Below are 283,000 nucleotides of genomic sequence, written 5' to 3' on the forward strand. Positions count from 1 at the left end.
TGCCCGGGGGGCTCTGACGTTCTTCTTTGTGACCACGCCACAGCTTGTGGGATCTTAGGTCCCCAACGAGGGATTGAACCCAGGTCCTTGGTAGTGAGAGCATGGAGTCCTAACCACAGAACTGCCAGGGAATTCCACAAAGTCTTCGTTGCCATTGTTTGCCCAGCAACCCCAGACCAGCTCCGACCTGGTAGCGAACCCCCCTGCTACCCAGTAAACTGAAGAGAGCCCTCCCCATTGAGGTCTGAGCCCTCCAAGTCTTCCCTTCCTTGGGTATTCTCCCTCAGCCCTAGCGAACTGTATAGCATTTTCTCCAGCTTGCAGTTACTCTTTTACCATAGTTAATAAACCTTCATAGTGTAAGTCCCCTGTTTTCGATATTATGTGGTTTCCATCTTCTGATTGGACCCAGATTGCCATGCTCATCTGTGTCCCCCAGTAGCCAGGGCCCAGTGGGCTCCTTACTGAAAGGCTGAATGGGGTCCCTCAGGGACTAGGCCGGTTCTCTTCAGGCAGACCACAGCTTCCTTCTGGGCAGAGAGCTTGACTCAGCTGTTTCATCCGCCTCGTCTTAAAAGAATGTATATTACTGAACCAGGAGCATCATGGGTACAAATAAGATCTAGACCACATCACTGGATAAACGGGTAGATGTGTGGATGACAGGATGGATGATGGATGGACAAATGGGTGGGTGGAAGGAAGGAAGAACAGAAGGAGGAAGAAAGGAATAATAGCTGGACCACTGGACTGATGGCTTAATGAATAGATCTCACATATTGATCTTTTTCTAGGTATTAAGTTTATGGGCTGAGTCTGTGTCTCAAAACTTTTGTCTCTCCCATATTCGATACCACCTAGCCTTGGGCTGAGCCTGTGTAAAGACCTGCTAAAATAGGGTTCATGAATTAATTCATCAAACAACCAAATGAAATAAAAGCTATGCTGTCCTGGGTGAAATCATGAGGTGGGATTTTATAGCCTGGCCTTTCCAGCTTTCAGGACCACTCCCATGTCCTCTCACCAACACTCCGGGCTTGTTCCAGGCCCCTCAGCCTGTCACTCGGAGCCTTTAGGATTGAACTTATAACCATTACAGGGGGAAGGCTAGTGTACCACTGTCCCAAGGGCTTTGCTTACTGATGGTGGAAATTTGGACACCTTTACTCCCCAGAGAAACCAGTGTATCTGGGAAGGATGGAATATGATCTCTGGCTGAAAGATTAGCTTATCATAGAGAGAAAAAACACATGGCTTCATCCTGCCAGCCTTTGCACTCCTCAGCCTCCCCTAGGTCATCTTGTCACCTGTGACCCGCTGTGTTTGAACAGGTTTCACGGTGAAAAGGAATAAGACATGGTCAGGCCCAGGAAGCAGATCCTGCCTCCTTTGAACAAAAACTCGCCTGTGAGCTGCATAAACTGAGATGGCGAAGCTGCTGGAGAAGACAGCGAGTGTCTGTCACCTGAGGCTCATGACCCAAGGTCCAACCCCAGGTGGGAATGCTGGTGATGGAAGAGAGGACTGGGCATCTTAGGCCTGAATCCTAGGAAGGTAGCAGTCCTGGGGATCTGCCATCCCCCAGCTCGGAGACTCTGGGCACACTCCCATCCTTGCTGACCTTAATCTCTGCCTCTGTGAGATGGGACTGCACTCTCTGCCCACAGAACTCTCAGGGCTCATGAGGTTCCAGGAGAAGGATGGGATGTGACTCTGAGAGGAGAAATGCCACCAGGTGAGGGCACACACCTGAAGTGCCATTGTGGCATTCGTAACTTCAGCTCATCCATGTTGCTCCCCTGGGCTAGGAGGTGATGCTGTCAACAGATATGGTCAGCAGGGACATGGCCATACCCTCTTTCTTTCCCAGGCCAGCTTTGGGGGCTCCAGGGACAGACAGGACCAGGCCTTGCATGTAGGGAACTGGCCTCCAGTATGCAAAGAGTTTGCCGAACCTGGCTGGAAGTTGCAGCTCAAGAGAAGGTGTTTAATGCAAGATCTGTACAGCCTGGAGGAGTTATCTGCTCCCCACAAGGAGGGGATGAAGGAAGGAACGGGATGTGGAGGGAAGGGGCCAGGATGGGATGAAGCAGCCCAGCTGGGCCAGCCAACTAGCTGGCGATGACTAAGTGTGGTGATGAAAGTGTGGCTTTGACTCAGTTTCCCAAGTGGCTTGAGGCAATAGGGTCCCCGGAGCAGCTCCCCCAGTGGTCCCACATCAGCGCTGGTACAAGAGTCCACTGGACACCACGACATAGCCCTGAAAGACAGCAACAACCATGGGCCAGGTCAGAAGCCACACGGGGACCGTAGGACCCCCAGTCACCCCATCAGCCTGGCTCTAAGTTCAGGCTCTGCCACTCTTGCTGTGTGTATCCTGAGGACAGCCATTGCCTCTGCGGGCCTCAGTTTTCTGCTGTCTCCTGTGGACGGTAACAGCACCCACTCTGCAAGGCTGCAACTGATAGATGGATGCAGCCAGATCACACAGGCAGAGCACTCAGTGTGGAGCCGGAGCTTGATTCGGGCTTCATACGTGGTCAAGACCACCTCTGTTTTATGACCTGGAGTTCAGACCACTGAGTGTCTTCTCCAAGTCCAAGCCTCTCTAGCAAAACCAGGCATACGCCCCCAAAATGTCCCCTACTGTCTACACCGCACTGCAGAAACTTCCCGGGGGCCTGCTGACCTTTCCCCCCTCCCTCCCTCCCTCCTTTTTTCTTCCTTCCTGTTCCTCTTTCTTTCTTCAGTCTTCACTGAGCCTCCACTATGACCTAAGCCCTGTGCCAGGTGTTGGGAACCCAGCAGAAAAATAACCAGAACTAGTCCTTGTCTTTGGGTAACTTGTACATGGTCCAATAGGGTAGCCATTAACACCTGGCTAATTACAGTTACCCCCTCTTATCCACGGTTTCATTTACCCAAGTATAACTATGGTCCAAAAATATCCAATGGAAAATTCTAGAAATAAATATTTCATAGGCTTTAAATTCCATGCCTTTCTGAGCCACATAATGAAATCCCAGGACATCCGACTCATCCCGTCCTGTATGTGTGTCATCCCTTTGTCCGGCGGATCTACGCTGTATGTGATTCCCACCCATTAGCACTATCTATCTGCAGTTTCAGGCATCCACTGGGCATCTTGGAATGTGTCTCCCCCTAGATAGGCAAGCCTACTGTACATTTACATTAAGTATTAAGTAAGATTTAGAATTCACCTTCTCAGTTACACTGGTCATATGTTGAGGGTCCAAAAGTCACCTGTGCCCAATGGCTGACAGTGGCCACTGCCTTGGACAGGAAGTTCTACCTCTACCCTTGCAGGAAGTTCTATTGGGCAGTGCTGGTCTTTGACTTCAGTCCCAAGTGGCTGGATTTGGGGGTGCCAAGGTGAGTCAGCCACTGACCTTGCCCGATAAAGGAAGTCTTGGGGAAATTCCCACTAAAAGCCCTGCTCCCACTCGTGCCGATGGTTACTTCTTGGGGGGCAGGTTTTTACCTACCAATTGCCTTGGGACCATAGTTCTCAAGCAAGGAGGCCATCCTCCCTGAAAGCCCTTAGCCAATCCCTCTTAGGGAGTGTGAATGACACAGATGTTGGGCTTGAAGGACCTTGGTTAAGTTTTCTGTCCCATGCACATCTTGTTGAATGAATTAGGAAGAACATTGTCCTTTTGTGGCTCAGGTGAAGCAGAAAGAAGTGGTGGATGTCATCCTGGGCCCACAGTGTCTGATTCCAACACTGGATTGTTTTAGAAGGGTCAGGATCCCCTCCTACCATCTGGCCTGCGGAGGTTTGTGTACAACCCTGGAAAGACTCCCTCTCTCATCCTCCCCCAGACTTCCAGGGCACAGAGTCACGGCACAATTGGTCTGAATCCACTGAGGGTGACCTGGTGTGATATTTGATGAGGGTGAGTGAAACCTTTGCTCCAATGTCTCCTTAAATTTAGAATTTTCCATCTCATCGCAGATGATTCATGGCATGATCTGGGCAGGGGGGCATTCCTAGGCCTGGCTGACCCTGGACCCCACGGTGTGCTCTAGTAGGAAGGGAGGGGTAGAAGTGACCCCCAACCTCCCCAAGCCCAGCCTCCCTCCAAAGATGAAGGAGGCCCCTCTGGTCACACTGAAAGGCTCTCACCTCCTGGATAAAAATCTCAGGGGTGACGTACTGGAGATTGACCACGTGGGGGAGGGCAATCCCCATGCCCAAGAGAGCTGCAGGAGAGAAAAGAGAAATCAAGGTCAGCCGGGAACAAAGTGCCACCTGGAGCCGGCCCTGCACTGAGGTCTTCACAGCCATCATGACACCGAGGTCCATAGTTACTCAGGAGGTGGGAACTGCTATTACTATACCCACTTTATAGAAGGGAAAACTGAGGTTAGGGGAGGGAAAAGAACTTAGCTAAGATCACACTGCTGCTAAACAGCCGAGCTAAGATGTACACACAGGCAGCAGGACTCCCAAAGCCACCCTCTTAGCCTCTGAGCCTGGGATGTAGGAAGGGGCCGAGATAGAACCTGGAGCAGGCATGCGAGTGGAAGGGGCAAGAGGGGCCACACGGGGCAGAGGGCAGAGCTCACCATTGAGGTGGTCCAGCAAGGGCTTCTCAAACACTTCGCCCATGAGTGTCTGGACATGGTCGGTCTGCAGCCATGGAACCAGAGAGATGGGGACCACGGGGCCCGTCCCAGCAAGGGGCCGGGAGAGACACGCGAACACAGAGACAGATCAACTGACAGAGGTATGGCAGGAGGGATAAGGGCAGGTCACCCCTGTCCAGGCTTCAAGCAGAGCCCAGCTACTCCCAGGATTGTGCAGAAACTGCTGGCCTGAGAGTCAGCTGAGAGACATGGGCACACACTCCCCTTCCCCGGGCTCAGGGCCTGCCCCACCCAGCGGGGGGGTTCTCTGGAGACCCCAGCCCCATACTCACATCAATGAAGCCCAGATTGGAGGAGGCCACAGTGAGCTGAACATTCCTGAAAGGGAAGCCAGAGGGGAGGGGTGGGAATGGGGTCTAGTGCCTCTCACCTGCTTACCACACCAGCTGCATCCCAAGCTTCTCTGACTGACACTGTGACAGCCAACTGCAGGCCCATTGCACAGAGGAGCATACTGAGGCTGCTGGGTCCAGGAGGCCTCACTTACCCCAGCACAGATGTGGTCCCCCGAAGCCTCACCTTGGACACAGAAAGCTGGAGGCTCAGGTTCACTACCTGGACACATGGGGAGAGCAGGGTCAGAGGACACAGAACCATTTGGGAGCTCCCAGCTGGCCGCCAGATATCCCAGTCTCCCACCCACACCCCATCCATTCAGGTGTTTGTGGAACACAGGCCACTGCGGAGGTGAACGACAACCAAAGAAATGAGACAAGATCCTTTCAGAGAGTGCTGGGTGTCACAAAGGAAGAGTGGAGAGATGGGGACCATCTGGAAGCCTGCCTGGAGGAAGACTGCAGCATTTAAGCTGAGGCCTGAATGATGAGGAGAAGCTAGCCTTGCCAAGAGTCAGGGGAAGTGTGTCCTAGGCACAGGGTACAGCATGTGCAAAGTCCTGAGGCAAGAAAGTCTTGGCACATTGACGGAACAGCAAGGAGACCAGTGCGGATAAAAAGTGAGAAGCATGTGGGAGGAAGTGAGGTCTCCTTGAGAGTCACCCACCTCCTGGCCAGCCCCACCCAGCCCACCTCACTCACCACATTGAAGGAGAAGAGGTACTGGAAAGCCGAGTTGGAGGCCGGGGCCAGGACTTCCACGAAGGGCTGCAGCTGCAGCGTGGCGTTGTTGGTGCGGAACGTGACTGTGGGCGTGGCCCCCAGCCTCACCTTGAGCACCAGAGGCATGGGCTCGGGGAATTGACGGGCCACCTGGGGAGCAGAGGGGCGAGAGGGAGGAGGGCACATGGGGGCAAAGACTTGGTGACTCTTCGCTCATCGTTCCTTAGATGCTGATCAAGCCACCGCTGTGCTGTAAGTGCCCAGACCACAGAGGTGGGTCCACCCCTGACTCCTGCCCTTGGGGACACCTAGTTGATGGGTGGCCACATGAAGACAGTCACAGCCCATGATCTGTGCCAGGAGGGAGGGTAGCTCAGGGACATGGGAGCACAAGGAGGCTCCCGGACCAGACAAGGGGTCTAGTCCTCCCATGGGAGGTAACCCCTGAGCTTGGACTTGGATGGATCAGGGAAAGGAAACAGAGGAGACAGTGTAGGCATTTCTTGCCCACTGCATAGAAAGGAGGAAATGGTGTGATGCCTGTGCCGAAGGAGGGGCCACCCCGAGACAGAGGATGTGCAGATTGAAGGGCAGATGCTCAACCCCACTAGAAGCAGATATGATCCAGCAGAGAGCCCAGAGCCCAGAGAGCCTCCCACCCCAATCCCAGGTCTCAGCCCCTGGAATGACCAGAAATAACACCCACCTCGGGAATAAGCTGGCCCAGCACCGAGGTGTTCAGTGGGTTGTTACTCGAATTCTGAAATCAACTCCCAACACATGACAGGTTTTAGAACAGTCACTCCCCAAGCCAGACCACCTCCTGTCTCCCTACCCCAACCCCTCTGTCTAATCCCCACCCTACTCTTCTGTCTAATCCTTCCAATAGCCACCCTGCAGCCCCAAAGCTTCAACTGCCCCACCCACCCAGGATTTGGCCTCAGCAGTGTCTCCCCAGGCTGGGTGACAGGGCACTCCTCCCCATGTGCCCAGGGCGGCAGGACCAGCTCTCACCAGCTGTGCTGTGACGTCCAGGTTGAGCGCACCAGCCTTCTGCAGCAGCATGATGGCAGAGTCAAACAGGTCCTGGGAGAGGCCCACGGTTGCCATGGCACCCTTGGTGCCCATGCGCTGTGGCAGCACGAAGGGGGTAGTATCCACAGGCAGGACGATGGGTCTGCCCAGCAGGAAGAGAACAGCCTGTTGGGTTGGTAGTGAGGAGGAGGAGAACAGAAGCGGGGCCTCATTAGGCAGGCGACTCCATGGCAGATTCTGGGCTGTAAGATGCTACCCACCCCCAAGATGCCACGTGTATTGTCAGCCTCACCCCTTGGCCTACGTGCCACGCTTCCTCCTGGAATGCCATTCCAGCTCTTTTCCCCTCAACTCTCCTGCCACTTTAGGAATCTTGCTGAACACCAAGGACTCCAGAGGCAACAAGGCCCCAGCTCTGAGTAGAGCAGGAGGCACTTACGTTGATATTCAAGGAAATGTAGTCGTTGGTGATGGTAGGGGTGTCAATCATGGAGTAGCGGACCTGGGACTCTGGACCCACAGGGCTGAGGCCTGAAGGAGAGCAGGGTGAAGAATAAAAGATGGCATACTCAGCATTATCCACCAGTGCCTCATTTAGCCGGGCTTCCCAGGTGGCACTATTGGTAAAGAACCCACCTGCAAACGCAGGAGACGTAAGAGGTATAGGTTTGATCCCTGGGTTGGGAAGATGCCCTGGAGAAGGGAATGGCTGCCCACTTTAGTATTCTCTTTTTTTAATATTTATTTATTTTTAATTGAATGATGATTGCTTTACAATATTGGTTTGATTTCTATCATACATCAACATGAATTAACCATAGGTATACATATGCTCCCTCTCCCTTAAATCTCCCTCCCAAGTCCCACCCATTCCCACTCCTCTAGGTTATTACAGAGCCCCAGTGTGGGTTCCCTGAGTCAGACAGCAAATTCTCATTGGCTATCTATTTACATATGTTATTGCATATCCATCAACAGATGAATGGATTAAGAAGTTGCGGTACATATATACAATGGAATACTGCTCAGCCATAAAAAGGAATGCATTTGAGTCAGTTCTAACGAGGTGGATGAACCTAGAGCTTGTCACACAGAGTGAAGTAAGTCAGAAAGAAAAGTAAATACCGTATATTAACACGTGTATGGGATCTAGAAGGATGTCACTGATGAACCTGTTTGCAGAGCAGCGGTGGAGACACAGACATAGGGAACAGACTTACGGACAAGGGCGGGGGGGAAGAGGGAGACGGTGAGATAAATGGAGAGGGCGGCGCTCCAGGGTTCTTGCCTGAAGAATCCCATGGACGGAGGAACCTGGCAGGCTGTGGCCCATGGGGTCAGACATGACGGAAGTGACTGAGCACACACATGTCCGCACACCTCATTGAGCCAGACCCAGGCCAAGAAAAGAGGCAGTAAAAGGCCCCATAAGTAAGCAAATTTAAGTTGCAAAATGCACACCCAAGAGTCAGCTGCTCCCAACCTGCTGATTCTTAGACACCATTCTAACAGTTTGGGTTTTTGCTTTCCCAATCGGCAGAAGACTAAAGACCCTAAATCAGAAAGGAGAAGGGTCATTCCAGGCACAAGCATCCCCTGACCAAGTCAAGATGGAAGCAAAGACAAGGGCAAGAGCTGGTCATACCCGGGGTATGACCCCGGGTCCACGGCATCCTGATGAAGACAATCCCTCTGAAAGGAGAGGGGAGAGACTAAGGCTTATTGAGTTTATTGCATACCAGGCACCTAACCCGTGCTGTCTTGTACGATAGCAACACATTGGAAAAGTAGAAATCTTGATTCTTATTTTTGGATGGAATGATTAAGCCCAGAGAGATGGAGTGACTTCCCTAAGGTCACACAGCAAATGAGCCAGAATTCATACTCATATCCTTTGATTCCAAGTCCATTCTCCTTGGCCTCTCAGTACCCCCTGTTAAGGTAATATTGGAGTTGGGGTCGTGAGGAGAGTGCGGGAGTTCAAGAAATGTTCCCCAGACTTCTAGCTGGGCTGTGAAGTGTGGGCAGGACGATAGGCGGAAGTATGAGGAGGAGAAAATCCTGCTGAGCTGATTCACGTGGGGTGCTGGCACCATGCTGAGGACTTTAAACTCAGAGCTTCTGATTCTCCATCTACAAATTGGGGATAATGACGCAACCTCGTAAGATTGGTAAAATTTGCCCAAGAAAGCCAAAGAGCTACCCTGATATAAAAACATTCACTGAAGAAGTCACGACAGATAAACGTGGACCCTGCCCGACATCCTTCCTGGCTCAACGCCAGTACGTCGCCCTGCACACCTGTCCCAGGCTGTGTAAGGGGTTAGATACAACCCCCAACTCAAAGGCAAAACCAGCCAATGGCCTAGCGCAGCTGCCAATGATCGACAGCTCTGGATTTCCCCAAGTCAGTGATGGCAACACAGGAGAAACTCCAGAGTCCCAGGCAAAGAAAGCCCTCAGGTCCGAGAAGGTGCACTTCAAATAGAAGCAGCTTTAAAAATGGGTTTGTGAAAAAAGAGGGGATGCCCTGAATTTACTCGGGGCTCACTGAGATTTCCTCCCGCATCACCAGAGGATGCATTCTTTGATCAGTCTGGGAATGGGTGAGTAATTACCAATAGTTCTTCAATACTGATAAATACCACTAAAAAGATGAAACTGACCTACTTCTGTTGCTTTTAGTTCCATATTGTAAATTGAAGACCTTGTTTCTGGAGAATGAAATGGCAACTCACACCAGTATTCTTGCCTGGAAAATTCCATGGACAGAGGAGCCTGGTAAGCTACATTCCATGGGTTGTAAAGAGTCGGACACCACGGAAGTGACTTAGGGAAGTAACATACACACACAAAAAAAATATTTAAAGACTTGGTTCTACAATTTGGAGAGTTCCAAATTCTGCCAATAATTGTTCAGACATCCTATGATTGATCTCCCAGAGGTCAACTCTGATGCAAAGGAGAAGTCTTTGAAGGGTCATGGGGATTCCAGAGGATTTCAGAGGCCCCAGCCCCCTCCCCAGGCTCCCAGGTCTTACCAATTAAAGTGCCCAGGTGGACATTGAGGCCTTGTACCAGGTTGGAGATTCTCAGGCACAGCTGCAGAAAGACAGAGGCAGCTCTCAAGACTGGAGGGAGTGAGGCTGGGAGGGTCTAGAGGCCCTGTCTGGAAGACTCTCCCAACTTGGACACCAAGGCCTGGGAGCCCTTCCTTCCACCAAAAGCCAGTGGGCCTCTTCCAGCACCTCCTCTGGACCCTGGGGACTCAGAGGGGACGCTGGGGCCCGTGGGCACTGAGGAAAGAACAGGGCTGTGGGGCCAGCAGAAGTAACCACAGCCAGGTCCAGGAAACTGAGGCAGGTGACCTGCTGCATACTGGCCCAGAGGCCCAGCTGATGGAACGATGCTCCCTGCGGAGGAGGCAGGCTGCAGTCAGCAAGCTGGGCCAGGGAGACTGGAGTCCTCCCAGCCCAGTGGGCCACCAGAAGTGGATTAAGCTGGGGTCAGTGTGACAGTCGGTGGGGCAGAGAAGAGACTGCAAGTCCAGGGGTGGTCATAGCTGATCCAGGGAGGACTTGGTGAGGCGAGGCCAAGAGGCAGTTCAGTTCAGTTCAGTCCCTCAGTCGTGTCCAACTCTTTGCAACCCTATGGACTGCAATACGCCAGGCTTCCCTGTCCATCACCAACTCCGGGAGCTTGCTCAAACTCATGTCCATCGAGTTGGTGATGCCATCCAACCATCTCATCCTCTGTTGTCCCCTTCTCCTCCTACTTTCAATCTTTCCCAGCATCAGGGTCTTTTCCAATGAGTCAGTTCTTTGCACCAGGTGGCCAAAGTATTGGAGCTTCAGCTTCAGCATCAGCCCTTCCAAAGAATATTCAGGACTGATTTCCTTCCGGGTTGACTGGTTTGATCTCCTTGTAGTCCAAGGGACTCTCAAGAGCCTTCTCCAACACCACAGTTGAAAAGCATCAGTTCTTCAGTGCTCAGCCTTTTATATGGCCCAGCCCTCACATCCATGCTTGACTCTACTGGAGCAGAGGAGAGAACTATGCTGGCTTCTGCCTTCCAACCTCAGTGTTCTCATCTGCAGCATGGGGATCCTAAGGCCTACCTCTTGAGCGTGTGAAATGGAACACAGTGGGTTGACTTGGCCTGCATTACTGCCACTACTGCAGGTAGGGTGGGTGGGAAGGGGCAGGGTCGGAGAGTCGGGCCCTGGCCTCTGGGACACCACTGCTCACCAAGTCAGCCACCCGCAGACAATGACAGGAGCTAACATAGCGGCCTTCAGAGCAACGCTCACTCTCCCCAAACTGCTGTAAACTGCACAGGTGGTGATGCAGTCAGCCCCACAGCCTGGCTGGGTAGGGACAGTGGTTCTCTCTCCTTACAGATGTGGCAGGAGCGGCAGAAAGGGGCCAGGTGACTTGTCCATGGTCCCAGCTGGGAAGGAGGGGACCAGGATCACATCCACCCCTGGTGCCCAGGCCCTCATCCACTCCCATTGTGTTCTCTTTTCAGAAGCACTGAAAGCACTCCACTGCACATGGCACTGGGGTGGCCTGAGTGGAGGAGCCTCCCTCCCCTGCAGCCCCACAGCCGCCAGGTCATTGCACTAGACCGTCAGCCCCGCCTCCTCCCCGCCCTTCTGGGGAAAGTGGAGGAGCCCCAGGAGGAGCAAGAGCAATCCCTGCCTGCAACCCGCCTCTTCGCTCGCTGCCGTCCCCTTCCTACAGGCTCTGGCAGGTCCTTTACCTTGCTCTGCAGCACAGCTTTGATGTGACTCTGCAGCGGGGCCAGCATCGCGGGGGCTGTGCTGAGGAGGAGACCAAGAAAGGGCCCCGGAGCCCAGGTCAGCACCACAGGGGCCTGTCTCTCCCCAAAGCCAGGGGTGCCAGAGAAAAGTCTGTGCCCACACCACTCCCTGCCACATGCCAGGCATGGAACCAGCACGACTGACCCCACACTGGAAGACAGCGAGCCACCGAGAAGGGGCCATGGGTCTCAAGATTTGGAAGTGGCCGAGAATGAGGCCACGCAGGGTGGGGAGACAGAGGGTGCTGCGAAAGCTGGACTTGACCACGTCCTTGGCCAGCTGGCTTCAGGGCCACTGAGCCCAGTGAGGCGGGGCTGGGGCTGGTGGGGCCCAGGTCTGCTCCCTGCATGGGCCCCATTTCTCTGTGGCAAACCTACCACAGTCCCTTCCTCACTGAGCCGTGGGGCTGACTCAGTGTTTCAGAAAGGGGATCCATGAGAAGTCACAGTTCCTTGGTTCCCTAACACGCTGACATGAGGCATGGCCCAGCCTTGCTGAATGGCCTCTTGGGGAGGCAGGAGGAAGGCACCAATGATCTCGATGGCATCAAACTCTGGACTTCTGTTTTCCCATCAATAAACCATGAGCAGCCCCTGCCCACAAGGACTGTGAGGGACCAAGGGGGATCATGAGTCATATAGGCTGAGGAGGGGGCAGTGGGAGTAGATTTATACCCGAGCCTTGTCTGAGGAAAAATCTAGCCTTCGGGTAAATGTTTCTCCCTTTTAAGATGCTAAAATATTCAGCCACCTCGAAGTGAGCCCCCACGGCAGAGGAATCCATAGCAGTGGGGTTGATCAGGCTGCTGAGTCTGAACCCGTGTGCTAGCTGTGTGACCTTAGGCAAGTCACTTAACCACTCTGCGCCTCCATTGCTCTCTTGCAAAATGAGGGAAATGCCTCCACCGACCTGGTAGGACTACTGTGAGATGACTCACAGAAAGGGCCCAGAACGTGTCCAGCACACAGCGGTGCTCTGGTGGTGGAGTGGCTGTCAGCCTTAGATGCCAAAGCAGGAGCAGCCACCTGACTCACGGGGAGAGCTTGGCAGGCCCCAGCCCCTCCCTGGGCCTCAGACTCCTCATCTCCGCAGCGCGGGGCAGCCCTCTGAGGTCCCCGCCTGCGGCTGCCAGCCCAGAGTCCCTCTCCAAATAGGACGTGAATGGCCAGTGTGCATTGTCACATGGTACAGGGCAGTGGTGGAGCCACGGGCTCTGGCCACACACTTGCTATGTGACCTTGGGCATGTCCCTTCCCGTCTCTGAACTTCAGTGTCTTCAGCCATAAGATAGGTATGATGCTGGTGGCGATGGGGCGGGGCAGGGGCGGGGCCGGCTCTTGGATCCATCATCGGGACTGGATGAAGTAGGAAGTTCAAGAAACAGCACCAGAGCCTCGGTGTCTGGGTTCCAGCAGCCCAGCCTCCAGTACCCACCTGTTGCGGCCATCAAACACGATGGCTTTGTCGAAGATGGAAAAGCAGCTGGAGATGCTGACCAGGGGGGTCCCGATGGAGCCCTGTTCCACGGAGGTGTCAGCCAGCAGTGCTATGGGGAGCAGCAGGTGAAGGGGCTCCGGGTCACTGTGGGGACACAGGTCCTGAGCCCGAGTGGCACTGCCTAGCAAGCCCACAGTGACAGATGCAGGACCCCACAACCTCCCCCACCCAGGGTTCTGCACCTGCTAACCCCTTAACACAAGCGGAGACCCTACTCAGCATGAGATGGTTCCCTCCGGGGCAGGCTGGGCACAACCCCAAACTCCCCTCAGGGTCACAGACATTGCATCAGATGGCTGTGAACTCTGGTTCCCTGTACCCTCTTATGTGAGACCCTGGGCCAGTCATTCCCCATACTGAGCCTCAGATTCTTCTTCTGTAAAAATGAACATCAGATTGGTTGTTCCTATCTCACAAGGCTGCTATGCTGAATTTCTAGAAAACAATTATGTGAAAACATCCAACTTGAAGGCTGGCCCACCTGCACTCATAAAATGGTAGTATCAGGACAGAGGAATTAAAATAAGAACACTCAGCCCCTAGTTTGAAAATTAAATGCATATATAGTGACTGATGCACAAACACAAGTCTAGAATTTTATTGAGCACCAGGTGCCTTGCACGTGAAAGGGGTAATATAATTTTAATCATAGCAGTGAATCCATCCACTCAAACCTCCATTGCTTGCTAGGTCGTTTAGGTCGTGTCTGACCCTATGGACTGTAACCCACCAGGCTCCTCTGTCCATGGGATTCTCCAGGCAGGGATACTGGATGGGTTGCCATTTCCTCCTCCAGGGGATCTTCCCAGGGATTGAACCTGTGTCTCTTATATCTCCTGCACTGGCAGGCAGGTTCTTTACCACTAGCGCTACCTGGGAAGCTCTCAAACCTCCATAGACTTGCTGCAAAGTTTTGTTTTCTTTTGCTTTGGTTTCTTACAAAGGACAAAACAGTGTCAGAGAAGTGAAATGACTCTCTCCATTTGCTTAACTGTTCAGCAGGGTCTGGATTCTCAGAAATTCTCTCACTGTCTCACTCCCCCATGGAGGATGGGAGAGAAGGCACTGGAAAGATAGTGCTGAACAGAGTTAGAAAGTCTGAGTTGGGATCTTGGGATCTGCTAAATCCCTTTACTGCATTTTACCTTCAGAGAGTCCTTGAAAATACTCCCACTCCCAACAAGGAGACTGACTCACCGGAAGATCTTGAAAGTAAAATTGGTGGCTGCCAACAAGCGTATTCCGAAATTGGCAACAAATGTCAGCTGGAGGTGGGACACATCGACGTTCAGAATCTGAATCCTGCAGGGTAGGAGTCAAAGTGACAGGGCAATCCCCATTAAACCATGGCATCAACTCTGGGGTGGGTGCTCGGAGCCTATGCACACTGTTGGTATTTATAAAGGACCTCTGACAACTAAAACTATGGGATGAGGAATAGGTAGTGAGTTCACCATCATAGGGGGCATGCAAGCAAGGTTAACCAACCTGCCAGTAAGGAAAAGATGCAAAGGGCATTAGGCATGAATTAAGTAAGATGATGATTACTCAGGTCTTGGAGGGATTTTAGTTTCTGATGGAGCTCTGGAAAACTGGGAAGGTAGGGAAAGAAAAACTTTGGGATCCACAGAAGGCAGAAATCCCCCTCTAGTAAGCAGCTTTGGCTTGTAGCACTTTAGCAATGGAAAACTCAACTCCTTTCAAAGCTGCTTGTTCTGATTGCTCAGCACTCTCCAGCTAACCTATGATTTCTTTTTTTCCTGAATAAAAGTCCCTTTTTTTTTCTCCTGCACAGTAGTTCATTGTGGGAGGTGGGGCATTACAAAGTGGTGTAAATGTTACAGTGAACGAGTTAGTCACTCAGTTGTGTCCGACTCTTTGCGACCCATGGACTGTAGCCCACCAGGCTCCTCTGTTCATGGAATTCTCCAGGCAAATGTTAAAAGTCACATCAAAGCACTCTCTGTTAGCACCTGGGTGACATCTTTCCATGACTCTCCTTGGGACACAAGCTGACCTAGAACCTGTTTCTTTTCACTTGACAGCCATTCTGGATGTGTTCCCACATCTACAAACAAGGACTCCTGGCCCTGTTTTCCAACCATCGCAAGATTGAGCCTCTGTATGGCCAGACTGCAATTCATTTAGGAGTCCTCGACCTCAGGACACTGATGTTCCTGGGCCCAACATCATTAGCCCAGCCCTACCCCCGGGTCTCAAATTGGGGGCTTCCGCACCAGCTGCAGTTTCACCCGCCCAGCATTTGCAAGTTTTAAGCGTTTTTAAAATGAGCTGCCGTCATTCAGAACTTGATAGATTTTTATATCCACAGATATGGTTCTGGGCTCTCCTGTGACAATGCAGAGCGGTGGAGCCTGCCACGCTTAGCACTATTTAAAGATCGGAGCAGAAGGAAAGTCCACTGGAAGCAACTGAGAGAACCCTTCAGCAGTCCATAACATGAGACGTTTAGCTTTCATTCCTTCCCAAGTAAATCCTTTATTAAATATTTGAGTTTGTTTGTTGTTTCTAAATCTCTTCATTGGGGAGGATGGGGGGTGGAGAGGGAGTTCAAGAGGGAGGGGATATATGTGTACGTATAGCTGATCCACTTTGTTGTTCAGCAGAAACTGACACAACATTGTGACACCATTATACTCCAACTTTAAAAAATTAATTTAAAATAATAACAAATGTAAAAATAAAATCAGAAGAAAAAAAGCAAAACTAAATAAGTAAACCTCTTCATCAAGTCTCTCAACACCCCAGATCAGGTTGAATTATCTCCAAGAAGTTGTTATTAAGCCCTTTTTAATGGCTTCAACTTTGTATCAGCATACCACATTTATAAACTTTGTACCATAGACAGAGTATAGCACCCGTTTTTACAATGCCACACACACAGAAGGAAGAAAGTACCTGTTTGTTGTTGATGACAATGACGAAGAAATAAAACTGCTGCTAGCAACAGTCAAAAAATGTACATGGCTTTTTATAAGAATATATGTATATACATACATATATGAGTTCCTATACATGTACAGTATATACACGTGCATATACATATGGATTTTCTTGGAAATCCAGGGTCTTGGCTATAGTGAATCTGTTTCCCACTGGATGGGGACAATTAGCCCAGTTCCTAAAAGTGTCTGAGTCTGAGGTGCTTCCACCTGCCTCTGCCTTTGAGTCTCTGCTTTATGGAGATGGGTACATTAGACTCAACATTTGTGTCTAGATTCACCTTAGGCTTTTGGAAGAAGTAGCCAAGGTCCTGCCAGCCCTGGGGACCTAGGAGCCAGAGTCTTAGACTCTGTGCATAGAAATCTACTAATTAAGAGGCATCAGACTCCCTTGTCTGTTCCCAGCTCCTACAGCCTCTGTGCCCACTCACCTGGCAGGTGGGATTATCTAATCTGGTGAGGGAAACACTCATCTAGCTGGTGCAGGGGAAGCACTCACCTGGAGGTGAGCTACTCACCTGGTGGGCTGGAAGACCCCTCCACTCCGGTCCAGGAAAAGCGGGACTGTGACCTGCAGGGCCCTCTGGAGCGGGGCTTTCCCGGCTTCAGCCGCTGAGGGGCCAGAGCAGGGTGAGGTCAGGCGGTCCTCAGGAGCCGCCAAGAGAGACCACACCACCCACCATCTGCCCCACACCTTGGGTGAGGAGAGCCCAGAGATTGGAAGGGGCGGGCTTGTCCACAGGCCCACAGAGGGCCACCTGGGGGACACAACCCCACCAGGCCCTTCCAGACATGTCTTTCCTCTTTGCCCTTCCAAATCCCACATATCTACTCTCTCCTCAAAAACGGTAACACCCTTTGCCCTTTTGCAAGGCCCTGATCAGTCTCCACCTCCACCTTGGGAGCGTCTACAAGGCCCCAAGCAGAAGAAGCAGTTCCCAGCCCTATGGGGAGAGGGTGGGAGCAGTCTCTCCTGCAGGCTGAGGGCTCAGGAGCCCCTCAAAATCTAGGTGCAAATCCACCTGTGCTACTCACTACCTGTGTGGCTGCCCCGTGCCTCAGTTTCCCTGCAAATCAATCAACGATGATTAGAACTGTAGCTGTGAGCTTTCTCAGGATCTGGCACCTCCTCACCCCTGCACTTTCTCCAGAGCTTGACTTGGGCAACTGTGGTGTGTGCTGGAGCCACAGACATCATGGACCTGTTGCCAGCCTAGGTTACCGCTCCCCATATTCTTTCTTTAGCCCTACCAGGTTCCTACTGGGAGCCCATACTCCTACTGAGTATCTAGGGAGCCGGCTGCTCAGCTTTTATCTCAGGCACCAGTCAAGAGCTATATTGGCCCAAGACACACATGAAAGTGCACTAGACTCCTCCAGAGGACAGTTTCTTAACTCCATTGGCAGCCAGCAGTTTTACTTGGCACCTAGCGAGTTCCAGGGTTTGAGATCGCACTATGAATTGCTACTTCCCAGTCCCTGAAGGATTGCTGTTGTGGTTCAATCGCTCAGTCGTGTCCGACTCTTTGCGACCCCATGGACTGCATGCAGCATGCCAGGCTACCCTGTCCTTTACTATCTCCCGGAGTTTGCTCAGATTCATGTCCATTGAGTTGGTGAGGCCATCCAACCATCTCATCTTCTGCTGCCCCCTTCTTTTTTTACCTTCAATCTTTCCCAGCATCAGGGTTTTTTCTAAAGAGTGTGTCCCCAATGAGACATCCCTGTGACCCTTGCAGCAACAGGGAGCCAATGCTCTGCCATCTCCATTAAGACCTCTGGATCTCTGCCCTCATGATGGGATGGTTCTTCTTGGACCTTCATCTCAGCCTTAGGGGTACTGGTTTTCTCTTATATCTACTACTCTTGTGTTCTTTGCTCACTGACTCAAGGGACATGAGTTTGAGCAAGATCCGGGAGATGGTGAAGGACAGGGAAGCCCGGCATGCTGCAGTCCATAGGGTTGCCAGGAGTCTGACACAACTGAACTACTGAACAACAACAGCTTGTGTTCTTTAGACTTCTTCTTAACTCTTACTAGCCAACTCCCTATTACTCCAGTTCTCTCTCAATATAGACTAAACTTTCCTGTTCAAATCATGCACTCAAAAAAAAAAAAATGGTGCCTGTCACATGGGGTCCTTGGAAAGACCCACTCAGTTCTCAATAAATATTAGCCCACGTGGCTATTTGTAATTATAATGGCTAGCACTCCTGTCACGCTCCCTTTGAGCCAGGCATTGTTCTGAGTGCTTTAGCTTTCCTCAAAATTCTATGATGTCAGTGCAATATTATACCCAGTTTTCCAAGAGGTTGAGGACCCAGGCAAGAAGAACCTGGATCTGGGCCAAGACACTCAGCTCTCAAGGCCCTGGACTTTCTCCCACACCGGGGCTGCTGGGGGTGCTAATTAAACAATCAAACCTGAGTAGAATTAAAAGGAGAGGTTGGGGTGCAGGAAGGACGCATCAGAGGAGGAGCCCAGTCTGAATTTCCCTCTGAATTGGCGGAGGACCTGGGGAGTCCCTGTGTCCCTGGAAGCCTCAGTTTTCACAGACCCTGGAGCATAAAGGTGTGGTCTCCATGCTCCCAAGGCCCCTCTCCAGCCTGACTGTGGCTGAACTGGACTCACACCCGGGCTTCTGGACTCCATCCACAGTGCTCCCCTGACATGGGCTTGAACCCTGGGGTTTGCAGGATAGGATGGGGAGGACGACGCAGTATTATGAAAAAGCCTCCAGCCTGGCCATGGAGGAGGTGTGTAGCAGTGTGTTCTTGGCAGTTTGTTTCCACTGAGAACAAAAAGGCAGGTGCAGCTGGGAGGGCTGTCTGGGGACAAAGGAGGCTCACACAGCACAGGGAGGGGGAGGGGAGCCCAGGGAGGGGAGCAGGCCTGCAGTCATCCTTGTGCTACTCTGACACGGATCACTGACCGCTTTCACTGTCTGCCCATTTGTCCAGATACAATGTCCCGGAAAGCTTCGTGCGCCCCAGGGGGGACCCTGCTGCTTCCCTGAGCCATCTGCCTCCACAACCATTTGTGTTCCGGAACCTTTGAAAGTCCCCTTCCCTCTCTGACCTGAGTTCCTCATGTTGTTATCCGAGTGCGGTCTGGTCTTGGGGTAAAGAGCTTCTGATGTCTCACCTCTGACCTCTCACCAACCTTGGTGGGATCCCAAAAGCCTCCCCAGGGGCAATTGCAGGGCAGTTTTTGTCTCACCCTGGCCTGGATGGCCTCATTTTGGCCCCCTCTCCGGGATCAGAAGGGACTTGGAAGGAGGGAACAGAGACATGGGATAGACGCCTTGCCAAGAAGGGCCCAGAGAGGGGCTGTTTCTTCTCCCTGGGAGCCCAGCAGGGAGGGCCCAGCTCCTGGACGCTCCCGAGTGCAGTGCTAAATGTGCCTCTCCCCAGCACATGTGTGCACACAGCCCCCCACACACACACCCCAGGATGCAGAGCCACAGCGCTACACACCTCGAGGTGTACACCAGTGGTGAGGCACCCTCCCAACCCTCAAGTACGCAGGTGGGCTCATCGTATCTCCATGGATTTCAAACCCATACCGGACACATATAAGCAGAATGAACCACTCAAACTGAGCCATCCTCACATCACTTGGGCATGGAAACCATGTGCCCAGTGGGCATGGCATGTACCTCCCCTCATGCATTCACTGAATAAACATTTGTTGGGCAGCACTTTCTGGGGCCCAGGGACACAATGGCAGAAGAGAATCCAGGTCCCCATGGGGTTTGAGTTCACAGATACACATGTACATTTAAGATTGTACACACACCTACAGGCATGGACGCCCGAGCTCACCCTCTCGCACACACACATGGCCGACAGCCTGACCGCACATCTCTTACCGTAGCTCAGTACTTCCTTGTTCAGTCTGAACACGGTGCCCGGCCTGGAGGCACTGACCACGGGCAGCAGCAGCAGCGCCAGCAGCAGGCCCAGCCCACACACCCCAGACATGGTGGCCCTGGCCCCTTCCCTCCAGGATCTGTGGGCTGGAGTGGGGACAAGCATCAGGGAACTGGTCCAGAATGGCCCAGTGGCTTAAACCCCATCCCAACCCGGAGGTCGCAAACCATGAGCGGCGATCCCAGCCCTGCCCATGACCCCTTGCCCCTGCACATCAGTTTTTCATCTCTGTTCTGAGAAGAATCCCCATCCCAGCCTGCTCCTTCAGCAACCACGGTGGCATCTGGTCTGGACATGGTTCCAAGGCCCAGAGAAGACATGGCCTTGCCTAGGACCACGCAGCAAATTAGGAGCAGGTGCAGGACCCAGGTCATGACAGAGGAGGATGGGGGAACTCCCAGATGGGGAGACTGAGGGCAGCGTCCTGTCCCCAGGATGGAGCCTAGGCCCAGTACCCCAAGGCCAGCGCTGCGTCGCCTGATGCCAGGAATCCAGCCTGGCCTTGTGCCCAGCTGTCCGAACCCTCCAGGGAAGGATGCAGGGTGCTTCCCATCCTCATCTTATCCTGTGCCAGGTGAGGAAATGTCCTAAGTGTAGGCCTCTCACATGGTCCCCAGCTCCTCCCCACTCAGCCCAGCTCAGTGGATTTGGGGAGAAGGAGTCAGGTGGGACCAGGATGGGGGGTGGGGGGCTGCTGCTCAAATAGGTAACTAAGGCCCAACGAAGCAGCAATTGTCCAGGGTCCCACAGCAAGATAAGGGATGGACCCTTCTGCAGAAGGCTTTTGGAAGTAGCATCCCCACTGAACAGATGGAAAAATCGAGGCTCCTCCCTGGAGGAGCTCCAGCCCCATCTCTGTTCCTACCTCAGGCGGTTCCCAGGGAAGGTAGACTCTCAGCCCCAGCCAAGCCCTCCGCAGCCCCAAGCAGGTGTGGAAACTGCTTTATGAGGCTCCCTGGTGCACAGGGTCCACCAGGGAAGGACCCAGGGAGGAGCAGGTTTGCTTGTGGTTGCAAGTGTTTTCCCTGCAAACATGACCTTTGCCAAAGTATCTCACCCTACGTGTGCAGTGGGGTTGCCACGTAGCAAGTTTGCTGCCAACTGCTGTAAGACCCTGGGGTTGGGCAGCTCTGGAACCTCAAAGACCAGCAGACTTGTAGAGGATGGCTGCCCTAGGAGACAGGACCAGGAAGAAGGAGGTGCCCAGAATCAAGGAGATAATCACTTATAGGTGCAATCTAAAATAAATAAACTTATCTATGAAACAGAAACAGACTCACAGAGGGAACAGACTTGTGGTTGCCAAGGCAGTAGGGAGGGAGGGAGGGACTGGGAGTTTGGGGTTGGTAGATGCAAACTATTACATTTAGAATGGATAAACAAGGTTCTGATGTACAGCACAGGGAACTACCTTCCCCATCCTGTGATAAACCATAATGGGAAAGGATATTTTTTAAAAATGTATATACATATGTCAATCCCAATCTCCCATTCCCCCCTTCCCGTTATGTCCACATGTCCATTCTCTATCTCTGTGTCTCTATTCCTGCCTTGGAAACAGGTTCATCCATACCATTTTTCTAGATTCCACATATATGCGTTAATATATGATATTTATTTTTCTTTTTCTGACTTACTTCGCTCTGTGTGACAGACGAGTGGGAAGCTGCTGTAAAGCTCTGTGATGACCTGGTCGGGGCAGGGGGGTTGGTGCTGAGGTGGTAGGGTGGGAGGCAGGTCCAAGAGGGAAGAGATATATGTATACATATAGCTGATTCACTTCATTGTACAGTGGAAACTAACATAACATCGACGACTCAGACGGTGAAGAATCTGCCTGCAGTGCAGGAGACCCAGGTTTGATCCCTGGGTCAGGAAGATCCCCTGGAGGAGGAAATGAAAACCCACTCTAGTATTCTTGCCCGGGAAATCCCATGGACAGAGGAGCCTGGCAGGCTACAGACCATGGGGTCACAGAGTGTCAGACACAATCGAGCAACTAACACACACACATATTTCAGGAGCACACACACATATGTGTGTAACTGAGTAACTTTGCCATACAGCAGAAATTGTCACAACATTGTAAGCCAACTACATTTCAATAAAAAGATGCAAACAAAATCCAAGAAATAGATCAGGAGGATGGCTGACCTCCACACCTGTACCTCCACATGGAAACACGGCCCTTCTAGTAGGAGCAGGAGACGATCTGAGTCCCATCCCCATCATCATCTGAGCCCCGTTCCTGGTCACACACTTCCCTCTGATCATACATGGAGCCAAAACTCAAAGGGCAACAGAGGAGAGGGTGTGGAGGACCCAGTCCTGCTACTTAACACCCAGCTTCTCTCCAAAGGCGCATCCCACTCATGGAGCCTGTCAGCAGTGTCCACATCACAAACTACAGCCTCCACCTTGGCTATACGGGCCCCGAAGAACTGAGTGCTCCTGAAGGGGTTTGTCTATACGCGATGTCTCAGGAGTATATGTGTGCTTGTATATGTGTGTGTGTTTATGTGTGTAGTCATGCATACACACTGCTACTGCTGCTGCTGCTAAGTTGCTTCAGTCGTGTCCAACTCTGTGCGACCCCATACATGGCAGCCCACCAGACTCCCCCGTCCCTGGGATTCTCCAGGCAAGAATATTGGAGTGGGTTGCCATTTCCTTCTCCAATGCAGGAAAGTGAAAAGTAAAAGTGAAGTCACTCAGTCGTGTCCAACTCTTCGCGACCCCATGGACTGCAGCCCACCAGGCTCCTCCGTCCATGGGAGTTTCCAGGCAAGAGTACTAGAGTGGGGTGCCGTTACCTTCTCCTATACACACCACACTAGGTCATAATTCCTGATGTCAGAGGAAAGTGTGTGTTTGTGTGTGGGTGTGCACAATGAAGCGAGTGTGTTGCCATCTTGGTTTGTGGGGTCACTTGCCTGTTTATATGAACCTACAAGAGTGCAGGTGTGGGGAGTTCTGTGTCCAGTATGTTTAAGTGGACTTAGTATACTGAGCGTGTCTGTGAGGCTGAATATGTATGTGTAGGTGGGTCTAGTGGTCTGTTGCCTGACGTTAGGGGGGTGCATAGGTGTGTGTGTGTCCATACATGTGTGCACAGGAGGTGATGGCAGAACTACAGGGAAGTCCCCTCCGTTCCTCGGCATGGCTCTCCTGGGGTATAGGCACAAAGGGCCCAGGGCCTTGCCCAACTCCAGAGCTCTCCATGGCTCCCACTGACTCCATACCAGCCCGTATTTCAAGCCCAGAGGCCAGGCCTACCTGTGCTGGGTCCTCCCCTAGAGCTCACAGAGCAGACAGGAAGTGCAGAAACCATCAGGCCCTTCCCTGAGAGGCCAGAGTTCCCCTGGACCAGTCCTGCCCTTGAGCCCGTGCTCCCCTGCCTCATTCTTAAGGCACAGAGGAATGAGAGGAGCTGGCTGCATGCTCCCTAACATCCTTCTCCTGGCCCCCACTTACCCACTAATGCATAAGACCAGCCCTCCTGGTCCTCACAGGAGTTGAGGCAAAGATCAGATTCAGCGGACAATGGCACAAATATTGACCAAAGCCACTCTCAGTGTTTGCTCTCCGCATGAACACTTCCTCTTCCTCCACATTTCAAGCACCAGGGGGCATTGGGTGCCGGCCAGTAGACACAAAGGAGAGGGGTTCTCACCAGCCCCTCCTCCCGGCAGCGCCATTCTGTGAGCACCCGCTACATGGAGGCTGGTCTGCAGCCACATCACCATCCACCCCAGGGATAAAAGCTGGTTATGCTCACACCTGTGCTTAGTACACACCGGGTGTTTCATAAAAACTTGTTCACTGGGTAAAGAATGTACCATTGAACGGCCCCTGTAATAATGACTGGCAGCATTTCAGAGCTCCTCCTTCACTGAATATTCTTCTGGGCACTATCTTAGCTTCCTATCACTGCTATAACAAATTACCACCAACTTAGTGACTGGCGAACACAGATTTATTATCTTAACCATTTTGAATGTCGGAAGTCCAAAATGGGTCTCCCTGGGCTAAAATCAAGGTACTGGCAGGACTTTGTTCCCTTCTAGAAACTATAGAAGAGAATCCACTTCCTGGCCTTCATTCCTTGGCTCATGGTCCCTTCTTCCATCTTCAGAACCAGTAAGTTAGGATCATTATGCTGCCATCTCTCTCCTCGTCTGCCTCCTTCTTACACTTTTAAGGACGTCTATCATTAAGGGCCCACCTGGGCCCACCTGGATAATCTAGCATATTCTCTGATTTCAAGGTTATCTGATTAGAAACCTCAATCTCATTTGCAAGCTTTAGTTCTCCTTTGTTACATTATCTGATGTGCAGAACTGACTCATTGGAAAAGAGCCTGATGCTGGGAAAGATTGAAGGCAGGAGGAGAAAGTGTCGACAGAGGACGAGATGGTTGGATAGCATCACCAACTCAATGGATATGAGTTTGAGCAAGCTCCGGGAGTTGGTGATGGACAGGGAAGCCTGGCATGCTATAGTCCATAGTGGTCGCAGAGTTGGACACAACTGAGCAACAGAACTGAACTCTTACATTACCTAACATATTTCCATGTTCAGGTTTTAGCACATGAGCCTCTTTAGAGGACAGTTACTCTGTTTACCACAGGTACTGAGCCTGCAATTTGAGCAATTGCCATGTCCATGTGAAGTCGCTCAGTCGTGTCCAACTCTTTGCGGCCCCATAGACTATAACCTACCAGGCTCCTCTGTCTATGGCATTTTACAGGCAAAAGTACTGGAGTGGGTTGTCATTCCCTTCTCCAGGGGATCTTCCCGACCCAGGGATCAAACCCAGGTCTCCTGCGTTGCAGGCAGACACTTTACCTTCTAGGCCACCAGGGAAGCCACCTGCCACCAGGGGGCAAAAGTGAATTCATTTTAGTTCCACAATCCAAGTAGAACAACCACAACCAGACATTCCCATTCTGCATGCTTTTATTTTTCACCAGTGAAATATAGAACTTTACTAAGATAACAACACACAAACCCTGTTTTGTATTATCAAACGTCCACCAGTGAGAAGCTTAGCATTACAGAATAAATCTGTGTATGGCCTAAGAAGGTAAGGAAGCCTGAGGCAGAAAGGGTCTGAGAGCAAGAAAAAGCATGGCCTCGATTTTGGAACCCCAAGTCTTGCCCCTGTCCAGCCCCTGAGTGCCTGACATGGCCCTTCAAGGCCATCTTAAAGGTGGAAAGTTGGACAGAATGGGCTCCTCTGAGGGGGAAGTTCCAGAGCCAAACTGGAGACTGGGAATACCCCCCGCACCTGTTCTGTGAGGTCACAATGCCAACAGTTCCACTTGACCCGGGAAAGGTTCCACACAGCACCTTTCAGGGAACACTAGGTGGTAGCAGCAGCAGCAGCCACTTCCTCCTCACCGACTCCCAGAGATCCCCACCACCAATTCCCCGTCCTAGAGAAGGACATCGATGCCCCGGTCCTCAAGGAACCCCGGGGACTCGTGTGACCAACCCGAAAATGCGGCCCACGTCCCCAGGGAGGTCAGGCCCAGGAGGTGAGAACAGCAGCCCCTCCCTCTGCGCAGCCCTTACAAAATACCACCCCTCAGCCCTTTCTTGGAAGCCAGCCAGCGTTAGCAGCTGCGTCTACAGACAGCACCTGAAGTCAGAGACTGGACGGTGGCTTTCGGCCAGGGAGCAGAGGAGCCGTTACCCATTCGGCACGTATTTATTGAGTACCTGCTGCTGTGTGACAGGCACTGGGCAGCGTGCTGGGACGATAGTGCTGCACCAGATGGCCGTGCACCCTGCCCCATGGAGCTCACGTGAGGGAGACAGATAGTAAACGAGAAAGCATGCCTCTCTGCCGTCTTTATCCATAGGAGGCCTCTGCTTGCAGGTGGTAGAAGTTCCAACTCAAAACAGTGCCTGTCTCTGGGCCCCAGAACAGCTGTCTATCCCTAGAGGAGGGTATACAGAACAACCATACTAGGGTAAGGAGAATGCTATTAGAACTACAGTAGGTATTTTCTTTCGGAGAAGGCAATGGCAAGCCATGCCTAGAAAATCCCATGGACAGAGGAGCCTGGTAGACTGCAGTCCATGGGGTCGCTACAAGTCAGACATGACTGAGCGACTTCACTTTCACTTTTCACTTTCACACATTGGAGAAGGAAATGGCAGCCCACTCCAGTGTTCTTGCCTGGAGAATCCCAGGGAAGGGGAGCCTGGTGGGCTGCCGTCTATGGGGTCGCACAGAGTCGGACACGACTGAAGTGACTTAGCAGCAGCAGGTATTTTCTTTAGCTCATCCTCTTTTAATTTATATTCTTCAGGAAGGTGTAAATAAAGCCTATATATTTGAAAGAGTAAATAATATATTAGTCCACTTGGAGAAATATATATATACACACACATATATATAAAATGTTGGGAGTATAAAAGTTTATAGACCACGACGTGGGCATGACGTGAAAGTCGCTCAGTCGTGTCTGGCTCTTTGCGACCCCACGGACTGTAGTCCACGGAATTCTCCAGGCCAGAATACTGGAGTGGGTAGCCTTTCCTTTCTCCAGGCAATCTTCCCAACCCAGGGGTTGAGCCCAGGTCTCCCACATTGCAGGCGGATTCTTTACCAGTTGAGCCACAAGGGAAGCCCAAGAATACTGAAGTGGGTAGCCTATCCCTTCTCTAGCGGATCTTCCCGACCCAGGGATCAAACCAGGGTCTCCTGCATTGCAGTCAGGTTCTTTACCAACTGAGCTATTAGAGACAATTACCTTAGAAATAAAGAAAAATGTTCAAGGCAGGAAATATAGCTAATATTTTATAATAACTATAAGTGGAATATAACACTTAAAGTTATTAATCAATATATCATATACCTATAACGTAAAATATTGTACAACTATACTTCAATTTTTTTAAAAATTTTAATTAAAGAAAATTTATCTCACATGCCAAAAGATCCCAAGATATGGATGGCTCCAGAGAATGTTAACTCTGAGGTTCTGCAGTGCCAGCCACGCCCCAGGTTCCTGCCATCTTTTTTGCTCTCCCTTTTGGCCTCCTTTCATGGTCATAAGTGGCTACCACCATCCCAGGGGTTGCACAGAAGCACGGCCATATGTGAACAGAGAGGAGGGTGTTGCCTCTTGTGGGTCTCAGTTTTGCAATGAGAAAATCTTCTCCCCAAGTCCCAGACCCCTTTATCTACCCTACACCTTATCCCTGCAGACTTTCCCATCCTTGAGCCAATAGCAAGGGGACTAAGACAGAAACAATCAGAAACCAATCAGATCCATCTAAATCACTTGGGGGAGAGGGGGACAAGGGACCAAAATCAGTCTTCTGCCAGTAAGAGGAAGGAGTGACTTCTGGATGACAACCACCCGTGAGTGCCACATCAAACCAAGTCCTTTCCTCTGAAGAGGCCTGCACTGAGGGTCAGCCACACCTCGGTCTATCCCTGATTCTCAGCCTTGTGGTCTTGAGCGAAATTTTCAGCAATTCGGTTTCTCCATCTGGAACATGGGGATGCCATGCTCCTTGTGAACTGTAAAATGCAATTGTGAATCTTGTCATTGCCAGGATCATCCAACGAGGGCGGAACATCTGCAGGATGACAGAGGCGCCTTTGTCAAACGCAAGTGAGAAGGGAGGGCAGAGGGGAGCCCTGGGGTCTTTGTGGGCAGTGAGGGGCTGAAGCTCAGAGATGTCAAGTGGGCAACCCAGGGTCCCCCAGCAAGGGGCAGGGCAGGGGGTAGGGATACTCCTGCAGTGTCTGCAGGCACCTTGTCCCAGAGGCTGGCAGTGACATGACAGCCCTGTGCTCTCTGCAGGTGACGCCTTCCTGTTGCCTGTCCACATCAATGCCCCAGGCCTGACCCAGTGCGTGCTGGGATGTATGTGTACGTATACCCTGAAGAGCTGCCTTGGCCATCAGCGCGGGCCTGGGAAGAGGGCCCAGCCTCAAGCTGGGCTGCAGGTGGAGCTCTGGAGGTCTTCCCTTCAGAGGCGTCAGGGGTATCATTCCAGTGAGGAACGAGGATTGGAAAGAGGGACTGGGAGGAAGATCTGCTGTTTGGAGGAGCAGCTGACTGCCAGCCCTCCCCCACTCTGCCACTAGCCTGGCCCCTGAACTCATGCGAATGGTTCCATGCAACTCACCCTCACTTTGAGGACATGGTTCTGACCACACCCTAAAGATCAGTCTTCTGTGTTCCTCCAGCCATACCTCTGCTATTCATCCACTCAGTCATTTATCCAACCATCTGTCTGTTATCCATCTGTTGGAATATCCATACACCCTGTTAGTTCATCCATCCATCCAAGCCCTTCACTGAGTCATCCGTCAATATTCACATCCGTTCAGTCATCAACCCATCCACCCTTCTATCTCCCCTCTCATTCTCCCATCGTCTCATCCGCCTTCCTAATCACCTCTTTTCCAAGCCATTCTCTTAACCATTCTTCCACGTATCCACGCCTCCTCCCACCTACGCACCCATTCTGAACCCACACTTTTTGCCTAGCTTCATGCACCGCAATCGTAGGCACTCAGGAATGAACCAGACAAGCACTCTTCTATGAGAAGCTTTCAGTGTCTGGGAATAAACATTGGCAGGAACATCTCAAACTTTTCTTGCTCCTGAGTCACTTTTAAGTATTTAGTACCTGCCGGTCACTAGTGCGTCTGTAGTTCTAGTACTCAGTCCAAGCTGATGCTTACCTATAAGTAGCTCCAAGAACTGTCTTGGGCTCAACTAGCAAATTGAGAGGGTCTCCCAGCAACGGGGTCTCTCCCTGTGAGTTGTCATAGGATAAGAAGGAGGATGCAGCTGCTCACTGCTCTCCTGTCTCCTCCACAGCCTGGATCACCTGCCTGGCCTGCTTCCTGAGGACTCGGGCTCACCGGGTTCTGTTCAACACTTGCAGGTGAGCTGGGCAGGAAGCGGGATGGTTATGGGGACTGGAACTGTATGCTGGTGACCATGCAACTCCATCACTGGCTTAGACCTCTTCTCAGATAAGCTATATCAAATCTGGTTTATATCAGACCCCTCACCCCAGAATCCATTGTGGCTCCCCATCACTCCAGCACCTCAGGCTATAGCCCTCTGAAATCTTGCCTCACCCTTCCTTTTCCAGCTCCCCTTTTTCTGCTTTCTGCAATAGATCCATTGGGCCAGCATGGCTAGGATTCTCACTCCCTGGACCCACTATACCTCTCCCCACCTGCATAGGTTTGCACAGGTTGTTCTTCCTGCCTGGAATGTCTGCTCCATTCTTTCTCTTTTCGTTTCCTGCCCATGCAAATGCCTCTGAATTCCTGCAGTTTCCACCTCACTCATGCATTTAAAGTTTACATTCTAAGCATTTCTTATTTGTTTCTGGCCCTGCTGTGTCTCTGCTCTGTGTGCGGGCTTTCTCTAATTGTGGCGAGGGTGGGCTACTCTCTAGTTGGGATTCGTGAGCTTCTCGTTGCACTGGCTTCTTTCGTTGCAGAGCTTGGGTTTTAGGGCTCACAGGCTTCAGTAGTTGTGGTGCAAGGGCTTAGTTGCCCCGCAGCATGTGGAATCTTCCTGGACCAGGGATCAAACCTGTGTCCCTCGCGTTGAGAGGTGGATTCTTAGCCAATGGTCCACCAGGGAAGTCTAAAACATTTCTATAATGCCTTCTCTGGGCCCAGGCTTGGCTCCACCACACATGAGCTCCCATGTGTGGAGAAGACAGATACCAAACTGTGGAATATTCTTAATGAGATGGGAATACCAGACCACATTACCTGCCTCCTGAGAAACCTGTATGCAGGACAAAAAGCAACAGTTAGAACTGGTCATGAAACAACAGACAGGTTCAAAATTAGGAAAGGAATACATCAAGGCTGTATACTGTCACCCTGCTTATTTAGCTTCTATGCAGAGTACATCATGCGAAATGCCGGGCTGGATCAATCACAAGCTGAAATCAAGACTGCTGGGAGAAATATCAACAATCTCAGATGTGCAGATGATATCACTTTAATGGCAGAAAGTGAAGAGGAACTAAAGCGCCTCTTAATGAAGGTGAAAGAGGGGAGTGAAAAAGCTGGCTTTCAAACTCAACATTCAAAAAACGAAGATCATGGCATCTGTTCCTATCACTTCATGGCCAATAGATGGAAAAACAGTGGAAACAGTGAGAGAATTCATTTTCTTGTCTCCAAAATCAGTACCGACGGTGACTGCAGCCACGAAATTAAAAGACCCTTGCTGCTTGGAAGAATAGCTATAGCAAACCTAGACAGTATATTAAAAAGCAGAGACGTCACTTTGCCAACAAAGGTTCATCTAGTCAAAGTCATGTATGGATGTGAGAGTTGGACCGTGAAAAAGGCTGTACATCAAAGAATTGATGCTTTCAGACTGTGGTGCTAGAGAAGACTCTTGAGAGTTCCTTGGACAGCAAGGAAATCATCCCTGAATATTCATTGGAAGGACTGATGCTAAAGCTGAAAACAATATTTTGGCCAACTGATGCGAAGTGCTGACTCATTGGAAAAGACCCTGACGCTGGGAAAGATTGAGGGCAGGAGGAGAAGGGGATGGCAGAGGATGAGATGGCTGGATGGCATCACTGACTCAGTGGACTTTAGTTGAGCAAACTCAGGGAGGTAGTGAAGGACAGGGAAGCCTGGCGTGCTGCAGTTCATGGGGTCACAAAGAGTAGGACACAATTTAGCGACTATAAAAATAGCAACAAAGCTGGGGGTGTTGAGTCTGGAACTTGTAGGCAGAGGTCACACTTAAACTAAGCCCTGAAGGATGCATTTACTGGGGGAGAAGCTGGAAAGGGGTAAACAGTATGTAAAAGGAGGGAGAGAGTGAGGAGGATGTGGGTGAACACTATGAGTTGATCTCTGATGGCCTGAGACACTGGGCTAAGGGCTTTCTTTCCTCGGAGATGCTGTGGAGCCACAGGACATGGCCAGCGTCTTGGAGAGAGTGTCACAGCCCAGATAGGAATGTGCTTCTTGGGGTGCATTCAGGGCTAGGGCCAGGCTGAGACTGTCCAGCCTGTGCAAAGCCCCACCTCACCTTGACCGTCACTTCTCTGTCTTCCAGATACAAGCTGTTCATCCACAAGCTGATAGAAAAAGCAGGCGTTCTGATCCTCTGTGCTTTCGGTACGTGTCCAGGGCCCTGTCCCATTCTAGGTTGGAGGTACCTAACCCTGGGCTCGTGCCCATCCTGGGGAGGGAAAGGGCTGTGGCGCCAACTGTGTGACACTGTGCCCGACACTGTCCCTCTAGGAACCCCAGCATCCTCATCTGTCTAATGAGTGTTGCTGTGAGGATAAAATGATGTCCAAGGAAAATGTTTGAAAGCTGAGGAAAACTTTGAAAACTGTAAGGTCCTCCCCACACCGTATCATATAAAATTCTATTCTTCCTCCTCTTCTCTTCCCTCTCCCTCCCTCCCTCCTACTCCCTCTCTCTTTCTCTCTGTTTCTATGGATTCCTTCCAGCCAGCACCATCACCTCTCACATCACAGCTTTGCTTGCTCAAGCAAAGAAATCTCCTCCTTCTACTTAAATACACCTCCAGGTGGGGGTTGAGGGAAGGAAGAGAATTTCCTAGGAAATTAGAAATTCCTGGACAACATACTCCAACAGATAAGACTTCTTAAAATAATAGCTTTTTTGAGGTGTACTTCACACACCATAAATCACCCCATTTTAAGTGTATAATTCAGCCGTTTTTAATGTGTTCACAAAGCAGTACATCCATCACTGCTATCAAATTCCAGTATTTTCACTGCCAGAGAAAGAGAATTCCCTGTCCCTGGCAGTCATTCTCCATATCCCCTTTCCTTACACCTGCTGCTAAGTCACTTCAGTCATGTCCGACTCTGTACGACCCCATAGATGGCAGCCCACCAGGCTCCGCCGTCCCTTGGATTCTCCAGGCAAGAACACTGGAGTGGGTTGCCGTTTCCTTCTCCAATGTGTGAAAGTGAAAAGTGAAAGTGAAGTCGCTCAGTCTTGTCCGACTAGCAGCGACCCCATGGACTGTAACCCACCAGGCTCCTCTGTCCATGGGATTTTCTAGGCAACAGTACTGGGGTGGCTTGCCATTGCCTTCTCCATTCCTTATACCTAGGCAACCATTAATCTGTTTTCTGACTTTATGGGTTTGTCTGATCTGGAGATTTCATATAAATAGAATCATGCAATATGTTGCCTTTCATTTCCTTTCACTTACAGTGTTTTCAAAGTTCATCCATATTGTAGTATACACAAGCATTTCATTACTTTTTGTGGCTGAAAAGCCATTGGGTAGATAAGCCATATTTTGTTTATCCTCCATAGGTTGAAGGATATTAGGGTTATTTCTACTTTTTGGCTATTACTGATAATGCTGCTGTGAGCATTCCTGTAGTATTTTTGTGTGGACACGTGTTTTCAATTTTATTGGGGATATATTGTACCTAGGCAGGACTGATGCTAAAGCTGAAACTCCAATACTTTGGCCACCTCGTGCAAAGAGTTGACTCACTAGAAAAGACTCTGATGCTGGGAGGGATTGGGGGCAGGAGGAGAAGGGGACGACAGAGAATGAGATGGCTGGATGGCATTACCGACTCGATGGACATGAGTTTGAGTGAACTCCGGGAGTTGGTGATGGACAGGGAGGCCTGGTATGCTGTGATTCATGGGGTTGCAAAGAGTCGGACACGACTGAGCGACTGAACTGAACTGAGGCGTAGAATTGCTGGGTCATTTGATTACTCTATGAATAACTATCTGAGGAATTGCCAAACTTCTCTTCCACATGACTGTACCGTTTTACATTCCCACTGGCAATGCATGAGGATTCCAATCATTGCTGTCTGTCTTTTATATTAGGCATCCTAGGGCAAAGTGACATCTCATGGCAATTTTTATTTCATTTCCCTAATGACTAATGATGTTAAGTATCTCTTTTGGTGCTTATTGGCCTTTTGGATATCGTCTTTGGAGAAAGGTCTATTCAGATTTTTGCCCATTTTTAAATTGGATTATTTGACTTTCTATTAGTGAGTTCTAAAAATCCCCTATATAATTAGGATACAAAAGTCCCTTATCAGATTTATGATTTGCAAATGTTTTCTCTTATCCTGTGGGTTATCCTTCTTGATGGAGTATTTTGATTAAGGCCAATTGTATGTTTTGATTAAGTCTGATTTATCTCGTTTCTTTTGTGATATGTGCTTTTGGTGTCATAGCTGAGAAACTATTGCCTCACCCAAAGTGATGAGGATTTACTCCCATGTTTTATTCTAAAATTTTATAATATTAGCCCTTACATTTAGGTCTATGATTCATATTTTTGGTTAATTTTTGTATATGGTGTGAGATAAGGGACCAACTTTATTTTCTGAATGTAGGTATACAGTTGTTCCAGCACCATTTACTGAAAAGACTATTATTTCCTCCATTGCAGTGTCTGGCACCTTTATTGAAAATCAACTGACCATAAATATGAGGATTTATTTCTGTACTTTCAGTTCTACTCCATTGACCTGTATGTCTTTGTGTTTGCTAGTATCCCTGGATTGGTTGCTTTATAGTTAGTTTTGGAATCTAGAAGTGCAAGTCCTCCAACTTTGTGTTTTTTTGTTTTTTTTTAAGATTGTTTTGGCTATTATGGATCCCTTACATTACAATATTAATTTTAGGATCAACTTTTTCATTTCTTCTGAAGAGAGCATTGGGATTTCGATATAGATTGCATTGATCCATGTATGAATCTGGGGAGTGCTGTCACCTGAACAGTATTGTCTTCCAGTCCTTGAGCATTGGGCTGTCTTTCCATTACTGATGAATAACTCCATACCTCTTAACAAAGTCACTCAGTCGTGTCCAACTCTTTGTGACCCCATGGACTGTAGCCTACCAGGCTTCTCTGTCCATGGGATTTCCCAGGCAAGAGTACTGGAATGGGTTGCCACTTCCTTCTCCATGCCTCTTTATAGTTTGGCAATTCTTTTGTTAAACTTATTCCTAAGTATTTTATTCTTTGAGATTCTGTTATAAATGGAATTTTCTTAATTACATTTTATTCATATTATTCATTGCCAGTGTTTAGAAATACCGTATCCTGGAGGGACTGGTTCCAGGAGCCCCTGTACATACCAAGGTCTGAAGATGTTCAAATCACTTGTATAAAATCATTAGTCCGACAAATACAGTCAGTTCTCCTTACATGCAGGTTTTGCATCTGCAGATTTCACCAACTGAGGGTGGAAATTTCAATCAGCAGTTGGTTGAATCTGCAAATGTGAAATTCCCCAACATGGAGAGCCAACTGTTTATCTACTGAAAAATATCTGCATATAAGTGCACTCCACAGTTCAAGCACTTGTTGTCAAAGATCAATTGTACAACTGATTTTGTGTACTGATCTTGTATCCTGCAACCTTGTTGAACTCATGTGTTACTGCTAACACTGGGCAAGACACCCAGTCTTGGATACTTTATGATTTCTATATGCAACATCATGTCATCTGCCTTTTATTTCTTTTTCTTAACTAATTGACCTGGCTCAAATCCCCAAAATAATGTTAAATAGAAATAGCAAGAGCAGGGAATTCTTTGGTGGTCCAGTGGTTAGGACACGGTGCTTTTGCTGCCAGGGGCTGGGTTCAATCCCTGGTCAGGGAACTAAGATCCTGCAAGCTTCATAGGATCAAAAAAAAAGAAAAGAAATTTTAAGAGCAGACACCTTGTCTTACTCTTGATCTTAGGAAGAAAACCTCCAGTATTTCACCGTTAAGCATGATGTTAGCTATGGTTCATAAAAAACTTTTATCAGATTGAAGAAGTTCCATTCTTTTCTTTGAAGTTCCATTCTATTCTATTTAAAAACAACAAATAGATTTTAAAGGTATTTAATAATGACTTGAATAATGAGATTTCAGACAGCACAGAAATCATAAAATGCAAGGGAGACGACCCCCTTTCCTCCTTTTTGCCAATTATCCCCAGTAGGATTAAGACTGGAGAGGAAGAGGAAACATAGATTACTTGGTTTATGTGACCTCATTTGCATATATGATATCATTGGATCATGAAGTGGATTTTACTGTTATTCCCATTTTACAGAGGAGTAAACTGATGTATAGAGGGATTAAGTAACTTCTCCCAAAACTGCACAACGCTAGGAAGTGGCAAGACTTGGATGTGAATCTAGAAGTCTTAACTCCAAAGCCTAAAATGTAAGCTCTTAAGCTTTCTTCTTAAATGCTCATTCTCATTCCCCCACCCCCACAGGATTTTGGATGTTTTCTGTGCACTTACCGTCCAAAATGGACATCTGGCAGGTGAGTGCGTACTCTCTTCAGACCCCACCCCTGACTGGCCTCACCCCAACCAATCAATGTCACCTTAATAAGTTCCTTTCCCTCTTACCACTTCTGGACCCTACTCAGTTACTGACTCATTCCAGATACAAATCTCTGCCTTTAACTTGTTCCCCACCTTGAACCAACTCTCCTGTCAAAATGTGACTTTCAAGGACCAGATGCATAGTTCCTCCTCCAGGATCCTCTCCTGTCACTGATTCCCAGAGGTGACCCATCTTCCCTTTATCAAGGCCCCCACCTAAAATGGGATGGTGTGGCCAAAGAACACATTTCTGTCTCTACTCAAGGCAGCTTGTTCTTTTGCTCAAATGAGATGAGACCTTTACTTTGTGGTACCTGGAGAAGAAGGAGGAGAAATCAGTGGCCAGAGATCCCTGTCTGAGGACAGCAGAGTCTCAGAAGGCCTAGAGAGAAGGGATCTGATGAACCTGTCTTTCCCTCTCTTCTTCTCCCCTTATGAACTCCATCATATGCTTCCCCCTCCTCCAGAAATACCTAAGCAGAGGTGGTCACATTCCCCTCTCTCTTTCCACAATTTTCTGTAATCATAACTGCTTCCCCAACTGTATTGAGAGTCCTTGAAGACAGAGTCAGATCTGATTCACCCCATCAATGTCCACCTCAACGCCTGGTACAAGACAAACATGATCAATTCTGGACGTCTAGATGGCCAGATGTGGTTGTGATTGGAGGCGGGATGGAAGGATGCGGGAAATGGATAGTGGGATAGATGGATAAATGAATGGAAGAAGGTACAGATGAGAGAGTGGATGGATGGGAGGGCAGATGGGATAACGGTGAGTAAATTGGATGGATGGATAGATAGATGAATGGGTAACTGAGGGGGACAGTGGGTATATAGGAGGGTAGATGGATGCATGCATGCGTGGACTGATGAAAGGGTCGATGGATAAGGTAAGGTGGATGAATAAGAAAGATTGGATAAATGAAGGAGCAGATAGATAGGAAAGGGGAATGAATAGGATGGTAGATGGGAGGGAAGTTTGATGGAAGTGTATGCAGATGAGTGAACATAAAGGAGGGTAAATTGGATTTTGAATGGATGGCAGGTGGAAAAAATAGGAAAGTGGACAAATGGATGGATTTATGATTGTGGGAGGATGGATTGATGAAATTCTACTGGGCCCAGATTAGGCCATCTGAAGGAGATCCCTTGTTTTCCTCAATATCCCACCAGGAAGACAGCATAGATAGTCCACTGCAGAGCTTGAGGTAAGAAGAATCTGCTAAATAGCCCTATTGTTACCTAAAAACCAGAGCTATAGCTAAGATCTACTGGCTAAGAACATGGGGTCTGCTAGAACAACTTGGGCTTAAATCCCAGCTCCCATACCTCCTACCTGGCTAAACTTATGCAAGTCACTTCACTTCTCCTCCTTTATGAAATAAAGCATAACACCCAACTTGTTCTTGGTAATTATGGATATTAAAGAAGAGGCTGTGAATAGTTCCTGACCCATAGTTAGTGTTCAGCAGATGGTTTTGGTTGTTATTGTTGTTTGGTCATAAGTCCTGTCTGGCTCTTTGCAACCTCATGGACTATAACCTGCCAGGCTCCTCTGTCCATTGGCTTTCCCAGGCAAAAACACTGGAGTGAGTTGCCATTTCCTTCTCCAGGGGATCTTCCCAATCCAGGGAAAGAACTCGTGTCTCCTGCTTGGCAGCTGGATTCTTTTCCACTGAGCCACTTGGGAAAGCCCCAGCAAATGGTAGCTAAGAAGAAATTTTAACCAAGATACACCCATGGCAGCATCCTTAAATGAAAAAAAATACTCAAATATTCAGAAGGAATGAGTTGGGTTTAAGGATAGTCAGATAGTCTAAGCAGAAGTAAGGGCATGAGTAATGCTCATTGCCCTAAATTCTTAGAGATAAGAATTTGGGGGGTAGGTCCCGGGACGGGCCCATGAGAGTGGGAAGATGTGAAGCTAGTTCTTTGTGTGCTGACTGGCAGAGGTAGAAGCTGAGGGTGATAGTAGCAGCATCACAAGTCAGTCGCTCTCTGTTCTCATTCCTTCCTCATAAGGATGTACCAAGAGAAGGTGCGACATCATACAGGGGAAATCCAGGACCTCCGAGGTCACTTGAACCAGCTCATTGCCAAACTCCAAGAGATGGAAGCCATGTCAGATGAGGTGAGTTGCTAGCCATTCTGCCCCAAAACACCTGACTTCTCTGTTTGATATCCAGCTCTTCATATCCCAAATTTTAGTGGAACATATGCCCAAATAACTTCCTGGGAAAGAGTAAAATAAGAGGTATATATTAATTTTTTCTAGAACGTGTATGTTTGAAAACATCTTTATTCTACTCTTGCACTTGTTGATAGTTTGGTTGGGTATAGAATTATAGATAGGAAAAATATTCCCTGAGGATTTTGAAAGAATTCCACTATTGTGACCTAGTTTATACTGTTGGTTTAGAGAAGTCTAATACCAATCTTACTGTTTGTCCTTTGAGTGTGGTCTGTTTCCATTCCTAAGTTTGTAGGATATTCATTCTTTTTATCTCCAGTGTTCTCTATTTAACCTGCTTGGGGGATTCCTGAATTTACTGACTCTATGAGTTGATCTTTTTCAGTAGTTTTGGGAAATTATTAGCTATTATTCCTTAAAACATTGTTTTTAACCCATTATCTATCACCTCTCCTGAGACACCAATTATAACTATCCTAATCTCTGAAGTGTTTTCCATATTATTCTTGTATTTTTTCCTTGTTTGCTTGTTTTTTCATTCTTTTTCTCTATGTGCTTAAGTTTTGATGCTTTCTCTTCATATTTCTTCAGGTTCTCTAATAATCGTATGGCCTGCTCTATCCAATCTACTGCTAAACATTTCCATTAAGTTCTTAATTTCATATATTGCACTGTCTAGTTCTAGAATATACATTCGATTATTTTTCATAGATTTTAATTCTATGGTGGAATTCTCCAACATTTCATATATATTGTCCATCTTTTCCTTTATTTTATTTAACATACTGGTCACAGTTATTTTTTAAATCCTTGTCTCCTAAATCTAGTACCTGGATCATCTATGATCTCCTATTGCCTATTTTTTCTTTGGTGTATCAATCTTATGGTTTTGTCTTTTCATATCTGGTAATTTTTTAGTGTTTCATGGACAATTTTTTACAAAAAAAAAAAAAACTAGATGTTCCAGATAATCATAATTTCAACTAGGTAGAGTTCTCCCTTTCATCTAAGGAAGAGGAAGTATACGGATCACTTCTATGCAAACATGCATTGAACTAGTTCAGACCTAGATTGTAATTTTTATAGGATTTATTCAAAGGTTTTTGGCTTAGCCCTCTAGCCTCCTGCCCATGCAGTTTCAAAAATTGATAAATATCTTGATGGGAAAGACTGAACATATGTTTGAGGCCTCTTGAGGTTTCAATTTTTTTATTGACGTGTAGTTGATGTACAATGTTGTGTTAATTTCTACTCTACAGGAAAGTGATTCAGTTATACATATATACACTTTTTTCAAACTTTCCCAATATGTTTGTCAGAAAATATTGAATATAGTTTCTTGTCCTTTACAGTAGGAACTTATTGTTTATCCATTTTATATATAATGGTTTGCATTCACTAATCCCAAACTTCCTCCCCAACTCCCCCACCGCTTAACAACCACAAGCCTGTTCTTTAAGTCTGTGAGTCTGCTTCTGTTTTGTAGATAAGTTCATTTGTGTCATACTTTGCTGCTAAGTCGCTTCAGTCGTGTCCGACTCTGTGCGACCCCACAGATGGCAGCCCACCAGGCTCTGCCGTCCCTGGGATTCTCCAAGCAAGAACACTGGAGTGGGTTGCCATTTCCTTCTCCAACTTTAGATTCAACATATAAATGATATCATATGGTATTTGTCTTTCTGACTTCACTTAGTATGATAATCTCTAGGTCCATTCATGTTGCTGTAAATGGCATAGTTTCATCCTTTTTATGGCTGAGTAGTATTCCATTGTATATACTTACCACATCTATTTATCCATTTACCTGCCAATAGACATTTAGGTTGATTCCATATATTGGCTATTATAAACAGTGCTTCAACGAATGTTGGAGTGCATGTTTCTTTTTGAATTATAGCTTTGTCTAGATATATGCCCAGGATTGGGGTTGTAGGATTCTACTGCAACTCTATTTTTAGTTTTTTGAGGAGTTTTTTTCCATAAAGGTTGCACCAGTTTACATTCCCATGAATGTGTAAGAAGATTCTCTTCTCTTCATACCTTCTCCAGCATTTGTTATTTATAGACTTTTTAATAATGGCCATTCTGACTGGTGTAAGGTGGTACCTCACTGTAGTTTTGATTTGCCTTTCTCTAATAATCAGTGATGCTGAGCATAATTTCATGTGTCTGTTGGTCATCTGTATGTCTTCTTTGAAGAAATGCCTCTCTAGGCCTTCTGCTCATTTTCCGATTGGGTTGTTTTTTGTTGTTGAGATGTATGTGCTGTTTGTATATTTTGGAAAGTAAGCCCTTTGTGGTCATATTATTTAAAAATATTTTCTCCCAACCTGTAGGCTGTTTTTTCATTTTATATGTGGTTTCTTTTGATGTACAGAAGCTCATAAATTTGATTAGGTTCTATTTGCTTTGAGGGGATTTTCTTTTGGGTTTTGTGGTTTGTTTGTTTTTGGGTTGGTTTTTTGTTTGTTTGTTTGTTTTTTTTGCTTTTATTTCTATTGCCTTGGGAGACTGATCTAAGAAATGATTGGTATGATTTATGTCAAAGAATGTTTTGAATATGTTCTCTCCTAAGAGTTTTATGGTGTCATGTCTTATATTTAAGTCTAAACTATCTTGACTTTATTTTTGTGTGATGTGAAAGTGTGTTTTAATTTCATTGATTTAATGAGGCTTCCAGCTTTTCCAAAATTACTTGCTGAAGAGACCTCTTTTCTCTATTGTATATATCCTCACCTCCTTTGTCAAAGATTAACTGACTGTGGGCATATGGATTTATTTCTGGACTTTGAATTTCCAATTTTGGATACAAAATCTCTGACCCCATTGGCAGCCTTCTCTGCCAGGGGCAAGCTTGGATTCTCAGTCTCTGACTCTAATTGTAATTGGTTTAGTGCCCTCAAGTGAAGAGCAGATGTAGCTACTCAGTATTGACTCAGCATTTCCTCTAGGACAGCAGTTCTCAAAGTGTGGCCCCCATTTCAGCAGCATCAGCATTACCTAGAAAAATGTTAGTAATTCAAATTAATGGGCCCCACCCAGACCGACTGAATTGCATATTCTAAGGATGGGAACCAACTTTTCTGTGTTTCAACAAGTCCTTCAGTGGTTCTGACATATAATAAGGAGAATCACTGTGCTAAGTCTTTAATCTCTTGCTTGCTTTGTTTTGGCATCTCCTTCCTCAGAGGAACTTTGTTTATTAAGCGCTGTGAGACTGGGAAATTTTATTCTGCTTTTCAGAAGCTTTTAAAGCAGCCCTTTAGTTTCTTACATAGTTTTGGATTTCAGTTAATATCTAATGAGGGAAATAAGCCGTGGTCAAGGCTCCTTAAGTGTCCAATTGTGTCCTACCTGCTCTATGTAAATGCTAACAACTTTGCTGCTTTCTCTTTTGTCAGTAGCAGCCCCTGTCCCCAGATCCTCAACCCACGCACAGAATCATCAAATGCCCCAGGGTTTAAGAATGTCAACATATTTCAGAGTGGTTGTCCCCTGTCTAGAATTTTAGTCCATCTGGTCCTGTTTCTTTCATAGCTCAATGATGGTATTAAACCATGATTTAGCAAACCATCTTGCTTTTTCTAGTTGCTTTTAGTGGAACCATTGGTTCTCTGTAACTTACTACATCTAACCTAGAAGCCCTCCATCGTCTTACCTTACATCTAAAATGTCATAATAATGTACCTATGAGCTAGTCATACTTGGCTTTCAATGTGGAAACCCTTTCAATGTGGAAACGTGTTCTTTAGTCATAAGAAATGTTATTTAAGAAAGACAAATATCATATGATATCACTTATATGTAGAATTTAAAATATGATACAAATGGACTTATCAATATTTGCAAAACAGAAACAGACTCACAGACATAGAGAATAAACTTACGACTACCAAAGAGGAAAAGGAGAGAGGGACAAATTAGGAGTCTGGGATTAACATTACACACTGCTATATACAAATAGGCGGCTTCCCAGGTAGCGCAGTGGTTGAGAATGTGACTGCCCATGCAGGAGACCCAAGGAATGTGGGTTCGACCCCTGGCTTGGGAAGATGCCCTGGAGGAGGAAATGGCAATCCACTCCAGTGTTCTTGCCTGGGGAATCTCATGGACAGAGGAGCCTGGCAGGCTATAGTCCAGGGGTCACAAAGAGTTGGACACGACTGAGCACACAGAAGACATTATATATAAATAGATAAACAATAAGATCCTACTGTATAGCATAGGGAACTATATTCAATATCTTATAATAACCTATAATAGAAAATAATTTACAATATATATGTACACGTTTGTATACCTGAGTCATTTTGCTGTATACCAGAAACTGACAATGTAAATCAACTATACTTCAATTGTCAAAAAAAGAGAGAGAGAGAGAAAGTAATGTTCTTTAATTGTTATTAAATTGATTATTTATCCCTGGCCCTGGTTTGCTCTATTCTCATTTTTGAAACTCCTATTATGTGGATGTCAAACTCCTAAACTAATCATCTGCGTTTTTCTTTTTTCTTCCCACTTTCTCTCTTTATCTCTTTGTTCTGCAGTTGAGAAAACACTCTCAGCTTTATCTACCAGAACTTATACTGAATTTTTCATTTCTGCTAACATATTCTGAATTCTTAACAATTTTCCTTGCTCTCTAGGTATTCCTTTTCCTATAATTCTGTTCTTATTTTATGAATATAATGTCTTTATCTTTTTATGAGTAATGTCTTTTCTTAGCTTTAGGAGCTCAGTTCTTACCTTTCTGAGTCTCAGTTTCTACATCAACAAATAGAGTATAATTACTGCCCTGTAACACTCTATCTACTATGCTAGTTACCCAGTTACCATCCTAAAACTTAGTAGTGCAGCAGCACCATTTTATTATGTCCAGAGATTCTGTGAATCAAGAATTCAGACAGGACGCAGTGGAGATGGTTTGTCACTGCTTCACGATGTCAGAGGCCTCAGCTGGGAAGACATGAAGGCTAGAGGTGACCCAATATCTGGGTCTGGAACCATCTAGAGGAAACTTTATTCACTTGTGTGGAGGTTGATGCTGGCTGTCAGCTGGAAACTGAGGGCTGTTAATTAAAGTGCCCATAGGTGGTCCCTTTGTATGGCATGGCCTTCCTTACAAACGGCAACTGGCTTCAAACAGTAAACATCCCCCCAAAAGCAGATGGTTCACCTTTTAGGACTGAGCCCACAAGTCATACAGCATCACTCCTACCATAGTCACAGGCTCACCCAGATGGATAGGGAGGGAACTGAAGTCCCATGTGTCCATGAGAAGGGTGACAAAGTCACACTGAAGGAAGAGCAAGGAACAGGAGACCTCTCTGCAGTCATTTTAAGAAAATACCATCTGCTGCTCTGTGAAACTTTATTTTCTTGGGCTCCAAAATCACTGCAGATGGTGACTACAGCCACGAAATTAAAAGACATTTGCTCCTTGGAAGAAAAGTTATGACCAACCTAGACAGCATATTAAAAAGCAGAGACATTACTTTGCCAACAAAGGTCCGTCTAGTCAAGGCTATGGTTTTTCCAGTATTCATGTATGGATGTGAGAGTTGGACCATAAAGAAGGCTGAGCACCAAAGAATCGATATTTTCAAATTGTGATGCTGGAGAAGACTCTTGAGAGTCCCCTGGACTACAAGGAAATCCAACCAGTCAATCCTAAAGGAAATCAGTCCTGAATATTCACTGGAAGGACTGATGCTGAAGTTGAAACTCCAATACTTCGGCCACCTGATGCAAAGAACTGACTCATTGGAAAAGACCCTGATGCTGGGAAAGATTGAAGGCAAAAGGAAAATGGGGGTAGCAGAAGATGAGATGGTTAGGTAACATCACCGACTCAATGGACATGAATTTGAGCAAACTCCAGGAGATAGCGAAGGACAGGGGAGCCTGGCATGCTGCAGTTCATGTGGTCACAAAGAGTCAGATACAACTTAGTGACTGAGCAACACTCTTGTGAAAAGTCTAATCAAATAATGGCCAGTGATTTATTGAGCACAACTGGGCTTAATGCTTTGCGATCTTTATCTGGCAATGTAGAGGTTAAGAACCTGAACTCTGGAACCAGAGTTCCCGGGTCTGCCTCTCACTAGCTGTGTGACCTTGGACAATACCCTTTTGTCCCTCAATATTCTCCTCTTTAAAATGGGAGCAATAATAGTACATACCTCCTAGGGTTGCTGAGAGGGGATAAGTATGAACATATATGAAGCTGAAGGCAGTCCTGACATATAGTCACAGCTTTACAAGTCTTAGCTAATCCTCACAAGAGTAGGAGGTGGTTGTGATTATTGTTCCAGCTTCCCTGGTGGCTCACACAGTAAAGAATCTGCCCGCAATGCAGGAGACCGGGGTTCGATCCCTGGGTCGGGAAGATCCCCTGGAAGAGGGAATGGCTGCTCACTCCAGTATTCTTGCCTGGGAAATCCCAAGGACAGAGAGGCCTGGCCGGGCTATATGGGGGCAGGCACAAAGAGTCAGACAGGACTGAGTGACTAACATGTTCACTTCATAGACAAGAAAATCAAGACTCGGGGCAGGGGGGTGCACAGGGGCAGTAACCAGCATAGGGACCGTTAGCAGGAAAGGTCTGTCTGACTGCAGGCCCCCTGCCCTGGACCTGACTGAGACTCCTGGTCCTGCATGTGTGACAGTGCATCACAGAGGGTGTGAAAGCACCGAGTAAACGGGGGGCGCTCTGGCCCGCCTCACCGCACAGCATGTGACAGCCCTGTGTGTGGACAGGCAAGGGCCAGCAGGCAGGGACAGAAAGGTGTCCTGAGGCTGCTCGTCACCTGGTGTGGACACAACCGTGGACCGTGATCTGTAAGAACACACCAGTGCACAACTTGGGTTTTCTGCCTTTGCAGCAAAAAATGACCCAGAAAATAATAAAGATGATCCAAGGAGATTACATTGAGAAGCCGGACTTTGCCCTGAAGTCGATAGGTGAGTGACTCCCCACTCACCAACCAGCCCAGCCCAAGTTTCCTGAGAAACTCTTCAGAGGGTGGATTTCAGCTCTGGTCGGGGGCATATCCTGCTAACCTCAGCCGCCCGGCTGGTGTTCTTGTCACAGTTTTCCATTTTCTCCCACAGAGGCTCAGGTGGGAAAGGGAGGCCATCATCCACCCATCCCCCTCCAAATGTAGGGGTCCACAGAGTTGTCCCTGTCTGGGCGGGGGAGACTGGCCATGGGCCTAATTACAGTTAGGAATCACGCCTTTGAAAAATTAAGCAGTGGCTGCAATAGAGCGGTAGGGAGGAGCATGCTGGGTTGAAGTCTGGTAAGGAGAGTAAAGTGTTTTTCATTTCAAACCACAGAGACTGATATGAAAGGTGCCCCTGTGAAGGGCTGCATGGGAGGGGCTGGGGTGGGCAGGCAGGGCGGGTTGCCTGGTGCAGACAGCGCCAGCTCACCCCAGCACCCCTAGGCCCAAGGAGATGCAGTGTCAGAGGGCTTCGGTCTAAGCCCTCAGACCTGGAGTCTCTTCCTCTGAGAAACGGCCATAATAAGGGCCACGGTGATACTAACTGGGTTATAATAACTAGGCTGACGTAAGTGAGCGAGCGCCTGCATTGCACCAGGCACCGCTGGAAAAAGTTTACTGTATTAACTCCTTTCAACCTCACAACAACCCCATGAAATGGATGCTCTCATTACTACTATTATTATTACTTTTGTTACTTCCATATCCCAGAGGACAACGCTGAGGTCCAGAGAGGACCAGTGACTCTTCTGAAGTGTTCCCCTGGCACCTAGTGAGACTCCCTTCCACCAGGCAGATGCCAGGGCTGCTCAGCTGAGACCCTTCCCCTTCCCCCCACGCCCCCCAACCCCTCCGCTGCCGTCACCTCCCACACAGGGGCCTCCATCGATTTTGAGCAGACGTCAACCACATACAACCATGACAAGGCCTGCTCCTACTGGAACTGGATCCGGCTGTGGAACTATGCACAGCCCCCAGACGTGATCCTCGAGGCAGGAGGAATGGCAGGATGGGGGAGAGGTGGCAGGGGTGTGGCCAGGGGCCTGGGGGCAGGAGTGAGAGTGCAGAGGGTGGAGGCCTGGGGCAGAGTAGGAACGAGAGAGGGAGGAGCCGAGGCAGAAAAGAGGCACAATTGATGGGGTGGGGTGGTAGTCTGGGGAGAAGTTGGGGTGCTGGGCAGGAGTAGGGGGCAGGCCCAGGGGCAGGGACAGCTTGCTTTGACACTGGAGAGGCCCCTTCCCCAACCCTCAAGTCTTGCAGATCAGGGAACCCTCACTGTGCTGGGCTGAGGGGAGGGGTCATCCTTGCTGCCTGCTGTCAGGGAGGCTTCCTGGAGTTGGTGGTACTCGAGCCGAGCTTTGTAGACAGGAAGGACTGGGCTTGTCCAGGAAGGCCGAGAAGATCTAGGGAAGCCAGGCTGGGATAAGAAATCTGTTCTTTAACCACCCACCTTCACTGCATCTGCCGCTTCCAGCCCAACGTGACACCTGGCAACTGCTGGGCCTTCTCGGGTGACCGCGGCCAGGTGACCATCCGACTGGCCCAGAAGGTCTACCTGTCCAACCTGACCCTGCAGCACATCCCCAAGACCATCTCACTGTCGGGCAGCCTGGACACCGCCCCCAAGGACTTCGTCATCTACGTGAGCACGCCTCAGCTGGCAGCAATGCTTAGCTGAGGGGACAGCTCATAATGGCAGCTTTCGCAGCTCTGTGATAAACCATACAATCTACGAAGCCTAGAGGGACTGGATATTAAGGCTGGGGGTAGTCATGGTCAGGGTCAGATCACAGCCTTCTGGGACAGGGGATAAACAGTACTCTATTTCAACCCAAGTTTTTCAGAGCCAGTTGAGTCTTCAAGGATAAATGAGCCCCCATTTTACTGAAAAGGAAACAGGTTCTGAGAAAGGGCAGGGACACATCAAACCCTAGAGTCAATGGCAGTGTTAGAAGTGGACCCTTAACCTCTGGCCTTCAGTCCAGTGCTCCTTCCTGTCCTTTACCTGTGCTGCAATGGAACAGTACCCAAACAGATAGAGAACTCCCCATCCTGGGAACTGTGCAAGTCTCGACTGGAGAAGGCAGCACCTTCTGGAGTCCCTGCCTACACCTGATGCTTTATTCTTGGTTCTGATTCTTCAGGGCATGGAAGGCTCCCCCAAGGAGGAGGTGTTCCTGGGGGCATTTCAGTTTCAGCCAGAAAATATCATTCAGACGTTCCAGCTCCAGGTACCTGAGAAACCCTGCCCATGTTGGGCACCTACTGAACACACACTGTGTGCAAGGCTTTACAGGGGACCCCACTTCACGCCCCAGCAGCACAAGGTGGTGCACAGTTGTCTCTAACTGACTTGACAAATGAGGATACTGAGGCCCAGAGTGATGGAGCCACTGCCTAGGGCCTAGAGTGGAACCCTGAGGAGACTTATCTACCTCCATTTCCCTGGCCCACCGAGGAGCCCGCCTGCTGTGGTTCCTCCCAGGGACAGCAGGTGTTGAACTGGTAGGGCCCGTCAGGCCAGGGTCACTGGTTTTGAACTTAATGTCTCCATACTGGGAGACCACGTGATCAACACCTGGTCCAACTACAGGTAGGGAAGCTGAGGCCTGGAGGGGAGGGAGTTGGAGACAGAAGCATGACCAGAGGGTGGCTGCTGGAATGGCCCTGAGACTCGAGAAAATGTCAAGGCTTGGAAATCAGGCTGACCCTGGCCCAAATCCTGACCCAACGATAAGTTCTATATGATCACAGACCATTCTCTTCTTCTCTGGGCCTCAGTTTCCCCTGGTGTAATTTCCTGGGAGGTTGAGACTGTCCAGTGAGATCTCAGAGGCCACTGGACTCCATCCCCTCTGAGTTATGGGGAGGAAGGGGAGGGGGCCACATTTACATCGCACCTACTGTATGCCCAGGGCTGGTAAGCCATCTGGCCCCAAGATCTCACTTCAGTGCTCACGGCAACCCTGGGAAGCAGACATTACCCCTCCTCCTCTTACAGACTGGAAACTGAATCCCAGAGAGGGTGTGGTTTGCCCAGGGTGCTAGAGCACGCATATGCCAGGGCCCCAGGGCTAGGATATGTTCCCCATCACCGTGATCTATCTTCCGGCCTCAGCCCCTTGCATCCCAGCCTGTGAGTGACTTGCCATGTGGTTTTGGGACATTCCCCACTTTAAGCCTCAGTTTCCCCACCTAAGGAATTGGAGGGTTTCCTTCCCCTCCCAAACATTCCTCTGGACAGGCCAGATCAGGGGCTATGAGTGAGATGGTCCCTGTCTGTGGCTCTCCTTCAGAACCAGCCTCCCAGGACATTTGGCGTCGTCAAGGTGAAGATATCCAGCAACTGGGGGAACCCACGCTTCACCTGCCTGTACCGAGTACGTGTGCATGGCTCTGTGACTCTACCCAGAGAGCAGCCTAACTAGAGCCCCCACCCCAAGAGAGATTAAAGTTTATTCTTCATGCCCAATTGCAAGTGTCTTTTGGCCCCAAAAAGTGAGAGTGGCCTAGGACTTGATGTCTGAAACTCAGTGTAGAAATTATCAATCCCATCCTGGGTACCCGGGCACCCTCACAACAGCCCCATGAGGCCGCATTTCACAGATGGGGACAATGACGTCTCCAGGCAAAAAAACTGACTTGCCAGAAGTCACAGTTAGCAAACAGCAGCACCAGGATTCAACTCCAAGCTGTCTGACACCCATACGTGACTCATCTTCTGGTTTCAAGTCAAGCTCTGCCACTGACCCGAGTGTGACCCTGGGCAAGACCCACCCCTTTCAGTCTACCCATCTGTACAATAGAGACAGGATCATGGCTGTTGTATCAGATGAGGTCGGAGATGAGAAATCTTTCAACATCACACAGATGGTTCAGTGTAACATTAGACAAAACACACATCCTCCCTGGACCTCAGTTTTTCCAGGTGTAAACATTTCTAGTCCATTGTGTGCATTGAAAGACAGTATCAACAAAGCAAAAAAAGGCAACCCACAGGATGGGAGAAAGTATTTGCAAATCATATATCTGATAAGAGATTAATATTCAGAATATATGGAGAACTCCTAAAATTCAACCACAAAAAAAAAAAAAATTCAAAAATGGGCAAAGCGTTTGAACAGACATTTCTCTGAAAAAGATACACAAATGGTCAATAAGTACGTTGACAACTTTTTCAGCATCACTCATTAGGGAAATGCAAATCAAAACTACAATGAGGGATTTCCTCCGTGATCCGGTGGTTAAGGATCCACCTGCCAATGCAGGGGACATGGGTTCAATCCCATGTGGGAAATAAGGTCCCACATACCGTAGAGAAACTAAGCCCACATTCCTCAAAATACAGAGCCCACACACTCTGGAGCCCACGTGCCACACAGAGAAGCCTGAGTGCCACAGGGAAGATCCCATGTGTCATAACTAAGACCCAAAAATAAACACTTTTTTAAAAATACTTTTAAAAAATCTACAATGAGATACTACTTCACACCCATTAGGCTATTATAAAAAAAAAATAAAAAGTGTGGATGAGGATATAGAGAAATTGGAAATTGTGTACTATTAGTGGGAATTTATGTAGAGCCACTGTGGAAAACATTAAGGCATTTTACAAAAAAAAAGATTTAAAATAGAAATACCATATGACTGAACAATCCCACTCCAGATATTTACCAAAAAGAATTAAAAGCAGGGTCTCCAAGAGGTATTTGAACACCCGTATTCATAGCAGCATTATTCGTAACAGCAGGAAGCAACACAAGTTTTCATCAACAGATGAATGAATAAACCAGATGTGTTCTATACATACAGTGGAATACTATTCAGTCTTTAAAAGGAAAAAAGTTCTGCAATATGTCGCAACATGGATGAACCTTGAGGACATGATGCTAAATGAAATAAGCCAGTCACAAAAAGACAAATATGCTACGATTCTACTTATATGAGATATTTATTCTGTCAAATTCATAGAGGCAGAAAGTAGACAGATTGCCAACAGTTGGGGTATGGGAGAATGGGGAGTGAGTGTTAAATGGGTACACAGCTTCAGTTTTACAAAATGGAAACAGCTATGAAGATGGATGCTGGTGATGGTTGCAACAATATTATGAATATATTTAATACCAGTGAAATATACACTTTGAAAAGGTTAAGATGATAACCTTTATATTTTATATATATAATATTATATAATATTTTTATATAAATAATATTATATAATATTTTATATATATTATATATGCAGAGCGGGAGGGTGTACGCTAGACCTTGGACTGGCAAATAGAGGCCTGGGGTTGGGGGTCAATGTGTCTCAGTTTCCTCCCTAACAACAACGGAATTTTTATAATATCTGAAAATTGAGAGGACTTCCCTGGTGGCTTAGACAGTAAAGAATCCACCTGCAACCCAGAAAATGTGGGTTCTATCCCTGGGTTGGGAAGATCCCCTGGAGAAGGAAATGGCAACCCTCTCCAGTACTCTTGCCTGGAGAATCCCTTGGACAGAGGAGCCTGGTGGGCTACAGTCCATGGGGTCACAAGAGTCGGATATGACTGAGCGACTTACACACACACATTATATTTCTATTATATATATTACTATATTACTATGATTTTGAAAATTGAAAAAAAAGTTATAAAATATCTTAAATCCCCTAAAGGAGAGACTCCAATACTTTGAAAACATTGTAAGAAAATTCTATAAATTCTGATAGCATGTCATCTCGGTATACTATTAGAAAGGCAGATGTAAATATTTTTTTGTTTCTGTTCCCTAAACCAGTCACTCATAGTTTATGTGTGTAATCTTTGCCATAGCTGAGTCCCACCTGTTCTGGTATTTACTTAAGAGCTGACAGAAGTGCTAAAGCCAGTGTCTACTGTGAGTATCCATGGAGAAAACACCATGGTCCTCCCACAGAGCTCTCAGCACAGAGCATGGCACACAGTAGGTGCTGGGTAAATGATGGGTAAACGACCACTGTCAACCTCTGGCCCCAGGCAGGTGATAGCAGGCCCAGTCCTTGGGGACAAGGTGATACTGTCCTAGATGGGGGGCAGGTGGTCCAGTTGGAAAGGGCACAGGAAGACTTCAAGGGAGGGACTTCATAAAGGCAGAGGAAGGCAGGTGGAGAGACTGGCAAGGGCTCAACTGGACATTAGAAAGGTAGGTAAATCGGAAACATACTTGTCTCCTGGGAGATCATCCTGGACAAGCCTCTGTCCTGCTGCAGAAGCCACCCCTCTGGCCATCAACCAGGCTCCTCACCAGCCCCTGGGGACCCTCCAACGCATGGCCCCAGGGCCTGTCCTTTGATGATCTCCATGGTCAGAGGGGGCTTCAAGGGGTCATATCACCCTCCTGACACTCCCTGTCCCTCCCAGCACTCAGTGGACCTGGGAGTCACACATATGCAACCTGGTATTATCCCACAGTTTTTATTAAAATTGTTATTAGTAAGAATGTTATTAACGCACCATACTGAGGTTTGATGAAAAGTGAACCCGGAGACACCCCACTTCCTCCCCCAAATGCCTCTCCCAATCTCACTCTTCCAAAGTCATCCTACAACTTTTCTTCCAAAAATTTGTCTTTTAACTTTATTCAAAGTATTTTATTTTTTTAGAAAATTTTATGTGCAAAGTCAAATCAGTCTTTTCCCTTGTAGCTTCTAAGTTGTATGTGTTGTTAGGAAGGTCCTGCCCAGTTCCAAGATTACAACAATATATTCCTATACTTCCTTCTAGTAACTTTATCATTTATATATGATGTATACACATACCTACACACTGTAGAAATAGATACGAGCTCTTTGGTGCACACACATAAGATTTAAATGTGTGAAAGCTTTATAAGGCATCTGAAATTTATTTTTGTGACTGGTGTGAGGTAGGGATCTAGTTTAATTTTAAAACTAAATTTCTTTCTAGAAACCACAATACTTTATTAAATGATCCATCTTCCATCTGTAGCTTGGAGAGAGTCAGTGCAGAGCCTCTGGGCTTCATCACTTCACTGGGTTCCCTGCTTTGTCCTGTACCAAACCTCACTCTTCAAGTTACTCCAGCTTTGGAATGTGTGTTCAGTTCAGTTCAGTCACTCAGTCGTGTCCGACTCTCTGCAACCCCATGAATCACAGCACGCCAGGCCTCCCTGTCCATCACCAACTCCCGGAGTTCACTCAAACTCATGTCCATCGAAACGGTGATGCCATCCAGCCATCTCATTCTCTGTCGTCCCCTTCTCCTCCTGCCCCCAATCCCTCCCAGCATCAGAGTCTTTTCCAGTGAGTCAACTCGTCGCATGAGGTGGCCAAAGTATTGGAGTTTCAGCTTTAGCATCAGTCCTTCCAATGGCATGTGTGTTGATATGTGCTATACTGAGCGTGTGTGCGCATGCTCAGTGGCTTAGTTGTGTCTGACTCTGCTACCCCATGGACTGTAGCCCGCCAGGCTCCTCTGTCCATGGGATTATCCTGGCAAGAATATTGGACTGGGTTGCCATTTCCTCCTCCAGGAGCTATATTGAGTACCATTCTATTTCTGTTTTTCATACGCTTCTCTTTCAAGGCATACCTTTTTTTCTTTTTTCTTTTTTGGCAGCAATAAGTCTTAGTTGCAGCCTGCAGACTTCTCTCTAGTTGAGGCACATGGATCAGTAGTCATGGGATGCAGGCTTAGTTGCCTCTCAGCATGTGAGATCTTAGTCCTCTGACCAGGGATCGAACCCACATCCCCTCCATTGGAAGATGGTCCTAACCACTGGACCACCAGGGAAGTCTGTCAAGGCAAACTTTAGAATCAGCTTGTCAAGTTGCATTTTTTTAACAGCTAAACTTGCACTGGTTTTATGAATTCATGGATGAAAAATAAGTGTCTTGGCCACACATCAGTTCTTCTCCTTCCAGAACATGGGATCCTACTTCAACACCTTTAGTAAAGTGCCATTGCTTTCTTCATAAGAATTCTCTGCCTTTCTGGTCAGATTTTAGTTCCAGATATTTTAATCAGTTTTAGGCTGATTGTAAATGGGATCTTTACCTTCAGGGACATTCCCTATGGTCAGAGGTGCTGTGGAAGAAAACCGTGCAACCTCACTCCTCCATGGTCCTCTCCTTCTTGAGTTTTCTAGATGGACAAGCGTATCGTCCACAAACATTCCATAATGCACAGGTGTGCCCACACTCGTCTCCTCACCACAGGGACGAAGCCTCCCCACAGACAAGGCAACAGAGGCACCGAGAGGTGGAGTCATTCCCTAAGGTTACAGAAGGGGCCGTGCTGGGGCTGCAACACCAACCCAGACCTTCCCGGCCCAAAGTGCTTGCTCACCCACCCAAGCCCTCTCACATTTCAAATTCCAGTCGGTTCAGGTGGACTGATTATGGAAGCGGAAGGGAGGGCAGGATTCCTGGCTCCGTCCCCGCTGTGCCCCGGCGAGCAGCCTGCCTGACCCGCCCATCCCAGGCTGCTGAGTCGGCGAACTGCAGGGATGAGCACAGACTGCAGGGAAGGGCACAGCCAGGGGGCGCTCATCCCGGGGTGGGGGTGGGGCTGCTCTTCACCAGGACTCCCCACTGCAGGCAGCTCAGCCCTTTGCTTTATTCAGGCCCTCCTCACTCACCACTCTCCTCCCTTCACCTGCCCCAGAAGTGTCCCTTCCATGCCTCACAGCACCTGCCCTTCAAAATCACTAGACCCTGGGCTGGCATTGCAGTCCCCAGTGCCTTTGAACAACCCCACTGCACAGACAAGGAGACGGGCCCCTGGTTGTTCAGTCGCCAAGTCGTGTCTGACGCTTTGCGACCACATGGGCCGCAGCATGCCAGGCTCCTCTGTCCCTCACAATCTCCTGGAGTTTGCTCAAACTCACGTCCATTGAGTTGGTGATGCTATCCAACCATCTCATCCTCTGTTGTCCCTTTCTTCTGCCCTCAATCTTTCCCAACGTCAGGGGCTTTTCCAATGAGTCAGCTCTTCACATTAGGTGGCCAAACTGGAGCTTCAGATCCAGTGTCAGTCCTTCCAATGAATATTCAGGGTTGATTTCCTTTAGGATTGACTGGTTGGATCTCCTTGCCGTCCAAGGGGCTCTAAAGAGTCTTCTCCGACACCACAATTCGAAAGCATCAATTCTTCAGCACTCAGCCTTCTTATGGTCCAACTCTCACATCCGTACGTGACTACTGGAAAAACCATAGCTTTGACTAGACAGAGCTTTGTCAGCAAAGTGATGTCTCTGCTTTTTAATATGCTAAGTTTGTCATAGCTTTTCTTCCAAGGAGCAAGCCTCTTTTAATTTCATGGCTGCAGTCACCATCCACAGTGATTTTGGAGCCCAAGAAAATAAAGTCTGTCATTGTTTCTATTTTTTCCCCATCTATTTGTCACGATGGACCCCTAGAGGGACCCAGAGCCATCCAAGGCCCACAGCATAGGCCTGCTCTGGTCAGAAGGGGCTTGGTTCTGGGGCAGCATCCTGCAGGAGAACAAAGGGGCCTCGTGGCCCACCCCCATTCCCCACACCCATTCCAGGCCCAATGCACAAGGCTGGCTGTCCTCCCACCACCCGGCCCACCCACTAGATGGGAGCAGAGGAGTGGGCGGCCAGCCAGGGTGGGAGTTAACTCTCTGCGGTGACCAAGATAGAACCGGAGGTACAGAGCGCCAAATCACCCCCCACGGTCCCCGGAGTGGCGCCTCCGGTAAGCCTAGCTCAAGCCCCAGGATTTTCATTAATCCTACTAATCCCTGAATGCCAGTCCAGGTAGGGCTGGGGCTGACAGGCAGGGCCTCCCTTCTGCAAGACTCAGAGCTCCCTGAACCAGCGATGAGGCAAAATCCTAGGCCCTGACCCTGCCCTGAGCTCCCTCACCCTGTGACCTGGACAAAGTCTCCCTCTTAGCCTCAATTTCCCCATATGCGCCCAGGAGACGCTAGTCCTCACCTCCTCCGAGAGGCCAGAGTGAACTGAGGCCCCCAGATCCTGGCGTGGAAGGCCCTTGTCAATTGTGATGATGGCTATGAGCCCTTCACACAAAGTGGGGGAAATACTACAGCCTTTACTTTTCCAAACCAGAGCCAGCTCTGGGGAAGCACACAGCTTGGCCAGTGGGAAGCCCTACAGTGCTCACAGTGGTTTCTCAGGCCACTTTCACCCTCCCAGGGCTCTGGGGTTGACTCATCCCTACAGAGGAGGGATTGAGACTGCTGGTCACCATGTGTCATGGTCAAGGTCAGGAAGCATAAACTGGAGCGCCCCTATCCACCCCTCTTCCCCATCATGGGGCCTACAGGCTTGTGGGAAGCTCCAAGTAGTCTGGAAGGCTGGCCCAGACCCTGGGGTCCTAGAAGCCCCTCCATCCTGGGTGTGTGGACACCGCCTGGGCCTGCCTCTCACTCAGAGCCTCCTGCTCCGTTCGGTTCTCAGACACTGGCCCTGGGGCAGTTCCCTGGGGCTGGGCTCCAGGAGGGGTCTGTCCCCAACACTCAGCCCCAAGTCCTTGGAGTCCCTCAGCTTTGGCAGTGGGTCTGGAGTCAGAAAGGGGAGGAAAGGGAGGCCTCGTTCACCCCCCAGAGCTCAGAAGAGCAGACCTCTCAGCAACCTCTCCTTTCTTAACCTGCCAGTTTGTCTGCCATCAATTCTACCAACCCACCATGTGGCCAAGTGAGGACCTCCGCTCCAGAAGGTCCCTCTGTGACAGGAAGGAAGGCCTCGGGTGACCCTTCAAAAGAGCACAGATACATCAGGCAACATCCTAGGATACCTGAGACCTGGGCTCTGCAAGGGAGGGAAGAAATAAAAATGACCCTAATAAGCACCCTTCATGGAGGGCTTGCCCTGCTGGACCTGTAGATGGGAACTCGCTGTGCCTCCCCCATCCTCTTCTCCCAGCAGCCTCTCGAAAGAGGGACAACTTTGGGAAGCAAGAGGGATATGGCCTGCATGTGGTCACGCAGCTTAAGAGCTGCAGGGCAGGAATTCCAGCCTGGCTGTCTAGCTCTGCAGTCACTGCTGATGGGGTGTCCAGGAAAGGAAGAGCTGCTGACAGGGTTCCATAGTGTGCACTAGATCTCTCCTGTGGCCCCTGTAAGAAGCTGGGGGAACACGGTCTGGCATCCCCACTGCCTCCCCCCTCATCACCTTCCTGGACAGAACTGGGCTACAGCAGGAAGTAAACATGGATGCCACCCAAGGAAGGATGCTCTAACAGTCCCCAACTCCGCAAGGACTGAGCCCCCTGTCCCAGCAGGTATGCAAGCCAGGTGGGATGGAGTTGAGAGACCAGGATTGAGACCTGGATTCTCTCACCAGGCTTTAGAGGTGTCTCCTTCCTCCTCCACTCTGAGAGGTCTTCAGCCCTAGACTATCTATTGAGTGTCACCCACTGAGAACACGGTTTTTTATTTTAATCTTTCAAATCACCAGGAGGGTCTGCCTAGCTTTCCAGACGGGACTGGAAGAGATTTAGTCCTGGCAGATGGTCACCCAGCCTGTGTGGGGCGAGAACACAAAGGCACCCAGGAGAGGGAAGCCGGGCTCAAGTGTCACCCTGGCCTGGGTACAGATCCCACTCTGGCTTCCATGCTGGATGACCCTGGGCAAGTTACTTCCCCTCTCTGAGCCTCTGTTCCCTTCTGTAAAATGGGGAGAAGATGACTGCCTCCCTGGGAGTTCAGTAGGACTTGCCATGTAAAAGGCCTCAGGACAAAAAACAGCCAAGTTGAGCAAGACACTCTCTCCCCCACAATCCACTCGGCACATCGGCACCCCCCACCTTCACCTCCTGACCATCCCCCTCGCCCTCTGACCAGCTCCACCATCACTGCTCAGAGCAGCTTCCTCTCGGCTCCGCTTCAATCCCACCGCTTTGCACTCTGGCTCCAGCCCCTGCAATGGCTCCCGTCTCACTCAGAGTCACTCCAGATGCCTTTTCCTGGTCTTCAAGGTCCCACCTGCCTGGCTGACCTCCTCTCCTCCGCTGCTTCCCCCTCCCCCACTCACTCACACCACCCACCACAGCACCCCCAGGGCTTGTGAAGCCCCTGCCCCAGGCTTCGACCTGTCACTTGCCAGACAGCCACACCAAGTGTCCTGAGAAGAGGGACTCTCCTCCCCACATCCCCTTGCCTAGGGGAGCACGACCCCGAATCAGAGAGACAGCCCGGTGCTTAAGGGGCTAGGGACACACAGCCCAAACCCAAGTCCGGTGGGACTTCAACATCTGAGAACATTTATTTTCTTCTCCAGGATTCTGGCGAAGAAGGTTGGCTTCACCAGATGGCAGAGTGGGGAGAGCCAGGGCGAGGTCTGTACCCTCTGGCCCTGGCAGAGGGTAAGCCAGGGACAGACAGGACCTCATGATCCTGGTGGCCCTGCTGGCGGACTGGAGAGAGGATGCGCCACCTCAGAGCCTGATGTGGAAGGACGAAGGTGGGCCTTCAGAGACCTGGAGGGCAGCCTGAGGGAGCGGCCGTGGGGCAGGGAGGTCACTGGCCTCTGCAGGACGTGCCCGGATACCTGGGATAGGTCCGCGGGGGAGGACAGGGTGCAGGGGCAGACGGGGGCTGCAATAAGGATCAGGGCGGCTGGGATCATGAGGATGGGGCCAGGCCAGATGCCAGGAGCCTGGAGCCTGAGGCTGACAGCGAGCGTGAGGAGGGAGAGGAGGCCGTGGTGGTGGATGAGCTGGCCAGGTGCTCAGGTGCAGTATCCCTGTAGGGACCCAGGTCCTTCCGGATGCGCTGGGTCACCAGGAGGGTGAGCCAGCTCTGCTGGTCCAGGACATTTTGCGTCTTGAAGGCAGGGTTCTGGGTGGACGCCAGCTCATTGAAGTGCAGGCTCTGGTAGACCTGAGGTGAGATCTGCAGGGAACAGAGCAGGGGAGCATGAGGAACAGCAAGGTCCAAGAGCAGGGTTGCCAGGGAGGACGGACTCTGGGGGCTTCCTGTGAGAGAGGAGCCGACCCCAGAGTTGCACGCCTGTCGCTGATGACCTGGGAGGGACAGGGAGGCCTGGAATGCTGCAGTCCGTGACTTAGCGACTGAACAGCGACACTGGTGATGCCCACACTCGGCCGAGCAGTGAGCCCACTGGGCACCAGGCCCAGCCCCCGGCCCTCCTCCTGGTGCTGCCAACAGTCCTGTGAGATCAGTGCTGGACCATCCCCATCTTACAATGAGGCCTCGAGCTGGACCCTGAGTGGGGCTTGAATGCAAGGAACTCTCCAGACATGCCTCCACCTCTCCCAGCAGCACTTGCCATGCTGTGCTGGGAGGCCCGTCTACAGGAAAGGGCAAGGAAGCCAAGTTCCTTTTGGCACTGACCCCTCCCCAGCCTGGGGCCAGGGGGTTGCCTTTGAGTCCACAGTCCAGAGGATGGGAGCTCCCCTGAGGAGGAGAGAGAGGTTGGGAGAGGCTGGGATCTGCCCAAGCAAGAGGCAGGATGGGACTCCAGGCTGGTCTTTCCAAAGTCCCTGGTCCCTTTCTCTCCCCAAGGACAGGCCTGTTCCACTCTCTCTGTCTCTTGCTGACTGTGTGCCTAGCACCATGAGGCCCTGTGTCTGCTCCAGAAGGGCACCCAGTGTGGAGACACGAGCAGTGAACCCGACTCTTTGCGACTCCGTGGACTGCAGCCCACCAGGCTCCTCTGTCCATGGGATTTTCCAGGCAAGAATGTTGGAGTGGGTTGCCATTTCCTTCTCCAGGGGATCTTCCTGACCCAGGGATCAAACTGGGGTCTCCTGCACTGCAGGCAGATTCTTTACCGACTAAGCTACAAGGGAAGCCCAACAAACAAGCAGACTCTGGGAAATGCTTTGAAGGTGATCCACAGGTTCCAGGTCCACAAACAACCTCCTCCCATAGGCTCAATGAGGTTTGTCCTCAAGGACAAAAACTGTGTCCATGGCCTCAAGCAGGGCCTTAGCAAACAAACCAGCCAGACCGACTTCATCCCAGAGCTGCCTATGGCCCAGAATCCTGTTAAGGAAAGGTGCACCCCTTATTCCCACTGGAGGACCATGTGGGCATGATGGAGGTGGGACTCCCAGCCTCTAGGCCCAGCATCTCAGGGAGCTAACCCCACTCTGACTCACCTGGTGCTTCATCCAGCCATACTGCACATTGGTGAACAGGAGTCCAGGACTCCGTGACCGCTCCTTGGGCTTGTATGCTGTTCCCAGGACTTTGCTCTCCTGCAGGGGTTCCAGGCAAGGGCGAAGGCTCAGGGCTGAGGGTTGAGGGCTTCCCTACCCACTCAGTGCCCCACCCAGCCTCACCTGCTTGCCCCTGGATTCCCACTTGCACCAGGTGTCCTCAATGTCTTCTGGGGAGCGCTTTCCAGTCCATGGGGACGTCGGGGTTATCTTTTGCAGCCTGGCCCAGGCTTTAGCCTCCGTGTCTGCCTTCCCATTCAGGAGATCTAAGAGCACTACCTGTTCCCGCCGCTGGTACATCAGGGCCTCAGCAAGGTCTCGCTCCTCCCTGATGTGAGGGGCTTTCCTTCACAAGGTGCCCTCTGCACCATGTGGTGGGACATCCCTCCCCAGGCAGGTTTCTCCTTTCTGGGCTGAATCCTCTCCAACCTTCTCATCCCTCCCCTGAGGCTGTACAGCTCAGGGACCATCAATGGGCAAGTGTTCAGTTAACACAAACAAAGCCCTGCTTATCCTGGCCTCCAACAAGTTCTGCAACACCTCCCACCACCCAACATCCTTTTCTATGGAGGCCTGACACCCCATCCAGACTTCCCCTGGGCCTCCCCTTGCAGAACACCTAAACTTCCTCTCCCTGCAAGGGAAACCTTGCCTCTGCCTTGTTGATATATCCTGACAGGACTGTAAAAGCCTAAGCCTTGACAGGAGCATAGGAGCCACGAGGACTCTATGGTGCCTGACAAACTCTTACTTACATGTCAAAACCCAACTCCAAAATCTCTATTCTATGAAGCCTTCCTTACTTGCTCTACCCAATCAGGTGATTATCCTCTGAGCCAAGCCTGTCTTAATAGTCCTATTGTTTACCACATAGAACTGTAGCCATGGGTTACATATTCATCTCCCTCAGTGGACTGGGAATTCCCTGAGGCAGGACCTATGTCTGGATAGTTTTGGATGTCCAGAACCTAGCACAACCTGGCAGTCAGCAGGCCCTCAATAAATATTTTTTGAATGACCCAAAGCTATGGTTTTTCCAGTAGTCATGTACAGATGTGAGAGTTGCACCATCTCTCAGAAGGCTGAGTGCCAAAGAATTGGTGCTTTCAAACTATGGTGCTAGAGAAGACTCTTAAGAGTCCCTTAGATGCAAGGAGATCAAACCAGTCCATCCTAAAGGAAATCAGTCCTGAATATTCTTTGGAAGGACTAATACTGAAGCTCAAGCTCCAATACTTTGGCCACTTGATGCAAAGAGCTGACTCATTGGAAAAGACTCTGATGCTGGGAAAGATGGAGGACAGGAAGAGAAGGGGGTGAGAGAGGATGGCATCACTGACTCAGTGGACATGAGTTTGAGCAAACTCTGGAAGAGAGTGAAGGACTGGGAACCCTGGTGTGCTGCAGTCCATAGGGTCACAAAGAGTTGGACATGACTTAGCAACTGAACAACAAAAAATTTATCTGAGACTTGGTCAGGAATAGGGATAGAGCACAGGTGGAGGAGGAACCTGTAGAGGAAAGAACACGTAGCAAGAAACCTGCCTTCCCCGACTCAGAGAAATAACACACATGTCAAGTCCAGAACCCTGGGCTCTCCCACCAGTGACCTCCAGAGCCTGATTCTGGAGCAGGGTCCCCATCTAAGGACTTGGGGTTTTATATTTTCTGGTTTTCACTGCTCAATCTTACAGCTGATCTGGGCTAGAACAGAGCCTCGGGCTCTGAGGCCACAGCCACCACCTGTAGAGTCAAGTTACCTGCAATTCCCAAGCCTGTGACATTCTGAAGGCCCTACCTGAATATGCCCAGCACTACCCTATAAGGGAGGCCTCCTGGGATCCAGACTAGAGTTGACCAGTTGACCAATGACCAATGACCATTGTGATAACTCACTGTAGTTCTAGATGGAAGGTCTTCTCATTGGGGTCGAAGAAGTCACCCTCCTTCTTTAATCTTTCATTTAGTTCGCCATCAGTAATCATTGGGGTATCCTGCAGCCTTTTCCAAACACTCAGGCCAAATGTCCCTGTGATTTAACCAGACCCAGTTCAGTAGCAAGGACTGGCCAGCCACTCCCTCCTCTAAACACTCTGTCCCTCACCATCCACCCTCAAGAGGCAGCCAGCAATCCCTTATTCCTGGCCTACACCTGACTATTCCCAACATATCCCAGGCTTTATGCCAGCTACTTGGTAAATATCTGGAGGAGTCAGACCCTAACCCTAGGATATACTTGGAGTTCAGGCCTAAAGCATCCTGCCCCACATATAGGTTAAGAATGAGAGGGTGCTATGCAATGACTGAATAGTCCTCAGACAGGCTTTAAGCGGCTCACACATAAAATGGCAATGGTAAAAGACTGTCAGGCATCTATCAGTCACCTATCAGATGTGAGGTTAGGAATGGGTCTGTGGAGGATCAGGGCTGGGGTAGAAAGTAGGGAGTAAGAATAGAGAAATATGAGTCCTACTTCTGGGCAGGGTATAGTGAGTTATAGGCCATTTTCATGCTGTAGAATTCTTTTTAATTAAGAAAAACAAAACAGATGTGTTACAAAGTCATATTTTTACAAATCACTGGAGCAGAATAAGATGTCACCTCACACCAATCAGAATGGCCATCATCAAAAAGAACGCAGATAATGAATGTTGGTGAGGATCTGGAACAAAAGGAACCCATGTACACTATTTGTGGGAATGTAAATGAGTTCAGTCACTGTGAAAAACAGCATGGGGGCATTCTCAGAAACTAAAAATAGGACTACCATACAGTCCCACAACTCCACTCCTGGGTATACTTCCAAAAAAAAAATTCAAAAAGTACACACAGCCCAGTGCCCACAAGCAGCTTTATTTATAATTGCCAAGATACGGAAACAACCTAAGAAGATGTGGTACATATATCAATACATATAATGGAAAGCTATTCAGTCATAAAGAAAAAAACAAAATTTCACCATTTGTGGCAACAAGAATGGACCTTGAAGGCTATATGCTAAGTGAAATAAGTCAGTCAGTCAAAGACAAACATTATATCACTTGTAAGTGGAATCTGAAAAATATAACAAATTGATGAATATAATAAAAAAGAAGCAGACTCACAAATACAGAGAACACACTAGTGATTACCGCAGGGAGGTACAAACTATAGGGTGTAAGACAGGCTCAAGGATGTACGCTGCCCAACACAGGGAATTCAGCCCGTATTTTGTAATAACTGTAAATGGAAAGTAACCTTTAAAAACTGTATTTAGAAAAATCACTGGAGAGCTATAGAAGCAAAGAAGACTAGACAAACCAAAATTACAGAAAGGAAAGAGTCCTTCCCAGAAGAACTAAAATTGGGAACTTCTTTCTTCTCTGGGAGCATTTTTCTGAGTATGGGCACATGGTGAGTGAGAATCAGGCTCCGTTTAGCAGAAGAAAGATACCCAAAGTTAGGGAAACCAGCAGAGTTTCTAAGAGCCAATCTGGCTGGCATGACAGATTAAGTCTAGTGCAGTCCCAAAGGCACGGTTGTTTTCCCTACAGGAGAGCTTAGAGAATATGACTCAGTCATAAAAAAAGAGAAATCTTGCCATTTGTGACAACATGGGTGGCTCTAGAAAGTACTGTGTTAAGTAAAACAAGTTAAAGAAAGACAAATGCCTCATGATCTCATTTATATAATCTAAAAAACAAAACAGACAAATGAAACAAACAAAAACAGACTTAGAGACACATAGAACAAATGAGCAGTTGCCACATGGAAAGAAGATTGAGGCCTGCAATTGCTTAAGTTCTGGGAGTTGGACTAGAAAGACAGAATGAGCTCACTAGGAGTCAAGAGTCTGTCTCACTGGAGGAAGAAGCCAACAACAAACACAACAGGCTTTACCCTGGAATCAACTGAACACAGAAGTAAACTAGGGCTCCTAAAGCTGCAGTCCAGCCCCAACCCAGCTCACTTCCTAACTGCATTGAGACAAGAAGCTCTACGCAGAGGATAGAGCAATGCATTGGAGGAAAATCATATCAGCTTCAGTCTTTACAGTTTTTTTTCTACAAAGTTCAGGAAAGTTCAGCTTGATTTGGGTTGGGTTTTTGTTTGGTTTGGTTTCACTGGAGTTTTCCTATACATGACATGTGAAAAGGCAGGAAAATATAGCCAATAATCAAAAGAAGAAATAGGCATTAGAATCAGACTCACAGATAATTCAGACACTAGAGTTGATAGGTAAATACTTTAAAACAACTATTGTGAAAATGTTAAATAAAATAAAGGAAAATATGAACAAAATGGAGGAAAAGAAGCAGAATTTCAACCATTAATCGAAATTTGTAGAAAAAAATCAAATGAGTGTTCTAGAACTAAAAAATACAGTATCTGAATGGATTTAATAGCAGGCTGCACACAGGAGACAAGATTACTGAACTGGAAGGCAGGTCAGTAGAAAATATCCAAACTGGAATACAGAGATAGGAAAAAAAAAAATGGAAAGAACAGAAGAGAGAATGAGAGACATGGGACTTAAAATATATAATTGATCAATAAATACATAAATAGATATTCAACCTCACTACTCATCAGGGATTCAAATTAAAACCACAATAAAATGCCACTACATATTCACCAAAATGGCTAAAATTTAATGCAATGATGACATCAAGTGGTTACAAAGTTATGAGAGAGTAAGAGTTGCTGTATGCAGCTGGTCCAGGAGTTGGTGATGGACAGCGAGGCCTGGCGTGCTGTGATTCATGGGGTCGCGGAGAGTCGGACACGACTGAGCAACTGAACTGAACTGAACTGAACTGAAGTAGACAATTCCATTTGCCAAGATGAAAAAGTTCTAGAGTTATTTTACACAACTTGTTACAGTTATTAACACGGTATTGGCCAGAGATGTATTAATACGTCTTTTGTGACCCAAATGTTATTCACCAGAGACATTTCAATATTCACTTACATAACATAATCACTGGCCAAAGGCACTAGTTATTGCAAAAAAAAAAAAACCCTGTCAATAATGAGTTAACACTCCCGGACTGTACAGGTAAAATGGTTAAGGTAAGAAAATCTTCACACTGTGTTTTTTTATCACAATAAAAGAGTGAATATGTATAAACTAAATTAACCCTTGAACCCTTAAACTAAATTAACTAAAAGAGTGAATATGTATAAACTAAATTAACCCTTGAACAATGCAGGGGCACAGACCCCCTCCATGTCTTATCTACTGTAAACAGTGCTGCTCTGAACACTGGAGCACATATATCTTTTTGAATTAATAGTTTACATCTTTTCTGAATATATACTCAGGAGTGGGACTGCTGGATCATATGGCAGCTCTTATTTTTAGCTTTTTAAAGAACTTCCATACTGTTTTCCTTAGTGCCTACACCAATTTACATTCCCATGGACACTACAGGAGATTTCTCTTTTCTCCACACCCTCTTCAGCATTTATTATGTATAGACTTTTTGATGGTGGTCACTCTGATCGGTGTGAGGTAATGGACATGAGTTTGAGTGAACTCCGGGAGTTGGTGATAGACAGGGAGGCCTGGCGTGCTGTGGTTCATGGGGTTGCAAAGAGTCGGACACGACTGAGCGACTGAACTGAACTAAACTGAAAGAGTGAAAAACTGGTAAGCTCTTTGAAAGATAGCTTAGCAGTATCTAGTGAGACTGAATGTGTATACTCTGTGGTTCAGCAATTCTATTATAAATACATGTCTAACAGAAACGCATACACTTGTTCAAAAAAAAAAAAACCTATATGAGGGTGTTCATAGCAGTGTTTGTTTTTAATAGCGCAAATGCTAATAGCTAATGCCCACCAACAGTAGCACAGATAGATAAAGTATGGTATCAACAACAGAATACCCCTCAGCAGTAAGAACGAATGGGCTACTACAGGCAACGAATGACAGAATGGCACCAGTGTATGGTGTTTGAGAGGAAGAAGCCAGACACAAAGGAGAAACTACCAAATGACTCCATTTAGACGGAGTTCAAAGCCAGACCACCATAAGCTTTGGACTTAGGAATCAGAACAGCGGTTCCTTTTGGAAAGGTGTAGGTAGAGGCAGTGGGGGTCAGGAGGTGAGGCAAGCCCTGAGTGCTGGTGATGTTCTGTTTCTTGATACAGTGGTGGTTATATGGCTATATGTCTACTTCCTGAAAACTCACTAAGTTGAGAATATTTTTGGTTTGTGCGCTTTTCATTACATATGTTACACCTCAAGAATTAAGTTTATTTTTAAAATGAGAATGGAATGTACCTTACCAGATATATGATCTGATATGCAAAGGCAAATAGTGTTGAGCAGATGAGTGAAAGAGCGGATGGACAGACTGCTGAATGGACAATTGGACAGACTCACGCCTTGTGATATTTTTGAGGAAAGACAGCTGCTGTGGTCTGAAACTCCCACCCCATAGGATATGAGGTTTATGCCAGCTTGTGTTCTCACAGGGTCAGGGCCAGGGCCAGGAAGGGCCATGGGGCATGACTGAGCTTCAGCAGGACCGTCCATACCAATGGCGTCACCAGACAGTTTCCAAGCCTTGACGTCCCGGTCCTGGCCAGCACTGATAACCAGCTGGAGGCTATCCACATATAGGATGTCTGCCACACTATCCAAATGGGCCTTCCAGGTAATCAGAAGCTGCGGTGGAATCAGGGAAATGGTCTGGCCGGCCTCAACCTACAGGGGACAGTGCAAGAGAATTAATTAAGCTCCCAAGACACTGGCTCATCAGAGGGCACCCAGGGCTGGAGGTAGCAGAGGCTTCTGGAAGGAGCTGGGACATGGGTCAGGGTTCTAGTTCTAGATACACCCCCACATGAACTTTCTGGTGACCTTAGGTAAATCCAAGCACTTCTCTGGCCCTCACCGGTCCCTTCAGTAAAATCATTTAAAAAAAAAAATTGCATATTGTTGTATTGCTTGCCAGCTTCCTGTGTATAGATTATTTCATTTGAGCATCAGGATAACCTTATGGGATGTGTTTGGGTCTCACCACTGCAGAGAGGAGAGAAGGGAGAGTCAGAAACATTCAGTAACCAGTCCAGAACCGCACAGCTAGAAAGTGATGGGGCTCGACAAGAACCCAGGTCATTTTTTCAAGATATTTAGTTGGGCATCAGGCATGGAATAGGGCAAGAAATGGAGTGATATATCACATTGTGCTATGAAAGAATAAAATCCTACTTAACTGGAAAATGAGCGTAAATATCCAAGACTATTTTCAAATAAAACAAAATTAATGAAGGAGGACATGTTTTATCATACTCGAGTATGTTACATCACAGTAATAAAAACTAGACAATGGAAGACAATATCTCAGAAACCAACCCAAATAAATATTTAAAACACTGATAAATGACAAGAATGGCAGGAAATTGGTGGTAATAGAGAACAGGATTCAATCAACAGTGTTGGAATTCCTGGTAAACTAAGTGGTGAAACTTAAAGCATTGTCTTATATCTTAAGAGTAAACACTAGAAGGGTTGAAGAATCCTTTTTAATGAAACCATAAAACATTGAAGAGAAAGAATGACTATTATCTCTGAATTATTATCTCTGATAAGAAAGTGATAAGCAACAGGAAGTATCACAATGGGAAGAAAAATTGACCACCAAAATATATGCTGTAATTTAAAACTCATCATAAATTAAAAGGCAAATGACAAACTGGGGGGAGGGGATGTTTGTAATACATATGACAGGCAATGAGTTAATATATTTTAAGATGATTGCACATCATTTATAAAAGATGGCCACCACAAAAGAAAAATGGACCAAGGACATGAAGAGATAATTCACAAAATATATATAGCCAATAAAATAAGGACAGATGTCAATATAAGCAAAGATATTTTTACAAAATCAAAAGAAATTATTTAAAAATCAGCTAAAAGGTTTTTTTTTCACTTTGAATGCCATATATATCTATCAGGGGGCACTCACTCAGATAAATACTGTTAATGATAAAAACTTCATGCTGTCAAGGATAAAGCAAAACAAACTAATAAAGTGAAAACCTACATAAATTTTCTGGAATCCAGCATGGCAGTACACATTAAAGGCCTTAGATTTATGTCCTTTTACATACTACTTCCTTGGGGTAAATTACCAGATGTGTAGATAAACAACTACAAACAAAGATTTGTTAAAAAAAAAAAAAGAATATTTGCTCTATCGTTTCTATAGCTTTTAAACACAGTTTTATTGAAATACAATTCACATACAGCTTATCTATTTAAAGTGCTGGCTTCAGTGGCTTTTCATATATTCAGAGTTGCAACCATCAACATAACCAAGTTTAGACGGTTTATCGCCAGTTGACCTATATTCTTGCCAATATTTGGCATTGCCTGTCCTTTCAGTTCTAGTCATTCTGGTAGATAAGCAGTGATATCACCTCTTGGTTTTAATTTACATTTTCCTGACAACTTAGGAAAAGATGCTCAAATTCACTAGCCATCAGGGAAATATCAAGTGATTTTTAAACTATGTAGATGCATTATCTGGGCTTCCCAACATGGCCTTATTGGTAAAGAACCCGCCAGGAGACATAAGACATGTGGGTTCGATCCCTGGGTTGAGAAGATCCCCTGCAGGAGGGCATGGCCACACACTCCAGTATTCTTGCCTAAAGAATCCCATGGACAGAGAAGCCTGGCAGGCTACATCCATAGTCACAAAGACTGGGGCACGACTGAAGCGACTTAGCACATACGCAAATGCACTACCTACTCAAGAAAATACGCAAATATTTTCATTATTTTTTAAAGGAATTTACGACCTCAGGGCCTTCATTGCAAAGATCAAAGCCCATGGAAGGTGTGCATACGTGTGTATGTGTACACATGAGTGTGTTTGGTATGTGCTTATGTTTCACTGGTTAATAGTGACTTCTGGTGAGTAGAAAACCTTTTCCACATCAATCAGACAACCTTGAACAGAAAACATGAAAGATTCCGAATCTCAGTGTGGGAACCATGGTCCTAACTCATTGGTGGGGCTCAGGGGCACTTTTCTCAGTAACTGTCCAGTAATCATCCTACCTTTTTTCCCTCTGGGGGACTGTAGTTTGGGAGGCTGACCTGAATCCGTTCAGAAATTAAGAACCGAAACTTGTTGATCTCACTGGGATAGTTCGTCTGCTTGTCAGAATGTGTGCAGTAATCCTTGATGTCCCAGATCTAGGCACAAAGTATGGGTTAGTAGCCCAGGACTCCTTGACCCCCAACACCTACTCACTCTGAGGGTCCCTCCCAGACCATTTCTCTTTACCTCAGGGGGCTGGTTCTTACTCACACCCCCAAGGGGATCATGGCATCTTCTAGGCCAGACCTTTAGCTAGCATACAGGGAGAGTGTGACAGACCCAAGGACGGGACATTCACACCTCACATCACCACAAAGCACAAAATCAGCTCCTGAGACAGCTGATCACAGATCAGATGCACAGCTGGGGGTGAGGGAGTAGCAGGAAGAGAATTCTAAAGCACAGGACCCACAGGAAGGCTTCTGGGCAGGGGACCTCCTGACCAAGCCCTCCCTCACTTCCCTGGGCCTATGAGGGCAGGAGAGGAATCTGAGATAACCCACCCCACCACCCACTGTGCTACAAGTGAAACGAGTGCCCAGAGGGCATAGGGACTGGGCGAGGGCCACAGATGGCAAAAAGGAGGCCAGAGCTTGGCTCATGCCAGCCCCTCGATCCCAATGCCAGTTCTTCCTCACCTTGATGCATCCTTTGCAATCCCCTGTGACAAGAATCCAGTCATTTTGATCCGTGGCCATGGCACCCACAACCACGTCCCCATTGTCTACAGAGTCCACAGGGAACTTGCCCAGCAGGCCTCCATTCCCGTGGATGGACCAGGCATAGATGTGACCGTCCATGCAGCTGCTCAGCAGGGCAGCTGAGTGTGGCAGGCGAGGCCTGGTCTGTAAGAAGATTATCTGTGCGAGAGAGGTGAACCCGCTCAGGGGTGCTGGGAGCCGGAGCTCACCTGTGGCACAGTGCTGAAACGCCTGGGCAAGGAGCCACACCCACTTGGTCCCCCAGTTTCCTAGACGCCCAGTGAGACCAGGGATGGAATACCACCTTACCTACCCAGTTGGTGACCAGGAACTTTTGGCCAGACTATGAGCTCCCCAAGGACTGGGATTTGTATCTTTTTTGTTCACGACTTTATCCCATATGATACTGCCTGACACATCACAATAGATCAATGAATGGTTACCGGATGAAGACATACAAGTTTGATTTGTCCGAAGACTCAAACAAGATTTTCTAAAGACCTGTACTCAACTCAGAATGATGTAGAAAACAAACTCATTCCCCTTGATGTATTTGAAATGCCAGGGTTCGATCCCTAGTCCGGGAAGATTCCACATGCCACAGAGGAACTCAGCCCACGCGCCACAACGGCTAAGCCCATGCTCTAGTCCCCATGAGTCGTGAAGCTGCGTGCCCTAGAGCACATGCTGTGCAACAAGAGAAGCCAACGCAATGAGAAGCCTGTGCACCTCAACAAAGGGTAGCCTCTGCTCACCGCATCTAGAGAAAGGCCTGTGCACGGAGTGAAGACCCAGAGCAACCAAAAATAAAACTAATTAACTAATTTTTTAAAAAGTTAAAACCTCAGTGTGACACCATGAAGGCTGATGAGGTGAAAATATTTCCAAGACACAACAGGCAAAGGATTCATTTCCAGAACATATAGACAGCCCCAAGAAATTAACATAAAAAGAATAGAAAAGAATATGAATACACATTTATTCCACTGAAGAAATGCAAATGTCTAACAAATATACAAAAAGCTCAACATCACAAATAACCAAAGAAATATCAAAAGACAATGCTATTTTCCCACCTACCAGACTTCCCACCTACCAGACTTGCAGAAATGATGACAAGGCTGATGTCTAGAACTGGCTTAGTGTGAGGACAAAGGCAGACTCATGTACTATTAAAGAAATGTAAATTTAAGAAAATAATTTTTTTAACCTAACAAAAGAATAAGCTGAATCCAAATTACTAATGAGAAAACATATTCATAATATAGCATAGTTAAATTTTTAAAAGCAAATGCACATAGCTATATAATTTAACATCACTCCCCTAAAAAAAAAAAAAAAGACAAAGCTAAACCAACCTGTTGGTAGTGATTGTGACTATTGCTGTTGGGGGATGAGATGGAGTACACAGTGAGAAACACGGACCTTTCATTTTTTGCTTTACGCAGACTTCTATTTTTTTAACCAATACTACTTTTTTAAGTTTTAGAGGGTTTCTTTAAGCCATTTTTTTAAAACAGAGGAAAGCACATACAGAACCTGAAAGAGAGAAGGTCCAGCCACTGGTACTCTCTGCTCCATTCCACAGGACCCAGTCCCACAGGACACTGCTCCCCTGTTCTTGAGTCCCAAAAACTGGGCCATGGAGCAGCCCTGCTGCAACCTACAGCTGTTAATTATATTCTCATTGGGCTCATGGTAGGAACCTAGGAGACCCATATAGAATTACCCTATTATTTCAGATTAAACCTGGAAGGGGCCTTAGAGGTCACCTTACCCAGGGGTGACAGCAAAGGGAGATATGTCCAAGCTCAGAAAGGAGGAAGGTACAGGAGGAGGAAGAGCAGAGATGACCCAATCCCCACTCACGTGTCACGCAAAATTCAGGAGGGCATTTCACCAGTGGGTTCTGAAAATGCCACATCTCCTACCTCCCAGGCCAGCCCCCCAACCAGGAAGGAACACTGCTCCCCTCCCTAGACAGCCCCCCACCCTGGGGACACCCCCCAAATGGCAGCCCTGTAACCAAGATCCTGAGCACTGCCATCATGTCCAACAGGCTTCTCCAGGTCCTGGGAGAACGAGGCTGGGCCCCCAGACCCCCAGGCGCCACATCTCCAGTCTGCATCCCAACTGTCCAGCCCCTGGCTCACAACCCAGCCCCTGCCTGAGCGTGGCCAACCTTCTCCACCGATGCATTGGACTGCAGCAACAGCTTCCTCTGGAAGTCTGCTTTTCTCCTTTCAACCTCTTTGAAAGTTGAGTGTCTGCCAAGGGCTAATCTTGACTGACTGAGGCTGCTAGCACTGAGAGGTTTCTGGAAAAAAAAAAGGGGGGGCCTCCCAGTTCAGCTCGAGACAATCTCTGGGGAACAGAGACAGAGGCAAATGCTGAGAGAGTGGACACACACCCCCAAAAGATACAGCTGGGTGTCCAAAGGATCCTGGGCATAAAGACACTCCGACGCTGGAGAATCTCTGGTTTAAGTTACTGGCCGCTTCTGCTTTCAGGGCAGAGAGCACAGCTGGCTTTTGGGGAAGCTCCCTCCTTCTTCCTGGGAAAGACACTCTCACTAGAGGTGAGGATCAAGGGATGTGTGTGTAGTTATGCAGTCCTGACACTTCAAGGATAGTCTGAGAGCCTCAGAGTGACAGGCGTGCATGTATCCAGCAGGTCGTGTGGGTCGAGGTGCAGACTGCCCTGCGCCTCACAAGCCCTCTATGTCTGGGGAAGGTGGGGTTTCTCATTCAAGCCCAGCTCCCTGGAATGGGAATCAGACTGCAGGTGCTGATACAACCTGACTGGTCCCTCAAGCCCCTCACTGGAGATCACGGTTTTCGTGGCTAAAGGTCAGAGGCCAATGCACGTTGGGTCAGCAGGAGAGTGTAGCTACCCCCTGCTCTTCCTTCCAACTCCCCCGCTCCAGAACAGGGCTGTCAGACAAGCCTGGGGAGGTTAACCTGGGGCAGAGGCCAGGCCTCAGAGGAGGAGGGAAGTGGTGGTGCCTCCGGGCTTCAGAACCCCACAGCTCATTCTCTGGGGCAGGAGGCATGGTGGCTCATCTCTGCCTGGGTGATGGGAGCCCAAGGACAGAGAAAGGCTTTAACTTCAGCTGTACCCTTAACCCTCGAGCCTGCAGACACTAGGTCTGTACTGGCCATGCTCCTGGCAGAGACTGGGCCCAGGCCCGAGGCAGCCACGGGCCTAATCGGAAGGGACCCCACCCGCGCCTGGCCAAGGCGCCTCCTCAGGTGGTGGGGACACGGGGCAGCCACCTTCAGGGGCACCGGCTTTGCCGGCTCCTTGTCTCTGGGGCATCTCATCACTGGAGGCGCCGACATCAGGTTCCGCCGCAGGTTGACATCGACCATGGCCCTAGTGCTGAGGCCCGGGTGCTGCGGGTGCGGTTTGTAAGCCCACTTCTCCTGATCAACGCAGGGCTTGCTGGGTCTGTGGCTTTCGAACACACAGTCATCCACATCCTCCACCTGTGCATGGGAGGGAGCCCCGTGAGGCACTGCCTCATCCCATACAGAAGGGAGGCCTCCCCGCGCAACGACAACACCACAGGCCCTCCAGGTGCATTGGGCTTGCTTCCCAGAAACCCTGTACCCTTAACAGCATCGGACCAGAGCTTAGAAGCCTGGCCCTGGGGCACCCATGGGCAGGGGACAGTGCCCAGGAAGGACTCGGTCTCCCCATCTGTAAGTGGACAGTGCTTTCCAAGTATTTTTGAGGTAGTTTTTAGTCTGAAGGGAAACTCCAAAGTATAAAATAGACAAAAAGCTGAAGCGTTCTGGAGAAGCTGCTGTAATAGCCTCCAAGTCTCTCTCCACAAGTTTGGAAAACTACTGGACGGGGTGACCCCAAAGGCCCACTCCAGCTTTAATCTGCAAAGATACAACCATTCAGAGACTGTGGGAGCTTCCCAAGTCCTACCAAGAGCCCAGTGAGCCCAGAGCAGTAATCTGCAGTAGCGATGGGTCAATGTGAGCCACCTTCAAGGAGACAGTAATCTCCTCGGGAGAATAGGACTAGAGTCACAGGGCTCTGGAGTCAGACATGGATTTGGATCTATTACCTGATGGCTGTGTGAACTCAGGAGAGATACTTAACCTCTCTGTGCCTGTTTCCTCATCTGTCAAATGAGGATAATTATAAGAACTACCACCTACCTCCCAAGCTCCCAAACTCCTCAGAACAAGTCACCATCACTCCCTTCCACCTCCCTGACCCACCCCCCAGCCCTACATGGTTCTGGCTCACAGATGAGAGAGCACAAAGAGGACAGCATGCTTCTGCTGACCATACCCTCTTGGGCAGCAAGGGCAAGGGGCTCTGAGAGGCGTTGAAATTGAGGATGGGCCTGAAGGTGCCAATGTTCCAGAACAGGATGTCCCCGTTGTAGGAGGAGGTGGCGATGAACTGGTTCTGGTACTTGGCCATGCTCAGGACATCCTCCGTGTGGAAGGTCTGCCAGTGGTAGCATAAGAGCACCGGCTTGATCTTGTGGAACCTGCACACATGCCCGGAGGCAGGAGGGTGGAGCGCTCAGCCTTATTGGTATCCTGGGAGAAGAACATCCAAACCTCTAGGATTCCAAGCACTGACCCAGACTGGAGCCCTCCAGAGGAGGAGCCCTCTAGAGGAGGTGCAGAGCAGAGTTGGAGTTCTGCCCTGCTGACCGCATTAACTGAGCATCTGCTATGTGCCTGCTGTAAAGGCCCGGTCCTAGGGGCTTCACATACACTAATCTTACAGATTCACCCCATTCAGACACCTGAGTAAGACCTCAGGCTGAAGGAAGGGGAAACTGTGACCCTAGAAAGGCTCTCTGAAGAGGACGGGACCCTACACTTGCTATTCCTCTGCCTATAATGTCACTGCTGTCCCCATCCCCTCACTGCTTCACTAAGACCTCTCCTGTTCACTCTTTAGATCCCACTCCACCCATGACACCTCAGATGAGCCTTTTCTGATGGCCCCTGACACTAGATTAGATTTTGTCCCCTCCCCATAGAAACCTGTATTTTTTTTTCATACCACTGAACAGACTATCATTATAAATTATTTTATTAGTGTCTGAGTTCCAGGAGGATGGAGACTTCATGTTCTTGCTTATACCCATTCCCAGCACCTAGCACAAAGCCTATTGGCCTCATGGGGTGATGAATAAGTGGATAGATGAGAGGACGAAGCAGTAAACCTCAGCCTGCACTAACTTCCTGCTTGGCGTTCCCGTCACCGGCAAAGCTGGGATGGAGGAGCCCACCTTCAGTAAAGAGAGAAGGGCCAGCTGCCCTCACCTCCCACGTGCACCCTGGCCAGCGGTGATTTCCTCGCTCAGTCGTGTCCGATTCCCTGCAACCCTATGGACTATAGCCCACCAGGCTCCCCTGTCCATGGAATTCTCCAGGCAAGAATTCTGGAGTGGGTTGCCATTTCCTTCTCCAGAGGATCTTCCCGTCCAAGGGATCGAACTCGGGTCTCCTACATTGCAGGGAGATTCTTTATTGTCTGAGCCAAATCAGGGAAGCCCTGCGCCCTGGCTACTCACGTGTAATAAGTGATCCTCTTACTCCAACCAGTCGTGTAGAACACTTTATTCATGTGGACAATCCCACTGATCTATTGAAGAGGAAAGGAAATAGAACTCTAAGGTACCTCAGAGAAAATAGCCCCAGGCCCCAAATGTCTTCCTAACCATACCAAGCAAGAAATCCAAACTCTCCATGATGATGAGACTTTCCCTAGTGGCGAAACCACCATATTTTTTTCAGAGTGCTTTCACATTCCATTATCCATGTGATGTACTTGGAGGCGGCAGATTGTGTAAGTGTCCATGTCCATCTTATAGGGGACAGGAGGGAAGCCAAGGTCAACTCTGGCTAAGGTCACACAACTGAGTCATAGGATCTGGACCAGTCCCTAATCCTTGGCTTCTTGGCCAAGTGCTCCTTCTGAGTTTCTTCAAGAACTGTGTCACAAGTTTGTAATAGGCTCAAGTCCCAAAGAGGAACTGCTGGCTTTGCACTTTGCCACACCCACAGACCTTCCTCACAATGCTGGTGGGCATTTCCCAAACAGGGGTATGGGTGGCTCTGAATCACACAACCCCACTGCCAACAAGGCCACCTAAAGCCCTAAGATGTAGCTGCCTGTGTGCTCAGTCGCTCAGTCATGTCTCTGCGACGCCATGGACTGCAGCCGACCAGGCTCCTCTGTCTGTGAAATTCCCCAAGCAAAAATACTGGAGCAGTTTGCCATTTTCTATTTCAGGGGATCTTCCTGACCCAGGGATCGAACCCACGTCTCCTGAGTCTCCTGCACTGGCAGGTGGATTCCTTACCACTGAGCCACCTGGGAAAATCCTCCCAAGATATAAGATGAGAAGGGCCAACACACTAAAAGAGCAAGAGTAGCTGACATCTGAAGAACGTCTGTGGAGGACAGGCCCTATTATCTATCTTCATTTTATTTAAGATTTTTTTTATGTGAACCGTTTTTTGTCTTTATTGAATTTGTTACCATATGGCTTCTGTTTTATGTGTTGGTTTTTCTGGCCTCAAGACATGTGGGATCTTGGCTCCCCAACCAAGGATCAAACCCCCCACCCCCTGCAATGGAAGGTGACGTCTTAACCACTGGACCTTCAGGGAAATCTCAACTATCTTCATTTTATGCAAACAGGCTCAGGGAGCCACAAAGCCAGGGAGTCTGTGTGCACAGCCTTTCAGGGAGACATGAAAAATAGCATGTGCTGGGGTCACAGGAGCTGTAAGGGGCCCCCAGGCCCCAGCTGATGGGCCAGACTGACCTCTAACTGGTCCGCATTGGGGAAGGTCAGCAGGCATTCGCCAACACTGTAGTTCCACATCTTCACAGTGCCGTCACGCAGACCCGTGAGCAGGCACCCCTCTGACTCATCCAGGGACATGGCGGTCAGCTCCACTTGCTGGTCACCCGTCACTGAGAACTCCATCAGCCTCCTGCCCGTCACGACCTCCCACACACTCACCATGCCGCTCAGACAGCCGCTCACTACCTGTGGGGAAGCACACAGCCGGGGCTCCTGGGGAGGGGAAGGCCCCCACTCCCAAGGGCAGCCGCCAGCTGGCATGACTGCTGGTAGCCCAGCCACCACTCAGTGTACCGAGAAGACAGGCACTCCGGGCCCTCCTGCTGCAGGACAACCCACTCTTGAAAACAGGCCTTCCTCTGCCCTGTGCAAACTGGCACAGTTCTTTTAGAAGGAACCGCTTTGGTGAAATCCCCTTTAACTCTGAAATGGGAATTTATCAGAATCTTTCCAGAGAAAAGCATATCTAATCCGGAAAAGACACTTACTGAAAAAGCATTAACATGAAGGATAGGAAAAAAACAACAGGAAATACACTAACGGCCCCCTAAGCAGGGCAATGCTGGGTAAAGATAGGTCTCCCCACCTGAAGCATCATGACTGTGACGACGAAACAGTCACAGGGATGTTCCTTCAGACTAACCTTCCCACTGAGAACATTTAGAAAAGTTGCATAAGGGGGATTTTTTTTTAACTGTTTAAGGGCATTGAGGAGCCCTAAGGTATGAGGAGTGGTGGTGCCAGGAGCCAGAACGAGAGGGAAACCCAAAGAGGTAAGTGCTGGCCTCCCACCACCAAGCCCACGTTGCAGCAGACAGAGCCACCCTACCCAGAGCCCGGGCCAGGAAATGGGTACCAGTGGGAGGGGGCAGAGGGCCCAGGAGCCCCTCCTGTCCCCACACTTCAGAATCTACATGCCCAGTTGCTCTGCCCAACGCAGAGATCTCTGCTCAGGACCACAGCCTGGGCTCCCTCCCCTTCCATAACAAAGTTGAAACACGGTTTCCCTAGAAATGACCTCCAGGAGCAACACCCACCCAAGGATCCTCAAAGAGCAGCCCACACCCCGTGTTCCATCACACACAGAGGAAAGAAGGCCGCCCAGAACTGACCTGGGGTGGTAGCCAGGGGCACACAGGCTCAGAGGAGTTTGATGACCCAATGGCCACTTGGTGGAGCTCCGGTCTCCCCCAGGGCAACCCCTGTGCAAGATGGCTGCTCGCCGATCTCCCGCTGCCCCGAACCACCACCCAAGCTTGAGAGTCCTGCCCCAGCCCGCCCCCTGTGCCTGCTGCCAACCCTAGAGACAAGCTGCTGCCCACTGACCTGCTTGAAAACCTTGCTGTAGAGGACGGCGCACAGGGGCGCGCTGTAAGTAGTGGACTTTTCCTCTGCTCTCCCAGGCCCCTGGGTCTCCAGGTGCCCTTTCAGGATTCCAATCTGTAGGGAGGAGGGGCAGACAATTGGGCAGTCAGAAGGGCCTGCTGTCAGGGACTGGACCCAGGGAGAAACTTCCAGCAAACCAAGACACCAAGACACCCTCAACTGCATGCAGGCTTGCTGACACCTCACCCCAACTCCATGCCCCCACTTCCTGAGATCAGAGCTTCCAAACCCTAGAGCTTCTACAACCCCAAAACCCAGTCCAAGGTCCCTTTTATAACTTCTGAAAAGCATAAGGCCTCGATTTGGTGTCCCCTCATCCAGGAAGCCTTCCCTGACTGCCTTAGCCTCCAGCCAGGCTCAGGATCCTTTCTCTGTGCTCCATGAGGCACCCAGCACATGTCTACATCATAACGCACAGCATTTTCTATTAAAATTATCTGTTATGCTACTCCCCCATGAGTTCCCTGAGGGATGGGCCAGTGCCTAATTAATATACTCTCCTCTTTGAAATGGACTTCAAAGGTCTGTTGAATTCAGCAAGTGCTGACAGCCGTCCTGACACACAGCAGAGGGAAAGGAACCCACCAACTCCCTTCTCAGGACACCTGCCATCTGGGAGAGTCAGCCAAGGGCACAAGGACACTGTGTGTGCCACCCGGTCAACAGAGGGAAGAAGAACCATGTAGAGCTACCACTTCCTCTCAACCACAGATGACCCCCTCGTCTCCCTTTCTGGATCGAATCTCTTCTACTGGCTGCCAAGCATCCCTGTAGCCCCCTAACCTCCACCTTGTCACAGCACCCCCACCACCGGCACCCTGGACAGTCAGCCCCTTGTGCTTCTCCCAGGCTGTCCCATCCTGAGGGGTTCAGGGCAGACCTCACATGGGCACCAGCTAAGTCACGGCTCACAGACAGGCTTCACAGCAGGTCCCTCCAGGTTCTCTCCTTCAGAGGGACTTCTCGGGTGTGGGTGTGGACCCTGCCCTCCTGGGGGGTTCACGATTTGGCAGGAAAGACAGTCATGTAAGCATGACAGGACAGAGTCATAAGGGCTGTGACCCAGGGCAGGCAAGGGAGCCTGGAGTGAAGGCTTCTAACCTAGCCTGGGGGTCAAGGTGGGCTTCCAGAGGAGGGAGTGGAGGAGGCAAAGGTCAAGAGAGCAGCAAGAGCAACATAGAGGGTGACCACTGGGAGCCTAGAAACAGTCCTCCAGGAAATCACAGGGGACAGCGCTTTGAGGGCCAGGCCACAGAGCCCAGCAGCTTTGTCCTCATGACATAAAGCAGGTCAGGACAGGATGTGACCACCCCTCGGTGTCCCGTGGGTCACAGACCGTGGCCATGGCCCGGACCCTCCTCGTGCAGCCGTGGCCGGCCTTCCTCCTGCACCGCACTCACTGAATAGGTGCTGCAGATGAGTGAGTTGTCCTCTTTGTGGAAGTAGATGCTGGTGATGGGGCAGTGTCCCAGGGCAAAATGCTTCCCGCAGAAGGACTGAAGGCACTGGTAGTCTTGCAGGTCCCACACGCGAATATTCTGAGGGTGGGAAATCGGCAGAGAGGTCAAGAGTGGGTCCTCGGGGATGCAGCTGGCCTGAGGCCGGGGGGTGCTCCTGGGAGCACAGCCACCGCGCTAAGTCACTGCCACAGACCACAAGCCTATGACGGAGACACTGTGCACGTGTGCTTAGTCGCTCAGTCGTGTCTGACTCTGTGCGACCGCATGGACTGTAGATTTCCCAGGCAAGAATACTGGAGTGGATTGCCATGCCTTCCTCTATGGGATCTTCCCTATCTAGGGATCGAACCCACATCCCTTACATCTCCTGCATTGGCAGGTGGGTTCTTTACCACTAGCTCCACCTGGGAGGCCCAGAGACATCGTTCAGTTCAGGTTCAGTTCAGTCGCTCAGTACAGTTGCTCAGTTGTGTCCGACTCTTTGCAACCCCAAGGACTGCAGCACGCCAGGCTTCCCTGTCCACCACCAACTCCCAAAGTTTACTCAAACTCATGTCCATTGAATCAGTGATGCCATCCAGCCATCTCATCCTCTGTCGTCCCCTTCTCCTCCTGCCTTCCTTTATTCCCAGGATCAGGGTCTCTTCAAACGAGTCAGTTCTTTGCATCAGGTGGCCAAAGTTTTGGAGTTTCAGCTTCAGCATCAGTCCTTGCTTACGGTCAAATGAGGAACCTGAGCCATACACTCTACTCCCAGTCTCCTCCTCCCAAGGTGTCTACCCTGCTTGAGCATCTGCTGCTCATCAGCTGACGATGGAGAACTCACCAGGCAGCCCATGCCCCACCAGACATGCAGCTCCCACCCCGGCCTCCCTCCAGTAAAGCCAGGCGGGGCACAGACAGAACTGCCAGCATAGTTGCCCAAAAGCCCAGCCTGTCCCCCTGGGTTCCTCCCAAGTTGAGGAAGTGTCCCCAGAGGGGCCCGTGGAAGTCCCTGTGGGACACTCCTCACCCGGGGGCATTGGCAGCAAACTGGACAGGGCAGGGGCTTGAATCCACAGACCTCATCCACACCCTGGCTCTGCTCATCGCTGACCGTGAGCATCTCTTTCTGTCTCCCCACCCCTCCAGTCTCAGAGTCTTCATCAGAGGGGACGATGCCCAGCTCCCGGCGCTGCCAGCAGCATTCCAGACAATAACAAGTGTGGGGTGTGCTGGGGAGCATGTCCTGGTGACCCAAGGGCTCTGCCCACTCCTGATCTACCAAGTCCCAGAAGACACAAACTTGTCCCCCGCAGGAAGACACCTGGGACTGTATATGTGCAATCCCCAGTAGGTGGGGAGAGATTCTGAACCCATAGCTCAGAGGAGCAGAGTAACGGACCTGAGCAGAGGACCTCGGGCATTTGAGAAAGGTCCAGCTGGCCCTGACAGCCAGGGCAGCCAAGAGAGGTCACTGGGAGAGCTGAGAGCAGCAAGTCTGGGTCTGGGGGAGGGGAAAGGCTCACCTGTGTTGTACACCTACCATGTGTCAGTCAGGCCACTGCTCCTTTACCACCTGCCTTCCTCTAAACCACTCAACAGGGATTCTCTGGATGAGGAGACTGAGACCCAGTTAAGCGAAGGGCCCGCCCAGGACCACAAACTAAGTAGCCAGGCTGGGCTACATGGAAAGCAGCTCTAGTGGGCTGCTCCGAGCTGGGCTCAGGCTTCTATTGTGGTGGGGGGTGAGGTGGTCAGAGACACATGGTGCCACCTGGGGTACCCCCCTCTAGACCTTTGGCCAGGGGTGGGACCATGGGCAGGGAGGTCCCACCACTCCCTGAGCCTCAGGCTCCCGCCAACTGGCAGCTCCCTGGCTAGCTGAGCTAGCTCATTAACCATGGGCCAGCATCTTTGGGAAATGGGAACTTATGGGCCGGGGGAGTGGGCATCAGGGCTGGGCTCCCCTAGGGTGACACCTTGTCCTTGGAGACACTGAAGAGGATGCTGCTGTCCTTGCCATTCACAACGATGTGTGTCACCGAAGTCTGATGCCCCTTCATCATCCACAAGGGCTTTCTTGAGAAGTAGGGGTTCCACAGGCGGATGAGGGGGTCATAGCCACCAGTCACTGGAGTTGAAAACTGGGTATCAGCCACTAGGGGCTTGTGCTGGGACCTTGTCCTGGGCAGGCCTCAGACTCCAGCCAGATGACAGCTGCTGTTACGACCCATCCCTGCCCTCCCCACCCCATCCCCTCCACTACCAAGCCAAGCAAGCCCGTATCACCACTCCACCCCAGATGCCCATGAGCGGGCACCAGAGCGGCCAGAGGCCAGACACCACGAGGCTTCCCCCTCAACACTGATAGGTCCCACGCCCTCAGCAGCCCTCACCCTAGTCCTGCCAGACCAGCACCTTTCACGTGATACAAAGGTTACTTACCCAGGACGTTCTTTTCTGGGCAGTAATCGAAACAAAGAATCCCTTTTCTCAAATTCAGCACTGAAACCCTACAACAGCAAAGGAGGCAGGCTGGGACCTGTGACCTTGGGAGAGCTTCTGAGCCTGGGGTGGGAGGAGCTGGAGGCAGGGCCGTGGTGGGGAGTGGGGGGTACAGGGACGAGTCATTACCTCTCCATCCAAGGAGAGGAGCAGCCCCTGGGACCCTGCCCTGGGCTCGCCCTGCAGCCCCCAGCTCATCGGGAACCAGCAGCGCCTGGAAGAGACGCCCAGCCCCGCCTGCATGCGAAGGTGAGAGCAGCCCCCAGAGCAGGAAGCTTAACTCCACTGTCACCTTCACTCTACTGGGATGAGGGTCCTCCCACCCAGGACTCAAACCAAAAGGTGGGGGAGGGGAGGGCCCCCAAAGGCTCGGGGGAGAAAATAAAGTTCCTGCTGCCTGCTGGTCCCGGTGCGGGCTGCTGTCTTGTGAGTCACTGGAACCCTTACACACCCTGAAGACGGTCAGCAGCCACGATGAGGACACAGAAAGAGGGAGCTTGGCCAAGGCTGGGGGGGGCGGGGGGGTGTCAGGACTCAGACCCAGCATGAGCGTGACAGGAAGAGGCAGGAGGCTCAGAACGCGAGCCCCAGGAAAGTAAGAGGTGCGGCAGGGCTGGAGGGTAGGGGGGTTCAGGGGGGTGCTCAGGAGGGCAGGTTGGCCCAGGCAGGGGTTCCGGGAAGGTCAGGGAGAAAGTCAAGCCCACTGGCCTCACAGGCCCCAGAGCCCTAGAAGCTCTGTGCCTTTGCATGTGCTGTTCCCTTGTGTCCACAAATCCTGCCCCACCGACTCTTTCTACTCAAACTCTCCCTTCAAAACTCAACTCCAGGCCTTTACTGGTGGCACAGTGGATAAGAATCATCCTGACAGCGCAGGGGGTACGGGTTGATCCCCAGTCCAGGAAGATCCCACATGCTGTGGAACGACTAAGCCCGTGCGCCACAACCACTGAGCCCACGTGCTGCAACTACTGAAGCCCATGTACCTAAAGCGTGTGCTCTGCAGTAAGAGGCGCCCCCGCGACGAGAGGCTCCCGCACTGCAGTGAGAAGTAGCCCCACTCACAGCAACTAGAGAAAGCCCGCACACAGCAACGAAGACCCAGCACAGCCACAAGCAAATAAACTCAACTCCGCATGTTCTCAACCAAACTTGGCCCTGAACTGCTCCTCTGCCACTACCCAGAGGCCTAAGCCTGGTTATCACCATAGAGCCTCCCTCTCCTGAATTCCCATTATTCAGCTGAGCCCCAAATCCTCTTTGTCCACATCCCACCAGGGCCCAGGCCCCCTTCACTTCTGTATCAGCCTCCTGGGGTGGGGGGCTCCTAACCGCCTGCTTTTCTCCCAATTCCCTGTGCTCCCCACCCCCCAGCCAGAAGGATTCCTCTAAAACTCAAGAAAAGCATATGAGATATCTGTGTTGTCAAACCAGATATGTCTCCCTCCACACTTACTGTGTGCAAAGAAATATTCTGGAAGAACTGTCTCAAAATGTTACTAGAAATTATTTCAGGCTGATTCACCCATTTATTCAACGAAGCTTTCCCAGTTCCTATGCCCTTCCAGGATGAGCAGACAGGATGCTCCTGCCTTCACTGGAGCCTCCCTTCTAGAGGAAAACCACCAGAGCAAAGAATAGAGAGACAAGGAAATGGGCATGTACACATCATGGCAAGTCCTGCAGGGAGAGAAACAGACAGCTGGAGGAGACCCGGTCTGCAGGAGACTTCTGCGTGGGGAAGAGATTGGAAGGTCAGGGTGGGACTCAGGGAAGACGTCCACAAGGCCACTCCAGAGGCAGAATTTGGGTTGACAGTGCCCGCCCCACCTGCAGAGGCCATGCCCCAAGAGGGCATCACCTAACTCACTGGAAAAGACCCTGATGCTGGGAAAGATTAAAGGCAGGAGGAGAAGAGGATGACAGAGGATGAGATGATTGGAAGGCATCACGGACTCAACGGACATGAGTTTGAGCAAGTTCCGGGAGTTGGTGATGCGCAGGGAAGCCTGGCGTGCTGCAGTCCGTGGGCTCGCAGCATTGGACACAACTGAGAGACTGAACAAGAGCAGTCAATGGTGTCACCTGCTGGCCAGAGTGTGTACTGCACTCACACATGAAGAAACGGGGTATGAGCATGTGTGTAACTACATATTCTGCAACCCAGCCCTAAAATATATCTCCATCTCCACTCCTGGCGGACTCCAGGCCACTATCATGTGTACCCTGAATTAATACAATGGCATCCTTACTGGTGTCCTTATTTCCCCTCCTGCACATATACGGCTTCCCTCTTAGCTCAGTCGGTAAAGAATCTGCCTGCAATGAAGGAGACACGGGTTCAATTCCTGGGTTGGGAAGATCCCCTGGAGAAGGAAACGGCAACCCACTCCAGTATTCTTGCCTAGAGAATCCCATGGACAGAGGAGCCTGGAGGGCTGCAGTCTATGGGTTCACAAGAGTTGGACAGGACTTAGCGACTAATACCACCGCAACCACCACTTGCAACAGAGCAGCCAGAAAGATGCTCCGCGAGTCAGACCACACCATTCCTCTGCTCGGAACCGTCCTAGAACCTTGCCCATATCTAATTCCAAATAATAATAAAAATATGTTTTTGAGACACTTGGCTAAAGATTAACTTCAATAGTACTAGGAATATTAAAGCGTTAGTTGCTCAGTTGTGTCCAACTCTTTGCAACCCCATGGACTGTAGCCCACCAGGCTCCTCTGTCTATGAGATTTTCCAGGCAAGAATACTGGAGTGGGTAGCCATTCCCTTCTTAAGGGGAATCTTCTCAACCTAGGGATCAAACTTGGAAAGCGTTATACTATTTCTCTACTTCTATTTGTTTAAAATCTTTCATAAAAGGAAAAATGTTTCAAAAACAAAAAAACAGGCAGAGAGGAGCAATGCAAAGGCCTAGGGGCAGGAGCATGCTTGAACCATGAGGGGGCCAATGCGGCTTGAGTGGGAAGGCAGCAGGGCCAGCCACTGAGGCTCTTGTGGCCACAATGTGGTAATCCGTGTGACAGCCTCCTGCCATTGAGACCCAATAAAACAAGAAGCTGAATGAAAGACATATCACCAACATGAGGTAATACTCCCACCAAATCAGAGGAACCAAACCGACAAACCAGCTCCAAGCAAAATGCCACCACACTACTCCACTCAAAGCACAAAAAGCAAGATGGAAGCCTCCCCACCACCCCAGGCATATGCTCCCCTCCTCCAGCCTAGAGTTAGTTCCAGGACTTGAGGACTGGATAAAGGAATGGGGAGGAGGCCCCACAAGATTTCAGATTAATTTATGTTTGAATCTTTTCTACATATACGCATATACCTGTATGACTAACAGTTGATTTTATTTTCTTGGCTGCACAATGCAGCTTTTGGGATCTTAGCTGTCCAATCATGAATGAAACCTGGGCCCTCAGCAGTGAAATCGTGGAACCCTAACCACTGGACCACCAGGGAATTCCTAACAATTGATTTTCAAAAAATAAAAAAAGACAACAGAAGAAAATATTCCCTCTAGGGTAAAAGAATCAAAAATGAAGGAAATATATTAGAACCATCTCCAAAGAATTAGCGTGGCCAACTACTGAATACAGGCCACGTACAGCGCTCACTCACGTAAGCCTTGAGGTAAGTGAAGGGCTGTTATCGTCCCCTTTGACAACAGGAGGAAACGGAGGTTCACAGAAGTAAAGCAATTCACATTCATCTCTTCACTCAGAAAACATTTTTCTGACTGTCTCATACTGTGTGCCAGCCTTTGTGCTGAATTTTGTGTATAGATTGGTAGATAAAAGAGACCTTGTATTTTTGCTGCTGGTGGCAATGCCAGAATGATTAAAACCAGACTCTATAAGAGTTCTCATCACAGGAAAGGAAAAAAGAAATGTGTAACTGTGTGTGGTGGCAGATGTTAACTAGACTCACTATGATCATTTTACAATACATGTGTCTAGTCACTCAGTCGTGTGCAACTCTTTGGGACCCCATGGACTGTAGCATGCCAGGCTCCTCTGTCCATGGGGTTCTCCAGGCAAGAATACTGGAGTGGGCTGCCATGCCCTCCTCCAAGGGATCTTCCCAACCCAGGAATCGAACCCAGGTCTTCCACATTGCAGGTGGATTCTTTACTGAGCCACCAGGGAAGCCCTCACAAATTATATATGAGTATCAAATCATTCTATTGCACACCTGAAACTTAATATGTCAATTTTCAAAACGGACAATCTCAATTTAAAAAAACAAAAAACAGACTCCAGAGCCCATATTCCAACCACCACAGCCCACTGTTGGCTCTCAGGACACACACTGATTCTTTGTACCCAGCCTGATCCACAGGCCTCTGTACTGCCCACAGGAGATGCCACTGTCCTGGAGGCAGGCCACCTCTCAGCAGGGATGGCCACGTGTGGCTGAAATGAAGCCGGCATCCCAGAGTCAGTGTCACCACCCACCCTCTCCCAGACCCACCACCTCCACCTGGAGATGGGTGCCCCTTACTTGAGGCTGTCTGGGACTTTGGATGGCAATACTGTCAGCACCAAAGAGGACTTGTCAATGGCAGAACAGGAGGCCACCAGGTTCAGCTGGGGGATGAACTTGACCTGTTGACACCAGTTGAGGTGGAGAGCCTGGAAAGAGAGTGATGGTGGTGGGAGACCCAATGCAAGCACAGTCGTCCAGGCCCAGCTCCCAGAAAGTGGCAGGTATCAGGGGCTGGAAGGGCCAGGAGATCCCGAGTCTAGTGCTAGTGATCAAGGCTCTGACAAAGAGCTCCGGCCCCGCAGTTCTAGCCAGGTAATGTGACCAGGACAGTGTGGCCACCAGTTGTCAATGGAACAGGTGAGAAGCACTGAAATCTCCTGTCACATGAACTCTTGTTTATAGATTAGAGGACAGGCTAGGTCAAGTGCATACTAATACCATTCTCTGTGACACCATCCCAAGGTGGGAGAAAGGATGGATTCAAGTCTGCCTAGTCCACAGCCCTTGTCATCCACCCTCATCCCTAGTCGACAGGGAGCCAGTGCTTCCCGGCTCCCCCACACCCTCCTCATGTTTGTCAGGATGAGGTATGCAGAACACGAGGATGTTATCTGGTGCAACTTGGATGGAAAAAGGGCTGCAACCCACAGGCCAAGGGCATGGCCTGACTGGATGCACTCTGAGGTCTGGCCCATGCTTGGCCTTCCAGTCAGAAGATTTTCCTCTCTAGGACAAGAATGGACAAGGTGACTGGAGGGGTCGTCAGGAACTGAGGTGGGTTTCATGTGCGCTGTTTCACCAAGTGCCTGTCACGGTGAAGGCTGGAGGATGATTTGATTACCAATGGCTGATGAAGCGATCAATCATGCCTATGTAACGAAGCCACCATAGAAACCCAAAAGGATGGGACTCAGAAAGCTTCTGGGATAGAGAACACGTACAGGGAGAGTGGGGACCCAGGCAGGGGTGGGAGCTCCACCCCACCTTCTGCCATGCCTTCTGCATCTCTGCTGTTCCTAAATTACATCTTTTTATTAAAAAACAAAACAAAACGGTGATCTAGTGAAGAAAAACCTTTCTCCAAGTTTTGTGAGCTACTCTGGCAAATTAATCGAACCCAAGGAGAGGGGTCATGGAAACCTCATTTATGCCGGTGGGTCACAGCACAGGTGACAACCTGAACTTGCACTTGGCATCGGAAATGGAGGGCAGTCTCGTGGGACCCTTAACCCGCAGGGTCTGATGCTATCTTTGGGTAGACAGTGTTAGGATTGAGTTGAATTATAGGAAAGCCAGCTCATGTCAGAGAACAGCTCAGAGGTATGGGAGAAAAACAATCATTGTGACAGGTGCCACAATCTTATATGCCAGGGGGTCCCCAACCTCCAGGATCTAATGCCTGATGATCTGAGGTGGAGCTGATGCAATAATAATAGAAATAAGCTACACAATAAATATAATGTGCTTGAATCACCCTGAAACCATCCCCCACCCCAGTCAATGGAAAAACTGTCTTCCATGAAACCATTCCCTCATGCCAGGTTGGGGACCACTCCTATAAGCGCTTCAGTGAAGGGATGAAGGCAGAGGTGGATGGCAAGCAGGACTGTGCTAGGCTGGCTGGTTAGGACCCAAAGGAAGTAGAGGGGTGCATACAGTAAGTGGGGGAGAACATGGTAGCCTACAGGAATGGCACGTGTCAAGGTCCTGCAGTGTGGAGGGCTTTGTACTCAGAGAACAGGAAAGTTTGCTGGCATTTCTGTGGCAGAGGGAGGAGAAGCAAGGTAGAAAGCAAGAAACAAGCCAGGGGCCAGAGCCCTTCCTGTCCTGATGGTCGTGGGGTGCACTTGAGACTTTGTTCAAACAGGACAGCTACTGGGATTTTGAGCAAAGGAGTGACCTGACTGTATTTCTAGCTAATGATTCTTGAAGTTGCTGAATGCAGAAAGCACCATGTGGAGAAAGGAAGTGGGCACTGATGAGAAGCCACCCAGGAGGGGACTGTCTGAGCAAGGAAGGTGGTGAGAGAGACCAGCCTCGCCTGGGGATTCTGCAGAAAGAGCCGGCGGGACCCAGCAGGTGCCTCCACCCCTTCCCCGGGGACCAGTGCCACAGACCCAAGGGCAGATCCACCTGCTGTATTTATTTCTGAGTGGTACATGTGTACAGATAGTTACCATGGAAACAACCAAGGAAAGGGCCCCCTTACCTTCAGCCGGTAACTTCTATACATAGGGGACTTCTCACTTAGAAGCCTCCGGGTAGAAACATTGGTCCAGTTATCTGATAGGGGAGAAAATCAAGGCCCAGGTCACCAAGTCTTCCTATTTGCAGGACAAACAAGACCTCAAAAGCAAGACCCCTTCAGCTGGTTTGCAACTCCCATGCATCTCAAAAGGCTTTCGCATACAAATGCTTGCTCAAGCCTCCCTGCGTCCTGGCGAGTTCAGTGCAGACACTGAACTCAACACCCAAAAAACAGACCCGAGCCAATAAACACTGCTGCCCAGAGTCCCCCTGTCAGAACTGGAGCCAGATTTTAGAGACTCAACTCTTCCCTATTGAGTCTCCATTAGAGAGCTCGGATTCTGCAGGAGCGGAGAATGAACTGAGAACCTGGGATCTTATTCATTCTGAAAATAGTCATTTGGGAGTTTGTCATTCTGCTTCAAACTACATGCCCCATCTTGTCTGGCAAATACAAGTTCCAAGAAGAAGGTGCATGTATGTGTCATAAAGCAAGCATGTCTGGAGCATGCATGGTAAGCACAGCCCTGCCCTCCACTTTCTCTCCTTCCACCTTATAGCAAATCCATGAACTGAATGTGCTCATCCCCATTCGATTAAGGGAACCGAGGCACAGAGAGGTTAAGCAACAGGGTCCAGGTCACACAGAGCTGGTCTGTCCAGACCTTCCCAAGGCAACACAGTGCTATACGCCCCTTCTTGTTTGTCCCCAGCCTTGAGTCAGCATGTGGCGTGAAAGGACTCGCATTCAACACTCCAGCCTCATCTGCCTCCCTTCCAATTTCCTGTCCACCACTCAGCTCAAAGAACACCACAACCTCCGTGCCAATCTGCAGGGTGGCATAGAGTGACCAGGGTGGGCTGGCTCAGGGCAGGGTGGGCACCAGGGGTAGAGGCTGATGAGGCAGGCACATGGGGTGCCAGACCCCTTCTGCGTCCAGGGCAGGACCCGTCTTCCGCCTGGCCGGTAGTGGATGCTGCCCAACAAGCTAGGCAGGAGGTGTCACCAAAGCCTGGGAGCCCCTGGAGAGAGTCCTGCTCAGAAACTCTGACTGGAAACCCAAGTAGCCACTCTGGAATCCTGGATGGAGGGGAGTCAGTGTTCCTGGGGGCTGGGGCCCCTATGGCCTCCACCTCCTCTAGATGGATGTGGAGCAGCCTGGAGGACTGACACTGTGGGTCGAAGTCTCGATCCTGGGCAGGGTCCAGCTCAGACAAGCCCCCGACAGCCCCAGGCTCCAAGGCCATGGGATCCCTTGCTGCTTGGCAGAGCATCCCCAAACAGCACCCTCCAGCATTTAGTCAGCTTGAGATACAGCCCAGCAAGAGGTTCAAGTGCCAGCTCCGGGGCAGGCTGCCTGCCTGGGATCTCAGTCATCACTGTGGGGCCTGTGCAAGCCTTCAGCCCCTTTACCCTCCCCTGCTCCTCCCTTAGCAGACTGACATCAGCCCCTCCAGGCGCAGGCGAACTGCAGGAGGTGACATGCTCAGCCCCCAAGGGCTCGGTGAAGGTCAGGTGCTGATTCATGCTGTGGAGCTGGGCTTTCCTCCAGGCCCCGCAGAGCCCACCTTCAGGGCAGCCTCTCAGCTCCACCCCACTCCCCGCCTACAGGCAGCTCCCAGCCACGGGGAGCAGAACTCTGCTCACATGATGGAGGAAGCATGCCCTTGTCCCAAGGCCCAGAGGGGTCACACAGCTGCCACAGATTTTTTATCCCTAGGATGAAGAGGGTTCTGAAGACTCCCTGCTTCAGCCCCTGAACCAGCCCCCACAGGCACAATTTCCCACCTTCAGAGAGACTGCCCGTCTCCTCAGCCCTGTCCCTGCCCTGCTGTCACCCGTCCCCTACCCCTGTAGGTGGTTCTGAGCTGAGCACACTGGTGTACCACCTCCCCAGGGACAGGATGGGGAGGAGCTCCCAGGACAGGGCCATCTCCTCCAACTCCCCACGCCTCCCTACCCCATTTGGAGGTCCTGGGGAGGACTCGGGGGTTGAAGAGCCCGGTGGTCACATCATCAGAGGTGAAGATGATGACATTGCCCTTGGTGTCCCCGTAGCAGAACACAGCCCTGTGGTAGTCCGACCTGGAAATGGGGAGACAGAGGAGACCACGGAGCAGCTGGGCATGTCCGGCACCACCGCCCACCCCTCCCTGACTTCCGAGGCCCTCAGCCACCTCAGGAGTGAGGGCAGAGCCCACACAGCTTTCCAGCCTGGACCCCAACAGCCGACAAACATGGGCCCAGCTACCCGGATCCAGACCATCAGGGAACCAGGGAACAAGAGAAATCAGCACATTTTTTTAAAAGCTAAATAAATGGCTCTCTGGTCCTTCGGCAGCTCTTTGCAGGTCACCCTACCAATGGACCATGACGTTCTCAGAGCCCTCAGGCCACAGCAGGACAGGCCAGCTTTGACGGCTAACCCGGTGCAGGAGGGAAAGGAAGAGGAGTCGCGGAAGACTCAGTGGTCTGAGTGACCACGAAGAGAGGCCTGAAAGAGGAGCGGCTTGGAGGAAAGAGGACACAGGTACAGAGGTGGGGCCACTCCAGAGCCACTTCCAGAGAGGTTTTCTGGAGACCCCAGCCCCACTGAGTGATGCGGCTGCTGCCGAGACCCTGAGGCACTCTCCCAGGAGACTCACCAGTAGTCCATGGTCAGGACGCAGCTGTCCAGATCAGTGAAGGTGAAGACCCGGGCACATTTGTGGCTGCTGATATCAAAGAACTCTGGGGAAGAGACAAAGGAGGAGGCCCGCAGGGGAACCTAAACCTGTGTCCTAGGCTGGAGGCGGGGGGCGGTCATCTCTGGTGACAGTGAGCTGCCTCACTAGTCACCACCCAGCAATCCTCCCAGGGGACTCCAGTCCAGCTCATGGTTGGCTGAGTGACAGATCTCTCCAAGTGCAAATGCACGGCTCCCAGTGGCCGGGCGCAGGCCTGGGGAGCGGCAGGGACTCACCTATCCTCTGGTCCGTGGATGCAATGGCCACCAGGTTCATGTTGTGCAGACATACCATATCGATGACCCACATCTGCTGGCTGTGGGACGGATGGATCTGGTAAAGCTGCCAGAGGGGGACAGAGGAGACCTGGTCTGGGGCAGCTCGCTTCAGAGAGCACAGGATCCTCACAAACCCTCTCCTGTCCCCCGAGGCCCCAGAGCCAGACACAGACCTGGTGAGGAACCCAGCCTTACCACCAACTACAATGGTGGGGCCTTGGATAAGCTTCCAATTTAAAAACCAATTTCCATGTCTGTAAAATGCTTGCTCCTTGGAAGAAAAGCTATGACAAACCTAGGCAGTGTATGAAAAAGCAGAGACATCACTGTGCCAACAAAGGTCTGGCTAGTCAAAGCTATGGTTTTTCCAGTAGTCATGTATGGATGTGAGAGTTGGACCATAAAGAAGGCTGAGTGCCGAAGAATTGATGCTTTTGAACTGTGGTGTTGGAGAAGACTCTTGAGAGTCCTTTGGAGAGCAAGGAGATCAAACCAGTCAATCCTAAAAGAAATTAACCCTGAATATTTATTGGTAGGACTGATGCTGAAGCAAAACTCCAATACTTTGGCCATCTGATGTGAAGAGCCAACTTGTTGGAAAAGACCCTGATGCTGGGAAAGACTGAAGGCAGGAGGAGAAGGGGATGACAGAGGATGAGATGGTTGGATGGCATCACCGACTCAACGGACATGGGTTTGGGTAGACTCCAGGAGTTGGTGATGGACAGGGAGGCCTGGTGTGCTGCAGTCCATGGGGTCACAAAGAGTCGGACATGACTGAGCAACTGAGCAACAACAACAAAAAAAAATTGGGCTTACAGAACACTTATCCTCACAACCCCTTTTTAGAGCAGTTTGACAAGCTCATCCAAGTTTTAAATGTGCAGTTTGTGATCCTGGGATCAGTTTCCAAGAGGCATCTACTGATGTGCTTGCAGGTATTCACAGAGAAGCGCAAGCAGGAATGGGCACTGCTGCCCAGCTATGACAGCAACAGGCCAGATGTTGTCTGGAAAGGATGCCCTACATAAACCCACACACCAACCACTGCCGAGACATTAGGAGCAGGGAGCTGTGTACATACAAGGCAGCATAGTTACCACGATCTATTATTAAGTGAAAGAGCGAGGTGAAAAGCAGCATTCTAATGTGCTATCATTTGTGTATTTAAAAAGAAAGGTGGGGTGTATGTACAGGCTGTCCATGGAGGAGCACCCCCAAACTGGCTGCAGCAGCTGCCTCCAGTGAACAGAATTAGGGTTGTAGACAGAGAAACTGACTTTTCCACACCTGCCCCTCTATGCCTGAATCTTTTTTCTCCGATTTTCACTGAGATATAATTGACAACTAACACTGGTATTCATTCTGTTTGTTTTGCCTGAATCTTGTTTACCATCTGCCAGTGTCACCTGGCTTATTAACGAGAAACCGTCCCGCCAGGTTGTGAGGAATGGATGGAACCATGACAGATAAAGCATCTGAGTGCTTCCTGGCATCGGGGGGGCTGGGCCAGGCAGGGGTGCCTCCTGCCCCCCTGGTGCCAGCCTCGCACAACTCTTACACAGACAGAACCTGAGCTGGCATTCCCGGCGGGGGACACCCCATGCAAAGACGGGTCAGCAGAAATGAGCCGCGCTATCCAGGGAAGAGGAAGAATCTGCATTTTACTCCCCGAATAATGCCACACAGGCTCTGAACTATCCCATCAGAACCCAGAGCACCAAAAGCAGGGGCCTGCACTGACAGAGGGGGCAGCAAGGACAGTGGACCAGGGCCCCAGAAGCCCCTCTCTGGCACCAGGCTAGGGTCTCACCCACACACAATGGAGGTGATGGCAACGCCCATCACCCCCGCTACCGCCCCACACACACACACACATGCTGGTGTTCAGACTAGAAACAGACCCCTGGGAAGTCTCAGAGACTTGCCCAAGCTTGCACAGCTGGCAAGTGAAGCCCAGACTCGGGCTTTCAGTCTGCATGACTGCGGACCCACAGTGAGTGTGCGAGGCACTGGTGCCTGGTGGCTCACTCTTGCCAACATCCACTTGCCCAAGCAGCCCCTCAGGGAAGGAGGCCCACGTCTGCGGCCCTCTAGGGGAGCCTCCCTCTGTCCTCTTTGGCCCTCCCAGGCTATGGCCCTCGGGAGTGCCAAGGTGACCACATAGGAGCCACAAGCAGAATCTCAGGCTATAATGTGTTCCCCAATAAGCACACAAGAGAAACAGAGGGTGGAATCTGCCAGAAACCCCAGCCTCAGGAACACAGGGGCGAATTTCCAGGAGCACCTGAGAGAGTTTCTGGAACTCCACCGACCTCGGTTCCCTCCATCGGCCACCGGGGACAGGGGGATGACCCAGAATCCTCCCACCCCAAAGGATGACATGACCTCCGATGCAACTAAGAAACACTCTGCAGGCACACAGCATGCTCACTCAGCCTCCTCTGAAGAGCAGGCCTTCCTCATCTGCTGGAGGAGGCTGGACTGGCCTCGCAATGCCAAGTCCACAGCGGGTGTTCCTGAGCGTTTTATCATTCACCGCACTGGGCCAGGAGCCGACGGCTCAGACGACCGTGATGATGACAATGTCGGCTTATGCTGGCCAGGTGCTTACTGTGTGCCTTGCCCTGCTCCAAGCACCAGGCATGGATTAGGTCATGAAATTCTCCTGGCAGCCCTGTGTGTAGGGGGTACTATTACTAAGCCCACTTGCAGATGAGGAAACTGATACACGGAAAGCACTGTAGTCACTTCTATGGTCACACAGCTGAGAGATGCTGCAGTCAGGCAACATCTGCACCTGGCAGCTGGGCTCCAAGGCCCATGTTCATAGTCACTGTGACTTCCTCCCTGGTCCAAACAGAAGATTTGAACCATCAGGACTTGGTGGTGGAGTGGATGGGACAGGGACAGGAGGTTGATCACAAGCTTGGTGGATGGCGATGCCATTCACTGCCCTGGGGGACACAGGACAAGGAAGTCTGGTGGACAAGGTAGGCTACAATGACAGTCAGTTTGGACCAAGTGGGTTTAGGGTGTCTGTTGGGCATACAAGTGCAGTGGACATCCAGGTGGAATCCTAGTCTCAGAAGAGAAGTGTGAGGCTCATGGCCCCACAGGGAAGCCAGACCTGCCCCCAAGAGCAAGCACGGATGCCTAGCCCACAGGCCCAGAGGAGCAGCCCACTGGGCGTGAAGGCAGAGGCTCTTCGACCACCCGTGTGGGCCCTGCTCACCCTGAAGGAGCTGGTCAGCGTGAAGGACTCCGACCAGAACTGCAGGATGCCGTCCTTGGTGACAGTCAGGAAATGCCCAATCTTCTTGAGCCGCTGGACTAAGAACTCCACTTTCACGATTTCACACCCATGATTCCTGTGGAAGGTGATGAGAGGGGAGCCCACGACAAAGTGGAAAAATGCCCAAAGGATAGACAAGCTTCCCACACCCGCACCCCGAGAAACTTGCTCCTTGAGATGCGGGCTCTGCCTCTCCCACAGGGGACTGTCACCACTAACAATGGTGGCCAGAAAGAGAGGAGACCCACGAATGATGCTGGGGTGACACGGGGATCCCAGAGTCATAAGTTTAACCCATGCAATAGCCAGTCAGCTTCCTCATGATGGGAAGGGCCAGATGAGATCGGGAATAGACGTTCTTTTAAGGGAAAAACAGCCCACAGAAGGCAAGTAGAGTGGGCTTGTGATGAAAACTGCAAAATAAAAATGTATCCAGCCACAAATCTAGTGCTTAGAGATGGAGAGGGGACTCAGGAAGGGGCGCAGGTGCAGGCCGGCCCCAGCCTCATCCAGACACAGCCTTCAGCCCAGGGAGAGCTCCTTACAGGGGGATGATCCTCATGGGAAGGTGGAAGCGGAGGCGGTACTGGCCCCTCATCATTTTCTCCTTCCCCTGGAACTCGCGCATCACGTAGTCCACGTACTCCTGCTGCCTTGGGAAGAAGCGCCAGCAGGGTGGGTGTCGGCCAAACCAAGCACCGGCTTCCAGTGACTTCCCCTTCTCCCCCAGCCCCTTCCAAGTGTCTCTGGGAGCCCCCGGAGGCTCTGGTGGAGGGAGGCCACCAAGCACCGGTGCTGTTCTTGGATATACATTGGGCAGAGGGCCTGTTTGCACATGTAAGTGAAGATGGCACAACAGAACCTCCCACCTTATCTCATGTCTGTAATTCTACATGATCCTCACCTCACTCCACAGCTGGCATCTCCTCGGAGTCCCTTTATCCCTCCCACTGTACAGATCACAAGACTGAGGCCCACATGAGTATAGACGAGTCGCCACCGCTCATATATCAAGTCAACAGCAGGGAAGCACCCATAAGCCACAAGGGCAACTCTGGCTCTACTGACCAGCCTTGTGAAAACACGGCCAAGGCCAGAGCGGACCACCAGGTGAAGTCATAACAAGAGACAGGGAGCTATGAAGAAAGGTCATGGTGCAGATGACAGAGTGCTAGAAACACGTGTATCATAGACTATTAAAAGAAATGGGCAATGGAGGTTCAAGAAGGAAGGGACTTACGACTGATTCACACTGTTGTATGGCAGAAACCAACACTACGTTGTAAAGCAATTATCTTCCAATTAAAAGGAAATTTAAAGAAAGAAATGAAAGCCAAAACCACACATAAAAACGGAATGCACATCCATGCTTGGGGGAAGGTATGACAGAGCTGACTACACACGGACTCATGAAGGAAAATCCCCAGGTCTGAAGACTGACTCAGCTAAAGTAACTCTGTAAGCTCGGGCCAGTTTATTCTTCTCTTCTCTTTCAGTTTCCCAGTCTGTCAAACAGAGGTACATTACCAGCACCGACCCCATAGGATTCCTGCGAGGTTTGAGTATAATCATATTTAGCCTGCTTAGATCAATATCTGCAATAAATGCTAGCTGTCATTGTCAGCACTGCTATATCAATACATCAGACTGCTTTTTTTTGTACTTGACTGTGTTCTGCATTCTAAAATGTTGTATATGCTCATCGTAGAACATTTTAAATTGGGGCAAGGGTAGCGTTATTATTAATATGCTCTGAAACTCTGACATTGTGTGATTTACCAGACACTGAGCGAGCATCAGGGGCCAGGGGATGGTTGTGGCACTGGCTGGAACCCCCTTAGCCAAATGGGAGCCTGTGTGCAGGAGTGTCACATGGCAGCTGGAGGCCTCTGCTGCTCACCACTAGGGGCACAGCCGACCTCACGCAGGGGTCACCAGCCTTTGTCACACACTATCCTGTCCCCTGGAGGGGAACAAGCCACAACGAGTCCAGCTCTCAGGAGTCTCAAGAGGGCTCCCTTGAAGACTCCAAGTGTTCCCTCTACCCAGAAAGTCCCCCAGAATCTGCCCTCCGGATCCCCAGCCCTCCTTGTGCCCCTCTGACCAGCCACGGCCCATGCCTCCCAGCCTCCCCCCAGCTCTCTGAAGCAACAGGGGCGTCCTCCTCACCCAGGTGATGAAGCCGTTACAGTTCAAGTCTACCTTCAAAAACAGTGCCTCCAGCATCTCTTCTGACATATTGCTCAGAATCTTCTTCACAGCGTTAACGAAAGTCTTCATGTCCAGGGCTTCAGGAGACAGAAGGGAGAATACCGCCCTCTTCATCGCAAGTCCCTGGCCCTATCACCAGCCAGTGTTCCTGGATGTCTGGGTGTTGGGGTGGGGGCACACAGAGGGTCACGCTGCTGGGTCATCTTTTCCATTTTATCTGTTCAACATTTGATCACCCACAAATCCTGGCTCCACACCTGCTGCATGAGAGCATTGTTGTGGCCCCAGAGCAGTGAGGGGGGACGGAACTAAAAAAGATCAGATCCGAGATCAGATCCCATTTCTGAGCAAATAAGACAGACCAGGCATTGAGACAAAGAAAACTGATGAAAACTCATAAATATGTAAATAGGGAAGGAGAAAATCTTCAACAATGGCAACAAAGAGACACAAATAAATCCAAAGCTATAGAGGGAGAAGACATGTGCATCTTTTAGAGGCAATTAAAATACAACCTTGGGCTAGAGAGAAAGATGAAAAGGGGAGAGGGACAAGGAACAGAAGGACAAGAACCAAATTTTTTCCCCTGCTGGGTTTTGTGGCTACAAGGAAATCTGTCTGCAGAGGGGTCAATTACTCCTGTCTAGGTTTCTAAAAAATAATCACAGTCCTTAAAAAGCGCACTCCTATGGGGACTTCCCTGGTGGTCCATGCTCCCAGTGCAGGGGGCCTCGGTTTGATCCCTGGTCAGGGAACTAGATCCCACATGTCGCAAGTAAAGATACCAAGTACCACAACTAAGACCCACTGCAGCCAAAAAAATTAATAGAAACACTTTTTTAAGTGCTTCTAAAACCCGCTCCAAATACATGGAACTCTCACCTCGGCCTGAAGGCTCTTCTCTAGGACCTCACCTCCCACCCCTGTCCCCTTCATTCTCTGCTGCAGCCACCATGTCTCCACACCTGTCATCTCAAGGCCTTTGCGCTGCCTGGTTCCTCCACAGGGAAGCCTTTTCCCAGAGACTCTCTAAGGAGGCGGCACACCACCCTGCCTGGTTCTAACGCCCCCTGATCTTCCTCATTACCACCCTGGCAGTGAGCTCAGGGAGTACAGGGCTAAGCCTGTCCTCTCCGCGACCGAGTCCTTACGTGAAGCAGATGCTTGTTCCCTGAGTGTTTCCTTCAGCACTGGGGGATGTGATGATGATGACTGAGTACCAGTATCATCGGAGTTCATTCACACTGCCTGCCTGATGGGTGGCGGGGGGGACTTGGGGCAGGGTATGAGGAAAGTGTGGCACAGAGAGGTGGGTTGTGAGCCCAAGGCCACATAGCTGCTGAGTGGTGGCACCGAGCCATTCCCAGCAACCTGGGGGTCACGCTCTCACCCTGCTGCATGCTCCTCATAAAACCACCAGCTCTGCGCTACAGCGACAACAGTCATCGCTTGCGGCTGGACTGAGGAACAAATGAAAGGTGCCCTGCTTAAAGAAAGATCCAGCCTGCTCATCCGGAGTGACAGCCGAGAGCCTGACACGTTTGGGTGACATGTAACAGTCCCTCTGTGTATCAAACGGACATCAGCCCACGAGCTCGGAGCCATCCCCTCGGGGAAGAGCTGGCAGTCAAAGTGCTTTTGTGCAGAATTAATGAAAAAACTCCTCTTGACAGCACTACAGGGAGAGTCCTTTCATTGCTGTTTAAGAATCTATATATATTGTTCACTGCCGTATTACTTTCATATTCTTCTTCTTAAAAACAGCTCAACATTCAGAAAACTAAGATCATGGTCCGGTCCCATCACTTCATGGCAAATAGATGGGGAAACAGTGGAAACAGTGGCTGACTTTATTTTTGGGGGCTCCAAAATCACTGCAGATGGTGACTGCACCCATGAAATTAAAAGACGCTTACTCCTTGGAAGGAAGGTTATGACCAACCTAGATAGCATATTAAAAAGCAGAGACATTATTTTGTCAACAAAGGTCTGTCTGGTAAAGGCTATGGTTTTTCCAGTGGTCATGTATGGATGTGAGAGTTGGACTGTGAAGAAAGCTGATCGCCGAAGAATTGATGCTTTTGAACTGTGGTGTTGGAGAAGACTCTTGAGAGTCCCTTGGACTGCAAGGAGATCCAACCAGTCCATCCTAAAGGAGATCAGTCCTGGGTGTTCATTGGAAGGACTGATGTTGAAGCTGAAACTCCAATACTTGGCCACCTGATGCGAAGAGTTGACTCATTAGAAAAGACTCTGATGCTGGGAGGGATTGAGGGCAAGAGGAGAAGGGGACAACAGAGAATGAGATGGCTGGATGGCATCACCGACTCAATAGACATGAGTTTGGGTGGACTCCAGGAGTTGGTGATAGACAGGGAGGCCTGGCGTGCTGCGGTTCATGGGGTTGCAAAGAGTGGGACATGACTGAGCAACTGAACTGAACTGAAAAAAACTGTTGAGTACAAGAAGAGACTAAACACAAAGTTGTCCTGGAAAGGATGGGTACACTGTGGGAACCAGTCAGGTCCCCTGCACGTTGCTGCTAAAAAGAAACACTCACCCAGTCTCACACATATAGTGAACAAATGGTTCATTAATAGCTCTTGTGGTCCAGTGGTCAAGAATCGACCTTGCAACACAGGGGACTTGGGTTCAATCCTTGGTGGGGAACTAAGATTCCACCGGCCAAGGAGCAACAAGGCCCACGTGCTGCAACTACTGAAGGCCGCACGCTCTGAAGCCCACGTGACACAACTTGAGAGTCTGTGTGCCGCCAGGAGAGATCCTGCATGACCAACTAAGGCCTGACACAGCCAAATAAACAAATAATTTTTAAAAATAGCTCTTGAAGCACAAAAGTGAAAAGATCATGTCTCTGGGGAGGGAGTGAGGGAGTGAGTGAGAGTCGCTCAGTCGTGTCCGACTCTTTGTGACCCTATGGACTGACTGTATGTAGCCTGCCAGGCTCTTCTGTCCAGACAAGAATACTGGAGTGGGCTGCCATTTCCTTCTCCAGGGGATCTTCTTGACCCAGGGATCGAACACAGGTCTCCTGCACTGCAGGCAGATTCTTTACTATCTGAGCCACCAGGGAAGCCTGGCTACCCTTAATACATTCCCTAGGATCAGTATTGTAAAAAATACTGTTATTTTTACTGTTATTGTTTTAAAAAAAAAGTGGTCTACTTCAGAAAGAGGGAGAGGTGATGGTACTTTTTGAATTTTGACCTGTGTGAATATATTACCTGTTCAAAACAAAATACAGTAAAAATTGTGGCCAAAACTGTGACCGTCAGGTCCTCCAAGACAGGGGTGGCACCTCCTAGCCGCCAAACACCAACACCCAAAGAGCTCAGATGAGGAAGCATCTCAGCTTCAGGTCAGACACAAACTGCCCTCCCCAGCCTCACTCTGCTCTTTATAAACAGGCCATTTGCTACCCTTCCCGCCCACATCACAGTGTGGCTGCCAAACTCAAACTGACAGGGCAAGTAGCCATGGCCCCAGCATTGGTGCTGAGTCTACTGGATAGAAATAAACATGCCTTAAAGAACTCCAGTAGGAATAATAACTGAACTTTATGTGTATTTTCCCAAGGGGAAAATTCAAGCTCTGAAGAGGAAAATATACGTAACGTACAAAGGATGTTATTCACAATGTTATTTAAACCTGGTAAAAATCTAAAAGTTGGGGACTTCCCTAGTGGTCCAGTAGTTAAGAATCCTTCTTGCAATGCAGGGGACATGGGTTCAGTCCCTGGTCAGGGAACTAATACCCCGCATGCTGTAAGCCCATGCATGGCAACCACTGAGACTGAGTGCTCCAGGGTCTGCACACCACCACTAGAGGGCCCGTGCACCACCAGGAAAGATCCCGCGTGACGCAACAAAGATGCCAAGAGCCACAACAAATAAATAAACTCTTTAAAAAGAACACTAAATGTTTCATTCAGGGAAATGGCTTAGTCTACCAGTGGAGCCTTTGCATTCACTGCTAATGATGGTTCAGCAGATCACATATGTAAAAAAAAAAACACTTAAGGAGTTAACATTAAGAGAAAAAGGAGGGTGTGAAACTAAAGTATGGTTACAGACATGTGAAAACACACGTAGTCGTCTGGGGCAGAGACTGAAGGTGATGGCAGACCTCCTTGCATTCGTGTTCCCCTGGTGGAACCTTCTGACCAGCAGAAGACGGCAAATGTGGCAGGACGTGTGGACTGTGTGTGCGGGACTGTGATGGTAGCTCACCTCCTGCTGGACTTTCTACCTGGCTTGAGAGTTGAAGTCAGCCTTTTTGGTGATCCTACAGGGCCAGGAACCCGACAGCTCTAAGAGCTGAAGACAGTCGCCCTCCAATTAGCCAGGACAAAATGAGAGCACTTAGTCCCGTAGCTTCAAGAAACTGAATTCTGCCAACAACGTGCATAAACTTAGAAGTGGATCTTTCACAAGGACTTCCCTGGTGGTTCAGTGGCTAAGACTCCACACCTCCCAAGGCAGGGGGCCTGGGTTCGATCCCTGGTCAGAGAACGAGATCCCACATGTCCCAACTAAAGATCTCACGTGCCGCAACTGAGAGTTCACATGCCACAGCTAAAGATCCCAAATGCCGCAACTAAGACCCAGTACAGTCTAATAAATAAATAAATATTTTTTTAAAAAAGAAATGAATCCTTCCCAGTCAAGCCTAGTTGATACTGCATCCCCAGCTGACTCCTTGATCACAGCCTAGTGAGACCCTGAGCAGAGGAACCAGCTAAACTCTGCCCAGACTCCTGACCCACTGAAATGGTGAGACAGTAAACGTGTGTTGATTTAAGCCATGAATTTTGTAGAAATACCGTTACACAGCAATAGACAGCAAGCCATGCATATGAAATTGTCCAGCTGCAAACATGCTGAAATGCTGACAGTGGTTACCTAAGTGTCTGGATTAGGAGTATTTTTTCCCTTGGTCCCAAATAGCCTCTAGTGGGCTTACAATACTTACAGAGCATAATGATGAAAAGTTTCATAGGACATACGGGATGCAAAAATGCTTATGCAGCCTGCACCCTCCTCCCAGGCCAGGTCCTGGGTCCCACCCTGTGCAGACGCCAGAGGCTGGGCCCACGACACAGCCTCACCTCCAGTCGAGTTGACCTCACTCTGAAATGTCTTCTCCATCTCAGCCAGGTGTGCCTCAGTGAACAGCTGAGATTCATATTGGAAGTCAGATGTCTGGCTAACAGAGATGGATGGTGTTGGGGAGCTGAGAACCTCCTTGCTCTTCCCGGGTCCACCCGCAAAGGACACCTGGAACACAGATGATGACAAGAACCAGGCCCTGAGAGGGGTGACTTCCAGAGCTGAACAGTTTTAGGCACATCTATTGAAAGAGAACCTCTGTGGGGTATGTCGTGTTACGGTGTGTTTCTTACTGACGCAAGCAAGTAGGTCTGAGCCATTTTTAGCCCTAAGAAGTCCAAGGAAGGTCTGACTGCGTCCCCTGACTCTGGGGAGTTAACTGTTGCTCCTCTTTTACAGATGTGCTGTGACTGAGGCTTAGAGGTTAGTGGCCACAGCCCGGATCCCACCTCACACATCACAGGACTCTAATTCATAAGAGTGCACCTTATAGTTCCACGTCTTCAGGGGTCAGAATTCAAGAACCCAAGGAGTCCGGCTCCATCTTCCCCAGCTATCACAATCTTGTCCTGACCAGACCAGACGCCCCAGGTCAGATCAGATCACCTGTGCACACAGCCAAGTCCACGCGGTCCCCGCCATCAGGGACTCTCAGCTTCTTCCTCCTCCTGCTCACCTTCCCACATCCCCTACTTAGCCTTCCCCAGCCCTCCACGATGCTTCCTCTCTGCAGCCCCCACACAAGACTCATTTTGACACTTAGCACAGTGTTTCAGGTTACTGGAGGCTCAGGTCATCAAAGGCTGCCTCTCCCAGAAGACTCCAGGTGTGGATGATGTGATGACCATTGAGTGCTTCCCACTGAAATACACTGCTTCGGGTGTTGGGCAGTCAAGGAGACATTGGTTCAGAAAGTCAAAAGACAACGTGGAGGTTGGATTGCTCACTCTCCCTATCGCAAGTGCACCAAACACAGAGCTCATCCAACTGCGAATCCAACTGTGAACCTGCCCTCATTCACTCAGGGTCTGTGCACATTTGTCGATTACCAGACACTGTGCACACAGCAGTGAACAGAGTGAAGACCTTCCTTCACGGAGCCCAGCAGATGAGCTGGTTAACTCTCTCACCAGCCATGCAGCCCCCAGATTAGACATCCCAGCACCATCTTCGGCTCCTCCCTCTGCCTCCCCTTGCATTCTTACTGACCTTTGTATTGCTTCTTACTGTAATCCAGTTCCTCCATCTAAACCCTCCTCTCCCCCACCCCTGCCCCACCTTAAGCCCTAGCCTTCTGCTGGGACAAGTGCAGTGCCCTTCCCCAACTGGGACCAGAGTTTGTTCTTCCCTTCCAATCCACCGCCCAACACTGGAGCCAATCTTCTTTCTGGAAGGCAAGTCTGATCATGACTTGACCCCAGCTGACGCTTTCCAGATTACTCCCATCATCCCCATCAACTCCTGAGCATGGCACTCAAAGCTCTTTGCCATGCAGCTCTGACCTGTTTCCAGTTTCACTGCACACACCACGGTCCAGGCACACCAACTGCTCTCCACTGCCCCACAATCACAGCCAGCATTCCACATCTACTCACATCTTTCCCTCTCTGCGACACAGACCATCACCTCTAAAGGTGAAGTCCCACCCATTCTTCAAAGTCCGGCTCAAATGCACCTCCTCCGAGGAGCTCCTCAGTGACTTTCAGGTGAGAGTCATCACCGCCACCTGTGTGCTCCCAAATTCTTTGTTCCTATCTGCCGTGCATACATGACTCTTGTGCACGTCTATCCATATGTGTGGCAGCAAGGCATGGTGGGAAACATGACGGTAGAGTCCCAGATCTCTGGACTAGGATTCTGCCTGGCTCCCTGCTCCCAGGCTCATTTAGTGTGGGCTTATTACCTCACTTCTCTGAGCCACGAGTTGCCTTGTCTGCAGACTCGCTCTCCCTAATACCCACCTTGCAGGGTTGTAGTGAGACAAAATGACACCTGAACACGTGTGAAGCCCCACCACATTGTATTACACAGTCCATGAGAACTGGTATTTCTCTCCGTCTCACAGGCAGCTCTTTACTTACTTTGGGCTGCACTGGGTCTTCCCTGCTGCACATGGCCTCTTTGTTTGGGTGCACAGGGGCCTCTCCAGTTGTGAAGCACCAGCTCTACGGTGCATGGGCTCAGTAGTTGTGACACGCAGGTTTAGTTACCCCATGACACATGGGATCTTAGTTCCCCGACCAGGGAGCCCACCAACCCACATCCCCTGCACTGAAATGCAGATTCTTAACCACTAAACCCCCAGGTAAGTACCCAAGTGGACTCTTTGAAGGCCGGAGCATTTTAAATTTATCTTCATTTAATCTACACTAGTTGTCTCTCTGTTTCCCAGCCCCAAGCACACAATGGATACTGAATACTCATCTGACTTGATAATACTCTGTACAGCCCACCCCACCATTATCACAACGTGGCTGGACAAAATTAAGTAGAGTCCAAGTAGACACTACAAATTGGTGACCTCAGGTTTATTGAATTTGGCCCATAAAGTGCTTCAAAAGGCAAAACCAGCCTACTGCAGCTGAGACTTAAGTTATCAACATTTTGTAAATATCTAAGCTTGCAACCCCCAGTGCGGAGGCTGATAACCTGATAATCAACAGACGTGGATGCTGTCTGGCAGCTCTGGAATACCCCTCCCATTATCAACTCTGATGATTTTCTTACCTTTCGAGGCAGAGGCTTATCTCTGAAGTCTTCAGACAACACAGGACTTGACCTAAAATAAGGAATCATAATGGCTTTAACTCTGATCTTTATAAGGACCATGCGGAGGCTGACCTAGCTGAATAACAGGAGGATGGAAAAGAAGTCAAGGGCAAGGGAGAAGGCGGCTGCCCCTTGCATTTGACAAGCACCCCACTTCCCACTGGGGATCCTCCAACACAGAGCCTTTCCAGATCTTATACCGGCAAGCCTTCTTTCCACTGATGAGAGAGCTGTCTTCCTGAGGACCTGAGGCTTCTCAGGTTACTATACTCCTGGCTTCATGCCAGCAGCTTCCTAAAGGGAGTCACCCATTTTACAGAAGTAGAAAAGGCTTAGAAGGTCATGTGGGGGCCCAACTGTAATCCACAGATTAGGGAAATAAGGTCCAGGGAAAGCACGTTCCCAGAGGGTCAAAGGTTTCCATTCACCAAAGGCGGGGCAAGAAGAGCCCCTCTCTCCTCGATGGGCACCCCCACGCCCAGCCCTCGATGTCCTTGGAGGCAGGAATTCTTTAGGGAACTGACAGGACTCCCCTCACGCAGCATGGGGGCAGGTGCAAGTGCGTGGGAGAGGTCTGTTCCATGGAGCTCTGCTCTGAGAATACAAAGGGCACACTGCCCTGGGTCAACAGACCTCCACAGAAGATGGAAGACAGTGTTGTGTTAGTGTTATCAGGAGCATCCATCCACCCCATCAGCAAGTGCCACCAGCAGGAATCAAGAGGGCACTCCAGGACGGCCAGGAAAGAGATGAGTCCCAGACAGGCTCGGGGGACAGAGCAAATGAGCCAGTTTGGCTTGACAAAGGGCTCCTGGGCAGGAAGGGAGGAATAGTGCAAGAGGAAGGAGCAGAAAAATGGAAGCAGAATCTTAAATACTTTCATCAGGAAGTCTGAACAGGATGAAGGGCAGTTATGAAAACTCACCAGCATAAGATGTAGGGAGTGAGAAGAAGACTAGATATTGTCCAATGGTATCCTAACCTAAACCGAGTCTCGGTGACAGCCCAGATATAAGCACCGAAGGGGAGAGAAGAGTCAAAGGAAAGGAGACTTGAAAGCCAGGAACCAGGTAACTGAGGGAAACACCAGAAACATTTCCAGGAAAGGAAACAATGAGGGAAAGTGGTTTAATGCACGTGATGCTGGGCTATACAATTCAAGTTCTAGAAATATGGGGACTGAAAAATGGCTACACTGAAGGGATAGATAGAGGAGGAAAAACATACAAAAGACAGGCTGGGTCAACTGGAAGTCTGGGATGCTCCGGAGTGAGCCACGGTGATAATGAAGGACACTGAACACGGCGATGCAAGGTCACCAGTGAGAAAGCTGCGGAGGTGCATTCATGAGTCCATTTCTGTTAAGAATATTCCATGGAGGTGTTGGCACGTGCCCAGAGAGAGAGCCTGGAATAATATACTCCAAAAGTAATGGCAGCTATTTCTGGCCGGTGAGAGCAAAGAGAATGTCTGTAGTATAAAACCATGCATTTCTCTTTATTTTTTAATTCAGAAAAGATCCATGGTAATCTTGAAGATATATTTAAAGAGAGTGAATGGTGGGTACAATCGACTCATCTGTGAAAGATCACTGGACAGGAGTGCTGGCGGCAGCGTCGTTCACAGCACCAAGAAGTACGGTGAATGACTCTTAGTAGATGAATGGCTGAATAAGTCAGTGCACCTGCATTCAGGACGTTACCAAGGAACCAAAGAGATGAATCAGACCTTCAGCAGATGACTGGGGGGGATTTCCAGGAGACACTCAAAAGAAACGAGTGCACAGAATGAGGCCAATATTTACAACAGAATGATGAGCAGGTACGCGCTGACACACAGAATGCACACGTACAGGCACACATCTGTAAACAGGTCTACCCTTAATAGTTACAGGGCCAAGGGCAAAAGAACAAATACTGGTCCCCACAGCAAGTCTGGTTTCTTAAAATGTTCATAGGTTAATATACTGTTAAATAAAATACATTCTATTCACGTGCCTTCACAAATACTTTTCCTAACAACCTGGAAGACCTCCAAGCCCTCTGTCCTGCTGCCCTAACGTCCCTGCTAAGGGGGGCTTGTAAATGGTGGCATGTGGATGGCCACCGTCCCCCATACACCCCATGCCTCCACGGCTCCATGGCCACCACAAGCCTAGGCAGGGCTGCCCTCAAGCGATGCAATGAGCGACTTCCCTAGTGGTCCAATGGTTAGGACTGCACATCCAACTGCAGGGGGCGCAGGTTCCATGCCCGGTTGGAGAAATAAGATCTCATATGCTGCAAGGAACAGCCAAAAAATAAAAAGAATTTTTAAAAAAAGGTTCTAATGATGCACTGAGGAACAGGCCCCCAGACTCTGGAATCAGGTTCAAAGGGATTTGGGCAGGTTATTCCAGTGTTGAGAGCAGTGGGGGAAGACGGGCAGTGTACCAGCAGGGCTGACCGGCCATCCTCTTAGCCCCTGGGGCCTCCCTCATCTAGCAGAAAGGGACATGGTCAGACAGGGGACAGCGTAGGTTGCCTGGCTCAGGGCAGGGCCTTTCTGGCCTAGGCCCAAGGGGCTCCTGTACTGTCAGTACACACAGAATTATGAGCACAGACACTAGGGTGCTGATACAGATCATGCAGAGTAGCGGTCCAGTGTGGAAAAAACGGTGGGCCAGGAATAAAGGAATACAAAAAGTCTGCACTAACAGAAGGCACACGTATTATCCCATTTATATTAAGAAGGCAAGCATGGTAGCTGTACAGAAACTGACCATATTTTCTTTTGCTTTAAAGCCTGGGTTAACAAGTAACTAAAGTCAACATTACTCATGACGGAGCCAAAGGCCATGCCTCATGGTGTGCTGGACTCTGGGCCACTGCTTCTGTGGTATCCCCTACAAACCTATAACCTGACAACCCCAAACTGAAGGACATTCTACTATGGGCTTTACTCTTAAAAATCTTAGTGTCATGAAGGACAAATATGAAAGCACATTGACGGTGACTGAAGAGAGGTAACAACTAAAGGCAACGTGTGATCTGAACTGGATCCTAGACTCGGGGAGCAAAAGGTCTCAAGGCCATTAGGACCATCAGTGAAATTTAAACATGCCTTTACACTTTTAGGTGATATTGATGTTGTTTCCTGCTTATTAGAAGATCTGGGCAAAAGGGAGTTCTTTATACTATTCTTAAAACTACTTAAATTTTTATTATTTCAAAACTGTAAGTTTTATGAGAGAAATATGAGTTTAACCAGAGAGGGGAGCTCTGTTTGTGTTGAAGGACCGAGGCCACAAAAGGGAAAAAATACCGGTGGAAGACAATGAACGATACCAACTGAACTGAAAAGCAAAGCACAAGCAGCAGAGAGAAGCACCGGCAGGAAAAGAAGGCTCAGCTGGAGCGTTAAATATCCACGTAGGATGAGAGCAGATGAGGGGAAGCCTGCTCTGAGGGGAAGGCGGCTGGCGTTGGGGTGGGGGGGTCTGGTACAAACCTGGAAACAAGAGAGCTTAAAACTGCCACTAGGGCAGCAGGCGGGGAATGGGAGAATAACTGGTGTGCTGTTTGTAAGAATCTGTAGCAGCAGGTGACTGAAGACCTGTGCAGTAAAGCTGCCCTGGAAATTAGCTGAGAGGATCAGCTCTCCTGTTTGGCCCCGAGTCTCAGGTATGCGAAGAACTGACTCATCAGAAAAGACCCTGACGCTGGCAAAGATTGAAGGCAGGAGGAGAAGGGGATAACAGAGGATGAGATGGTTGGATGGCATCACTGACTGGATGGACAGTTTGGGCAAGCTCCGGGAGATGGTGAAGGACAGGGAAGCCTGGTGTGCTACAGTCCATGCGGTGACAGAGCTGGACACAACTGAACGACTAAACAATGGATCTTAGGGCCCAGGGGTCCAGTGTTTTAGAGACTCACCCCAGACTCTCACTCACCCTGACCCGCTCTGCTCTCCCCTGTTAATACTGCTCGTTGTATTTAACGGAGACTTATTGGTTTTCAACTTCCTCCTCCACTGAGACATCTTGGCAGCCACCCCCAAGTCTAGAGTGGCTCCTCTGTGAAGTCGCTGTGGAACTCCGAGGGCATCCACAGACCGCAGGCCAGTTGGCCACAGTTAGAACCAGGAAAATGAGACAATTCCACATGCAGAATACAAAATGGAACATCAGAATCCATCCCACAAACCGTTACCACGGCCATTTTTCACCCAATCGGAGACATTCCTGTTATTGATGAAGCTGAACTGAGAGCAGACAGTCGACAGGAGGCGCTCCAGTACCTGGAGTCAGGACAAATGTGAGTGGAGGACAACCCACAGGACAAAGGCAGCACAGAGAACCCACCCGCCGTGGAAACCACAGAAAATGCCAGCAAGTCTAATGATACATCCAAAAGGCCAACTGGCCCCAGAGTTTGGGGACCGTGAAAGGCACAGCAGCCCTCTTAACAAGAGATGCACGAGCTCCAAGTCTTCATTTGGCTGCACTGGGTCTTCGTTGCAACCCACAGGATCTGCACTGCCACTGTGCACTCTCTCGTTGCAGCGTACCAACTCTCTAGTCATGGCTTGAGGGCTCGTTACCGTAGCCCAAGGGCTCCAGGAGTTGCAGCACATGGGCTGAACTGTTCTGTGGCAGGTGGGATCTTAGTTCCCCAACCAGGGACTGAATCTGTGTCTCCTGCATTGCATGGAGGATTCTTAACCACTGGACCACCAGGAAAACCCCAAGCTCCAAAACAGAGGAAGGTGACAAGAGAACTGTGTGTAACACGAGGGTCTTATAAACCCAGACTTCATGGCAGGCCTGGACTTGAGGCAGCACTGTTCACTCTTGCCCCTGGCACAATTCAGCAGCATCAGTTGGCCAAAGGTAAATCTCTTGGGAGAGAATTCAACCAGGGACATGGATTCCACGCTGAGTCACATTTCACGATCACCTTCAGTTCAGTTCAGTTGCTCAGTCGTGTCCAACTCTCCGCGACCCCATGAATCACAGCACGCCAGGCCTCCCTGTCCATCACCAACTCCCGGAGTTCACTCAAACTCATGTCCATCGAGTCGGTGATGCCATCCAGCCATCTCATTCTGTCGTCCCCGTCTCCTCCCACCCCCAATCCATCCTAGCATCAGAGTCTTTTCCAGTGAGTCAACTCTTGGCACGAGGTGGCCAAAGTATTGGAGTTTCAGCTTTAGCATCAGTCCTTCCAATGAACACCCAGGACTGATCTCCTTTAGAATGGACTGGTTGGATCTCCTCTCAGTCCAAGGGACTCTCAAGAGTCTTCTCCAGCACCACAGTTCAAAAGCATCAATTCTTCGGCGATCAGCTTTCTTCACAGTCCAACTCTCACATCCATACATGACCACGGGAAAAACCATAGCCTTGACTATATGGACCTTTGTTGGCAAAGTAACGTCTCTGCTATTTAATATGCTATCACGATCACCTAGATGTTACCAAAATGTTAACTGACCACCAAGCCAAGACCCTCCTCCGCAGATCTTCATCACATAGAGACCACCCACAGACAGAAAAAAATTCCTGCTCCCATTTCATCAACAGTGAAGACAAAAGATTTCATCGTATTGTAAAACATGAGATGTAGAGTGGTTCAATGAAATGTCATAAAAGATGCAGGTCTTTTAAACCAGTTTTATTAAACTAGGTATTAATAAACTAGAAGGGTTTATTTAAAATTAAAAAAAAAAGAACAGAAACAAAGCTGATGGTGCTACATTTGACTGTTCCCCACTGTTTTTTTGACTTGAGGCTTTCATTTTCCAATCCAGTGTTATCATTTCTACTTACAGCTGTCCATGTTTATCCACATTTTTTTACATGGGTCTAAGGGGGTAGGAGGAGACGGGGACGACAGAGAATGAGATGGCTGGATGGCATCACCGACTCGATGGACATGAGTTTGAGTGAACTCCGGGAGTTGGTGATGGACAGGAGGCCTGGCGTGCTGTGGTTCATGGGGTCGCAAAGAGTCAGACACGACTGAGAGACTGAACTGAACTGAAAATGTGCTGTGATTCATGGGGTCGCAAACAGTCGGACACGACTGAGCAACTGAACTGAACTGAAAACACGTTAGATTCATTCACAATAAATATTTTCCTTCCCAAACAAGAAACATCAGAACAGGGAAATTAGTTAAGATGCATTCCATTTTTTAGGTAAGAAAAATTTCAGAAAACCCCCACCTAAAAAGAATAAAATCATGATAATCAGTAACTCATTTAAAAACAGAAGCAGGAGGGAAGGTGCTGAAGGAAAAAAAAAAATCTCCTAGACAAAACCTCTGTACAAAACAATCCTGGAGAAAGTTCAAAGTCCGACTCAATGCCTACAAGTTCAGGCATCACTTGCCAATGCCAAGGAGACCCTACTCTGCTCCTTAACAGTGGAGATAGGATGGGTGCTGCCGGAAGGCTTCAAGGGCACACAAGGACACGGCTGACTCATCTAGGGAAGGTGGCCCCGCTCTGCTCAGAAGTGGAACCAACTCTGCTCTCTTCAGCTTTACCACTGCGGGTTTTTAAAATGTCACAAATTGTATCCTGGGACCTCCCTGGGGGTCCAGTGGTTGAGACTCCACATCTCCAATGCAGGGGGCTCAGGTTCAATCCCTGGTCAGGGAACTACGATCCCTCATGATCCACGGTGTGGCCCCCAATTTTTTTTTTTTTTTTTTTTTTAATTTAAAAAAGCTGTATCCTAGGGACTTCTCTGGTGGTCCGGTGGCTAAGTCTCTGTGTTCCCAATGCAGGGGGCCCAGGTTCGATCCATGGCCAGGGAACTAAATCCCACATACTGCAACTAAGACCCAGCACAGCCAAATTAAAAAAAAATAATTATTATTAAAAAATAAATAAATAAAAAGCTGTATCCTAGCATACTTTTTTTTAAAATTCATTCCTTAATAAAGCTAACAAAAGTGAAAACTTTTATCCTCAGCTTTATAAGATGTATCAAAAATTTTAAGGTGCAACTTGATGCTAAGGAGAGGCTTCTTCCTTTTCAAAATCAAACAAGACAGAAGTCAGTGACTGTTGGGAACTGCAGGGGACCCAGAGGATTATTGAATGTTAAGATTACACCTTCAGTTGAAACCAACAACTCAGCTCACATGTCACTTAAAACAATGCTCTTCCCACCACACCCCACTGCCAGAGAGAATTCCCAGTTCAAATACCAAAGATTTCAAAATACCACGTATGATTCAAGAAAAGAGTAGCTTCATGGGGTGGTTCAGTACCTACTTCACCCACTTCCTCCCAAAAGAGAATGAAAAACAAAATTAAGCCGAGAGCTACAGATGCTTGGGGGATTTTTTTAAAATAACTTTATTTCATTCAACATAACTGTTTCTTCTCTCCGCCTTTCAAATTAGTAGGAAGGGAAGGGCACACACAGGGGCAAGCTGGGATTCGCCTACAGCTACCTGTAAAAAAAGGTTTATTCCATTCTTCTTGGTAGCGTTTAAATTTCCAAGTAAAAACAGCAGTCATATATAATTACACATATTTAACTCACATTATTTTGTAGAAAAACACATAAAATACAAAAAAAAAAGGGCAGTATCAGGTGAGAAACCTTTAGAATGCGAAAAACCCAGATGACCCTGAGGTACGCTGGATCTTAAAATCATTAGAACTACTCCAAAATATATAAATGAGCCCAATCAGGAGAAACATAAAATAAGAATGTGATAAAGTAACTGTGAAGCAAGCATGAGAGGGAAGAAATCTGAAGGTCACTCAAGATTAGACAAGGATAAACCGTGACAGATCTGGGAGCAATACATGTCGATTCCTGCACTAAATGGCGGGCCAGGAATGGCTATATTAGCAAAGCTCTCCCTGCAGCTTGCAGTTTATGGAGGGAGGGCGGGGGCGGGAGAGAGCCACTTTTTATTTCACCTGTCAAAATCTCTTCTTTCAGGGTCAAAAACTTTTATTAAAACACAAAAGGATGTACACTTTACAAACCATTTCATTGTCAGTGCTAGTTTTTTCAGACTTTCACACACAAAATGCCATTGATGCTGAAAAACATTGTGCTTTTTTTGAACCAAAATTGTTTAACTGATGAAACCTGGCCTCCAGAGGCAACACCTGCTGGAACTGGGCACTCTCCCACTCTTTCTGGCTCCGGTATCCTGCTGGCTTTTACAGATCTAAGTCACTTTTCCTGGCTCAGAAGGGACCCCTGGGAAACCATTCCCCCTCATCTCCTGAGGCAAAGAAAAGCTCTGCAGACCAGGGAGGCAGGGCCTGGAGGAGGACACTGGTCTCAACTCGTGGCCCTTGGCCTCCTGATCACAGCACTTCTCCGTTCATCTTGATAACGGTCAGAAAAGGGCTCCAGCCACATACTCCCTTTATATATTCAGTCCACCCACTTGCATGCTTGAGCCTGGCTTAACTTTATAATAGTCTACACTGCAGTTTGTGAATCATCCATGAAGGCTGTCTTAGAAACCCATCTTTGTAACCTGCTGGAAACTAGTAAGAGCCATAAAGACAGCTTTGTTAAGACCTACCCTGGTGGACTGAACCTCACTACCAGCTTCCCAAATCTCATTCTCCCACTAGAAGTGAAAATTAAAGACATCGGCAAATACAGTAAATTGCTCTTTCTCCTCTTCTCCATACCGTATCCAGCCTATCCTCACCAATTCCTACAGACTGTGAAAAATATTCAGTCGTCCAGGAAGAAGAGAAAAAGTTTTTTTGAATTTTTAAGGTAAGACGTCTTAAAGAATTTCAAACTGGTAACAGATCACTCTGTAATTCTAAGTCTCTCAATACCACTTACGAAGTTCTAGGTGTTGATGGCTAACTTGCTTTGCTCTTCCTATGATCGCAAGATAAAGATTTGCCTCTTTTTATTCCTCACCCTACCCCCAGAAACATGTTTGTGAAGGCCACATTCATTTTACATTTCACAACCTCGGAGCCTCCAATTCAAAAGAAATATAGGTTATTTTAATTTTTAAAATTTCTATATGTATATATACATAGTCCTGGAATAAGGGGCCCAGAATTCCAACTCTAAGGTTAGACCTGCTTATCTAGATAATGAAATTAGTGAAGCAACCTGACCACAACCTCAACAGAAAGCTGTGTGCTACGCTACGGTATCACTGTTTTCCAACTCAGATTAAGCCAAAAGGGAAACAGACCTTCACAAATTATAGCTGTTTAACAATCTGGCTGAAGGCATGGTCAAGTTCAGTGTAAAAGCACAGAATTCTTCAGAAAAGGACTCTGCATACTCAAGTCTCACATGTGAAAACAGAAAAGAGTAGCAAGTGTCCAAAATAAACATGAACTCATCAGGTTTTAAAACTGTGTAACTGGAATGTATGAATTCAAAACTACAATATACGCCTGATTTTAAATCAATGGCAACAGTGCCAGACCAGCAAAATGACTGGTGACTCAGGAACACTGACCACAGACAGGCTCAGGTTCAGCTTGGCTCAAAGCAATCACTTCCACTCTGCTGACAGCAGTCAGATTTGGGTCACCCACATACTAGCAAGCTAATCTGATCAGGCTGATCAGGCCTAAAGATGAGATTTTGTTTGTAGACTATGCTGAACTATGGTAACCATCACAAAAGGAGTTCTTCATACCAAATCTCATAAAACAATCCTTAGAGAAAAACTTTCCTAGACTTATCTTGGTTATAGCAAAAGGAAACTGCTTCCTTTCCAACACCTTATTATATCCTGAAGAAAACACTTATCTTTAAATCAATGAATCTGAATTACTGAATTACCGAATCTTCATTCAAAAGAAAAAGGTGAAAGGTGTGTTTAGACCATGATTTCACTTGGGGGAAAAAAAGGGATGAAAATGATAGTCTCAAAAGAAAAGAGCTGCACTCATCAATCATTCAAGCTGGAGAAAAAAAATAAATTAGAACTTGTTACTTATAATTTTACAAATTACTCAAAGCCTATCTGAAGAATCACCTGCCTGAGTTCTCAGGATACAAAAACCCTGGCCTAAGCTTTTCTGATCCATAAACTTCAAACTGGATCTAAAGAACCAAGCAGTGTTTCTAACGCTGTGGTTACCTTCTCTGGTTCTCAGCTCATTCTGATGTCAACAAGCACCAGGTGAAGGAGGCACTGCCGTTAACACTGTCATCCCTGTTTTGCAGGTCAGAACAAGCGATCAATTATTAATAGCTTACAAGTCACAAAGCTAGAAGGAATCTACAAGGACTCCAACCTGATACCCCCCTGCCAGTTACATCTGAGCTTGCAGAGATAAATGTTAAGACCAAACTTAGCTCTGGAGACTACACTAAACCACATCATCTGAGGCACATAGTAAAATGCAGATTTCTGATCGCCTAAATCAGAATTTCTGCCAGTTGAACTTTAGAAATTTTACGTCCATCAAGTTCCACAGGTGATTCTGAAACCCATCAGTCTGAGGACCACCAGCATGAGTGAATCCTAAATCCAAATCCAGCCATCTGTTTACCTGTCCTGCATACAACACAGACCTTGCCAAGCAAACCAAGCAGCCAATTCAAGACCCCAGCACCCACGACCTAACCTAAGTGAGACCCATTTAAATACTACATGCCTCAGCCTCAACAGGCCAGACACACAGTATCGGCTTCACTCTTTCCAAGGTAACTTCTCAGCTGACAATACTCAACATTTTATTCACAAACTCCATGCGCTCCTAGATGTATCTTCTTATAGATTATCAACATACATGGTATCCAATTCCTTCTGAAGGTGTGTAACATTTCAGGGAAGGTATCATACTGTTAACTTCTAGAGGAAGTAACATGGATGTAATCCTAGTGAAAATCATGAAGTCTGGGTTACAAATCATCCATAACTGTGGTCGGTACCCTAAAGATCATACAGAAAACTACCTCCTGCCCATTTAACTTTATTTCATACTGAAAATAGCAGCACATCACCTTCTGAACTCATTTCTTAGAGTATAGAATTTTTAAAGACGATTTCAGATTGTTATAGATTGGCTGTGTTTACTGACCTTGAAACACACTTTCGGGGAAAAAATAAAACAGTACTGCCTCATGGTATCCACACCAAGCTCTGTCCTACAGATTTTCTCTGAAGGAAACAGTCTGAAAAAGCTTCATGGCATTGAGGCCAAGCCCTGCACTTCTGAAAGCCCTCTCACAGTAACATGAAGGTATGAAAACAGCAGGAGGCTTAGAAGTGCACCGTCTGAATGGAGAAAAAAGGAACAGCCTTGGAAATAAGCACATCTGAAAAAAACAGCGAAGGATTTCAAAAGACCAGCCCTAATTTAAGGAAGAAGCATGGCTACCTTATCATTTGAACCTAAAAGAATATACCCAGGGCAAGACAAATTTCAGAAGACATGACACTCTTGAAATACAGAATTTTATTTAGAAACTGTTTAAAAGTAGAAAAAAACCCTGTCAAGAAAGACCAGGTGGAAAATGGGTTCCCAACAAAATGGAATTTTAGGGCAACAAAAGTCTAAAAGGCCACAAAAGAGAAATAGCACCACTGTTATTTGAACAATGGCTAGTTACTTGCATTTTTTGGCATTGTTAATCACTGAATCTGGGTTTTCCTCTGAATTCCACACAGAGCATGCACTACACAACAATTTCATCATAAAACACCTGCTTGCTACACACATTTCAAGACAAGCTACCACCAGAAACAAATCAATACAAATACATCAGGGGCTGAACAATCTCAGTAGTGGGTGACACACATGTTGCAGAATTCTGCCAAAGGAACTTAGTCGGCTGTGAGCAAAGCAAATGAGGGAGTTAAGGAATGAAATATTTTAAATATTAATAATTAATTCAGACATGGTACTATATTTTCTGCAAAAGAAAATTAACATTTAGTAACACGCTAACATTTTTATCTCCAAAGAGATTAGTGCACTGGCAAAGTATTCCGATAACAGTGGAGGGCAGGTACCGAAAACACCCAGCCTTGCAGATCCCAAGGGAGTGGTGGCCTTCACTGATCACTCCCTTTGCCAGAGGTCCAGAAAGAACTTGCAGTATGATCACCTGCCTGCTGAACTTCCACTCTAAGCAGCAGCAAATTTTAAGGAGCCAAAGAGGAGCCCCCAGAGGGCAAGGGGAGCAGAGAAAAGGAACATGTTAAATGTAAACTTAAAAGACAGTAAAACGGGACACAGCCCCCATTCAAATCCCAGAGATGTGGGCAAGTCCCCAAAAGTAGTTGTTAGGTTTAAAAACTGGACACACCTCATTTCCAAAAAAAAAAAAAACACACACAGAACACAGAATTATCACGGATAACTGGAAAAATCACCAGAGAAATGCTCAATGAAAATCAAGCTCTTTGACTCAGACGTCTCAGGCCTGAAACACACCCTCTATTCATCCAGGCAACAATGCCTCTTGCTTCTTAGCAGGCATGCTATTGGTCAAGGACATCAAAATGGCTTACAAAATAACTTCAAATTTTGCTTTTGGGCCAACGTCTGGGCTTATGAGGATCAAGCAGTCCTGCGAAGGCTGGGAACAGCAGGTCCCAAAGGCTCCAGGTTCCAGCCCTTCCTTCCCAGACACAATGTCAAACACACATTTTATATTTTGAAATATGGAAGCATCTTTTAAATACTCTTAAGGCATTTATTTATTAAAACGTTCTCTGCCAAGATTTCACATTAACTTAAAATTCAAATCAGTCTTTCCATTTCTCTACTGAGGTCTCCACCTTCTCCAGCTATCAGTGCTACCAGCATCCACAAAGTGAGCCCCATGGTCAGCCTCTTTGTTCCCTGGGTGAACCAACTAGATGTTAATACTGCTCTGCTACAAGGTAAACGCTCCTAACTCAAACTTATTGGAAAAGGATTGAAACTTCTGCAAAGTGCACTTTTAGAAGAGGTACTTTTTGCTTATGAAAAGAAACCAGTGAGTCCTCTAAGAATAATAAAAGGGAGTATTTTACAGTTAAGCACATGATTTGGAGTGAAGAATTCGGATGTTGCTCGGCTGGTCCAGGCTATTAATACTCTTCCTGTTCCTCCTGTGGGCCCCCTTCATCAGGTATCACGAAGCCTTCCTGAAATGGGAAGATGGGAGGGAAAAGCTATTATTCAACGCTAAATGAAAGATCAGTTTCTACTGTGGGTTCCCTTTCCTCATATTTAAAGCCTCTCAAAGTCAATAGTTCTTCCTGTCTCTACCACACACTTGGCACTGAATGGCACAAGACCAAGTGACTGCTTTTCTATTAGTTAGGCAGTGGAACCACATCGCACAGAAGGCCAAAACTGAGCACAAACTCACCCTCACACTGTTCAGGGTAATGGATGTGTCCAGTCTTGATGATGGCAATGATGTCATACATCAAGCTGGACTTAAATACATGTAGTTCATTAAACCAACTGAACCTCAATAAAGCTATTTAAGAAAACTGACCCTCAAAAATCCCTGAAGTCACCATAATAGTACCAGATCATCTCCTCTCAATAACCTGTCCACACTGCCAGCTTTTCCTTCATGCCTTCTTTTGACTGCACTTAGGAACCTGCATCCCCTTTAGGAGAAGGGGATGACAGAGGATGAGATGGTTGGATAGCATCACTGACTCAATGGACATGAATTTGAGCAAGCTCCAGGAGATGATGAAAGACAGGGAAGCCTGGTGCAGTCCATGGGGTCGCAAAGAGTCGGACATGACTGAATGACTGAACAACCAGAAAGAACCTGCATACTACTGTAGGTGCTGTGGGTGGGCTGCTTACCCACAACTAACAAGGCTGACCAAACATGAGACGCATGGGAAACCTCGGATGTGTGGCTCCCACCTCACACTCACTCCAGGCATCTGGAACGAGCTAATGGCTACCCCACCATAAAAATTTAGACTCCCCCTTCAACCACCATCTTTTTTTTAAACTAAACCTCTATGGCTAAATTTACTTAATATATGACTCCACTAAAACAATACTTGGACTAAACCCAAAGACACCTATATCTTCATTAACTTTGTTTGCATTATCTGGCATACAGCAGTCTGAAACACAGATTTATTGAAAATTATCAACTTTTCAGTCATCAGTCTTAACACCCCCAAATTCACTTAATACGTTTAGAGGACAGTGCTAATAACAACATTAATGTTACCTACTATTTGCATATGGCCACATACTGTGAAACTAAGACACATACTATAGCTTGATCCGCAAGACACTGCTGGGCACGGCAGAAGAATTATTAATAATTATAGCCATTAAACAGTGGACAGAGCAAAATGTCAAATCCTAAATCCAGGGAAAATGTTTCCCTATTCAGCTGCAGAATACACATGACTCCCAAGAAACCTGACAAGACAGTGTGGAGAAATGGGAACCAGGCACACTCCAGTGTGGGAGGAAAAAGGTACCTCTCATAGCTGTGGGCAGCAGACACCAAATAGGGGCCATTAAAAAGAGGCAGCAACTCAGAATGAGGGGTCCAAGCTGACCAGGGTGGAGTGGGGATGGCAGGATTAAGAGCACTCGTGACCTACCAGTGGCCACAAGCTACAGAAGCAGGGCAGCCAGCCACCTCACTGTCCCGTGCCAGTCTCAAAGGCTTCAGACCTCAAGGCAGAGGCTAAAGTACCCCTCTCTGGCTGACTCTGAGAGTCAACGATGAAGTCTTTGAATGAATACTACGCTGAAACGCAACAAGCATCAGTACTGAGCGTGCCAAAAACCACCAGATAAAATGTATTTTCTCTTAGGTGGCAAAATGGCAAGAAGACACCCCCAAGTCAGCACGTACGTCTGTGGCGTAGAGAATGTCCACGATCCTCTGCAGCACAGGGTTGTTCTCCCCCTCGTTCTCCTGGCAAATCAACTCAATGTTCCTCAGCTTTCCAAAATAGAAGTCTCTCTCCTTCTCCAAGTCTTCAACAGTAAGCTTCAATACATTGACCTGCACAAAACAATAGAAAGGGTGAGACACCTAGAATTCATACATCAACAACACATCAGATTAAACCTCCAACCCAAAAGGAGATGTGTGGCCTTTCATCAAATTCTCTAACAAGGACAAAACTCCCATTTTAATTTGATGTCAATTTTCTTCAGTCCCAGATCAATAGCCTTGGCTTATTCATGGCACTCTGACTATAACAATTCTCGCAAAAGGACAGGCTAAATGAGGAAACATGCAGGTACTTCTCAGAGACTAAGACACGATCAAAGAGAAAAAGGCATGGGTGCTGAGACAAGTACAGAAAAAGAATCCACAACCTGGTCCAGCAGAGTAGCTGCCAATTATATACTGAGTCCATACCAGGACACGTGGTCAGTTAAGTCCAGGTCTTTCAGTCAACGAAAGAGGGTCTGGTCCAAGGGATCAGGGTAGAAATGATGAGTAGGAGGGCAAAACTAGTTAAAGACAACAAATACTGGCCAAAGACAGCACTGAGGGGGCCCTGGGCATAGAAACTCCATAGTTATTTCTCCCTGCAATATGTTGGGGCTAGGGTGTGATCCATGACTCAAAAGAAAAGCATCCTCTGATGAGAGGGTCCCGGCGTCACACTCTCCCCCAAGACAGTCTCAAAAGGGAAAGGCAAGGGCAGAGGACAGGGGCACACCCCACCACACTCTACCCCGAGCTCCCTGAGCGTATCGGCAGCTCACCACTCACGCCACAGGATCTTCCAGGAGCCCCCCGAGGGACTCTAATTGCCACAAAGAGGCAATGACAAAACAAATCTCAGTGAACGTCCAGCCAAGAGTAATAAAAGTCATGAGAACTCTCAAAGTCCAGTGTGTCTTCATTTCAGTATATTCAACTATGACTCTCACTGAATGCAAATTACATGGCAAACGGTACAATATAATATCTTCACAGGCCTTACAGGCTAGGGCCCCATGGAAAGCCAGCCAGGGAATCAAAGGTGCAGCTGCTAAGAACAATGTGGGTAGTGGAATTCTGAGAGCCAGAAGCACTACAGGAATCTAGTCCACCTTCTGAACGTCTAGTTACTAAAACAGCTCATCCAGCTCCCCCACAGCCTGATGAAGCCAGGCCCAACCAAAGGGATCAAGTCCTGCCCCCTCACAACCTGCAGATGAGAGGCATCCAGAGAGGAGGAGCAGGTGCCTGGAACCACCAGGACCATTCTGTCAAAGACTTAATTTCAATGTTTGCCATCAAAGACCGATCCAGAATCAAGGCTAGATCTAGAAACAAGGTTCTAGACACTCTCACTATTCCTTTAGCAACCACAGGAATCACTTTTAAAAATGAGGGGCCTCCCTGCTGGCTCAGCAGTAAAGAATCACCTGCCAACACAAGAGACACAGGTTTGAGCCCTGATTCAGAAGATCCTACATGCCGCAGAGCAACTAAGCCTGTCTTCTGCAGCAAGAGAAACCACTGCAATGAGAAGCCCACATGCCCAACAAGAGAGTAGCCCTCGCTCTCTGAAACTAGCGAAAAGCCCACAAAGCAACACAGACCCAGCACAACCAAAAACAAATAATTTAAAAATAAAAATAACTGAGTTTCAATAAAGTACTAACACCACCTAGTCGCCCACAAAACAAAGGAATTCATCCGCCCCCCCTCTCCCCACACCTCTGCTTTAAGTGCTGTTTGTAGCCTTTCCTTAAACTATCAGTTACTCCCAAAGTGGAGGGGGAGAAGGGGACAAAAGGATCAGAGGTGCCTATCCCCAGCAGTGAGAGTGAGAGCTGCTTGGATCTTCGGCCCAAGGTCCACGTGAGAGAAGAGGCCTGTAATCACATGAGAAGGAAAGGGAAGCGCTGACGTGCGCGGCAGCCTGGAGCCCACTCGCACACGCACGTTACACCAGTGCCTCCGTAAGCCCACTGAAACCTTCTCCCCCTATAAATCATCCAGGGCACCAGAAACCAGCCCCACAGGCCCCACCCACAAGGCCAAGGCAGCAGCCCTCCCTGACATCCCTCAATAACCATGAATCCACAAGAAACAATCAACAAGCATACAATTCTCTTACAGAGAAGTAATAGCTGGAACCTGAGAAGCCCAAGAACGTTTTAGACCTGGCACTGGCCAATATGGTAGCTGTGAGCCACAGGGGGTGTTCTGAGCACTTGAAATGCAGCCGGTGCAATTAAGACAGGCTGTAACTATCCAAATACACACTGTATTTCAAAGACCCAGTACAGTGTTCAAACGTAAAACATCTCACTGATAATTATTTGTAATGATCACATCAGAATGCTAATACTTTAAATATATTGAGTAATGTGTTATTAGAATTAACCTATTTCTTATTACTTTTTGCAGTGTGACTACCAGAAAATTTTCAGTTCTATTTATGTCTTATATTTCCGGTTTACATTCTATTTCTACTGAATAGTGTTGCTTTGGACTAGAGTCAACTAACAGTACACTTCTCCAGGATGACTTAAGAAATGTGGAATCGGGCTTCTCTGGTGGTCCAGTGGTTAAGGGTCTACTTTGCAGTGCAGGGGACACCAGTTCAATCCCTGGTCGGGGAAGAGCCCACATGGCTTGGAGCAACTAAGCCCATGTGCCACAACCACTAAAGCCTATGCTCTAAAGTCTGTACTTCACAAAAAGAGAAGCCACCTGCAACAAGAAGCCTGTGCACCTCAACTAGAGAAGAGCCCCAGCTCTATGCAACTAGGGAAAACCCATGTACAACAGTGAAGATCCAGTGCAGTCAAAAATAAAAATTCCATTGAAAAAAAACAAATATGGAATCACTGAAGATCTCCTATGAACACCGAAAGGTAATTTATGTAGAACACACAGCCCAACAAACCCATGAGGCTCCACTTTTCATGACCAATATGGTCATGTCCCCCAGACTTCCATCCTTTTATCGAGTGTGCCACTTTAAATACTCTCAGGGTCAGAGAGAGCACATATATGAGCCATGGGAGTGAGTAACAGGGAGTGCGCAGGACTCTGACAACCTGCAAAGAACCTAAAATCCTTCACGGTGAAAATAATAATGATAAAGAGCAAAGCCCTGTGCTGGCCACACACGTTATTTCTGAAGCAGGGCTGGACAGGCTGGGTGTGAACTGTGGTGGTGTCCTTCTCTGGAACCCTCACAGAGCTGCTGCAAAAGTGAAAGCAAAATGCTTAGTAGAGCACTGGCACTCACAGTCTAAAAATGCTATTTTGTTTTTGCTGTTAACAGTTGTATATTTCACCAAAAAAAATCTGACTCCTGTGAACTTTGAAAACATACTTCAAAACCTTTTTCACTCTATCAAGACCACAGACAAGAACCATAATAATCACAACTGTCTTTCATCCACCCCCACTTACCCACTCCATTTATCCCAAATCCTTCCAGGCACTTGGCAAAACACCAGCTTGTGAAATCCATCCATCCACCGAGAGTGAAGCATCGGCCCCGCTGCACATAAAGCAGTGAGTTCAGAGGTTAACTGACTCACCCCAAGTGAGAAGTGGCAGAGCCAGGACCGGCCACAAATCTACACCCCGCTCAAACCTGGCGCTCCCTCACCCAGAACACCAGCTGGGTAGCAGTCCCATGGAATCCATCACATCTTCTTCTAGAGACCGTGAGGCCAACCCTGTGCTGGCCGCCAAGTCTCAGTACTGACACCTCTTTACTCTATTTCTGAGACCAGGTCCTGTGGAGAGTTCCGGGGACACCTCCTCATCCTCCAGGGCTTCTGCACTCACAGCCACAGTGCCCACAGGGTGCTTGAGGCCGCCACAACAACGGGGATGCTGACCCAGTCACTTCCACCCTCCCGAGGCGCCTATACCATGGGGCACACACAAATCAAAGAACAACAACAACAAAAAAAAACAATAAATGTGATCTTGGGGGCAGGCTTTTATGTCCTGATTTCCTCAGAGTATGGTCTGGGTCACAAGAGGTTCTGGATTAAAGTGAGGCTATTTCCCCCAAGCTTTAGGACTTGGCTTTCAGCAAAGTCAAAAGGTTCATTTCTAAACTCACAGAAATTACACAGCATCCTTGATTTTTAAATCTGGAATTTAAAAAATTAATAAAAAATTAAAAAAATAAATCTGCAATTAATTACAAGGAACATCCAAAAGCAAACAAAACAACTATAAGAATTAATGAGAAAATGTCCAAAAATCTAAAATTTGTTCTGATCTATGGAGACCTCGATCATCTTCAGATACTTAACTGGTTCAAAAGAAGACATTTCAAATCATCTACCTATTAAAAACAGAAAAGTCATAAGCTTTGCACATCAGCTGCACTCTCCACTCGATTCTCCAGTGACCCAGGATGTCAGCAGGGACAGTGCAGAGTATTTTAATTATTATTTAGAAAGGAGCTCTCCATTATCTCCTGTCAGAGCCAAAATTCAAGAGACATTCTCTGAATCCCAGGAACCCTAACAGTGTTCCAGAGACTTTCATCAGGGTTCTACCTTATGCGTGCATTTCCAAACACATACTGTTTCTAACAGCAACAACCGGGCTCAGCAACAGCTGCCCGCGCCCCTCCTCCATCTTCATGCCCACGCTCACAGTCCCCACACAGGTCCCAAAGTCCTGACACCTGTCACGAGGACCGCTGTGATACACAGATGAGGCAGGTCTTCCCACAAGAACACAGACAAGCTCCTCGGTCAGGGCAGCAAGCACCCCTTCCCCCAAAGGGCTCCTGTTGTGGTCACAGGAGAGGCCTACCTGCTGCATCAATTCAGCTGCTTCGTCATCTCCATTCCCTACACCAGGATTCTTCCGCACCACACCCGGGCCAGCCTTAGGGGTTGCAGTAGTTCTGTGTGTTGCAATGGGCCTCTGTGGAGCTGAGAGAGGAACAGAGTTGGCTTTTTTTATCAAGAGGAGAAATTGCAAGACAAAAAGAACCCACCAGACAACAAGAAAGGGTTGTGACCAACTGCTCTCCACAGCTATGTAGTGAAGAGACCCACCGCAGAGAGCCCAGCATGCAAGATTACACCCCATGATCACCCAAAGTGGTTCTACATCCTGGCAACACAGGGAAGTACCAATTTTAGCCATGATCTTTCGTGCTGGCAATAAGTCTTTTGGTGAGGTCTTTTTTCCATTGGGGTGGACAGGACTATCATCTGAAAGAGGCAAAGTCAACCTAGTACAAACAGATGAACTACCTGAACCCAGCTCCAACTAAACGCACACACAGGCAGCTTCATGGAGCAAAGGGAAACTTCATGCCAGGAGCTCACAGCCCCAGTTGTGGGGCACCCATGACACCCCATCTGGAAAGTAAGGCATCTCCCAACTCAGAACCTCACACTCCTTGGATTAGGAAGATGATCGAGTGGGTAGAGACTGCTCTGACCACTAATGGCTTCAAAACCCCTTCCTGTTTCCCGTTAAGACGGTGTCTGGAGGGTCAGGAGAGAACAGCAGCACACCAACCAGGACAGACAGACTCCTCTCAGCGAGAATGACCAAGCAAAAACAAGGGAAAAACGGTAAAGGGGCCAATCTACTGATAAGATAAAACAATAAAGAATAATCAGGAATGGGAGACCTCAAGGCAAGTTTACCATTCATGACTTCAGTTATTCATTCAGCAAGTATTTTGAAAAGTTTATATATTATGCCAAGCTTAGAAATATCTCATCTTCCTAACATTCCAAACTACTCAACAACCATATGACCTTAAGGCCCACGCAGAGTAACAGGCATTTCCGCTGGAGGATCTCTAGCATATGTTTAAACTGAAGACTAAATACTTAATCCAAGTCTCCACATGCCTGTTAGCAGCATCAGAAATATGAAATGCACAGGGTTATCTATGCAATTCCCCATTCTAAGAAGCTGAAGAATCAAAGTACTCAATATCTGGAGAAATCTAAACCCTCATATACTCTGCCTGGGAAAATAAATGGTTCAGCCACTTTGGAAAACAGGTAGTTCTGCCAAAGGTTAAACGCACAGTTATCATATGACCCAAAAACTCTGCTCCAACAGTATGTACTCTTGGATACACACCCAAGAGAAATGAAAACATATGCCCACAGAATCTTGCATATGAATGGTCACAGCAGCCCTGTTCATAACAGCTTAAAAATAGAAATAACTCAAATCACCATCAACTGATCAATAAATAAAATGTTCAATGGAATATTATTTAACCATAAAAAGGAGTCCTGATACATGATATAACATGAATGAACCCTGAAAACATTACGCTAAATGAAAGAAGTCAGACATAAAAGGCCACACATTCTATAATTCCATTCAGAAATATTCAGAATAGGTAAATCCACAGAGGATCAGCAGTTGCCCAGGACTATCAGGGAGGGAGCAGTTTTGGGGAGAAATGGGAAGTGACTTCTACTGGGAGCACATGAGGTTTCTTTTGGGGGGTAATGATAATGTTCCAAAACTGATTATGGCAATAGCATAGTATTACCTATGTATGTACTGTAAACCATTCAACTGTACACCTGATACTTTAAATGAGTGAACTGTATGGTAAGTCAATCAAGAGCTCAATAAAGCTATAAAAATTACAAAGCACTTAACATATCTCTCTATCTACCAGATAGATCAGCCCCTCTCTCAAGGTACTATGCAATTTAATTAACGTCTTTGCCACCTTCTGGAAAGGAGGAGTTAGCATCTGTAGAACACCCACCGCTCCACAAGGTACACACGTGTTCTGTGAGTGTATCACTACAAACACATCTGGGAAAACCCACTAGGCCGGGATTTTAAAAGATAGTCTCTTAAAAACAGCCTCCCCCTGCCGCCTAGATTCTGCTGGCATCACAGAACTTAGCAGCTGAAGTTCTAGCGAGGGCAGGGAAGCTGTAAATAAGAACAAGGTAGCTGGTGTGCAGACAGAAGGACAATGCAGAACCAAGAACAGCCCCCGAGGGACCTGGAAAGCTCTCAGTTTTTGAGAGTTCAGGTTCTGTTGCAAATTCCCATTCCAGGACTCTAAGATGAAATGTCCTTGTTTTCCAACTAATTCTCCTTTACGTGAGCTAACCTGAGGGATTTCTATTCCATACAACTAACAAGTGTTGCCAAAACTGCAAACAGTAACTTATTCAGGCTTCAAGAACAGCCCTCTGGGGCCAGTACTGAAATTCCCCTCTTACAGAGGAGGAAACAGGGCAGAGGTGAAGTGCTTATAGAGGCTCCAGAGATCTAAGAACAAACAGGGCCCTGATGTCATAATCCATGCTCCTACCATAAGGCTGAGATTATGCTACTTAAGATCCCTAAGCCTATGGCTACCCAAACACTTCTGGGTGAATACTGAATGAATGAATAAACACCTAGACTACCATTATTTGGAAATGGCATTATTTGTGTGTGGGGGTTTTTTGGTTTGTTTTTTACCTGCACTGCTAGAGCTGAGAGGTTTCTTCGGTTTGTTCAGAGCGGGAGCAACAAGGGAGGGGGCCACTGCAGTTTCTTGACCTTGTCTGGCAGCTACAGGGTCATACTCTTTTCCATCATAGTTTGCATCAAAAAACTTCTTGAACCACTGAACGAATTCAAAATTGTCCTGAAACTTTCCTTTTACTAATTTGTCCACAGGAATTATCTGCAGAAAAATATAAGAGATTTCTGGCAAGCATCAAAGGTGTTCACATTCATCAAAATCAGTATAAAGCTCTGCTAAAAGGAGACAAACAGGCAAGAAGTAAATGTTCAGGAAGCCCCTGGAAGGTTGTAGAGCAAGTTTCATTCAATTTACCTTCCACAGAGAACTTAACAACAGCCAATTCCCACAGATCAAGTCCATCAAAAGAAATCAGAAATGCAAAAGAAACAAGTATCATATAGAAGTCACACACACACATCCAAACACATTTTAAGATATGTCATTTCATTGTAAAAACTAAACCTCCCATGGAACTTGCATGGCCACAGTGCCTGACACAAGGCACCAAGTCCAGAGCACAAAATAACAAGTATTCACGATGAACTGTGTTAAAAAAAAAAAAAATTATCTTAAAAATAGGTCAAGGTACAGAATCAATCCTGGGATAGACTTCTACAAAATGGCAGGTTTTTTCAAGTAATTACAATCCTATTAAAACATACTTTAAAGGACCCTCTAAGATTTTTATTGTATAAGAATACTGTGCTATAAGGTATTACTTTAAATGGTCAGAGCTTAACTATCTTTTAACTCCTCAAGGATTCCAGTTACAATCTGAACTATCCACCCCTCTGAGCAAGCAAACTTTTAAAAATTTCTTGGTATGAAATGTTAACAAATAGTTAAATCTGGAACTTACTTCACAATAATCCAGGACTACAGGGGGTAGAGATGCATATGAAATAAGGCCATCCCTGAGCTGATAATCGCTGAGGTGCACGGGGGATCCCTGCCCTCTTCTCTCTGCTTTTATATACTCTAGGAATCTGCCTTATTCAAAAAAATTAATTCCAGAAAAACTACCGTACATAATAAGCTGCTGCTGCTGCTGCTAAGTCACTTCAGTCGTGTCCGACTCTGTGTGACCCCATAGACGGAAGCCCACCAGGCTCCGCCGTCCCTGGGATTCTCCAGGCAAGAACACCGGAGTGGGTTGCCATTTCCTTCTCCAATGTGTGAAAGTGGAAAGTGAAAAGTCAAAGTGAAGTCACTCAGTCGTGTCCGACCCTTAGCGACCCCATGGACTGCAGCCAACCAGGCTCCTCCATCCATGGGATTTTCTAGGCAATAGTACTGGAGTGGCTTGCCATTGCCTTCTACATGCCTGATAACTAAATGATATCCTTACAATACAAATGCACATTTTATATATCACAGAGACAAAATTAAATTAAGACTGATCACAAAATAAATAAAAAATCAGATATAGAAGCAAGATAATTAGGGGGTGATTACAAGCTTTACTGAAAAATGTTCCCCCCACCTCAAAATGGCTTAAAGGATAAGCCCTTTTAATGGGGGGAGGGGAAACTGCTTAATTGTGCAGAGATATTTTTTCCAATGAAGCCTGGTAGACTGTTTCTTATAGCTTCATGTAACCTTGAGGGCAAGAGGGAACTTTCCAGCACCTACTAGCTATAAAAATATTATAGTTTATACTTTGGTTTTATACTTCACTAAAAAAGTCAAGTAGTTCTAGAATCTTCTCTATTAGAACTACTTATTCTACCATATGGTATGCTTTACAAAAGCAAATTCAGAGATTAAAAGAATTAGATCTCAGATTAATATATTAAACAGTTAAAAAAAATGGGAACAGATTTACAAATTGATTTTCCAGACAGTCGCCAACTTCACGATGAAGAGAGACGACCACAAGGGAACCAGGGACAGGACAAGAGAGGGACACATTGCTCCCAGTAAACTGTTAACTCGAAAAAAGATAACTATACAAATTGGGAACTGAAAAACAAAAACTTCCAAAGTCGTGGGCCAGCAGTGGTAGCCGTGGTAATTATGACGAGTTAAGAAATACCCTAAATGAAAGAATAAAGCTTACTTACTTTGTCAACACCCATCCTCTTAAAACCTGCTTGAAGTATTTTGAAGTTCTGGATGTATTCATGTTCTAGCTTAGCTTGGAATTTCACTTTCTTCAAGGCAATGGAGCCAGGGAACAACATGTCCATAAACTGACAATAGGCAGCCCCTGAATGAGTAAAAGAAGAAGAAAATACACACCGCAACATTAAATGCACTAGCTATTAAAGAAGCAGGGTAAAAAGTTACCAACTCACTTAACCCACGTACAATTTGAAAACTTGTGGAAGTGTATCTACAAAATCCCAAAGCATCATTTCCACTTGACTTTGACATCAGTAACAGAACTGTGGTTCTACTTAAGTTCTACAACATACTTGCAACCTGAAATCCCATGATAAAGAGAAAAGGAATGTTCCTATGAAATTTTAAGACTATTCTTTGTAAGAAACAGGCATGGCAATAAAATGACAACTAAAAGAAAAATGAAATGCCAGCAGGAGGAGGAGTTCCCCAATACAGCAAAGACCCATCCTCTGACCAAAGATCCATCCTCTGACTTAGGTTAAAAACATGTTTTTTCTAAGATGTCTGCCTCCCTGGTTTTTACATCTCTAAATAAACTTAACTAACTTATCAGTTTATAAACAAAGTTGAATAGAAGGAATCTTTGTGTTTTTCCATTTAAAAGGCCACTATAAGAAATTACTGTATATATTTCATCCCATTTGCTCCCCAATTTCATTCCTTCCTCCACTTGTTCATTTTTATCCATCAATACCCCCAAAGTGTTTTCTTGGCACTTAAAATTTAGGAATGCAATTTCTCTAATGCCTACTAAAATGCACTCTCCTAATACAGGGCAGGCTCCAAGTACACTTACTGTCTTTTCAGGAAAAGAAGGCAAGAAATCCAGCGACTGCGCAATAGGTATTCTGCAGAATGAGGCAGCCTTAATAAGCGTATTCAACTTATTTTACATCAGGCAAAACTGGCTTCCTGCCAGATCTGGCATAAAGAGTGCCGTTATCATTTTTTGAAAGATGCAAAGAGAGCAGAAGCACTTCAATGATCAGAGTGACATTCTTAGTAGAAAGGAGCACTAGAAAGTGAAAGCTTGATTCTTGAGGTGGCTTGATTTATTTACTCATCCAACAAAAATATACTATGGGAATTCTATGTACCAGGCAGTGAATTAGCAATATTTATGCTTTTTTAAATGGAGGCACTAATAGCTTCCTAAATTTCGTAAGACAACAATCCAGTCTCTTTAACACGTTAATAGCACGAAGAGTGATGATTGCTGTATTTTAAGGGAGATTTAAAAGTCAACTTTTTGTTGACTGCAATAATTTACCAACTGCAATATATAGATCTGGTTTGGATCCTGATCCATACAAATCAACTTAAAACACACATATACACAGGAGATAATCTATGAAGCATCTATACCTACAGCACTGCTTCACACATGAAAGATATTTTCTGAACCAGCAAAATAAAGTACATTTACTAAATACACAGTTTTCTCAAGCCATTCATGAGACTTTCCACTAAAAACCACTTAAAAGCATCAGTCATCTGCTCCTGTAAAAAAAACCTGCCTGAAGAACTTTCAGTTTTTATTTTAGAGCAAGAAGAATCCTTACAGCCATTATAAATTTAAAAGCTGAGGACCAAAAACTGTGGCTCAAGACCACAGAGGCCAGAGACCAAGCTCAGAGCCAGACCCCAGGTATTCTGACTTCCTGTCCACTGCTCTTTCCTATGTCATTATACACTTTCTTAGAACACCCTGCTGCTGCTAATTCACTTCAGTCGTGTCCGACTCCTGTGTGACCCCATAGACGGAAGCCCACCAGGCTCCCCCATCCCTGGGATTCTCCAGGCAAGAACACCCTACCCCAGACTAAAGCATTTCCTGGCTCAGGGAAGAAAGAGGTATATACCATGCTGCTACACTCTAGCTGGCTGAAACAGAGATAATATATGAAGAAAAACACGAGGACGCCAATAAAAATAGACACATCAGTTGGACAATTCACACATACAAAAATGTAAACACCTAATAAAACACACGGGGACCCAACCTAAGGGATCCAAGGGAATAATTTCTTTTTTTTTTTTTTAAATACACCAGGGGAATTCCCTGGCAGTCCAGTAGCTAGGACTCACAGTGCAGCCAAGAAAAAGAAAAAAAAGTAAACTTCCAAGAAAGGGGGAAAAAATAAATTTAATAGAGTAATACACATTTAAAATATATCTAGCAAAGATTTACACCCATAACCCACCGCCATGGCCGAGGAAGGCATTGCTGCTGGAGGTGCACTGCTGCTGGAGGTGTAATGGATGTTAATTCTGCTCTGCAAGAGGTGCTGAAGACCACCCTCACCCACGATGGCTTAGCACGTGGAATTCGTGAAGCTGTGAAAGCTTGCGACAAGCGCCAAGCCCATCTATGTGTGCTTGCATCCAACTGTGATGAGCCTATGTATGTCAACTTGGTGGAGGCTCTTTGTGCTGAGCGTCAAATCAACCTGATTAAGGTTGATGACAACAAGAAACTAGGGGAATGGGTTCAGTTCAGTTCAGTTGCTCAGTCGTGTCCGGCTCTCTGCGACCACATGAATCACAGCACGCCAGGCCTCCCTGTCCATCACCAACTCCCGGAGTACACTCAAACTCATGTCCACAGAGTCGGTGATGCCATCCAGCCATCTCATTCTCCGTCGTCCCCTTCTCCTCCCGCCCCCAACCTTTCCCAGCATCAGAGTCTTTTCCAGTGAGTCAACTCGTCGCATGAGGTGGCCAAAGGATTGCAGTTTCAGCTTTAGCATCAGTCCCTCCAATGAACATCCAGGATTGATCTCCCTTAGAATGGACTGGTTGGATTTCCTTGCAGTACAAGGGACTCTCAAGAGTTTTCTCCAACACCATAGTTCAAAAGCATCGATTCTTCGGCGATCAGCTTTCTTCACAGACCAACTCTCACATCCATACATGACCATGGGAAAAACCATACCTTGACTAGACGGATCTTGGTTGGCAAAGTAATGTCTCTGCTTTTCAATATACTATGAAGGTTGGTCATAACTTTCCTTCCAAGGAGCAAGCGTCTTTTAATTTCATGGCTGCAATAAGCATCCGCAGTGATTTTGGAGCCCAAAAAAATAAAGTCTGACACTGTTTCCACTGTTTTTCCATCTATTTCCCATGAAGTGATGGGACCAGATGCCATGATCTTTGTTTTCTGAATGTTGAGCTTCAAGCCAACCTTTTCACTCTCCTCTTTCACTTTCATCAAGAGGCTTTTGAGTTCCTCTTCACTTTCTACCATAAGGGTAGTGTCATCTGCATATCTGAGGTTATTGATATTTCTCCCAGCAATCTTGATTCCAGCTTGTGTTTCTTCCAGCCCAGCGTTCCTCATGATGTACTCTGCATATAAGTTAAATAAGCAAGGTGACAATATACAACCTTGACGTACACCTTTTCCTATTTGGAACCAGTCTGTTGTTCCATATCCAGTTCTAACTGTTGCTTCCTGACCTGCATACAGGTTTCTCAAGAGGCAGGTCAGGTGGTCTGGGATTCCCATCTCTTTCAGAATGTTCCACAGTTTAGGCCTCTGTAAAACTGACAGAGAGGGAAAACCCCGTAAAGTGGTTGGTAGCAATTGTGTGGTGGTTAAGAACTACGGCAAAGAATCTCATGCCAAGGATGTCATCGAGGAGTACTTCAAATGCAAAAAATGATGAAATAAAAAACTGAGTTCTTGTTTTCAAAAAAAAAAAAAAAGGAAGAAAATTGTATAATTTCATTCAGGAGGGGAAAAAATGGAAGCAACCTGTATGTCCAACAGTAGGAGCAATCAGTTACATAAATTCATACAACACTGCCTAAGAGAATATTATGCAAGCAAACAAAGCACATTTTTTGGTGGGGGTTGGGGGAAGAGCTCAAAATTTAATGTTAAAAGAAAACGTAAGATAGAAAAACGTATCTATAACATGTCTTCATATATGTAAAAATATTCATCTTTATATGTATAGAAAAAAACTGGGAGAAAGCACAATGTATTAAACCATACAAGGTTACTGTTTTGGAGATCAAATATGACTGAACAGTGGCCATCTCTGGGAGATGGTACAGAGTATATATTTTTTTAAATATTATTATATACAATGAAAATTACTTTTATAAAAAGCACACAAAATTAGAAGATAAATGCTTAAAAGGAAAAAGTCTGTCACATGGATTTTTACGAAAGGGCTCAAAACTCCTGGCCTGTAGATGTCTCAACTGGGTACCGAAGAGGTTCAAAGGGACTTTCCTTCCAGTCTCGGCCTTAAGAACAAAGTCTGGCAACACAAGCAGAACAAGAGGACTGCTCGTAGATGACCGCTGTCCCAGTGCTTTGGGGCAGCAGAGCAGGCTCACGTAACCTGTGGCTGGAAGATGCAGACAGCCTGAGGATGGGGCCAGATGTGTCAAGACATCAACCACCAGGTCTGCGCTGACTACCACAGCCCTGTCCTACGGAGATCTGTGCCACAAGCAGAGAACACACAGGGCACAATGCAGCCCCTGCGCCAAACGCCTCCACTATCTCAAGTGCACAGGCTCCCAATCATTTTGCACCAATGTCCCTTGGAGAATTAGATGAAAGCTGAAGTCAACAATCTATACAGGCAAGGACTTCCTTGGTGGTCCAGTGGTTGGCAAGTCCATCTGCCAATTTAGGGGACAAGGGTTTGATCCCTGGTCCAGAAAAATTCCGCATGAGGAGAAGTGCCACAACTACTGACGCCGGTGCACCCTAGAGCCCACGCTCTGCAACAAGAGAAGCCACCACAATGACAAGCCTGTGCATGGCAACTAGAGCAGTCCCCCTCTCGCTTCAGCTGGAGGAAGCCCACGAGCAGCAATGAGGACCCAAAACAGTCAAAAATGTACTCATTTTTTAAAAACTGATTCACGCTGACGTATGGCAAAAACCACCACAATATTGTAAGTATCCTCCAATTAAAATAAATTAATTTTTTTTAATGAGTTTAGGTCTGAGAGTCTAACCAAGAGCATCACCATAACTAAGAGTGAGGGGAAAACAGATTAAAAAGAAGGAGTTCTACATAAGACGGGTGCCTCCATCGGAAAACGCCACAGTAAGAACGCCCCAAGCTTCACACACAGGAAATACCCTCCATTGAACGCAAAAGTGCTCAGGCTCCGGGAGTAGGTGAGGCTTAAGTCATTTTAAAGGATGAATACAATTTGGAAATAGTACCTGTCCAGACATCAGAAAAAAATAAATAACCAAAACAATTTGGAAATAGAAGGCTGTGAGGCGTCATTAATGCAGACATTAAAAGTCAGCCTGAAGACATCTCAACGTGAGAAAAACTACCCTATTTTAATTTTAAAAGAAAGAAAACTGTACAACATTGTGTGCTTTTATTTGATACTTACTACAACAGTCTGTAACAGCAACAGACTGGAAATAAATGAAATGTCCATTAATAGGGGACTGATTCAAAGAAATTATGGTACTACAGAGCCATAAAAGAAAGAAAGGACACACACTGCACGGATAATGGAACTCTCGCCAGAATGTCCAATGAGCTCAAAGACGCCACTGCTTCTGTAAAATAGGGGAAAGAGAACACACACACACACACAATATGCACAGATGGATGTTTCCGCTCCTACACACCCTCTCTGGAGGCCACCCAGCTGACAACACTGGTTACTTCTGCTCTTACTTTTCACAGGAAAGTTTTCCACTGTTTATCATTTTGTTTCTTTTGAATTCTAAACCATTTTGAGACTTGGTTATTCAAAACGTATGTCAATTACGTTTTAAAATTATGGAAAATACTGAAGATACAGGTAAAATCAGTAACCTTGGACAAGTCAGTTAACTTCTGTCAGTTTCTCTATCTATAACATGGGGATGACAGACCTTACCTTCCAGGTTATACAGGTGAAGCACTTTGAAAAGTGCCTGACCTATGGTAAGAGCTCAATAAATAAAACATTAATTAAAGGAAAAAATACAATTAAAAGATAACAGTGATTATCACTGTGATAGTACAAGAGATTAGTTTTATTCTTAATGTTTCTATGTTGTTGTTCAGTGCTAAGTCGTGTCTGACTCTATGCAACCCCATGGACTGCAGCACACCAGGCTTCCCTGTCCTTCACTGTCACCCAGTTCGCTCAAATGCATGTCCACTGAGTCAGTGATGCCATCTAAACATCTCATCCTCTGCCACCCACTTCTTCTTTTTTGCCTTCTATCTTTCCCAGCATCAGGGGCTTGTACAACGAGTAAGCTCTTCATATCACGTGGTCAAAGTATTGGAGCTTCAGCATTAGTCCTACCAATAAGTATTCAAGGTTGATTTCCTTTAGGATTGACTGGTTTGATCTCTTTGCACTTCAACAGATTCTCAAGAGTCTTCTCCAGCACATTTCCCAAAACATCGATTCTTCGGCATTCAGTCTTCTTTCAGTAAAACACTCACATCCGTACATAACTACTGGAAAAACTAAAGCTTTGACTCTATGAACCTTTATCGGCAAAGTGATGTCTCTGCTCTTTAATATGCTACATAGATTTGTCACAGCTTTCCTTCCAAGGAGCAAGCATCTTTTATTCTCGTGGCTGCAGTAACTGTCCGCAGTGATTTTGGAGCCCAAGAAAATAAAATCTGCCACTGTTTCCAATTTCTCCCCTTCTAGTTGCCATGAAGTAATGGGACAGGATGCAAAGATGTTAGTTTTTTTAATGTTGTGCTTTAAGCTAGCTTTCTTTTTTAATACATTTCTATAAAGAAGACCTAATTAAGACCTAATTACTTAGAAGAAAATAAGTTTGTCTTCTGCTTCAATTAACACAAAGAGGTATTTGAAGAATTAAGCAAAAAAATTTAAAGAGATACTTCTGTGAGCAGAGGAGTGACTCAATAAAAATGGTCTCTTCAAAAGGCTGTAGACAACCATGGGACAAGGAGAGAGGAGTGAAGAGCCCAGACTACCATCGGACAAGCAGAGAGGTGTGTAGGACCCAGTTTGCAGGCCACTGTGGCAACAGCCTGCAAACTGAGAAAAGGCTACAGCCAAAAGACCCTGCAGAAGACCCAGAGAACTCTGTGAGTTAGCCTCAAAAGATGCTTCTCAGGCCTGAGACACTGGAAGAATGGTGGAATTAAGGTTCAAAATGGAAAAGGGAGTCAACTTGAGGAGAAAACAAAGTGGGAGAGGCCGGGTCAGGGGCATGCTCTCACTCCCAGAATGGCTCCACAACAAGACTGACAAGCTGATTTATAAACTAAAGGGCCACTAGGGCCCCACAATAAGCTAAGAAAAAAGGAAACCTAGCATTTGCCCAGGAGCATCTGAACACCTCTCCCATTCAGCAGAGCACAGGAAGCGTGAAGCTGGCTGGCCTGGACAGGGGAAGGCAAGAAGGGCGCTCTGAGGACATTCACACTCAGAGCACCATGCTGGGCCCTCGGAAAAGTGCAGAGGGCCTGATCAGGACTGGAACCAAAGGGAGGGAGGGAGGAATGGAAAACAATCAGCACTCTTCACCCCTCTCCCTGCTCGTTTTTTTTTTTTGGCCTTGCCACCAGGCTTGTGAGATGTTAGTTCCCCAACCGGGGATTAAACCCAGGCCACAGCAGTGAAAGCCCCAAATCCTAACCACTAGTCTACCAGGGAAATCTTTATTTTTCTTTCCTTTCCTGCATCCCCCCTTTGACACAAGCAATCCCTCATCACAATCACTCTCTGTGACCAGGGTCTTTTTTCTTGATAAGTATCTTTCCAAAATACTTGATGACTAACTCTCCAAAACAGACAGACTACAGAACATAATGAACCTTGAATCAACCAGCCAACCCTATCACTGAAGTCCTTCACACCGTATCTCACCACAAGAGCCAAGCAGAGGTTCCTTTCACCATCGGAGGCAGGGAGCACACGATGCTGATAAAACTCAGCCACTTCACAGGCAGCCAGCACATGAATAGTGTAGAACCTCAGGGCTTTGCCCTCTCAAGGGGAAAACCTATTCCTACCTCTCAAAGCTTGTACATGGTCAGAGAATTCTGGTGTACATGCCTCTGTGCTTAACGAAGCTAAGATCAGGAGGGACCAGGCACCAATGATAAAGGTCCCTGGGATTCTCCTCAGGACTCAGTAAACACAAGGATCTGAGGAGCCTTGTTTTCCCTGACTCCAATCCCCTGGGAGCAGACCTTCTTCAGGGACACAGTGTCTACAGTTCATCTTGTTTGGAAGCTGAGACCCCATTTCCTAAACACCAACATGAAACACAATGCAACCTCTACGTTCTCAGAAAAGCCCCATACCACTCTCAAGAGGGGAACAAGCTGTTAACAGAAGTTTGTTTACAAATCACAGAAAGTATTCTGAATGTTCCACTGAGAAAAAGCATTTTATAATAAGAAAAATGGCAGGCAGCAGGCAAAATTCAAACTCTTCACAGATTTTTACGGAAACAATATTGCTATAATTGATAATACATTTCAATTTGTTCAACTCTCTTCCAAATGCTTCTTTTCCAAAAGATATAGCATGGATGAACTTCCCTGGTGGTCCAGTGGTTAAGAATCCACCTGCCAACGGGAAGGTGCTCCAGGAAGATCCCACATGCCAAGGGGAAAAAAGCCCATGTGCCACAACTATTGAGCCCATGATCTGCAACAAGAGAAGCCATGGCAATGAGAAGCCTGTGCATCCCAACTAGAGTAGCCCCCACTCACTGCAACTAGAGAAAGCCCATGGGCAGCAACGAAGACCCAGTGCAGTCAAAAAAATAAAATAAATAAAAAGATAAAGCATGTACACAGCAGACAGAGTACAGGCTACGAGGCCAGAAACATCTGGATGCAAACTCAGGCGCTATAATGCATAAGCTGTGCCCCATGCAGGCTCCTCTGTAAAACAACAATGTGTCCTGTCCCTTAAGAAACCTAGGCTCACAACCAGGGGCTGGCACAGAATCTGTATCTGAGAGCTATTTTTACAGGTGAGTTTCACAACAGCCCAACAGGTGAACCAGATCCTAAGGGCTTCCCTGGTGGCTCAGATGGTAAAGAGTCTGCCTGCAATGCAGGAGACCCAGGTTTGATCCCTGGGTCGGGTAGATCCCCTGGAGAAGGAAATGGCAACCCAATCCAGTATTCTTGCCTGGAGAATTCCATGGATGGAGGAGCCTGGTAGGCTACAGTCCATGGGGTTGCAAAGAGTCGGACAAGACTAAGCGACTTCACTTCGCTTCACTTATCCCAGTTTACAGATGAAGAACCAGAACATCAGGGTCCCATTCAAAGTCACACAGCTCAGAGCAGACTGCAGTCTCTTCGTGCCCATCCTGACTACCGACGACAGCTCCCTGACTGAATGAGAGAACCCTGGAGCCAGATCAGAACATGTACAGCTTACCCACACGTGAAAAGAAATCTCATTTTTTAATTAAGTGAAATACATCTGGAAGTGTATTTATAGAAAGAGACAAATTTCAGGGAGAAATTGCTGGTGAAAAAGCTGGCTCCAATCAAAATTAAGATGACCTCATCCCCCCCATTAGTCATTAATCACGGGGCAAACAAGTGCTTTAAAAGCCTCCAACAAAAGGGGATGTGGTGGTGAAAAGAAACTAGAGGAAAAGCAGCACAGATCTAACAGCACCTACGACTAACAGTGCAACTGACGTCTAGTAGGCGTGACTCTTGGGCACCCCGTGTCACTGTACGACTTCACAACGAGCCTCTCTGACCATCTATAAAACTGGGATTAAATCTCAGAGGGGAAGTAACAAGACCAGCAAATGAAACTAAGACCAAGACTCAGCTACAAAATAAGGAAGTACAGAAGCCGAATTCATTTAGAAAATTTTCATATAAATGAAAGCAATAATTCTAAGGAGATCTGAATGGCACTAGTTGATAAAAGAAAAGTCTGAAGAACCAGTACAGAGGCTGAAGGACATGGGCTCTTGATTTCAAATATGGCTCAAGTCTCAAATCTATTCTTGGTTGTTTAACCCTATACTTATTATTCAATTTCTTCTCTAAGCCCATTTTCTTATCTGTAAAATAAGATTAATAAACATCCCCACCTCACAGTTCAGTTTAGTTCAGTCGCTCAGTCGTGTCCAACTCTGCAACCCCATGGACTTCGGCACACCAGGCCTCCCTGTCTATCAGCAACTCCCAGAGCTTACTCAAACTCATATCCATTGAGTCGGTGATGCCATCCAACCATCTCATCCTCTGTCATCCCCTTCTCCTTTCGCCTTCAATCTTTCCCTGCATCAGGTTTTTTCAAAGAAGTCAGCTCTTCGCATCAGGTGGCCAAAATATTGGAGTTTCAGCTTCAACATCAATCCTTCCAATGAATATTCAGGGCTGATTTCCTTTAGGATGGACTGGCTAGATCTCCTTGCAGTCCAAGGGACTCTCAAGAGTCTTCTCCAACTCCACAGTTCAAAAGCATCAATTCTTCAGCACTCAGCTTTCTTCATAGTCCAACTCTCACATCCATACATGACTGCTGGAAAAACCATAGCCTTGACTAGACAGACCTTTGCTGGCAAAGTAATGCCTCTGCTTTTTAACATGCTGTCTAGGTTGGTCATAACTTTCCTTCCAAGGAGTGAGCATCTTTTAATTTCATGGCTGCAGTCACCATCTGCAGTCATTTTGGAGCCCAAAAAATAAAGTCTGTCACTGTTTCCCCATCTATTTGCCCTGAAGTGATGGGACCGGATGCCATGATCTTAGTTTTCTGAATGTTGGGCTTTAAGCCAATTTTTTCACTCTCCCCTTTCACTTTCATCAAGAGGCCACCTCACAGAGGTACAGTGATAAAAAGATATTTGAAAACACTTACATAACCCTGGTACACAAGTGTTCAATTAAATAACTGTTATGATTACCAGGAGAAGCTGAAGGTTCTAATTCTCCACCCCAAGATCAAGATAAGAATTCAAGTAGCAGCAGGATATACAGCTCATCCTTCTACTGTCATATTATTGACACCACCTCCTACCTGGGGTAAATCCAATTTTGATAACCCTAACATAAATCAGCAATTCTTGTTCTAAATCAGCAATTCTCTGTCAGATTCTTAATAAACAGTAGTTCAATAAAGTTGTGGCTGAAATGGCAAACCAGCCCGACTTTGGTTTTGAGTTATGTGGGATCAAGAAACGCCACTGATAAACTAATACAGAACTAGAACAATTACAATTATTGTCCTCAAATAAGTCACTTCAAATCTGGATGCAAGAGTGCAGATGGAGCAGCTGAGGCTAAGTAAGCTGCAGGCCTCAGAATGGAGCTGCTACAGTGGGAGATGGTGGACATACAGGCCAGGAGAGCGCAGGCTCCTTTCAAGCACAGTCTCACTCACAAGTGGAACCAAGGCAAGGCTGAAACAAACAGAGCAGCCCTAACACAGAACCCGAACCTGTGGCTTTTGAAATCAAACATGGACCAACCTGTGCATCCCTGAAGGACCTGCAGGCTTTCCTGGGGAAAGGGGTCTAATGAACTTCTCTTACCTGAGCACAACTGTTCGATTTTTGTCAGATTCAACTGCAGAGACTCATTGATCCAGGCCAACATGTCATGTCGACTGAGGTTATCACTGGTGACCGACGTTGAGTACACGTTCACTGCCATCTTCTACAGCACGTGAGGAAAGAGAAGGGATAGCATTACTGGGCAGTAAGAAAGCGCAAGCATTTCCTTGAGTCACCAGAGCAGAAGTTATGAGGACACTCGACTTGGAAGCCTCACCCCCATTCTTCCCCAAGACGCCAAATCAAAGACCTAGGATTCCAGCCACAAGCCTAGATTTCCAGGAGTAAACATAACCCGAAATGAATGGCTTAACACCAGCCAGCCTAAAATTCAGGTCCCATTTTAATGTGATTGGTATAAAACTGTGCTTAGAAAATGTCAATTCATTTATCCATTAATGCATCAAAATGTTTATACCAGTTTTCCTCAGATGGTGGGCTTTTTATTAATTTCTCTTTATAGTTTCCACTACGAAGTTCTCTAAATTTTCTTAAAGACTTACAATAAAAAAGGTAACCTTTTCTATAACCTAAGTACTACAGAGGTGCTGGCAAATGACCTCACAGAGAAGAGTCCTTAGTAAAATTCTCTGCTGAACCTACTGAGGATAGGAGGCCATCTGCAGGCCTACTAAGCACCAGGAGCTTAGCAGACAGCCCCATGTGCAGGAGGGTGAGGAGGAACAGAAGTGGGAAAAGTGAAGAAGCCAGATCCTGTTAGGACTCTGCAGGCATGATGAGGAGTTCAGATGTTATCCCTTAACTGTTCAAGAATCTCTTCCTGGGATTTAAATGGGGGAGAATCACATTCTTATTTAAGTTTGAAAAAGGTCACAGACTGCTGGTGAACAGATAATGGGAAGAAAAGATTCAATATGAGATAAGAGCAGGTGGATCCAGACCTAAATGAGATTCCTGGGCAATTACCATGAGGATTCATGACTACAGAACAGCTGTCCCAACCTTTTTGACACCAGGGACTGGTTTTGTGGAAGAGTTTTTCCATGGACAGACTGGGGAAAGGCGGGAGGGGCAGGCAGGATGGTTTTCGAATGATTCAAAGTGCATTATGTTATTGCACACTTTATTTCTAGTATTATTATATCAGCTCCACCCCAGATCATCAGACATTAAATCCTGGAGGTTGGGGACTCCTGCTAGAAAATACTAAATTTCACGATGACCGACTCTTGTAATTTTCCTCATTTCATGTGACATCAATATGATCAATGGGGGAAGAAAACCTCAGGACAATTTGGAACCACCACGGGACTCTGAGCTCTCCTGTGGAACTTCATTCCTCCACCAAGGGCCTAGCTAGTCTTCCCTTGTGTCTCCAGCACACCTCACAAGTCAAACAGCTACAGAGTGTGAGGAAATGATGGAGATCTACCACACAACCTCCTCTTTATGAACAGGCCTGGAGAGATACCTGACTTATCAGGCTTGTGTCCTCAAACCCCACATTCCCCCGAGGACTTGGCACAGCACATTACAGACAGTGGGCTCAGTAAAGGCTACTTGTTTTCAGGCTGGCAGGACAATGTCAAAGAGAGAAAAATGTGTCTCAGAAAGCAAATTATCAACTCTCTTACCTAAACTCAGATGATAAAACCACGTTATACAAGAAGTCAAGACAATTTAGTTCCTGACTCCACTGGGAAATTAATCCCTATGTTCCCACAGCACTTCATTCAAACCTCTGCAACTGTCATTAACTCTTCATTTCTGAATCATTCCCAGATGGGATCTGAACCAGTAGGAAATTTGCTCTATGCAAAGAGCTGAGTAATTTGAAGCCTGGGTTTGAACATGAGGCTCTCACTCAGCTGTATGAACTTGGGCAAGTTACTTTACTTCAATACACCTCACTTATCCTGTGAGTGAATGCCCCCTATCTGAGGTGAGGTTTAAATGAGGTAAGGTACAAAAAATGGTTTGGTATTGAACAAACAAGTCCAGGAGAGAGACCTTGTCTCATTTATTCTATCTCCAGTGCCAAAAACAGCACCTGAGACCTGTCACTGCCATCTCTCACCTCCATCCACTGCAACAGACATCAAACTAGTCTCTGTCTCAAACTGTTTTTATACAACAGCCAAGGAGAATTTTCTGAATCAAAAATCAGACCAAGTGACTCCTGTGTTTAAAATCCCTAAAGGAAGAAATGAAATGCAGACTGTGTGGTATCAAAGAGAAACACATGCAGACAAAAACCATCACTGTCCCAGGGCGAGCACCTGTAATCTATTTTGGCGACACTGATACACACATCCATCGGGTACTGTGTGTATCATGCTGCCATAAAATGTAAGCAGCTGGTAAAGCCACGTGTGTCTCCTGACCACACCTCAGCTCAGAAATCGTTAATGGCCTTTCCTCATCATAAATTTAAAACTCTTTTATTAGCAGCACATTAATACCTGGCCCCATGTGCTCCGCAAACTCTACAGCCACTAAATACATGGGGCTAGGCACCCTGTGGATGTGCAATAAAGATCCACTGACTCAACTATTTAATTTGCTCTTCCAAGCAGTCAAAAGAGACCAGCTCTCAGAGCCTTAGCTACAGTTAGCGACAGCTCACTCTCTTCCTCCATAAGGATTCCTCTGCTTGGCCTCAATGGAAGAAAGACCCCAAGATCACCACACAAACCTCACCCTCCTTGATCCACGTTTAAACTTCCTTCAAAAAGCCTCCCCTTACTTCTCCATATAAAGCCTCTCCTAAAGGCTCCCAAACCCACTCCAATTGAAGGCTGGCTGATGAGCACTTCCTACTTTCAAGGTACCATACTGAGCACTATGGAATGGATGGGTGGGTGGGTGGGGGACCCCCCCCCAAAAAAAAGCAATATGGCCCTAGGCAAATACCTCACCTTTCCGGATCACAAATAGCTCATCTGCGCATCCCGAGGAGGCAGTGAGGATTAACTAAAACTCTAAGTGAAAAACACAGCATGTCCTAAGCGCACCTATGTGCCAGAACCGCTATACATTTCTCAGCCACAGAAACTATATACATATATACACCATCATAAAGGGCACACTGGAAACACACTGTCTAGATCTGGACCTCAGGGAAGCAGCATAATACAGAGATTAAGGGTCTGGACTCAAAGAGTCACAGACTTGGGTTCAGCCACTTGCTGGACACCATAAAGCAAATAACCTCTCAGAGTCTCGGTCCCCTAATTTGTAAAATGAAGATAAAATCTGTTAAGAGACAAGTGCAATATTAAATGACATAAAACTACACAACACCTGGCACACAGCAAGTGCCCAGTTAGCAAAGAGCTGCTATTATCACTACTCTTACAGATACCCCATCAGAGAGGCGGATGGCAAGCCTGGTGCATCTTCCTTCAATGGACTTCAGGAGTTTCAATCCCAAAATGGAGTAGAGGCCCAGCTCTGCCCTGCAGCACCCCAGGTCAGCTGTGAAACCAGGAACTGAAAAAGCATTGTTCATATAACCCTATTATACTGTCTCACCAGTGATCATATGAAATTCTTTTCCATGTATTAATTTTCTCATTTCCATGTTATTTTTTCATTTTCGGTCTCCCCACCACTATGTAGATTACTACAAAGCAGGCCTTTGCCCTTCTGCTCCTGGGTGTATAGCCAGTGCTTAACACAGTGCCTAGCGCTCACTGGACGCTCAACAAATACTGATGAAGAAAGGAAAAAGTTCAGGGAGTTGGCTTGCTTTTCCCCATACTTGGGGACAAGACCTTTCTACATGTATCATTATCTTTCTCCCGCGTTTTACAGATGAGGAAACTGAGGCCCAGAGAGGTTAAAGCACCTGCCCAAGGTCGCACAGCAGGGAATTCAACAGAGGTTGGACTTCAAAACCTGGACTCTTAAATCATCAGCGGCCCCGTCTCCTACAGTGGGGGAGTCCTCAGAACTTCCAGCAGGCCCACTGCAAACCCACACACGCCCCCTACCCGGCCCAATCACCCCGGAACCTCCTGCCTCCTGTCTGGTTCCACGCCTAGGCCGCGGCCCATAAGCCCCCACGCCGCAGACCGGCAGCCCCCACTTCCGGCCCGACGCCCCGCCCCCCACGGCGGAGCAAAGAGCGCGCGCCCCCCAGCCCGCGCGCGCCGGGTCACGGCCCCGCCCTTCCCCCACCCGGCCCGAACCGCACCGCCGCGAGGAGCGGCCCCAGCACTGCCCGCGAGGCCCGCTGGGGCTCGGCTCGGCTCGAGGCCCGCCCAGCCGCCCCCCAGCCACCGCCCCGTGCCCGCTAGCCGGCTCACCGGCTCTCGGCTTGACCGCGTCCGCTGCCCGTACCCGGCTCCGGTTCCGTCTTCGTCTCGTTCAAACCGCCTGACCCCGCCCGCCCGCTCGCGCGATGACCTCACACGCAACCCCCCCTTACGCGCCGACGTAAAGGCTCGTCATCGCCCGCCTGCTCCTTTTATAGAGAGGGACGAAGCCGCGCGCTGGGGGCGGAGCCCGAAGCTTGACCGACGGTTGGAATGCCCTAGGGGCGGGGCGCCGGCTGCAGGGGCAATGCAACTGCGCGAGGTGCGCCGCAACCAATGAGATCCCACCTCGGGCAGATGTGACCCGCCTAGAAGGAGGGATCCAGTTGCAAATTCTCCACCCCAGTAGCCAAAAAATTGATTTTACAATGAATATCTACAAAAAATGGATTATTAGATAAAAAATAAATCGATAGGCGCTTTGAGGAAGGACTTAAAAGTCACATTAGAGACATATTCTGCGACTTTTCTTTCTAGAATGACCCTGTAATCTTATCATCCGTTTTTTTCTTAGTATAGTCATCTCGTTTAATTGTTTATGCCTTTATTGTCTGCTTTTCCATAAGTTCCACGGAAGCAAGAATCTTCTCAATCCTGTTCCCACGGTGTCCAAGAGCCTGATATTTGGAGTCTTAGAGACTTGTTCAAAGAATGAGTTACACCCACTTTACAGAAGAGAAAACTGAGAGTCAGAGAGATCAGTTGCCCTGCATCACAAAGATTGATCCAAGTTTTGAGCTGGTTTTCTTGTCAAAATATCATTGATTCATATGTTCAGCAAATATTTCTTTTACCTGATTAATCAAACCCTAGGGATTTGGTGGTGACCAAGAAACAGACCACCTGACCTGCCTCTTGAGAAACCTGTATGCAGGTCAGGAAGCAACAGTCAGAACTGTACATGGAACAACAGACTGGTTCCAAATAAGAAAAGGAGTACGTCAAGGCTGTATGTTGTTACCTTGCTTATTTAACTTATATGCAGAGTACATCATGAGGAACGCTGGGCTGGAAGAAGCACAAGCTGGAATCAAGATTGCCGGGAGAAATATAAATAACCTCAGATATGCAGATGACACTACCCTTATGGTAGAAAGTGAAGAGGAACTAAAAAGCCTCTTGATGACAGTGAAAGAAGAGAGTGAAAAGGTTGGCTTGAAGCTCAACATTCAGAAAACAAAGATCATGGCATCTGGTCCCATCACTTCATGGGAAATAGATGGAAAAACAGTGGAAACAGTGTCAGACTTTATTTTTTGGGGCTCCAAAATCACTGCAGATGCTGATTGCAGCCATGAAATTAAAAGACGCTTGCTCCTTGGAAGGAAAGTTATGACCAACCTTCATAGTATATTAAAAAGCAGAGACATTACTTTGCCAACAAAGGTCTGTCTAGTCAAGGCTATAGTTTTTCCCGTGGTCATGTATGGATGTGAGAGTTGGACTGTGAAGAAAGCTGATCGCCGAAGAATTGATGCTTTTGAACTGTGGTGTTGGAGAGACTCTTGAGAGTCCCTTGGACTGCAAGGAGATCCAACCAGTCCATTCTAAAGGAGATCAATCCTGGGTGTTCATTGGAAGGACTGATGCTAAAGCTGAAACTCCAATACTTTGGCCACCTCATGCGACGAGTTGACTCACTGGAAAAGACTCTGATGCTGGGAAAGGTTGGGGGCGGGAGGAGAAGGGGACGACAGAGAATGAGATGGCTGGATGGCATCACCGACTCGATGGACATGAGTTTGAGTGAAATCCGGGAGTTGGTGATGGGTAGGGAGGCCTGGCGTGCTGTGATTCATGGGGTCGCAGAGAGTCGGACAGGACTGAGCGACTGAACTGAACTGAACTGAACTGACTGAAGAAACAGACATAGCCTCTGAGCTCTTAAAGTTTCCAATCTGTCAGGGAAGGCAAAGCACATAAATAATTACACATCATTGTTTAATTACAAGGGCTTCTTTGCTGGCTCAGCGGTAAAGAACCAGCCTGCAATGCAGGAGACATGAGAGACACTGGTTGGATCCCTTGGTTGGGAAGATCCCCTGGAGGAGGAAATGGCAATCTACCCCTGTATTCTTGCCTGGAAAATGCCATGGACAGAGGAGCCTGGAGGGCTACCGTCCAAAGGGTCACAAAGAGTCAGACACCACTAAGCACAATGAGCATGTTTAATTACAAACCAGACTTAGTTAGACAGGAACAGGCTGTGGCAGGAGATATAGCACCTGTGTTGCAAGTAGGGGCCTAGAGGCCTCTTCTGGGCTGGGTCTCACCCAAGTAGTTGCTGAAGCAGGGGGAGATGTTCAGGGAAGAATGGGTTAGGGAGCTGGGGCAGGAGCTATTTATCAACTGGTCTGGAGGCATTTCAATATTTTAACCACCAGTACTGCTGGGTTGTCTTGCTAGTAAGTAGTGCTCCAAGAGTATACAGCAGAAGAAAACCTGACCTCACCTAAACAGTGTGGGAAGGCTTCCGAGATGATACTTGCCCTAAAATATAAGATGTTAACCTAGCGAGAGTTAGTTTAGAAAGACAAACAAAAGGATGCAGCAAAGAACCCTGTAACAAATGATTATAGTAATAGCAGTAATAGTAGCACTATATGGATAATTGAATAAAAATAGTCATAAGTGATTTGGGCATTTGTGTTAATTACCCCCAATTTATACACAAGGATGTTAAGTTTCCAACGCTTTCAGTAAATTTTGTAAGTAGCAAAGCCACCAGGTTTGGGTTCAAATCCTGACTCTGCTAGAGGTTAGAATCAAATGAGATGTATGTAATGTTCTTAGACCACTCCTAGCACATAGTAGGGAGAAGGCAATGGCAACCCACTCCAGTACTCTTGCCTGGAAAATCCCATGGACGGAGGAGCCTGGTGGGCTGCAGTCCATGGGGTTGTGAAGAGTCAGACACGACTGAGCAACTTAGCAGCATGAGCACATAGTATGTGCTCAATCAATGTTAATGGTTTCAAAGTCCCTATCCGTTGATGTCAATATTCAGTTTCTGTCAACTGATATGCTGTCAGCAGTACCTGAAAGCCATCTGGCGGGGGGAAGAATGGGTGTGGGAAATGAAAGCCAAGTCAAGGGCCTCAGGTGTCGGACTAGCATTCGAACCTGGTTCTGGAGACACAGGACATCACAGGTCTCTGAGCTAGAGCCTCAGAAATAAAACTCATCTGCCCTCCCAGGCAATAGCGCCGCAGAGAGATGAGAAAGGGCCACGTGACCTACTTAGGCTCCACCCTCCTCTCTGAAAAGGGGGTTAAGCCAAGGTTGTCTGAGTCACATTAAGCTCTAACTGTGAAAGACCAGAGGGTAAAAAGAAAAAAGAATTTCCATCCAGTAGGACAAAGTTGGGAGATTTTACTATGTGCTTTTAAGTGACTTTTAATATATGCGGTAATCTCTAAACTGTAAGTCTCCTCCCTGAAAACAAAATAAATAAAAAACTATGACTTCAAACCTGAGTTTTCCAAATGTATGACAAACTTATTGAACTAAAAACTGATGTTAGTAGGGCTCATCTGCCTTGAGCACCTCACAAGCTCATGGAAGAGATGGGTACAAAAATAAGAAATAATACAGAGTACTTTGTGCTGAGATATTCTTTTTTCAGTCCACAGGGAAGGACAGCTCAGATTAGAGGATGTCTCTTAGTACTGCCTTGAATGGGGGCAAAGAAGTCTTCCTGGAAGAGGTGAGAACTGAAGGAACAGGCAAAGGGGAGAAGACTGTTCTGGGGAGAGAACAACATGCGCAAAGACTCAGTAAGCAGCCACCAAATCCAGTAATAAACAGAAAGAAGAAAGGAGAGAAGGAAGGTAAGTTGAAAAAAAGTAAGAAGGAAGCAAGAAAGGTCAATTGTATCATAGGCTGCAAAGAGCAGCAGGTAATTTCAGAATCCAGACACACACACATACACACATACACAGATGCAGGGGAGACCAATGGATTCACAAAACAGATTTTAATTCACAACTTCTTTGCACTGGCTGTGTGGCCTTGGGTACTCACTTCTGAGTCTCAGTTCTTTTACCTGGGATGACGGTAACCACTGCCTCACTTCAGGGTTGCTGGGAGGACTCTAAACAGTAAACACTAAAGCAGCTCTTGTGTACTCAGCACTCACTACCCACAAGCCCTCTGCATGTGCTTCACACGCACTGAATTACTTGATCCACACATCAACCTTATGAAGTTATTATCCTTGTCTTACAGCTGCATAAACGGAGGCTCAGAGTGGCTATGGAGCACATTCAAGGTCACAAGCTAGGAGGAGGTAAAGCAAGAAGATGCATCCAGTCTGGCTGCAAGAAGGAATTAAGGACCAACCAAGCACAAGCCTGGAACAGAAAATCACTCAAGAGCCAGCTGACTGGAAAACCAGAGGGACTGAGGTAGGGTGGGGGACCCCCTCTGTCCAGTGCTGACCCCCACCAAATAACCATGGAGCTGTTCAGAGGTCAGTCAAGCACCCCCAGGGAAGATCCCTTTCACAGATATCTGGGGTGCCAGACTCCAAAGCCACCCACACTCACTCTCCCTAACAAGGAGCAAGGGGACCCCAACATGTTGAGGGTGGGATGATGGACACAATTTCAGCACCAAATACTGCTGTTGCTAAGTTCTTTTGCTCAGCTCTTTTGAAACACCTAGATGAAAATTACCTGTCCTTTTTTTAAGATTTTATTAATACATTAATATTTGATGTTACCATCACTATAAGGGTTTTATTATCACAATGCCATTCAGTACATGTGAGGGCTTAACTGTGTGCCAGGCACCAGGCACAACTTACCCAGGTTACAGACTTAAACATTCACAGCAGCCCTAGGAAGCAGGTAGGATTTATGATCCTCACCTTTTAGAGATGAAAAGTACCAAGGTGATAAATGTGAGCCCCCAGATACAGCCCCAGGCAACCAGAAGATATTTTCAGAAAAGGTCTACTTGTGGTACAAACCCCAGCTACTTCCCCAAGATCAGAATATCCATCATATTCTCCACTTGGCCCCAAACCTGGCCTCCATCTTGAGAAAACAGAGAACTACCCCCACAGACCCTTCAAGGTTTCCCCTTAAGGCTGCTCCCAAGCAGGCCACACACCCAAGGGCCCCTCACCTGGACGGCTAGTCCATCTCCTCTCTTGGGGTTTCGAGGCCGAGGCTGTTTATTTCGCTTCATCTTGTCCTGGCACTTGGTGCAGCACTGTATACAAGATGGCTTAATAAGGCAGCCAAGGCCCCTGGGGCCTGAACACCTGAGCAGAGCACCAGCAGGATTGGCTTGCTGATTGCCAATGTCTCACCATGGTGACTTGCACCTGGGCTGTTCTAGCCTAGTGGTGCCTAAAAACAGTTTCTCATGCTCCACTCCAACTCTGGGCCAGACTATTTCTGAGCCTGCTTTTGAGTTATTAAGGCCCACCTCTCCAATAGTGGGCTTCCCAGGTGGCTCAGTGGTAAAGGAGCTACCTGCCAACGCAGGAGATGCAGGTTCACTACCCGGGTTGGGAAGATCCCTTGGAGAAGGAAATGATCACATGGACAGGGAAGCCAGGTGGGTGACAATAAGAGGGTTGCAAAAGAAGTCAGACACGACTTAGCGACTGAACAGCAAACTTTATCATGGAGGTGACATTATAACCAATCTCATGTGAAGATACTGAGGCTGAGTAGTGCCAACTGAGATATTCAACTGATGCACAAGGGCATCCCTCTTTCCTCTAAAGGAACCAGATGAACAAGGAAGTCTACTGGAATCTTCATCAGGACCCTTTCACTGACAAAAGGTTAGAGGTAGTGACACAGAATTATGACATAATGGACTCTGGGTGGACCCAGGTGAATTACTGAAGGGAGTTGCAACGTTAAGCTTACCAAGGGCAAGAAACACAGTCCACCCAAAGAACTGGTGGGGGGACACAGGCAGCTGTTAAAAATTGATCCTGGGTCATTCCCAACAAGTCTCCCCTCACTGGAGGCAACTCCCCTCACTGACCATGGCTCAGTTGTGACATGACAACTTCGGAGCAGTGGAACAAAGTGCAGAAGCCTACAAAGGGACAAAGAACTGGACGGTCAGCCCTGGGATTTTTGGCTCATCTCAACCAGCTAGCCAATAGCTAGAGAAATAACCTGCACATGACTGTTCCAGACATCAAGGCTTTCAATGAACTTGTTATTTATTTGGGGAAACACGGTTTACAAATTCATTCACCATCCCAGATTGGTCCTTGGACAGGCATCGAGGAATTCTCAGGCTCCACTTCAGAGTTAATGCCATCAGAAACTCTAGCGGTAGGGTTTGTTCTCCACTGAATAAGCCTTACAGGGGAGGCTGATACATTGGAGTTTGGGGACAATGGTACTAGACTTGGGGGTCACCTGTGGTACTTAAAAGGGCTTCCCAGGTGGCTCAGAATCCACCTTCAACGCAGGAGACATTGCCCTGGGTTGGGAAGATCCCCTGGAGAAGGAAATGGCAATCACTCCAGTATTTTTGCCTGGAGAATCCCATGACAAATCAGATAGGTAGGCTATAGTCCATAGGGTGGCAAATGAGTCAGACACAACTGAAGTGACTTAGCATGCATGCACAACTCAGCTCGCATGCACGTGAAACTTCTGCACTGGACTTGAAGGTGGGTTATTTCAACCATCCACCTTTCCACTTTCCCTCACATGCCCCACCCATTTGATCTGCAAAAGAACAAAAGGGACACCAGATTGTTAGAGAAATACTGATTTTAATTCAACATAAGGTAAACTCTAGGCATCTGTCATCTTTCAGCCTAAAAATTAGCAAACTGTTGAAACAAGGCACAATTTTTCCCCATACTTGTTACGTGGCTCCAGTTACAAAAAACAAAAATTATGAAAATGTTTAAACAAAAATAGAAGTCTGAGATTTAAAAAAAAAAGTGTATAAAAAAACCTCCCACAAAACTGTCAACATTGTTCCTTATTCTACGAAATAGCACCAGTAAGAGTGAAAGGTGTTAAAAACCATTACGACAGCATTTCTGAAATGCAGCTTGTCTGACCTCCCACTCCCCCTAAAAAGAAAAAAAGATTTATTGATTCATCATGGAATAAAAAAGGACTTTAAAATCTCAGGAGGGAGGGAGGGTTGAGCTTTTATTGCAGTTTTCCCCCTGCAGTCTCTTAGAGAAGGGGAAAGTGCGAGGACTGTGCTTCTGCCCCTGGCTGAGAAGTTGGGGTGTCATACTGGGGACCTGTGCCTGCAGAGTAGCCTGGAGGGGTGCGGGGTGGGGTGGGGTGGGGGGACGTAAGCTTCCTCCTCCTCTCCTCTCACATGGGTATAAAGGGGGCAGACAGTGAGAAGCCATACCTGTCTATACCAATATATGGCAGCTTATAACCCAGCCCACCCCTTCCTGAGTTTCCAGAGGGTTCTATTGCAGTCACTGGGAGGGATTTAGCAAAGGGTAGCCCTGCCCTCGGACTTATGGAAAAAACATAGCCCTGAATGTGATGATGATGTCATCCCTGCTGAAATCATCATCCTTGTGGTAAATACTCTAAAATGGGCCAGAGATCCCAGCCCTTTACACTGAGGTGGGGGTGGGGGTAGGGGTGGGGACGACGACATGCCAGGGAAAACTCAAGACAGACATGGACATCATGTCCTCTTATGCTAGCCCCAGAACAAACCATACTGGGCCCTTCAAAGGTCCCTTAGCTACCTGTCTACCACTGCACACTCCTGGAAACAAGGAGCCGCAGACATTTTAAAAAATTAAAGTCTTGCAATAACTGTCTTGGGTGATTTTTCAGCATTAACCTGAGTCTTGGAGAGCTGTCGGCACTGTGGTTTTGGTATCTTAGCCATTGTTTCTCTGAGCGGTAAACCCAGAAAGGAGAAGGGGGAAAAAAAAGCCATCTTACTACCTATTTCAAGTTTTAAAGTTTTAGAAGATAAAATAAGCACCGTGTTTGGCTGCTCCAAGCAGCCAGGTCTGTATTGTGCACAAGGAGGTGGCACCTCGGGGTCCCCCGGCCAGGAAGGGGACAGGCAGCTCTGCTCCCAACGAGGTACTCGGCGCGACCCCGCAAGCACAGCTGGGCTGGCAAGGGCAGAGCCGGGCTGCACCTCCTGGGTTGTGGCTCTGCCCACACGCCCTGGTGCCTGGGGGACTATTCACAGGCAAAGTAGTCCTTCAGGGGGGCGAAGAGGTGTCGGATGACAGGCACGCTCCAGGACCTCCCAAGCAGCTTCTGACGGGCCACACGGCCCATGTTGGAGACGTCTGTGTAGTGTACAGGGAAGCCGAAGATCCTGGGTGGGGGAGGGTACCAGAGTGAAAAGACAGGGGGTCAGATGCGCCCCCATCAGCATGCTTAGTGCCTCTGGGAGACTCTGTGGCAGCCCATGTAGCTCTGCTTTTCCTGCCCTTTGACCCGTCCCTTCGGCCAGGTCTTCCCGTGAGCCCCCTCTTGACCCCCAGAGGTCAAGGCCACCAGTTCTTCGGCTCACAGATGCCTGTCATGAGGGCATGGTCCCTCTTTGGAGGGTACCTGTCTTGTACACGGCCCCACACTTGCCCTGTACTGCTGCCACGTAGTTGGTGCTCGCTGGACTTTTCTTGTATGAATGCCAAGACGGCCAGCCAGTCAGCAGACAAGCACCTATCTTCACAACACAAAAGGCTAGAAAGTTAAGCCATTGCCTTACTAAGGAATAGGGACACTCACAAAACAGATCTTATTTCCAATCATCAGATGCTCAGGTAATTGACCATGAGTAAACTGAAGCATCCTGCATTTTCTTTCCCTCTTCAAAGCAAATTGCTGGATCAAGGCCCAAGCTGGACTTAAATGGCAGATGGTAACAAAACATACCAACAGCCTCCTGAGTGGCATTCTACCACAGGAGAAGAGGCACAGGTCTGGAAAGAGGCTACAGACACACTGGACCTCACTCTTTCCCAGGTTTAGTCCTATACTATGAATTAAACCAAGAAATTCATCCAGTTATAGAACTAAACTATCTGGAGTGAAAATACTGTCAAAATAACCCTAAGACACTACCAAAAAGGCAAAGAGGAATGTTCACAACCCTTACTACCATTTCATCACAATAACAAAATAAAACAAGAAAAAAAAAAGTTAAATGCAGAACAGGAGAAATTAAATCAAAGAGTTGGTTCTTCAAAATAGATAAAATCCCGACTTAGCCAAATACATGGATAAGGGAGAGGACAGACTTTGGCTAAGGAGTTTTGGAACAAGCAACTCAGCAGGAGGAATCCTGAGAAAGAAGCAACGGCTTGCTGGTAGAGTTTCCTTTAGCTGGATCCTCACACCTTCTAGCGTCCCAGCACGTCAGGGCAGGCAAATGCCAGGGTAACAGCCAGGTGAGACAGATGTGCCGTCTCATGGCCTCAGGTTTCAGATTCCTCACCACCACAGTCCTTTGGCCATTTCTGCTAGGAAATAAGCACCAGCTGGAAAGGTGACTCCCAGCCCTGCTAACGCAGAAGGTCAGCGAGACTACATGGATCCTGCTGCTGGTCTTAACCACCGTTTCTACCCCTCTGCTCGCTGTCTGCTTGATTCCCCTTTCCATGTAACAGGCCTGCTCACCTTTCTAGCTCAGTGCACCACAAAACATCTTCTTTGCCATTCATGACAACAGGGAAAAGTTGGTTTTTCCCCTGTCTGATCGAGTTCGACTTGGTGGTTATTGTCTGTACTTTCTTTAACTGGAGAACAAAATGACATCATGGAGTGAGCACAGAATGAACGGTTCTGGGTCAAGGCTCAGAAGCACCTAAGGAAGGTGGAGGAGGGAGGGCGGGTGGGGGAGAGAGGGTGGCAGGGCTAGGCTCGGATAGGGAATGAGACAAGGAGAGATGGAAGGACACACTCTGTGCTTCCCACGAAGCCCGAGAAGTTAATGCGCAAGAAGGACCAGCCTCAGAGAGAACAAGAGATAAAAGTGTCCATGAATGAGATCAGACGGGCGTCAAACTAACAGTTACTGACTAAGCAAGATTAAGCAAAAGGAAAAGTTCCCCCAGATTACGGAGGATGGTCAAGCAGGATTTGAATGGAACTTAGCTGAATGGAAGCTTTGAAAATTAAGTTTCTGGAGATATTAATAGAATTATTTATGACTTAATAGCAGATATTTTTTTTTTTGCAAGAGTGTACTCATTTCCCACTTGGGAGTCTCCATGGAGCGTGCATTCACAAAGGGCAAGTCTAGTTGCCGTCTCTCATTTTTGTTTATCAAGAACCTCTCCTACTCTGTATTTGAAGATGGGATAGAACTGTGTGGGGAAGGAAGCCCAGCACCGGGGAGTTGTGTGTGGGGAGGACACCAAGGTTGAGTCCCACTGAAAGGTCACCAAGTGGTGGGCCAGGCACAGAGCACTGCTTACCTTTGCTGTCCTATTGAACTCCAGGCAGTCCTGCAGCTCGAGTTTATCATTCTTGGATGCTATCACAGGCCTGGGAACATCCAAAACCCATTACTTTCTACCGCCTGGAAAAGGGCCTTGGCTCGGTGTCTCCCAGGGTGGGAGTGAGAGCCCAAGCTGCAAAATGTGCTCTGGCCGTGAACTTGCTACGGATATATGATAAAAATGGCCCAGGCATGGGCACAAAAAAGTCAGGGACAGGCTAGCTGCTTGGAGCAGGAAGCCCTAGGTGTAGTAGTGAATGTTCCCCCTACCCAAATGGTAACAGTAGTCAAAGCTCCTTCACTGAGGAGAGCAGGATGGTGAAGCACATGGTTAGAGGGGTCAGGAGACACCTCAGTCTCAGCCCCACCGCTCACTGGCTGAATGAGTGACCCTGAGCAAATTCTGCCATTTCTGAGCCTCAGGAGCCTGGATTACGTCTTTGTGGGTCTACTCACTACAAGTAGCACATCAAACCCATGATTTGGTGGCTTATTGCTGGAACGCAGCCTCAGGAGGCTTTAATAGTGGGGTCCAGGTAAGGACAGTAGTTAAGTGGTTCACATAAAGGCTACAATTCCCCTTGTAACTTTCACCATTGAAACCTGCAAATGCAGAGAGAGGCAAACAGATGCTTGAAAGGAGAATGTATAGAACTTTAGATAGGATAAGCAGGTCCAAAGCAGAAAACAAGGAAGAGGTCTGAATGCACCGGGTTGATGACCACCACAGCATCCCTTGGTAAGGAACTCAGAGGCCAAAAAGAAATCAGATGTCACATTGGACATGGTGCCCACAAGAGGAGCCACTGAACAAAAAATACTGCACTGACCTCACCCTCTCTCCATTCCCAACTCTTCCATGGACTAAGGGAGCTAAGGGTTCAGAGCTCTGCCCTACATTCTGTTGATTCTAAGACTGAAATCTTAAAAACCAAGGTGTTTAAGGGCTAGCTAGATTTGGTCTGTGACCTATGGTTGAGTCACTGATCCTATAGATCCCAACTGTAGCAGCTCACATCTCATCCCAACTCAGGCAAAGTTCTGCAAATCCCAGTATCTAGAATCTGATCCCTCTTTGCAATTCCACAGGACACCTTCCTGGAGCCACCACTCATTGTTTTCACTGCATGTGGATGGTACCTCTTGGTACCAACACAAGCACAGAGCTGTCCTCCTCTGAACTACATCTGAGCTGCCTCCCCACTACCGTTCTCGTAATAGTCTATTCTTCCACCAGAAATCCCAGAGAACCAGAAACACATCTCATGCACCGAAAAACTCACCTGAATTCCCTGAGCCAGAGTACATTTAACTGTTGCCATGACCACAGGCCTCATGTAATTTGGCCCGTTTCACCCTCCTCTCCCTGACTCCTAGAATACTGTTTTTGGAGCTGCTCTGCAAACACCCTGTGACTGTGACCCCTGACCTTTTCACTCTGAACTTCACGCCTCTGCTGCTTCTCTTCCGGTCCTGCTGGGATAAGAAGTCTCCCCATCAACTTTTCCAGTGCCCTCTCCACCCCTGACCCTGAATTCATCTGTCTTCCCTGTGCCTACCCACTGGCAGGGTCAGCGCTGTTAGAGCCAAGACTGGCATTGTCACAGCACAACTGGCAGCAGGGACTGCAGCATCTGGCAGAGCGAGCACTAAGGAGTGGGACTGAGAAGCAGTTCCAGACACACTGCTCCACCTGACAGGCAGATTAGCCAAATGAAAACGTAAGATACCCAATAGAAATTCCAAGCTATTCCAGTACCTTCTCACCTCTGTCCACACTTTGCTAAATGCCTGAAAGTTATGCTTCCAACACTTCCTTTTAAAGAATCTTTATTTGAAGCTAACTCATTTGCAAGTCCTATTATCATCACATTTGGTATCTTAATTAGCAGGCTGTTCTCCCTGAAGCCACATTAATAATTAATCGTCAGACATGCCACTGGTTTTTTGGCTTTCAACATGACAGGACTAATGAAAAGTTGGGTAAAGAACTCAGTTAAGAAAATCCAAAGAAGACAGGCTTTGGGCTGGCTACTGACAGTTATCTCAGCTCTGCCACCTGATCAGTCACCTCAGGCCTGGTCCAGGGATCATCACTTCATCCTGGAGGTAAGGAGACTGGGAAAGTTCATTTCCCAATGGACCACAACAGGGAGGTGGAGAAGCAGTGTCCCTGGCTGCAACAAAGCCTGCTCCAGCGTATAGTACCAGGTTTAAGCACCAGGTCCGTAGGAAGAGCAGCAGTAAAGTATATTGCGGAATCCTGGCCTAACTCTCAGGCAGTTGCTATACAGCCTAACAGGCTTCAACCATAACACTAGGGTTGGTCTGAAGCAGAGGGTGAGGCCTTTCTCAGCAGAGCAGCTCTTGATACAAGGTTCCAATGTGTCTCTCTCCTAAGAGTTGGTGCTTATGGCTCATACCATTATATTTAATTTGGCTGTTACTGGTCCCACTGGGAGCCCCTTGTTACCTGTTCATCCCAGGCAGGTTGCCCCAGAAGTATCGGGCTCTGTGAGCAGCAGACACTTTGATGGCATCAATCATCACTGGGTTACACTGTGGGGAGAAAGCAGGGCAGCTGCTGGGAGCCCAGGGCAGAATGCAGGTGGCATTGGTGGCAAGGCTGTCCCTGACAGTGCGGGAGGTATGACTTCTGCCAGGCAAAGGACTGACCAATTCCCCTCAAGAATCTGTCTGAAGGACCAAGCCTGTGTCTCTCTGTTAACGGTGGGGAAAGAGACGAAATCAGACTGGCTGCTTTAAGAGGCGGTATTCCCTGGGCATGTCAGATCATTACAGAAGCTCTGGGTACGGGTGGTGAAGGCAGCTCAAAACTAAAATCCAGCAAAATGGATGAGGTCCCGGTTATGGAAATGCAGTGCTGGCAAAATCTGACTTCTGTCACTGATTGGCCAACGTTTACAAGGCATGAGGAATGGGCCAACCAGTTCCAGAACCTCCCTAGCAGAACAGAGGATTTAAAGTCGGGGGGTAGTAAGTGTATATGTGTGTGTGTGTGTGTGTGTGTGTGTGTGTTCAGTCATGTCTGACCCTTTGTGGCCCCATTGACTGTAGTGTGCCAGGTTCCTCTGTACATGGAATTTTCCAGGCAAGAATACTGGAGTGGGTTGACATTTCCTCAAGATCTTCCTGACCCAGGGATCAAAACCTCCTGCATTGGCAGGCAGATTCTTTACCACTAGCACAACCTGGGAAGCCCTTATATACTAACATACATACATATATATATTATATATAGTATTTACTACAATGCTTGATGCATACTAAGCAGTAGGTAATTATCTTGCTTAAAGATAATTACTTTGCCTAAAGCAGAAGTTCTGAGCATAAAGGTGAGAAAAATTCAAGTAAAAACTGTCTGGTCCGCTCTCACGGTGCCTCCAAAAGTACGCTAGTACTGAAGTCATCTGACTTCAGTGGCTTTGGAGTAAGGTGAGAGATCAAACATCTCCACATCCTCTCACAACTAGCCATGCTCTCCATGGGGAACCATCGATCCCAACCCTGGAAAGAACCCTCACCCTAGGGTCAGCAGGGCCTTCCCATTTGTGTTATCCTGAGAATCAAGACTCCAGACGTCCTCACCTCCAAAAACCGAGAGATGTCTCGCTTGTCGCCAACCTTCATGGCCACCACGTTCTCAAACATCCAGAAGAAAGGCCGGTCTTCACCCTCCTTGGGGCGAGTGTAATTCAGCAGGTGGTAGAACTCAAAGAAGAGCCGGCCTGTGCCCTCTGATCCCACGAAAGACAACGGCAGAGCCAGGTTCAAACCCTTCAGCCCACTTTCCCATATTGAGACCAATGCATTCCCAAGGACTAGCTATGCTGATGACTTACTGTCCCCTCTCCCTGCCACCCTCTAGAAAGACAGGCATCAGCCATGCGAGATTCATTCTTATCTCTGGGAACTAAGGAGCTACAATGAAGCATGAACAGAGCCAACAAGTACAGTTAGCCAGAAGCTTCTCAGGGCACGCTTCCTGGCCAGCAGTCAGGGGACATAGGGTCTCTTGGGGTGTATGTGAGAAGGGATGCTCACCATACAGGCCTTTCCTGGCAGGGTTCACATTGGAGAGATCATTGCATGGGCTTCCACCAATCACCAAGTCAAATGGGCCCCATTCTTCAATCTGCAGGAGAAAAACAGTCAGGGCTGGGGATGGAGAGATGAACAGCCTGGATTCCAGGTAACTAACTAGAAGAAAACCCACTTCCAAGTTTTGCTTGGTCATTTAATTTCCCAACTTCACTTTTGACCCAAGAAATCCAAAAGCTCAGGCTTCTCTGAGATTGATTTACATCTGAAGGATTTTCAAGTTGTGAGCTTAACGCTACAGATGAGTAACTAAAGCTGCTCTTCTGCCACAACCCTGGGCAGGTATAAGGTGACCAACTGGTTGTAAGGATGTGTGTGTGGGGTTCAGGGAGAAGAGGAAGGGGGTGTTGCCCTCACGTTTTTCTTTGTGATATTCCTGACGTCATTCACATATTTGATGTTGCCCTCGTGCTTAACGGTGCCAACAGCAATGGACTCTTCACACACTTCAGAGGCCACGTATTTCTCCACTTTGATGCCCAGTTCTTTGAGGACCAAGTACCCTATGGGGAGAGGGGTGGTTGTCAAGGGGAAGAGAAAATGTATCAGGATTGTCCTGCCCAGGGCCCATCCTTACAGTGAATGTCTGGAAGCCATCTCCAGACAATCTTCAGAACTCAGACCAGAGACATAAAGATCATGGCAGTCCGCAAGGGAACCCGGCTGACAGCATGAAACTGGGCTCCCCAGACTCTCTGCTGTGTCCACTGGCAGTTATGCACTAAAACTGCCTGGCGCATAGCCAATGCCCAGCACCTACCACTCCAGGACAATCAGATACATTTCTGGCAACCTGTAGCGGGAGTAAGCCATTGTACAAACACAAATAGTTTTTTAGAGCCTGCTTTCCCCAGAGGGAGGGGAAAACAAGCCACTGGTTATGACCTGGGAGTCTTTTAAAGCTGTCAGTATAGGCAGGTGGACACTGGTGAACAAAAATACACATTAATACAAGTGATGCTAAATGCACAGCAACTGATTCCCACTGCTTCCGACTCTGGTAAAAGGGAAATGTTCCTAACAATGTATTACAGGGCACTTCTGAGAAATGAATCAGGCAAAGCCCCCAGAGGCAACACATGTTGGCTACGCTAATTCTATACATGGGCAACCTGTGGGAAATGGGAAGGAACCAAGGCTCAAGATACTGGGTGATGAGTTCAGAGTTAATCTCCAATGTATCTATGATATGAAACAGAAAATAATTTCCCAAGATTCCTACACATAAAAAATAAAATCCATGCTTTTAAAGGACGACCAGTTGGGTGAAACGCTGGAGAGGTTCAAGGAGAGAAACAAGGAACCAATGGAGTTCTCAGAACAGGTGACCAATGGGTAATCCCAGGGGTCTTTCCTAACATTGAAATCAGATACCTGAAGCAGGTAAGCATCCCTAGGTGAGCTTTAAACTCACCTGTTGCAATTCCATCAAACAGTGACAAGACTCGAATAGGCCGCCTTCGGTTTGCAGGAATCGCAGGGTATAACTTGGGGGCTTCCTGCCAGGTTAATAAAAAAAAGAGGTCATAGAGGTGGAGGTGCAGAGGTGGGGCTGGCCTTCCTGAGGGGCAACAAGCCATGTATTTTAACCTTTCTGAGCTGGGATGCCCTGAGGAGCTTCGGCACAGACTACCCTTCTACCCTTCGGACATGGAACAATGAGACTTTGACATGTGCTCCTTCATGAACAGCATGCAGCCCAGGAAAAGCCACTTTCAGCCAGGCCTGAGAGTAAGTCAAAGGCTCCCCTGCCCCCTGCAGTTCTACTAAGAACTAAGACTGGGTCGGTTCCATCTTATTTCTTCAGCAGGCCCTTGAAAACCCAAGCGCAGAAGGAGGGAAGAACCCCAGAGCCGCCTGGGAACCGCACCCGGGACCATTAGCCAGGTCTCCAGCCTGAGGCTCCCAGATGCTCCTTTGGACAGCAGAGCTTTGTTTGACAGACTGGGGTGGATGCCAGGCTTACATATTCGAGCCCAGGGTCGCTGGTGAAGAAGGCCTGCAGGCGCACACTCCAGTCCTTGCGGCGCCGCAGGATCCCGTGGCAACGCTGCGGGAGACACATGTAGCAACTCCAGGGCTCCTGCAGCTTGGCCTCTGCCGCCGTGCCTGAGCCCACCAGTACCTCCAGGCACTCCACGCAGAAGCACCTGTGCCGGGCAGCGGGGAGGAGAGTGCCTGTCATCCGATGGCTCTCCTGTGAACCCACCCTCCCCATGGAGATGGCTCATGCTGGCTGAAACCTTCTCAGGCCCCTACCCGCCCTTCCCCATGGGCGGGAAAGCCTGTGTTTGGGCAACACTGACCTCTTCCTTGGGGACCCATGCCATCCCCAGAATTGGCTGAGCTTTGAGGGTGATGGCTCTCATGCCCTAAGCCTGTCCATACATCCTAGTTCTACTGTAGGGATGTACAAGCACTTCAAGGACAGGGCCCCGCAGAATAATTCTGACTCTGTGTCCTGGTTCCATGCCAGTCCCCAGGCCTGGAACCTATTTGGGGAGCCCTGTGGCTCACCGGCAGCAGCTTGTGTTGCTACACAGGAGTAGCTCACGGCCCTCGCAGCACACGGTGCAGTAGGACTGGTAGCCGTCGTCATCGTACATATAGAAGAGCTCGAGGAAGCGGTCCTGGCAGCCAGAGAGAAACGCCTGTGAAATCGGAGACCGGGGACAGCCAGCCAAGTCCAGCTGGCCCGTCGGCCCTCGGACGCAGCCACAAAACAGGTCACTGGTGGCTTGGTGCTCTTTACAGGGACAACTGGCCTGGGTCTGCAGGCCAGCACCCCTGGGAGGGAAGGGTAGGGTGATCAGCTCCCCTAGAACCTTTCCTGCTGCCTACACTCGGGAGGCTTTTTTTGAGGGTGTACGGGAAGTCACGGAGCAGGCAAGGGGCAGGAAAGTTCAGGGTAGGGATTGGACTTACCCGGCATGTCTGGCAGAGCCCACCCTCAAAGAGAGGATGGAAGGACACGGGGTTTTTCCTACCACAGGACAAACAGCTATCTGTAAGAAAGACAAGGCCGCTGCTAAAGCCTTGGGTCTCACTGTGCTTTACTCCGTGCTAGGATTATGCAACGATCTTGTCTCTGGAACCATCCTCGATCCCACATGGAGAGGGCTAAATCAACAGCTCCAAGCAGAAGGTCCCACAAGACAAGACAAAGGATTGGCCCAGAAGGAAGATGCGGGGCTTGGGGCAGGTGGGGGGTGGGGGGACCTAGGTGTGCAGGGGGGCAAAGAACAAGGAGCTGCAGCACCAGGAGCATATGCTTGGAGAGTCTGGTATGAAAATCTTTGAAGACTCTTCACAGACTGGGACTTCTGAGCAATTTGTGGTCATGCCAATTTGCCCGTTGTCCTAGGATAGGACTCGACTGTGACCAATCCTACACACAGCCTGTAATCTGTGATTTCAAGAGTCGGGGTCCTTTTCCTATTAGGCTTTCCTGCCTCCTGTGCCATCAGCGGGTCTTACAGATTGACCAAGTTGGCCAGGCCTATAGAACACCAAGGACCCTCACCCCACACCCATGCAGGAAGCAGACAGATGGCTGAAGGAGACTTGAGGGCTGGGGAAGTTCATGGGTCCAGGTCCCTAGGATTGTCAGGGTCTGCTCCAAACGTGGGCTCCCTGGGTCAGCAGCTGTGCCGTTTTCTGACCCTGAAGTGACTAACCACTTCATATGTTGACTAAAGGACATGGGGCTGAGGATGCAATAGACAGCCTTCCTCAAACATTCCAAGATCCATTAGAAGTGTTCTGGGTTCCCAGCCAGGGCACAGGAACCAGAGCTGGTTTGAGAATGGCAGTCTTCCACCTCTGAGCCAGTTGCAGTGCCTGCTCAGGGGGCTCAAGAGGCCACAGATTGTGGTTTCAGGTTTGTGACTCTCCTGGCCCAAGTGTCAATTCCTTACTGTCCCCAAGCATCCTTCGTGCTCACCAACCTTAGGAATCATCCTCAGTGAAAATCAGGCAACTCACTCTAAGTAGCACCTGAGTAAGGTAGGAGTCCACACCTCGCCCTGAGGCCGAGGCAGAGTTCAGGGTTAACCTCTGCAGGGCAGGGCAGACCAGCAGCACTGGAGCACTAGCTGGGATCACCACTGAGGAAGGGAAGCCAGCAAGGGAGAGGGCGTTACCTTCCAGATTGCCTTTGTTGCTGGCAACATCCGAAGCCATATGTTCTGTTAGGAAAAGACAAGGCGACGAGAAGAAAAGATAATGTCAGAGAGCTCTGCGCTGGGTGTTCCTCCCTACCCACCACCGACTGGGGGTGAATGGGCCCCAGGCTCCCCGCCCCGCGGTCACCTCGGCTCTGGTCCTCCTCTCCTCGGTCTTTGCCGTTGTTGTAACAATTTGTCTTGAGGCGCTTGGGTGGGGGGCAGTAGTCAGAGGTGGCTGAGTCGTCAGCTGTGCGTCTCCGCGTCTTATTCTCTGTGAAAGGGGAGGAGAAGGCAGCCGCGGCTGGGTGGGAGGAGGGTGCTGGGAGCCAGCTGCATCCAGCTGTGACCCGCTGGGTGTCACATGGCCCCTCTATAGACAACTTGGATGGGGACAATGTTATCTGAAACTCACGTGCCTAACCCACGTACAGGGCCTTAAACAGCTATAGGTCAAAATGGATCCTCTAGATCCAGCACCAGGGAAGTAGACACAGCTCAGTCCACAGATGCACCAGCTCTGCCCAAGATATCCAATAAGCTGAAAGCCACAGGCAGCTACTGAGAGCTGGCAATCTCACAATGTGCCTGAGGGACTGGGTTGCAAATTTTAAAACTTTTGCTAGATCCCATTAACTAGTCCATTTAGAACAAGTTGGACCTTGGTGAAAACACAGATCAACTGTAATGAAAACTTAGTGTCCCAGTTGAGATGTACTAAGACACTTAAAGCAAGATATTGAAAATAAGACTATTATTTTTTATACTAAATGCTGGAAACAGATTAAGTGTATGATCAATATTCATTTCACTTTAAGCTTTTTGATGTGGCTACTAAAAAACACTGAATTATGTTAGGTGGCTACTCTTTTTATTTCTATAAATTATACTGTGTAGATATCTACACAGTATAATCTATTAAGGGACATGGTTTAATTCGACTGTCCCTAGGAGAGAAAATTACACAGCCATTAATATCATAAGGACACTTTAGTGAAAAAATGTCATTTAACAGTGCTTATACCATAAATATTAAGAAATGAAGGCAAAGTAGGAATCCAACCAGTGTACAGAAAGTGCTGGAAGGACGTGCACACCCAACCATAGTCACCTGGAAGGCAGTTGTGAGGGTTGGAGGGAAGGGGGAGGTGCGAGTTCAGGGCGACTTTTAAACAGATTTGATTCTTTTCAGAGTACTTTATGTGCAAACAGATTGAAAGAAAGTGCAGAGAAAAGAATGCGCAGTCAAAAGATGGTGGAGGAATACCGTGTTTCCTGGCTTCTAAGTTCCTACTGCTTGTACGACGAACCTTCGACTTATTAACCACTTTTTGGGAGGGAGGGACAAAACAGAACAGAAAATACTGCGTTAAATGGAAGGATGAGAAGACATACCCTGGATTTCTGGAGAGACACAACAGGAAAGCAGCTGTCTAAACATGGAGGCACCGCGATACTGGTCAACATGAGGATAGATGGTGCCCCTTTTTCTAAATGGGGGTGACCTAGATTTTGGGTGTTTTGAGGCTTTTTTTTAACACTTTCCTAGTTTTCTCCAATATGCAGAGCTTAATTTTTTTCCCCTTAAAAAAAAAAAAATAAGGTACTAGTATACATTCCACCTTGACTGTTTACTGAAGCTTTCAGAACAGATTCAATCTCAATTATTTGTATTTGACCGTTTAGCAGGAAATGTGGCCAGTGAAACTAGAAATGTTTGGGCTGTTTTCTGGGAAAAAACTAACTAGTCAGCCAGGAATGACTGCTGGAAAGCCAGGGTGCGGTGAGAGGCAGCAGGCATGACTGCACCACCCAAGGGTGCTCTCACCAGCATGGCAGGGGTGTGCCACAGGGCGTCATTCGTACCTGGTTGCTTGTTGTTGGGTTTGAGACCATCGACCCCAGTGGGCTTAAAGCCTCCATGGGCCCACTCCAACATGGGCTTCAGCTGATCCTCCAGTGAGTCTCCAGGGCTGCTGGGAAACGTCTTGCCAGCCCGGATCCTGGCTTTCTGCCGAGACAGAGATAGAATCTGATAAATAGGCAGGGTGGGCATTTGCCTGGCTTGCCCCACCCAGGGACTCCCCTTGCTGGGGCCTCATTCCCCTTCACACTGGGCCCTTTCATAGCCAGACAGCTGTCCTGAGCTGTGGTATGTGACAGGGAGGGAGGAGCAGGGACAGGCCACGAAGGAGCAGTCAGTCTCCCCGCAGAGGCACCAAATATGATCTCTTCCCTGTAGAGAACTGAAGTGGTCAGCTCAGAATTCGCTGGGCCACTCTCAGCTACAGGTGGAGTATCAGTCAGCGGTTGTGTCGTGGTCTCTGAGAAAGCTCCAAGTTATTAATGAAGGTGTGGAGGTGAAGCCTTAATGTCTAATTAAGCCTCGTGCTTGGTCTCACACATGCTGGACAGATGACACTGATCACTGCAAATCCAAGTGAAGGCAGAGCAAAGACAGAGCCTGAGACGAGGGGAGGAAGCAGCTGACCTCAGCAGCTGCAAAGTCTTGGCCTTTTGAGCCACGAGCTCTGGAAAAGCTTGCTCACTAATGCTGATACCGCCTCCTACTTCCCAGGGCTCCTCCTTCCTCGTCCAGAGGGCAATTCAGACAGATACCAGCGGGGCGCAGGGGCAACACTGGGAAATTATGGACAGTCTCAAACCCCTTCCTTCCCTTCTCAGCATAGCCCATTAGACCGCTATCTTTTAACCTCCTCCCACTGGTTGCCCAGGTCCCCTCCAAGTCATTCTTGGCCACACTCTGGATTGAGTTGGCTTTCTGTATGTTCCTTGCTTTAATCCCATTCTTGGGGACGGGCCAGGCCAGCCACCCACTGCCAAGTTACCTCCAGAGCATGGTACATGGCCTTCCTGTAAGAGACCAGCTTATTGAAGGTCGCCAGGTTAAAGTGCTGGCTGAACAATCCCAATGCCACCAATTTATCTGCTGGAATCTAGAAGAGAAAGTTGTCATCAACATCTACCCACAGCCTATATCTGGGGTGCCCTGGGTTTCTCATGAGTTTATTTCTGAGGATCAAGTTCACAGATATTTTAAGAGCAAATGACCTAAATAGTCCCTGGTGTGGCCCCCTTGCAGCTCAGTTTTACAATTTTCCATGGATACTCCAACTTTCAAAGGGTTTGATACATGTTCTTACCTCCTTCCTAAGCATGACAAATAGCTATGATTAATATTTACTGTTTATTTCAGCCATTTATTAAGTGAGCTAAAGGATGGGATTAGAGAATAGTACATGGCACAGAGTTAAGCTCTTTTTAGTAATTATGATTTGTTGATACATGAATTCCACTGGGGCTAACGATCTAAGTCTCATTCCCACGTCCCCAGGTCATGCATGAACCATTCAGGTTGCCAATGGTGTGAAACCGCGCATTCAGGTTTCAGAGCTCAAGGGACATGTAATAATGTCTCATTCTCTCCAGTGCTGGCACTCATGATCACCTCTGTTTACATTTCTAAGCCTGATCACCCATAGGGGTGTCATCACCACTGATGAAAAGAAACTGCGGTTCTACAGTTGTGCATGGAAAAATGCAGGTGCCACCGCAAGGCCAAACTGTTTCAACACAGCCTACAGCCTAAGCACCAGGCCCCATACTGCATTCACATCCTGTAATGCTAAAACAGCATCTTACTAGAATCAGATATGGTTGTGCTAAGCATGCCTCACTCGCCGAAGAAATTACAAACCCTCCACGTTTCTTTTCATTTCATTCCATACAAGTCATTGCCCACTTTCTTGCTTCAGGGGGCGCACAGGCCCTGGATATTTGTCCTTTGGCTCTCCCTGCTGGCCATGGAGGACCTCTACATGTGAACTCTCCCTATCAGGTAGAGTCCAGGTCATATATTGTTACCCTTTGAGAACAGTGTTGTTAATGGGAAAGATCCAGTGAGAAAACCAGAGTCTCAAGTTACTAGCTGGTTCTTCATCCTCAAACCTGCCTCCATCCCTGCCACCTGCCAACTTGTTCCTCACTTAACCTCTGGACACACTTTAGCTCTGGATGAGCTAAAGACAACATCACAGGAGAAGTATTGTTCCTTGCATTCTAGTCAAAACCTAGAGTCTAAGATGTCTTCAAAGGTGGAAGAATCAAATCAACCTGATTCATCCCCAACACAGATTCTCCATAAGAAAGATGAGCTTTAAATGGCTAATATCAAAATCAAGAAATGCTGAAATCTCCAAAGAACTTGCCCATAACTGTCACCGAGCGACCCTGGATTCATCTCTAAGCCCAGCCAGGGATGTCCCGGCCCCCAGGGCTAAATGATAAGTCAGAAGACCCCCCCTTTCCTATCTCTTTCAGGTTTCTCAAATGGAATACTTTGAGTATTTTTCCAGGTGGCCACTCTTGCCCCTCAGAACCTATACTGGTGACTCTGTCACAGAGAAATAAACCGGAGGCCAAGTCCCCATAGATCAGAGCCCTGGGCTGGTGTGAGCCCCTGGACACATGGAGTCACTGAGCCACGTCCATCGCAGAGAGCAGGCTGTTATGTTACAGGGCAACTGTAAAAGTGAGGGAAGGAAACCCTGGCTCTGTCCATTAGCCCATTAAGTAAGGCCAATCTCGTCCTGGACTCACCTCGGAGAACTTGCCATCACCAAACCACTGGACCCACCGCATGCCAGACATCGCCTGCCGTTTGGAGGTGGCCTTCCAGGACACCACCATGGCAGGCCACCAGGAGAAACCCTTAATCTTTCCCCATACAAGATCTCCTATTCCAAACTCTTTCCCATCCTGCAAGAAAAACCACATGAATGAAATCACAATGACAGTGGCTGGACTGAGGAAAAACCTTCCTTGTCCCACCAACCCTGATGGCAGTTGCCTTGGTCCAGCACAGGGTTTCCTGCAAGTGCAGGCAGAGTTCCTCAGGAAATTCCCTACCCACTCCAACACTTCCTGGTTGAAAACTCAGGAGAATTGCTTAAACAGAAGGAGCAGAGGATGGGCAGGTTTGGTTGCATGACAAGAACATGAGCTTTTATAGGTTGGACCTACAGTATGTCACCTGTAATATCTGACCTAGTATCTGGGAAACATGTTAAACTGCAAACTCAAAAAAAAAAAACCAAAACTGAAAACTCATAGGAAGAATCAAGTAAAAAGTGTGGATATTCCCACAGGCCATCAAATGGGATAGTACAAGTCGTTAAAATGCAAAAAGAAAATTTGGTCATTTGCATGTAAAAAGCTTGCCATTAAAAGGGGAGATGCCCATGGACTCATGCAAGCTATTAAAATGCATAAGATCTACTCTGAAGTCATGTACTCAGAAAACAGATTTCTACACAGTATGTGTACATACCTAGAGTAATACATATGTAGCAAAGCCTGAGTGAAAGCAGCAAGCTCAACTGGTTGGTGATGAACAAAATTTGATGAATTAGACATGAAAATGAGGCAACTTCAGTTCCTAAGTTAAAGAAACTAATTAAAAATTGTGTGTATATACACACATGATGAATAGAATTATGGATTATCTATGTATATACATTTCTGAGTACAAAGATATAATGTTCAGAAAAACTTAGGAGGCAAACTGATCTGGTGCCTGAGTCAATGTGGAGATAAGGATACAGGAAGGGCCACTTGACATATGGAAAACACACTCGGAGAATGAATCAATTATTGTGATGAAAGTGACAAAAAGTCTTTAAGTCACCTCTGGGTAACTTTTCGCTGTATTCAGCCCTTCCCAGCGGTACCTGATACTCAGTGCTGTCCGCATCTCTGCCCTCTGCGTCCACCTGCGAGGACTCCATGCTCTCCGGCTGGCTGTCCTGGGCCAGGCGGGCGTAGGGCGTACTGCTGCTCTGTGGCACCACATCCTCGTCTGTGAGGTCGATGGTGAGATAGGGGCTGGTGGGGGATGGCCACGGCGTGCCTGCAGAGGATCCTGTCCGTCGCCTCAGGGACTGTGAACACAAGGACACATAGCATGGGCCACAGCAGACTGGGGGAAGGTGGGGGTGACCAGAGACAGAGGCGCCCCCAACTGCTTCTCAGTCAAGAAGAAGTGAAGCAGAGTAAAGACAAAAGTTAATGGAACAGACCAACAGGGATAGTTTTCGAGGAACAAGTAAGCGTCCCTTAAGTGGGGAGAGAAACAACTTCCAGGAAAACAAGGACAGAATTAAGGACCAAAACAGGATAACAAGTGATGCTCAGAGAGGGCGTCCCGGTGCCTAGCCTTGCCATAGGAGTTGAGAGTTGCTGTAACCCATGGGGCTGGCTCTAGAAGAGTCACTGAAGATACTAAGGAGACAAGACAGCTCTGAAATCAGTGGTTTGAGCTTATTCTGAGGCAGTGTAAGTAAGGACCCCGTCCACAGGGAATTCTTGCACTTCCCACCAGGGTTCCGTCTAGGCTTTAGGCCAGGAGAGAAGTCATCAGGCTTAAGGAAGAACTTAGCCAGCAACCAGGAGAGAAAGGAAAGGCAGGAACCTGAAAGGGAGAGGAGTGTGAAGAAAGGAAGCAGGTTATATATATAAATAGCAGCCACTTGGTGTGGTGAGAAGGGCAGAGTTTCCAGTTAAGAGACTGGGCGGGGGGTAGGGATCTGAGCATCCGGGGAACCAACCCTGGTAGTTGAGAACTCCACAGGGGATTCGTCCACGTGGTTGCGGCCCTGACGGCCTCGAGTGGCACGTGGCAGGGGCCTGTGCCTCTCCCGGCTGGAGGTACTGCTGTTATTTCGGGTTCGGATCTGGAAGCAAGAGAGGATAAGCACAAGGCCTTTGGTGAATGGAGGCTGGGGGCTCAGCCCGTGGGCCCAGAGAACTAGACTTGACAGGCCGCCTCAGACCAACAGGAGTGAAGGCAGTGGTTGAGTCACTCTGGTCTGGTTACTTCCCACCCCTGAATTCCCTAGTGACTGGAATAAGGGGGCAGCGTGGCCGGCAGGGCTGCCTGACAATCCACAGCAGGTCCCACTTGGCCTGGTACAGCTGGCTGAACCTGGCACCTGCAAATTGAACTGACAAAATCCACATTTATTCCCAGTCAAAGACTTCTTTCCTGCAAGCATTATTACAACTGTTGCATTCTTCAAGATAGATGAGAACTCCCTTAGGCTTTCTTCTCAAAATGGCATGAACTTGAGTGTTACAGACCATGTTCAAATCCTGCACACAAGAGTTAATGCTTAACCATGGGTAAACAACTGGCATTTTCTGTCATCTGTAAAAACAGGACGATAGACATCATGTGCTGGATAAGATTATCAATGGCACATGCTATGGTCACCAAGTGTCAGTTTGCTTTCTAACAGCAGGCTGGATGACCATAAGCAATAACTGCCTTCCCATTTCCAGACTTTTTAGTCATAGAATCTACCTACAGAAGCAACTTGGTCCCAAAGGTAACTGGCTGGCACTGGAGTCATCCATCTATAAACTATACCCCTGGGCACTTCTTAGAATGCTCCCCAGAAAAGTAGAGAACTGCCATGTGAAAACCATCTCAATCATAATTAAGGAGGTTTCCTGTCATTTTCCAATTTCAGAACATTTGTTCAAAGTTCCTCCAGGGAGATCCTAGACAAGGCTTTTAATGCAGGCATGTGTGTGTTTGAAGTGCCTCAGCTCACTCCAGTGTTCTTGCCTGGAGAATCCCAGGGACGGGGGAGCCTGGTGGGCTGCCGTCTATGGGGTCGCACAGAGTCGGACACGACTGACGCGACTTAGCAGCAGCAGCAGCAGCAGCTCAGGGGTAGACACTTACAGCTGGGCTTTCAGCCCGAGTCCTGGTTTCCCGGAAGAGCTTCGGCATCACTGGAGTGTCGGAGCCATCCCCGTCTTCTCCCTCGCCATCTACATCACCCGTCAGGTCCTTTATGAGGGAAAAATTACGAATTTAGATGTCGTATAAACAAGGTAGTTTAAAAACGAAGAGTCAATCATATTGAAAATAATATTGGTCTGAGTGACTTTAAAAGATCTACAACCTCATATTGTTCAGAAGATTTTACAGGTATGGGCACAAAAGGCTTCACGATGCCCTTTGCATTGACACCTTTTCTTTGGTTTTCTAATTCCACTGGGGTTTCTCCTGAACTCAAAATCATGATTTCATGGTTAGACTAACTTGCTAGGCCCAGCAAGGAGACCTGGTCAGTTTCCACAATTAACAGCATCTGGGAGAAACAGGCTTGAGGAAGATGCTTCCTGATACAATGACCAAGAAGAAATGGCACCAGTCCCGTGTCAAGTGCACATCCCACGCTGCCCACCAAACCCAACAAAAACTGAGCCCAAGAACCAGAGGGGTGGGGAGTGCTCCGATGTCTGGCCAGGGTGTTAAGAACTTGACTTTTCCCTTGCCAACTAAAGTCATGAGTGGGTTCGTTCCTCTCTTTTAAACTGGTACAAAGGTCCATCCCTTATAGTACAACAGAGTTACAGTGAGAATCAAGTAATGCACGCTTGCCAAGGCAGGGCACAGAGGAAGTTCCAAGAGATCAGAACAGCTGTTCTGAGCCTCTGTTCCAGTGCTGTCCCTACCAGTCCCCACAGCACACCATCATCTGGGTGCCCACTTGTGGTCCTCCATGAGGACAAGACAAGCAGAATGAGGGGGCGTTTTCATTGTCTACAACTTTCAACCGTGATTTTGTCCCCTGTGCCTGATACTCACCCTTTGAAAAAATTAACAAATTAACAAAACTCTATTATGATTCATAGGAAAACGGAAGACATAGTGTCAGGATTAAAAAAAAACACATGGAAAAGCTACAACTTGGAAAAAACTAATCAAGTAGAAGCCTTGACATTGCAACACTGGTAAAAGATATTTCAGTGACTGTTGAAAATCCCCTAATAAGGCAGGCAAGTTCTTTCCAAAAGGAAAAAAAATCCTTGAGGCCACAGGGCCACACAATCTTGCTATCAAACTAGACACAGGTATATTACAAGAAAGAAAATCATACGTTCATTTTACTCATGAACAGATGTTAAATTCCAAAATGGATCCAATTCAAAACATACCATGAGCAAGCTGGATTCCTTTCAGGGATTAAAAAAAAAAAATCTTGTTACAGTAGAAATTTATCCGTTCAATTGATCATCCAGATTGAGAAAAACATTCATTTTAAAAACTCAGTATGTGACAGCAGCAAATGCCATTCTAATGAGGTCTTCTGTGTACCTGCTGCTAAGTCCGACTCTGTGCGACCCCATGGACGGCAGCCCACTATGCTCCCCCATCCCTGGGCAAGGGTACCAGAGTGGGGTGCCATGCCTTCTCCGTTTGTGTGCCTCGCGGTGTTCAAATTCCTCATTCAGCAAGTATTTGCCGGCCACCAATTTAAGTGGGCCTCAGGTTCCCTACTTAATATGCAAACCAGAGTTCCCCCGAATCCCAGAAACGTGACCACAGAACCAGTACCTGAGTATAACTTAGCAGGCTGGAGACCTCTCTCCTGGACAGTCGGGAGCTTGATCTGCGGCCTGGAAGGAGGAGGAACCAGAGTCTGTTGTGAAGAAGGGGCTCTCCTGGTCTCCCTAAACCCACTGACATCCTCAGGGGTTAAATCCTAGCCCTTGAACAGTTCCTTCCTATGCTGCCCAAATCAGTGGCCACTAACTCCATTAAAGGAGCAACCCAGTGCCTGCCATCGCAGCCACATTACGGCTCGCACGTGGCTCCTTGCTGTCGTGTGAACAATGCAGAAAGAGAACACTTTCACCCTCTAGAAAGTTCTATGGGAAGGTATAACTTGAATAGTTCTCTTGACAGCAAGATGAGACAATACAGGGGTTTCCAAACCAGCTGGGCCAGAAAATCTCAGCAGGGAGTATCGCAGGTGATGTGATCTCAGAGCAGCAGAGGGGAGGGAAAGAGAGGGTGGGACTGGCAGCAAGCCTGAGATGCTCGCTGCCTCTGTTTCTTCCCAGAAAAATGACAGGCCCAGCTGCAAGGGGAGAGGGGTGTCCCCATAGAAGTGTCAAAGACCCCAGTCTACCTATGCTGTGTCCACCCCCTTGTCTGGAACAGAACGGCTCGTTGGCTTGGGGTCACCCGCTCTGTCCCAGCGGAGGTGACAGGAGAACAGGCAGCAGCTCTTCCCTTCCCTGGGGCTGGGGCAGGGTTGTCAGAGACCAGACTCCCACAGCCTGTCTTGAGCCTGCTAGGGGGCCTGTGTCCCAGCTGTGGTCCACCATGACCACCCTCCTCACCCCTCCTCCCCACAGGCCACGCCACCTCTTCCACCTCTGCCACCTCGGATCTCAGGGGTGCTGATAGCCTCCAGGATCGGGGGTGAGGGCGCATCCTTGGAGTCGGAAGACTGGTCACTGCAGCCCCCATTGGTGAGAATGGAGTCTTCCCTCCTGCTGGCGTCGTCCTCTCCGTTGAGTTGTCTGGTGTCTCCCTTCATTGTTTCCTGTAGGAAGGCCAGAGTGAGGAGGGTAGCAGAGATGCAAGGGTGGAAGGGGGTAGTGTACCCCCAAACCTCTACCAATGTCACCAAGTCCTCAGGCCAACAGCGGGCCTGTGAGTGGTTCTCAGGACCCCGCCCAGGCCGCCCCCCATAGCCTGCCCCCCTCACCAAACTCGGAGGCTCGGGACTTGGTTCCATTTGGCCACTCGACCCGAAGGCTCAGAAGCCAGCACCCAGGACAGAGGAGGGGGCTGGGCTGTGGTCTGAGGCTCAGGCTGCTCTGTGCAATTAGCCGGCCACTTCAAACAATGCCATCTAGGGCTGGCCTGCCTGCCGCCAGCCTTGGTCCCCTCTGCCCCTGGCGCGCTCTCCCTGCCCAGTCTCTGCAGGGCCTCGGGAAGTCAGTGCATTATTTTCCCTCCTGACCCCTTTGTTTGCTCTCTCCCTTCCCCTCAATCTCCAGGTCCTCTTCCCACCGTCCCCTCCTCCCCCACAGAACAGCTTCTCTCCTCTCCATGGCAGCACAAGCCCCGCCCCATCACAACCTCGGGGGCCCATTGGTCTGCTGGCCTGTCACTCACTCTCCTCCTCCCTTACCAGCTGGGGCTCAGAGTCCCAAGTTCCCAAGAAGGGAAGGAATGGAGGAGACACAGGGAGAAGGACTGGGACGGGTTAACCAGGGTACGTGGTCCCCATCTGGTCCAACCCCACCCCACCTCTGGGCCTTTGCCTCCCCAACCCTGCCCACCCTGGTAACTGCATCATCCCTAGGGTATTAAGCTGAGACCAGCTCCAGCCAGGTCTTCAGGCATGCATTGGAGGGCTGTGCGACCTTTGACCTGGCCCTACTGCCTGCAACACGTTGGCCTCAAGAACATGCACCTTCCTCCCATTTATTCCTCTTAATGTGATTGTGGGCCCATTTTATAGAACAGGAAAACTGACCCACAGACCTGGTCAGTCTTCAACATCAAAAATAAAAACCTCACATGTAAGAGGAAGGGCGAAGCCCCAAATGGGGGTGAAGTATTTGGTGCCACAGGAACCCTGCTTGTGAAGTTTCCCCAGCAAACAGTTGCCTATGGGCGCTGAGCACTCCTGGCCTGTATTGCCTATCATGGAGACAGACTCACCACATAGTACCCAATGACCCAAGCAAGCCTCCCAGAGTACCTTCTAGAAGGTCATCTAGGCTACAGGGCTGTGAGCTGCAGTGGGGATGCTGCCAGCACACCCACCAGGGGGCGCTGTGGGGCTCACTGATGAACTTCTCAGCACCCCCCCAGCAGGTAGGCAATGTCCTATGGATTCTTAATTGCACCCTGGGCATCAGTCCATCCCCCAGGTGTGGGTGTGTGTTAAGTAGACCTCTGATACTCCCCACAAGGTGGACAGACCACGGAATCATCCTGCAGAATTCTCAGGCACCTACTGAATCAGGATCAACATTTTCACAGGATCCCTGAGTAATCAATATTCAAGTTAAAGAAACACTGCCTTGGAATTCCCTGGCAGTCCAGTAGTTAGTTCTTTCACTGTGGAGCCCCGGGTTTGACTGAGATTCTGCAAGCTAGATTCTGAGCAGATCGATGAAAAGGAAAAAAAATAATACTGCCTGGGTCACAAATGCATACACTCATACAGAGCATTTAACTAACCCATGTGGCCCAGAGTGTGCAGGCTCACAGTTACTGGTGTATTTTCTCTCAATACATATTAAGGAATCTCACCAGCCCCAGGGAAAAGGAGGAATGCCTGACCCAGCCCGATTAGCTACTTCTCTAGCCCTTTTACTCTCAAGCCCTGACCCGGAAGAACAGGTTGTCTGACCCCATGGCCAGTTCCTGTGAGTCCAAGTGGCCATTATCTCAGGAAAACTGCTGGAGTGTGGTTCAGAGTAATCATTAATTTCCAGTGTTTTGCCTCAGGCCAAACCAGTGAACTAAGAAACCTGGATGGCCTGGCAGAGGGTGGGAGACTTGGCCATGGGGTGCAAGACACCAGGAGGTTCCACAGGGAGCTCTGGGGAGGGGTAAAGGGCAGACTGAAGACAGGGCTTCTTCAGTCAGGAGCAGGTAGCAGGTCAGAGGCTGAAATCAAGGGATAAGGCTTCCCTCTTATGCAGGGCTCAGAGTTCCCTCAGACAGTCCCCACCTGGGTCAACAGGAATCTCCCTCCTAGACAGACCCATTTGGAGCCTGCAGCCCAGAGCAGACAATGATTAACTATGACTAACCACTTCAGGCTTCCCTGGGGCCTCAGCAGTGCCAACTTGTCTGCCAGCCTGCTAGAGGGATGGACAGGTGAGCAGAGCTCCTTCCCAAAGCCAGATCTCAACAGTCAAGAAAAATTCTGCCCCTAGAACCAAACCCATAGGGACTGGAGGAAGATTCAGGGAAGGAAACCAACCTGCTGTATGGCTGAGCTAGGTAAGTAAAATATTCTTGCTTCCAGTGGCATCATTCAGTGTGTTTTTATTAAAAGTTCCTTCCCTGTAGTTTTCACCACCCAGAATTTGCAATGACATTAGATTCCTGGGTCAGGAAGATCACCTGGAGAAGGGCTAGGATACCCACACCAGTATTCTTGGGCTTCCCTGGTGGCTCAGCTGCTAAAGAATCCACCTGCAATGCCAGAGACCTGGGTTCAATCCCTGGGTTGGGAAGATCTCCTGGAGTAGGGAGCCAACTACCCACGCCAGTATTCTGACCTGGAGAATTCCATGGACTGTATGGTCCATGGGGTCGCAAACAGTTGGACACAGCTGTGCAACTTTCACTTCACTAGTTACAACACACACACACACACACACAGAGCCCACAGTCCAGAACTGGCAAGATTTAAAGATGCCCAGCTCAGATCCTCGACATTTTACACACATTATATATCTCCTCCACATTATACACATGACCCAAACAGCTGCAGGCATATGCTACTGTTAGGCCCTCAACCTGGAAGCCCTATCACATATTCAGATTTCAAAAACCACAGGTCAAAACAAGGAAGGCTTCCACAAATAATCATCCGGCCCTCATGAAGATCCACAAATCTTGATCACTTTTCTCAGTATTTACTACCACATGCCAGGCACCCTTTTGTGCTTTACCTGTATGAATTCACTGAATCCTTACATACCATTAATGTTATCCCTGTTTAACAGATGAGCAAACTGAGGTTAAGCAACATAATACGCACTCACTCAAAAGAATGCTCCAAGGGAACTTAAACAAGAAGGCGTGAATTTTAACTACATGCTTTTGGCAACAGAAGATCTCAGCACCAGGGATTGGTTTGTAATGGTAGATAATACATCTCCCTCATGAAGTTGTTTGGCTTCTAAAGAGTCAAAATTGGCATTTCCCAGATAACGTGGCCCCCAACACAAGTCAGCTCCTTTATCTAGAGGGATTCCCAACCCTGAGAGGTGGCATCTTCCCCAGGGATTTTCCTAGAGGGGCTGACATACCAGCTCCAGGACTTGTGCCACTTGGCTGTTATCCTATCCCAGGGCCCTCCTGTCTGCTAAATAAAGGCAGAACTGACACCTCTTAACCCCCACCCCAACCCGAGGCAAGGTCTCTCATCAAACTGCTCTCCACAGGCTCAAATGAATTAAGTCACCCAGCAAAGTGGCAGAGCCAAACTCATGCCCAGGCAATCCAGGGCACGTGCCTGGAACTGTTGTGCCCGAGATGAGTTATGAACAATGCACCATTCGTTCCAGGAGGTTCAGGAGCTGTATGGCTGAGGGACTTAGACCAGCTGAGTATTTACTGTCACAGGAGGTGGTGGTCCAACCTCGTGACGCAGGTGAACTCTGACCCTTTCCCAGAGGCTGGGGTCCAGCACGTGACTTCAGGGTGGTCAGCAGTGCCGGGTGGGCTCACAGGCAAGGTTCCCCCTGCAAGACCCTGCCTCATTAGTGCAGGATGCTTGTGTCCTGACTGAACCAGGTCAGACGTGTCCAAATGCAATGTGGCAGACAGAAGGGTGGGTGGTACCCCCAATTAGACTCAGGGAGGAGGAGGCCCAGGGACTCCCCGCAACCCAGCTATAGACCTGAGAAGTGATGTCATTCATTTCCTCCAGGCTGGTACCAGCAGCAGAACTATTTCCTGGCACCCTGTAAATGTTAATTGCATTAATTAAACTTATAGTGCAGGAAGGGGGTGATGGTGGGCTTGATGGCAAGGTTAGCGGGGGAGGACCTTGGGCATCCTGGACCCACTCTGTCCACCTAGGGTTTAGAGATTTGCCAAGCAAAAAAGGGAGAGAGAGGGTGCAAGACATTCCACCTCCCCTCCTTGGCCTGTGGGAGGAGAATCAACTCCTGACTCCTCCCCTTGAACTGCTCAAGTATTTCTTAGCTGTTTCCCAAAGTGGCTGAGATAGAGCACACAGCAGGTACCACAGAAGAGTCAGTTACTCTTATGATGCCCATTCTGCAGATGGGAAAACAAGCTCAGAGGAGACAAATAGGCAGTTTCCTTGATGAGGTTCCCAGAGTGACTGAGTGATGGAGACTGAGGCCTTAATCTGGGAGGCAGATCTTAAAGACATCATAAAACAATGCAGTAAGCTCAGTTTTTAAGTTTAAAAAGTTTAAGGCCGGGGAGGGACAGCTCACCCAGGCGAGTGAAGAGAAGGGAGGCAGTGGAGACAGTACCAAGTCAAGGAGGACAGGAACAGCTGTCCCCCTGGCTGGGGACAGAGCACAGGGTCCCAGTTCCCTGAGCCTGATCAGGAATCTCCATAAAAAAAGGTCAGGCTCACAGGGAAGCGGGAAGAAAATGTCCTCGTTGTCCTTCTCAAGCCTTAGTCACACAGCCTAGGCAATGAAGTGACCTCATCTAATTCCCTAGGTGGTTGGTGCTACAGATCCCAAAGCAGATGACAAAACCTTAAAACCTGGAAATTATGCAGTCTCGTGTGCTGCCATGCCAGATTTCCCAGCTTAGCCTCACAAAGGGATGCATCCCTTCATCCATAATGACTCAAGTCTGGAGAATTTTTCAGTGCCTCTGGGTCACGGCTACATGCACCATGCACCACTGTCTTTGTATGATAATAGCTGGGCCTGGGCATATTTATCAGAATCATCGTGGACTGACTTCAGTAGTCAGTCTGGGCAAGTATGAGAAAAGCTGCCTATGAAGATGTGCCTTGCAACATTGCTCATTAACAGCAAAATAGAGAAACATCGGTACATCTGGATATTTGTCAATAGACTAATAAAATTATATACCATTACCTTCTAGATAATTCACAGGAAAACCTAGGAACTTACAGAAAGATCTGAAATGAGAGCTTCAACTGGAGTTTGGAGTCAAACTTTTTGCCCTGTGGAAACAAATTGCATGCAACTAGCCCCTTCCAACTACAAGTTATTTGAGAAGCCCTAGGAAGGTCATGCAGATGAAGACAGGGAACCCATCAGTCACCCAGAATGCCACGTGGGACATCCTAGGGCCGAGGATTTGGGAGCCGCTATACCCACTCCTGTGGCCTTGTTCCCCTAGGCAAAATCCAGCCAACGTGTCCTCTGCCCTCTTCCCAGCGGGGATGGAGAAAGGAGACCTCTATTCTCAAAGTCACTCCCTCAGCTCTGCCCCTCGCTGCAACCTGCACCTGTTGGTACTACCATTGCCTAAAACCTCAGCCCATCTACATACCAATGCTGTGGGGATATTGATTCAGTATCGAAGATGGCAATCTGACAGTATGACCTCAAGTGAGTGTCCATATCCTGTTATACAGGAATTCTACTACTGCTAGGAATCCACTCAGCACAAAGCTCTTCCCAAAACCTGTGGGCAAGACTGGCACTGCCTTCATTGTCAAAGTAAAAGCTACCAAGAAATGATCAATGGGAAACTGTCTAAATTACATGCAGCCACAACGGGGAGACCACTGAGAGGCAGCTGTTTCTAGAGGAGACCGTGTAAAGTGAAAAAGTCCACCTAACAATACAATCTCATTTAATAGGTTACTGTGTATATTAAGCCATGTTCCTCCAGCATTTTTTAACTTCTCAGGAAGGTAGCTTGTGGAAGAACAGACAACCATATCTATCCCCATGTGACTTTTACAATCAAAAAGTCAACTTTAAAATGTCACTTTTGAAAATGACCATTTAAGTTTAGTCGATCTTAATTTTCTCTCAATTTTCTCCATAAGGAAAGTCAAACATACAATGACTAGTACGACCCAACTCCACCTCTTCTATATGGTTCCCCTATACACATGGGATGTTTCTGGCTTCACTTCTGTTTTTGGTATTTAGCCCTTGCCACCTCTTTTAATCATGATACCTTTTCAATAAATGCTCCTATCTGCTTGGACAAGTCTGCCAACCTTAAAGTTTCATTGATTTTCTCGATTTCACCCATACCTGTATGTACACTTGCTCAGAACTGTCCATATCCTATTGTCCAGGTACACGCTGCCTCCCTGGTAACCTAGAAAATCCCTGAGGACAGCACCTGCCCTTCCAGGCATCCCGCCTAACACTGTACATCTGTGTCCCAGGTGAGGTTTCCTTCTGTTCACCTGCAGTATCTCCTCTGGTTCCAGAGCTTCAGCTACAGGACCCCCAGGCTTGTCCAGGGCCTGCTTTGGGTGTCACCCAGCACCATGCTGGCCGCTGGGAACATCCACCAGGAAGGCACCATCCCTTTTCCAGGAGCTGAAGGGCAGTGGAAGGCCCTGGCTCTGGCCCCAGCAGGCCCATTTGCAACTGGAAGCAAATGCAACTGGAAATAAATGCTGCTTAGGAAGCCCCATTAACCTCAGAAGGTGGGAGTACAGGGAAGGATGGAGAGTAGGTAGGTAATGACTTCTCCACCCAGGCTGCTACACAAGAGACCTGACTGAGGGGGAAAATTAACGCCAGCCTGAGAGCTCCCCAGTTCCTTTTCTAGCTGCCAGACCTGTACCACTGGGCAGGGCATTGGACAATCCCGCTGCTCCAGGGAATGGGGAATAAGACATACCAATATCAGAGAACTACCTTCAGATTTTGGGAGACCCAGAGACAATTCCAGTCCATGTCCTACACAGTAAGCCTCCAGTTTTAAATCCTTCTCAATACAGAGATACAGTTCAAAACTAAAATATGAAAAACAGTAAAAAAAAAGATGCTCAGAAATATTGGATGGAGCTCTACACACTAAAATTAAGACAACGGGATAAAGGCTATGTCCAAAAACAAGATGAAGACACCATTACAAATGAAATTCTTAGGAGAAGAACCCTTCAAAACACAAAAGCTGAGGACACCCGAAAGCAGAACTAAGGACAAATGGCCAAAATGCCACCAGGCCAGGAGGTGCCACATCTGATGAGTCGCACAGAGTACAAAAAACAAGGGGTGTAATAGCTCAAGGAAATGTATTCCCTCAACTTTAGGATAGGAGCCTTCAGTGACACTGAGCCCTTCTCCTCCCGTACCACCTCCTCATGCACACCTGGTCAGCATCATCTGTCCCCAAGAGGAAATTAATTGGTTAAGAACATTTCCCCATGCATTTCTAATTTCCTGCTCATAATTTCTCAATGACTAATGCTCTACCCACAAATTTCATAGACTATCAAAGGCCATTTTCTAAAAGATCTAAGTATGATCCCTGTGTCGAAAAGCTGAAAGGCTGTGGAGGGGGGCACAGTCCAGAGACTTCATCCTTTGAATGGAAAAATCTCTGCAGGGCTTCCCTGGTGGCTCAGTGGTAAAAAATCTGCCTGCCAGTGCGGGAGACCCAGGTTCAATCACTGGTCTGGGAAGATCCCATGGGGCAACTAAGCCCATTGTGCCCCAACTATTGAGTCTGTGCTTGAGTCAGAAGCCCTACTACTAAAGTCCGCACTCTCCAGAGCCACTGTAATGAGAAACCCACCCCACCAACTACAGAAGAGTGCCCGCTCACCACCACAGAGAAGAGCCCACACAGCAAGGAACCAGAAGAGCCAAAAATAAAATTGTTTAAATATATATATATGAAGGAGAAAAAATTACTCTAAAAAAAGAAGAGAAAAACCTCTGCAGGTGAAGTTATTTAGAAAAACTTGGTCAGGCTGAGCTGGGAAAAGAGCAGAGGCCAATGGTTCTCTAAAAGGTCCTCCCATCCACTTGGGGAGCTGGCTCCAAAGATGACCACAGTGCACTGGGAAGACTCGCCAGTGGAGGGCCTTTCCTCACCACACTGCACTTTCCCTGGGTTCTTGTCTTTTTGCTTAGGATGGACTGCTGCTCCTCTCTACGCTTTCTCCACTTCTAGAAGAAGCTGAGAGGACCCCCAAATGAAAGTAAAACATTGATTACCTTGGGACTGTGAGATTACAGGCCATGATCTGTTTTTTCTTTGCATCCGAAGATGGCAAATTTGATTTTCATTTATATCAAACACAATGAAAATCCTTTTGATGAAATATTCTAATTCCCTACACAAAACAGGTCCTCCTCACTTTTTGCTTATTTCCTCAGGAATGCTAACTAGGATTGTTTCTCTCAGCAAATAATGACCACTAGCCGACATCTCAGTATTGACTACACAATGTGATATTTATTAAATCCTCATTATGTGCACTTTTAAATAGGATCTCAACTGACTTCAACATCCCCTTAGCTGGCCAACAATGCATCCCCATTTTACAGATGGAGCAACTAAGGCTCAGGTCACTAGCTTATAAATGTAGTGAACTGGATATAAATCCTGATGTGATTTGGCAGCCCAAGCTGTGTATGTTGATTCCAATGACTAACATGACCTACAACATACCAGACTTTTTACAATATCTAGGGGCCCCCAAATAACTTATTTTGAAAAGGGCCTAAGGCCTAAAAGGCCACTGGATTCCATTTCATCCTCCTACCAACTCTACTGGTGTGTGTATACCTTCACTCACTTTGTATACAGGTATTAATCAGCACAGGGGCTCCACGTGTGGGCTCCCTCTGCATTTACCAGGCCACTTCCCTCCGTCCACAGCCAGATACATCTGAACACCTGGACTTGGCTTGTTCCCTTTTGAAGGATCACTTTTGTCCTGGGATAGTGGCAGATGTGAAAGTTCTGTAAAGCACTAATCAGCAGGCTGCCGAAGTACCTGCATCTCTCCGAGTTCCATCAGCGGCAAATTTTTGACCCTGTGAGAACATGAGCCCATCGCTTTACAAACAGGGTGCTGACATGAGGAATTATATACTCCTTCAGCCCTGGTCTGCCATGAAACTGAAAAAAAAAAAAAAAAACCCTAAGTTCATGATTTTAAAACTCAACACCAAGAGTGTGCCTGTACTTCTGGAGGGTTGGGTACAGGCATTTGCCATGGTGTCAGACCAAGCGGCCTTTCAGATTTAGCGTGGGTCATCTCAGGTGAAATGGAAAAGTATCTGAGCCTGGAGGGACACCAGGCAGGAGAGCTGGTCTGAGACAAAGGAGTTAGTCCCAGGGAAGTTTTTCTGGGAAGAACTTACCCAAACCCTCCATCAAGGAGCTTGGGGATGTAGTCTGAGAAAGGGAGACAGGCCCCTCTGGGTTGTAGGCCCCACATGGCAGGAGGAAAGGAAGGAGGGGAAGCAGCCTCTCGCAGCCCCACCTCCCTGGCTCCTCCCCTTCACCCCCTGCAGCTTCCAAATACCCTCCTACCCTCCCTACAGAGGTTGGAGTTACTGCTTATGGCTTTAAGGAGCAGGATGGAGCCAGCCCCAACCCCAGCCCCTTTGTCTCAGCCCTCTCCACCCTAACAGAGAAAAGTAAAGGCTCTCCCTTAGTTCTGCACCCTCAAGGCAGGTCCCAAACTTAGGTGGGGGTGTAAAAATGACCCTAATCCATAAAACAAAAACCTGCTCCTTTCAAAAAGGAACAAAGTCACCCTTTCCTGCCAACTCCTAAATCGAGGACAATGATTTGGAAAACCTTCCATAGTTGAGAGGAGTACCTTCGTGGGAGGGAGGAAAGGAGGGGATGGCAGAGTTGGCCTGCATCCTCCCCAATTCTCATTAATGGTGGCCCTAAAAAGAGGGGCTAATGGTTAATACAATACCATTCACCACCTGCTATACCAAGCACTAAAGTATTGAGTCCTAACCCAAGCCTAACGTGATAGGAATTATCACATCTGAGGAACACAGAGGGTTAGAGTTTAAATTGTGTAAAACTGGTTTCCTTCTTACCCAACTTGGAGTTATTAGTATGACTGTTCCTATTTCACAGATGTAATAAGGCACAGAGGGCCACAGATTAACATGAACAGACTTAACACATGCCAAATATCTATGCATCCCCCTTAAAGGGAGCAGCCTACGTATCCCACATGATAGATAAGGAGTGGCAAGACTTTATTGGGGGATTACAGTATGCCAGCCCTATAAAATAGGTAGCATCATCTCAAAGCTGGAAAAACCAAGTCTGCACCTGCGGATTCCAATGGCTGGGGTGCAAGAAGTCTTACAGCAGTCCTGGTGGAGAACAGAGACAGGTCAGTGTCCTGGATCCTGGAAATGTGGGCCCCAGCAGGGACCTGGCTCCCTAAAAGAACTGCCACCAGTTCGCCAAAATTCACAGCATCCAGAAATCAGGAGGCAGAAAGTCAGACATCATAACCTTGTCCTTAATTCTTTTTAATGCATACGCCTCTCAGCTCGGGGTGGGGAAGCATTAGGGCCCAGCCAGCCTCTTTCAGCCTGGGAGGTAAGTGAAGAAGGCATCGTGGACAACCTGGCCTGGGCGCACAACTCCTGCAGCCCTTCCCTGCCACAGGTGAGTGACTCCGGCAGGAAAACCCCGCTGAAGAGCAACTCTGTTGCTAACTTGCTACCTCTGCCGGCTCCTCCCCAACTTCCACTTTCTCTTCTTGGAAGTGGAACTCAAAACCCACCCACCCGCGGCAAACAATCCCACTGGGCACCGAGGAAGCGCTGGAGGTTTTCAGGCCTCAGTTTGCAAGTTTGCGAAGTGGGACCAGCCTGACTCTTGGAAGAGTGGTAAAAATGGAAAGTGAGGCCCCAGGGCAGGCAGCGTGGCCGAGGAGGGAGGCGCCGCTCCGGGCCGGCTCCTCCCCGGCTCCTCCCCGGCCAGGTGTGCACAAGCGTGAAGGCAGCCTCTCCCTAGGGCATCCCCGCAACCCCGCCGCACCTCGGTCTTCGTAGGTCCCCTAGGGAGGACCCCGCGAGCCCGCCCCACTGGCACACGCCCCTGGGAAGCGCACACATACCGGTCCACCTGCTCTCCCGCGCCCATCCACTACCTCGCCCCTGTCCCTGGAAGGGAGAAAGAAGGAAAAAGTCCCTCGGCTGAACCCCCAGGTCCAAGTCGTAAAGGACGGACGCTCGTCTCCTCGGCAGAACTCTCTAATGCTCCGTCCCCCTTCCCAAGTAGGCTCCCTCTCTAGCCGAGGCCAGGTAAGAATACCCCCGCTTCACTAACTCCAATTCTCTTTAGTAGTAGACCTCCCCTCGGCTCTAGACCCCAGGAAGGCCGCCCGGCGCCCTCTCTGGGGACGAACCTCTGTCCTCCTCTGGGTCTCCTGAACACCCAAGCATTCCTTCCACTCGTATCCCTGTAAGACACATGTCTTCCCCGTCACCAATTTTATCCTCACTGCCCATTTCCCCACAGTAGGATCACGGACTTCTCCTCCCCAACCATGCCCGGTCTCCAGGCGTACGGGAGCCGCCTCCCCAGGACGTCCCGGAACGGGATTCCCTCCCTGCGGTGGCGGGACCCCTCCACGGTCCCTTCCCCCACCAGCCCACGGAGCCCTCGGGCTGGCAAGCCTCCCCGGGGGCTACGGGGCGCTCACCTGCCGAGAGCCTGGCTCGGGCGCGGCTCCGCGGGTCGAGCCGCGGGTTCGGACAGGCGGGCGGGAGACCGGCGGGCGGCCGCGCAGGGCTCTCGGCTCGCGAATCTCCAGCGCCGATCGCCCAGCTACGTTTACTTGGGTCACTTAACCCCCGCGCTGCCGGCCGGGCGCGGCCGCCCGCTCGCCCGCCTGCCCGCCTGCCAGTGAGCCGGCGGCGTCCTTCGGGGGGCGCTCGGGGCGTCCACGCGGGCTGCGGCAGCCGGGCTAGGGAGGGGGTGCGGCTGCTGCGAGGAAGAGGCGCGGGCAGGACCCGGCAGCTGGAGTGGGTGGGGAGGGGGCGGTGCCGAGGCCCCTTGTAGCCCCGGCCCGGCGCTTGCCCCGCCCCCGCCCGGGGGCGCCCCCGCCGCAGCCACTCAGAGCCGGGCCTCGGGCGCGGGGGGCGGGGGGCGGGGACGAGGGAAATTTGAAATCGCGCAGGAGCCTCCCCTCCGCCCCTCCTCCGCAGGCGCCGCCTCCCGGCCCCCCCACCCCCACCCGCGCACTGGTCGGTTAAATCTCCACCCGGACAACAGGCCCGTCTTGGGGGCCCCGCAGACGTCGCCCAACTCTCGAGACTCCTCCCGGGGTCCGTCTTCCTCGACCCCGGACACACGGGCTGGTCTGGATGCCGGGGGCCCAGGGAAGGAAGAACCCCGTCCTCCCCCTACAGAGTCACACAGCAGCCGGGTCTCCCCTTTACCCCAGCTCCCAGCCGCAAGGCCACCCGGGCGCTGCGGTGCCCCCGCGGGTCAGCCAGCCCTCTCTGGACCCTCGGACTAGTCCTTTCTCCCTTCCTCCCACCCTGCTGGGCGTTTGTCGGCCATCTTGAGCGGATGCGAGGGAGAGCGGAGGAGCCAGGGTAGTCAGGTCCCTGACTGGCTTCTGGGGTGCAGTCGCCATTACTTGAGGGAGAAGCCCCACTCTGTTAGCAGGTCTTGGTGGCCTCTGCCCTTTAAGGGACATTGTGTGTCAGTCGCTCAGTCGTGTGCGACTCTGTATGACCCCATGGACTGTAGCCCGCCAGGCTCCTCTGTCCAAGGGATTCTCCAGGCAAGAGTACTGGAGTGGGTTGCCATTTCTTTCTCCAAAAGGGGCATTGAACTACTGGAAAACAGCACTTCCTAATATTTCCCACACCTGGCATCTACACTTACCTGCTTATTTTTTTGTCAGTCTGCAATGCAGGAGGCCTGGATTCTACCCCTGGGTTGGGAAGATCCCCTAGAGGAGGGCATGGCAACCCACTCTAGTATTCTTGCCTGGAGAATCCCTATTGACAGAGGAACCTGGTGGGCTACAGTCCATGGGGTCACAAAGAGTCTGACAGGACTGAGCAACTAAGCACAGCACATTGTGTGTCTATGTATCCGACTGTGAGGGCAGTGTCTCAGTACATCTTAGCACACAGTAGATGCCAAATAAATGTTGAATGAATGAGAGCAAATGAATGATGACACGATGGCCTGCAAAGGCCCTAGGTGAGCTGGTTCCTGCCTTCCCAGGCATCTTCTATCCTCACGCTTCCCTCACTTCACTCTAATCTTCTAATCTTTGCTGTTCCTCAAACACATCAAGCTTGGTTCTGGGTGTTCTTTGTCCAGATCTCTGTACCATTCAGTTTTCTCCCAGTGTCACCTTCTGGACAGACTTTTCTGACCAAGCAACCTGAATGGTCCCCTCCTTCACTCCTATTTCGTTCTCTCTGTAGCATGTATAGCTATTTGATGTTGGAAGTGTGAAAGTGAGATGGGCTCAGTGACCAGGCAAGCCTCATGTAAATGAGTGGCAAGAACTCCTTGACCTTCTGGCACAAGCATCCAAAACTGGGTTCAAGTCAGTTTGTGCAAGAAGAACATCTCTGAGGAGGGCCTGTCGCTTGTTCCCACCATCTGGGGTAAGTCTTCAGAGGAAAGAAATTATATATGAAGCTGGTGGGTCTGTGGAGAGGGTTGCTGGGTCTCTGTTTTCTGATCCATAAGCTCTAACACCTCCATAGGTCAAAGGATGTCTGTATCCCACCGGGAATGCCTGGAAGGTATAGTTAAGATGACAAAGAGAAGAGTTCATGGACATGGCAGACATTTCTGAGGACATCAAAGTGCCTAACTCCAGAAAGAAAAACAGACAAGGTCTGAATAAGCAAGTGGTCTCTGTCCTGTCGTTTGGAAAGGAAGTGAAACAAAAATGGCATGTTTCCCTGTGGCACAGAGCTTTACAGTTTGCGAAGTTCATTGGTCATATTCACTACCTCCTTTGGGACTCTCAGCCACTCCACGAGAAATCAGGGCATGGAGAATTGGGTGCCCATTTCACATTAGGTGACTAAGGCCCAGAGAATAGACGGACTTGTGTGAAGTGAGTCAGCCATGCAGCCTGACTTTGAGCACCTGACCAGGAATTCAGAAGGGAAGGTTCAGAGCTTACCTGATGGTTGGGGAGGGTGGCTAAATCTTGGAAGAAGATAAAATGGAGACTGGAATGATGTAGGCAGGGGAAGACCCAGGTCAGGATCCAGCTTGGCGTGTGGGAGGGACAGCCAGGAAGCCCATGTGGCCAGGGCACAGGGAATAAGGAGGGAAAAAGTAACAGGGGCCAAGCCATGGTGGCTATGTCCCCATTTACCCATGGTCTGATTCAGATGTTTAAAACACACCTGAGTAGGATTTCAGATTTTCCTCTGGTTGCATACTGGTGCAACAGTGTTTACTTAAAAATTTCCTGAGACACATCACAATCATGATGCCAATCAATATTTATTAAGGATACAACGAAAATTCTGTGATTAAAGTACATTTGTTATCAACAAGATATATAGAGAGATAGATAAGAGGGAGTGCTCTGGTAGTCCAGTGGTTAGAAAGCCAGGCTTCCAGTGCCTTGGCGTGGGTTCAATCCCTGCTCCTGGAACTGACTGAGATCCTGCAAGCCAAGAGACTGGTCAAAAAATAAATAACAACAAAATAACATACAGAAGAGAATACTCTTAGGAAATAAGCAGGAAAGTATTGAAGCATATTGAAGCACAATGTTGCCACCTAATTTGCCTATAAAATGGTTCGGAAACAATAATATGCATATATGTGGCAGAGGGAGAATGGACAACAAATGGGGCAAAAATGTAAACAAATGGAAAATCTGGTTAAAAAGACATTCCTGAGTTCCTTATGCTAGTCTTATAAGTCCTCTGTAAATTAGGAACTATCTCAAATTTAAAAAGGCCTCTTCCTAAAATTAACATTAAAAAGAAAAAAACACACATACATTACACCCTTAATGCCCTCATGCTAATAAATCAACCAATCATGGATTTTTGCCTGGTTGAGATTAAATATTCTGTATGTGTGGAATTATGCCATCCCCTTTTCAGGTCTTAGAGCAGCTGCAGCTTTTCAATATCACATGAAAGTGTCTGATGCCCAGTAGGCTCTCCGTATTTGGTCGGTATTTTTTTTAATATTATTTTTATTTATTTAACTATTTGGCTGCACCAGGTCTTAGTTGCGGCATGCGGGATCTAGTTCCCTATCAAGGATGGAACCCCGGGCCCTCTGCATTGGGAGCTCTAAGTCTTAGCCATTGGACCACCAATGATGTCCCTATGGTCGGTATTTTTGTGAGCAAATAACTTCATCTCTGTGTGCCTCAATTTCTTCACCTGTAAAATGAAAGTAGTAACTCCTTCACAGGATTGTTGGGAGATCTGTATGGGTTAATACATGGGAGCATTTTGAACATGTAAACTACCATAAAAGTGCTTGTTAAATTAAAAAACTACCTTGTTATTAATGATGAGTATATGCTACACTGGGCCCCTGGCTGGTCCAGAGATGAACATCCACCCTTCCTCTTCAGGGTGACACAACCCAGTCCCTTAGGCTCCCAGCTGCTGAGGCTAGCCCAGTTCACCTCTACGAGCGGAGTCTAGTAGGATGAGCTCCATCTTACAGACAAGACTCTGCACAGTGAGGCAGTTAGGCTGAGCCACAGGTGGTGGGTGGCAGCTCAGGACTAGACTCCCCGCTCAACCCCCACTCGCTGTGACCCCCCCCCCCCAACTCCTTGAGTGCTATGCTAAGGAGTTTGAGCCTCAGTCTTCTTCCCCTTCTAATTGGAATAATAATAATAATAATAGTGATGCCTACTTCCAGGAGTGACTGCGGGGATTCGCAGAGCCCATGTATGTGAAAGAACCCCATTGTAAAGTACTCAGTGTTAATTGCAGTGTCATTAGAGGCCACGTTCATTTGCAAAGTGGGTTCCTCACCTTCCCTTTTCAACAGGAACACCCAGACTTCTGCCCTGGTTGACCTGCTACAAGGGAGCTCCTAGACATTTTCAGTTTTAAGAATTACTGTTGAATTGTCACAGGTGACTGACTATATAACAATTTATTAATTGTTTTTATAATGTTCCAACATTTTATTATGGAAACGTTCAAGTATTCAATGAAGTTGAAAGAGATTATGAAGAACACTCTTATACCCACTGAGCTTCCCTTGTGACTCAGCTGGTAAAGAATCCGCCTGCAATGCGGAGACCTGGGTTCGATCCCTGGGTTGGGAAGATCCCCTGGAGAAGGGAAAGGCTACCCACTCCAGTATTCTGGCCTGGAGAATTCCCTTGACTATATAGTCTATGAGGGTCACAAAGAGTCGAACACGACTGAGCGACTTTCACTTTCACTTATATCCCCCACCCTGATTACACATCTGTACGTTTATCCATCTTACTTTTAGAAGCATTTCAAAATATAAGTTGCAGACATCAGTGTACTTCCTCTAAACATTTCAACCTGCATATCACTAACTGGAGTTTATTTTTGTTTGCAGTTGCTTTGTCTCCAAGGTAAATTTTACACACACTGATACACACAAATCTCAGATGTACATTTTCTAAATATTCATATACACACACACATGCACACATGCCTGTGTAACCCATCCCCTATCAAGATATAGAACATCACCATCTGATATGTAGTAATAATAACAATTGTTGTTGTTGAGGGACTGGAAAGGAAGGATTCTACTTCCTGACTTTGCTCTGGATCTGGACTCTGCCTCCTCTTTTGTTGCAGGATAAGCATAGAAGGGATGGAATCCCCTTGTCCAGACCTGCCCTTATCTCTTCTGGGCAGGCCCTCTCCCTCCAATCTGTAGGAAGTCCATATACACAGGGTGGCGATAACCCTGCCTGCAGGCTGGACTTTGGAAAGTGACTGTGAGTTGTGGAATAGTGGGAAAAAACTGGGTGATGTGCTGAGGGCCCCAGGACCTCCATCGGGTTGTTTAAGTCATATGTTTAAGGCCTGAGGACTCTGCTTAACTTTCATTTGTCTACTCATGCCTGGCTTCTTCTTCCCCTATCTTCACTGAACCTGCCCACAAGTTCCTACTCTCTTCCTGGCATTAATCTAGGAAATGACTCTTGAATAAATGTGACTCTTGAATAAAAAGTGACTCTTCAAAAATACAGCATGTCTCCTCCATCAGATTGGGAGCTGCACGGAGGCAGTGCAGTAGCCTGTCTTGTTCACTGCTATGTCTGGGGCATCTAGCACAGGGCCTGGCACAGAGTAGGTGCTCAATAAGTATCTGCTGCCTTGGGGGAGAATGGATACATGTATATGTATGACTGAGTCCCTTAGCTGTCTGCCTGAAATTAACACAACATTGTTAATGGGCTATACTCCAATATAAAATAAAAAGTTAAGAAAAAAAAACAAAGAGTATCTACTACTTCAAAGAATCAGTAGGCTCCTCCAGGTTTCAGATAATCAAAATGGTCTAGAAGAGAAAGTTCCCCAGGGACTCCTCCAAGGTTACACCCAGATTGTGTTCACAACACCCAGCAGCAATTTGCATTGCAGTCCTAAATTGGGGCCCAGGCCAGGCATTCACTTTATAATCATCCTGAGGAGAAAAACAAAGCAGACAATAGGGATCCAAGGCCTCATCTTCTCAGGCAAAGTGAATCCCACCTTGAATTTGAAATAAGCGGTGAGATTCCGAAAGGGTAGAGGCATTATCACCCCCACCTTCAAAACTAGGAAGTGCCAAAAGGCCCTTTAAGAAGCAAATTTCTGGAGGGGACAGTGTAAATGTCCACTAGAGCTAATGCCAAGGATCTTAAACAGGTTTAAACTTTACCCCAGGAATTCCACTTCTCAAGGAAAAATCTTGAGATTTATTAGAGAAATATTTTTTAACAGACAAATAAGTATTAATACATCACCACATCCTATATAAAAGTAAAAAACTGGAACTGTCCTAGAAGTCTAACAGTAAAGTATTATTTACATTCATTTACATGCATAAGGATAAACTAAAAGTAGAATGACTCTTCTTCCTTGGCTTCCTTGGTCCACAGGGTCGCAAAGAGAGAGACACAACTTAAGTAACTTAGCATGCAGGCATGCACCCCTGGCTTTCAGCAAGCTCAGAGCCCATTTAAAAACTAATCAGTAATGCCTCCACTGCCCCATGTGTTAGTGAATTTGCTTCCTACCTGACCCTGATTTACTATCTTTCTATTTTTTAAATCTTCCTGTTTTAAACTCTTCATTTCCTCTGCCCTTAATAGCCTCAGAACCAGGGCATGTTTGTATAGCTAACTGCTTTGTTCCAGCATCCAGCACCATGCTGCATAATAGGTGTTCAATAAAGACGTGTCCCATGAATGGACAGACGTATTCACAAAACTGACTCCAAATCTTCCTGGGCGTTTGGCAAATCCTTCCCAAATGGAAGCTACTGACCCAGTGAGAATTCCCTAGTCATCCAGTGGGTAGGGCTTGGCCCTTTCACTGCCAGGGCCCGGGTTCAATCCCTGGTCACAGGGATTGAGTGACCTGACCAAAAAAAAAAAAAGGTACTGACCCAGCAATTCCATTCATTAGAGAACATCTGTATATGTAGGAATGCCCCCTCTAGCTTTGTTAGTAAGTTTGTAATAGTGCAAACATAGATAAACCCTAAGTGTCCATCAGTAGGAGCCTGGTTAAATCAGGTAGGATTTATCCAGGCTATACAGCTGTTATAAAGGAAATAACAAGTCTGTAAATGCTGATGTGGAGGGAGCTGCAAAATATACTACTACGTGAAAAGGCAAGATGCTAAGTGCTGTAAACTCTGTGTGTGTGTGTGTGTTTAGTTGCTAAACTGTGACTCTTTTGTGATCGCATGGACTATATAGCACACCAGGCTCCTCTGTCCGTGGGATTTCCCAGGCCAGAATACCGGAGTGGGTTGCTGTTTCCTTCTCCAGAGTATCAGACCTGCATCTCTTGTTTGGCAGGCAGATTCTTTACCACTGCACCACCTAGCAAGCTCTGTATATATGAGTCCATGGTTCAAAAAATATATATGGAGAAAGAAGTCTATTAGGCCATTCCAGAAGGATCCTGAGAACACCTTTGGGAGGTTTCAACCTCAGTCCTACCCTTAATCAGCAAGTGTCCTTGATTACCTCCTTTCTTCTCTAAGTGTATCCCCCCTCCACGCCCACCCCCTGTCTACAAAAAAAAAAAAAAAAGACCAAGGTTAAGACCTCCTGGTGGGGTTACTGAGAGGATTAAGGAAGAAAATGCATAAATGCCAGGCACCTCTCCCAGAATGAGTACTCAAAGATATATTCGTTAAAATAGAAAGTAATTTATCATGTGACAGGATGTGAGAAAAATTCCTTTAAAATATATTCTGTAAATAAACTGAAATTTACAAAACAGTTGCAAGAATAATACAAAGAATCCATGTATATTCTTTACCCAGTCACCAACTGTTAACATTTGACATATTTGCACTATCCCCTCCTCATTTCTTTTAAGTCACTTTATCCCTCTTTACCTTAATACATTCAGCTTGTATTTCTTAAGAAAAAAAAGACATTCTCTTACATAAATCAAACACAAAGATCAAATACAGGAAATTAAACATTGATACAATATTATTATTCGGTCTATAAGTTGTATTCGAATCTCATCAATTGTCCCAATAATGTCATTTTTAAAAACTGTGGTTACAAGAAAAGCACATCACATAAAATTTACCATCTTCTTTCATTCTTTTAAAATATTTTTTGGCTGTGCCATTCAGCTTGTGGGATCTTAGTTCCCCAACCAGGGACTGACCCCAGGCCCTTGGCAGTGAAAGTTTGGAGTCCTAACCACTGGAGCACCAGGAAACTCCCTTAGCCATTTCTATGTGTACAGTTCAGTAGTGTTAAGGATATTCACATTGTTGTGCCAATAATATCTTTTATAGCAATCGTTTGCCTCCATCCAGGATCTCACATTGAATTTATATAGTCACTTTGTCTTTTTCAGTGTCTTTTAATATGGAAAATTTCCTTCACCTTCCTTTGTTGATGACTTTCATAACATAGGTGTTTTGAAGAGTCTAGGGTAACTGTAATCTTGTGGCTTTTGTTACATGTTTTTATAATAAGGAAGATAATACTGAAAGTATGATGAGGATAATCACCAATGGAAGCATAAAAATATCCATAGCATTTTCCCCTAGGTTTTGGTAGGAGGAGGATCTGGAGTTTGTTCCTTCTGTTAAAATGCAGGATCTGTGGTAAAGGAGAATTCTGTATCTTTGTGCCAACGTCAGTATCCGGTTTGGGAGATTTCACTCTAGCTTTGCAAGATGGGATCTGTGCACAGAGAGAAACTCGAAAAAGAGTACAGTGGTCTCTCTCTCTGATTTCTTACAAGTGTAAGTAAATCTACAATTATCTCAAAAGTTTAATTTTTTTAAAAAAAGATGCCTTTTGGCATATCAGAGCCTGAAGTGTCAACCATTCTCCTGGGGAGAACCTAGCCCCTTGGTGAAATTCCCAGCAGGAATCCTCTAGCCTGAGAAAGGACTTCTTAATGAACCCCTTTCACTTGCAGGGGTGGGGGTTGGGGGCCTCCTTTGCCCTCCGCGGGGACATTTTAAAGTGAATGGAGGGAGCAAGGTCCCTCATTAAGGCTGAAATGGGAGCTGCTGGAGGCGGGGGTTCTCTAGAGGAGGCTTGGCCCCAGGTCTGCATTTCCTGCTACAAAGTTATCTCATTAACAGTGATCACCACTCCTTTCTGTCTGAGTAGGTTGTGAAGGAGACCATTGGAAAGATAATTTTTATCTATTGTCTTTGCTAGTTGCCAAGTTCTTAATAAAATTGAAAAATTGTAAAGACCTGAACGGGCAACCAATGGGGATTCGTTACGAGCATCATTATATTCTCACTCAGTGGAATATTATGCCACATTTTGTGATGATGTTTTCGTAGCATTTATAATTGAAACCAAGATGCTGTTGTGTGAGATTTTGAGGTTTCTCTTAGAGGACTTGGAATTCTCAGGGCTGAGAGATGTGGGTTAGGGAAGCAGGGTCCTCTTCAGGGAAATGAGCCTGCTGTCAGGTTTCTGTTCAGGCTGAAATGCTAATTTCCGGGTGTTCTCAATCATTGTCTAGTCTGTCCCTTACTTGAAAGTTTGTCATCCTAGCACTATTTTGAACCCTGAGCATCTGAACATAATATCCCTAGACCTTCTAGGAATTTCTCCTCAAGGAATAATCAGATGTGAAAAATGAATTGTGTACCAGAATGCTTATTGCCATGTTCTTTTTATAAGATTCAAAAACTGGAATACTATTCCTAACAAGCATTTGCTGAGCACTTACTGGGGGCCAGTTGCTGTGCTAAGTGTTTTACAAGCATTATCTCATTTCATCTTTCCTAGTAGGTTCTACTATTGTCTTCATTTGTACATATGAAAAAAGAAATGGAAGCACAGAAAGGTTAGTAATTTGCTCAAGACAACATAATTAGTAAACAGAGGAAATAGATGTGTAAATGACAGCGAAAACACATTGTGATAAACATTGAAACAGAAATAAAGTGAGGGACAAGACATAGACAATTGAAAGTACGATTGAAAGTATCTGAAGTAATTGAAAGTATGATTAATATCATATAAGGTGTGTCTTTGGGTGCTTAAAATAAAGCCCAGCGTGTGGTGGGCATTTTAAAACAGTGACTATTTGTACCTCAAGCTTGAATATGATCATGAGTCACCTGGGGATTTAGTTTAAAATACTGGATCAGCAGGTCTGGGGTAAGCCTGGGAATCTGCATTTCCACCACGCTCTGGGTAATGTCCTAGCTGCTGGTGCAAGGATCACACTCTGAGTACCAGAGATTAAATAGCTTGGCAAAGTGAGAGAGCCCCAAATATGTAAAAATGGAACAAATCACAGAAGCCCCAGTGACCTGTGAAGTAGAAAAAGACTGGAAAACAATACAATTACCGTCTCACCTATGGTATTGGGCTGCAATTTCAAGTGAATTTCTTTCCCTTTATCTATTTTCTGTCACATCCAATTCCATGAATATTTATTGAGTGCCTCAGCACCAGCCACTGTGAGAGCAGAAATGAAGGAAATCTAGTGGTTTCCGCAAGATTCTTTTTTTTTTCAAGTTAAAAATAGTTTAAAGAAACATACTTAAAATGGGAGCATTTCACTGTATATAAATTATACCTGAACAAAGTTGATTTAATATGCAAAGATATGAATAAATATAAGGCCCTGACAGGGATCATTTTTAATAGGTTAAGACTATTTTAAAATTAAAATTCCTGGACGGTGAGTCAGGGGGTCTGAGCTCAGTCCCTGTCTGTCAGTAACTTGAAGGTTTACTCTCTTCCAGGTACTTCGGACTTGGACAGGTGCCCTGTATACATTCTCAAAGCACTTTGTACCTCTTGGCATCACTTAATAATTTCACACACGTGTGATTTTTCCCAGATTACACTCTGACTTCTTCTAGACTATGCACTACATCTGATTTTGTCACTGTGGAGTCCCAGCACCTGTCAGGACATGTGCCCCAGGGGTGGCACTCACTAGAATTATCTGCTGAATGAATGCATGAAGGAGTTTTGTTCATACCTTTCCAGAAGGGATTTTTTGGGGAAGAGTAGAGGAATGCCAGTCTTCCCCCACACTCCCCCACCCAGGTTTCAAGGCACCCACTCCCTACTCTCAAGTCTGGGCTAAGGGGCAGATGAAGATGCTTTTGGGCTTTGGTGTCAGGACCTAGATTCCAGGGAGCATGCCTTGGTTTTCTCATCTGTCCAATGGGGATCAGGTAATATCTGGGACTTCAAGGGATCCTTGGGAAGAGAACATGGGGGTTACAGTGTTTCGAGGGCTGCAGTGATTGTCACTGTCCCCCAAATCTCCCCTCCACCAATCTGACCACCTTCCTCTTCTTGGGTCAGTTTCCTCCACGCCAGAGTTTCCCCAAGTGCAGTCTTTGGGAAGCTGTTGGAAATGGAAAATTCTCAGGATCCATCCCAGGCTTTTCTAAGCAGAGCCTTTGGAGGTGGGTCCCAGCAATTGGCATTATAGCAAGCCCTCCAGATGACGCTGGTGCAAGTCATATTATTGTTTTGCTCTGCTCTGACCCAAGCTCTCTCAGGGACGCTGGGCTTGTCTGTTCACTTTTCTATCGCCAGTGCCTGGCATCTAAGAGAAGGCGTGTACTGAATACATGCCGAATGCACCATAACGATGATAACGACAGCAGCTAGCTACTGATCGAGGACCTTCTGTGTGCTAGGCTATCTTCTGAATGTTTTAGGAGGGTTAGCTCATTTAAGGTGCCACCCCCGCGACCGTTTATACGGAGAGGGAAGCAAGTTCCCAGGGGGCAAGCGCAGTGCCCAGGGGGCATCCAGCGGCGGCGGGAGACCCCGCTGGAAGTCCGGGTCTCACCGCTTTGCTGCTCAGGGTCCCGGCCTGGGCACAGCGATCGCTGGAACCTTGGGCTCCGCCAGGCGCCCCTGCCCCGCCCCACCCGGGGTCCGCGCGAGTGCGCGGCTCGGCCAGGACGCCCCCGCGGACCCGCCCGAGAGGAGCGCGGCGGCGGCGGCGGCGCCCGCGGCCGGTGGCGAAAGTGCGGCTGCGGAAGCGCGGCCACGCCAGCCGCGCGAAGGAGGAAGTCGGGGGACTCGCGGGAGCGTGGGGCCTGCGGGGCCGGGCGGACGCCATGGGCCGACTGCACTGCACACAGGACCCCGTGCCCGAGGCCGTGGGCGGCGACATGCAGCAGCTGAACCAGCTGGGCGCGCAGGTGGGCCGGGCGGCCGCGGTGCGGGGCCGGGGCGGTGCCCGCGGAGGGGCGGAGGGGTAGGCCTCGGCAGGCCGCTGCGCGACGTGATCCTGGTTGAGGGGGGTGGGTTCGGAGAGGGCCTGAAGGGAGTTAGGGTCTGAGGCCAGTTTTGAGGGCCGGCGATTAAGGGAGGCCTGAGGCCAAGCTGAAGGGTCCCAGGGAAACCTCGGAGGCCCAGAAATGGTACTAGGAGACTTCCGCGGGTCCTGGGGACGAGGAGAGTTTGCAGGATCCCGGAAGAGGGGCTGGGGGGAGTCCTGATGTGGCCGAAAGGAGTTTAAAGTAACGCACTAAGGGCTTTGGGAGGCCGATCGATGGAGTTTGGGGGAGCCGTGGAATTTGGTGGGTCAGGTGAGGGACTGAGACGTTTAGTAGGAAGACGGGGGGGGGTGGTCTTGGAGGAGATTGAGGAGGGTCTTAACATCTCAAGGGGGCAGAAGCTGCCTGGAGTGGGGCACATATCTGGGGATGGGATGTGGGTGCAGGTAATGGCCAAGCCAAAGTGGCTCTGTGGGCAGGCTGGTGATGACATCCTCTCCTCATCCCCACCCCCATCCCCCAGTTAAGGGAGATACTAGTAGTCCACGGCAACCCTCTCCAGTATTCTTGCCTGGAGAATCCCCATGGACAAAGGAACCTGGCGGGGGCTACGGTCCATGGGCTCGCAAAGAGTTTGACACTACTAAGCACAGTATAGCACAGCACTTGAAGTCCCCAGGGAAAGAACCATGTACCCTCTACAGTGGAGGGCAGGTCCTTGATGGTAGTGGAGCCGGCAAAGGCTTTTTCTCACTCTTCAGGCTGCAGGTGCCAGCCAGTCAACCTTGAAGGCTTCCTGCTCCTGTGTTGTTTGAGATGTCCCTTTCCTACCACCAAGGAAACCAAATTAAGCAAGTTAAAGTGACAGGTCTCAGGATCACTGCAAAGGTACATCTATTCCCCCCACCACGTTTTAACTTCCCAGGAGGTGGGGCCACTGTCATCTCAGCATCCTCACAACTTGGTGTTTTCTCATAAAGGAACACTAACTGTGATGGCAGTCATGTTCTACCGCTGTGGTGTCCAAGAGAAATAAACTGCAAGCCACAGGTCTACTTTTATATTTTCTAGTAGCCACATTTAAAAACTAAAAAGAAAAAGGAAATGAATTTAATGTGTTTTTTTAATCCACTGTATCAAAGTATTATCATTTCAATATGTAACCCACATAAAAAAATAGCGATGAGATGTTTCACTCTTTTTTGGTACTAAGGTTTTTGATTCTAGTGTGTATTTTAAAGCACATCTCAAATTGGATTAGCTTTTTTTTTTTGGATTAGCCTTTTTCAAGTGCTCAATATGGTTAATGACCATTGTACTGCATAGCACAATTCTAATTGCTTTAATGTGTATTGAGTCACTGAGTTCTTGCAACTATTCTAGGAGTCAGGTGCTATTACCATTCCCATTTTTACAGATAAGAAAAAATGGTTTAGGGAAATAATTTGACCAGTTTAAGGGCAGGCAGCCCCTATCGAAGTCCTTTGGGCCATTTTCCCTCCTTTCCTTGGGTGATCAGACTTCTCTGAGTAACCACTCTATTAGCTGGCTTTCATTAGCCAGCTATTCTGGCTATTTCTGTTAGCTATTACTTATTAGCTATTTCTTGTAGCTATTACTCTCATTAGTCTTTTACTTGAGACCTAGTCCTCAAGGAGAAAAAGAATTATTGTGTTAATATCGGCGTCACTATTTATTGCTTATTTGATAGATATTTATCTGAATGCCTGCTACTGCTGCTGCTAAGTCGCTTCAGTCGTATCCGACTCTGTGCGACCCCATAGATGGCAGCCCACCAGGCTCCGCCGTCCCTGGGATTCTCCAGGCAAGAACACTGGAGTGGGTTGCCATTTCCTTCTCCAATGCATTAAAGGGAAAGTGAAAGTGAAGTCACTCAGTCGTGTCCGACTCTTCGCGACCCCATGGACTGCAGCCTACCAGGTTCCTCCGTCCATAGGATTTTCCAGGCAAGAGTACTGGAATGGGGTGCCATTGCCTTCTCTGTCTGAATGCCTCAGTTCAGTTCAGTTCAGTCGCTCAGTCGTGTCCGACTCTCCGCGACCCTGTGAATCACAGCACGCCAGGCCTCCCTGTCCATCACCAACTCCCGGAGTTCACTCAAACTCATGTCCATCAAGTCGGTGATGCCATCCAGCCATCTCATTCTCCGTCGTCCCCTTCTCCTCCCGCCCCCAACCTTTCCCAGCATCAGAGTCTTTTCCAAGTGAGTCAACCCGTCGCATGAGGTGGCCAAAGTATTGCAGTTTCAGCTTTAGCATCAGTCCTTCCAATGAACACCCGGGATTGATCTCCTTTAGAATGGACTGGTTGGATCTCCTTGCGGTACAAGGGACTCTCAAGAGTCTTCTCCAACACCACAGTTCAAAAGCATCAATTCGTCGGCGATCAGCTTTCTTCACAGTCCAACTCTCACATCCATACATGACCACGGGAAAAACCATAGCCTTGACTAGACGGACCTTGGTAGGCAAAGTAATGTCTCTGCTTTTTAATATACTATCAAGGTTGGTCATAACTTTCCTTCCAAGGAGTAAGCGTCTTTTAATTTCATGGCTGCAATCAGCATCCGCAGTGATTTTGGAGCCCCAAAAAATAAAGTCTGACACTGTTTCCACTGTTTTTCCATCTATTTTCCATGAAGTGATGGGACCATGATCTTTGTTTTCTGAATGTTGAGCTTCAAGCCAACCTTTTCACTCACCTCTTTCACTTTCATCAAGAGGCTTTTTAGTTCCTCTTCACTTTCTGCCATTAGGGTAGTGTCATCTGCATATCTGAGGTTATTGATATTTCTCCCAGCAATCTCGATTCCAGCTTGTGCTTCTTCCAGCCCAGCGTTCCTCATGATGTACTCTGCATATAAGTTAAATAAGCAGGGTGACAATATACAGCCTTGACGTACTCCTTTTCCTATTTGGAACCAGTCTGTTGTTCCATGTCCAGTTCTGACTGTTGCTTCCTGACCTGCATACAGGTTTCTCAAGAGGCAGGTCAGGTGGTCTGGTATTCCCATGTCTTTCAGAATGTTCCACAGTTTACTGTGATCCACATAGTCAAAGGCTTTGGCATAGTCAATGAAGCAGAAATAGATGTTTTTCTGGAACTCTCTTGCTTTCTCCATGATTCAGCGGATGTTGGCAATTTGATCTCTGGTGCCTCTGCCTTTTCTAAAACCTGCTTGAACATCTGGGAGTTCACGGTTTACATATTGCTGAAGCCTGGCTTAGAGAATTTTGAGCATGACTTTACTAGTGTGTGAGATGAGTACAACTGTGTGGTAGTTTGAGCATTCTTTGGCATTGCCTTTCTTTGGGATTGGAATGAAGACTGACCTTTTCCAGTCCTGTGGCCACTGCTGAGTGTTCCAAATTTGCTGGCATATTGAGTGCAGCACTTTCACAGCATCATCTTTCAAGATTTGAAATAGCTCAACTAGAATTCCATCACCTCCACTAGCTTTGTTCGTAGTGATGCTTTCTAAGGCCCACTTGACTTCACATTCCAAGATGTCTGGCTCTAGGTCAGTGATCATGTTATCGTGACTATCTTGGTCATGAAGATCTTTTTTGTACAGTTCTTCTCTGTATTCTTGCCACCTCTTCTTAATATCTTCTGCTTCTGTTAGGTCCATATTTCTGAATGCCTACTACGCACCAAATAGCTGCTAAACCCAGTAAAATTTACAAAGTCTTGATGAATGAGGCCTGTTGTGCTGGGGAAGTTGTGATCTGCTGCGGCAGGTCAGAAAATGGAGACACGGTACATTACTGTGTGAATCTGCATGTTTTCTGTGATGCTGTGATCAGTTCTAGGTAACATGGAGCCTTGAGAGTGGGTAGGATTAAAATAATCATTTTAGGGGTTGCTGGGGCAAAGATCATACAGGACAGTGAGAGGTTTCCTGGGCAGCAGAGGCCGCTAGGCTGGGGATGAGAGAAGTGGGGCAGATGTAAAATCTGGAGAGCGCGGGGGCCGGACGGTCAGTCAGCACCCAGACGGGCAGCATGACCGGTGAAATACCAAGGCTTTCTAAAGTCAGTCTTTTCACTCTGCTCAGTCTCTGGATGGAACTCTTCCCAGCAGTGAAAACCCAAAGACAGAAATCTCAGGAAAAGGAGGAAGGAAAACATGGACCCTTAGGAGACAATGAAGAGATGGCCAGAGCATCTGCTGACAAAAAACAGAAAGCCATGTTCTGCTTGTTTGAAAATGATTGTAAATGCTGGAGTTAATCGAATTTCATATTGGCCTGCTGACCCAGAAATAAGTTTGCTCAGTGAGGCTTCTGGTTTTGAAGATGCAAAGTTAGATGCCAAAGCAATGGAAAGACTGAAGTCAAACAGTCGGGCCCATGTGTGTGTCTTACTTCAACCTTTGGTGTGTTACATGGTGCAGTTTGTAGAGGAGACCGCTTACAAATGTGACTTTATTAAAAAAATTTCCAAAACATTGCCAGACACTAACTTTGATTTTAATTCTGAGTGTAAACAAGAGAGAATAAAAGAATATGAAATGATAAATAAATAAAATAATCATTTTTAGCCTGGTTATCAGAGTAAATTCAGAAAAAATATAAAGAAGGAAAGACGTGGTCAACAGTCTCACCTAGCAGCACACAAGTTTAGAAAATTCAGACAGTACTGAAAGATACAAAGTTTAATAAAAATACCTATTTCTCTTGTCTCCAGAAATCATCATTTTAATAGTTTCTCATGTATCTTTATAGAAAAAAAATCTGCGTCTGCCATCATATTTATGGGTATCCTTTAAAAACTTTTTTTTCTTTTTTTTACAGTAAAGTCATTTTGTGATATTCCTTGAAACAGATATAGCATAATTTAGCCAGTCCCCTGTTGATATACACTTCAGTTGCTTTCAGGTTTTTATTTTCGTTTGTTTCTGTCGACAAACTGCCTTGTTTATTTATGTCTGGGTTTACTTTTTGGGACATCTCTGAAGGGTATGCTTCATGCAGTGGAATTACTAGGTCAAACGGTTTGATCATTTGAAAAATTAGACATGGATTGCCAAGTTGTAATCCAGAATGTTTGCCCCAGTTTATCTTCTCAACAGTGTGCAGTCACGTCTGTTACTTTCCAACCCTGGTGCCATCAGACTATTAGTTTTGAAGATCTGATAGATGAAAAATGGTATCTCCATGTTCTGCTGATTTGCATTTCTCATCTGGAATAATCTTGGGTATCTTTTCATATGTTTAACTGGTGAGAATTCGTTAAGATTTTTATTTCATGGCTAGTCATGAGCAGGTAAGAGTTCTAGGGAGAGAGAGCTATGCAGGTACAAGGGCAAAGAATGGGGAAAGTATTTAGGGAAGATTTATTCAATAGATACTTAACTCTGCACTTAAATAATTTAGGTGCTGTGACCCTAAGAAGCCGGAGGAGAAACCTTCTCTGTTAAGACAGGTTTGTACTCCTTATCAAGATTGAAAATTCTAAGTGCCCCCAGGTAAGGTTCCAAGAGGGAGCCTCAGAAGTTAAGAATCTGGGTAGGTCCCTTTCTTGTTGGGAGAGTCCTGGTATCTGGGCAGGGCTTTGAAGGATAAGGAGGGTTTGGAAGAGTGAAGATAGGGGTGGGGGTTGATAACAGCCTACAGACCAGAGTAGCTTGGGGCTGCTCATGGGAGGAAAGGCAGGGATGAGACTGCACAAGGAGCTCCATCCTGACAGGCTGAGCCCTGGAGGCCCTCTCCGCCACCCCAGTTTTTTTGAAGGCCCTAGTGGCATAGGAAGCATGGTTGGCCAAAGATGTGACAGTTCCACAGATCTGTAGCCAAAAAAAAGAAAAAATTAAAGGAATAGAGGAAAACTCAGTTTGAGGACCCATTCTCAAGCTAGTCTTGACTGTTCTTGTTTTCACTCTGTCAGCATTTGTGCAAGACTGATACGCAATGTCGTAAATATCACAGAAAGAAAAACCCTGGGCCAGCAAGACTAGAGTGTTTCTGTGGATTATCTGTGGAGTTTTGAGAAAGCAGAGACTTCTAAGATACCATTAGCTGGTGGGTATAAATCCATGCAACTTCTCTACAAGGCAATTTGGCAATATTTTCTCAGAATTTAAAATGCACATATCTTAGAGAATAAACTAATGGTTTCTGGGAGGGAGAGAGGAGTGGGGAGGGAGATAGGGATAGAAGGTTAAGAGACACAAACTATTATGTAAAAAATAAATAAGCTATTGTTAGGATGGGTTTCCCTCTTGGCGCCTGCTAATCCAGGATATACGGGTTCGATCCCTGGGTCGGGAGAATCCCCTGGAAAAGAAAACGGCAAACCACTCCAGTATCCTTGCCTAGGAAATCCCACGAACAGAGCAGCTTGGTGGGCTATAGTCCATGGGGTTGCAGAAGAGTCAGACACGAATTAGCAACTAAACAACAACAATAATTATAAGGATATAATGTACAATACAGGGAATATAGCCAATATTTTATAATAACTATAAATGGATATGACCTTTACTTGCAATTACTGTGTTGTGTACTTGAAACTTATATTTTATATCAACTGTACCTCAATTTTTAAAATGTATATAGGACTTCCCCAGCAGTCCAGTGGTTAAGACTCTGTGCTTCCACTGCAGTGGGCACAGGGTTGATCCCTGATGGGGGAACTAAGATTTCACCTGCCATAGGGCATGGCATGGCCAAAAAACCCGATTTTTTAAAAGCATATCCTTTCACCTAGAATACATTTTAAGAATACATCTTATAGACATACACATACGTATTTCACAAAGAAGTACGTGGGAGGATATTCATTGCAGCATCATTAACATAAGATCAACACATACACACACTAATGTTCATTTCTAGGGAGCTAAATTGTGCTAACAGTTGAATGCCATGAGGCTGTTAAAAGAACTGGGTAGATTTATATCTGCTGACATGATTGATCTCTAAAGTGTAATTGGGTGGGGAAAAAAGGTGAGGTGCAGGGAGTGGGTTCAGTATGATCCCATTTATATTTAAAAGAAACTAAAGAAAAATGAAATGATGGGAAGGCCACAGAGGTGTTAGCATAATTACCAATGGGTAGTGGGACTGTGGTGGGAGGGGGCAGGGAGAGAGTGAGCCGGCAAGCCACTCCAGTTCTCTGGCCTAGAAAATCCTATGGATGGAGGAGCCTGGTAGGCTGCAGTCCGTGGGGTCGCTAGGGGTCGGATACGACTGAGCGACTTTACTTTCACTTTTCACTTTCACACATTGGAGGAGGAAATGGCAACCCACTCCAGTGTTCTTGCCTGGAGAATCCCAGGGAAGGGGGAGCCTGATGGGCTTCCGTCTATGGGGTCACACAGAGTCGGACACGACTGAAGTGACTTAGCAGCAGCAGCAGCATGCTAGCTGGGTGGGTCTTTTTTAAAACCTTGCGTGTATATTACTTTTACATTTTCAAACACTAGTTTTATATTTTAAAATAGAATACATTTTAGAATAAAATAATACAGAACCTTGCAGGGGTTTGTGTAAAGTTTATGTGTCATGGAAAAAGGGGCAAATGTATTTGACAGTCATATGTACAGTTTGGGGGGCTTTGAGCCGCAGTATCTGCCTGTTGTCTTTTTTGTTTAAATGTTAAAGGTGGATCTAATGGCATAGTGACTTTCTTTGTGGCTGTGGTAACTGCTCCACATACATACATACATACTAGAGGCATGTTGAGCCTCTAGTCTGACACTGTACTGGAGGCTTTGTATGAGCCGATGAGTACTGTTCTGGAAGCTATATATTATTACCTCTGTCTTTCTAATGGCAGCTGAGACACAGTGAGGCTAAGTGACTTGCCCAGCGTCACCTGGATGATCAGAAGAACAGCGATTCACGTCTGGGTCTTTTAAACTCTTGCGTCTGGGTTTCCTTCACTGTGCCACACACACCATGTCCATCAGGAGAGAACGTGGGAAAATAATGATAAATGTCTCAGTCTGTGCGAGCTGCTGTAACAGAATACCACACACTGGGTGGCTTGGACAACAGAAATTTATTCCTCGTAGTTCCAGAGGCTGGAAGTCCAAGATTAGGGTGCCCACAGATCCATTCCCTAGTGAAAGCTGTCTCCCTGGCTTGCCTTCTTCATGCTGTGTCTTCGTAACGTGGGCCTCACAGAAAGAGCTCTGGGGTGGCTTCCTCGGAACTTCCTGGTGTTACAAGGGCACCAGCCCTGTCAGATTAGGGCCCCACCATTACCTCTTTTAACCCTGTCACCTCTCCACAGGCGCTTTGTTCACATACGATAGTATTAGGGTTAGGGCTTCAACCTATGAATTTTGGGGCACACAGATATTCAGTTCTTAGTAATATAGTACTGATAAAGAGGTTCACATGCACAAAAGAATAAGTGACTGGCAACCCACTCTAGTATTCTTGCCTGGAGAGTTCCATGGACAAAGGAGCCTGGTGGGCTACACTCCATGGAATCGCAAAGAGTCAGACACGACTGAGTGACTGCCACTCACTAAGACAGTGTATAATAACGTGTTAGAATGTGCTGTTCTGTCACATACTCAACAGGATGTTTATTGTGGGGGAGAGAAACCCAGAAAACATGGACAGACAAAACAGAAGAAAATAAAAATCACCTAAAATCTTGCCACACAGAAGTAGCTGCTTTCAAAAGCAAGGTAGAGGGGCTTCCCTCATCCCTGGCGGTACCAGTAGTTAAGACTCCACGCTTCCAGTGCATGGGGCTCACGTTCAGTCCCTGGTCAGAGAACTAACATCCCACATGCCACATGCAGTACCCGCCTCAAAAAAAAGTAAGGTAGAGAAAAAGTTCATATAGTATGTTACCATTTATGAGAGTGAAAATGGGAAAAATTACATATTTGGATTGATTTATGTTTGCTGGAGAGACTCTTGAGAGTCCCTTGGACTGCAAGGAGATCCAACCAGTCCATTCTAAAGGAGATCAATCCTAGGTGTTCATTGGAAGGACTGATGCTAAAACTGAAACTCCAATACTTTGGCCACCTCATGCGACGAGTTGACTCACTGGAAAAAGAGTCTGATGCTGGGAGGGATTGGGGGCAGGAGGAGAAGGGGACGACAGAGAATGAGATGGCTGGATGGCATCACCGACTCGATGGACATGAGTTTGAGTGAACTCTGGGAGTTGGTGACGGATAGGGAGGCCTGGCATGCTGTGTGGTTCATGGGGTCGCAAAGAGTCGGACACGACTGAGCGACTGAACTGAACTGATGTGTGAATAATATCTGTGGAAGCATAAGCAAAAAGAGCGAGTTTGTGCATGCTCAGTCGCTCAGACGTGTCCAACTCTTTGTGACCGCATGGACTGTAGCTTGACAGGCTTCTCTGTCCACAGGATTTCCCAGGCAAGAATGGGTTGCTATTTCCTCCTCCAGGGAATCTTCTTGACCCAGGGATCAAACCCACGTCTCTTATGTCTCCTGCACAAAAGGTGGATTCTTTACCACTTGAGCCACCTGGGCCTTACAAAACAAAGAGAAGGAAAAAAAAAAAAAAACTATTCAGTGATTTTTCCCTTTCAGATCTTATTTTGGGTGAGGTGTTAGAAGGAATTTGACCCCTTGAGATTTATGTGTGAACATGTGTGCACACAGTCAGTCTCTCAATAAGTATCTTGTAAGCATCCCAACAAAATGTGAGTTTTTTAGACAATTGAGTGGTATAGTTAGATGGACACTGGTGGTGGGTATTGTGACTATTTGTAACTTTTTTTTTCTTTTCTTAACTGAAATATAGTTGACATAGAGTATGTTAGTGTCAGGTGAACTACATAGTGACCTGATATTTGCGTACATTATGAAATGATCTCCATGGTAAGTCTAGGAACCATCTGTCACTATGCTAGCTTTTTACAGTATTATTGACCATATTCCTTATGCTGTACATTGCATCCCTATGGCTAATGTACAAACCCCTTAATCCCTTTAGCCTCTTTCATACCCCACCCCTCTCCCCTCTGTATCTATGAGTCTATTTTTGTTTTATTTGGTTTTTCAGATTCTGTATATGAGATCATATGGCATTTGTCTTTCTCTGGCTTACTTCACTTAGCATAATACCCTCTAGATCCATCCATGTTGCTGCCAATGGCAAGATTTCATTCTTTTCATGGCTGAGTGATATTCCATTATATGTACGGAGCATATCTTTATCCTCTCATCTGTTGATAGACACCTAGGTTGCCTCAGTATCTCAGCTATTGTGCATAGTGCTGCAATGAACATTAACGTTCTTATATCTTTTCAAATTACAAATGTTTGTAACTCTAAGATAATCAAAACTGATATCAACATCTATGTTCTCTTCACTTCTCTTTTTTTAAAAAAAGATACATTGTTTATTTTTTTTATTTGGCTTTGCTGAGTCTTTGCTGCCAAGCAGGCTTTTCTCCAGTTGTGGTAAACAGCGGCTGCTTTCTCTGGTTGCAGTTTGTAAGCTTCTCGTTATGGTGGCTTCTCGTTCTTGAGAGGGCTTCAGTAGTTGCAGCGCGTGGGCTCAGTAGTTTTGGCTCCTGGGCTCTAGAGCACAGGTTCAGTAGTTGTGGTGCACGGGCTTGGTTGCTCCATGGCTTGTGGGATCTTCTCAGTTCCAGGATCATTTTCAGGCAGACTCTTTCCCACTGAGCCACCATGGAAGCCCCCTCTTCTCTCTCAAGCTGCTGTAGTTGGTTGGAACGGGGGAAAACTGATCCAGGAGTAGAGTTTTCTGATGTTCTGTGTTCTTCTCTTCACAGCAATTCTCAGCCCTGACTGAAGTGCTCTTCCACTTCCTAACTGAGCCAAAAGAGGTAAAGTATCTTGTGATACGGAGAGTTCTCGAGGGTGGGTCTACGGTCCTGAGGTGCTTGAAGTGAAGGCCCGGTTTGTGCTGTCCCCCATCTGCAGGTGGAAAGGTTTCTGGCTCAGCTCTCTGAATTTGCCACTACCAACCAGATCAGTCTTGGCCCCCTGAGAAGCATCGTGAAGAGCCTCCTCCTGGTTCCAAATGGTGAGTAGCCTCTCCAAGAAGCTGAGGCCAGAGACATTGTTTGAACATTCCCTCAATCCACCAAGTTGGCAGGCATGCTCTGGGCACTGAGCCAGAGCGTTTGGTAGGGAACCAGACATGGGCGGGACTGCAGTCTAGGCAGGGAAGCCAGGTAAACAGACAGCCGTGGGAGAGCATAATTGCAGTCTGCATCCCCACTTCGGTCCCCAGACTTACCTTTCCTCTACGTGGTAGGTGCAAGATTGAGAGTAAGGGTTTATAAACTTTTATAGCAATTTGACAAAGTTTCTCTCTTTTTTAAATTTTTATTTATTTATTTGGCTGCCTTGGGTCCGAGTTGCGGCATGTAGGATCTTCGTTTCGGCACATACTCTCTAGCTGTGGTGCTGGATTTAGTTGCTATGTGGCACCTGGGATCGTAGTTCCCGACAGAGGGTGGAACCCTCGTCCCCTGCATTGCAAGGCAGGTTCTTAACCACTGAACCATCAGGGGCAGTCCCGTGACAAAGTTTCTTGAATCTACTAATTTTTAAAAATGGGGCTTGCATTTTTTTAAATGTGGTAGAATGTATGTAACATATAATTGACCATTGTAACCATTTGGAGCTTTTTTTTTCCCCCAGAGCTTAAACATTAATCAGTACATGTTTTGTGGCCAGTTTTGGATACACAATTTTTTTTCTAGCAGAGTAGCATGCCTGCTAAACAGAAATGCAGCTCAACAAAAACCTGAACTAATGAGAGTCTCACAATCTTTTAATGATTCATTAGGGTAATCATAGCATAGAAATTTATCTGAATTTAAAAAAATTTTTGATCCGGATATTGGATGAGTCTTTAGTTCAATTATCCTCACCCTTATGCTTGCTAAGACTTTAATACGTATTTTGTAAGAACAAGAACATTTTCTTTCATAACTGCAGTGCAGTTATCAAAAGCAGGAAGTTTACACTGATTTAACACTTTTGTCTAATCTGTGATGTGTATTCACATTTCACTAAGAGTTATTTGGGGCTTATATTTTGTAAGCGTTTTTTCATTTCATATTTCTAAGAATTAATTTTCATTGTACTGCACAAAAATATCAGCCCATGGTAGATTGAAAATTTTAAAAATAGGTCTTTCAATGCAGATAGTTTGAGAAGCAGGATTTGCTTTAGAGCAGTCAGGGAAAGATTCTAGCCAGGAGGGAGATGATCACAAAGGTTGAGCCTCAGGGTTATCTGTCGTAGCACTGTTTATCACAGAAAAATTAGAAGCAATCCAGTTACCCAGCTATTGAAAATTGGTGTGATGTGCTGTGGTCCAGTTTTGCAGAGGAGTAGGGTGGTGGTGCTTGTAGTAAAGAATCTGCCAGTCAGTGCAGAAGATGTAAAAGATACAGGTTTAATCCCTGGGTCGGGAAGACCCTCTGAAGGAGGACATGGCAGCCCACTCCAGTATTTTTGCCTGGAGAATCCTGTGGACAGAGGAGCCTGGTGGGCTGTAGTCCACAGGGTCACAAGGAGTTGGACACGACTGAAGCAACGTAGCACACACGCGTGGTAATGATCAAGAATTCAGTCTTGAGTTAGTAGGAACTGGGTGTGGATCCCAGTCTGACCCTTGGTAAGTAGCGTGGCTTTGGTCCCCAGTCTCTTTCAATCCCTAGCAATAACCCTCCCCCAGCAGTTGTTCCACTCCATCTAAGCTTGTTTTTGGGGTGTGCGTGGGGTTGTTTTGAAGATTAAGATAATGTAAATGCTGAATAAATATTAATAAATAAGTGTCCACCGACTCAATAGACCTGAGTTTGAGCAAGCTGCAGGAGCTGGTGATGTACAGGGAAGCCTGGCATGCTCCAGTCCATGGGGTTGCAAAGAGTCGGACATGACTGAGCAACTGAACCGAACTGAAACAAAATGCTTAGCACAGTTCCTCAGCAAAAGTTTCTTATTTTTCATGTTATGTATTAATATTAATTTTTTTAACATGTTGAGAAAAATGTAATGATATGGAAAACCTTTCACAATATTCTATTTAGTTCTGTCTGCCACAGTCCTATTTTTGTGTAAAAAAAAGAAAAGTTCACTGTGGCTCTGTCTGGGTGATAAGACTGCAGGTTATTTTACTTGTTTATTTTTAGCAAAATATTGTCTTAAAAGTTGCTAGAATTAATTTGGCAATTTAATTAAATGTTAATTTTGTTTAAAGAGAGGTGACATTTGAGCCCAGGCTTAAAGAATGGATAAATGTTGACTGGGCTGAGAGGAGGTAAAACAGCATCCCCAGTTTGCATATTTTAAAAATTAGTAATAAGCTGATCTTCCCAAGATCTCAGCCTAATGGTACGTTATGGTGGTGGGAATTTGATTTGTTGTACCTTCTGGTATATTCGTGCAGATCCTTTTCTTTGCCCTGTCTTGTGCTCCTGAGGGTTCAGGGTGTCAATCAGAAGATCCCTGAGGTTTCCAGCTGTGGAATTTTATGATCCTTTCTTTGTGAGATTCTTGCCTTCTTTGCTCTCATTGCGGGTTAAAAGCATCAGAACCACAAGGCTGGGTGAGAACTGCAGTCTTCCCTGGTGGCTCAGATGGTAACAAATCCACCTGCAATGTTGGAGACCTGGGTTCAATCCCTAGGTTGGGAAGATCCCCTGGAGAAGGAAAAGGCTACCCCCTCCAGTATTCTGGCCTGGAGAATTCCATGGACAGAGGAGCCTGGCGGGCTTCAGTCCATGGGGTCACAAAGAGTCAAACACAACTGAGTGACTTTCACTTTCACTTAACACAGGAATTAATTTTCATTGCAAACTTAAAACTGCAGAGCTCTGGACAGTCAAAAGGGAAATTTCCTTTTTACTGTCATCCGACTTTTGTCTCTAGAAATAGTCATGGTATAATTTTGGCATGTATCCTTTTCTATTTTTACATACACCGACAGACAGAGCCATATATATTCATGTAGTTTTGTTATTCATCAGTGGCAATAAACCACAGGATTGCTCTGCAGCTTGCATTTTTCCATACCTAGTACATCGTGAAGATTTCCCCACATCAGCTTCATTCTTCTGGTGACTGCAGTGGACCTTGAACTGAATTAATCTTCTTTTACTTAATCCATTTCCTGTTGCTGGACATTTTAGTTCTGACCCTTCACTCTTAGAAAGTGTACCATACCACAGTGAACGTCCTTAGGAAATCTGCGTTTTAGCGTGTGTGAGCATTTGTGTAGGACAGGTGTCCAGCTTACAGAACTAGGAGTTTGTATCCTCTTTATTCTCACTGTCCAGCCTACACCTGTGGGAATGAGGAAACCTGTGTGCTGATTTTTCAGGAGACCTCTGTCTGTTGTCCCTGCCTCCATTCTTCCTGGTATTTATCATATCTGCTCCCTGCCCCCATTCAGTCCTGCCAGACTGCCTTAGTTCTGCTCAGTCCTGTGCTCTAGCCCCAGTACTGCAGTTCAGTTCAGTTCAGTCGCTCAGTCGTGTCTGACTCTTTGCGACCCCATGAACCACAGCATGCCAGGCCTCCCTGTCCATCACCAACTCCCGGAGTTCACTCAAACTCATGTCCATCGAGTCGGTGATGCCATCCAGTCATCTCATTCTCTGTCGTCCCTGTCTCCTCCCACCCCCAATCCCTCCCAGCATCAGAGTCTTTTCCAGTGAGTCAACTCGTCGCATGAGGTGGCCAAAGGATTGGAGTTTCAGTTTTAGCATCAGTCCTTCCAATGAACACCGAGGATTGATCTTCTTTAGAATGGACGGATTGGATCTCCTTGCAGTCCAAGGGACTCTCAAGAGTCTTCTCCAACACCACAGTTCAAAAGCATCAATTCCTCGGCGATCAGCTTTCTTCACAGTCCAACTCTCACATCCATACATGACCACGGGAAAAACCATAGCCTTGACTAGACGGACCTTTGTTGGCAAAGTAACGTCTCTGCTTTTTAATATGCTATCTAGGTTGGTCATAACTTTCCTTCCAAGGAGTAAGCGTCTTTTAATTTCGTGGCTACAATCAGCATCTGCAGTGATTTTGGAGCCCAAAAAAATAAAGTCTGACGCTGTTTCCACTGTTTCTCCATCCATTTCCCATGAAGTGATGGGACCAGATGCCATGATCTTCATTTTCTGAATGTTGAGCTTCAAGCCAAACTTTTCACTCTCCTCTTTCACCCTCATCAAGAGGCCTTTGAGTTCCTCTTCACTTTCTGCCATAAGGGTGGTGTCATCTGCATATCTGAGGTTATTGATATTTCTCCCAGCAATCTTGATTCCAGCTTGTGCTTCTTCCAGCCCAGTGTTCCTCATGATGTACTCTGCATATAAGTTAAATAAACAGGGTGACAATATACAACCTTGACGTACTCCTTTTCCTATTTGGAACCCCAGTACTACCTCTGCAGAAAGTCTTCCCAAACCATCTCAATCCATGGTGAACTCCCCTTCCGCTCCGCAACTGAGATAGATTCTTGTATCTGCAGCCCTTTTGGGAGCATAATCATTTAGTCTTCTGTTGATCATGCTGTTTTGTATGTATCTATCTCATGGCCCTGACAGATAGTTCCTTGAAGTCATGGGCAGGTCTGTACTACTTCCTAAGCCACAGTTACAAGTAAAGTGGTGACTTAGAACAAGAGCTTTTGATTCATGCTGGGTGACTTGAGCTGAACTTGGGAGACCCTGTGACCCTCCCAGGGGATGTTGGGTGTATATTCTTCAAGCAGGATTGATGAGCAGTGTTTGTAGCAGACCGTTTTCAGTAGGTCCAGAGAACACTGAGGTGTGCCGAGTTCCAGGGACAGGCTTTGCAAGCTCACTTGGCTTTGAGTCTTGGGCATATCACTTTAGGTAGCTGTTTGGCCTGGGACAAATGAGCCTCTTGGGGCCTCAGTTTCTAACTGAAAAACAGAGTAGTAAGAGCAGTTTATGGTGATGGCTTTAGGAATAAATGAGTTAGTATCCATAAAGCACCTAATACCATGCCTGCTGAACTTTACATTGTTTATTTATTTTTGGCTGTGCTGAATCTTCATTACCGTATAAGCTTTCTCTAGTTGGGGCGAGCAGGGGCTACCCTCTAGTTGCGGCATATGGGTTTCTCGTTGTCATGGCTTCTGTGGTTGTGGTGCACAGGCTCTAGGCGCAAAGGCTTCAGTAGTTTCAGCACCCAGGCTAAGTAGCTATGGTTCCCGGCTCTAGCGCACAGGCTTAATAGTTGTGGCTCACGGGCTTAGTTGCTCCACAGCATGTGGGATCTTCCCGGACCAGGGATGAACTGGTGTCTCCTGCACTGACAGGCAAATTTTTTACCACTGAGCCACCAGGAAAGCCCTGCATTGTTTGTTGACAGTTCAGTTAGTTTCTCTTATGTGCCTCGATGTCAAATCATCAGATAAAACATCCCTTCCCTTAATGGAGAGGATCTAAATTCTCTTGATTGTTTAATTCAGTTCAGTTCAGTTCATTCAGGCAGTCATGTCCAACTCTTTGCAACCCCATGGACACATCAGACTTCTTGTCCATCACGAACTCCTGGAGCTTGCTCAAACTCCTGTCCTTCCAGTTGGTGATGTCATGCCCCAAAGGTTTTCAAGCTTTTCAAGTTCTAGAGTTGAAGTCTCAGGTTTGCTAAACTCCTCAGTAGCTCTCAACAATTTCTGTTTGTTTTACTCTGTTTTTTGTTGTTATTCTCATGCAATCTGACTTCCCTTCCTACAGAGTTCAAGAATTCTGCATTTCTTCCAGAGCATCTGCTAATCATCTGAGATAGCTTGTAAGTCTCTTGGCCTCTTCCTCATCCCTTGGCCTGATGAGGGATTATCTTTTCAGTCCCAGAGGCTGCCATCCCAGAACTAATTCCCTGCCCATCATGCTTTGTTGTGGCAGCAGCTTCTCCACTTCTGTTCTCCCATCCAGATTCTAGTTTGCCCTGGAATACAAAACAACTTGGACCCTGCTGCTCCTCTCAACTGTTTACTTTGCCTAATGGACTCTGTAGTCCTTAACTTGGCCTTCAAGGCCTTCCCCTGTCTAGTCTGAAAGTGCCCTCATTGCCTTCTCCTTCCTTCATCCTGGTATGGCTTGTGCAGTGAGACCTCGCCGAGGTGTGGCTTGTTGGAGTTCAAGGGACCCCAAAGACCTTCCAGATCGGTCTTCCCCAAATTGGTGTTTTCATCCAGAAAAGACTTCAGTGGCCAGGCAGGGTAATAAAGTTCTGTCCCTGCACCTCCCAGCCTTGGAATCTTGGAGATTCACACACACATTAACATATCTCATTGTCTGAAAAGCCCTGCAGTAAACTGGTTAACCTGCTTAACCAGTATCTGCGAAACAGTTAACGCTGGAACTCTTCTTTTTGGGGGCAGGAGTGAGTGGACTGGGGGAGGGTTAAGTAAAACCTTTGTAAAGTGCTGATCCAGTCTGATCTTTGTCTTGGAGATAAAGAAACAGAGCCCTAGAGAGGAGAAGTGACTTGCTTTAGATCTTATAGAAGAAAAGCTGTTGCTGCACCCTCCTTGATTAGCTCAAAACTTGTGGGTGTTTTTTTTTTTTTTTAATGTTTTTCTTTTACTATTTAGTATGTAATTCTTAAAAGCACCTGAGGGCTTCCCTGGTGGCTCAGTGGTAAAGAGTCCACCTGACAGTGCAGGAGACATGGGTTCGATTCCTGGTCTGGTAAGATCCCACATGCAGTGGAGCAGCTAAGCCTGTGCCCATAACTATTGAGCCTGGGCTTTAGAGCCTGGTAACTGCCGCTACTGAGCCCGTGTGCCACAGCTACTGAAGCCATGTGCCTTAGAGCCCATGCTCTGCAACAAGAGAATCCACCACAATGAGAAGCCCAAGCACCGCAACTAGAAAGAGTATCCCTGCTCGCTGCAACTAGAGAAAAGCCCTCACAGCAACAAAGACCCAGCACGACTAAAATAAATAAAAATAAGTCCACGAAGAATTGTTCTCTTAAAAAAAAAACAAAACCTGATTTCAACCTTTATCAACTCATGTCCAGATTGCTTCACCTGTGCCCCGCCTACTTCAATTCATTGTTCTCCAAACTGGATTATTTTTAAACAAATCTCAGACTTCATATCATTTCATTCAATTCCTAGTTATGTATCTCTAAAACATAAAGGACTTTCTCTTCCTTATCAAACCACTATGCAATGATCTAAAATTAAAATACAAAGTCAGAGTTCAGACTTCCCTATTGTCTCATCCATTTTGTTTGTAAGTGTTCTCATTAAGATCCAAATAAGGCCCCCACCTTGCATTTGGTTCCTATAAGGCCCTTGTATGCTTACTTCACAGCTCTGAGACCTTGAACCAAGTCTTGTAACCACTCTGAGAATCAGTTTCTTCAGGAATAAAATGGAGTATTAGTAGTTCATACATTGTTTGAAGAGTGGAGAAAGATGGTGATCCAGTGGTTAAACAGCACTTTCAGGGCAGGGGTCCCGTTCAGTCTGTGGTCAGGGAACTAAGATCCCACAAGCCATGCAGCACAGCCAAAGAAACAAAAATAATTTTTAAAGAATTTCTTTTAAAAAAATGGAGACAGGTAATAAATGTAAAGTGCTTGCTTCAATAGTAAGTGGTAGTAGCTACATTGCTGTTAATATTGATTGTCATTATCATTATGAGTTGTCACCTAGAAAAGATTACAGATAACTTTGCAGTAGGGACATAATTTAAGCTGGTTTTTACTTTAGTATCTGGCCCTTGTGGGTGCCCAGTAACTGGTTGTTATTTGTTCATTTACTTATTTGGCTGCGTCAGGTCTTAGTTTCATCACGCAAACTGATTTCCTTGTGGTGCTCAGGCTTATTTGCTCCTCAACATGTGGAATCTTCCCAGACCAGGGATCAAACCCATGTCACCTGGGCATTGCAGGAGGATTCTTAACCACTGGACCACCAGGGAAGCCTCCACTGGTTGGTGGTTTTTGTTTTTGTTTTTGTTTTTTTAAGAAAAAACAATAACTCCCTTTCCCCACTTAAAGGAGTCTGGCTGGCTGGACCAAAAAAGGAATAATCAGCATTGAATAATAGTCACAAATGGTACTTAGTCAAATACTGGACTAAGTTCCCTGGGGGTTTCCAACCTTACCCTGCTCTATTTTCTATGTGGCACTTTTCAGTAATCCTCTACATGGAATAATACTCTATAGAGAATCCACTGCAATGCAGGAGGCCTGGGCTTGATCCCTGGGTTGGGAAGAGTCCCTGGAGAAGGGCATGGCAACCCACTCCAGTATTCTTGCCTGGAGAATCCCATGGACAGAGGAGCCCAGTGGGCTATAGTCCAGGGGATCGGGAAGAGTTGGACATGACTGAGCAACTAACACTTTCACTATATGACTTACCTACTTGTTACGTTATTGTTATAATGTATTATATGTGTTATATTTTTATATCCCAAAAGATTGTGAGCCTCAGGAGGATAGAGACTGTTGCCTGTTCAGTTTTTGATGCATTCCAGCATCCAGCTCAGTGCCGGCACATGGCGGTCTCAGGACATCTGTATACAGTGACTGTGACCTCTGCTTGCACGTGAACCTTGCAGGGGTGGATTCAGCTGGTGAGCCTTCAGGGTCAGTAATCACTGAATGAATGGGGCTCACATGCTCTCCCATCTGATTCACCAAGGCTTAGTTCTGTTCCTTGGACTCCCTTACTACTCTGAATAAGGTTATGTAGGTTTTGGCTAGAAGAATAGTGTTTGCTAACTTTCCAGCCGTTTCCTGAAACCCTCTGCTTTGTCACCTACACTATTTGATGGCAGTGGGGGTTTGCCTAAGGCAACTGTTTCAGTGAAAAGTGGAGCTCAAGGACTTATAAACCATCCCAGATGGTTATCTGTATTTAAAGGACATTCTCAGATTTACCCTAGTGACATGTTCTAGTGACTGCAGTCCTGGAGTTCAGATTTTTCTGACTGACCTGGGGTCAAGTCTGCAGCCCTGTCTTGTGCTTATAGGACAGAGGAATCACCAAAGGAAAAAGCTGAAAAAGAAGCTAAGGGCTTGAGGCCTAACATGACGCAAATATGTGTATTTCTTTTTTTTAAAAAAACATTTATTCATCTATTTGGCTGCCCTGGGTTGTAGTTGCAGCATGCAAACTCTTAGTTGAGACATTGGATCTAGTTCCCTGACCAAGGTTTGAATCCAGGGCCACTGCATTGGGAGTGTGAGTCTTAGCCACTGGACCACCCGGGAAGTCCCTCTATGTATGTTTCTAAAGTATGGCTCCTGCCTGTCTCAGATAGTGAGGTGCCATCTGATCAGAGAGCTTGCTTCGGCCCCTGCAGCTCAGTAGCCTCAGTTGTCAGTCACTGTCCAGTTGTGACCTGGTCTTACTCCCCGACATCATCTCAGAATGACCTGGAGTGAAAAGAGCCTGAATTTGGGGGTCAACTGCCCCATAAGCTACTTTCTCTATTACTTGCCTGCTGTGTGGCCCTGGGCAATACATTGAACCTTTCTTCTTGGGAGGGAGGGGCTTTTTTTTTTTTTAATTATAGAGAAGCAAAGGAAAGAAAACAAAAATGACTCACAATTTTACTGCCATCCTATTAAAAAAGAAATAACTTGCAGCTAGGATGTTTTTAAATGACACCAAGGAAAAAAAGTCCCACCCCGTCCCTTTCCTCAGAGGTGTCCTCTGTTTTGTGTATTTTTTCACCAAAAATGTACCTTACATCTCTCAGTTTAGCCATAAGATAAGCATATAATTAAAGTTATAAGTAAGAATAGATAATACACCCTTCTTTATTTATGCAAAAGGGACCACACTAAGCAGACTGTTCATACCTTTTCTTTTCTTTTAATTATATTTTGCAAAAAGGCAGGTCAGGAGCTACCTTATTCTTTTTAAAGGTTGTATAGCATTCCGTTGTCAGAGAAGGCAATGGCACCCCACTCCAGTACTCTTGCCTGGAAAATCCCATGGACGGAGGAGCCTGGTGGGCTGCAGTCCATGGGATCGCTAAGAGTCGGACACAACTGAGCGACTTAACTTTCACTTTTCACTTTCATGCATTGGAGAAGGAAATGACAACCCACTCCAGTGTTCTTGCCTGGAGAATCCCAGGGACGGGGGAGCCTGGTGAGCTACCGTCTATGGGGTCGCACAGAGTCGGACACGACTGAAGTGACTTAGCAGCAGCAGCAGCAGCATTCCATTGTACAGATTCTTTCATTCAGCATGTGTTTAATGAGTTGAGGGCCAATCAATGAACAGTGCCTGGCATTTTTTTTTTAGTAACTTGGGACACAGCAGTGGGCAAAACGGACCAAGTCCTTGTTCTCAACAAACTGATTTTTGTGAGAAAATTGACGATAAATATGTAGCGTGAAGTTGGGTAGTTATAAATGCCATGCAGCAAAGGACACTTGAAGATTGGTCAGGGACCCTTTCAGAGGAGGTGCAATTCAAGCAGATTCCTGAGGAAAGTGAGGAGTGAGCATGTGCAGATTTGAGGAAGCGTGTTTCCTGCAGGAGGAACTGCAAGGGTGAACGCATGGAGGCAGGAACCTGCCTAGTAAATAACGGGAAAAACTGAGTAAGTGAGGGAGGGAGCAGAGGGTTCTACAGAAGGACAGATCCACAGGGCATTGTGAGAACTTCGGGTTTTACAATGAGTGGAACAGGAGCTCTTCGAGGGTTTTGAGCAAGAGAGGAGACACGATCTGACTTCAGTTTTAACAGAATCACCTTGGCACCCAGGCTACTTGTGTGGACACACCAAAATCAGTGTACTGTTCCTGAGTTTTCGTCTCTCCTGCCCACACTGCTAAAGAGCTTCCCTCGCAGATCTCAGTGTATGGGGGGCAGAGCTGTGGGTGAGCTCTTAGCAGTGCAGTTGTCAACTCTGGATTTGCCAAATCCTCTCCCCACAAAGCTTAACCTTTCTCATCTTTAATTTCCTGGTAAATTAAAAGTTACAGTGGTATTCTCTACCTCGGAGTATTTGGGGATCATCAAACAGAATGTTGGATTTGAACTGGATATAAACTAAGGAGCGGCACGCCAGGAGTTGATTGGAGTGACTGGATGTAACAGCCTTCTTGGAGAGCTTTTATGGCCAAGGTTTCCCGGGGTCTCGTCTTTTTTTTATTTCCCTGTGGCTTCCTTGCTCAGTCTGATTTTGGAGATAAAAGGTTTCCTCCCTTTGTTGACACCGTTGATTTTGCAGGGGACAACAGCCTTTCAGATTGTTTTTCTGGAGTGCGATGGGGGTGGGGGCTCGGGTTTAGGATGTTACTTCAGGGCCCTCCCTGGATCGTGGTGGACAACTTCTTATTCTTTGATTAGTCATCTTCTGAAGGACTAAGAAGTGGAAAATTTTAAAGCTGTTGCCAGATTGTGACTGGAGGCTGTAGCCTGCAGGTTAAATGTTGAGAAGCCTAGATTGCTGGGAGCACTTTATTTTCAGAAATGGGAGCCTACGAGTGGAACAAAGGAGGTGGGTGCAGGGCAAGAGTAGCAGAGAGGGCTTTCCCAGGGCTCCTGAGGGGAGGGGCTTGACTGCCCCTCCGCCAGTGACTTGGCAACTGTAGAGGCTGAAGTGCCTAGTCCATCTGGGTTTGCTTCCTGAGGGCTGACCTTCGGGGGCAGGCTGTCCCATATGGAGACAAGAATGCTCTGTAATCTGCCCTAACCGGTGCTGTGACCATTGGGCCTGCGTGGCTCCTGAGTACTTGGAACAGCTGGTGCAGCTGAGGAACAGAACACTACATTTCCTTTCATTTTAGTTTGTTAACACTTAAAGAGGGGAATTCCCTGGCGATCCAGAGGTTAGGACTTGGCACTTTCACTAACGAGGGCCAGGTTCCATCCCTGGTCAGGGAACTAAAATCCCACAAGCCACGTGGCAAGGCCAAAAAAGAAAAAGTTAAAAGAGGCTCGTGTGTCCAGTGGTTACCGATGACACAGTGCCAACTTCAGGCTGTTACCCCGGTGCCCACCTGACCTGGAACGCCCTCACTTGGCTCCAGGAGTCTGTGGCCTTATTTCCTCAGATGAATCACCCCCTCCCCAAGTCCAGACAGTCTTTTCTTTTGTCTGTAACTTCATCTATACTTTCTGGAGGGGCCAATGCTTGTGTGGCACCTAAAGTGAAGTGAAAGTTGCTCAGTTGTGTCTGACACTTTGCGACCCCATGGACTGTAGCCCGCCAGGCTCCTCTGTCCATGGAGTTCTCCAGGCAGGAATACTGGAGTGGGTTGCCATGTCCTTCTCCAGGGATCTTCCTGACCCAGGGATTGAACCCAGATCTCCCACATTGCAGGCAGATTCTTTGCTGTTTGAGCTACTCAGGAATCTGCCAAAACACGCCCCCCTAAAATGTGCTGCCTTGTTCCCCCTCATCTCCTTCCTGCCTGGCTGGACCGAGATCCCGCCAGAGTGAGCTGAGTCTGTGTGTTCCCTGTCACCTAAGTTGTGCCCATTAAATACTTCCTGCCAGCGGATTGATTGATTTGCCCTTTCTGAGTGATTTTTCTCATCTCCCAGGTGCCTTGAAGAAGGGTCTCACAGCCGAGCAGGTCCGGGCCGACTTCATGACTCTGGGTAGGTGACCACCCCAGGTTGCTCAGGTGACAAGCCCTTCGGCCCTTCCCTGTGGTCATGTCTCCCTTCTCTTCTCTTCCAGGTCTCAGTGAGGAGAAAGCTATCTACTTTTCTGAAAAGGTATTAGAATCCCTCTTAATCAAAGTGAATTAAGATTGTTTGCTTTTATTTCCTGAAAACATACAAATGGAAAACACTGACCAAGGAAAAACCATCAATCATCATATGTCATTTCCCAGCTTAAAGTTTTTCACTTGGTTTCATGCAGATGACATACGTGCATGAAAACACTATTCAGTGCATCTAATATTTTCCCTCTGATTTGACTAAATATGAATATCATACAGTTTTTGTTCCAACCTGGATTAAATTTTGGAATAAAAGAAGATTGCTGCTGCCCCTCTCAACCTGGATCTGTGCAAACAGGCTGAGCCCACTGTCTTGTGTAAAGACTAAACACGCTGCATTGGGGGCGGAATAAAGAGGGGTTTTTTTCCATTGTGATGACTTTGGCTTTCTGCTTTTGTTCCAGTGGAAGCAGAATGCCCCCACCCTCGCTCGATGGGCCATAGGTCAGACTCTGATGATTAACCAGCTTGTAGATATGGAATGGAAATTTGGAGGTAACCAGTTAGAGCCAGTCCTGGGTCACTTGGATGATGCAGGGTTGGGTGGCAGAGGCTCTCAGATGACTTCACTGGGGAAGCGGGATCCTTGGTCCCCTAAGATCGTTGGGTTCAGCAGCTGCTTCCCTGTGTCACTGTCCACATTCAGCAGCTCTTTCTATCCACGGCTGTCCGTGAGTTCACTTTCTGAAAAGCACATCCTGCTGTCTTCATCCTGGCCCCCACATGGCTCCTGCTTTACAACTTGCAAGATTGGGCTCTTCAGAGTTGGTCCTCAACCAGCCACTTACTATTTTTCTCTTTTGTGTCACAGTGACGTCTGGAAGCAGCGAACTGGAAAAAGTAGGAAGTATTTTTTTACAAGTAAGTCTTTTTCTGATCTCTGAAAATTGGGAGATTTTTGACCTGGTTATAAAGTATCAAATCTACATTCTACAGTGAAAAATGAAAGTGAAGTCGCTCAGTCGTGTCCGACTCTTTGTGACCCCATGGACTTTAGCCCACCAGACTCTTCTGTCCATGGGATTCTCCAGGCAAGAATACTGGAGTGGGTTGCCATTTCCTTCTCCAGGGGATCTTCCCAACCCAGGGATCAAACCCAGGTCTCCCACATTGCAGGCAGACGCTTTAACCTCTAAGCCACCAGGGAAGCCCTCACATTCTACAATATTCTAATGCAATTACTCACTCAGTCGTGTCCAACTCTTTGCGACCCCATGGACTGTAGCCCGCCAGGCTCCTTTATCCTTGGGATTTCCCAGGCAAGAATACTAGAGTGGGTTGCCATTCCCTTCTCCAGGGAATCTTCCCCACCTGGGGTTTGAACCTGGGTCTCCTGCATTGCAGGCAGATTCTTTACCATCTAAGCCACCAAATCTACCTTGGGTTTCTTTAATATCCAATTAAACCGATATTCCACTGAAGTGCCTTGTATATTTCAGAGCAATGTGGTCAGCCAAAAATGTGGTTACTAACATGCTTACTTTCAGATGAATAGGATCTGGATATTGTTCTTGAAAGTTTTGATTGTTCCTGTAAAGTTTTGGTGTTGGACAATCTAGACTGCTCTCGAGTAACTGTCAAGACACTGGACGGATTAATGTTTCCGTGAAAGTTCAGGTTTCAGGTATTTCTTTGCCCAGTTGTCATCATTTTAATTTAAATATTTATTTCTTCTTTTCTTTTTTTGGCTCAGTTAAAGTTGGTGGTTAAGAAAGGAAATCAAACTGAAAATGTATACATAGGTGAGTCCAAATTCCTATTTGAGTCCTTCCACTTTTTCCATGTTTTCTTCAGTCATTAGGCTCCTGTGTGTTAGTCACTCAGTCATGCCCGACTCTTTGCAACCCCATGGACTGCAGCCCACCAGGCTCCTGTGTCTATGAGATTGTCCAGGCAATGATACTGGAGTGGGTTGCCATTTGATACTGCTTAGGCTCCTGAAGCCCACCACTAATCATTTTTCCGTAAAAAAAGTCATAATCAGACTGTGGAATCTCCATTCTGCCACCTTTGCTCTCCTAAATGATAAGCCATTAGCGAGTTGGAGACCCCACAGTCAATGAACTTTTTGCTAAAGGGAAAAGGTGGGGTAGGCATGTAAGTGAAATTTGCTCAGTTGTGTCTGACTCTTTGCGATCCCATGGACTATATATACAGTCCATGGAATTCTCCAGTCCAGAACACTGGAGTGGGTAGCCTTTCCCTTCTCCAGGGGATCTTCCCAACCCAGGGATTGAACCCAGGTCTCCCACATTGCAGGTGTATTCTTTACCAGGTGAGCCACAAGGGAAGCCCAAGAATACTGGAGTGGGTAGCCTATCCCTCTCCAGCAGATCTTCCAACCCAGGAATCAAACCGGGGTCTCCTGCATTGCAGGCGGATTCTTTTCAAACTGAGCTATCAGGGAAGCTTGGGGTAGGAATGGTGAACATCTAAGAACAAGAAGCTCTGGGGCTATGGGAATCACATCAGCTGTCCTGAATGGCACTCTTTCATCCCTTTGTGTTGGGGAGTCAATGCCATTTAAAATCCCCCCTTCACTTTTTTTTTTTTAATGGAGCTGAGAACTTTCTGTGTTCAAGGCTTCAGTTCTTTATTATGATCAATTACCCATCCAGAACTGCTTAGAGGTATTAAGTCAAAAAATAAAAAGGAAGTCGCTGGGTGGAAATTCGTTTTCTTGGATGATCCTGTGGAGTTGGAAACATTACCTGAAGCCGCGTTTTCTCTCCCCAGAATTAACCTTGCCTCAGTTCTACAGCTTCCTGCACGAGATGGAGCGAGTCAGAACCAGCATGGAGTGTTTCAGCTGAGTTCTGCCCCGGCCTTGCGTCTCCACCTCGCCCCCTCCCTGCCCCCTCCTCCTCCTTCCTGATGACCCACTCTGAGAGGCTGCTGGGCTCCCAGGCCTGTGACCTCTCTTCTGGGCCTGCCTGCTTCTTGGGAGCCCAGGTGCAGTTTCTGAAAAACAAAGGGTTAAGTACTTAAGGAACCTGACAGGATGACCCTGAAGAGTCTTCGTGAGGCACCCTCCACCACCTATCTCCCAGGTCACTGTTTAGATATTCAGAAAAGTGATTGCATCTCAGATGCAGGGGAGGAAGTAAGTCAAGTCACCTCCCCTTCAAAGCTCCAGAGTACACAAATGGTCTGTTGCTCAAGATACCAACACTGATGACCTTCCCCACAAGACAACGAGGGCTTGTTGATGACTAAGGAAGAGGTAGATTTCATGAATGACCCAAAGGGAGCCCCCAGCAGAGTTCCTACAGGAGTTTATGGTGGTGGGGCCTTGCTGATCGGTCTTTAGTGGACACCTGTGTAAGAGTATGGGCTGGGTCTGCTCTGAAAAAAAAAACAGGCTTCACTTCAGGTTTTGCCCCGTTGTGTGTAATGAGGCGGGCCTTTTGAGGTTATTTCAACTTGTTTTGGTTCAAGCTGACCTTCTGTGATGGTTAGATGAAGAATAAAAAAGATTCTGAAGAACAGGTCTGCATCCGGTTGTCTCTGTGGATTAAAGGGTCATTTGCCTTGCAGAGAACTTTTGAAGAACTCTCATCTTCAAAAATTATCTTCCTGGTTTTAGTGAGGGTCCTGGGTCTTCAGTGAAATTCACTGTAGTCCCAAGTGGGCATTTGTAAGAGCAGTTCAGGGGAAACTCGGGTCAAAACTATGACAAGTGGAGTAGATGAATACTTTGCGTTCAGATAACTTTAGTACCAACCCGGCATATGATGTCTCCTCCTCCTACCTCTCCCCTCCGCCTCAGAAATTTTCTGAAGTTCTGAATGGATAATACATGCCCATGATTCAAAAAATACTGTGTAAAGTAATTCCTTCTCCTGCCCACTCCCCACTTACCCAGTTCCCCTCCCTGTAGGGAAGCCCTGTCTTTAGTTTATTCTGTGATCATGCATTTGCAAATATATAGGCACAGAATTTGACTTTTCTTCCCACACAAATGGTAGCATCCTATACACACAGAATCCTGCATCTTGCTCTTTCCCGCTTCATTTGGAAATCACATCAGAACAAAGACAGCAGCCTCATTCTTTGTAACAAATGGATGATTTATTTAACCACTTTCCTGCTGATGGGTATTTAGGTGCTTTCCATTCTTCTCTTATGAACGGTGCTACAACTGAATTTTTAAAAAATATTTATTTTTGTTTTACTTATTTGGCTGCGCCAGGTCTTAATTGTGGCACTCAGGCTCTTCTGTGGCATGTGGGATCTATTAATAGTTCCCTGAAACCAGGGATCAGATCTGGGTCTCCTGCATTGGTATTGTGGATTCTCAGCCACTGGACCACCAAGGAAATCCCCTGGATGTTTTTTTCTAATATATATAATACCATTTTGCATGAGTGGAAGTGTATTTATAAGGTAACCATGAAAGTGAAAGTTTCTCAGTCTCCTCCGACTCTTTGCAACCCCATGGAATTCACGTCAGAATACTGGAGTGAGTAACCGTTCCCTTCTCCAGGGGATCTTCCCAACCCAGTAATCGAACCCAGGTCTCCCACATTGCGGGTGGCTTCTTTACCAACTGAGCCACCAGCATATGGATGTAGAACTGCTGGGTCAAAGAATGTGTTCATTTATCAAAGAATGTAGAAAGAGTAAAGCAAAAGCCCCTCCCTCTGCCTGATTTCCCATTTCTCGGTTACCCCACTGCCCTCCTCCAACAGGTAACCCTGCTGTTAGTTTCTTAGCTATCCTTCCAGAGTCCCCCCACACACATGTAAGCAATAGGAATTTTAATATTTTTGTTGTTTGCACACTGTACACATTATTCTTAATATATCTTGGAGATCTTTCCATGTCAGTTCATAAATAGACTGTATCGTTTTCTGTGATTACAGCATATTCTGATATATGGATGGATTATAACCAGCATTTGCAATTTTGATAAATAGTGCAGGTATTAGTGTTCTCCAGAGAGCAGAACCAGCTGTGTGTGTGAGAGAGAGAAGGAGAGGATTGATTTGTTTTAAGAATTGACTCACAGGATTATGGAGGTTTGGTAAATCCAAAATCTGTAGGGTAGGCTGGCTGGCTTGAGACCCAGCGAAGAATTGCAGATCCAGTGCAGAGGCAGTCTGCTGACAGAAATCCTTCTTGCTGGGAGGAGGCATGGGAGTCAGTCTTTGGTCTACTAAGACCTTCAACTGATTGGATGAGGCCCACCCACATTATGCAGGGGAATCTACTTTACTCTTTAAGTCCACAAATTTAAATGCTAATCTCATCCCCAAAACACCTTTATAGAAACATCCAGAATAATATTTGACCAAATATCTGGACACAGTGGCTCAGCCAAGTTAACACACAAATCAAACCATCACAGTGCCAAACTCACCTCTTCAGTGTGTGTGTGAGTCGCACAGTCATGTCCAACTCTTTGCGACTCCATGGACTGTATGTATCCTGCCAGGCTCTTCTGTCCATGGAATTCTCCAGGCAAGAATGCTGGAGTGGCCTGCCATTCCCTTCTCCAGGGGATCTTCCTGACCGAGGGATTGAACCCAGGTCTCCCACATTGTAGGCAGATTCTTAACAGCTGAACTACCAGGGAAGCCCTGTTCCGGTTTGCGGAAGATCATTACCCACAGGTCCCAAAGAAGAGCAAGTCAGTGCCTTTGAACAGAACTTACAAATGTGTCCATGAGGTTTCATGTGCCTGACACCATAGGAATCTAATGTAAAAAGAATTCACAGAATGTCAGAACAGGAAGTTACCTAAAGTGCAATCTAATTAAATCCATTCGTATTACAGAAGGGGAAACAAACTAGAGAGAGAAATTGGTTGCTGGACAGTGGTCTGGGCTGCCCTGTGAACCAGGGGGTCTGCCTGGTTCAGAAACCAGCAGAATCCTGAGAGATCCAAGGGGAGCAGCCCAGCAAACTACCCAGGGCTGGTTTGTATCAGATGCTCTGTGAGACCTGAACCTGGCTCCACTGGGTGGATTCTGACCAAGGAGTTTCTGGCCCTGCCCAGTTCAGGCTCTCCTGCCCACCTGCACCACCGCAGTGGCTTCCTATCGACTCCACCCCAGTTCTCAGCTTTCCAGCTTCTATAGCCTGGCCTGTCCCTACGTGAGCATTCTCCTGGGCAAGACTCACATCAACCAACAGATCCAAAGGCTCATGGCTCTGCCGGGGCCCTGGATAAAGTGCGAAAGAAAGCCTGACAGTCTGGCCTGCTTGTGTCTCCCATAGCTGCATTTCCACTGCCTCCTGGCAAAGTCCTATACCAGAGGGTCTGGCCCACCGTGAGGCCATCGGCCTCTCCTGCCTTTGGGATCCAGTGCTTCCCCACACTTCTAGATGTAGCATCCTTGGCATGTCTGAGGGGCCCCCCCAATGGCTCCAGGCCTCAGCTCCCTATGGCTCAGCTGCAGGGGCCGGAGGTGCAGGTCCTAGACTCACATCTCTCGGGTTCCTTTCCTGGCCCCTCTACTCACTGCCTGTGTGACCTCAGGCAAGCTCCTAACCTCTCAGAACCTTAGTTTCCTCTTTTTAAAATGGGCATATGAGACTTCCTTGGTTGTCCAGTGGCTAAGACTCTGAGTTACTAATGCAGGGGGCCCAGGTTCAATCCCTGATTGGGGAACTAGATCCCATATGCAGCAACGAAGACACAGTGCAGCCAAATTAAAAAATAATAATAAAATGGGTACAGTTCTGGGACTTCCTGGGAGGTCCAGTGGTTAAGACTCTGTGCTTGCACTGCAAGGGGCATAGCTGCAAGGGGCATAGGTTCGATCTGTGGTCGGGGAACTAAGGCCTCACAAGCCACCCAGCGTGGCCAAAAGTTTGTGAAAAAATGGATATGGTTCTTACCTCTCAACGTTATTGGACAGGCCACTTAGCACAATGTCTGCTTGACTAACTGTCAGCTCTTCATTACCAAATTAGTATCATTGTTTCCAGAATTCTCGTCCCCACTAGTGTGTGAACTTCTTGATAAGAGGTTTGCTTTTCAGCTCAATAGTGCCAACACCTGGTATCAGTCAACTCTACTCCCTCCTACCCCTATCTGGTAACGGGGTAACAGGCCCTGTTGTTAGTTTTTTTTTTACTTATATTAGAGTGCCATTTTAATTTTATTTATTTATTGTTGGCTGCTCTGGGTCTTCATTGCTTTGTGCCAGCTTTCTCCAGTTGCATTGAGCAGGGCCAGTCTTCGTTGCGAGTGCAAGCTTTTCATTGCTGTGGCCTCTTGCTGCAGAGCACAGGCTCTAGGTTCTCGGGCTTCAGAAGTTGTGACACATAGTCTCAGCAGTTGTGGCTCCCAGGCCCCAGAGCTCAGGCTCAGTAGTGTGGTGTCCGGCCTTAGTTGCTCCTCGGTATATGGAATCTTCCTGGACCAGGGATCGAACCTGTGCCCCCTATCTTGGCAGGTGGATTCTCATCCACTGTGCCACCAGGGAAGTCCCTGGAATATGCTGCTAAGTCGCTTCAGTCGTGTCCGACTCTGTGCGACCCCATAGACGGCAGCCCACCAGGCTCCCCCATCCCTGGGATTCTTCAGGCAAAAATACTGGAGTGGGTTGTCATTTCCTTCTCCAATGCATGAAAGTGAAAAGTGAAAGTGAAGTCGCTTAGTCATGTCCGACTCCTAGCGACCCCATGAACTGCAGCCTACCAGTCTCCTCTGTCCATGGGGTTTTCCAGGCAAGAGTACTGGAGGGAGTTGCCATTGCCTTTTCCCCCTGGAGTATAGTTGATTAACAATGTTGTTGTTAACTTCAGGAGTCCAGCAAAATGATTCAGTTATACATATACGTGTATCTATTCTTTTTTTCAAATTACTTTCCCATTTAGATGGTTACTTAACAGTCTAACAGTTACGTAGAATAGGAACTTACATTATAAGGCACAGTTCCCTGCCTTATACAGTAGATCCTCCATTGTTTATCCATTTTAAATATAGCAGTGTGTACTTCCAAACTCCCTGTGTCCCTCCCCTCACCAGTTGTTAGTTGAATTGAGGCTGTGTAGACCCTTGAATTTTTGGGGGCTCCAAAATCACTGCAGATGCTGATTGCAGCCATGAAATTAAAAGACGCTTACTCCTTGGAAGGAAAGTTATGACCAACCTAGGTAGCATATTAAAAAGCAGAGACATTACTTTGCCAACCAAGGTCCGTCTAGTCAAAGCTATGGTTTTTCCAATAGTCATGTATGGATGTGAGAGTTGGACTGTGAAGAAAGCTGAGTGCTGAAGAATTGATGCTTTTGAACTGTGGTGCTGGAGAAGACTCTTGAGAGTCCCTTGGATTGCAAGGAGATCCAACCAGTCCATTCTAAAGGAGATCAGTCCTGGGTGGTGTTCATTGGAGGGACTGATGCTAAAGCTGAAACTCCAATCCTTTGGCCACCTCATGCGAAGAGTTGACTCACTGGAAAAGACTCTGATGCTGGGAGGAATTGGGGGCAGGAGGAGAAGGGGACGACAGAGAATGAGATGGCTGGATGGCATCACCGACTCGATGGACATGAGTTTGAGTGAACTCCGGGAGTTGGTGATGGACAGGGAGGCCTGGCATGCTGCGATTCATGGGGTCGCAAAGAGTCGGACACGACTGAGCAACTGAACTGAACTGAACTGAGACCCTTGAAATGAGGCTGTGTAGACCCTCCACGGTAGACTGTTAACAAAACTGCATGGCTTTATTTTTTATATTTTGGCTGTACTGCAGCATGTGGGATTTTGGTTCCCTGATCAGGGATCAAATCCACACTCCCTGCCATGGGAGTGTGGCATCTTAACCCCTGGACCATGCAGCAATTCCCTGCATGGCTTTAGAATAAATCGGGGGAAGCCAGTTTGATTGTTGATCATTTTTAACATGGATCGTAGATGAGTCTTTAGTGTGAAGTGGCTGGGTTGAGCACCCTTCTTCCAGGGGCCATCTTCCAATGCCTTGTTCCCTGACTCCACAAACATTCTTGGAGCGCCTCCTATGGGCCAGAGTTCCACCGGGCCCTGTGGGAGCAGGTTATAAACTGTGCAAAGAACTGACCCTTTCTTTTCAGCAACCTTATTTCTCCAAAAGAGATTATATCCTCACTTCCATTTGTGGTTCAGATTCCATCATGAACTCCAGGAACTACTTCAATCCCTTGCTTGTATTGGAATTTCATCACAAATATAAGCTATTGGGTCAGGCACCTTGATCAGGGCCGTAGACTGCAGGGCAGGGGTTTCACTTGAAGTGCTGTGAGCAGATTCTTTTTCACTGTTAGCACTTCATCTTTGCATTGATCCCCTCTTGTTCCTATTCTTATTAGAAATCTGCTATCCGTTAGAGTAGTTTTTGGCTGCAGGTTATTCTTGTTTATATTTTATTTACTTTTGGAGCATGGTGTTCATTAAGATGGCAGTGGTCAGGCCAAGAGAAGATCAACCAGAAAGACCTGTATTCTTTCCCTGGAGGGGAAAGGCTGTCGTGGTTGGGGTGGAAGGGGGCGTCGTTCCCTGTTCTTTCGGTTTTGACACCGTTGTTTCTTTTTCCTCTAGTGATGTTAAAAAACAAACAGGTGATGACAAGGAGAATCCCCAAATAGTCCAAATGGTCAGCTGTTCCCCAGTGAGACCAGCTGCCCAACACATGAGCATTTGCTAGAATGTAGAAATTAGCTTTCCAAAAGGCAACCCAGTAACACTTATTTTGCTGAGCGTGTTTGGTGTTTTTGAGATTGTGTTTTTTACATTTGCCATGTTTCACAAAGGTATTTAAGAATTTCTATGAAAAGTACTACAGATAGTGCCTGGTGGATGATACTTTATACTTGGGAAGCACTATACCTTTTCTTTTTTTTTTCCAGCACTGCGTGACTTGTAGGATCTTAGTTACCTGACCAGGGATTGAACCCAGGCCCTCAGCAGTACAGTGCGGACTCCTAACCACTGGACTGCCAGGGAATTCCCTAAACATTTTTTTTTTGTTTTTTTGAGGGGAGTCAAAGTTACTAAGGCATAGTTTACATACAGTAAAATTCACCCTTTTTAAGGGTACAGTTCAATGAATTTTGAAAAGTGTAACTGCCACTGCAATCAACATGTAAAATACTTCCACCACCCCGGAAAGTCCCCTCATGGGCCTTCTTTTAAGATTCATTTTTAATTTTACTTTTGGCTGTGCTGGGTCTTCACTGCCCTGAAGGGGCTTTGTCTGACTGTGGCGCCTGGGCTCCTTATTGCTGTGGAACACCGGCGGTAGGCCCAGCGACTCAGTAGTTGTGGCGCATGGGCTTAGTTGCCCTGAAACATGTGGGATCTTCCCCGAGCAGGGATCACATCCATGTCCCCTACACTGGCAGGTGGAAGCCCCCCGCCAGGAGTTTTTACAGTCAGTCCCCTTCCCTCACTCCTAGCCCTGGTAACTACTCAGTTTACCTATTCCAGAATGTTGTATAAATGAAGTAACTCAGTACATAGCCTTGTGTGACTAGCTTCTTCCACTTAGCGCAGTGTGTTTCAGATTCCTCTATATTATTGACATGCCAGTAGTTTTTTTCCTTTTTATCCCTGACTTAGGGCTACATCCCAGTTTTTAAAATCTGGAATGAATTATTTCTTGCTTTAGTGATTATGAATAGAGCACAGCATTCATTCCTTCAGATACATCATCTTGTTTGAACCTCAGGACACTCTGAGAGTTGCATATTGTTACACCAGTGTCTGAGAAAAAGGACACACCAAGGGTTACACCACATGAGGTCACGTGGCAACAGTTGGAATTTTAGTCTTCTGCCTCCCAACTAGAAAGGATTTTTGTTTTTTACCAAGATACAATTCACATTGCATAGAATTACAACTAGAAAGGTTTTAATTGAACCTAACGTAAATTAAAAAGTATTACAAAATCAAACCCATACTGAAATGTCTCCATGAATATTTTATTTCTCACTCTGTGTTATCTCTTGATCCAATGGGGCTCTTTCAAACCATGGGTAACCCAAAAATGAATAAAGTGTACTAGTCCAGTGTTTTTGCCTGGAGAATCCCAGGGACGGGGGAGTCTGGTGGACTGCCGTCTATGGGGTTGCACAGAGTCGGACACGACTTAAGCGACTTAGCAGCAGCAGCAGTCCAAAGTAAACCAAAATTGATATAGCAAATAATAGAAACAATCTAGTATCAGGCAATAGATTAGGTATATCCATTATGGTGTATGTATGTAACGGACAAGCATGCAGCCATTGAAATGGATATTGAAGACAGTAAAAGGACCTTGGTCATGATATACAGCTAAAAACAAATCAGGTTACAAAACAATAAGATCAAGGTGAACCTACTCTTGTGAAATTTACATAGAAATAGTAAGTTGATAAAGTGAATATAAAGGAAAATGGTGATTTCTGGGCCATGGAATAACAGGTTTTGATTTTTTTCTTTTGGTTATCTATAGTATCTAAATTTTTCAATGTAAGCATCAATTTGTGATGTTTAGTCGCCAAGTCATGTCTGATTCTGTAAGTCCACAGACTGTAGCCCACCAGGCTCCTCTGCCCATGGGATTTCCCAGGCAAGAATACTGGAGTGGGTTGCCATTTCCTTCTCCAGGGGATCTTCCTGACCCAGGGATTGAACCTGCATCTCCTAAATTGGCAGGCAGATTCTTTACCACTGAGCCACTGGGGAAGCCCAATTAGTGTGATCTATTTGTAGAGATAGTACATGAAAGGTGCACAGTGCCATATTCAAAGAGAACTCCTTTCCTACCCCCTAGATTGCTAAAAAGAACATCTGTATTTTTTTTTTTAAGTTTTTTCAACCAAAACAACTACACTTCCTCCACCCCACCTACCTGAATTATTTCTAGACACCTCGCCTCTGATGAGGTCGGGTGACGCCCTGGGGCCAATCTGGGCCGGTAACCTGGGCCTTGTCTTCACTCCTCTGGCAGGTGACCCCACTTCTCCCCCGCAGCCCCTCTGGGGCCAGCCTCTCCCTACTGCTTTTCATTTCTGCTCCCCTGGGTCAGACCCTGAACCCTGACGGGAGACTCAGAGAAGCTTTAGTCAGATCACTAGTTTCACAGAGAAAGGAAAGCCATAGACAGAGGCAGTGCGGGGTGGGGGGGGGGTGGTGGCAGTGGAGGAAGGAGGGAGAGAAAAACTTCAGTCCTTCCCGCCCCAGAGCTTCCATAACCTCCTTCAGCGCTTCCTGCTAGTGCGGTGGAATGCGTCTGAGCTTTGGCGTCAGACGTGGGTTCAAATAGCCCTCTATGTTCACAGTTGCATTCACTCAGTGAGAATATTTTGACTCTCTCGCCATGCACCCGCTCCTGGGTGAAGCAGCGTGCGACCCTGAGGAGGTTTGCTTCACCTCTCCTCTCTGGTTCATCGGTAAAATGGAGACAGTGTCAACCTCACAGGGTAATTGTGAGGGTCTTTTTATATTTTTATTTTTGGCTATGCTCGCGTAGGCTTTTCACTAGTTTCAGTGAGCAGGGAAATAATGACTCCGGGACTCTATTAAATATGGCTGCGCTGATCGGAGAAATCTCAGGCTTGCCAGGCCCAGGAGGCGTAGACGAGAGTCAGGAGGAGGAGGGTGGCCACAGACAGCAGCACGTTCTTGCAGTTCCCCAGCCCAGCCATTTCAGCTCCTGCTCTTGGTTGGAGGCTTTGTTCATCAGGCTGCTTTTCTTCTTCTCCAGGCACCTCCTGGCCTCGGAGCTCAGCTCCGCCCCACAGAGCCTGGAGTTCACAGCCTCCAGGTCTCTCTGACATTGTGACAGCTTCTTTCTAGCCCATGAATGTCTAGAGCGATGCCCAAATTGTCTCGCTTCATTTTCGTCATGTTACTTGTCAGGTTCTTGGAGCCGTTATTCCCGCTCTGGTTGCAGTGTGCAGGCTTCTCATTGCGGTGACTTCTCTTGTTGCGGGGCATAGCCTCTTGGGCATGCAGACTTCAGTGGCTGCAGCACGTGGGCTCAGTAGTTGCAACTCCCAGGCTCTAGAGCTCAGACTCAATAGTTGTGGCGTCCTGGCTTTTTTGTTCCACGGCATGTGGGATCTTCCTGGATCGGGGATCAAACCCGTGTCTCCTGCATTGGTGGTTTCTTTACCACTGAGCTACCAGGGAAGCCCAGTGGTGAGGATTGAATGAGGTGGTCTCCATGGGGCACGCAGCCTGCACCATCACCCTGTCACTAACTAAGTACTGAGCCTGGTATTCTGAGAAAAAGGGAAACCAAAACAAAACACATTCAGTGGCAATAGGTGGCCACTGAACCCTGATAGTCTCACCCCAGGACTAAATGGGTGGCTAGACTAGTGGTTCTCAAAGTGTAGTCCCAGGACCCACAGTGTGAGCATCCCCTGGGAACTTTGGAGAAATACAAGTTCTTGGGCCCTGCTCTAGACCTACGGGTCAGGAACTCTGGGGTTGTGACCCAGTGCTCTGCGTGATAACCAGCCCTTGGAGGGTAACTATGATGCACGCCTGCCTTTGAGGGCCACTGGGCTATACCACCCTCTGCATTTAGGAGACCACCAACTATGTCATTAATAAACACAGGGTATGACCAGCCCGGGGAGACCCCCCTCTAAGATCCTACCATCTAACAGAGATACCTCTGGATTGGGCTATGGAGCCTTGAAAGCACCCCAAATTTTAGGGACATTCCCTTAAAACACCTGGGCTTCCCTTCAGGAGCATCTTGTGACTCAGCCTTGAATTTAGTGAAGAGTTTTCGTCCGTTCTCTTGAGTTAGTTCAGTCAGTCAGTTCAGTCGCCCAGTCGTGTCCGCCTCTTTGCGACCCCATGAATCACAGCACGCCAGGCCTCCCTGTCCATAACCAACTCCCGGAGTTCACTCAAACTCATGTCCATCAAGTTGGTGATGCCATCCAGCCATCTCATTCTCTGTCATCCCCTTCTCCTCCCGCCCCCAACCTTTCCCAGCATCAGAGTCTTTTCCAGTGAGTCAACTCTTCGCATGAGGTGGCCAAAGTATTGGAGTTTCAGCTTTAGCTTCAGTCCCTCCAATGAACACCCAGGACTGATCTCCTTTAGAATGGACTGGTTGGATCTCCTTGCAGTCCAAGGGACTCTCAAGAGTCTTCTCCAACACCACAGTTCAAAAGCATCAATTCTTCGGCGATCAGCGTTCTTCACAGTCCAACTCTCACATCCATACATGACCACTGGAAAAACCATAGCCTTGACTAGACGGACCTTGGTTGGCAAAGTAATGTCTCTGCTTTTTAATATACTATGAAGGTTGGTCCTAACTTTCCTTCCAAGGAGTAAGCGTCTTTTAATTTCATGGCTGCAATCAGCATCCACAGCGATTTTGGAGCCCAAAAAAATAAAGTCTGACACTGTTTCCCCATCTATTTCCCAAGAAGTGATGGGACCAGATGCCATGATCTTTGTTTTCTGAATGTTGAGCTTCAAGCCAACCTTTTCACTCTCCTCTTTCACTTTCATCAAAAGGCTTTTTAGTTCCTCTTCACTTTCTGCCATAAGGGTGGTGTCATCTGCATATCTGAGGTTATTGATATTTCTCCCGGCAATCTTGATTCCAGCTTGTGCTTCTTCCAGCCCAGCGTTCCTCATAATGTACTCTGCATATAAGTTAAATAAGCAGGGTGACAATATACAGCCTTGATGTACTCCTTTTCCTATTTGGAACCAGTCTCTTGTTCCATGTCCAGTTCTAACTGTTGCTTCCTGACCTGCATACAGGTTTCTCAAGAGGCAGGTCAGGTGGTCTGGTATTCCCATGTCTTTCAGAATTTTCCACAGTTTACTGTGATCCACACAGTCAAAGGCTTTGGCATAGTCAATGAAGCAGAAATAGAAGTTTTTCTGGAACTCTCTTGCTTTCTCCATGATCCAGCGGATGTTGGCAATTTGATCTCTGGTGCCTCTGCCTTTTCTAAAACCTGCTTGTACATCTGGAAGTTCACGGTTCACATATTGCTGAAGCCTGGCTTGGAGAATTTTGAGCATGACTTTACTAGCGTGTGAGGTGAGTGCAATTGTGCGGTAGTTTGAGCATTCTTTTGAGTTAAGAGATTCCCAATTGCATCCTGCTGAGTGAAACAGAGAAGCTGTGAGACTTCGTGGGTGCTTTGGTCCAGGCGGCAGACAGAAGGGGAGACAGACTCTCCCTTCGTACCCTGGGACTTTCAGTTCAGTCAGCAGTTTTCTGAGCTGCTCACTACGTTCTTGGTAGCCCCAACTTCAAATATTCCACCCCTTTGTCCCTTTGGGGACCCTTATACTTGTTAGATCTTTCCCATGGGTTTTTGATTTGGAAGTGATGGTCCCTGTAACTGTGTATAGGGCACGGTGCTGGGGTGGTAGGGGCCGTGATGAATTAGGACACTTGCCACTCACCTTCGAGGAACTTGAAATCAAGAAATGCACAGGAAATTGTAAATCCACATGGACAAGCAGTGGAGTGGAGGAGGACACTGGGTCCCAGCGCCCTGGGAGGAGAGGTGGCCAGGAGCTCCAGACTGGTCCGGAGTCAGGGCGTGGTCACTTTGCCCTGACAGGCCCGAAGAAGGGGATCTGAGGGCCATACTTCCAAGTCACGTGGCCTGTGCGTTGTGAGAGATGAAGAAGCTGCCTCTGGCCTCTTTGGAGAGCCCCGTTTACCTACTGTTGACTAAATAAAGGCTTAGAGAGGCTTATGGAATAAGGCTGCTTTCACATCAAAGGGCTCTTACAAAACAACTTGGTGATGAGTTAAGTACAAATGAATCAGAAACAGATGGACTCAATTTCCTCGAAAATACCCCTGGGCTTCAACAAGAAGAGGGAAAGTGCTCAGCCAAAGGCATTGTGGGTTTTTGCTGATCCTAAAATATGCTCAGTGATTTGGCCTGAAACAGAGCCGAGATGTAGGGACTGTCAGACTCCAAGTCATTACAGGGTCCAGCTGGCGTCTGGCCAACACATCAGCTGATCCCCAGCAGCCCCTCCCCGCTCTCCTCAGTGCCCCAGGAGGAGACCCCATTGACTTGGTCCTGCTCTGGTTTTGCAAGCCCGGACAGAAAAGTCAGTGAGACCTTCCTTTTCCCTGACTCTAAATTGCAAGAGTTAATTTAGATGATCTCTTAAGGCTTTTCAGCATGGGTGTTCCATGAGCAATAATAACAGTAATAATTGCCAACATTTACTGAATGATTCCTTATGCCAGGCATTGCTGTGTTAAAAGCTTTCTATACATTGCCTTATTTTACTTCTTTCAGCAGCCCTGTGCTAGCACTATAATTATTGTACAGATGAGGAAACCGAGGCTCAGAGAGTTAAATAGCTGGCCCAAAGGCCCACAGCTGGTACACAGCAGAGTCTGGATTTTAACGAGTGATAAGGTATGTTGGTAATATCTAGCCTGTCAAGATCTGGATTTCCAGTCTCATGGCAACTTTCTAGTCCTTGAGTTGGTATTGAATAGTCTCCTGACTCCCTGCCAGAGGCTGTCCATTCTCTAAGAAGTCTTTAGAACTTTGGCCAAAGTAAACCAAAAACACAACCTGCCCTTGCTACCCGCCTCTCCCCCAGACCCTTAAGTGCCTGTGTGAGATGCTGGGGATACCCAGCCTTGCTTTCCGGGAGGTGGACAGCGACTTCAAGGCAGCATGACAGATGCCCACTAGAGGAAGTGTGCAGAACACGCCCTGGGAGCCCCGATGGAGCCTTCTGACCAACTGGGTGAAGCCCAGCAGGAGTGAGGAAGGCTGGCGAGGGGAGATTGGGGACGCAGCAGTGGGTAATGGCGGGAGCTCCCTTGGCAGGGCGGTGGGAAAAACTTGTGCTTGTGAAAGAACTGGAGGTCATTTAAGATGAGGAAGGCCCTGGGGTATGTGTTGGGGAACCAGAACTGCAGGAGAGAAGGCTGGGAAGATAGCCAGGGACTAGATCCTACCAGGTGAGCTTTAGAACTTGGTCTTAAAGGGAGTCACGGACAGGGGTTAAGCAGGAGAAGGGCAGGAGCATCAGTGCCCGTCCGCCCATGGCCTGGTCCCCCTCCAGGCTGTCTCCCAGCTCCAGGAGGAGTGGAGGCTTTAAGGGCAAGGGCGTGTCCAGCACAGCTCACAGCAAGCACTCAATCAGTGTTCACCTAACATCCACCGCCCACAAGAAGAGCCAGGTCCCGTGACTTGGGTCAGCGAAAGCAGTCTAGAAAGCAAGGACCTGAGCAGTGGTTCCTAACCCTGGCAGCCCTGTAGAATCACCTGGGGAATGCTTGAAAAACCCCAGCCCTTGAGTCAGGATCTCTGTACAGAGGGGCTTGGTGTCAGTGTCTTCCGGAGCTGCTCAGATCACTACAGTGCCGAGCCAGCGCTGGGATCACTGACAGCCTTCAATGTGCATCAGAACCGCCGCGGGTGCTCACCTTGCCCAAGCTCAGACAGACCTGTGAAATCAGCATGGGCCCAAGCGGGCAGGGGTCAGGGCATCTGCGGTTTTCACAGGATCCCTGGGTGATTCCAATGGATGTATAATGTTGAGATCCTTGATCCTTTGACTTGGGTATATTTGCCTCAGCTTCTAAAGTAGGTCTGAGTCCTGGTGGGTCAGAGCTGATCGGCAATTGATCAGAAGGGTGACCCAGATGTACTTGAAACCCTTCTCATGAAGCAGTGAGTGTTGACAACTCTGCCACTCCTGGGGGCACAGAGAATAGAAATAAGGGCAGTTTCAGAGAGCAGTCTCCTACAGCACCCACAGCGCCCTGCTGTCAGTACACCTACTTAGCTGGGCGGCGCCGAATGGCTCTGTTCCTGGGCTCCCAACTCCTGGCTCCACCCTCACCCTCCAGGGCTCTTGTGAGTCCCTCTGTCATGAACACCAAATAAGAATGATGAACGGGGAAGATGTGTTCTGATCGTCTAACTGCTCAACTTAGTGGTGTGGTCAGAGGATAAAGGGACTCAAGTGCCAGCCTGAGGGGTTCTGATGGTACACAATGAGAAATCGTTCATTTTTCATGCAACAAATATTTACCGGGGGCCTGTTTCATACCAAGCATTGTGCGAGGCCTTGAGGACATCATCGTGAGTAAAACCAACCTCACAGGCTTACTCTCCCCAGGGAGACAGGCAGTTGACAGGTGAAGAAGTACATGATTAACCTGTACTATGGATTAGAATGGGAGTAGTTTTCATGCGAGGCTAGGGAATAGTGTTGGAGGGGTTGTTTCTCGTGATGGTCAGGGAAGGTCTCTCTGAGGTGACACAGAACCTAATCCCGCAGGATGCTAGGGAGCCTGATGGGTAATGAATGGAAGGGAGAAGGAGCAGGCATGTGCAAAGGCCCTGAGGCACACTTGGTGTGCTTGAGAAACTAGTGGTTGCAGAGGAGAGTACGTGGGAATGTGGTGAGGGCGGAGGGAAGCGGGGCCCAGGCACACAGGGCTGTGGTAAAGAGTCCAGGTCTTCAGCAGGAGAGTCACCTGCCTTTTATCTCCCAAGTGAGAGAGTGCATCAGGGTTTGAGTGGTGTGAAGTGAGAAGAACGTGGCATATCATTGGCAGTTCGAGGATGTGGGCGCCCAGTTTGAATTCACATGTGACCTGGGGCAAGTTGCTGCCCCCCCCGGGCCCCCCAGTTTTCCTCTGTTGGAGGACCGGCCATGTGTGGTCCGTGTCTAGCTATGTCGAGTGAGGTGTCCTAGGAGCCTCCAGCTATTCATACAGAAACTGAAGATAAAGAAGTGCCCATGACCCACGACACGGAAAACGCTTTGGAAGCTGTGTCACCGGCTCTCGTTCGTAATTGAGTGAAGTAGTCGCTCTTCTTGACTCAGCAGTTGGGCTGTTGTCCCCAGGGCAGGCGACCCACGAGTAAATACTGATTTATGGAGGCTGAACTGGCCTTATTTCTTGTAATCCCAGGAGAAGAGTAGAGTGGCTGGAGGGAGGGCTGGAGGCCCTGTGGTTGTGGGGCTGGGGGCGGCGGGGACAGTGGCTGGGGTGAGGCCGGGCGCTGGGAATGTGTCATATTTTATGAATGATTTCCTGACAGGTAGAGCGGCTGACTCAGCTGGCAGCCTCCCATGGGTTGGTGTGTGGGGCCTGCTTTTCCGGAGTCGAATGCTAATCTGCCAGGGGCAGCTGGCTTGGGGGAAGGAAGGGCCCCCAGCTCGCAGGGCTGGGGCGGGCAACTGTGCATCTTTGGCGGTTGTTCTCCCCCCCGGAGCTTTTCTTAGCTTGTCCGGGGTGGGCCATGGGGGTGAGCAGGACCCCCTCCGTCTCTCCTCCTCCTCCTCATGTCTTCCTTTACCTTCTCCCCCCTCCTCCCCTCCACACTCCTCCTCAGGGGCCTGCTGTCAGCAGCTTTCAGCTCCACTGCCCGCCTAGCGCCCTTCAGCAGACATGAGCCCGCCGTGGGAGGGGGTGAAGGCTGCTCCCCAGGAGCCCCTCCCTCCAGCAGGCCCCCCCACAGTCAGGAGACTCTTGGGGGACGGGGGGAGTGGGGGCTGAGCTCTCAGAAAACCAGGGTGGCAGAAGCGAGGCGGGATCCTCTGTCCGCTCCAGCCCCTGGGAACACTCTCTTTCAGGAGACGTCCATCTCTCTCTGCATCTCCCCCTGGGTCAGAGAAGCCATCCGGAGAGAAGCCCTGTGCTTGCGGCCAGTGGGGGAGGATGTTCAGGCCTGTCGGAAAGGCCGGGCAGAGAACGTGTGTTTCTGAGTTTGGGTGTATTTGCCATCACAGAGCGAGACAGGAAGTCCACGGAGTGTCTGACGGCCTAGGGGGCCTCAGGGAGGCCAACCAGGGGGCGGGGAGCAGCAGTCCATCCCACAGGCTCCTTACTCCACTGAATTCTCACCACAGCATTAAGAAGCAGTTATTCCTCTTTTTTTTTTTTTAACCACACAGCATGTGGGATGCTAGTACCCCCAACCAGGGATCGAACCCACACTTCCTACATTGAAAGCACAGAGTCTTAACCACTGAACCAACAGGGAAGTTCCTTTTTCCTTTAAGAAGTAGTTATTTTCCCCATTTTACAGATGAGGAAATCGACTCAGAGAAGGAAATGCATTCGCCCAAAGTCACACAGCAATTAAGTGGGGGAGCCTGGCTTCAAACCAGTCTGCCCAGGTCCAAAGCCATTTCTTACATGTCACTTCCTGCCTCTTGGAGAGAAAGCCTGTGGAGAAGGTGAATTGGGAGGAAGTGCCCCTCTAATTCGGAGAAGGCAATGGCAAGCCACTCCAGTACTCTTGCCTAGAGAATCCCATGGATGGAGGAGCCTGGTAGGCTGAGTCCATGGGGTCACTCAGTCGGACACGACTGAGAGACCTCACTTTCATTTTTCACTTTCACGCATTGGAGAAGGAAATGGCAACCCACTCCAGTGTTCTTGCCTGGAGAATCCCAGGGACGGAGGAGCCTGGTGGGCTGCCGTCTATGGGGTTGTACAGAGTCGGACACGACTGAAGTGACTTAGCAGCAGCAGCAGCCCCTCTAATTGGTGAGAAGTAGGGGATGGGAGAGGAGAAGGCACTGGCACTCCACTCCAGTACTCTTGCCTAGAAAATCCCATGGACAGAGGAGCCTGGTAGGCTGCCATCTATGGGGTTGCACAGAGTTGGACGTGACTGAAGCGACTTAGCAGCAGCAGCAGCAGGGGATGGGGGAGTCAGGGACTTGCGTCTAAACTGTCAGGTGATCCTGGGTGACCTGTGCCCTTTCTCTGCTCCTCTGTTACCCTATCTGGACCAGGGAAAATTTAAACTAGATGCTTTTGAGATCCCTGCTCCTTGTCAGCATTTTCCTCCTCAAACCACCTCACCAAGGCCCAGAGTTTTGGAAGAGGCTGGATGCTGGCTGGCCTGAGAGTCCTGGCCAGCTAGGGCCATCAGGGGCATCTCCCTGTGGGCATCCCACTCCCCTCATGAGGCTTGCTCAGCGCAGGGAAGGAGAGGTGCTGCTTGGCCTGGAAGGGTCCAGTGACCTTGGCCTGCCCAGGTCTCAGAGATCCAGGCGCAGGAGCCCCATTCTGCCTGCATCCTCAGGGTTCAGAAGGATGTCCAGTGAGAGAAGGATGCCCAGGGCTCTAGGACACACACACACCCACACGCACACATCCTGCTTCCTCCCTCTCAGGTGTTGATTAGATGACTGGGGTCTCCAGTAATTATCAACATTCCGCAGTTTGCAGGCTACTGACGCAGGCAGTGGGGGCAGAGGAGAGGAGGCAGCCTCTGGAGAGCGGAAGAAATCTAGTGACTGTGAATCCCCTGGGTCACGGTCTCCTCCCCGGCTTGTCTGCAAGCCTTGCCCCCTGGTCCTGGTCTTTGCGTCACACCTGGGAAGAGACCCCACGCTGTTGGGCCAGGATGAGCAGAGTAGCAAGGGTGGCTAGTGATGCTGACGGTAAGACGGGACCAGTTGGCAGGTTTAAACACACTGGCGCCGGAAGCACCGTCGCTATTACCTTGGGGGAGCATCTCTGGAGCAACATGGCATCTTCCTCCTTCCAGACCTACTCTTACTGCCCGGGGGCCCATGGGCAAGTCGCTCGCCTCTCCGTGCCTCGGTTTCCTCATCTCTGATATGGGAGCCCTGGCTATTCTGGAACTGTCGGAGGAGTCCATGATGACAAGCGTGTGTTCTTGGGGCGCACGGTGAGCCCGTCAGTGGCAGCTGTCACTGCTGGGGTAGCTGTCATTGTGGCTGGTGTGACACCTCGCCCAGCACCCCTCTTGCTGCTCCCGAGTGGAGACAACCATCTCCCTCATCCCCTCCACCTCACCGCACAGTGTCTTGACGGGGCTTCCGTCTGAGCACCTGAACTGTGCTTGCTTCTTTCCATGTCTGGATCCTAGACAGCACAGTCCTGGAACTCTCGGGCGGGGCACCCACAGGCAACACCCATTCTTGGTGGGTGGACACTTCGACCATCTCAGCAGAGGGAGGACAGGAGGCAGCGTGCCTCCCGCTGGGACTTCTCTGCACTGCCCCTTCTCCGCCGGAGTTCCTCTAGGTGAGGTGGCCACTACAGAAACCCTGTCGCGCCACCGGGCGAAGCAGAAGGTTGCCCAGACGACAGCCTTGGCCTTGGGAAGGAGCCCAGCTGCCGCTGATGCACTTCCTCTTCCTTTCACACCTGCCACATCCTGAACCGAGGTTTCTGTTCCTCTACCAGAGCTGATAAACCTGCCCCATCACACTTCCCCCAGCTGAGCTTTCTAGAAGGCCCCAAACCTCGGAGTTGCCCGGTATGGATTGCTGGATACCTGCTCTCACGGGTTGGGGTTTTCTTCCCCAGGCACCAGCAAGGCAGAGCAGGGAACCTGGCTAAGCAAACAGCCCCCCAGTCACTCAAGACATCCTGAGCATGGCTCTGCCGGCTTTTGCCCTTGACGTGTGAACCAGTACTGGGCTTACTGGGATGCATATTAGAGGTGAAGCCAGAGTGCGGGGCTGGCTTTGGAGCTCTTTGGGGAACCGCAATGCTCTCAGCCCCGCCAAGCCTCTGCATCGTGATGACAGCTCTAATCAGCAGCAAGCAGTAAGGGCCAGGAGGGCCCCCGGGCACAGATGCAGCCGCTGCGCAGCTGACTCTACCTGTGGGCTGCATCTTGGGCCAGGGCAGCCTCAGCGCAGCCTGCTCGCTCTCAGGGCCCCTGCTGTTTTGCAGGCATTGGGCGGCATCCTGGAGATGCGATGCCGAGATCCAACTCAACAAATGCTATGAGCGTCTTGCACACAGGGCATTGGGCCCCTGAGGCGGCCAATGCAGCCCTGCCCTGGGAAGCCCCAGGTGGACACAGACCCGCACCAGGCGACTCAGATCTGTTTGAACAGAGAGCTCATGCCTTGAGTGGGGGCAGTTAGGAAGGGAGCAGCCACCTAGCCGCAGGGCCGTGTGCAAGTCACCTGGACCTGCCTCGGTTTCCCCACCTGTCAGGCCATCCTGCACGATCCAGCCCCCGCTTCTCCTGTTGTGTCCCGTCCTGCCGGCCTCCTGGGCTAACTCTTCCTCCTTCGTCAAGTCTCATCTCAGGTGTCACCTCCTCCCGGGGGCCTGCCCTGACCACCCCGCCTCTGCCTCCTCCCCTCCCCCACTGCTCCTTATGGCACTTGCATCAAGTCCGACAGGATGTGTACGTGCTGCCGCTCGCCTCTCTCCCTCGCCCAGAGCTTGGCACTGAATTCATATTTGCTGAATGAATGAATGAATGTGCTGGATCCCATGGGGCCTTGCTCATCACGCCACATGCTGCTCCCGGAGGGCGGGAAAAGCTTGAAGGATTTTAATGAAGCAGCAACAATAAGACCACAGTTGTGTTGTGAAAATGCCTTCCTGCCGCCGCCCTGTGAGGTTGAGGAGAGAGGGAGGCGGGAGACCAGCCGAGCGTCTGTCACTGCCTCTTTTCTGCCTCCTTCTCCTCCAGGCCCCACCTCTTCCAAAATGGATTTTTTTTTTTTTCAACTCAGAGCACAGTTCCTCATGAACTGTCATTGTAAATAAGCAGCCTGGAGGCTAGGAAAAAGAGATTCTTTTTTCATTCTTTTTTCCTCCTTAAAAGACTAGCTTCCTGAACGAGCCAGGAGCACCCCTGTGCCCCTCAGTGTGGGTGCCTGATGCACAGTGTGAATGGGAAGTGAGTGTCGGGTGTGTCCTGGCATCTGAGCAGCGACAAGAGGGTCGATGCTGCAGGAGACACCCCGAGCCCTTGGGGCCAGGCAGGGGAAGGCCCTTTGGACACCTGGAAACTCAGGGGCACCTTGTGGGTGGCTGGGTTCCGTGAGGAGATGTCCTCACTTCCTGTCATCCGGTGGCAGGGCGAGCGGTAGACACCATGGTTAGCTCACCTTAGACAAGCCTCTCCTCCTCCGAGCCCAGCATCCCAGCCACGCTACAGAGGGGTCCCTAGGAGAGGGTGTCGGGTAAGAAGGACCCTGGGGGTTGAAGTCTTTTTAAAAATATTTATTTGGCAGCATCACGTCTTAGCTGTGGCATGCAGCCTCTTCTAGTTGTGGCATGCAAACCCATAGCTGTGGCTTGTGGGCTTTAGTCCCCAGCCAGGGAGTGAACTCAGGCCCCCTGCATTGGGAGTACAGAGTCTTAGCCACTGGACCACCAGGAAGTCTCTGATTATTTTAGCCACGCAGACAAGGAGAGGAATCCTTGCCTGGATTCCTTGGGGTGTGGAGGGGGGAACATGGCCCACCAGGAGGACCCCAAACCTATGGCAGACAGAGATGATTGACAGGCTCCCCACAGATAGGAGATTGGGTCCAGGGACATGGAAACACAAAAATGCAGAGAGAGGAGAGGTTAGCAGGCTAAGCAGGAACTCAAAGCCTGGGGTTCCCGCTCAGGGTCAGGGCTGAGCTCATTGAGTTCATCTGGGTTACCCTGGGCCCCAGGTTCTCTCCTCTGGACTGTTGTCTATTGTGCAGCATGGGCTGTGCCAGCCTCGGTTTCCCCACCTGTTCACAGAAATAATAAGATAGCATCCATTTGCCATGAAGCCCATGAAGACATTGTACAAGTTGCAAATTCTAACTATCTGAATTCTGACTGAGGAGCTTTGAGAGAAGAGGGTGGCAGAGGATGAGATGGTTAGATAGCATCACTGACTCAATGGACAGGAATTTGAGCAAACCCCGGGAGATAGTGGAGGACAGAGGAGCCTGGCGTGCTGCAGTCCATGGGGTTGCAAAGAGTCAGACACGACTTAGCAACTAAACCACAACAGCAAGCCTTGAGAGATGATCTGGACGGAAATAAACCCAGCGGAACAATATGAGGATGAGAGTGAAAATTGCCTTTTCTTCCTTTTGTTCTTTTTCTGGTAAGGGGCGTTTTCTGAGGAAGGGCAGACATAGATACCATCTGTAACAAAAGCTCTGAAGGTGGGATGAAGTAACACTGGCACATCCTTTGGGTGGGCTGGGTATTGTCATTTTTGTCCTATAAGTTCAGGCACTCGGGACTTCCCTAGTGGTCCAGTGGCTAAGACTCTGCACTCCCAATGCAGGGGGCCTGGGTTCGCTCCCTGGTCAGGGAACTAGATCCCACATGCTGCAACTAAGACCTGATACAGCCAAATAAATATTTTAAAAACAGACAAATAAATAAATCTAGGCATTCTGGGGACTTCCCTGGTGGTTCAGTGGTTAAAACTCCACACTCCCAATATAGGGATGCAGGGGGCTAGGGTTTGATCACTGGTCAGGAAAATAAGATTCTACATGCTGAGTGGAGCAGTCAAAAAAAAAAAAATCCAGGCACACTCCAGGCTAACCTGATAGAACCCCTGACTCAAAGGCGCCCCCTGGTGGTATGTCCTAAAAACACTGAAGGTTCTCCCACTTGCTTTTCTTTCTCCTCTATTAAGGATGCCCTCCTTTACTATTGAGCTTCACCGGTGGCTCAGCTGGTAAAGAATCCACTTGCAATGCGGGAGAACTGAGTCCAGTCCCTGGGTTGGGAAGATCCCCTGGTGGAGGGCATAGCAACCTGCACCAGTATTCTTGCCTGAAGAATCCCCTTGGACAGAGGAGCCTGGCGTCCATGGGATCCCAAAGAGTAGGACACGACTGAGCAGCTAAGCACAAAGCAAAGTATTGTACTTTTTTTCTGAATACTAGACTAATACATCCAAAAACAACATATCTTCTGAAGGACAAGTTCCTAGAAGCACCAGGGCTGAGTTGGTAGATGCTAGCATTTTGCATGTGTGCAGGTGACATCTAAGTCTCTTTCCAAAACAGTTTGGTTCAGATTAACATAAACACCAAGATGAGACCAGGTGGGTCACTTCCCCCATGTGTCCTGGCCATAAAATGAAAGGGCTGGATTTTTTTTTTTTTAAGAAACAAAGTAAGGAAACCGTCTTCTCTGAGCAGCAAAGTCCCCGCTTTGTGCTCACAGGTGGGTGTGTTGAGACTCACCTACAGCTGAACCAGCCAAGGCTGGAAGAGGCTGGCAAGGCAGTGCCCTGCCCAAGCTTGCACAGCTCACGGGTCTTCCCAAGCCTGCCTGATCTCCAGACCCTCTGCTACTCCACAACCCCACCCTCCTCCCCAGCTTCTTCATTCATTCTATCAGCAAGACAGCGCCGCGTGGCCACCGGAGCCAGGCTCTCTGCAGCACGGAGGGGACGCCACAGGAGCAAAAGCAGACGTGTCTGTGCACACTGCAAGAATCTCACAAATACACACACGTGTGCAAAAGGAGCCAAGCGGTGGGGCAAGGGGCACAGATGAGTGCAGGGTCAGGGGAGCCTGGAGCTGGCCAACCGGCCCTTATGCTGAGGGCACAGGGTCACTGTGAGGGATTTTAAGCAGGGGAGGGGGTGACCTAGTGAAAATCAAGCAGAAAGACCAGCGTGTGCTTCAGAAGCTGCCATCTGTCTGTCACATGTCCCTTGGAGCCCCACCTGGGTCCCTGGGCCTGGGGGACCTGCGGTGGCTGCCATGTGCAGAGCCTGTGGCCGTTGAGCCCACCTCCGGCAGCCAGGTCTGAGGAGCCGGCCACTTCCGCCCCCTGCTCTCCCTGTGGTTGGCTGCTGGGGTCAGGACACCTTGGCCAGTGCAGAGGGCAGCGGGCGGAGGCAGCAGGACGGCCCCAGGAGGGGCCGGGGCCTCCTACCTCCCAGCTGCCTGTGGTTCTCAGGGCCCGGTCAGCCTCTTCCTGCCATTTGTCCCAGCCCTGGGCCTTATCAGAAAGGACTCTTTCCACGGTTTCTCCCCACCCTGTCCCTTCTGCCTCTCCCTAGGGGACAGAGAGGTGCCTCCAGGCCGTGAGGGGATGACAGAGAGGTGCCCAGCCCTCCTGACAGAGGGGTCCTGGTGCTGGGAGCGGGCTTCTTTTATGGACACTCCTTCCAAATGGTTTTCATTCTTCCCTTCCCAAGTCCTTCTGGGTCTTCTGGGCCCGAAGCCAGTGTCGCCTCCCCGGGTCTGGTCAGAATTCCCTTTTCACCCAACAGTGTGTGCCAGGCCCCCACGTGATACCAGGGCTAGTTAGACAGGTTGGGGGGAGACCAGGACAGAGGGTGGGCTGCACCCTGCCCTCCGGAGCTCACAGCCCCATGCGAAGATGCAGGGCCAGCTCCAAGTAAAGGAGAGAAATATTCTTCTAGAGCTGTGTGTGCAAAACGCTGGGGGCTTAAAGGAAGGGGAGGGTGCGGCGGTGATCAGAGAAGGAAGAGTCCACGACTTCCTCCCCTAGACTTTGAGGCATAAGCTCTGGTGTGATGAGAAATAGGGAGGGCGTGGAAAGCAACACACACACACACACACACACACACGCTGTGGCTCATTTCCCCCACAGAACTAAGGCTACTTAATTTGAAGGACTATTCTTCAGTCTGAAATGATAGCCTTCCTGTTTTTTCTTTTTGGTGTTTTGATATCATTTCCAGAAGGTACTTGGTGGTTGTTTTTATTGTGGTTAAGGAGGACATTGATGCTTTTGAACTGTGGTGCTGGAGAAGACTCTTTGAGAGTCCCTTGGACTGCAAGGAGATCCAACCAGTCCATTCTAAAGGAGACCAGTCCTGGGTGTTCATTGGAAGGACTTATGCTAAAGCTGAAACTCCAATCCTTTGGCCACCTCATGCGAAGAGTTGACTCACTGGAAAAGACTCTGATGCTGGGAGGGATTGGGGGTGGGAGGAGACGGGGACGACAGAGAATGAGCTGGCTGGATGGCATCACCGACTCGATGGACATGAGTTTGAGTGAACTCTGGGAGTTGGTGATGGACAGGGAGGCCTGGCGTGCTGTGATTCATGGGGTCGCAGAGAGTCAGACGCGACTGAGTGACTGAACTGAACTGAACTGAAGGAGGCCATAACGTGAGTTCTGCTCTTGTAACAGAGTGTCAAGTGTATGGCCCAGAATTGTTAACCGGATGCCCAGTGCTGTACAGCAGGTCCTTAAAACAGTCCTCTTGCTTAACTGAAAGCCCACCCTTGTTGACAGCAACTCCCCTCCCTCAGCTCCTGTCAGCCACCCTTCTCCTTTTGTTTCTATGAGTTTGAGTGTTCTCGGTGCCTCGTATAAGTGGAATCACACTGTGTTTGTCCTTCTGTGACTGGTTGATTTCACTTAGCATGTCCTCAAGTTTTCATCGGCGTTTCACCTAAGATAGGATTTCCTTCTTTTTCTGTGGCTGAATAGCATTTCATTGTACATATCCACCACATTTTCTTTTTTTTTTTTTAAGGTGCAACTTTCAATTATTTATTTAAACATTTTATTTATTTTATTTAAAATTTTTATTTCTTTCTTTATTTTTGGCTCAGTAGTTGTGGCACACGAGCCCAGTTGCCCATGTGGGATCCTTCCAGACCAGGGATTAAACCCAAGGCCCCTGAATTGGCAGGTGGACTCCCAACCACTGGACTACCATGGAGGTCCCACCACATTTTCTTCACCCTCAGCCATCCATGAATGAGCATGTAGGTTGTTTCCAATTCTGTTGCAATGTTAGAGTCAACACGGGAATGCAAATGTATTTTGGGGATCCTGATTTCACTTCTTTTGGATATATATCCAAAAGTGCAGTTGCTAGATCACATGGTATTTAATTTATTTTGAGGAACCCCTATACTGTCTTCCCTAACAGCTGCACCATTTTAGGAACAACGGTTCCCTTCTTTATATTCTCCAACACTTGTTAACTCTTGTCTTTTCGATAATAGCCATTCTAACATGTGTGAGCTAACATCTTTCTGCAGTTCTGATCTGCATTTACTTGATGATAAGGGATGTGGTACACCTTTCACACGCTTGTTGGCCATCTGGGTCTCTTTGGAGAAAAGTCTGTTCAGACCCTTTCTATTTTTTTTTTAAGATGTATTTATTCATTATTTTACTTATTTATTTATGGCTGTGCTGGGTCTTGGTTGCTGCACAAGCTTTTCTCTAGCTGTGGCGAGCGGAGGCTGCTCTCTAGTGGTGGTGCGTGGGCTTCTCGTTGCTGTGGCTTCTCTTGTTGTGGAACATGGGCTCTAGAGCCCCGGCTCAGTAGTTGTGACACAAGGGTTTAGTTGCCTTGAAGCATATGGGATCTTCACGGAGCGGGGATTGAACCCACGTCCCCTGCGTTGGCAGGTGGATTCTTTACTACTGAGTCACCAGAGAAGCCCCACTTTGCCCATTTTTAACTTTGGTTATTTGGGTTTTTTCTATTGAGTTGTAGGAGTTTCTTATCTATTATATGAGTACTATGTGCTAAGTAGCTTCAGTGGTGTCTGACTCTTTGCGACCCCATGGACTCTAGCCCGCCAGGCTCTTCTGTCCATGGGATTCTCCAGGCAAGAATACTGGAGTGGGTTCCCATGCGCTCCTCCAGGGGATCTTCCCAACCCAGGGATCGAACCGCATCTCTTATGCCTCTTATATTGGCAGGCGGGTTCTTTACCAGTAGTTCCACCTGGGAAGATGATCACATATATGGCTCATAAATTTTTTCTGTAAGGTTGGATTTTTGTTGATTGTCTCTTTTGCTGTGCAGCAGCTTTTTGGTTTGATATAGACCCACTTGTCTATTTTTGCTTTTGCCAACTGTGCTTTTGGGGTCATACCCAAGAAATCATTGCCAAGATCAATGTTATGAAACATTTCCCCTATGTTTTCTCCTAGCAGTCCTATAGTTTCGGGTCCTACGTTTAAGTCTTCAATCCATTTTCAGTTGACTGTATATGGTGGAAGATAAGGGTCCAGTGTTGTCCTTCTGTACATGGATATCCAGTTTTCCCAGCACCATCCATTGTTTGGTTTTAAGGGCCTACTTTGTCAGAATAACAAATTTTCAGTCCTTTGAAGGTTCCCTAAGGTTTCCTAAGAAATATTACTGGTCTGTGAAATCCTGAAAACAAGATTCTCATAATTTTATTATTGTGACTAATTATATTTTTAAAACTAGGATGTGTGGTCCAGTGTACACATGCCTGTTACGAAAAGAGTGGGTCAGTCAGCAAGGTTCCAGAAAATCTGGGCCGTAGGTAGGGTCCATGTCCTTGGCGGCCACATCCCAGTCTGACTGGCAGCTCATTCCTTCTCCCAAATCAGACCGTGAGCACTTTGGAGTTCACAGCTCTGCAGAGGAGGTGCTCATTAACATCTGTTCACTGCCTTGCAGCCAGGGGTGCCAAGATCAGAGAGGTGAAGCCCTTTGCCCACATCACAGAGCGGCTCAGGCAGAGGTGGCCCGGCCTGGGGTCTCCAGTTCTCGGGCCAGCACTGTTTTGACTGCCCTGTTATCAGCATGTGTCTCTCTGCCTGCACTGAACAAAACCTCCCTCCCCCTGTAGTCCAGGTTGGCTGACAAAGAGCTTTTTTCCATCTGAACTGGAAAGCCTTGATATTGTAGAGATGGAGCTTGTGCCATCTCAGTGTGTGCCCCAGCGGCCGGCACGGCACCTGGCACGTGAGGAGAACATGGTAACTGTCTGAACGAACGGATGACCAGCATTTCCACCTGGGAGCCAGAAATCAGAAACTTTAGAGCATTTTCTGCCTGGCTGCAGGTTTGTTACATGGCACTGAGCAGGTCCCTTCCTGTCCCTTGGCCTTGGTCATCTCATCTGTTGGTAATGACAGCAACAATCATAACTGATCACGTGTAATGAGTGCCTCGTATGTGTCAGGCACTATGCTGGCCACCATTTTTCTTTTTCAAAAAAGATCGCACACTTTATTTTTTTTAATTTTATTTGCTTTTTGGTTGCCCTGGGCCTTCATTTCTGTGCTTGGGGTGTCTCTAGTTGCAGCAGGCGAGGGGCTGCTCTTCGCGGCGGTGCACAGACTTCTCACTGCCGTCGTCTCTCTTGTGGAACACAGGCTCTAGGTTTGTGGGCTCCAGTAGTTGCAGTGCATGGGCTTAGTTGCCCTGCAGCGTATGAAATCTTCCTGGACCAGGGACTGAACCTGTGTCCCCTGCACTGGCAGACAAATTCTCAGCCACTGTGCCACCAGGGAAGTCTGCTAACTGTGTTTATAGGTATAAACCCATTTACTCCTCCCGATCACCCCCAGAAGTAGAGATTACGATACCTCCGGAATACAGATGAGGAAACACAGCCCAAAAGGGTCAACTATCTTGTCCAAGGTCGCACGGTTAGTTAGAAAGACAGCAGGCATTCAAGAGCAGGCAGGCGGATCCCAGACACCACCTCATCACTAGATGATACCAAGCGTCAGGAGATTTATCTTTTCTTGCTCAGAAATGCAGTGATTCTTTGAGATACAGAAAGTGGCAGCCGTTTCAATTCTGGGCCTTTGGCAAAATGTTTCTGGTTGAGTTCGTGTAGACTTTGTTAAATAGCAACTGTGCAGATCTCTTCCTGGGAGGAAGGCAACTGTTAAGACAGGGTTACATGTCTATCACAGGGTTATAATCATAATAATTTCTATATTGACTCTATGTTGAAATGACCATATTTGAGATATACTGGGTTAAATAAAATACATTATTAAAATGAAATTCACCTGTTTCTTTTTACTTTTTTTTTAACAACAATACTGGTATTTATTCTGAAAGGTAATTGTGTGTTCCAAGTAGCATAACAACTTCCAACATGATCTCTAAACCTCTAGGAATAATTAATGGTTCTGAGCCATGCTTTGGAAAAGCGTTTCCAGCTGTCTGCTCGGGATTTATCTCTGTTCCACCATTGGTAATAGGTGCATTTGTTGCTGAAGGAACTTTAAATTCTTCTGCTGCAAACTTTAAGACTGTTTTGAAAGGTGTATTTTGGGGAACACTGAGTACTCTGTAAGGCAGCCTTGGGTCCAAGGTCAGTGTGATCTTAAAGGAAATGGGGGGAACCAGCCTGGACAAACACCCCATACCAACTCCCTCTTTTTCCTTTTTTTCCTGTGGCTACTAGAAAATTGTAAATTGTGGCTGACATTCTGTTCGTATTGAACAGTGCCTCTCTAGCCGCGCTGGCTTTCCTTCAGCTCCTGCAGGGCGCCAAGCTCTTCCCAGCCCCTGATCCCTCTTCCCGAAGCTCTTCTCCACCCCCATCTCAGCTGCCCCGCTCCACCCCCACCCCTGCTGCCTGACCACATGCCTCCATTGCAGGACCACAGAGAACCCTTCTGTTTGCATGTTTTTGTTTTTGTTTTTTTTCCAACATTTTTCTCTTTTTGGCTGTGCTGGGTCTTCATTGCTTTCTCTCGTTGCCACAAACAGTGGTGCATGGGATTCTCATTGCAGTGGCTTTTCCTGTTGCTGAGCATGGGCTGTAGGGCACTCGGGTTTAATAGCTGTGGCGCACAGACTTAGTTGCCCCGGGGCATGTGGGATCTTCCCGGACCGGGGATCGAACTTGTGTTGCCTGCACTGGCAGATAAAGTCCTAACCACTGGACCACCAGGGAAGTCCTGTTGGCATGTGTTTTTCATCTTTCTTCCTCCTAATGGCGTGCAGACTCCAGAGGCTCTGCTTTTAGTCCAGTACCTGGGTCCTCGTTGGCCGGGGGAGGCCCATGGTCAGTTGGAGGCCTAAGTTCGGGGGAAGGATGAGAGCTGGCCCACACTCCTCCACCTGGAGGTGGGGGCGGGGGTCTTAGGTCGGAGGGCTCCTCCTGCTGTTGGCCAGGGTTTCCCTGAAGCAGGAGTAGGTAGTCAGTAGCTCTGAGCGGAATACACAGGCTGTAAAGGGGCTTTGGACTTTTCTTGGGGTGCTGGGAACCTGCTGCTTGGGTAGACCCCGGGCTGCAAAGCCTCCCAGGCTTCATGCGAACTCATCTGGCAGCCGGGCCAGCTGCCACCATCTGCCAGGCCCTCAGGAAACGCCAGGGCAGCCCCAGAGGACTTGGGCTTTGCTGCGGTTCCCCAGGGTCCATCTCAGCTCTGCCGCTCACCAGCACGTGACCTCGACGGGTCACTCAGCTCCCCTCCAGATGAGTCTTGGCTTGCTGCCTGGGGCCGGTGAGGACACAGGGAGGGCTGTCCTCTCTCCAGCGCCGACTGGGCATCGTGTGGGAACACACAGATGCGCAGGCCACCCCAGTGTCCTTGTGCCCAGTGCTCCCTCCCTGCCACCAGCCGCCCCTGCAGGGCACTGGCCACCAGGGGGACAGAAGCAGTGTGTGGCCTCCGTTCCTGGGCAAGACCCCCACCTCCTGCTACGCGAGGACTGCTAGGTCACCACCCCATTCTGTGTTCTCATCCCGAGGACGCCGACCGCAGCAGGATCTGGAGGAGGAGGCGGCACCACCGTTTCTGTGAAGAGTCCTGTGGGTTTTAATTGGCCACAAGCTCAGAGGGAGCCCACGGGTGACCTGATTGCTAAAATAGCCGGGGAGGAGGACAGAAGCTTCCAGAACCGGGAGGAGGTGGCAGAAAGGAAGTGAGGGCACTGTTCTTGGAACCGGTCCCCCTCTGGAGAGCAGGGAGTGCCCCCCCGCCCCGCCTCTGGAAACCTCTGCTAGTCCAGCCCCTGTGGGTGAGAGCAGGGTGGGGCAAAAGCAGGTGCCTGCCGGCCGCAGGGCTGAGCCACTGGGGGCAGGACGAATGCCACTTTCTGACTCTCCAGTCTTCTCCAAACGCTGCTCTTGAATGAATCTGGACGGCTTTTCTAAGACAGGGCCAGCACCCCTGGGCCTTTGCTGCTCAGGTTAGAAGCAGCCGGGAGCGTTGGGGTTGGAAGGGCCCCGGGGGACCAGGTGGGCCGGGCGTTCCAGTCCCACACGGGAAAGCTGGGAGCCTGCCTGAAGATTTCAAGGGCCAGCTCTCCTTCAGCCCTCCTGCTCTCCAAAAGAAACGCAAGGAACAAAGAAGACAGCTTCTCTCATAGTAGATAATGAACGTTCCGATTCTCAGCCCTGGGGAAGATCATCTCCCAGGTTCCCCCGCCAGGAAATTGACAGACCCTTCCAGAGGACCTGTTGAGGGGAGCCTGGGCCCCAAGAGGGCAGTGTCCCCTTGCTGGTTCCTCCATGGGCTGGGGTGGCTGGTAAATCCCCTGACCTCTGGCGAGGACAGAGCCCAGCGGCCCCCAGCTTGGGGTGGGGTAAGGGGGCAGGAGGGGAGGGTGAGCTTGGGCTAGAGTAAGCCGACTCTGCTTTTTGTTTTATGTCTAATTATAAAAGCAATTCGTACTCATTATAAAATTTGGGAACTACAGAAAGGTAGAAAGGAGAAAATGAAAGTCATCCGTCATCCCCGTGCTCAGAGATCACGCCGTTGCAGTTTTGTTGCAGTTCTCTCTGGTCCTGTTTCTCTGCACGGGTCACACATAGTCGTGTTAGCGTGGGTTTTAATTGTGACCGTGCTCTATAGCTGATACCCCTCCTCCCCCCGCCCCACATTAATTATATTGTGAACACTTTTTCACAGCGTTCAAATTTCCTTTAAAGTTATTTAATGACTGTATAATATTCTATTAATAATTTATTTAGCCATTCTCCTCCTTTTTAATTCTTCTCTTTTGACTCTCTCTTTTTTTTTTAACGAAGGGAATTGGGCAGTTTTAAAACTTCCACTTAAAAATATAAACCCAGCTTTTTGGTCGCTGAGATGGAGCGACCCTGAGCCATGCTGTCTGCTAGTCACACTGAGAGAGACCCTTGGTTTAACATCTCCCAGCAACGGCAAAGGATTAGCATTTGGAAAAATAAATAGTAAAACCCAGCAGCACCACCAGGGGAGGGTGAAGAAGAGGGCTTCCCTCTGTGCCCGGAGCCGGTGCGGGTGTGCCCATCCTCTGGGCAGTGTCCCGGGATGCCAGCTGGAGGAAAGGGTTGGGTTGGGCTGTTCGCTGTTCACCCTCTGCTTGTGATGAGCTGACGTGTGGACTCGGGCAAGTCATCTTATGGCTCCATATCTCCTCTCCCTAGGCTGTAACGTGGAACTGAGCCTGGAGTGGCTGGAATCAAACCCCATGATGTTGCCTCTGAGCCAGCACTGCCTCACTAGGGACCAAAGGAACCAGGGCTTGGTGGGGCCTGGGTGGCCTCAGCAAGGAACCTTTGCCCTGTAAGAACCATGGACCCTCTCCCGGCTCTCAGATTCTCTGCCGTGTCCCCGGCCTCAGGAGTCTGTGGTTACCCCCTGAATTGCTGGCCGTTGGCATTCCAGTTGTCCAGACCGCATGATTCCAGACCTTTGGAATAGCTCTGGCCTCCCCAGGGCCCTGATTTAGTCCCTAGCAAGGCACTTATCGGGCTTCCCTGCCTTTTCCAAATCCCTGCTCAGCAGCCCAGAACCAGGCCTCGGTATGACCCACAGAGAACCCTGAGTTTTGCTGCCTCCCCCAGCCCTTCCCGAGAAATTTCCTGTTGTAGTTGGGGCTTAGAAGTCATGCAAGTAGGGTTTTTTTGGGATTCAAAGCTGGACATTCTAGAAAGTATGCTTCAGGAGGGCAGGAGCCATGTACCCTCAGAGCCCAGCACTGGGCCTGGCCTGCAGTAGACCCTCAGTAACTACTAGCGGATCGAGGCCAGCAGGGGCCTGTGACTGCTTCACTTCTCCTTTCCATCCTGCCCTGCCAGGCCACGAGCTCTGGGAGAGCAGAGATCAGCCAGGTTTACCTAAGCCTCGGTGCCCAGCAAAGACACTGGCATGTGAAGAGTGTCCACGCATGTGCAGAGGAACCGAGACGGGATGGATGGATGAGTAAGTTTTGTCCCAAGAGAGTCAGAGCTCACGATGCCGGCCCTACCTTCTCCCCACCTCTTCCATATGGGTCCCTTCCCTCCCACTGAAGGGTCCCTTCCTCTGTCCCTCCTTGATCGACGCTGAGGCTTGCTGGCTGTGTGACTTTGGACAAGTCACTCAGCCCCTCTGAACCTCCATTGCCTTTCCTGTAAAATGGGGCTGATATTGAAAGCATGGGGAGGCTTCAGTGGCCAGCACAGTCAGTGCTCGGCTGATGGCCGTCACTTAGGGAGAAGGGGCCCCTCTCCTGGGTGGCGGTCTGGGCTCTCTAGTGATGTGAGCCCCGTGACACCAGCTGGCTGGCTGCTGACCGATGAAGTGTAGAAGATGCTCTCGGGCAGAGGTCGTGGAGGGTTCTGGATCCCATGAGACCTGGCAGCTGTCCCTGGCACTTCGCCCTTGGGTGTCCTCTTTCCTGCTGGGAGCGTAGGTTGGGAGGTTCGGCCAGGAGGGGGGCCTGTTCCTTTGGAGAGCAGCGGGAAGGAGGCTGGCCGTACCTCCTCCCCAGGATTTGGCATCCATCACCCCCGGGGCGGGCCAGGGACAGCAGCTGCGTAATGGAGGCTCCAGGTCCTCTCAGCCCCCTCCCTCAACTCTCTGGGCTCCCAGGCTTTAAAATGGGGGGAAATATAGCCAGACTGAAGATTTACAAGCCTGTTGAAAGCAGCAAATGGGAGGGTGTCCATGAAAGTGGCCGCTGTCACGCTTGCTCCTGAGATTATAATATCATCACTAGCTCGACTAGGAGCTGGTCCACAGAGGCGGCACATGCCCACCCCCTCAAGGCTGCGAGAGGCTGCCATCCTTCTCGCACAGGTGCTGTAGGGCATGGGCAGCTGACTTCCCCCCTCAGCTTCTGCGTCCTCATCTGCAAAGTGAGGGCAGCCCTCCAGGGATCCTGGGAGGGGTCGCTGAAGCTGCATATGCAAGGGGCCTGGCTAAGTCCAGACTCAAGGATAGCGACTGCTCCGGGGGCCTCCCCGGCCACGCACTCGAAGGATCTTCCCCAACTAGGGATTGAACCCAGGCCACCACAGCAAAAACCCAGAATCCTAACCATTAGGCCACAAGGGAAATCCTCCCCGGCCTTCACTTTGCCCATCTGTAATATGAAGATGACGATCCCACCCACCCTTTAGGTCATCTGCTGATGGTGGTGGCTAAGTCGTGTCTGACTTTTGCGACCCCATGGACTGTAGCCCGCCAGGCTCCTCTGTCCATGAGATTTTCAGGCAAGAATACTGGAAGGGGTTACCATTTCTTTCTCCAGGGGATCTTCCCGACCCAGGGATCGAACCCATGTCTCCTGCATTGTAGGCTGATTCTTTATCATCTGAGCCACTGGGGAAATCCCAGGTCATTTGGAGTTCTCGATAAAATGAAACACAAGACCCCCTTCCCCCAGCTCCAACCAGCATGAGTGCCTAGCATGCAGAAAGTGCTCACTTATCTTTTTTCATGGGAATTTTGCTGATGGTAGGAAAGCCAGGCAGGGTGAGAACTTGCCCCACACCTCCCCCGCCCCCACCCTCTGCCTGTAGCTCTCCAAGGCCCACGATAGGAGACTTGGACAGATGGGATTGGTGTGACCTCCGTCCAACTCACCAGGCCAAACTGCGTTCCCAGCATCTTTGGAGCAGGAGGCCAGCATGATGGCCCGGCAGCAGCTGCCACCTGCAACCCGAAGGTGGCCGAGTGTCCAGGCTGGGCCTTGCAGTCATGGCTAGGCCTGGTCTTCTCCTGCCCGGCAGGAGACACAGGTTTGATCCCTGAGCCGGAATGATCTCACAGCTGCTCCAGGGCCATCCCAATCTCCCTTTCCGCTCACACAGTGCCAGAGCTCCAGGGAAATATCCAAGACACAGCAAAAAGCTATATTCTTTTTATTTTTTATTTTTTCTGGCTCTAAAAGTAATTCTGTTCATTGCAGGAAAAAAATATAAAAATATTAAAAAAAGAGCACCCCAAATTTCAAACTTCTGACTGTTTTTCTGCATATCCACATATAGAGGTAGAAAGTTTTTACAAGAATGGAATCCTATGATACTCAATTTTTAAAAATTGGAATGAGTATATTTTTAATTTAAAAAAATTAGAAATTATACCCTTTTAAAAGTATTTAATTATTTATTTGATTCTGGCTGTGCCGGGTCTTCGCTGCTGCTTGGGCTCTTCTCTAGTTCCGGCGAGCAGGCGCTACTGTCTGGATGCACACGCTTCTCATTGTGGTGGCTTCGCTTGTTGCAGAGCATGGGCTGTAAGGCACACGGGCTTCAGCAGTTCTGACATACAAGCCCAGTAATCGTGGCGCACGGGCTTTGTTGCTCTGTGCCATGTGGGATCATTCCGGCTCAGGGATCAAACCTGTGTCTCCTGCGTTGGCAGGCAGATTCTTTACCACTGAGACAGCAGGGAAGCCCTACTTTACTTCTTAAATCTTTTTTTAAAAATTATTTATTTATTTGACCTCATCAGATTTTGGTTGCGGCTTGCGGGATCTTTCGTTGTGGCTCTCCGACTTCTCTAGTTTGTGGTGCTTGGGCTCAGTTGCCCTGCAGCTTGTGGGATCTTAGCTCTCCAATCAGGGATCAAACCCTCATCCCCTGCACTGGAAGGCAGATTCCTAACCACTGGACCACCAGAGAAGTCCCTTGTAAATCTTTTTATTGTGAAATATGACACATGTAGAAAAACTACACAAAATGCTTGCTCAGCTCGACATACTATAAGGCAAACACCCTTGGAATCTCTTCCTGGGTGAAGAACTCTGCCCTGCCCCGAGAAGTCCTCAGAGTACCCCATCTCAGTCATGCTCCCTACCTCCCCCCAGAAAAGTTTCCATTATCCATTGTCATTTTTAAGATGATCACTTTCTTGCTTATTATCACTCAAGTGTGCATCCCTAGATGCTGTTCTGTGCTTAATCGCTCAGGCATGTCCGACTCTTTGTGACCCCATGGACTGTAGCCCACCATGCTATTGAATTCTCCAGGCAAGAATATTAGAGTGGGTGGTGATCCCCTTCTCCAAGGGATCTTCCCAACCCAGGAATCGAACTGGAGTCTCCTGCATTGCAGGTAGATTCTTTGCTAGCTGAGTTACCAGGGAAACCCTAGATGCTATAATTTTGCTTTAAAAAAAAGTCTTGTATTTTAAGTCCCTTTATTATTTCTTATTTTCCAAAACACTTATTTATTCTTGGCAGCTCGACGTCTTTGCTGCTGTGCCTATGCCTTCTCTCGTGGCGCGCAGGGGCTGCTCTCCGGTGTGGTGTGTGGGCTTCTTACTGCAGTGACTTCTCCTGTGGCAGAGCACAGGCTCCGGGGCGTGTGGGCTTCAGTAGTTGTGGTGCGTGGGCTTAGTTGTTCCGAGGCACTTGGGGTCTTCCCAGACCAGGGATCGAACCCCTGTCCCCCACATGGGTAGGTGGATTCTTTATCACTGAGCCACCAGGAAGCCCCAAGTCCCTTTAATCTACAGGTTTATTTTTGTAACTTGCTTTAAAAAAATTAAAAAATCTGGGCAGTGTATCCTGGGCCTTGTCCTTGTGAGTCTCGTTTTTAATGACTCCATTGTTCCATCCCAGGGATGAACGTAACGACTGTTTTCCCTCCTGACGGACACTTAGGTTATTTTCACAACTTTGCTGTTACATACAATATTGTGATGGAAGGCTTTTGCATGTTTTGTGTACTTGAGTGACCCCCTCGGGGTTTCTCGTGTTATCGTGGGTCCAAAGCACAGGCTCTCTTTTCAGATATGACGCACATACCATGCGTGTGTGCGCGCACTCTGTCGTGTCCAACTCTGTGCGACCCCATGGACTGTAGTCCACCAGGCTCCTCCATCCATGGGATTCTCCAGGCAAGAACACTGGAGTGGGTTGCCATTTCCTTCTCCAACATACCATATAATTCACCCATTTAAAGCATACAATTCAGTGTTTTTTCGCACATGCTGAGTTGTGCAACCGTCACCACAGTCAATTTGAGAACATTTTCATCATCCCATAACGGACCCCATTCCCATTTTCCCCAGTCCTCTCCACTGGTCTTAGGCAGCCACTCCTATAAAACACAATCTTCTCGGGATTTCCCTGGCAGTCTAGTGTTTGAGACTCCATGCTTGCAATGCAAGGGGCACAGGTTTGATTGGGAAACTAGAATCAGACATGCCATGTGGCCCCCCTAAAAAGACAATCTTCTTGTACCTCTATGGATTTGCCTGTTCTGGACATTTCCTATAAATGGAATCATACCATATGTGACCTTTGTAGCTGACTTTCAGTTAGCTTAATGTTTTCAAGGTTTATCCATGTCATACGTGCATCAGACTTAATTCCTTTTCATTGGTGAGCAGTATTCCATTGCATGGTCAGACCACAGTTTATTTATCCATTCATCAGTCTATGGACATTCGGGTTGTTTCTGCTTTTAGCTTTTATGAATGTAAATTCATAAATGTAAATTGTCTCTATGTATTCATGTCAGTTTTTGTGTGAATGTATGTTTTCATTTCTCTTGGATATATATCTCCTGAAAGTGAAAGTGAAGTTGCTCAGTCGTGTCCGACTCCTTGCGACCACATGGACTATAGTCCACCAGGCTCCTCCATCCATGGGATTGGGATTTTCCAGTCAAGAATACTTGAGTGGGTTGCCATTTCCTTCTCCAGGAGATCTTCCCAACCCAGGGCTTGAACCCAGGTCTCCCGCATTGTTGGCAGATGTTTTACCATCTGAGCCACCAGGAAAGTCCCTAGGTGTGGGATTGTTGGGTCATATGCTAATTCGTTGTGCCAATATTTTGGGCACCTGATGGGAAGAACTGACTCATCTGAAAAGACCCTGATGTTGGGAAAGATTGAAGGCGGGAGGAGAAAGGGACCACAGAGGATGAGATGGTTGGATCGCATCACTGACTAGATGGACATGAGTTTGAGTTAGCCCTGGGAGTTGGTGATGGACAGGGAGGCCTGTCATGCTGCAGTCCATAGGGTTGCAAAGAGTCGGACATGACTGAGCGACTGAACTGAACTGATGCTAATTCTGTTTAACCTTTTGAAGAATTGCTTGATGATTTTCCAAAGTGGCCGCGTCCTTTTAAGTTCTTTCCAGTAGTGTGTGAGGGTTCTGATTTCTCCACATCCTTGCCAACACTTGTTATTATCTGTTTTTTTTTTTAATAGGCAACCAGGTGGTCATGAAGTAGTATCTTGTGGGTTTAATTTGTATTTCCCTGATGGCTAATGATATTTAGCACCTTTCATGAACTTAAGGGCCATTTGTATATCTTCTTTGGATCAATGTCTACTGAGATCATTTGTCCACTTTAAAATTAGTTTATTTGTCTTTTATTATTGAGCTCTCTGAGAGTTCTTCATATAATCTAATTATGCTGCTGCTGCTGCTGCTAAGTCACTTCAGTCGTATCCGACTCTGTGTGACCCCATAGACGGAAGCCCACCAGGCTCCCCCGTCCCTGGGATTCTCCAGGCAAGAACACTGGAGTGGGTTGCCATTTCCTTCTCCAATGTGTGAAAGTGAAAAGTGAAAGTGAAGTCGCTCAGTCGTGTCCGACCCTTAGCGACCCCACGGACTGCAGCGTACCAGGCTCCTCCGTCCATGGGATTTTCTAGGCAAGAGTACTGGAGTGGCTTGCCATTGCCTTCTCCGAATCTAATTATGATTCCCTATCAAATACATGATTTGCAAATATTTTCTCCCATTCTGTGGGTTGTCTTTTACTTTCTTAATGATGTCCTTTGCAGCACAAAAGTTTTTTTGTTTTGATGCTGTCCAGTTTTTCTATCTTTTTTCCTTTTGCTGCTGTGCTTTTGATGTCATATTTAAGGAACTCTTGCCTAATACTAGGGCATGAAGATTTATGGCTATGTTTTCTTCAAAGAGTTTTACAGTTTTAACTTTTACATTTGGGTCTAAGATTCATTTTAAGTAAATTTTTGCGTAGTGTGTGAGGAAGGGGGCTTCCCTGGTGGCTCAGTGGTAAAAGATCTGCCTACCAATGCAGGAGACACAGAAGACACAGGTTCGATCCCTGGATCGGGAAGATCGCCTGGAGCAGGAAATGGCAATTCACTCCAGTATTATTGCCTGGGAAACCTTGTGGGTAGTGGAGCTTGGCAGGCTACAGTCCCTGGGGGTTGCAGACGAGTCGGACATGACTTAGCAACTAAATAGCAACAAACAACAACCAGTTGTCCCAGCACCATTTGTTGAAAACATGTGCTTTCCCCCATTGAATTGTCTTGGTACTTTTGTAGAAAATCAATTAACTGAAAATGTGAGGCTTTATTTTTGAAATCTCAATTATTCCATTCATCTATACGTCTATCCTAATGCTAGTACCACTCTGTTTTGATTTCTGTAGCTTTGTTGAAATCAGAAGTGTGAGTCCCCCAACATTGTTCTTTCTTCAATATTGTTTTGGCTATTTGGGGGTCACAAATTTTCATATGAGTTTTTAAAGATCAGCTTGTCAGTTTCTGCAAAGGTGCAAATTGAAATTTTGATGGGGATTGATTTGGGGAGTCTTGCCATCTTAACAATATTAGATCTTCAGATCCATGAACATGGGATATTTTTCCATTTATTTAGGTCTTCTTTAACTTCTTTTAATAATATTTTATAATTTTTGTAGTATGAGTTTCATACTGCCTTTGTTTAGGCCTATACATGTTTGTTAGGCCTCTTTGATACTAGTGTAAATGCTAGTGTAAATGGAATTCTTAATTACATTCTTAATTTCTTAATTACATTCTTGAAGTGTTCATTGCAAATGCATAGAGATGCAATTGATTTTTGTATATTCCACTTCTATCCTTCAACCTTGCTAAAACTGTTTATTAACTCTGATTTTTTGGGTGGATTCTTTAGGATTTTCTATACACATGAGTCACCTGAAAACAGAGATAGTCTTGTTTCTTCATTTGCAATCCTAATGCCTTTGTTTTCTTGCCTGAGTGCCCTGGCTGGAACTTCCAGTACAGTGCTGGACAGAAACGGTGAGAGTGGATATTCTTGTCTTGTTCTTGATCTCGGGGGAAAGCGCTCAGTCTTTCACCATTAAATGCAGTACTCGCTGTAGGAAGGCTCATTTTAAGATTTCCTGGGAGGTTGGCTGGGTATAGTCTTACCACTAGTGTGTATGAGAAGGATCTCAGTCCCCCTGCCCCTTGCCAACATGGTAGCCCCAGGTTTTAGAGGTGAGGACCCCAAGGCCAGGGAGGGGAAGTGTTGCATGCCCCATGACACAGTTGCTCAGCCGCCTTCCGTCCAGCTGTCCACAGTCACTGGAAAGTCAAGCCTCCTGGACACTTAGCCTTTCTTCCCCTAGTAGAGATGCCTTGAGACTCACCAAGGGCAGCCATCGGTACAGGAGGAAGCCTGGGCTCTGTTCTTGGCCTGACCGGTAAACTTCTGTATGACCTTGGCCGAGTCTCTTCATCCTCCCTTCCCTGGGCCTCGGTGTTTCCATCTGTGCAGTGGGAGAGGTGAGCCACTCAAGTCCTCCAGTTTCTGACTGCCCACACCTGAACCCACTGCTGCTTCGGCCGCTCCCCGGGAAGACCACCAGAGGGCGCCTCAGACCAGCATTTGGCCCAGCTCCGGTGCAGGTGGCCCCAGAGAGGCTGAGAGGCAGGACATGTTTTCCTGGAGCCACTAGTGGTTATGCATCCCTCTGGCTTAGCACGGATCTCTGAGGAGGAGGGATGGAGACATTACCTCCAAAGCCAGCAACCTTGCCCTCACCTCTGTCTGTTTTGGCTTGACTCCATAAGGCCCAGACGTCCAGTGTCGACACCAACAGCCTTGAATTTCTCAACCTCAAAAGGTTTCCACTGTCTCTAGGCCTCTTATGGGTAATGCAGCCTTCCCCCACCGCATTACCCAGCAGTAGGAAGCCCCTATCCCGGGGAGTGCCTGGCCATCTGGAAGGGACACCTCGTAGCCCGTGTTGCATATGGATGGATTCACAGTGGGGGCCCTGGACAGTGTAATCTCAGAAACCACAGTATCTGGACCCCCTGGATACCTCACACAGCAGACCCCAGAACTGCAGAAATTGGGACCATGGACCTTAGGGATCACCTGGCACTTCCCAGAGCAGAGTGTCTGACTTGTTTGTGAAGGATTCTCCGGAAAACACCAGAGGGACTCCATCAGGCACCCTCCAGACTCTCCTAATGCTGACCGGACCCTCAAACAGAAGCAGAACCTTTGCTTTGGCACCAAGCTCCAGAGCAGCCTCTCTCAGCCCATGGCAGGGAGGGGCGCCACAGCCCCACGCCTGGATGCCTGCAGCTCGCCTTGGTTCCATTACTTGTCTGTGTGTGTGTGTGTATTTATTGCCGGGTCTTCGTTGCCACGCATGGGTTTTTCTTTAGTTGCGGCAAGCGGGGGCACTACTCTCCGTTGCGGTGCAGGGGCTTCTCATTGCGGTGGGTTCTCTTGGTGCAGAGCATGGGCTGTAAGGCGTGTGGGCTTCAGTAGTGGCTATGGGGCTCTAGAGCACAGACTCTGTAGTTGTGGCATATGGGCTTAGTTGCCCCATGGTATGTGGGACCTTCCCGGACCAGGGATTGAACCCGTGTCCCCTGCTTTGGCAGGCAGATTCTTTACCTCTGGACCACCAGGGAAGCCCATTACTTGTGTTTTTCTCTCCCCTCGCAGACTGGCCCCCTTGAAGGGCAAGGGTGACTCTCCCCTTCTCCTCAGTTCCCTCCGTGGCGGCTGGTTCATGACTCGGGGTCCCACCCAAAGGTGGGGGCTGCCGCTGCTCCTCAGTTAGCCCCAGGGCTCCGGGCCACTTGCTGAGCCTCCCTGAGCTTTCAGTTTTCGTCTTTGCTGCTCTGCTTCCCTCAAAAGGTTGTTGGGGTCAGGGAGGATGTGAGAACCCCGGTGTGAAGAGCGACACACTCCCCCCACGTCAAGTGTAATGGTCCTCAGAGCACGGGGCTGCCCGCAGAGGCCACACCCGCCCGCCTGCCCCAGTTTTCCGATAACAATGGCCGACGCTTCCTGGGCCTGTTCCATGGACCAGACACTGTGCAGAGCATCTCACCCAGATGCTCTCTCTCTTGATCCCAGCTGGGAGCCTTCGAGTAGGCAGAATGACCACCCCAATCTGTGCGGACAGGGCCACCGAGGCACATGGCAGTTAAGTTATGTTGCCTGAGGTCACACACTTGACTTATGGTGGGGCTGGAACCTGGACCCCGGCGTCTGGCCTCCAGAGCCCAGGCTCCTAGGTACTGAGCCTCCTGGTTAAGCCAACACAGGGCAGAAAGAGGCAGCCCTGGGGTCCTCGTATCCACTCTCTAGGAACCTTCAGGGGTCAGAGAGCATTTGCTCTGATCAGCCTTTTTCGGCACTGAAGCACTGAGGCCCAAAGGAGAGCTTCCCTCAGTCTCTCTCACGCCCACCAGGCATCTGAGGCAAAGCCGGAGCCTGGCAACATCTGCCGGAAACCTGGGTGATGCCTAAGCCTGTGAGTCTCAGTGTCTACAATTCTAAAAACTGTCCTGGGGCCTCATTTCCAGCAGCCAGCAGCTGTCAGGGTTGGACTCCTCTGGCCAACTCGGGGGTCCTGGAGGGAGGGGGTGATAGGAGATTCAAGGGCTCAAAATGATGCCCACCCACCAGGCTCCTCCTCCCCAACGCCCAGGCCCTTATCAGGAAAGCAATTTGGGTTGGTGGGGAGGGGAAGTCCGAGGCCCCGGGCAAGGTGGGGAGGAGAGATAGGGAAGTGGGGAGGGGGTCACGGGGCTCCTGCTGGGAGGCCTAGAGCCAGCACCGTCCTTGCTGGCCCGGCCCCATGACACGGTTCCAGGGCTGCCCCTGCCTTCCACCCTTGCCAGGCAAGATGCCCGCACCTTTAATTAGCAAGCAGCAGTCTCCCTGATTCATCACAGTCACTGTTTAATTAGCCGCGCACAAGGCACCCCTACCACCCCAGCCCTGGGCTGAGCGGCCTGCCTCTCTCACGGAGGCTGCTACCACCTCACAGTGTCCCCTGTCACCACCACCAACCCCCCCCCACTCCGTCCTTATTCAGCTCCCCAGAATGGGGAATGGGGCGGGCACGCCTGGCTGAAGCCTCAAGGAGATTCTGGGCATTGACACTTGTGTTGAAGGCATCCAGCAAACATTATGAGGGCCTCAAGTCTGTGCCGGGCTGGCGCTGGGTGGAACCCATGCTGGACTGGGGTGACTGTCCCGGCTCTGTGTGACAGCTGGGGACAGCTTTTCCCTTTGTGTTGCTCCCACCCCACATCCGGAAAGGGATGGTCACCCGTTTTCCTGTTCTCCCTGCCCCAGAACCCAGCAGGCTCCCCAGAGAAGGTTGACCTTCCGGGATGGAGGGGGTGTCCGTCCTCCCACCTACCTCTCCTAGCCACAGATCCCAGAGGCCCAGGGCAGAGGTGGGTGCTGGAGGGTCTCACCCCACTCCACATCTGCAGGGCCCTGGGTGTCAGGGGCACATGAGTGAGCCCACAGTGTGTGGCTGAAGCAGGCGCTCTGTTTCCCGGGAATGGGGCGGGGCTGGTGGCCCTGGCAGCGACACCCCACACCCTTCCTGAGGAGCCAGGGCAGCTGCCGCCGGGGGCACCAGCTGGAGCGGGGAGGCTCAGGTTCCAGCCCAGCCCTGTGCTCCGGTCCATCTGCGGCTTCAGGCAAATCAGCCATACTGGGGCCTCAGCATTCTGGGTGCCAACAGAAGGGTGCCAACCCCCCAGCTCTGAGTGGATAGACTAAGGGTGGGGAGAATCTGCATTTATTCTGGTTCCAGGAGGAGGTGTCCGAACCTGCCCACCCTGGGCTGACCGTCTGTGTGGCCTCAGCCTCCACCAAACTGTGCTGGCCTCAGTTTCCCCACAAGTAGCTGCTACCTCATGGGTGTCATGAGATGAAGGGATTTACAATGTTTAGTGCACTTGGAACAAAAGCGAGTCTTCAGGCATTGTGGGTGGTTTTTTTTACCATTATTTCCCCTCCGTTTATCAATCAGTATTAATTGCCAGGTGAGGACATGGCAGGCCACTCCGTTATTCTTGCCTGGGAAATCCTGCGGACGGAGGAGCCTAGCGGGCTATAGTCCACGGGTCGCAGAGAGTCAGACACGGCTGAGCGACCGAGCACCATGGTGGAGGGAGAGTGAGGCTGTCTCCCTGCTTTCAGTTTTCCTTCCAGTGGGGAGGCAGCTGAAAACAAGTAGTCAATAAAGGGAAAGTATCACTTTATCTGAATTAAATCTGCAGCTTAGTTAATGGTAACACACTGGTGTTAATGTCTTCGTTTTGACAGAGGTACCACCATTAGGTAATGAGCTGGCATTGGGAAGACTGGGTGAAGGATACACAGGAACCCTCTGTACTGTCTTTGCAACTTTTATGTGAATTTAAAACTAGTCCCTAAGAAGAACTTATTCAAAAATACAATTTGGGGGCTTCCCTGGTGGCTCGGTGGTAAAGAATCCGCTTGCCAATGCAGGAGACAGGGATTCGATCCCTGATCTGGGAAGATCCCACCTGCCATGGAGCAACTAAGCCCGTATACCACAACTATTGAGCCTGTGTTCTAGAGCCCAGGAACTGCAGCTCCTGAGCCTGTGTGCTTCAACTACTGAAGCCCACACCTCCAAGAGCCCAGGCTCCCCAACAAGAGAAGCCACTGCAATGAGAAGCCTGTGCACTGCAGCTAGAGAGTAGCCTCCTCTTGCAGCAAGTAGAGAAAAGCCCAAGCAGCCACGAAGACCCAGCACAACCAAAATTTAAAAAAAAAAAAAACCATTTTGGGGCAATGGTGAGGACCATGGAGAAAATAAACAGGGGCAAGAGATAGAGGAGTGGGTGGGAGCCATTTCAGACACGGTGCTTCTCTCAGAGGAGGCCAGCAGTTGGGAGTAATTGCGTGATGAGAAGATCAGGGGAGGGCTGGCCAGGAGGGAAGAGCAGGTGCAAAGGCCTGGAGGCAGGAATTGGCCTGGGAGGCTTGAGGTCCGCCTGCAGGGTGGGAGGGGGCTTGGTGGCTAGCGATGAGCTCCAGGATCTTGGCAGCTTTCCTTCAACATCATTTTTCCCTTTCAGAGGACAAGAGAGAGGAGTGTGACTCTGGGGCGGGAACTGTATCTGACCCTTTCCACGAATTAGCACCTCATTAGAGCTTCCCTGGTATCTCAGAAGGTAAAGAATCTGCCTGCAGTGCAGGAGACAGGGGTTCGATCCCTGGGTCAGGATGAGCCCCTGGAGGAGGGCATTGCAATGGCACTCCAGTATTCTTGCCTGGAGAATGCTATGGACAGAGGAGCCTGGCAGGCTACAGTCATGGGGTTGCAAAGAATCCGACACGACTAAGCGATTAACACACACTGTGATAATTATTTAGGCTTTCCTGGTGGCTCAGATGGTAAAGAATCTGCCTGCACTGCAGGAGGTTCAATCCTTGGGTCAGGAAGATCCCCTGGAGGTGGGCATGGCAACCCACTCCAGTATCATTGCCTGGAGAATCCCAGGGACAGAGGCGCCTGGAGGGCTGCAGTCATGGGGTCACACAGAGTCAGACATGACTGAGTGACTAACACTTTCATGCTTTAGTTCTCTCAGTTACCCAGGAGATACCAGCATCTCACTTACAGGTAAGATAGTGGAGAACAGAGGCTCAGCCCACATCCCATGGTGAAAGGGAAAGGCCTGTGCTTGGAAGGAGAGGCCTTACGGCCCTTGAGGCTGTGCTGGGGACTTGCTAGGAGACAGGAGTGGGCTAAAAGGCAGGGCCTGGACGAGGCCCAGGTGTGGCTCCAGAGGGGCGGGCCAAACAGGAAGTGGGCACTGGAGGGATGGGGTCTCTGGCCTGCACAAGGCTGTGTGTCAGGGCAGGGAGCATCTTTGTACAATAGCTTTGTAATCAACTTTGGAAATAGTAATACTTCACCGTTGTACTGGCTTGGCCAAAAATTTTGTTCCGATTTTCTGTACCCTCTTACAGAAAAACCGGAGCAAAGTTTTTGGTCAATCCAATAATACAAAATTCTAAAGGCACAAAACAACATATAGAGAAAGTTAAGCTTCCCCCCGCCCACTTTCCCTGCCCAGAGATGCCCTCTGAGATCTGTTTCTTGTGCTTCTTTGCAGAGCAGCACCTTGACCGCAACCCTGCTGCTGCTGCTGCTGCTGCTGCTAGCAAACAATAATCAGCAGGCCCCACGGGTCTGCCAGGCACCACCTGCCAGAAAGCCGTAGGTAGATGTACAGCTGTCACATTTAATCTTTATACCAACCACTGTTGTGTGTACCAATCGCTCTGTTTTAAATTGGAGTAAACCGAGTCACAGACAGGTGAGGCCACTCACCCACACAGCTCACTCAGGCTTTGGACTCAGGAACTCTGACGGCATTGATGAAGAATCTGAGGCACGGGGAAGTCGAGTAACCAGCCCCAGGTGACCCAACAGGACGTGGAGGAGCGAGAACTCTAGCCCAGCAGTCTTGATCCCGAACCTGCATCGCTGAGCCCTGCACTGTAGTAGGAGAAGGGACCCCCAACTCCAGAGTCACCCGCTCCTGGGAGAGATGCCTGGCACTGCCTGGCTGCATGGCCTGGCACAAGTCCTGTCTTCCCTGTGAACTGGCTCCCCACTCAGGTTGGAGATAAGGAAGCCTGCTATCAGATGGCTTGAGGATGAGCTCAGGTGAAGGAGAGGCTTCTGGCACACAGTGGCACTTGGGAGGTTGCTCTCCCACAGTGTCCAATGGGCACTTCCTGTAAAGGGCAGGTGGAATGGTATGGCCAGGTGAGGGGGGGTGGGGAACTCCAGGTGGGATGTCCCTTCCCTGCAGCTGTGCAGACAGAGCAGGTGAGGGCCCTTCCGGAGACGGATAGGTGGGAGCATCCACCCTCTCCCCAGCGCACAACCCCACTGCTGAAGGAATTCTGGGGAGTTGGGGAGGAGAGAGGGGTTTCCCAAGGTCTGTGCAGAGGGCCTAACCCCTTAGGCTGTGTGTCAGGACCTGGAGAGGTGGGCGAGGCAGGAAAGGAGGTTGCAGCCAAGAGCCATAGGAATGTCAAAGAGAAGAGGGGCCCAGCCCTGCTGCCAGCTCCGGCTGGGTTCCCAAGGGGGTGGTCTTCAGGTTGGCAGGGTTACCTCAGGCTGGTGGGCTGGCCTTCAGCTTAGCAGACTCCGAAAACTGACTTTTTTTTTCTACATCTCCCAGTCCGCATACCAAGGATGATCAGGGGACTGGGGCCCAGACAGCCAGTTCTCCAGGACATGGGCTATGAAGTGAAATGTTAATCTCTCAGTCGTGTCCAACTCTTTGCTACCCCATGGTCTGTAGTCCGTCAGGCTCCTCTGTCCATGGGATTTTACAAGCAAGAATACTGGAGTGAGTTGCCGTTTCCTTCTCCAGGGCGTCTTCCAGATCCAGGAATCGAACCCAGGTCTCCTGTATTGCAGGCAGATTCTTTACCATCTGAGCCACTAGGGAAGCCCAGGACTGGGATTAACAAACCCAAATGCCAGTTTCTTCATGGGCCAGAGCATTAGGGGTCAGACTGTTTTCTCCCTCTGATTCCCATCCTCATACCCCAGCCTGGGGAGCCTGGGTTATAATGAGTGGGGCCTAGGGGGCGAGGTCGGAAACACAGTATGTAGCAGCTGGTCTCAGCCAGGCTGACCAGAAACAGCACAATGGGGTGCAGGATGGGGTGTGGACATGTGGGAAATTAGGGAGTTGAAACCAGGTTTGGGTTTGAATCCCAGCTCTGCTTTGTCCCTGGTCATGTTAACTCACCACCGTGAGCCTCAGTTTCCCCATCTGTAAAATGGGGTTATTATCAGAATTGAGATCTCATCATAATGGCAGAGCTTCTTACACAAAGCACCCAGAATGTAGTAGGTGCCTAATAAATGGAACTCTCCTCCACTGACTCACTGATTCAGCTCATTTTTCCAAACCCCACAGGCCTGGGGATGAATTTTGGCACTTGTCCTGTGTTCACGCGGCCGGTGGGGAGATGTACTCTGGTCACCAAATATTAGAACTGTTGAAACACTTACAGAGAGATGGGGGAGACTGTATTAGGAAGTGGTGCTGTCCCTCCTGATGGAGCCTGGAGGCCCCAGGGCCTCCTAAGGCATCTCCCCTGCCTGAGGCTGGGCTGGCTCAACCCACAGCAGCTCCTTTTTGGCAACTGCTTCTCTAGAAGTCTCCCAGAAGACACCGCCTACTGTCCTGACAGTGTTCTGGGCGTGCTGTCTGCTCTGGAGCCGGAGGCGGCTGCAGGGGGTGGAAGGGAGCTGGACCAGTCCCAGGGGCTTCCTTGAGGGGGCTTTCTCCACCTGGTCCTCTCTGCCCCAGGGAGCAGGGCTGAGGGTGTATCGCAGGCGTGCAGTGCTTTTCTGTGGGCGAGTGTCAAAGTGCTGGAAAAACTGGCAGAGACTTCTCCAATGCAGGGATGAAAAATCTTTAGAAAACCTTCTGTCTCTTCTGTGAGGCAGAAGCTACAAGCTAGAAATGACCTTGACCATCAGTGTTTTTCCAGGAGGATGTTAAATTGGTATTGGGCAGAAAAGGGTGTTTATGGTCTAATAAATTTGGGAAAACACTGACTTAACCGTCCAACGTGGTTTCTTCTCTGCGGGGTTTCTCAGAGCCTTTCATATGCACTGGTGAAGTTCTCGGCAGCAGCTCTGTCTACACAGCAGCCAGGCCTCTCTGAGGGTCCTTTTCAATTATCCTGAACCATCTCGCAAGCTTAGCGGGCTCTGAAACCTACTTTGAGAGGTAACAGCATAGTAAAGGGGCTTCTCTTGTGGCTCAGCTGGTAAAGAATCCGCCTGCAATGCAGGAGACCTGGGTTCCATCCCTTGGTTGGGAAGATCCCCTGGAGAAGGGAAAGGCTACCCATTCCATTATTCTGGCCTGGAGAATTCCATGGACTGTATAGTCCATGGGGTCGCAAAGAGTTGGACATGACTGAGTGACTTTCACTTTCAACGTAGTAAAGAACTTCATGCCACTCCACATATCAGAGCTGGAGGAATCTTAGGACTCTGGAACAATCTTGAGGAGTGTGCGGTTCAAAGAAAAAAATTCTGAAGATGCTCTCGCCTTTATTTATGTGCTTATTTATTTATTTTATTTGGCCATTCTGGGTCTTTGCTACAGCACATGGGCTCTTCTTTGGGGCATGTGGCCTTGCTCTAGCCATGGCCTATGGGCCTATTAGATGCCCAGTGGCATGTGGGGTCTTAGTTCTCTGACCAGGGATCAGACCTACGTCCCCTGCGTTGGAAGGCAGATTCTCAACCGCTGAACTACCAGGGAAGTCCCACTCTTGCCTTTATTTTAAAGCTAAGACTTTATCCCTGTGTGTGTGTGTCCAGTCGCTCAGTCGTGTCTGACTCTTTGCAACCCCATGGACTGCAGCCCTCCAGGCTCTTCCATCCATGGGATTTTCCTGGCAAGAATTCTGCAGTGGGTTGCCATTTCCTTCCCCAGGGGATCTTCCCAACCTAGGGATTGAACTGCATCCCCTGCATTGGCAGATTCTTTATCCTTATTTTCCCTATTAACACATTTAATCTTCGTACCACCCTAGAAGGTAAGGAATGTCGTCGTCTTCACTGGCTTCCTCAAGGGTAAACCAAGGCACAGAGAGACAAGTCCCAGTCCAGGTTCACAGCTGGTAAGTGGCAGTGCTGGGATCTGAAGCCAGGCTGCCTGAGAGAGTGGCTGCTCTCATAACCACTGCACGGTCCACCTTCTGGGGTCCACAGGGCCCCAGAAGCTGCCCGGCCCTTGCAGCCATGCATTAAGCTCCTGTCTGAGGGAGCAGCTCCCTGCAGGTGGCTGGTCTCTAAAGTTCTCAGGAGAGTCTGTGACTGCTGTTTCCCAGGGTGACAGTCTTCTGGCTCTGAGTGCAGGGGGTGGGGACGCCCCATGGGTGAGCTGTGCCGTCCACAGCCTGGCTTCACCAGAGGCCGAGTTAAGGCCCCTTGATACTCTCATTTCATCTTCATCCTGATGAGCTTCATTCCACAGGAGAGCCTCAGAGGGGATCCAAGGCTCAGAGAGGGAAAGTAATGTGCCCAGTCACACAGCAAGGAGGTGGTGGGATTGACACTTGAACTCAGGCAGCTGGACTCCAGAGCTGGGTGTTCAAGACACAGGCATCCTTGGTGACAAAGCAGTGGGTCCTTGTGGCCAGGGCAGAGGCACTGCTGTGGGGCCTTGCTCCCTCAGGCTCTGCTCTCCCCGTCTAGCTGCTGCTCCTACACACCCACTACAGCCTGCTTCTGGACAGATATCATCTAGGGTTCCCTGCGAATCTCCTGGGCCTCCCCTTCCCGGTCTCACGTGGGCCAGCAGTTGGTAGCGTGAAAATTGGCAGAGAGGTCATCAGCACCGAAGACATGAGGCGTTGTCAGCTCAGGGCTTTATCTCTGCCTCCTGGAGCAAGGCCTCAGGAGTGTCTTCCTGCTGGGGTGCAGACTTTTTGTCCTGAGTGTTTTTTCTCTCCCTTCAGCTCACCAGTTCCTGGAGATAGAGTTGTTCTTCTGTCTGTCCACCCGTGGACCTGGGCATCTGCTGTGTACCGGGCCCCCTCCAGGCTGGGTGGCTGTGCTGGCCTTCACCTGTCCCAAGGGTGGCCAAGCCTCCAGGGTGCATCCAGAGCTCCTTGGAGGCAGAGTTGCACGCCTGCAAGTGCAGGATCTATTGGTCCAGCGGTGTGTATGCTCAGTCGCTTCAGTCCTGTCTGACTCTTTGTGACCCCATGGGCTGCAGCCTCCAAGGCTCCTCTGTCCATAGGATTCTCCAGGCAAGATTATTGGAATGGGTTGCCGTGTCCTCCTCCAGGGTATCTTCCCGACCCAGAGATAGAACACACGACTCTTACAACACCTGCGTTGGCAGGCCTGTTCTTTACTGCTAGCGCCACCTGGGAAGCCCTGGTACAGCAGGACCGGGCTCCAAATCCTACTTCCAATATCTTAATAATAAAGATACAAATAACCCAATATTTTAAATGAGTCAAGGATCCGAATAGAGATTTCTCCAACGAAGACATATAAAGAGCCCACAAATACATGAAAGACACTCAACACCATGAACCATCAGTTCAGTTCAGTTCAGTCACGTCCAACTCTTTGCAACCCCATGGACTACAGCACACCAGGCTTCCCTGTCCTTCACCATCTCCTGGAGCTTGCTCAAACTCATGTCCATTGAGCCGGTGAAGCCATCCAACCAACTCATCCGCTGTCATCACCTTCTTCTTCTGCCTTCAATCTTTTCCAGAATCACTGTCTTTTCCAATGAGTCAGTTCTTCGCATCAGGTGGACAAAGATTGGAGCTTCAGCTTCAGCATCAGTCCTTCCAATTAATATTTAGGACTGATTTTCTGTAGGATTGACTGGTTTGATCTTGCTGTCCAAAGGACTCTCAAGAGTCTTCTCCAACACCACAGTTCAAAAGCATCAATTCTTTGGCGCTCAGCCTTCTTAATGGTACAGTTCTCACATCCATACATGACTACTGGAAAACCATAGCTTTGACTAGATGGACCTTTGTCGGCAAAGTAATGTCTCTGCTTTTTAGTATGCTGTCTAGGTTGGTCATAACTTTTCTTCCAAGGAGCAAGCGTCTTTTAATTTCATGGCTGCAGTCACCATCTGCAGTGATTTTGGAGCCCAAGAAAATAAAGTCTCTCACTGTTTCCATTGTTTCCCCATCTATTTGGTATGAAGTGATGGAACTGGATGCTATGATCTTCGTTTTTTGAATGTTGAGTTTTAAGCCAGCTTTTCCTCTCTCCTCTTTCACTTTCATCAAGAGGCTCTTTAGTTCTTCTTTGCTTTCTGCATAAGGGTGGTGTCATCTGTGTATGTAAGATTATTAATATTTCTCCCAGCAATCTTGATTCCAGCTTGTGTTTCATCCAGCCTGCCATTTTGCATGATGTACTCTGCTTATAAGTTAAATAAGCAGGGTGGCAATATACAGCCTTGACATACTCCTTTCCCAATTTGGAACCAGTCCATTGTTCCATGTCCGGTTTTAACTGTACTTCTTGACCTGCATACAGATTTCTCAGGAGGCAGGTCAGGTGGTCTGGTATTCCCATCTCTTGAAGAATTTTCCACAGTTTGTTGTGATCCACATAGTCAAAGGCTTTGGCGTTGTCAATAAAGGAGAAGTAGATGTTTTTCTGGAACTCTTGCTTTTTCTATGATCCAACGGATGTTGGCAATTCGATCTCTGGTTCCTCTGCCTTTTCTAAATCCAGCTAGAACATCAGAGACATGCAAATCCAAACCTCATGAGATTCCACCTCGCACCCACTAGATGGCTAGAATCAGAGAGACAGATAACAACATATGTTGGCAAGGATGTAGTGAAACCGTGCCCTTGTCTGGTGGGGATGTAAAATGGTGCAGTCTTATTGGAGAACAGTCTGAAAGTTCTTCCAAAGCTTGAACTTGGCGTTACCTATGACCCAGCCATTGTGCTCTGAGATATCTATCCAAGAGAATTAAAAACACCTGTCCACCCCCAAAAATGACACAGATGTTAATAGCAGCATTATTCACAATAGCCAAAAGGTAGAGATAATGTAAATGTAGTGCCTTTGCACTAATGAGTTGATAAATATAATATGGAATATTATTTGGCCATAAACACATGACTTACTGATCCTCACTGCAACATGGGCGCGGCTTCACGACCTTGCCCTGAGTGAAGGAGGCCAGTGTGAAGACCACACGCGTTAATCCTTGTGTGAGTTGCCTGGAGCGGGCAAACCTATAGCGGGCTTGGGGAAGTGGGAGTGACTGCTAATGGGTAGGGGTTTTGAGGAGAGGGATGATGCTCATATTTGATAACAGTGTTGGGACTTCCCTGGTGGTCCAGTGGCTGAGACTCTACACTCAATACAGGGGGCCTGGGTTCAAACCCTGGTCAGGGAGCCAGATCCCACACGCTGCAACCAAGAGTTCCCGTGCCGCAGCTGAAGATCTGGTGGACTGCAGCTAAGGCCACGAGTGCCCAACTAAGACCCAGCGCAGTCAAAGAAAGAAATATTTAAAAAAGAGAACCGTGGTGACGGTTGCATGGCTCTGAATAAACTAAAAAGCCATTGAATTGGACACTAAATGGGTGTCCGTGTGAATTATAACTCCGGAAAGCTGCTATAAAAAATTAGGAAATACATATAAGCAGAAGGAAAAAGAAAAAAAAAAAAAGGTAAGGTCCATAATCCTCTCACCTAGAGACAGCCACTGTTAACATTTTAACGATGCTCTTTCAAATTATACTCTGTTGCCCTCTGTGCTGCTTTTTCATTTAATAATAGATTGTAAACATTTTTCCATGTCAGTAAATACACCTCTATGTGAAAACAAATCCAACTTCCACCGCTCGCTGGCTGTGGGCTGTGGGAAGCAACCTCGTGGCTCAGAGCCTTGGTCTTTCCACCTGTGGGGTGGGGTAAATGAAGGATGCCCTGGGAGGAAGCGGTGAGGAGGAAAGGAGGAGATGCCTTCGGGGAGTCCCACTCCCCCGGGACCTGGCACAGCCCCCGGCCTGAGGAAGACACTGCGGAGGCAGAGGCCCTGCCAAGACGACGGCTGTGGAGTTACGGACACCGGCGGGGAGGGGAGGGAATGGTGAGACGCGTGGAGAGTGGGACATGGAAGCATGCACACTGCTGGGAGTAGAATGGACAGCCAGCGGGAATCCACTGTATAGCTCAGGGAGCTCAAACCTGGGCTCCGCAACAACCGAGAGGGGCGGGAGGGGGTGGGAGGTGGGAGGAAGGTTAAAGAGGGAAGGACACAGGTATACCTGTGGCTGACTCATACGGATGTATGGCAGAGGCCAACACAATATTCTGAAGCAAGTTTCCTTCAATTAAAGATAAGTTTAGGGGAGGGGAAGATGACAGTTATGCTAGCCTGGAGTGCTCCAACCAGGGGCAGCTCATTTCTGTGTATTCTGTAAATTTCACATGTACCGTGATTCCAAACATCCATAGTTTGGGGACTTTCCTGGTGGTCCAGTGGCTAAGACTCCAATGCAAGGGGCCTGGATTCTATCCCTGGTCAGGGAACTAGATCCCACAAGCCTCAACTAAAGATCCCACGTGCTGTAACTTAAAAAAAAAGAAAGAGCCCATGTGCCACAACTAAGATCTGGTGCAGCCAAATAACTAAATCTTTTTTTTAATGTAAAAAAAATATATATATATTGTTTTAAAAGTAGGACCAGGGTCAGGGTTAGACCCTGGGAGAGCCCTGGGGGTTGTTGTGACCCTCAATGGAAAACACTACCCTTCAGAGCTCCTACTGTGTGCCCAGCCCTTTCTCGTGGTATCTCCTTGAATCCTCACGATGACTGTTGTCCACCTCCTATGAAAAGAGCAGGAAACCAAGGCTTTGGGAGGTGCAGCCACTTGACATTTTCAAACAGGTGAGGGTGGACCTAAGGATCATTTCCAGGTTTGCTGGTTGAAAGCCTGTGTTCTTGCTGCTTCTCTGCCCTCCAATGAAGGGATTTTTTTTTAATTATTTATTTTTAATTGAAGGATAATTGCTTTACAATATTGTATTGGTTTCTGCCACACATCAGGCTTCCCTGGTAGCTCAGCTGGTAAAGAATCCGCCTGCAATGCAGAAGACCCCAGTTCAATTCCTGGGTTGGAAAGATCCCCTGGATAAGGTAATGGCTACCCACTCCAGTATTCTTGCCTGGAGAATCCCATGACAGAGGAGCCTGGCAGGGTATAGTCCTTGGGGTCAAAAAGAGTCGAACAAGACTGAGTAACTCAGCACAGCACAGCACAGCACTGCCATACGTCAAGATGAACCAGCCATCGGTATACATATGTCCCCTCCCTCTTGAACCTCCCACTCCTGATGGGATAATTTTGAAAAGGCCTGCATTCTGTCCAAATGAGGGAGTGTCACTTTTCCCCAGACCTGGAGCAGGGCATCCAAATGGGGAAGTGACTTCTGTATGATTTAATCACAGGCTGTGCTGGTGTGTGCCTTGTGCACCGAGTCCTCTGTGGGGTCACAGTAGAGCCTTGAATGCAGTGCCTGCTGGGATGCGCAGGCTGGCAGGGTGGGAGCCAGGGTAGGCTGGGGCCCCATGTATGGGCAGGTGTTAGGGGCACAGACCCTGGAGCCAGACAGTTGAGTTTGGAAACCCTACTCTGCTGGTGTCTCTGGCAGTTTCTTCTCTGTGTGAACTGGGTTTCTCTGTCTGTATTAGGAGAGAGTAAGATATTAGATAAGGGCATCCATTCCTGGTGGCACAGTGGTAAAGAACCTGCCTGCAGTGTAGGAGACGCAGATTTGATCCCTGCGTTGAGAAGATCCCCTGGAGAAGAAAATGGCGATCCACTCCAGTATTCTTGCCTGGAGAATCCCATGGACAGTGATCCTAGAAGGCTCCATGGGGAGAGTCCATGGGGTCGCAAATTGCTGAACACGAATGAAGCGGCTGAACACACGCACAGCAAAGAATTAGATAACTTAGAGCGCCCTGAGGCACTCAGTCACCTCCTGACACAGAGTAAGCTTTGGTGCCACCAGGAATAAGTTTTGGTATCACCATGTGGGTCGGTGGATGGATGCTGGGGGTCCAGGAGGAGTGGCAGGGAAAGGGGCCACTGCCCGGCCGGCCTTATCACACTGCTGTCCAGGCCCAAGTGAGGGCTGGGAGACGGTTGCTCCCAGCTTCCATACCTGCTTCCAAGAGAGGAAGAGAGAACACCTCCACTAAGAAGTCTGCCCCGTCTCCCCAGCCAAGCCTGATCCCTCTAGTCCCCGCATCCTGGGCAGCTGCTCTGCACCTCTGGCACATGGATCCCAGCCCGCCTGGCCCAGGGTCTCTGCCCTCCTCCCCTGCCTCCTGCCCCCCTCCCCTTGGTCACCCTTGGCACCACCCCAGGCCGGCCACCTGGTGGGACTCCTCCTCTCTGAGCCTCCTTCCTTCTCAAGGGCACCGGGGTCAGCAGTGGGCTCTAGAGTCTGATTCTGACTCCCCACTTACTCGCTGCAGCCCCCTGAGAAAGGTGCTCAGCTTCCCCAGCCTCAGTCTCCTCATCTGCAAATTGGGGGCAACAACACCTCTCAGAGATTTGAGAATCAAGTGAGAAAACAAAACACACATAAAAAGCCCAGAACTCTGCTTGAGTCATCACGAGTATTTAACATGTGTTGGCCATGGTTTCTGTGATCCTGGCCTTTTAGGACTGTTGCAAAGTGCAGGGCGTCCTGCCCCGGAGACCCCATCCCCAGATGCTGGGTCTTCAGCTTCATGTACATCTGGGTGTGAGGGCTTTTGAGCTTCTTATCGTGGCCTCTGCCCCTCCTCCATCAGGCCATCAGATTGGGCACTCTCCTTCCTACAATCCCCTCCCCACCCACTGACACCGTGCTTGTCTGTGGAGCAAATTGCCCTAAAGACCAAATATGTGAGAGGAAGGCCACGAGGCTCCACCTTTTGCAGGAAAATGCAGATTCAGTCATTCATCCCACTAATACCTGCTGACCACCTACTGTTCTAGGCACTGGGGATATGACGGTAAACAAGACTGACAAAACTCCTGTCCTGGCAGAGCTGACACTCTAGTGGGAGAGACAGACCCCAGAGAAAATGAACAGTGACATATGGGGAATGTCACCTGGTGGTAGACCCCGAAGAAGCCGGTACAGCAGGAAGGGAGGGGGGGTCCTGGGGAGAGGACTTGTATGTGAGACAGTGTGACCAGGGAAGCCCCACAGAGAAGGTGACACTTGAGCAAAGATTCAGAGGAGAGGGTGTTATTGTTTGCGCATCCATCCATCTACTCATTCACAGTCATTCATTCGTTCCTTGAGGCAGTCAACCAGCATCAGCAAACCTCGCCTTGGGCCTGTTCGGTGGCTTTGGAGGGGCGTGGGGAGGTGGGCTCGCCCTGAGTGGCTCACAGTTACTCCCGGCAACGGGGTCTGACCAACCCTGTAAGAGCCACTGAGGTCTGCCAGGGGCTAAGGGATTTTTAGGACTCACGATTTGCAGTGCTCAACAGTAAATTCCTCGGCAAACCAGCCTAGGGGTCCCCCTACAGAGGCCAAGGAAGGCCTCTGTTTCTCTGAGGATGTGGAAGGCGAGGCCGTGTGTCCGCGCCAGTTGAGCAAAAAGGGCAGAGTCTCCAAGACCCAAATGCCACAGAGTGTGGGGAGCAGGCTGGTGTGGAGGCAAGGCTGCCTCCCAGGGTCAGTGATGAGGAGGCCAGAAGGGACAGAGGGGCCTTGGATGTCCAAGAAGGGTCTGCACTTACTGTGGACAGCCTCCAACCAGGTAAGTGACTATACTGTGTCCGCCTTTTAGAAAGAGTGGTGCTTTGCCGTGCAGGGCTCTTCGCTGGGCAGAGGGCTGAGAGCGGAGCAATGCTGTGCCCTTGTTCCTTCTTTGCTTCCTTCCAGTGGGTGCTGAGCACCTTCCAAGCCCCAGCCCTGGCCTGAGATATCTGCCCTGGGTCAGCAAGACCAGGTGAGGGATGGAAGAAGTGACTAGTGACGAATCTAAGTGAAGGGCGTGTGGGTGTTTGTCTTACTGTGTCTCGGAGGCTTCAGTTCTGTTCAGTTCAGTCACTCAGTCGTGTCCGACTCTTTGCGACCCCATGAATCACAGCACACCAGGCCTCCCTGTCCATCACCAACTCCCGGAGTTCACTCAAACTCACGTCGATCGAGTCGGTGATGCCATCCAGCCATCTCATTCTCTGTCGTCCCCTTCTCCTCCCACCCCCAATCCCTCCCAGCATCAGAGTCTTTTCCAGTGAGTCAACTCTTCGCATGAGGTGGCCAAAGTATTGGAGTTTCAGCTTTAGCATCAGTCTTTCCAGAGGCTTAGGCATTTTCAAAATAAAGCGTTAGGGGGAATAAGTACAATAAATCTTGTCCCCAATTGAAGTGTTTGGGGGAGATAAGGCAGGTCCTTCTCTCCAGCAGCTTAGGGTCTGCTGCAGGAACTGGGTGGGTAAACCCAGCCTTCAGTGGCGTGGGCACTCCACGTGTGCCAGGTCCTCGGAGGAAGGAGACGGAGGCAGTGGGAGACCAGAAATGTTTCACCAGAGAGGGAGGGAAAGGGAAGGGCTGGCAGAGGAACAGCAAAGGTAAACACACGGATGCTGGGGAATAGGTGGGGCTGTGTGCCTCAGTGGAGGACTCTTTTGTAAAAATTACTTTTTATCTATTTGGATGCTTTGGGTCTTAGTTGTAGCACCTGGGATCGTCCTTGCCCTTTCTCTGTGGTGCATGAACCCTCTAGTGGCGGCGTGAGGGCTTAGTTGCTCCATGGAGTGTGGGATCTTAGTTCCCCAATCAGGGATGGAACCAGCTGTCCCCTGCATTGCCAGGGAAGTCCCAGTGGAGGGTTCTTGGTGGGCCAGGAGGTAGGGTTCAGAGGAGGCTGGAAAAGGAAGTCCTGGCCTCACAGAGCTTGTCTCCTAGAATCAGACTCCTAAAACAAAAGTGAGACTGGTTCACTGTTGCAAAATCAGAGAACACAGGAAATTATTTGTAAAAAGGAAATAGAACCCCTAGGTTAGCCCATCACCAGAGATAACCACTGTGGAGCATTGGATACATTTCTTCCTGATACCCACATGTATATAGATACATCCTGAGAATAATAGTGTGCATCTTGCTTTTTTTTTTCTTAAAATCACATCAGATGCATTTTCTGGTGCACAAAATAATCTCTGAAAACCTGACTTCTAAGCCCTTCAGAGGACTTCCAGTCAGCACTGAACTCCTGGCTAGAACATTTCTCAGCGCTCGGCACTGAGGCTGTTTCCATTTGTTTGCTTTAACAGAGAACGCCGTGATAAACAGCCTCCACACATACATAATTCCATGTCCACACCGCTGATTATTGTGTTTTTTTCCTGATTAATTCTTAGACATGAGGTTCTTGGAAGCCCTGCTGGGTGCAGAACTGGCTGGGTAACCAGGAGAGGAGGTGGGTTTCCCAGGGCCACGTGTCCCCCCCGAGGATAGCCTGGCCCCAGTTGGAAGGAACACCTTTGCCCTTTCTGGATACCGCACCCTCTCTGCTAAGTCCCAGCTGCTTTGTCCGAGCTGTTCCAGGCCCCCACCCCCAGCTCTCTCTCCCTGATTCCCTGTCTGCCTACCTCTTCCTCATCTTCGCAGATGCCCGAC

General features: G+C 48.3%; 6 protein-coding genes, 1 long non-coding RNA gene and 2 pseudogenes across 15 annotated transcripts; 4 read left to right on the top strand and 5 right to left on the bottom strand.

The window, feature by feature from the left end:
• Window positions 1-1,966: 1,966 nt before the first annotated feature.
• Window positions 1,967-23,373, bottom strand: BPIFB2 (BPI fold containing family B member 2). Of its 3 annotated transcripts, none has more exons than XM_088844379.1 (16): window positions 23,257-23,373; window positions 19,920-20,066; window positions 16,566-16,659; window positions 14,282-14,386; window positions 13,022-13,168; window positions 11,527-11,587; window positions 9,806-9,866; window positions 7,204-7,295; window positions 6,744-6,929; window positions 6,436-6,489; window positions 5,709-5,879; window positions 5,159-5,226; window positions 4,944-4,989; window positions 4,591-4,654; window positions 4,148-4,224; window positions 1,967-2,260 (listed from the first exon to the last, which is right to left on the bottom strand). In XM_088844379.1, exons 1-16 carry the CDS (start codon window positions 23,309-23,311, stop codon window positions 2,219-2,221), a joined length of 1,470 nt encoding a protein of 489 aa, XP_088700505.1. In that variant the 5' UTR covers window positions 23,312-23,373; the 3' UTR covers window positions 1,967-2,218. The 3 variants fall into 3 exon arrangements, with proteins under 3 accessions (XP_088700505.1, XP_055281412.2, XP_055281400.2); XM_055425437.2 differs by lacking the exon at window positions 23,257-23,373 and adding an exon at window positions 21,038-21,134; XM_055425425.2 differs by lacking the exon at window positions 23,257-23,373 and adding an exon at window positions 20,846-20,937.
• A 2,061-nt stretch (window positions 23,374-25,434) lies between these two features.
• SUN5 (Sad1 and UNC84 domain containing 5) lies at window positions 25,435-48,000 on the top strand. The gene is made up of 13 exons (XM_055425409.2): window positions 25,435-25,520; window positions 27,556-27,614; window positions 27,807-27,875; window positions 28,836-28,902; window positions 31,071-31,132; window positions 35,261-35,310; window positions 36,551-36,585; window positions 37,400-37,508; window positions 44,453-44,531; window positions 45,449-45,564; window positions 46,047-46,214; window positions 46,717-46,803; window positions 47,869-48,000. The coding sequence occupies exons 1-13, from the start codon at window positions 25,435-25,437 to the stop codon at window positions 47,998-48,000; spliced, it is 1,119 nt and encodes a 372-aa protein (XP_055281384.2).
• Window positions 48,001-56,788: 8,788 nt separating this feature from the next.
• Window positions 56,789-104,090, bottom strand: EFCAB8 (EF-hand calcium binding domain 8). The gene is given in 25 exon segments (XM_088843847.1): window positions 56,789-57,435; window positions 58,668-59,055; window positions 60,624-60,756; window positions 65,253-65,421; window positions 67,789-67,926; window positions 68,470-68,691; window positions 70,715-70,849; window positions 71,808-72,020; window positions 72,844-73,048; window positions 74,090-74,160; window positions 75,350-75,577; window positions 76,718-76,831; window positions 78,178-78,315; window positions 80,199-80,350; window positions 80,665-80,732; window positions 85,241-85,371; window positions 87,435-87,508; window positions 89,434-89,558; window positions 90,119-90,203; window positions 90,436-90,541; window positions 93,713-93,848; window positions 94,318-94,421; window positions 95,942-96,060; window positions 101,112-101,280; window positions 103,840-104,090. Coding segments are annotated over 25 exon segments (3,900 nt in total). The 5' UTR covers window positions 103,942-104,090; the 3' UTR covers window positions 56,789-57,060.
• A 7,673-nt stretch (window positions 104,091-111,763) lies between these two features.
• Window positions 111,764-144,369, bottom strand: MAPRE1 (microtubule associated protein RP/EB family member 1). Of its 2 annotated transcripts, none has more exons than XM_055435472.2 (7): window positions 144,228-144,369; window positions 139,936-140,059; window positions 128,363-128,508; window positions 126,251-126,458; window positions 123,590-123,711; window positions 118,691-118,843; window positions 111,764-116,981 (listed from the first exon to the last, which is right to left on the bottom strand). In XM_055435472.2, exons 2-7 carry the CDS (start codon window positions 140,054-140,056, stop codon window positions 116,925-116,927), a joined length of 807 nt encoding a protein of 268 aa, XP_055291447.1. In that variant the 5' UTR covers window positions 140,057-140,059; window positions 144,228-144,369; the 3' UTR covers window positions 111,764-116,924. The 2 variants fall into 2 exon arrangements, with proteins under 2 accessions (XP_055291447.1, XP_055291455.1); XM_055435480.2 differs by having other exon boundaries at window positions 144,262-144,366.
• Window positions 130,635-132,094, top strand: LOC148775378 (small ribosomal subunit protein eS12-like; annotated as a pseudogene).
• Window positions 144,370-150,545: 6,176 nt separating the features above from the next.
• On the bottom strand, window positions 150,546-185,493 carry DNMT3B (DNA methyltransferase 3 beta). Of its 4 annotated transcripts, XM_088843851.1 has the most exons (23): window positions 185,185-185,493; window positions 182,488-182,612; window positions 173,226-173,388; window positions 172,392-172,453; window positions 170,730-170,837; window positions 169,588-169,713; window positions 168,712-168,921; window positions 167,582-167,740; window positions 165,811-165,918; window positions 164,828-164,972; window positions 163,110-163,235; window positions 162,941-162,985; window positions 161,724-161,803; window positions 161,316-161,428; window positions 160,765-160,948; window positions 160,213-160,297; window positions 159,156-159,301; window positions 158,742-158,832; window positions 158,286-158,434; window positions 157,150-157,235; window positions 154,654-154,723; window positions 153,854-153,972; window positions 150,546-152,546 (listed from the first exon to the last, which is right to left on the bottom strand). In XM_088843851.1, exons 2-23 carry the CDS (start codon window positions 182,545-182,547, stop codon window positions 152,405-152,407), a joined length of 2,577 nt encoding a protein of 858 aa, XP_088699977.1. In that variant the 5' UTR covers window positions 182,548-182,612; window positions 185,185-185,493; the 3' UTR covers window positions 150,546-152,404. The 4 variants fall into 4 exon arrangements, with proteins under 4 accessions (XP_088699977.1, XP_088699974.1, XP_088699975.1 ...); XM_088843848.1 differs by lacking the exons at window positions 153,854-153,972; window positions 154,654-154,723 and having other exon boundaries at window positions 173,208-173,388; XM_088843850.1 differs by lacking the exons at window positions 150,546-152,546; window positions 154,654-154,723 and having other exon boundaries at window positions 153,861-153,972; window positions 173,208-173,388.
• An 11,626-nt stretch (window positions 185,494-197,119) lies between these two features.
• Window positions 197,120-272,360, top strand: COMMD7 (COMM domain containing 7). Of its 3 annotated transcripts, none has more exons than XM_088843852.1 (9): window positions 197,120-197,348; window positions 208,194-208,247; window positions 208,345-208,447; window positions 220,952-221,008; window positions 221,091-221,128; window positions 221,541-221,631; window positions 221,948-221,997; window positions 222,830-222,878; window positions 223,349-223,866. In XM_088843852.1, exons 1-9 carry the CDS (start codon window positions 197,265-197,267, stop codon window positions 223,570-223,572), a joined length of 750 nt encoding a protein of 249 aa, XP_088699978.1. In that variant the 5' UTR covers window positions 197,120-197,264; the 3' UTR covers window positions 223,573-223,866. The 3 variants fall into 3 exon arrangements, with proteins under 3 accessions (XP_088699978.1, XP_088699979.1, XP_055291416.1); XM_088843853.1 differs by lacking the exon at window positions 223,349-223,866 and adding an exon at window positions 269,918-272,360 and having other exon boundaries at window positions 197,147-197,348; XM_055435441.2 differs by lacking the exon at window positions 223,349-223,866 and adding an exon at window positions 223,873-224,624 and having other exon boundaries at window positions 197,165-197,348.
• LOC148775379 (coiled-coil domain-containing protein 167 pseudogene) lies at window positions 233,659-233,956 on the bottom strand (annotated as a pseudogene).
• LOC129562391 (uncharacterized) lies at window positions 255,378-260,297 on the top strand. Its single transcript, XR_016039127.1, has 3 exons — window positions 255,378-256,084; window positions 256,600-256,723; window positions 259,971-260,297. It is a non-coding gene; the product is annotated as an uncharacterized LOC129562391 (long non-coding RNA).
• Window positions 272,361-283,000: the final 10,640 nt, after the last annotated feature.

Source organism: Moschus berezovskii, chromosome 15, assembly GCF_049115385.1.
Source record: "Moschus berezovskii isolate FMDL1 chromosome 15, NW_MosBer_1.0, whole genome shotgun sequence".
Classification (NCBI taxonomy): domain Eukaryota; kingdom Metazoa; phylum Chordata; class Mammalia; order Artiodactyla; family Moschidae; genus Moschus; species Moschus berezovskii.

Bases quoted from the DNA above. Each gene is read 5' to 3' on its own strand.
- BPIFB2 (XM_088844379.1), bottom strand. From the start codon at position 23,311: ATGGTTTCTGCACTTCCTGTCTGCTCTGTGAGCTCTAGGGGAGGACCC. The intron at 13,169-14,281 runs GTGAGTCAGTCT...GTGTCCCCACAG, and splicing joins TTTACTTTCAAGATCTTCCG to TGACCCGGAGCCCCTTCACC. The intron at 5,880-6,435 runs GTGGGTGTTATT...TCTGCTCCCCAG, and splicing joins TGGGCCAGCTTATTCCCGAG to GTGGCCCGTCAATTCCCCGA.
- SUN5 (XM_055425409.2), top strand. From the start codon at position 25,435: ATGCCCCGGTCCTCAAGGAACCCCGGGGACTCGTGTGACCAACCCGAA. The intron at 31,133-35,260 runs GTACGTGTCCAG...CCACCCCCACAG, and splicing joins TCTGATCCTCTGTGCTTTCG to GATTTTGGATGTTTTCTGTG. The intron at 46,804-47,868 runs GTACCTGAGAAA...GCTCTCCTTCAG, and splicing joins TTCAGACGTTCCAGCTCCAG to AACCAGCCTCCCAGGACATT.
- MAPRE1 (XM_055435472.2), bottom strand. From the start codon at position 140,056: ATGGCAGTGAACGTGTACTCAACGTCGGTCACCAGTGATAACCTCAGT. The intron at 123,712-126,250 runs GTAAAAAACAAA...TTCCTCTCTCAG, and splicing joins TCTCAGCTCTAGCAGTGCAG to CTCCACAGAGGCCCATTGCA. The intron at 118,844-123,589 runs GTAGGCCTCTCC...TGTTTTGTGCAG, and splicing joins CAGCTGAATTGATGCAGCAG to GTCAATGTATTGAAGCTTAC.
- DNMT3B (XM_088843851.1), bottom strand. From the start codon at position 182,547: ATGGGCTCATGTTCTCACAGGGTCAAAAATTTGCCGCTGATGGAACTC. The intron at 164,973-165,810 runs GTAACTTGGCAG...CTGTCTCGGCAG, and splicing joins CCATGTACCATGCTCTGGAG to AAAGCCAGGATCCGGGCTGG. The intron at 161,429-161,723 runs GTAAGTCCAATC...TCTGGCTGCCAG, and splicing joins GGCTCTGCCAGACATGCCGG to GACCGCTTCCTCGAGCTCTT.
- COMMD7 (XM_088843852.1), top strand. From the start codon at position 197,265: ATGGGCCGACTGCACTGCACACAGGACCCCGTGCCCGAGGCCGTGGGC. The intron at 208,448-220,951 runs GTGAGTAGCCTC...CTCATCTCCCAG, and splicing joins CCTCCTCCTGGTTCCAAATG to GTGCCTTGAAGAAGGGTCTC. The intron at 221,009-221,090 runs GTAGGTGACCAC...CTTCTCTTCCAG, and splicing joins GGCCGACTTCATGACTCTGG to GTCTCAGTGAGGAGAAAGCT.